At 42.9% G+C, this 288,358-nt stretch overlaps 4 protein-coding genes, 1 long non-coding RNA gene and 1 pseudogene across 11 annotated transcripts in view; 1 reads left to right on the top strand and 5 right to left on the bottom strand.

Moving 5' to 3' along the window:
* The window catches only part of NIPAL4 (NIPA like domain containing 4), a 14,754-nt gene extending 2,370 nt beyond the window's left edge, over window positions 1-12,384 (bottom strand). Inside the window, exons 1-6 of one of the 2 annotated variants that reach the window (XM_016954121.3) lie at window positions 12,006-12,384; window positions 9,034-9,273; window positions 5,259-5,315; window positions 3,542-3,632; window positions 536-696; window positions 1-21 (exon numbers count right to left, since the gene is read on the bottom strand). The exon at window positions 1-21 is cut by the window's left edge and continues 2,370 nt beyond it. In XM_016954121.3, the coding sequence (XP_016809610.1) occupies window positions 1-21; window positions 536-696; window positions 3,542-3,632; window positions 5,259-5,315; window positions 9,034-9,273; window positions 12,006-12,042 (607 nt within the window). In that variant the 5' untranslated portion in view covers window positions 12,043-12,384. The remainder of the gene's footprint in view (window positions 22-535; window positions 697-3,541; window positions 3,633-5,258; window positions 5,316-9,033; window positions 9,274-12,005) is intronic. The other variant, XM_054684755.2, reaches the window with a different exon arrangement.
* Window positions 12,385-15,496: 3,112 nt separating this feature from the next.
* Window positions 15,497-17,937, bottom strand: LOC107974912 (uncharacterized). Its single transcript, XR_001718008.4, has 2 exons — window positions 17,746-17,937; window positions 15,497-16,243 (listed from the first exon to the last, which is right to left on the bottom strand). It is a non-coding gene; the product is annotated as an uncharacterized LOC107974912 (long non-coding RNA).
* A 29,559-nt stretch (window positions 17,938-47,496) lies between these two features.
* Window positions 47,497-51,946, bottom strand: LOC107974574 (large ribosomal subunit protein uL24-like; annotated as a pseudogene).
* A 22,771-nt stretch (window positions 51,947-74,717) lies between these two features.
* CYFIP2 (cytoplasmic FMR1 interacting protein 2) lies at window positions 74,718-201,821 on the bottom strand. Of its 5 annotated transcripts, none has more exons than XM_009450053.5 (32): window positions 201,695-201,821; window positions 182,456-182,595; window positions 180,764-180,853; window positions 173,022-173,099; window positions 171,108-171,209; window positions 166,988-167,169; window positions 165,021-165,117; window positions 163,545-163,673; window positions 160,047-160,151; window positions 158,080-158,171; window positions 156,133-156,250; window positions 153,450-153,569; window positions 152,819-152,944; window positions 147,985-148,151; window positions 147,111-147,258; window positions 144,895-144,969; window positions 143,835-143,988; window positions 142,283-142,439; window positions 141,648-141,744; window positions 139,869-139,945; window positions 137,070-137,178; window positions 134,474-134,593; window positions 128,657-128,856; window positions 126,756-126,843; window positions 108,777-108,920; window positions 107,553-107,643; window positions 106,327-106,457; window positions 85,251-85,323; window positions 84,554-84,648; window positions 78,512-78,750; window positions 77,273-77,420; window positions 74,718-75,110 (listed from the first exon to the last, which is right to left on the bottom strand). In XM_009450053.5, exons 2-32 carry the CDS (start codon window positions 182,570-182,572, stop codon window positions 74,943-74,945), a joined length of 3,837 nt encoding a protein of 1,278 aa, XP_009448328.2. In that variant the 5' UTR covers window positions 182,573-182,595; window positions 201,695-201,821; the 3' UTR covers window positions 74,718-74,942. The 5 variants fall into 5 exon arrangements, with proteins under 5 accessions (XP_009448328.2, XP_016809606.1, XP_009448330.2 ...); XM_016954117.4 differs by lacking the exon at window positions 201,695-201,821 and adding an exon at window positions 198,321-198,594; XM_009450055.5 differs by lacking the exon at window positions 144,895-144,969.
* On the top strand, window positions 122,254-126,306 carry FNDC9 (fibronectin type III domain containing 9). 2 transcript variants are annotated; one of them, XM_001138114.8, is made up of 2 exons: window positions 122,254-122,390; window positions 124,388-126,306. In XM_001138114.8, the coding sequence occupies exon 2, from the start codon at window positions 124,395-124,397 to the stop codon at window positions 125,067-125,069; it is 675 nt and encodes a 224-aa protein (XP_001138114.1). In that variant the 5' UTR covers window positions 122,254-122,390; window positions 124,388-124,394; the 3' UTR covers window positions 125,070-126,306. The 2 variants fall into 2 exon arrangements, with proteins under 2 accessions (XP_001138114.1, XP_063667688.1); XM_063811618.1 differs by lacking the exon at window positions 122,254-122,390 and adding an exon at window positions 123,907-123,969.
* An 11,023-nt stretch (window positions 201,822-212,844) lies between the features above and the next one.
* Window positions 212,845-287,022, bottom strand: ITK (IL2 inducible T cell kinase). The gene is made up of 17 exons (XM_001136073.6): window positions 286,747-287,022; window positions 258,847-258,951; window positions 256,717-256,798; window positions 253,763-253,891; window positions 250,166-250,206; window positions 245,074-245,225; window positions 239,714-239,779; window positions 235,663-235,717; window positions 229,856-229,938; window positions 227,880-228,013; window positions 226,350-226,424; window positions 224,274-224,445; window positions 223,590-223,806; window positions 222,283-222,347; window positions 222,074-222,192; window positions 219,066-219,223; window positions 212,845-215,421 (listed from the first exon to the last, which is right to left on the bottom strand). Exons 1-17 carry the CDS (start codon window positions 286,882-286,884, stop codon window positions 215,350-215,352), a joined length of 1,863 nt encoding a protein of 620 aa, XP_001136073.1. The 5' UTR covers window positions 286,885-287,022; the 3' UTR covers window positions 212,845-215,349.
* Between the last annotated feature and the right edge of the window lie 1,336 nt (window positions 287,023-288,358).

Raw genomic sequence — 288,358 nt, 5'->3', positions numbered from 1 at the left:
GCACAGCAAACACGATGAACCCTTTGGGAGGAGAGAGAGAAGGATCACTCGGCTGTGGAGGGTGCAGGCAGTGTCTAGGGCCCAGACTCATGGCAGTGGGAGGTAGCATTAAGATCGTGGGCTCTAGAGTCAGACAAACCCGGGTTCCAGTCCCAGCTTCATGACTTCCTAATAACTTGGTTAGGTTGTTAAACCCACAAAAACTCAGTTTCCCCATTTGTAAAAGAGGACCAACAATAGGATCATCCTCATAAAGCTGTTCTGTGGGATTCAGTGAGATAATGTATATAAAGCATTCATAACAGTGCCTGGCACATAATAAACACTTATTAATGGTACCCATACATATCAGGCCAGGAAGCCTTTAAGCTAGCCTTGCTAACAAGTACCAGCCCATTAACGTTTCTTCTTTAGCTTGCCTTCTCCTCTAGGTGGCAGCACCTGAGGTGGTCAGAACCCAATCTGACCTTTTGTGGGGCAGTAGGGGGCGTTCAACCTCCAGTATTTTCCTGCTCTTCAGGGGCTTGGAGTCTACCTGTGTCTTTCATCTTGGAAGCCATCTCCATGATGGTAGTGACCTTCTCTTCCTCAGGGGCATGTATCACCATCACTGTGCTGCCGGCCACACAGATCACACAGCCCAGCTTCCCCAGCAGGTTCAGACTCTCCCCCAGGAAATATGAGGAGAGGATGGCACTGCACGTGGAAATGGGAGAAGGGGATTAGAGCAGCCATGCCTATCCCAGAGTCCCAAAGAAAAATGGGGCCTGAGCAAGCACTCACAGAGAACAACAGATCAGAACTCACTAGTTTCTCACGTGGAAGGTTTTCTTCCAAAAAAACTTATGTTACCATGGGCAAATCATGTGACCTCCCTAAGCCTCATTGTCCCCATCTGCAAAATGGGGATGCTAATAATATCCACGGGAGACATTGTTCTCAGGAACTAAATGAGATAATGCACAGAAAATGCACAGTACAGAGCTGGTACTGAAGAATAAACACAGCTGTCACATATGGAGGGCTTAGTATGTGCTGAACATTCTGAATGTATCCCACGTGTTAACTCATTTAATCCTCACAGCATCCCTAGCTGAGGCCAAGAGAGGTTAAGCAACTTGCCCAGGGTCACCAGGTTCTAAGAGGCCAGGCTGGAATTCTAACCCAGGCAGTCTAATTCCAGAGTCAGGGGGCTTAACTGCTATGCCACATTGCCACTCAAATAAACATTCATCAAATGTCTGATAGTTTTAAAAATAGTTGATACGAAATATCTGTGCTTCCCACTGCCCCCAGTCCTCCTGAGCTGGGGCCAAAAAATGTTTGATATAGAAACTCATTTCTGGGAGTGTTACAATATTTGCTGGAGGAATAGAAATGCAGGTGAATTTCTTCCATTTTAGAGACTGAAAGTATTCCCAAACAGAAGAGTTGGAAGAACACTTCAAAATGCTCTTGTCTAACTGCCTTCCCAATGGACACATCCTCTCTTAGCACTGCCAACAGATGGCTCTCAGCTTTGGCTTATAGATACCTCTGGTGGCAGGGAGCCCACCCCTTCACAAGCCAAATGAGGCCATTGTAGGTTTGCTCTAATCATTTACCAAAAATATGCCTTCTGGTAATTTCTATTTTTTACTCCATCTCTGCTCCTCGGGTCATTCATAACACATCTATTATTTCATTTGTATAAGCCAGTGTAAACAACCTCAGTGACAATCACAGGTAGCATGTCTTAGGCATTTATTACCTACTATATATGGTGCTAGGAACTTCCTGTCTATCACACTAGTATCTCATAACTCTTTGCAAAGTGAAATATACTATCTCCAGTTGATAAATGAGAAGACTGAATCTCAAAGAAGTTAAAATGACTTGGCAAGGTCAAATGACTAGCAAGTAGTGGAACCAGGAATTGAGCTCGAGTCCTTTCTAATTATAAAGCTCATGGGTTTTCTTCTATGCCTCGTTGAAGAGGATTCTTGTGACTTCCCTGAGTCTTCAATTTCTGGGCAAATTATCTCCAGTTCCTTGCTGCATCGTGGTGACATGATTTCCATTCCCCTCATATCCTCGAGCCGAGCCAGCAGAAGCAAGAGAGGAAGGGAAAAAAAATCACAGGCAAGCCTCGTATAATCACGGGGGCATGCTTCTGTCTCTTCATGAAGGTGGCTTAGTTTAGGGTAAAAACCTATTGGCTATCTCAGGACATTGGCTATTTTTAGCCTTAAAAATCCTGGTTCAAGTTGTCAGGAGAGAGGAGATTGATATCTAAGCTCTCTTGTCTGTCTTCCGTCTTTCCTCTGAAACTACCAAAAATATTTTGGCCGGAATGTCCCATTCAAGAGATTATTCATGCAGGCAGGGGCCACACACTGGAGGATTTTATGGCTCTCCCAACTTCCCCCGGGTAGGAATTTGCAAACTAATCAGATATGCAATTATGGTACCACAGCTACATCAGCTGTGTTAGGCCAGTTATACAGCATGAATCAGGCGAGTTGTACAGCATGAGTTCTATTTGTTTTTTGAGTGTGTAAATGTTCCAAAATTGTCATCAAGATGGTAAAACAAATGATGGGTACTGGGTGTGGTCTGCTACAATTTACCAGCATTCCAAGGTTACGCCAACAATCAGAGTCTCCTTCAAATAGGGCTCCAGGACCCCCACAGAGGAGCTGGCTCTGTGTTTGTAGCTCAGGGGGACTAGGGGCAGTGGGAAGCACAGACATTTAGTATCAATTATTTTTAAAACTATCAAACATTTGTTGAGTGTTTACTTGAGAGGCAACGTGGCATAGCAATTAAGCCCACTGACTCTGGAATTAAGACTGCCTGGGTTAGAATCCTGGCCTGGCCTCTTAGAAGCTGGTAACTTTGGCCAAGTTGCTTAACCTCTGTTGGGCTCAGCTAGGGATGCTGTGAAAATTAAATGAGTTAATATGCATGATACATTCAGAATGTTCAGCACATACTAAGCCCCCACTATGTGATAGCCGTGGTTTTTGTTTGGTCCCAGCTCTGTACTGTGCATTTTCTGTGCATTATCTCATTAAATCCTCAGAACAATGCCCCCCAGTGGGTATTATTGGCATCCCCATTTTGCAGATGGGAAAAATGAGGCTTCGAGTGACTAAGTGGCTTAAATGACTTGCCTATGGTAACGTAACTACTAAGTGGCAGAGCGAGGATTAGAACTCAGGCAGCGTTAATCCGGAGCACATGCTCTTAACTTGTATGCTGCATCTATCACGGCACCAAAATAGTGACATGCGCCGTTCACCCTGGTGACGGTGGAAGCCCTTCCAACTGCTTTGGGCTTGGCCTGCCTCTCTATTACCCAGTCAAGGGGATGCTAGGGCAAGAGGCAGCAAACATTCCCAGGATCTATAGCTCTGAACAGCACACTGCCTCTTTCTGGAGGCTGAGACCAACCCAGGTCCCTGATTGCCAAGTGGCAGTCGATCCCACTTGGCAATTCCAGGCCTCAACAAACTGAAAACGGAACAGAAAAAGAGAGAGCTAGAGAGGGGACAATAACCTTATGAGGACACTCAGCGCTCCCAGAGGCGTGACGACTGTTGCAGGTGCAAATGCGTAGGCTCCAAAGTTGGCAACTTCTCCAGCAGCCACTAGGAAATGAAGGGAGAAAAGAGGCTAGCATGGCACAGAAGCACCATCTCCATTCCAGACGAATCATTCCGTGTGCAACAAGCTGGAGAATCCCAGACCAGCATTCCTTAAAATCTTGATCTGTACGCTCTCTCCCTGGAGAGTCTGATCGAAGGTCAGTCCCAGTCTGTCCAGATCAGATCCTTCCACTTTAAAGATGGTGAAGCTAAGGCCCCAAGCCCAAGGTCAGGTGACATGCTTATGGGGTAGAAGCCCTCTTGTTCTTTAGGCCTCTTGGCTTCTAGTCTGACAGGCACAGTTAAATTTGTCTCAGGGACTGCCAGTATTTTGGACTAGATTTTTAATTTAAATTCTAGGAAGTGTTAATTATCAAAGGAAGAAACAGTTACAATTATTGGTTCTCCAGGTACCAATTGGTCCATGGACCCCACTTTTCCCTTTTCCAGGGGAATTTTCAACAGTCTGGACTAAGAGGCAGGTGGTTAGAAAAATCTGACGTTTCTGGCTGGGCGCGTTGCCTCACACCTGTAATCCCAGCACTTTGGGAGGCCGAGGCAGGTGTATCACCTGAGGTCGGGAGTTCGAGACCAGCCTGACCAACACGGAGAAACCCCGTCTCTACTAAAAATACAAAAAAAAAAAAAAAAAAAAAAAAAAATTAGCCAGGCGTGGTGGTGCATGCCTGTAATCCCAGCTACTCGGGAGGCCGAGGTAGGAGAATCACTTGAACCCGGGAAGCAGAGGTTGCTGTGAGCTGAGATCGCACCATTGCACTCCAGCCTGGGCAACAAGAGTGAAACTCCGTCTCAATAAATAAATAAATTAATTAATTAGCAGGAAAAGAAAAATCTGACATTCCCAAGGGGCCTAAGTTCTTTCTCTCTATCTGAGTTTCCAGTTTGTAAACTCCTGAGTTAATACACAGGATAACACTTAGAAAGTTTAGCAGACAGTAAACCCTCAATATGTGATAGCTGTGTGTGGTTATCAGAAAAGTGTCTTTTTCCATCTCTCTGCTGATAGAGAACCACCTGGGTCTCCCCTTTAAAAGCAGATGGTCACTGGGATAGCTCTGGCTGAGACAAGGATCAAAACTTGACATAGGGGGATTATGAATAGAAACCTGGTTAATTTTCCACCTAAAAGAGTCAGGGTTTGATAGCAGGAGAGGGTGGGTGGAAAGTGGGGGAAATGTGTGAGTATGCAAATTTGGGCAAACTTTAAGTAACGGACCAGCTATGTTCTAAGTGGGCCAACACATTAACTGCCTGTGGACTGGGGGAAGTTGGCCTAGGAGTTCCAGCTTCTACCATGTAGAAGTCAAGAGTCCACTACCAACAGGCAGTGATATCATCGAGCTATGTTTAAAGGGAAGTTGAGAAAATACACCTTCATCGTTGCCAGCTCTGTGCAAACCTCTCTGGGAGTAGATGCTTCATGGATGAAGACTGGCTTTGATGGTAAGATGTTCTCCCTGTAAAGGTTGTCAAGGTTTTCCCCTGGGAATCTGGGCCTCAGATTCACAGTTGCCATACTAGAGACAAAAATGCCCTATCCACCCCTCCATTTGTCTCCAGCCCTGCTATCAATAGGCCACTGTTATTAGTAACAAACAACCCACTTACTGGTGAGAAATCCAGCCCACCACATTGCATCTTTCAGGTAGCCGAAGCCTCCATCCACTGTGGAGGGAATGGACACAAAGTTAGGATGGAACTTGGCCACACTTTCTCAGGTACCTTTCCTAACTCTCTGCTCACTCCCCGGCCTCTAAGGGTTGCTCCTTGAGGCTTGGTTCTGGGCCTTCTCCTGGGTGGGTTCATTTGTTCCTAAAGTTTTAAATACCATCTATATCTGGTGCCTCTATATCTGTAGCCTGGACCTTCCTTCTGAGTCCAGGTGTATATCCAACTGCTTACTTCACATCTCCTCTTGGATTCCTCACAGGCATCTCAATTTCTGTCCTAAATGGAGCTCTTGGTTTTAAAAGTTCCCCGCCCACCTGCCAAATGAAACATAGTAAGTGGCACTCTCATTTATCCAGTTGCTTAAGCCAGAAACCAGGGAATTGCTCTTTGACTCTTCTCTCCCTCCTTCTGCATCCAGTCCATCCTGGTAACTCTGTCTCCAAAAAGATCTCGCATGTGTCCACTCCACTGCCACCTGCTACACGAAGGCACTGTTATCCCTGCTTCAGGTTGAGGCAACAGCCTCCTTCATAGTTACTCTGGTTCCACTCTTGGCCCTTTAATAACCTATTTTTCTTTTCATGGCAGCCAGTCGTCTTTTAAGAATGCAAATCAGATTATGTCACTCCGCAACTTATGGCTGGCAATGGCTTCTGAGTGCTCTCAGGATAAAGACCAGAATCCTTAACAAGAGCATGCATAGTTTTGGCCCTGCTCACCTGTCCAAGTGCATCTCCTGCCACTCTTCTCCTCTCTCTTAGCTCTCCAAAAACGATGAGCTCTTTTCTGCCTCGAGGCCTTTGCACATGCTTTCCCTGTGTCCAGAATACTCTATTATTTGCCTAAACTTACACTCACTCTACAGGTTGCTGTGTGAATGTTGCCTCCCCTACGATGCCATCCCTGACTCCCTGATTTCTATTATTTCCTGTTGGAGTTCCTTTTCTCCCTCCCTCCCACCATCATTTCCTTCCTTTCTTTCTCTCTCTCTTCCTTCCCTCCCTCCTCCCTCCTTTCTTCCTTACCTTTTTCCTTCCCTCCCTCCTCCACTGCAGGGTCTCCCTCGGTCACCCAGGCTGGAATGTGCAGTGGCATGATCATAGCTCAATGAAGCCTCAAACTCCTGGGCTCAAGGGATCCTCCCACCTCAGCCTCCTGAGTAGCTGAGACTACAGTCATATGCCACCATGCCTGCCTAATTGAAAAAAATTTTCTATACAGATGGGGGTCTTGCTATGTTTCCCAGGCTGGTCTCAAACTCCCAGACTCAAGTGATGCTGACACCTCAACCTCCCAATGTGCTGGGATTACAGGTGTGAGTGACTGTGCCCAGCTGGGGTTCTCTCATAACACCCAGCTCTTCTCTTTCATGGCATTGTTGTTTTTAATTTTAGTTGATCTTCTTATTTTATGACATTTCCCCCCAGTAAAATGGAAGCTCCACAAAGCCAGGAATTGTGTCTGCTTTGTTCAGGACCTGGCACGTAGTCAATACTCAGTAACATTAGCAACAACGATGATGATAATAATGGATGATGATAGATGGGTTTGAGACAGTTTCATAAAAATCCAAAAATTTATGTTGCTTTTGGGAATGCCCACTTTTCTAAGGAAGAGGTGTCCTGTTTTCATTAGGTTCCTAAAAAGGTCAGAATTTCCCATAAATGTTAAGAACTCTGAGAACATTTTACTCTAAGGGTTGAAATCACAGAAGATACTGAAATAGTAGATTGGAGGAAAAAACGGATTCCAGGGAAGTTGTCTTTCTGAATGGTCAATGATACCTTCTCTGAGCACAAGCAGAAATTTCCCTGGCACTCTGGAAGGTCTCTGGCCTTTCCAACACTTGTCTAGAAGTGAAGGGTGGAATGGCAATGACCATTGTTCCTGACTTCATCTCTGCACCTCACAGCTATTCATTTTGCAGCACACATGGGCTCTAGACCTGTACCTCTAACTGTGGGAACCTCCCACTGAGATAACAGTAATACCAATACTAGTGCTAGTCTGTGCACTAGTACCTCTAACTGTGGGAACCTTTCACTGAGATAACAGTAATACCAATACTAGTGCTACTCTGTGCTAGGTATGATTCTAACTATGTTGCATTTTCTTATAACCCTTTAGGCTGGTACTATTCTTATCTCCATTTTATAGATGAGGAGACTGAGGCATAGAAATAGATACTTTTCTTGCCCAGAATTGAATCACCAGGAATTGAGGAGCCAGAATTAGAACCCTAATAGTCTGCTTCCTAAGTGCAATATCCCACAAAAACATTAAATTGAACATGTCCAAACTTGAATGCATCATCTTCCCATAAACCTGTCCCTCCTTCTACACTCTTCATCTCAAGAAATAGCACTTTCATCACCCCAGTTGCTCAAGTCAAAAGCATGAGTCATCCTTGACTCCTTCCCCCGCCCCTCCTCCCTTGCTTGAAGCCGGTGTGTATCAAAGCTGGTAAATTCTACCTTCAAAAACTAGCTTTGGAATCCACCAGTTGTCTCCATTCCCATTTCCGTCTCCCGGGCTCAAGTTCTGTCCTTTCACTCACCTACTTGGCTTCCCAGGCTCCAGGCTTGTCCCCTAATCCGTTCTTCACCCAGCAACCAGGGATCTTTTCAAATTGCAAATTAGACTGTGTCACTCCCCTGCCTAAAACCTTTCAGTCACTTAACAATTGCACTCAGGCTCTGTGCTTCCATTTACAAGACCCTTCATGAGCTGGCCCTTCACTCACCGTGCACCCCTCCTGCTCCTGCCATCCTGAATGACTTTCGATTTCTAGTATCACTCAAGTTCTCTCACCTCTGAGCCTTTGCACGTGTTATTCCTTCTGCCTGGAACACTGTCTCCCTATCTCCCCTTTTACCTTGCTGTCTCCTCATCATCTAGGTCTCAGTTTAGAGATCATCTCTTCTAGAGAAACCTCCCCTAATCCCCCAAGTCTGGGCTTTACACACCCCTCCAAAATATTCCCCCATAGCAGGCTGTGTTTTCCCCATGATGGCACTTAACACATGATAAAACAACTGCCTATTGACTCATCTGTCTCTTCCACTTGACTGAAGGTTCCACGAGGACACTGAATCCCCATGTCTAGCATTGTCCCTGGCATACAGCAGGCATGCGATAAATGGTGATTAAATGAATGAGTCATTTTGCACAGGATTCCTTTTCTCAAGCACTGTTTCACGGAAAAACATCTTATTTTCCAAACAAGCAAATCCCTTGGGGTCAGACAGTTCGCCATTTTTTGGCAGCCCAGAAGGGAGCTCAATTGGATGCTAAGTGAGGGCACACCAGCGTCTGACGTTGTTCTGAGCAGAAGTATCTATTCCCATTTTGCAGAGAAGCTGTGACTTGCCTGTGATGACGTTGGTGGGAAGTAAGACCAAGACCAGACATGCATATCTGATTCTTGGTCCTGAGACTTGTCCCTTCCCTCCTCTAATAAACACATCATGAAGGTCTCAGGAAAGATTGGCTTCTAAAGGAAGGCATCCTGTTGGCTCTCTAAACTGAGACCTCCTATTGGAGGCCTTCCTTTATAACCCTAAACCCTAACCCTGTTGGCAGGTGGGATTCCAGACAGGGTTGACAATGAGCCTTTTGTACCTTGCTGAGGCCATCCTCTTAGACTACAGCCCCGGACCTTGTGAGAGCTCAGCTGCCCTGGGCCCTATCCTCTCCTGGCCCAGGAACCTACCAGCTCGAGTGGCTCCCGTGGCCACGAGTCGCAAGAGGCCTTTCTTCTTGAGGATGACGCTGCTGCCGATGAGGAAGCTAGACAGGAATGCCAGGCCCAGGCCGATGTAGAAGCCATAGTTCTGCCTGATTCTTTCCTGCCAGCTGTGAAAGGTGGCATTGCTGGGCACCTCAGGGCTGAGGTCATTGACAATCTGGCACAGGACTTCTTGGGAGGAGCAGTAGAGGTGGAGCAGGGAACCTGGATGGGAAGACCACAGTGAGAGAGTCACACTGGGGACATTTGCACACTTTTAGAATATTGGAATTGGCCACTGTTTCAAACCCTGTGCTTCCGCTACTGCGGGGCTATACCCATATACTGTGCCTCCACCTAAAAATAATTATGTTCAGTGAGTGCTTACGCTAGTTAGGGGCTTTCTTTGTATGACCACAACAAATTTGTACCACCATGTGCCAGATAACAAACCTGGGCACAAGGGCAGACCCTCAGTCAGAAGAAGTACATAAGTTCAATGAAACTGCAAAGAATAGCCAATAATTCTTCAGTGCTACTACTCACATGGTCCTCTGCTCTGGGGTTTTCCAGGAGGGTTTCTAATGACCACTTGGAAGCAGGCACAACAATCTTTTCTAGGCTTTTAGTTGAAGAAACCAAAGCTCTGATAAGTTTAGTAACCTGCCCAAAGCCAAAACATGGGTACTGAATAGTGAAGCCAGTGTCAGATTCTAAGCTTATCTGATGCCAAAGCCCAGGCTCTTAACCATCACACACACCTCAATAAAGCAGGTAGCATCTGGCCTCCTAAGAGGCTTTTTGTTTGTTTTTGTTTTTGTTTTTTGTGTAGAGATGGGGGTCTCGCTATGTTGCAGAGGGTGGTCTCAACTCCTAGCCTCAAGCTATCCTCCTGCCTCAGCCTCCCAAATCACTAGGATTACAGACGTGAGCCACCGTGCCTGGCCCTAAGAGGTATTTTAAAATAGAAAACATTTAAAAATTGGGAGATTTTCCATGAAAATTCAGATGGGAGGCTACGGTGAAAAATCAGATCTGCTTACCATATTGGGCCCTCTTCTAAGGCAACAACTGGCTGCAGCTGGGCAGTGTTGCCCCCTAAAATAGGACATACTCTCTGCAGTTCCCCAAGAGTCTTTTCTGGCTCCTTTCAGTAATTTCTAGCACGTGCTTGGCCTTTGTAGGCATCTGAGTTTGTGACCTCTGGAGGTAGCCTTTTTCAAGCTGTGTGTCACCAAGGCCCAGGTCCCTATGCCAAGGATGTAAGCCTCAACCAAGTATTTCTCCCACCAACCTAGAACTCCCAGCCAGTGCCTGGAAGGGCCCCAAAGTCCATGGTCAAGCAGCTCTGGCTCTGGACATCTGCAGTGCAGAGTTGCATCTTGGTGGAACAGACTAAGGGCAATGTTGACCTTTCTTCCATGACACAGACCCATGAATAACAGAGCTTGAAGAGCCCTTAGAAAGCAGTCTAAATTCTTATTTTTGCTGGGGAAACTGAGGCCCTGAGAAAGAGAAGGGCTTGCTTAAGTCACCCCAACATCTGGTGAAAGATCTGGATCCAGCACCCACTGGGGCACATCCATGTGTCTTTTGCAGTGTGATATCTCTCTTTCCAAAACTCGTGTCACAATCAAGGGAAGATGAGACAAGAGGCATCTCAGTCCCTAATCAGACTTGTTCTGCACTGCTCATTCCTGTTTCTCCAGCTCAGGCTTCCTTGCCCAGAGCTGAATCTGGGGAGTTCCCTGAGCCCAGGAAATGAGCCAGAACCTGGGAGAACATGGGCTAGGGGAGGTGACTCCTGAGAGGAAGACCAAACTCATCCCCACGCCCTTCCCCTGCTCCCTGAAGGTGCACCTCTAGCAGATGGAGCCAACGAACCCTCTGTGGATGGACTTGGCTGTCACAGTAAAGCCGGCAACACCCAAGGGCTCAGCATCCTCCATTGAGTCAAGTTCTCCCACTGCAGTGAAAAGTAAAAGACAGAGGGCTGATGGCCAAAGTAATCCAATTCTGAGCATGGGCCAGATGATTCCTGTCATCTCTTCCAGAATATGCTAGGACTGGGTAACACATTCTGGCCTAGAGAAAAGGTGAGGCTGAAAATGCCTGCCTTGTTCAGGAAACCAAAGTCAGACACCTAACAGGCTGGCTTTGAAAGCTTCACTGTAGAAGGGAAGAGGTTAGAGAAACAGGGACATCCCACAGCCTACAGTTCCAAGACAAGGTAGGAAAGTGTAGCCACACCAAGGAAGGAGTTGAGGTTTTACTGTCCACCAACCCTGGATCTATATTCCATTTCCTCACTGTATTACCTTGAGCAAATTATTAGCTGCTCAGAGCCTCAGTTTCTGGATCTTTAGAATGGGGATAGCAAGATAGTAAAATAATAATACCTACCTACCTTCTAGAGTTGTTTTAAGGATTCAGTGAGATAATGCAGGTAAAGGGCCTAGTCCACTACCTGCTTTATGTTCAGAACACAATAGGAAGTCAGGGGTCTTTCTTTACCCCTTCCTGTGGTTCTTTTTCTTTTCCAAAGACAAGACCGTCCTGTGGTGGTCCTCCCATTGACCCAGAGAGAAAGCCCAAACTGCGCAGGTACTAAAACCTGAAGCAACTACACATTAAAGACACAGAATCCTCCCCCCGCCCCCACCACCTCTCAGGGTGTCTGCTGTTGTCAAAATGCCTGCCCCCCACTAACCCCCATCTCAACCCAGGGGACATATTTTCCTTCCCTGACTCCTCTCAGCCATCCCAACTGCGAAGATGAAAGTGAAGTCTCAGCCAGAACCCTGATCTTCAAAGCTGGGTGGGAGCCACCTCGTGCTGGCCCTGCCCCTCCCCAGCTTTGGCCCCCCTGGGAGGAGAGGATGCGAGGGAGAGCGGTGGCAAGGAGGGGAGGGCGCGAAGCTCGGAGCCCGCCTGGTCCCCAGCCCTGCCGTACGCACCGTTCTCGCAGCTGGTGTTGCTGACCCGCAGCTCCATGGGGCCCGGGGCACACGAACCGACTCGCGGGCGGACGGCGCCCGGGCTCCCCAGCTCCGGAGCAGGTGGCCGCGACTTGTTCCCCGCGTGGCTCGCGCGCGAGAAGCCGCCGGGGTCCGGACCCAGGGGTGGGGAGAGTGACGCGTCCCAGAGTGGGAGAGTCCCCGGGGAGGAGTCACCCGGCGTCTTGGGCAACTCCGGGGGCAGGGGGCCCAGGGCTGGGGCCGCCCGCAGAGGGGCACATGCCTTCCCGGGGTGAGGACGCTGCCAGGTTCCCAGCTCTGGAGTCACCGCCCCGTGCTAGGGGCAAGAGGTGAGGAGGCGGGTTCCCCGGCACCGCCCCTCCGATGCCTGCACCGGCACCCAGCTCCATCCCCCATGAAAGAGTACAGGGGACCTGGATGGCTGGAGAAGGGGCAATTTTCCTGCCGAGGTGGAAGTGGCAACGTAGGGGTTGGAAGTGGGTACTGCTGCCAATTGGGAACCTGGGTTCCTTCTTTTCCTTCCTTCTCGCCCTCCTACCCTCCCCCTCTTCTTCCTCCTCTCCACCTTTCCTCCCTTCCTCCCATTTCACCCTCCTGCCCTTCCTCCCTGCCTTCTGCCCTGCGACCTCCTTTCTTTGCCTTACCCATTCATTGATTCAACCCAGGTCTGATCTGTGCTGGTAGGTAACAGGTACATAGTGAGTTAATGCTCAATATATATTTATGTCTAATGAATAGATAATAGGAGCTTGGTAAATTAAATGAAAGAAGGGAATGAAGGGATTGGAGACCAAAATGAGTCAGACTATTCCGTGTCCCCCAAGTACCTTATATTTTAATGGGGGAAACAAAATGTGATCATCTCTTAGAGACCAATGTTTTTGAAATTACCACTTTAAAATTATTTATACACACACACACACACACACACACACACACACGTCGTGATGGAAAGCATATTTGTTACTATGGGTAACAGTAAAAAGCAAGTTAGAAAACCACTGACCTGGAGCATAACAATACGTATGTAGAGTTTGCTATAGGCCAGGCAGAGTTCTAAGTGCTGAAAAATTCCAGTTCATTTAATCTTCATGACCGCCTTATAATGTACAGACTTTTATTATTTACCAAAAGGAAACTGAGGCACAAAGTGCTCAAGTAACTTGCTGGGGATCTCAGCTGAGAAGCAGAAAAGCCAGGATCAAACTCGTGCTGTCAGTGGTCACATTAAGCCGCCTGGCATTTTACACTGAAATAAACTGCTCCTGGGCAGTGAGGGTGTGGGGCTGCGAAGAAAGCAGTGATTGGTTCTGCCAGTGGTGGTCACCGGCTTCCTGGAGGAGGCAGCTTTTAAGAATTGTTATGTATGGAGTCGTCAGCATGGGCCAGACACTGTGCTAACCCCTTTCCAGGCACTGTCTCATCAAAGCCTCCTAGGACACAGATATCCTTACTCTTTCCATGCTACAGATAAGAGGAAACTGTTATTTTTAAAAATTTTATCATGAGATAATTTTAGACTTATAGAAGAGTTACGAAAGTAGTATAGAGAGTTCCCATATACCTGTCACCAGCTTCCCTTCATGTTAACATCTTGTATAGGAATAGAAAAAACTGTCCTTTAAATACTCTGAGACACTTGCTCCCAAGGTTGCACACAGCTAGTGAACGAGGGTGCCAGGTGTAAACCGAGATGCTCTGACCCCAAGCCTGTCCTCCTACCTACCACCCTCCACTGTCTACTTGCAGACCTCTAGCTGGGCCTCCAAGGATGGGTTCTCCCAGCATGGGGCTTCCTCTAACTTGCTGGATGACTTTAAACAAGTTGCTTACTCTATATAAGGATCAATTTCTTTGTCAAATGCAACAGCCCCTTCTCCAAGGGGTCGGGATCGGGTTGGGGAAGGGAGAGGTTAAAAGAGAAAGGGAAATGTGAGACACAGTGAATGTAACAAGTCACGTTTGCTCATTTTACTTGCCGCATAATTTCACAAGCCCTTGATTCTGTAATGATGTGCACCTCTCTGGAAAAATGCTTTGAAAACAAAACAGGATACAGCACAAGGCCCCCACATCTTTTGCCTGAGACACTATATTTCTTAAAAGATAAATGACCCTAGACCTTGCCTATTCCTACACATAGGATAATGTTTGACAAGGTTAGTGACTATGCCTCTATCATCTATAACCAGATATACTCTTGCACCCAGACTTTCATGTGATTCTGCTTTACTGTAACTTCTGAGCAAGTTTGATGTAATGTTTGAGCACATACTGCACTTCTGCTACCTGTATATCAGCTATGAGCTAAAACACTGTTTCAGAGCAGTGGGACAGAACCTCTCTGAAAGACTCCTCCCAGACTTTGTCTTCAGTCTCTAGTCCTCAGTAAGACTTCTGCTTTTTTTTTTTTTTTTTTGAGACAGAGTCTCACTCTGTTGCCCAGGCTGGAATGCAGTGGCTTGACCTCGGCTCACTGCAAGCTCTGCCTCCCATGTTCAAGCGATTCTCCCACCTCAGCTTCCGGAGTAGCTGGGATTACAGGTGCCCACCACCATGCCCAACTAATTTTTGTATTTTTAGTAGAGACAGTGTTTCACCATGTTAGCCAGGCTGATCTCAAACTCCTGACTTCAGGTGTTCCACCTGCCCCGGCCTCCCAAAATGCTGGGATTATAGAACCTCAGTAAGACTTCTGAATAAAACTAACTTTAATTCCTTAAAAGCTTGATTTTCTTTTAGTTGACAGAAGTCATAGCCATTGCCAACAGAATATATCCAAGTCTGCAGGTGAGTGTGCCCAGGCCCGCCTCTAACTTTGGAGGTGTGTGGTACTACCGTTCAGGTAGAGGGGAACACCTCCAAGACTGTATGAATTTGAACACAGAGCAGCAAGACACTAGATGATTGGCCCTATTCGGAAGTGAGACTTCATGCTGAAAAAATATATGCATCCATGCTACCTGCAAGGGAGAATTTGACAAGAGAATTCAACTTATCTTTCTCTTCTCTAAGCATTTCTGCTGTTCAGCTCCTCCTTGTGCTATAAAACGGAGTCAGCACTGAACCTGGAGTGGTACAGTCCTCAAACCCTCACTGCATTCAAACTTGACTGCTTTTGTTCCAAGAACATAGGGTGAGAGATTCGGAGTATTTCCCTCTGGTCTGACCTTTTTCTTCCTCGCTTTATTGAAGTATGACTGACAAATGAAAGTTATATATATTTAAAATGTACAACATAATGATTTGATATAGGTGTACGTCGTGAATGATAACGACGATTAAGCTAATTAATACATCTATCACCTCACTTAGTTATATTGTGCGTGTGTGTGCATACATGCGTGTATGTTGAGAACACTTTAAATAGTGGCTTCTCTTAGTGGCCTGACTTTTTAAATCACAAGAGAGGATGTTTCGGATTGTAGTTGCCAGAGCTGAGCCCAGATCCTGAGAGACAGATGCACATGTATGTTCTTTAATACATTTATTTTTGTATGTGTTTGTCATTTGTGGAACCTCTAAATTTTAGGGTCAGGGCAGGGGCCTCCTTTTCAGGGGTTAAGGGCAATATGGAGTTTATCCTATGCTTCAAGATGGGCCTTTTCAGAGTCAGGAGAATCTCATGTTTTAGGGCAGTGGCACGAGATGAAGGAGGCTAGGATCCACTGCAGGGACTTTCACAACCTCACTGGGCCTCAGGCTCCCCATCTGTTCTAAAAGGGGGCTGGGCCTCAAAAGGGCTGGCATCAGAGCATCTCGCCAGTGTAGACATAAAGGGCCCCATTGAACTGCAGGCTTCTCGGCTGCTGTCCTGACAAAGCCCTTTTCTCCTCTAGCCACAATGGCCCTGTCAGGCAGGTAGCAGGGCCTGCAGCTTTGTCTCCCCAGAAAAGAACAACAGGGTTCACTGTCTGTTCCAGGCTCAGTCTCCCTGAGGAGGGTGGGTGGCTTACGAAGGGTCTAACAAGCCAGGGACAGATGGGTTCTGCCCTTAGCCAGCCAGCGACTGGTGACCCAGCCGCAGCTCTTTCAGTCAGTTATTCTGGGATGAGTAGGAAAACAAATTCACCAAAACCCAATTTTTTAAAAACTTGACTTTTCCAAGTGCATGTCCAGATGTTTTAGGTTACAGAGCTGTGCCGTCCAATATGGCAGCTACCAGCTGCATGTGGCTTTTGACAACTTGATGAGCCGCTAATCTGAATCGTGATGTGCTGTAAGTAGAAAACAGGCTCAGTTAGCATTTTGGACTAGATCGTTCTGTGTTGCTGGAGGCTGTCCTGTGCTCGTAGAATGTTTAGCAGCACCCCTGGCCTCTACCCTCTGGATGCCAGCAGCGCACACACCCCTGCACCCCGACACCCACCCCGGTTTTGACAATCAAAAACACCCCCAGACAATTGCCAAAATCACGCTGGGTTGAGAACCACTCAGATTTCAAAAACTTAGTAAGGAAAAAAAAGGAAAATCTCATTAATGATTTTTAAATATTGATTACATGTTAAAATGATAATATTTTGGATGCATTGGGCTAAGTAAAAACATTATTAAATTATTTTTCCTATTCTTTTCACTCTTTATAAAGTGGCTACTAAACTGTTTAAAATTACATATGTAGCTCATGTTATGTTTCTTTTGGGCAGTGCTGTTAAAGGAAGAAACTGAGTGCCAGAGAGGGAAAGTGACCAACAGAAGGTCACAGAGCAACAGAGAGGCAGTCCGGGCCCCAGTCAGGTTTTCAGACTGGCACCTGTAGGATAAATGCACCTGGTAGCAATAACTTAAGCATACGCTTACAATGAGCCTGTACAGCAGACACACCTGAATGTCTGTTCTAAGCTCGGGAATCTGGGAGTAGCCAACCTGGAGACTCGTTTCTTGTCTATGAGGAACATCTGAGCCCCTTGCCTGTCCCATGGTATATGGGCTGTACAGAAGATCCAAGCCCTGAGGTTTGAGTTGGATGAAGGTTGCCAGGTGGAGGTCGTTAAGGGGAGGGTGTTAAGTGAAGATGGAATATAAACTGCATGTGGTTTGCAAGTGGTTGTGGTTTTCCTGCCCAGCCCTTCACCACTGGGTTATCTTGTCCAGCCCACCGCGGCCGGACTGTAGGTAAAGAGGACATCATGTCTAGCCTGTCACCAGTGGACCTTTTCTGTAGGTAAAGATGATGTGGTGTCCTTACCTGTCCTAGCCTGTCGTCAGTGGGCGGGTTTTCCTGTCCAGCTCACCACCACTGGACTTTCTTCCCTGTATGTAAGCTGCCAATTAAACCCCACCTCTCATTTGCTGGCTCTGGGTCTCTTCTTCAGCCCCTTGAATCTGGTGCCTTCCCTATTGAGGTGAATAGGAGTTTGGCACAATAGCACTCCAGAACAACTCTGCTGCTCTATACAGCTTCACAATGGAAAAGAAATCCAGAAATCAGTGCATTGCGTCTTTCCAGTGTGCTATGGTCAAAGAGCACTACAGCAGGAATAGAGAGGAGAGACATTACGTCTGTGGCTCACATTATGTTTAATCTTCATTTAATCTTTGCAACAACCCTAGTAAGAGACTTTGTTGTTAAGTCTGTTTTCCAGATGAGGAAACTGAAGTCCTGTGAGGACTCTTAGCCTGCAAGTTGAGAAACTAAGAATCAAACCCAAATACTCCTTTCAATACTACACATACTGCCGTGCAGTCCTAGGTCTAGTGAGACCTGGACAGGTCTCACCTCTTCTCCTTACATCCAACCTGGATAAGAGGACCGCGAAAGATATAGTCTGAAGTCCTTCCCAGCCCTGCCGAGCTGGTCTTCTGGGTAGGGTGGGGAAAGACAGATGGTTGTCACCTCCTTCAGGCTGACAGGGAGTCATGGAATCTGGATGGTCAGCATGCAGAGGCTGGCCCACCCCTTTTCAGGTGTGTCCCTGGGATGGCTGCTGTCCTCATAAATAGCTTTGCTGACATCAGAAATAAGGCTTGGAATGGACAAGTGTATTTTTGCTCTGGTTCTAAGAAGAGCACCATGCCCAACGATGGGATCCACTGGCATCGATAATGATTACTAACCCACCACTCTACCGAGTTCTGTGTGCTAAGCACTTAGCAGATATTACCTCCTGTGCTCTTACAATTCCTTACTCTGGTACCACTTTAAATCCCATCTTACAGATGAAGAAACTGAGGCTCAGAGACGTGAAGTGACTTTCATAAGGTCACACACAGTGACAGAGAATTTCAAACTGGGATTGTGCATTCCCACAGCAGTTCCTTTAACTAAGGCACTGGTTTGATGAGGCTACTGGTTGAAGGATTAGTCTCCTTCCTGACCCTCCTCTGTATGGGAAGACTGGGGCCAGCCAGACACAACATGGGGCAACTATATAACCTTCTCGTCGGCCCTTAGCCAGAGTCAGAGTTGAAAAGGCTCACCTAATCCAACCCCCTTGGTTTGAAGTTGTGGGGAAACTGAGATACAGAGAGGGGCAAGGTTATGTCCAACAACACTCAGCTAATTTGTGGCAGAATCAGTACTTGACTCAAAGTCACTGGAATCCCAACCCAGCACTTTTATCTCTCTCTTTGCTTTCTTTCTTTTTTTTTTTTGGAGACAGGGTCTCACTCTATCACCCAGGCTAGAGTGCAGTGGCGTGATCTCAGCTCACTGCAACCTCCAACACCCAGGCTCAAGCAATTCTCTCACCTCAGCCTCCAGAGTAGCTGGGATTGCAGGTGTGTGTCACCATGCCCAGCTAATTTTTATACTTTCAGTAGAGACAGGGTTTCACTATGTTGGCCAGGCTGGTCTCAAATTCCTGACCTCAAGTGATCCACCTGCCTCGGCCTCCCAAAGTGCTAGGATTACAGGCATGAGCCACCGCACCTGGCCTGTTTCTTTGCTTTCTTTCTAAGAAAGGACAGACTTTAGGACAAGTCACGAGTTAATAGTTTTTGGCCACTTTTAAAAGATAAGCCAATGCACTAAGGTTTTCATGGGTATTATCCCATTTAATCCTCAAAACAAGCCTAAGAATTAGGGACTGCTATTATTCCCATTTTAGAGATAAGAAAACTGAGGCTCAGGGAGGTTGAGAAACTTGTCTTCTATTAAATAGTGGAGCCATAACAAAACCCAGCAGACTAATTCTAGAGCCAGTTTCTTCTCAGGCTGATCCAACTGCATCTATGGGATTCTCCCATCGGAACATCTGCCTGCAGGTGGAAGACTGTCAAATTACTGTAGAAGGCAGGGCTCACGCCAACGCATGTATGTGGAAGTGCAGCATTGCTTGGCCTTGATGTGGGTGTGCAGAGAGCCTAATGCACTTAAAGTATGTATAAGAACTTCAGATCTTGTCGAAAACCAGCTATAGTTAAAACAATAATATTGATATGAACTATTACTTGTTGCCCAACTTCCATGTTGCAGGTTCTTTATGTGTATTGCCTCTGAGCCTTACAGCAACCCCATGTTAGGATACCTTCATGGTAACTTCATAAAGTTACCCAAATTTTACAGCCGATGGCAGTGAGACTTTGTGAGGTGAAGTGACTTGCTCAGGTTCACACAGAGAATAAGTAGCTAAGCTGGGATTCAAGCAGGTTCCCAAAGCACCTGCCACTCTGTCTTCCTTGTTTCCTAACGTTTGCCTCTCACTGGCAACCGTAAGAGCAGAAATCTCCCGGTGGAGGATTGAGGAGGACTGTAGTTACTATCATCCCCTGGGCCTGTGTGGACCTACAGCATTTGGTATACGGGAACAGGGAGGGTGGGAACACAGTGAGCTTTGAGTGTGGCCAGAGGGAAGACTGATTCTAAAGTTAACTTGAACATGAACAACAAACTTAGGCTCTGTTTTCCCTTTCAGTTAAAAACAAACAAACAAACAACCATCTCAGACTCTGCTGTTTGACAGGCTGGTATAAAAACAGACAGGAGATATCAGTTCCGGTCCCTGTTCTGTCACTAACACACTGGGACCTCTGGCAGTTCCTTTCCATTTGGGCCTGTCTTCCCAATATACCCAATGGAAATGAAGAAGTAGATCAGTGGTGCTTAAAACTTTTTTTTTTTTTTTTTTTTTGGTGATATGGGGGTAGACAGCAAGCCTTTTTTTCAAATAGAAAGTTACATGGAAGGGCAACATATGAACTTATTTCAAGAGCAACTGCTTTCATTGATTCAGGCCCAGAGCCTAGAACCTTGCCCCCTCGGCCTCCATGTTGTCTCTTTGCTGCCCCTCCCCTGTGACAGCCGCGGAGGCATCCCCCACCTATGCTAGGACTTGGAAGATCCCAGCTTGACAGTGGGGGCCATGTGGCTTCTTATGCATACAGCATGTGCACTGGCCATGGCATTTATGGAATGCTCCCTGTATAGAGAGGCTCATAAAGGGATGCTCATAGGTTCAGGACTTTCTCAGTTCTCCAGATCCATTTGTCAGGGCCTTAGGCCATGGGCATGCTGTTGCCAAGTGGGTCTGAATGCTTATGCATGGGTGGTAGGGTCTGAGTTCCAAGGGGAAATTCCCACTCACTCCCGAGTGGCATGTGATGTGAGGCATGGAGAGGAAGAGAGGTTTTATTTGCAAGTTCAAATAAAATTGGCTTAGCCTCCTTCAGGGATCCTGGAGAGAAAGAGCAGGTTTGGGGTTGTGTAGGGGTCTCAATTTAGCCACACACAATAGCTGTGTGGCGTTAGGTAAGTTACTTACCCTTTCTGGGTCTCTGCTCTATGATCTGTAAAACACGAATAATGATGAGGATAATGATAATAATGAAGTGACTTCTTTTGTTGTTGTTGTTGTTGTTGTTGTTGAGATGGAGTTTTGCTGTTGTTGCCCAGGCTGGAGTGAAATGGCATGATCTTGGCTCACCACGACCTCTGCCTCCTGGGTTCAAGCGATTCTCCTGCCTCAGCCTCCCGAGAAGCTGGGAGTACAGGCTTGTGCCACCACGCCCGGCTAATTTTGTGTTTTTAGTAGAGATGGGGTTTCTCCATGTTGGTCAGGCTGGTCTCGAACTCCCAACCTCAGGTGATCCACCCGCCTTGGCCTCCCAAAGTGCTGGGATTACAGGCGTGAGCCACAGCGCCCGGCAATGCAGTGACTTCTTACTGTATGCTTACTATGTGCAGATTCTATGTAAGTGCCTCTCATGCATTATGTCAGCAAAGCCACATGATAACCATATTAGGTAGACGTTGTGTTATCCATTTTGCCAAGGAGAAAACTGAAGCATAGAACAGTTAAGCAACTTGCCCGAGTTCACACAGCTATAGCTATCAAGTAACATAGCTAAGATGCAAACTCATGTTTATCAGACTCCAAAGCCTACATTTTCATCTGCAACATTATCCTACCTTCTTCAAATAAAACCTGCTTCAAAGGGCTGTTTTGAGAATCATGAAAAAAAATCTAAGTCTTAGTCACAGAGCTGGCATATAGTAAGTGCTCAGCAAATGAGTTCCCTTTCCTCATCTCCATATTAACCAAAAGTCCCCTGCAGGCTTGAAGGAGTTGATGATTGTTTATAAGTTCCTCTTTTTCTAGCAGGTGAAAATAGGGAGAAAGAAGAGAATTCTCTCCGATTTCAGGAAATATGACTTTTTTCCTGCAAACAACTATTTTTATTTGAATATTTAGACTGGGTCTTGCTATATTGCCCAGGCTGGAGTACAGTGGGGCAATCATAGCTCACTACAGCCTCTAACTCCTGGGCTCAAGTGACCCTTCTGCCTCAGCCTCCCAAGTAGCTGGGACTATAGGCGAGTGCCCCTACACCTGGCTATTTTTTATTTAAATTAATTCTTTGAAGAGACAGGGTCTTGCTATGTTGCCCAGGCTAGTGTTGAACTCCTGGGCACAAGTGATCCTCCTGTCTCAGCCTCCCAAAGTGCTGAGATTACAGGGATTAACCACTGTGCCTAGCCCAAATAAACTTCTAAAATGAGTGTTTACCAATCTGTGTTCCATGGAATACTATTCCACATTGTTCTGTGTTGAATAAAGTTTGAGAAATGCTATATCCTCAGCTCCTCTCTTGAAGAGGCCCATTGTACATTAGCATGTTAATGGCACTGATAAATCCTGCTGCAAAGAGTTCCACCTAATTTAGCTTAACCCTGCCCCCCGCCATAATACATATTAGCATGTTTTTCTAAAGAACACACATAGAAGAGAAGCTGATTCTTGTCCATTTATGCACATAAGGCAATTAAGGGCCAGAAAGCTTTGGGTTTAGAGCTTAGGTCGCACAGCTATCCAGTAGTAAATACTTTTGTAAATGAAGACTTATTCTCAAATCCATTGCTGAGATGCAGGGTAGAGTGGCAAGTAAAAGAAGGAAACTCAAGTCAAATAACGTGAGTTTATATCCTGCCTCCACCATTCTTGAGCCTTGTGACCTTGAGCAGTTTGCTTAACCATCCTGGGCCTCAATCTCCTCATCAGTTACATGAGGTAATATGATACATACCTCATGATGCTAATTTGGGGAACCAGTGAGTTAATACATGAAAAGTATTTAGAACAGCACCACACATGAAGTTAGTTATCAGTATGCCTGTTGGAATTTTGCATAAAAGGAAGTCCACCTGAGTATACATGGTACCGGAGGCCTGCTGTTTGAGAGCGCCTGCTGCCTGCCGGGGCTCACAGGGCCTTGCTGGAGGGAGGCCAGGCCTTGGCTTGCAGCTCTGGGGAGGTCTGTTTTCCAGCCAAAGCTCCCAGGAGGTGACAGCTCCTGTCCTCCCTCCCCTACCAGCTCCAGGGCCAGGCTTCTTGGGTGCAGCCAGATCAGACAATATCCACATTTCTGTTTCTTCTCCCTGTCTCCTAAGCCCAGAGGAATCCTTGTTGGAACTGACAATTTGTGAGGCTAGATCAGTCTGGAAGAAGGAGCTGAAATAAGCAGTACAGCATCGTACAAGGAGCACCAGCTTTTGAGCCAGATAGTCCTGGCACCAAACCCAGGCTATGTATGACACTTCCCAGTTGCATAATTTTGGCCAAGTCACTTAATTCCTTTGAGTCTCAGTTTCTTCATTTGTAACACATGCATAATAATGGTACCTACTTTCTAAGTGTGCTGTGAAGTATGAATAACAGCTAATGTTTAATAAATGCTTACTACATGCCATGCACTGTTCTAGCAGCCAGGGATAGCTAACGTCATAATAGACAAGTTACCTGCTCTCATGGAGCTCAGTTCTATTAATAGAAGGGGTAGATATGACACAAGTAAAGAAATTAAAAAATAGATCAGAGTGTAATAATGGATATAGAGAAAAAGTAGGGTAAGCGTCAGAGAATGAATAAAATGGTCTGGGAAAGCCTCACTGAGGTGGTGATATTTAAACTGAGATCTGACTGATAAGGAGTGAACTGTATGCAGCAATCTGGGGGAATAGACTTCCAGACAGAGGGGACAGCTAGGCCAAAGGCCCTGAGGTGGGAGTGAGCTTGGTTTGCTTGAGGGACAGAAAGAAGGTCCTTATGATGCAGAAGGGGAGAATAGTATAAGATAAAATTATCCAACCCTACTATACACTTAAATGAATGAAAACCTATGTCCACACAAAAACTTGTACATGAATGTTGGTTCATAGCAGCATTATTCATAAGAGCCAAAAAATGTGAGCATCCCAAATACCTATTAACTGATGAATGAAGAAACAAAATGTGGCACATCCGTGCCATGGCAGCCACAGAAAGCAATGAAGTACTGAGACGCACATGGGAGACAACATGTATGAACCTTGAAAACACTATGCTAAGTGGAAGACACCAGACACAGAAGGCCACATATATGATTTCATTTCTATGAAATCTCCAGAAGAGGAAAATCAACAAAGGCAAAAAGTAAATGAATGGCCCCAGGGGATGAGGGGAGTGGAGAATGGAGAGTGACTGCTGGGGGGGACCCTTGGTTTTGGAATGATAAAAGTGTTCTGGGCCAGATGCGGTGGCTCACACCTGTAATCCCAGCACTTTGGGAGGCCGAGGCGGGCAGATCACGAGGTAGGAGTTCAAGACCAGCCTGGCCAACACAGTGAAACCCCCTCTCTACTAAAAATACAAAAAATTAGCCAGGCGTGGTGGCGGGTGCCTGTAATCCCAGCTACTCAGGAGGCCGAGGCAGGAGAATTGCTTGAACCCAAGAGGCGGAGGTTGCAGTGAGCTGAGATTGCGCCACTGCACTCCAGCCTGGGTGACAGAGTGAGACTCTGTCTCAAAAAAAAAAAAAAAAAAAAAAAGTCTGGAATTAGTGGAAATCGTTGCACAACTTTGTGAAGATACTAAAAACTACTGAATTGTACACTTTAAAAGGATAAACTTTATGGTAAGTGGATTATATCTCAATCTTAAAAAAAAATCAGAGGGTGAGGCAGGGGCCAGCTTAGAAGTTAAACTGGAGATTGGGGGTGGCACTACTGTTATGCCATATTACGGAGGGGGATCCTAATACAGAAGATAAGCAACTTGCCGGAGTCGACACAGCTACGAATTGGCTGAGCCTGGCTTCAGAGCCCATTCTTTTATGTAAAACATTTATGTGGCACAGGGGCTGGTATCCATCCAAATAAACTCAATATATGCGGTTAGGGTTTCGCTTTCCCGATTCCCTTCCCTTGAGGCTTCCAATCTCATGTCTAGCCTCCACTTACTGAGATGCACCCTTCCCACCTGCCTCGTTCCAAGCAGAGAGGCTAAGGAAGGACCTGGCGTTCTTCTGTCCTTCCCTCTGGGGCAAGTCTACAACAGCAACAGCCACAGCTTCCTTGGCTGCTCATTAACTCTCTGCCAACACAGTCACACTGGAAATTCTGGTTTGCGGGCCTGGCCTGGATAAGGGACCCCAGAGGAATCCAGAGCGTGGGTTAAGCTTTCTTCAGGCTTGTCAAGTGAGGCAGAGGGTTAATCTGCCCCTCTGCTACCAAGGACCTCCGCCCAGCCGGTGCCAGGCGGAACGGCCTGATGGGCAAAGGCCTCTGGGCTGGGAAGAGCTCCGCCCACCAGGGCGGGGACACAGCCGCCCACCTCAGGATTGGTTGCACACAAAGGCGCTGGGCCAATAAAAAGCCACGCCTTTTTACACAGTTGCACTAAAGCTTAAGTGGTGATAATTATCTGCATTTTGCTCCCCAAAGAAAAATGTAGCTGTTTATTCTGTAGCCAGCCCATTAAATACGTTGGTGCTTACCTATCTCAAGGTCTGCATTTCCAGAAAGCCTGTTCTGACAGAGCGGTCTGACCTTTAGTCAAACCCCAACAAAACCAGAAGTAAGTGGTCTTTATTTTAGGGAAGGCCCTCACTGGTAATTTTTAACTTTTTAGGAGCTCCAAATCCCTTTAAGAATCTGACAAATAGGGTCAACACTTGCCCAGAAAGAGGCACACATCACTTTTGCACTGAATTTCAGAAGGATACAGGTCAATAACCCTTGGTTTTTGGCCAAAGCGGGGAGAACATCCTATATTTTTGAATGCGCATTTTTTATTGAACCAGAACTTCACAGAGAATAGTGCAGAAATGTTAAGTGTGAAGATCAGTGAGTTTTCATATATGCATACACCCTCGTAACTACCATTCAGATAAGATATGGAACATTTCCAGCCCTCAGAATGACCAAAAGAAATTTGGCAAGACTTTTTTTTTTTTTTTTTTTTTTTTTTTTTTGAGACACAGTTTTCCTCTGTGGCCCAGGCTGGAGTGCAGTGGCGCAATCTTGGTTCACTGCAACCTCTGCCTCCCGGGTTCAAGTGATTCTCCTGCTTCAGCCTCCCTAGGAGCTGGGTTTATAGGCGCGTGCCACCATGCCCAGATAATTTTTGCATTTTTAGTAGAGACGCGTTTTGTCATGTTGGCCAGGCTGTTGTCAAACTCCTAGCCTCAAGTAATATGCCCACCTCAGTCTCCCAAAGTGCTAGGATTACCGGCGTGAGCCACTGCACCCAGCCAAATCATAAAATTTTAAAATTGTATGTTATAATTGGTTAAAAAATAAACTGCAGTTCAGAAGGGTGTAAAATGAAGCATAAAAGTACCCTGGCTATCCTACACACAAGAGGTAGTCACCACCATTAACAGATTCTGTGATATCCATCCAGAAATTATATATGCATACCACAACACGGAGTCACATTATACAGCTTTTATTTCAGGTTGCTTTTATCCTAGCAACTGACTTAGAGAAATTTTCATATTAGTACATATGAATATACTTATTTTTAGAATACTGCATCTTTTTAGAACATGCTAATGTACAAATATTGCTAGCTTATTTAGTTACGTTTCTACTGATTATCAGTAGAACAGGTTGTTTCCAGGTTTAAATATTATAAACTCTGCTGTGTGGACATTACCTCTTTATACAGTTTAGCCTGTAGGATAAACTCTGCAAGTGGAATTGCTGGGTTAAAGGATATGACTATTCAAAGGGCTTCTGGTAGGCTGAATATTCACATTCCCCACCCATGTCTTGACCCTTAAACCTGCAAATTTGTTACCTTACGTTGTAAAAGAGATTTTGTAGACGTGATTAAGTTAAAAATCCTGAGACAGGGAGAGGGCCCTGGGTTTTCCAGGTGGACCCGATGTAATCACAAGGGTCCTTATAAGTGGAAGGCAGATGGGTCGGAGTCAGCAGGGAAGGTCATGTGAGGACGGAAGCGGGGATGGAAGTGATGCAGTCAAGAGCCAACAGCCTCTAGAAGCAAGAAACAGTGAGAAGCGAATTGTTCCCTGGTGCTCCAGAAAGAACCAGCTTTGCCGACACATTGATTCTCGTCTGGTGACTAAGTTAAGAGACTTATGTCTTTTGGTGTCCATAATTGTAAGATAATACGTTTGTGTTGCTGTTAAGTTGGTGGTAATTCGTTACATCAGCGTCAGGAAACAGGGCTGCATCCTCTCTCATTTTCACCAATAGGAGAGTACTGGGTTCCCCAAAGTTCCCAAATAGACTCTTTAAATGTTGCCAGTTTAGAGCAGAAGTTTGAGAATCTGAGGCTGTCTACTACTCACTGTTTTCTGAAGAAGTAAAGCAAAATACATATATATGTGCCTGTAATTTGCGCGTGCTCACGGATCCCCTAAGGTTAGAAATTTCCTTTTAGGGCTTTGGGTTCCCTTTCCCTTGCCATCTCCCCCAAGGCAGGCTGTGGTTCCCATCCATGGTTCCAGTGCAGAAGATCTCAAACTGCCAGGGCAGGAAGAGTCCTTAGAGATCATCTGGGGTACTATGCCCATTTTAAAGATGGAGAAAAAGTAGAAAAACTGGAACGAGATGTGAGTTTCATGACTCCCAGTGCTGTGTATTTTTATTTTTTATTTTTATTTTTGCCTATACATCCTCCTCTGCAAGGGAGGAGGAAGGACAGAAGCATCCGGGTCTGGGCTGAGGTTTGGGCGAGCTCTCATGTCACAGGTGAGTCCAGTTTTAGTAACCAGTCAACCCCAGGCAATAAAGGCCTCCCACGGGCTCATCTTCCCCTCTTCTGGGGAGGGAGATGCACACATAGAAGACCTATCCAGAGACTCCTGGCCTCAGGCTTCAGGTCCTGAGAATGAACTCTGGGTTCTTAAGAGCTAAAGAGTTTGCCAAGGAGGGGCTGAGATGGAGAAATTGATCTTCTCCCCACTGGTCTCAGGTACGACCCTTTCCCACTTCTGGGCTTCCTGGGCTCTGCCATAGTCCCCTCCAACTGGTTGTTGCTTCCTCATCTAGGCTTTTTGATTCCTGAATCTGTTGGAAATAGCTTTGGACTGAATGGGGATTAGGGGTGATGAAGATCTTCCAAGATATACTTCCACCTTCCCTGGGGAATCCTGAATGGAAACCCGAGTTGGAGAGGAGGAAACAGGAAATGGGGCACTGACACCTGGCTGCAGAGAGTAAAAACAAGTGCAATCAGCTGACTGAACCCTTTGCTCTCTATCAGCACCAGTTATTGATCACTGACAGTGTGCCGGGCACCGTGCCAAGGCAATTCATACATACTACCATTCATGCCTTGTAACAACCCAAGAAGCAGGTATTATCACTGTTACTATTATTTTGCAGATAAGGAAAAACATGCTCAAAGATTAAGAACTTGCTAGTTCCTGGCAGAGCTGGGTTTTCAACAACCCAGCTCTTAACCAGTTACTCTCTTCTGCCTGCATTCTCGGTTGAGGAGGGTTCCAAAAGAGAAAATTAACACCACCAAACCTCATGCTCAGCCCTGACTCTGTCCCTTTCTGTGTTTGTCTATGTCCCTCCTGCCTCAGCCCTACCTCCATAGTCCTGTTTTCTGCAGCCCAATATAGTATACCCATAATAATTACAGTCAGTGCCGATTAGCCCTTTACTCACTTCTTTTATGCCAGCTGCTGTTTTAAGGCAGGGTTTTTTTTTGTTGTTTGTATTTTAGGGGAAGGAGACAGAAATGGATTCATTTAGATGACATAAATGGAGCACTTACGTGTCACCTGCTGTGAATGGCACTGGCACTATTATGGTGAGTAAGACAGGCAGTCCCTATACTACTAGACTGTATTCATTAAATGATCACACAATTAACATTGAATTATAATTTTGATAAGAGGTAAGAAGGTCAAAGACAGATGCTTAGAGAATATTTCACAGATAAACTGGAACCCAGGCTTCCAGGAGGAAAAGGCATTATAAAGATGATAGAAGGCCTTGGTCTGTGAGGAGGGGGAGGTGGGGAGAGGGAAGGGGAGAGATGTTAGGAGGAGGGGAGCAGGCGGTGTGGTTGCTTAACCTCTATTGTGTTCTAATTTTGAGTCCTTGTGTATGAAATGGGGATGATATTTTCACCTCAGGGATGGGCGGAGTGACGTGACATGAGACTATGTGGCAGCTAGTAGATGGGCTGAACCCAGGCTGCCCTGCCTAGGGTCAGCCCCATCCCCATTACAGTTTAACCCAGTTTGCTTTCTCCAGCTCGTTCCTGGCTTTGGCTGTTTGCCAGAAGGCCTATTAGAAAAGTTGCAACCAGGGACTCTTTGATTTCCTCTTTTCCTGTCAGTCTGAAACTCCAGTAGGCAGAAATCCCTGGGTTTTATTCTGGCTAATGAAGGTGGAGTTTGGGGGCTGCATATTTTTCACTTGGATAGCATCTCACAGCGTATTTTCCCAGGAAAACCCTCCCCTATCCCTGTTCTGCCGGAAGCTGTGGGCTAGCCAGACAGTGATGTATCTGTGATCCCACCGGACTCAGCCCAGAATGGAGCCCAGGCGGAGAAAATCAGAGTAAATCAAACCATATGGGAAGTGAACTGGCTTGGGGGCTGCTTACTTTTCTGCTTGCGTAGAGGGGAAATATGTCTTTATCCCTTTCCCACCGTGGGCTTTATTCTCTTTAGGGGTGCTGAATGCAGGTTGAGAGCCAGCCCCCTCCCAAAGTTTCTAGGGTCTGGGGCAGAAGTACCACATACCATATGTCTCCAAATGAAAGTTCCATATCGCACCAATAAACTGTTTAAAAGATGCTCTATCTTCCTAACTTGACAAAATAGACCATTATAACACAAAATAAGATATATTTAAAGTCATGGTTTTTATATGACTGGAAGTTGGCAAAAATATCAAAGATCACTGAATTTAATTATCATTGTATATTTCTGGGTGTTCTGTTTATGTATCAGTGACGTTTGAATAAAGACACTTGTAATTTACATGATTCTATGCATTTATTTTATTTTCTAAATCAACTTTGATTTGGAGAAACTGCTCTGATAAGTTGCACCTGGAATTGCCAAGCAACATGTAGATTCATTTCTGAATCTAAAAGGCCTGTGGTAGGTAGGCTAAATATTCACATTCAAGTATTCATTTTACATACTACGTTCACCTACTGTAATGAGGCTACATGTACAGAAAGCCCTCAATTAACATTGTGGAGAGGTTCTTGGAAACTGCAGCTTTAGGTAAAATATACAGGTCCTCAAATGTCCTCATTGGTTCAACATCATTTTGTTATAATGTTGATAAGGACAAAAAAAAATTGGTTTTTGTAGTTTTGCTTAAACTTGCAGTTTCTAAGAACCTACTGATGATTAGTGAGACTTACTGAAAACATTATCACAGAAAATTATAAAATATCTTCACCTTATTATATAAATATTATATTACAATTTTCCCTGTCTCTTACTATCTAGATCATACAGTATTTCTTAAACTGTTCTTTCAAATTTTTCAATTCTCAGATATTATAAGGAAACCTCCTTAAAAGCAGTATTTTCCTCAATTTGTTCTGACCTCCTTCAGTCAAGATTATACCCTGACCTGTTATGGTCAAAAAATGGTTTATAAACAAGTTAGTTTGGGAGTACTTGTGTGTGAATCTTCTCTTACATAGTCATGTAAAACGTTTTTGTTTTATTGTTTTGGTTTCTTTATATTTCATTGGAATGCCATTTTTGTTGTATATTTCACATGCATTTTTATTTGGGAAAAGCAGTTTCTAAAACTTGTAATACTTTAATTGCTAAAGTAAATTAGACAAACGTAGATTCCTTTTTTGTAATAATAGTAAAAAATAGTTCATACTAAATAACTATAGATGGTGCTTATTCAAAATTATTTTTATTTTCTCCCAAGATCACAATTTCATTCTTTTTATGTTTTTTTAAATTTTTTTCCCACAATTTTACTCTTTGAGGATCCTGTTTTACTTATGTAATGCATCTTTTACTTTTTCCAAACTAAATCTAAATACTTTAACGGCATTTTGTCAACAGTCCTTTGAGTATGTGAAAGTGGTTTCAGTGCGAAATCTGATGTTTCCTCAAATGTTCTCTTTTAGCAGATCCATAAAATATGTTAATCTTTTTTATTCTAAAAATTGACATAATTCTAGGCACAGTTATAACTATGTCTCCTAGTAACAAATTTAAACTATGTGCTATATGTGGTAGAAAAAATACCCCTGGATTTTCAGCTAAAAGTTAATGCCATTTCCACGGGCTTGCCCTGACAGTCTTTTAAATAAATTCCTCAAGTTGAAAGTTGATTTTTTTTTCCAGTTCTCCTTTATATGATTGTCTTTGTCTTTTCTCTTACCCAAGTGCCTCCACAGCTCAAACTGCTCCACAGTTCCAGGGAGCGCTCGTACCTGATATTAGTGGTGGCACAATCCACAAACCTTTCCTGTGCTTAGATGCAGTAGTATTTTGTCTCAAGGATGCACACAAGAGATTAAAAAGATTCCACGGGGGCCTGAATGGTGTGTCGCAGGGCAGATGTTTAGGATTACAGATTGTACTAAGCCAGCATTGAGCATTAGATGCTGAGTGACAATGATGCCCACTATTCTTTGATAAACTTATTGTTACCTTTAGGGCCTGATGAAGGGTGGGGCTTGGCAGAAACGTGTTTAACCTAATCTAGACTGGTGTTGATCAGGGCCACCATGTGTTGTTGGTAGCTCACTTTTCTTGGTGCTCTCATGCTTCTCCCTCTGTGTCCATAAGTTCAAATTCTCATTTTTTAAGGTTTATTTTCGAATGAAACCTCTTCCATGAAGGCCTCCCTGATACAGGCCTCACCCTGTCAATCTTAGCCCAGCTGGAATATCTTTCTCTTTTCTTTGGTCTTCCAAAATATTTGATGTGGCCCTGTTAGGATCCCACAGGATAGAGTTACTGTACCTGTTGTTACATACTTTAGTGGTTAAGAGCTTGGACCTGGATCCAAATTCACCAGACTTTGGATCCTAGCTTCATTCTTTACCAGCTGTGAGACTTGTGCCTCAGTATCTCCATCTGTAAAATGGGAGTAAATAATAGTACTTATCTTCTACAAGTTTTTGTGACGTTTAAAGTGTTTAAAGCTCATTTTCTGATAGGTGGAATGGAGAAAGCATAATAAATGCTAGTGATTATTAGATTTCACCATATTCTCCTTCACATTCTAGTACAATGTGTGCATGTTTTATCCCTCCTATAATTCCCTAAGTTCCCTCAGGTCTGTGGTCATGATGGATTTTTTTCCGTTGTTCTTATTGTGGTAAAATACACAAAATCTACCATCTCAAATTTTGTTTTGTTTTGTTTTGTTTTTTTTTGAGATGGAGTCTCGCACTGTCACCCAGGCTAGAGCTCAGTGGCATGATCTCCACTCACTGCAAGCTCTGCCTTCCGGGTTCACACCATTCTCCTGCCTCAGCCTCCCGAGTAGCTGGGACTACAGGCGCCCGCCACCATGCCCGGCTAATTTTTTTCTATTTTTAGTAGAGAAGGGGTTTCACCATGTTAGCCAGGATAGTCTCGATCTCCTGACCTCATGATCCGCCCATCTTGGCCTCTCAAAGTGCTGGGATTACAGGCGTGAGCCACCGTGCCCGGCCTTCTCAAATTTTTAACTGTACAGTTCAGTGATACTAAATTCATGTTATTATTCAGCCCTCATCAACATCCATCTCCAGAACTCTTTTCATCTTGCAAAACTGAAACTCTGTACTCATTAAATAATAACTTACCCCCCTCTCCTTAGCCCCTGGCAACCACCATTCTTTGTCTCTGTGAAATTGACTACTCTAGATATCTCATACAAGTGAATCATATAGTATTTGTCCTTTTGTGACTCACTTATTAGACTTTATGTCCTCAAGTTTCATCCATGTTGTAGTGTGTGTCAGAATTTCTTTCCTTTTTGTGGCTCAGTAATACTCGATTGTATATACGAATATACCACATTTTGTTATCTATTCATCCATCAGTGAACTCTTGGGTTGCTTCTGCCTTTTGGCTGTTATATATAATGCCGCCATGAATGTGAGTATTCAAATATCTGTCCGAGTCCCTGCTTTTGATCCTTCTGAGCGTGTACCCAGAAGTGGAATTGCTGGGTCATGTGATAAATCTGCTTAGTTTTCTGAGGAACTGCCATGCTGTTTTCCATAGCAGTGGTACTATTTTATATTACACCAATGGTTCACAAGGGTTACGATTCTCCACATCCTCACCAACATTTATTTTCTCCTTTTTTTTTTTTTTTTTTGGTAACAGTCATCCTAGTGGATGTGAGATGATATCTTATTGTGGTTTTGCTTTGCAGTTCCCTATTAGTTGAACATGTCTTTATGTGGTTATTGGCCATTTGTATATCTTCTTTAGAGAAATATCTGTTCAAGATCTTTGCCCATTTTTGAATTGGATTGTTGAGTTTCAGTGGTTCTCTATGTATTCTGGATATCACTCACTTGTCAGACATATAATTTGCAAATATTTTCTCTTACTCCATAGGTTGCCTTTTCACTCTCTTAATGGTGTCTTTTGAGGCACAGAAACCTACTTTTTGTGAAGTCCAACTGGTCTTTTTTGTTGCCCAAGCCTTTGGTGCCACATCCAAGAAATCATTGCCAAATCTAATCTCATGAAACTTTTCCTGTTTTTTTCTAAGAGTTTTATTGTTTTAGTTCTTATATTTAAGTCTTCAATCAATTTTGTGTTAATTGTAGTATATGGTATTAGATAAGGGTCCAATTGAATTCTTTTGCATGTGGATATCCAATTTCTGAGCACCATTTGTTGAAAAGACAGTCATTTCCCTATTGAATGGTCTTGGCACCGTGTTGAAAATCATTTGACCATAAGTACAAAGATATTTTTCTAGGGTCTGTATTCATTCCATTGGTCTATATGTCTGTCTTTATACCAGAACCACACTGTTTTTAATACTGCAGCTTTATAAAAAGTTTTAATATCAGGAAGTGTGAGTCTCCCAATTTTGTTCTTTTTCAAGATTGTTTTGGTTATTGAGTCCCTTGAAATTCCACATGAATATTAGAATAGATTTTTCTATTTTCAAAAAACATCGTTGGGATTTTTACAGAGATTGCAATGAATTTGTAGACGACTTGGGTAGTATAGACACCTTAACAATATCAAGTCTTCCAATTCATTAACATGGTGTATTAGTCTATTTTCATGCTGCTGATAAAGACATACACAAGATGGGGGAATTTGCAAAAGAAAGAGGTTTAATTGGACTTACAGTTCCACATGCCTGGAGAGGCCTCACAATCATGGCGGAAAGCAAGGAGGAGCAAGTTACATCTTATGTGGATGGCAGCAGGCAGAGAGAGAGCTTGTGCAGATAAACATTTTATTAAAACCATCAAATCTCATGAGACCCATTCACTGTCACAGGAACAGCATGGGAAAGACCTGACCCCATGATTCAATCATCTCCCACCAGGTCCCTCCTACAACACATGGGAATTATGGGAGCTACAAGATGAGATTTGGGTGGGAACACAGAGCCAAACCATATCACATGGTATGCCTTTCCATTTATTTCTGTGCTATTTAATTTCTTTTAGCAGTGTTTTATAGTTTTCATTGTGCTTGTCTTTCACCTCCTTTGTTAATTCCTGAGTATTTTATTCTTTTTGATGCTACTGGAAATGTAGTTTTCTTAACTTCCTCTTCAGATTAGATTGTTCCTCGTTAGTGTGCAGGGATGCCACTTTTTGTGTATATTGACTTTGTATTCTGCTAATTGGAATTTGTTCTAGCATTTTTTTGTGTTAAATCTTTAGGGTTTTTTACATAGAAGACTGTATCATCTGTGAATAGAGATCATTTTTCTTCCTTCCCAATTTGGTTGCCTTTAATTAATTTTTTTTTCCCCTAATTGCTCTGTCTAGCATTTCTAGTATTATGTTGAATAGAAGTGAAAGCAAGCATCCTTGCCTTGTTCCTCATCCTAAACAAAAAGCTTTTGGTCTTTTACCACTAAGTATTATGTTTGCTGTGGATTTTTCATATATGGCATTTATTATTTTGAGATACTTTATATTTCTGGTCTGTTTTTACCATGAAAGGGTGTTGAATTTTGTAAGATAATTTTTCTCCACCAATAGAGATGACCATTTGTTTTCTCTCCCCTTCATTCTGTTAATGCAGTATATACATTGATCTTTCTTTTTGTATATTGAGTCTTCATTGAATTCCAGGAATAAGTCCCACTTGGTCATTGATATCGTTTGAATTTGTGTTCCCACTCAAATCTCATGTTGAATTGTAATCCCCAGTGTTGGAGGAGGGGCCTGGTGGGAGGTGATTGGATCATGGGGGTGGACTTCCCCCTTTCTGTTCTCATGATAGTGAGTTCTCATGAGATCTGGTTGTTTAAAAGTGTGTGGCAGCCGGGCACGTGGGGTCACGCCTGTAATCTCAGCACTTAGGGAGGCCAAAGCAGGCAGATCATGAGGTCAAGAGATCAAGACCATCCTGGCCAACATGGTGAAACCCCGTCTCTACTAAAAATACAAAAATTAGCTGGGCGTGGTGGTGTGCGCCTGTAGTCCCAGCAACTTGGGAGGCTGAGGCAGGAGAATCACTTGAAGCCGGGAGGTGGAGGTTGCAGTGAGCTAAGATCGTGCCATTGCACTCCAGCCTGGTGACAGAGTGAGACTCTGTCTCAAAAAAAAAAAGAAGTGTGTAACACTTCCCCCTTCCCTCTCTCTCTCTTCCTCCCACTCTGGTCATGTAAGATGAGCCTCCTTTCTCCTCTTCTTCCACCATGACTAAAAGTTTCCTGAGGCCTCCCCAGCCATGCTTCCGGTACAGCCTGTGGAATCATGAGCTGATTAAACCTCTTTTCCTCATAAATTACCCAGTCTCAGGTAGTTCTTTATAGCAATGTGAGAATGAATTAATACAGACATGGCACATACTCGTTTAAAAATGCTTCTTAATTCTGTCTGCTAATAGTATTTTGTTGAATTTTTGCATCAAAGTTATTAAGGGGGATTGGTCTGCACGTTACTTGTGGTGTCTTTCTCTGGCTTTGGCATTGTGAAGCAGGTTCACTGCACTAGTTACCAGCTTGTCTGAGTCTGATAAGACAGAACACACACATACAAGTTACATGAAGTGGCTTATTACTTACAGAAAAGCAGCAAGGGACAACAAAAGACTAACATTCATTATGAGCCAGTCTTCCAAAGTTCAAAAAAGCTGCTCAGGGTGCATGGAGTCTCATCTGTGTGTGCTCCTTTTGCACTGCAGCTGAGGCAACCTGGCATGTAGCCCACCCTGGGTTTGATTTCCTTGGGGTGACGTGACATACTGGGGTGACGTGACATGCTGAGCAAAACTGTTGAAGGACATCTTGTCTCTGGAGGTAGGGACTGGATCAGGACCTGGGCTTTTCTGGCCGGTTCCTCCCTGTCTGAGAATATTATACTCCCAGCACATTCTGTAGTTATTCTTGAACTACAATTAAGAAAGAAGAACTCTGTCAGTCCAAGGCCACCCAGAGAACTGTCCTGCTGATATCAGGCCAATACTGGCTTCATAGAATGAGTTAGGAAATGTTCCCTTCTCTTCAAATGTCTGATAAAAGTTTGAGAAGAATTGGTGTTAATTATTCTTTAAATGTTTGGAATTTACCTGTGAAACCATCAGGTCCAGAGCTTTTCTTTACTGGGAGGTTTTCAATTGGTGATTTAATCTCCTTAGAAGTTATAAGGTCTATTCAGATTTTGTGTGTGTGTGTGTGTGTGAGATTCAGTCTTGGTAAGTTTTGTGTTTCTAGAGAATTTGAATTTTGCAATTTCCCTTCTGTTTTTGAGCTCTAACTTCACCCTATTGTGATTGGAGAAGATTATTTGTATGATACTTTAAAAAATCAGTTGAGACTTTATGGCCTAAGCTATAGTCTATCCAGGAGAATGTTCCATGTGTACTTGAGAAAAATATATATTCTCTTGTTGGTAGAGTGTCCTATATGTCTATTAGGTCTAGCTGATTTATTGCGTTGTTCAAGTCCTCTATTTCCTTCTGTCTGGTTGTTCTGTCCATTATTGAGAGTGAGATATTGAAGTTTCTATCATTGTGGAAATATGTATTTCTCTGTACAGTTCAGCCACCTTTTGCTTCATATGTTTTGATTAGCCGTTATTAGGTATGTAAATGTTTATTATGTTATGTCTTCTTACTGTATTGAATCTTTTATTAATATATAATACCTTTCTTTCTTTCTTTGTCTCTTATGATTCTTTCAATTTAAAGTTTATCTGATGGTATTACCATCCCTGCTCTTCTTGGTTGCTATGTGCATGAAATATCTTTTCACTTTCAACCTATTTATGTCTTTGGATTCTAAAGTGAGTCTCTTATAGACAGCATATGGTTAGATCATTTTTAAAAATCTATTCTGCCAAACTGTCTTTTGAGTGAAATGTTTAATCCATTTAAATTTAAAGTAATTACTGATGAGGGATTTTTGTCATTTGCTGTTTGTTTTTTATATGCCTTATAACTTCTTTTGTCTTTTTCTGCATTGCCTCTTACATTTAATTTTTTAAATAGTGAGATATTTCAATTTCCTTACCTCCTTTTGTGTAAATTCCATAACTATTTTCTCTGCAGTTACTGTGAATATTACACTGAACATTCTAAAGTTTAACACTATAATTTGAATTTATATCAGCCTTAATAACTTCAATAACATACAAGTTCTGTTCATTTACAGCTCCATCCCCACTGCTTTCAGCTATTGAAGTTAAAAAAATGCATCTTTGTACATTGTGTCCAAAAATGTAAACTAATAATTGTTTTAAAAAATGCACTAGTCTCTTAAATTATGTAGAAAACAAAATGTAGCATTACAAACTTACATTGCAATAACACAGTTGACTGTTGAAAATGTGGGGGTTAGAGGTGCTGACATCTGTGGAGTCAAAAATCTCCATATAAGTTTGACTTCCCAAAAAACTTAGCTATTAGTAGCTTACTGTTGACCAGAAACATTACTGGTACCATAAACTGTTAACACATACTTTGTATATGTATTATATACTATATTCTTAAAGTGAGCTAAAAAATACAGAAGAGAAAATACATCTACTGTTTGTTAAGTGGAAATGGATCATCATAATGGTCTTCATTCTTGTCAACTTTATTTTGAGTAGGTTGAGGAGAAAGAAGAAGAGGACAGATTAGTCTTGCTGTCTCAGGGATGGCAGAGGCAGAAAGGTGGAGGAGGTGGAAGGGGAGGCAGGAGACACGTGCACACTTGGTGTAACTTTACAAAAATACATTATAATTTCTGACTTTTTTTTTTTTGCTTTTGCATTTCTCTAAAAATGTTTCTATATGGTACCAATCCTTCTTCCACCATTTGCTTTAGTTTCAGTGACTGTATCATAGAAGGGTCCCGTGTCATAAAAGAAGTCAAAAAGCAGTCTTGAATAATCAAAACCCTTCTTCCAGATGGTCTAATGTCAATTTGTTTTCTGACGCAGCTACTGTTGTGTCTTCTTCCTCATTGCCTGGCCGTGGTTCTGAAGCACTCATCTCCCAGTCATCTTCTGTTAATTGCTCTGGGGTGACATCTACTGGTGCTTAAATTTTGTGTAATATTCACAATCTCTTTCATGATTTCCTTGATTGGCTCTGTTGTAAATCCTGTGAAGTCATGCACAACATTTGGACATGGTTTTCTCCAGTAGGAATTTATTATTTGGGGCTTGATGGCTTTAACAGATTTTTCTGTAACACCAGTGGCATCATGAATGGTGTAATCCTTCGACTTTCTTGATGTTCTCTCTAGCAGGGTTCTCTCTGGTAGTTTCAACAATCTTTTCCATAGAGTACCATGTGTAATGAGCATTAAAGGTCCTTATGACCCTCTGATCTAGAGAGACTGGATTAGAGATGTTGTGTCTGGGGACAAGTAGACCAATTTTTCAGTGTTGAACTTAGGGGTTTCGGGTGCTGGGGGCATTGTCCAATATCAAAAGAGTTTGAAAGGGGCTGGGCATGGTGGCTCATGCCTGTAATCCCAGCACTTAGGGAGGCTGAGGTGGGAGGATAGCTTGAGCCGAGGAGCTCGATACCTGCCTGGGCAACATAGCAAGACCCTGTTCTCCACAAAAAGGGGAAAAAAGATTTTTAAAAAGTAGTTTAAAAGGCAGTCCTTTACTGGCAAGGTACTTCCTAAATTCAGGGACAAAGCATTGATGGAACCAGTCTAGAAAAAGTATTTGTATTGTCTAGGCCTTCTTGTTATACAACTAAAAGAATGGCAGCTGGTGTTTTTTTTTTGTTTTGTTTTTTGTTTTGTTGTTGTTGTTGTTGCTCCTGTTAAGCCTCAGGGATTAGCAGCTTTATAGAAAAGGGAATTCCTGATCATAAACCTGACTGTGTTTGCAGAAAACAGTAGAGTTGGCTTATCATTTCCTGCCTTAAATCCTGCTTCTCTTCCTTACTAATAAATGTCCTCTGTGGCTTTTTTTTTTTTTTTCTGTAATAGAGCACTTTTGTATGCTTTAAAAACCTGTTCAGACACTATCACTTCTTCCCAGGTTGGTTTTGTTCCTGCTTTTTTCTTTTCTTTTCTTTTCGATGGAGGCTCGCTCTTTTGCCCAGGCTGGAGTGAAGTAGTGTGATCTCGGCCCACTGCAACCTCTGCCCCCTGGGTTCAAGCGATTCTCCTGCCTCAGACTTCCGAGTAGCTGGCATTCCTGGTGCCCACCACCAAGCCCAGCTAATTTTTGTATTTTTAGTAGAGACAGCATTTCACCATGTTGGCCAGGCTGGTCTCAAGCTCCTGACCTCAGGTGATCCACCTGCCTTGACCTCCCAAAGTGCTGGGATTACAGGCTTAAGTCACCACACCCATCCTCCCCAGGAATTTTCTTAATGGCACCTGGGAACTTGTCTGCTGCCTCTTGGTTGGCAGAAGCTGCTGCTTCTGTTACCTTGACAGTTGAGCCAAACCTCTTCCTAAAATTATCAAACCATCCTTTGCTGGTGTTAAACACTCTAGCATTAGATCCTTTGCCTTCCTTTTGCTTTAAGTTGTCATGTAATGACTTCATTTTTTTTCTCAAATCATATTAGAGTCTATATGTATGTCTTTTTTTTTATTATACTTTAAGTTCTACTGTACATGTGTACAACGTGCAGGTTTGTTACATATGTATACATGTGCCATGTTGGTGTGCTGCACACATTCACTCATCATTTACATTAGGTATTTCTCCTAATGCTATCCCTCCCCCTGCCCCCACCACACGACAGGCCCTGGTGCATGATGTTCCCCACCCTGTGTCCAAGTGTTCTCATTGTATAATTCTCACCTATGAGTGAGAACATGCGGTATTTGGTTTTCTGTCCTTGCGATAGTTTGCTCAGAATGATAGTTTCCAGCTTCATCCATGTCCCTACAAAGGACATGAACTCATCCTTTTTCATGGCTGCATAGTATTCCATGGTGTATATGTGCCACATTTTCTTAATCCAGTCTATCATTGATGGACATTTGGGTTGGTTCCAAGTCTTTGCTATTGTGAATAGTGCCACAATAAACATACGTGTGCATGTGTCTTCATAGTGGCATGATTTATAATCCTTTGGGTATATACCCAGTAATAGGATGGCTGGGTCAGATAGTATTTCTAGTTCTAGATCCTTGAGGAATCTCCACACTGTCTTCCACAATGGTTGAACTAACAGTGTAAAAGTGTTAGTTCAACCCACCAACAGTGTAAAAGTGTTCCTATTTCTTCACATCCTCTCCAGCACCTGTTATTTCCTGACTTTTTAATGATCGCCATTCTAACTGGTGTGAGATGGTATCTCATTGTGGCTTTGATTTGCATTTCTCTGATGGCCAGTGATGATGAGCATTTTTTCGTGTGTCTTTTGGCTGCATAAATGTCTTCTTTTGAGAAGTGTCTGTTCATATCCTTTGCCCACTTTGTGCTGGGGTTCTTTGATTTTTTCTTGTAAATTTAAGTTCTTTGTAGATTCTGGGTATTAGCCCTTTGTCAGATGAGTGGATTGCAAAAATTTTCTCCCATTCTGTAGGTTATCTGTTCACTCTGGTAATTTCTTTGCTGTGCAGAAGCTCTTTAGTTTAATTAGACCCCATTTGTCAATTTTGGCTTTTGTTGCCATTGCTTTTGGTGTTTTAGTCATGAAGTGCTTGCCCATGCCTATGCCCTGAATGGTATTGCCTAGGTTTTCTTCTAGGCTTTTTATGGTTTTAGGTCTAACATTTAAGTCTTTAATCCATCTTGAATTAATTTTTGTTTAAGGTGTAAGGAAGTGATCCAGTTTCAGGTTTCTACATGTGGCTAGCCAGTTTTCCCAGCACCATTTATTAAATAGGGAATCCTTTCCTTATTTCTTGTTTTTGTCAGGTTTGTCAAAGATCAGATGGTTGTAGATGTGTGGTATTATTTCTGAGGGCTCTGTACTGTTCCATTGGTCTATATCTCTGTTTTGGTACCAGTACCATGCTGTTTTGGTTACTGTAGCCTTGTAGTATAGTTTGAAGTCAGGTAGCATGATGTCTCCAGCTTTGTTCTTTTGGCTTAGGATTGTCTTGGCAATGCAGTCTCTTCTTTGGTTCCATATGAACTTTAAAGTATCTTTTTTCAATTCTGTGAAGAAAATCATTGGTAGCTTGATGGGGAAGGCATTGAATCTATAAATTACCTTGGGCAGTATGGCCATTTTCACAATATTGATTCTTCCTAGCCATGAGCATGGAATGTTCTTCCATTTGTTTGTGTCCTCTTTTATTTTGTTGAGTGGTGGTTTGTAGTTCTCCTTGAAGAGGTCCTTCACATCCCTTGTAAGTTGGATTCCTAGGTATTTTATTCTCTTTGAAGCAATTGTGAATGGGAGTTCACTCATGATTTGGCTCTCTGTTTGTCTGTTATTGGTGTATAAGAATGCTTGTGATTTTTGCACGTTGATTTTGTATCCTGAGACTTTGCTGAAGTTGCTTATCAGCTTAAGGAGATTTTGGGCTGAGACAGTGGGGTTTTCTAAATATACAATCATGTCATCTGCAAACAGGGACAATTTGACTTCCTCTTTTCCTAATTGAATACCCTTTATTTCTTTCTCCTGCCTGATTGCCCTGGCCAGAACTTCCAACACTATGTTGAATAGGAGTGGTGAGAGAGGGCATCCCTGTCTTGTGCCAGTTTTCAAAGGGAATGCTTCCAGTTTTTGCCCATTCAGTATGATATTGGCTGTGGGTTTGTTATAAATAGCTCTTATTATTTTGAGATATGTGCCATCAATACCTAGTTTATTGAGAATTTTTAGTATGAAGGGCTGTTGAATTTTGTCAAAGGCCTTTTCTGCATCTATTGAGATAATCATATGGTTTTTGTCTTTGGTTCTGTTTGTGTGATGGATTACGTTTATTGATTTGCATATGTTGAACCAGCCTTGCATCCCAGGGATGAAGCCCACTTGATCATGGTGGATAAGTTTTTGATGTGCTGCTGGATTCAGTTTGCCAGTATTTTATTGAGGATTTTCGCATCAATGTTTATCAGGGATATTGGTCTAAAATTCTCTTTTTTTGTTGTGTCTCTGCCAGGCTTTGGTATCAGGATGATGCTGGCCTTGTAAAATGAGTTAGGGAGGCTTCTCTCTTTTTATATTGATTGGAATAGTTTCCGAAGGAATAGTACCAGCTCCTCTTTGTACCTCTGGTAGACTTCAGCTGTGAATCCATCTGGTCCTGGACTTTGTTTTGATTGGTAGGCTATTAATTATTGCCTCAATTTCAGAGCCTGTTATTGGTCTATTCAGGGGTTTAACTTCTTTCTGGTTGGAGGGTATATGTGTCCAGGAATTTATCCATTTCTTCTAGATTTTCTAGTTTATTTGTATAGAGGTGTTTGTAGTATTCTCTGATGGTAGTTTGTATTTCTGTGGGATTGGTGGTGATATCCCCTTTATCATTTTTTTATTGTGTTTATTTGATTCTTCTCTTTTCTACTTTACTAGTCTTGCTAGCGGTCTGTCAATTTTGTTGATCTTTTCAAAAAATCAGCTCCTGGATTCATTGATTTTTTTCTGAAGGGTTTTTTGCGTCTCTATATCCTTCAGTTCTGCTCTGGTCTTAGTTATTGCTTGCCTTCTGCTAGCTTTTGAATGTGTTTGCTCTTGCTTCTCTAGTTCTTTTAATTGTGATGTTAGGGTGTCAATTTTAGATCTGTCCTGCTTTCTCTTGTGGGCATTTAGTGTTATAAATTTACCTCTACACGCTGCTTTAAATGTGTCCCAGAGATTCTGGTATGTTGTGTCTTTGTTCTTATTAGTTTCAAAGAACATCTTTATTTCTGCCTTCATTTCGTTATGTACCCAGTAGTCATTCAGGAGCAGGTTGTTCATTTTCCATGTAGTTGTGCAGTTTTGAGTGAGCTTCTTAATCCTGAGTTCTAATCTGATTGCACTGTGGTCTGAGAGACAGTTTGTTATGATTTCTGTTCTTTTACATTTGCTGAGGAGTGCTTTACTTCAAACTATGTGGTCGATTTTGGAATAAGTGCAATGTGGTGCTGAGAAGAATGTATATTCTGTTGATTTTTGGTGGAGAGTTCTGTAGATGCCTATTAGAGCTGCTTGGTGCAGAGTTGAGTTCAAGTCCTGGATATCCTTGTCAACTTTGTCTTGTTGATCTAATATTGTCAGTGGGGTGTTAAAGTCTCCCATTATTATTGTGTGGGAGTCCGTCTCTTTGTAGGTCTCTAAGGACTTGCTTTATGAATCTGGGTGCTCCTGTATTTGGTACATATATATTTAGGATAGTTAGCTCTTCTTGTTGAATTGATCCCTTTACCATTATGTAATGGTCTTCTTTGTCTCTTTTGATCTATGTTGGTTTAAAGTCTGTTTTATCAGAGACTAGGATTGCAACTCCTGCTTTTTTTTGTTTTCCATTTGATTGGTAGATCTTCCTCCATCCCTTTATTTTGAGCCTACGTGTGTCTGTGCACGTGAGATGGGTCTCCTGAATACAGCACACTGATGGGTCTTGACTCTTTATCCAATTTGCCAGTCTGTGTCTTTTATTTGGGGCATTTAGCCCATTTACATTTAAGGTTAATATTGTTATGTGTGAATTTGATCCTGTCATTATTATGTTAGCTGGTTATTTTGCTCATTAGTTGATGCAGTTTCTTCCTAGCATCAATGGTCTTTACAATTTGGCATGTTTTTGCAGTGGCTGGTACCAGTTGTTCCTTTCCATGTTTAGTGCTTCCTTCAGGAGCTCTTGTAAGGCAGGCCTGGTGATGATGAAATCTCTCAGCATTTGCTTGTCTGTAAAGGATTTTATTTCTCCTTCACTTATGAAGCTTAGTTTGGCTGGATATGAAATTCTGGGTTGAAAATTCTTTTAAGAATGTTGAATATTGGCCTCCACTCTCTTCTGGCTTGTAGAGTTTCTGCCAAGAGATCTGCTGTTAATCTGATGGGCTTCCCTTTGTGGGTAACCTGACTTTTCTCTCTGGCTGCCCTTAAGATTTTTTCCTTCATTTCAACCTTGGTGAATCTGAGGATTATGTGTCTTGGGGTTGTTCTTCTTGAGGAGTATCTTTGTGCTGTTCTCTGTATTTCCTGAATTTCAATGTTGGCCTGCCCTGCTAGGTTGGGGAAGTTCTCCTGATAGTATCCTGAAGAGTGTTTTCCAACTTGGTTCCATTCTCCCCATCACTTTCAGGTACACCAGTCAAATGTGGATTTGGTCTTTTCACATAGTCCCATATTTCTTGGAGGCTTTGTTCATTTTTTTTTTTTTTACTCTTTTTTTCTCTAAACTTCTCTTCTCGCTTCATTTCATTCATTTGATCTTCAATCACTGATATCCTTTCTTCCACTTGATACTGAATCTTATGCATGCATCACGTAGTTCTCTTGCCACGGTTTTCAGCTCCATCAGGTCATTTAAGGTCTTCTCTGTGCTGAAGAGTTAGCTATTTGTCTAATCTTTTTTCAAGGTTTTAGCTTCTTTGTGATGGGTTCAAACATCCTCCTTTAGCTCGGAGAAGTTTGTTATTACTGATCTTCTGAAGCCTACTTCTGTCAACTAGTCAAAGTCATTATCCGTCCGCTTTGTTCTGTTGGTGAGGAGCTGCAATCCTTTGGATGAGAAGAGGTGCTCTGGTTGTTAGATTTTTCAGCTTTTCTGCTCTGGTTTCTCACCATCTTTGTAGTTTTATCTACCTTTGGTCTTTCATGATGGTGATGTACAGATGGGGTTTTGGTGTGGATGCCCTTTCTGTTAGTTTTCCTTCTAACAGTCAGGACCCTCAGCTGCAGGTCAGTTGGAGTTTGCTGAAGGTCCACTCCAGACCATTTTCCTGGGTATTATCAGCAGAGGCTGCAGAACAGCAAATATTGCAGAAGAGCAAACGTTGCTGCCTGATCCTTCCTCTGGAAGCTTCATCTCAGACGGACACTTGGCTGTATGAGGTGTCAGTCAGCCACTACTGGGAGATGTCTCCCAGTTAGGCTCCTGGGGGATCAGGGACCCGTTTGAGGAGGTGGTCTGTCCATTCTCAGATCTCAAACTCCATGCTGGGAGAACCACTGCTCTCTTCAAAGCTGTCAGACAGGGACATTTAAAAGTCTGTAGAAGTTTCTGCTGCCTTTTGTTTAGCTATGCCCTGCCCCCAGAGGGGTGGGGTCTACAGAGGCAGGCAGGCCTCCTTGAGCTGATGTGGTCTCCACCCAGTTCCAGCTTCCCAGCGGCTTTGTTTACCTAGTCAAGCCTCAGCAATGGCAGACGCCCCTCCCCCAGCCTTGCTGCCACCTCGCAGTTTGATCTTGGACTGCTGTGCTAGCAGTGAGCAAGGCTCTGTGGGCATGGGACCCAGTGAGCCAGGTGCAGGATATAATCTCCTGGTGTGCTGTTTACTAAGACCTTTGGAAAAGTGCAGTATTAGGGTGGGAATGTCCCGATTTTTCCAGGTACCGTCTGTCACAGCTTCCCTTGGCTAGGAAAGGGAATTCCCTAACCCTTTGCGCTTCCCAGGTGAGGCGATGCCCCGCCCTGCTTTGGCTCACACTCTGCGGGCTGCACCCACTGTCCAACCAGTCCCAATGAGATGAACCCAGTACCTCAGTTGGAAATGCAGGAATCACCCATCTTCTGCGTCACTCATGCTGGGAGCTGTAGGCTGGAGCTGTTACTATTCGGCCATCTTGGAACCATATCCATGTATGTCTTTCTTCTGGCAACTCTGTACTCACATAAAAGCTGCATTTTCAACATGAGATAAAATATTTTGTACAGAGAAGAAGGTTTTCATGACTCCTGGCATAGCTGCAGCTTTAGCTTCTTTTTTTAAACAGTAGTCCTAATGTAGGATTCATTTATCTTGAAGCGGTAGACAACCCCAGCTGCAGACCTCAATCTATGCGTATCAAGTAATTCAACTTTTTCTTGTAATGTCAAGACTTTTCTCAGCTTCTTGAACACTTCCAGCATCACTAGTGGCATTTTGTATGGGCCTCAGGTTGTTACTGAAGGTTTACAGTATTTCACTAAACATAAGGAAAAATACATGAGAACTGCTGGAGATCTTTTTACTGCTATACGCAATATACTAGTGGGACAACCTGTTCACATGGAGATGCAAAGCATCACACAACATTTTAAGCAGATACTCACCATACTTGGTCTTACCGCAACAGCAACAGAAAGTGTCTATGAAATTATTACAACAGTACAGTATGTACTCCAGTTAATTTTATGCAGTTATGATTTCATACCACATCTTTATTTATGTTTCTCTTGACTGCAAATGGCACAATGTATGGCATGTAAGTGTGTAAGTTTTCATAAATTTTACCTTTTTCTAATTTCTATATATTTTATGGTAGAAGAGATAAAATAGCACCTATTTATAGTTTATAAATTCATAACATTTACTTTTTTATATTTCTAGACTATGCAATGCATCTGTGGTTATTTTCCAATTGTTGCAAATCTCGAAAAAGTTTTCCAATAATTTTTTTTTTTAAATCCACATGTGGCTGGGCATGGTGGCTCATGCCTGTAATCCCAGCACTTGGGAAGCTAAGGAGGGTGGATCCCTTGAGTCCACGAGTTCATAAACCACCCTAGGCAACGTGGCAAAACCCTGTCTCTACAGAAAATACAAAAAAATTAGCCAGACATGATGGCACATGCCTGTGGTGCCAGCTACTTGGGAGGCTGAGGTAAGAGGATCACCTGGGCCTGGGAGGTTGAGGCTGCAGTGAGCTATGATTGTGCCACTGCAATCCTGTCTGGGTGACACAGTGAGACCCTGTCTCAAAAAAAAAAAAAAAAAAAAAAGAGTAAAAATCCACATATAAGTGGACCCATGTTGTTCAAGGGTTAACTGTACTAGCTTTTGGACTAGTAATAATTTTTAGTCTCTTAAATCATGCAGGAAACAAAGAATGTGGTTACAGATAATTCTTACAAGAATATTAGCTTTAAAAATTGCCCATGTTTTACCTTTGCTGAGATCTTTATTTCTTCATATAGCTTCATGTTATTGTCTAGTGTCCTTTCATTTCAACCTGTAGGACTCCCTCTAGTTTTTTTTTTGCAGGGCAGGTCTAGTGGTCACAAACTCCCTCAACTTCTATTTATCTGGGAATCTCTTTTTTCAGTTGTTAAATTTTAATCAAAGCTTGTGTATAAGATTACTTTATTCCTGCATCTTCTCAATTGTTTCTTCCTTGTGTTTGACCTTTTCCTTTCCCATTTGGTGAGATTTGGCTTTCCATTCAAGGATCTTTTTGTGGTCTTTGTCCATTTTTAGCCTAGTGATAACCACCTTGCTGGGGTGAATGCATATGTGGACAGTTGCGCCATTAGCCTTTTCCTGCTGCACCCACACAGTGTAGATAACATATTTCTTTTATAAATCTGGACTACTTTGTCAATTTGCTGACCTTTTATAGTGTCCTCATACAACCTGAACTTCATCATCCTTTCGGATGGGCAGGGGACCACATGTTGTACTTCTGTCTCAGCTGTTTGGAAAGAGGGGAAGACATCTTTCTGGGAATGTGGGAAGGTGCTTTGAAATGCCTTTTGCAATTCTTCCTGCGGTTTGAAGTCACAAAGGGATTGAACTTTGTTTTGGTTGCTCCCACTTTGGCGATGGCTGCAAAAGGGTTATCTGGGAATCTTTTAATATCTCCCTCACTTTTTTTCCCCCAATGAAACTTAATTTATTACCCTAAAATGTAAACTACATAACATTTTCACATATCATGAAATATTATTCCTGTTAATTTTTCAACTATTTTAAACTGTACAAATTATTCTTAGCTCATTAGCTGTAGAAAAATGAGTAGCAAGCTGAATTTGGCTCAAGGGCTGCAGTTTGTTGACTCATGAGTTTATTTTTCATTTTTTTTTTTAATTATACTTTAAGTTCTAGGGTACATGTGCACAGCGTGCAGGTTTGTTACGTATGTATACATGTGCCATGTTGGTGTGCTGCACCAATTAACTCGTCATTTACATTAGGTATATCTCCTAATGCTATCCCTTCTCCCTCCCCCCACCCCACAACAGGCCCCGGTGTGTGATGTTCCCCTTCCTGTGTCCAAGTGTTCTCATTGTTTTATCAGAGACTAGGATTGCAACCCCAGCCTTTTTTTGTTTTCCATTTGCTTGGTAGATCTTCCTCCATCCCTTTATTTTGAGCCTTTGTGTGTCTCTGCACGTGAGATGGGTCTCCTGAATATAGCACACTGATGGGTCTTGACTCTTTATCCAATTTGCCAGTCTGTGTCTTTTAATTGGAGCATTTAGCCCATTTACATTTAAGGTTAATATTGTTATGTGTGAATTTGATCCTGTCATTATGTTGTTAGCTGGTTATTTTGCTCGTTAGTTGATGCAGTTTCTTCCTAGCATCGATGGTCTTTACAATTTGGCATGTTTTTGCAGTGGCTGGTACCAGTTGTTCCTTTCCATGTTTAGTGCTTCCTTCAGGAGCTCTTGTAAGGCAGGCCTGGTGGTGACAAAATCTCTCAGCATTTGCTTGTCTGTAAAGGATTTTATTTCTCCTTCACTTATGAAGCTTAGTGTGGTTGGATATGAAATTCTGGGTTGAAAATTCTTTTCTTTGAGAATGTTGAATATTGGCCCCCACTCTCTTCTGGCTTGTAGAGTTTCTGCCAAGAGATCTGCTGTTTGTCTGATGGGCTTCCCTTTGTTGGTAACCTGACCTTTCTCTCTGGCTGCCCTTAAGATTTTTTCCTTCATTTCAACCTGGTGAATCTAACTATTATGTGTCTTGGAGTTGTTCTTCTCGAGGAGTATCTTTGTGACATTGTCTGTATTTCCTGAATTTGAATGTTGGCCTGCCTTGCTAGATTGGGGAAGTTCTCCTGGATAATATCCTGTAGAGTGTTTTCCAACTTGGTTCCATTCTCCCCATCACTTTCAGGTACACCAATCAGACGTAGATTTGGTCTTTTCACATAGTCCCATATTTCTTGGAGGCTTTGTTTCTTTTTACTCTTTTTTCTTTAAACTTTTCTTGTCACTTCATTTCATTCATTTGATCTTCAATCTCTGATACCCTTTCTTCCAGTTGATCGAATTGGCTACTGAAGCTTGTGCATTTGTCATGTAGTTCTCGTGCCATGGTTTTCAGCTCAATCAGGTCATTTAAGGAGTTTTCTACACTGGTTATTCTAGTTAGCCATTCATCTACTCTTTTTTCAAGGTTTTTAGCTTCTTTCTGATGGGTTCGAACTTCCTCCTTTTGCGCGGAGAAGTTTGATCGTCTGAAGCCTTCTTCTCTCAACTTGTCAAATTCATTATCTGTCCAGCTTTGTTCCATTGCTGGCAAAGAGCTGCATTCCTTTGGAGGGGAAGAGGTGCTCTGATTTTTAGAATTTTCAGCTTTTCTGCTCTGTTTTTTTCCCATCTTTGTGGTTTTATCTACCTTTGGTCTTTGATGATGGTGATGTACAGATGGGGTTTTGGTGTGGATGTCCATTCTGTATGTTAGATTTCCTTCTAACAGTCAGGACCCTCAGCTGCAGGTCAGTTGGAGTTTGCTGGAGGTCCACTCCAGACCCTGTTTGCCTGGGTATCAGCAGCAGAGGCTGCAGAACAGTGAATATTGCTGAACAGCAAATGTTACTGCCTGATCTTTCCTCTGGAAGCTTCATTTCAGAGGGGTACCAGGCTGTGTGAGGTGTCAGTCTGGGTGTCTCCCATTTAGGCTACTCGGGGGTCAGGGACCTACTTGAGGAGGCAGTCTGTCTGTTCTCAGATCTCAGACTCCATGCTGGGAGAACCACTACTCTCTTCAAAGCTGTCAGACAGGGACATTTAAGTCTGCAGAGGTTTCTGCTGCTTTTTGTTTGGCTATGCCTTGCCCCCAGATGTGGAGTCTACAGAGGCAGGCAGGCCGCCTTGAGCTGAGGTGGTCTCCACCCAGTTCCATCTTCCTGGCCGCTTTGTTTACCTAGTCAAGCCTCAGCAATGGTGGGCGCCCCTCCCCCAGCCTCGCTGCCACCTTGCTGTTTAATCTCAGCCTGCTCTGCTAAAAATGAGCAAGGCTCAGTGGGCATGGGACCCTCTGAGCCAGGCGTGGGCTATAATCTCCTGGTGTGCCATTTGCTAAGACCATTGGAAAAGAGCAGTATTAGGGTAGGAGTGACCTGATTTTCCAGGTGCCATCTGTCACCCCTTCCCTTGGCTAGGAAAGGGAATTCCCTGACCCCTTGGGCTTCCCAGGTGAGGCAATGCCTCACCCTGCTTTGGCTTATGCTAGGTGGGCTGCACCCACTGTCCTGCCCCCACTGTCCAAGGATCCCCAGTGAGAGGAACCCGGTACCTCAGTTGGAAATGCAGAAATCACCTGTCTTCTGCGTCACTCATGCCGGGAGCTGTAGACTAGAGCTGTTCCTATTCAGCCGTCTTGGAACTGCCCCTCGAGTTTATTTTTTAAAATTTTTTATTTCCATAGGTTATTGGGTAGTGTTTGGTTACATGAGTAAGTTCTTTGGTGGTGATCTATGAGATTTTAGTAAATGGCCACCAATCAATGAGTGGATACAGAAACTGATTTATATATATATCACGTATGTATATATATGTGTGTGTATATATCACATATGTATATATATGTGTGTATATATATCACATGTATATATATGTGTATATATATCACATATATATGTGTGTATATATATCACATATGTATATGTGTGTATATATCACATATATATGTGTGTATATATATCACATATGTATATGTGTGTATATATCACATATGTATATGTGTGTATATATATCACCTATGTATATATCAACCACATATATACATATATATATCAGTTTATATATATGAATAATATATGTTTTATATATATATATACACACACATATAGGAGATGGAATACTACTCAGCCATAAAAAGGAATGAATTAATGGCATTCACAGCAACCTGGATGAGATTGGAGACTATTATTCTAAGTGAAGATACTCAGGAATGGAAAACCAAATATTGTATGTTCTCACTCATAAGTAGGAGCTAAGCTATCAGGATGCAAAGGCATAAGAATGACACAATGGACTTTGGGGGCTTGAAGAAAGTGTGGGAAGGGCGTGAGGGATAAAATATTTCCCTCACTTCTGCAGGACAGTTTTGCTTGATATAAAATTGTTGGTTGTCATATTTCTAGAATTGATACATAATATTTGTACATATTAATGTGGTACATGTTATTTTGTTACATGCATAGAATGTGTAATAATAAAGTCCAGGTATATAAGGTATCCATCACCTTGAATATTGTTTCTTCAGGTTGGGAATGTCTCAAGGCCTCTCTTTTAGCTATTTTGACATATATAACACATTGTTAATTATAGTCACCCTACTCTGCTATCAAACATTAGAACTTATTCCTTCTATGCAACTGTATGTTTGTAACCATTAACCAACCTCTCTTCATCCCCCCTCTACCGACATACCTTTCCCAGTCTCTGGTATGTATCATTCTACTCTCAGCCTTTATGAGATCAACTTCCTTAGCCTTTATATATGAGTGAGAACATGCAATATTTGTCTTTCTGTGCCTGGATTATTTAATGTCACATAGTTACCTTCAGTTCTATCCATGTTGCTGAAAATGGCATGGTTTCATTCTTTATTTTATGGCCAAATAGTGTCCCATTTTGTATATATCAGATTTCATTCATTCATTTATTCATTCATTCATTCATACAGTGATGGCCACTTGGGTTGATTCCCTATCTTTGCTATTGTGAATGGTACCACAATAAATATGAGAGGGCAGGTATCTATTTGATATACTGATTTCTTTTCCTTTGACTAAATTCCCAGCAGTGGAATTGCTGGGTCATATGGTAGCTCTATTTTTAGTTTTCAGAGAACTCCATATTGTTTTGCATAGTGGCTATACTAATCTACATTCCCACCGACAGTGTACAAGAGTTGCCTTTTCTCTGTATCCTTGCCAGCATCTGTTTTTTTTAAAAAAATTTTATAATAGCTACTCTATCTCATTTTGGTTTCAATGTACATTTCCCTGATGAGTAGTGATGAGCTTTTTAAAAATTTCATTTACCTGTTGGCCACTTGTAGATTGTCTTTTGAGAAATGTCTATTTATCTAATTTCTCCACTTTTTCATGTGATTATTATTACTGAGTTGTTTGAGTTGCTTGTATATTCTAGATAATAGCCCCTTGAGGGATGAATAGTTGGCTAATATTTTCTCAAACATTCAACAGATTGTCTCTTCATTTCATTGATTGCTTTGTTTACTGTGCAGAAGCTTTTTAGTTTGTGATAGTCTCCTTGTCTATTTGTGTTTTTATTGTCTGTGCTTTTGAGGTCTTAGCCATAAAATCTTTGTCTAGATAAATGTCCTGAAGTGTTTTCCCTGTTTTCTTCTAGTAGTTTTATATTTTCAGATGTTACATTTAAGCCTTTCATCTAGCTTGAGTTGACATTTATGTGCAGTGAGAAATAGGGGTCCAGTTTCATTTTTCTGCATATAGACATTCAATTTTCCCAGCATTACTTATTGAAAAACATGTCCTTTGCCCAGTGTATGTTCTTGGTGTCTGTCAAAAATCAGTTGGCTGTAAGTATGTGACTTTTTCTGTGTTCTCTGTTTTGCTCCGTTGGTCTATGTGTCTGTTTTTATACCAATACTTGCTGTTTTGGTTACTATAGCCTTGAAATATATTTTGAACCAGGTAATATGATGCCTCCAGCTTTGTTCTTTTTATTCAGGAGGACTTTGACTATTCTGGCTCTTTTTTGGTTTCATTTGAATTCTAGGATTGTTTTTTCTATTTCTGTGAAAAATGACATTGGTATTTTGATAGAGATTACGTTGAATCTGTAGATTGCTTTGGGTAGTATGGTCATTTTAACTATGTTAACTCTTCTGATTCATGAGCATGGGATGTCTTTCTATTTGTGTCCTCTTTAATTTCTTTCAACAGAGTCTTGAAGTTTTCCTTGTAAAGGACTTTTGCTTCCTTGGTTAAATTTATTCCTAGGTATTATTTTTTTTGGAGCCATTGTAAATGGGATTGCTTTTTTGATTTATTTCTCAGTTTATTATTGGTGTTTAGAAATGCTGTTGATTTTTGTAAGTTGATTTTATATCCTATTTTGCTAAATTTACTTACGAATATAAGTTTTTTCATAAAGTTTTAAGATTTTTTTCTAGATAAAAGATCATGTTATCTGCAGAGGAACAATTTGACTTCCTCTTTCCACATTTTTATTTTTATTTTTTTAGACAGGGTCTTACCCTGTCACCCAGGCTGGAGTGCAGTGGTACAATCTCGGCTCACTGCAACCTCTACCTCCCAGGTTCAAGCAATTCTCCTGCCTCAGCCCCCTGGGATAGCTGGGATTACAGGCACCTGCCACCACACCTGTGAAATTTTTGTATTTTTTTAGTAGAGATGGTTTCACCATGTTGGCCAGGCTGGTCTCAAACTCCTAACCTCAGGTTATCCTCCCACTTTGGCCTCCCAAAATGCTGGGATTACAGGCATGAGCCACTGCACCTGGCCTATGTCTTTTATTTATTTTTCTTACCTGATTGCTCTGGCTAGGACTTCCAGTGCTATGTTTAATAAGAGTGGTGAAAGTGAACATTCTTGACTTGTTTCAGTTTTCAGAGAAAAGGTATTCAGGTTTTTCCCATTCAGTGTGGTGTTAGATGTGGACTTGTTGTATATGGCCTTTATTGTGTTGAGGTATGTTCCTTCTATGCCTACTATGTTGGAAGTTTTTATCATTAAGTGATGTTGAATTTTATCAAATGCTTTTTCTCCATTTACTGAGATATGATTTTTGTCTTCCTTTCTGTTGGTGTGATATATTATGTTTAACTTGTATATGTTGAACCATCCTTGCATCCTTGGGATAAATTCCACTAGATCATGGTGTATTATGTTTTTGATGTTGGATTTAGTTTGCTTAGTATTTTGAGGATTTTTGTCTCTGTTAATCAGGGATATTGGCTTGTGGTTTTCTCTTTTTTTTTAATTAGGGAAAACTTTGAATGAATTAGGGAAATTTCCCTCCTTTTCAATTTTTTGCAACAGTTTGAGGAAAATTGGTATTAAATCTTCTTTGTAAGTTTGGCAGAATTCAACAGTGAAGCTATGCAGTCCCGCACTTTTTTTTTGTTGACAGACCTTTTATTACTGGTTCAATTTCATTTCTCATTGTTGGTCTGTCCGGGTTTTCTATTTCTTCCTGACTCAGTCTGGGTAGGTTTAGTGTGTCCAGGAATTTATCAATTTTCTATTAGTTATTTATAATTTCTGATCTTTTATATTTCTGTGGTATGTCTCCTATTGTAATGTCTCCTTTTTTTGTTTCTTTTAGATTTGGGGGTATATGTGAAGGTTTGTTACATAGATGAACATGTGTCATGGGGGTTTGTCATACATATATTTCATTACCTAAGAATTAAGCGAGTACCCAATAGTTAGCTTTTCTGCTCTTATCCCTCCTCCCAACCTCCCCGCTCAAGTAGACCCCGGTGTCTATTGTTTTCTTCTTTGTGTTAGTTTTTATTATTTAGCTCCCACTTATAAGTGAGAACATGCAGCATTTGGTTTTCTGTTTCTGTGTCGGTTTGCTAAGGATAATGGCCTCCAGCTCCATCCATGTTCCCACAAAAGACATGATCTCATTGTTTTTTTATGGCTGTGTAGTATTCCATAGTGTATATGTACCTCATTTTCTTTATCCAGTCTGTCATTTATGAGCATTTAAGTTGATTCCATGTATTTGCTATTGTGAATAGTGCTGCAATGAACATTTGCATACAAGTGTCTTTATGGTAGAATGACTTAATATTCCGCTGGGTATATACCCAGTAATGGGATTGCTGGGTCTAATGGTAGTTCTGCTTTTAGCTCTTTGAGGAATCAACATACTGCTTTCCACAATGGTTGAACTAATTTACACTGCCATCAACAGTGTATAAGTGTGCACTTTTCTCCAAAACCTCACCAGTATCTGTTATTTTTTGAGTTTTTAATAATAGCTATTCTGACTGGTGTGAACTAGTATCTCATTATGGTTTTATTTGCATTTCTCTAATCAGTAATATTGAGCTTTTTTCTTTTTTTTTAAAGTTTTTTATTCTTTAAGTCTTTTTAAATATGTTTGTTGGCTGCATGTATGTCTTCCTTTGAGAAATATCTGTTCATGTCCTTTGCCCACTTTTTAATGGGGTTGTTTTTTCTTATAAATTTAAGTCCCTCATAGATGCTGGATATTAGACCTTTGTCAGATGCATAGTTTGCAAAAATTTTCTCCCATTTTAGATTGCCTGTTTACTCTGTTGATAGTTTCTTTTGCTGTGCAGTATCTCTTAAGTTTAATCAGACCCACTTGTCAAATTTTGTTTTTGTTGCGATTGCTTTTGGTGTCTTTGTCATGAAACCTGCCTGTTCCTATGTCCAGGATGGTATTGCCTAGGTTGTCTTCTGGGGTTTTTATAGTTTTGGGTTTTACATTTAAGTCTTTAATCCATCTCGAGTTAATTTTTGTGTATGGTGTGAGCAAGGGGGTCCAGCTTCAGTCTTCTGCATACAGCTAGCCAGTTATCCCAGCACCGTTTATTGACAAGGGAGTCTTTTCCCCATTGCTTATTTTTTGTCAGCTTTGTTGAAGATCAGATGGTCGTAGATGTGTGGTCCTATTTCTGGGCTGTCTATTCTGCTCCCTTGGTCTATGTGTCTGTTTTTTGTACCAGTACCATGCTGTTTTGGTTACTGTAGCCTTGTAGTATAATTTGAAGTCAGGTAACGTGATGCCTCCAGCTTTGTTCTTTTTGCTTAGGGATGCCTTAGCTGTTCAGGCTCTTTTTTTGGTTCCATATGAATTTTAAGATAGTTTTTTCCAGTTCTGTGAAATGTCATTGGTAGTGTGATAGGAATAGCATTGAATCTGTAAATTGCTTTGGGCAGTGTAGCCATTTTAATGGTATTGATTTTTCATATTCATGAACATGGGATGTTTTCCCATTTGTTTTTGTCTTCTCTGATTTCTTTGAGCAGTGTTTTGTAATTCTCATTGTAAAGCTTTTTCATCTTCCTTGTTAGCTGTATTCCTAAGTATTTTATTTTTGTGGCATTTGTGAATGAGATTACATTTTTGATTTGCCTCTCAGTTTGGCCCTTGTTGGTGTATAGAAATACTAATGATTTTTGTACATGGATTTTTGTATCCTGCAACTTTGAAGTTATTTATCAGCTTAAGGAGCTTTTGGGCTGACACTAATCATGTCATCTGCAAACAGATGTTTGACTTTCTCTCTTCCTATTTCAATGTCCTTTCTTTCTCTTGCCTAATTGCTCTGGCTAGGACTTCCAATACTATGTTAAATAGAAGTGGTGAGAGAGAGCATTCTTGTGCCAGTTTTCAAGGGGAATGCTTCCAGCTTTTGCCCACTCAGTGTAATTTTGGCTGTAAGTTGGTCATAGATGGCTCTTATTATTTTGAGGTATGTTCCTTCAATACCTAGTTTGAGAAGTTTTAACATGAAGGAGTGTTGAATTTTATCAAAAGTCTTTTCTGTGTCTATTGAGATAATCATGTGGTTTTTGTCTTTAGTCCTGTTTATGTGATAAATCACATTTTTTGATTTTGCCTATGTTGAACCAACCTTGCATCCCAGGGATGAAGCCTACTTAATCATGGTGGATTAGCTTTTTGATATGCTGCTGTATTTGGTTTGCAAGTATTTTATTGAGGATTTTTGCATCAATGTTCATCAAGGATATTGGCCTGAAGTTTTCTTTTTTTGTTGTTGTGTCTCTGCCAGGTATCAAGATGATGCTGGCCTCATAGAATGAGTTGGGGAGGAGTCATTCCTTGTCAAATTTTTTGGAATAGTTTCTGTAGGAATGGTACCATCTCTTTTTTTGTACATCTGGTAGAATTCGTCTGTGAATCCATCCAGTCACATGCTTCTTTGAAAGCCCAGGACTGGTTGGTAGGCTTTTTATTACTGGTTGGTTGATAGGCTATTTATTACTGATTCAATTTTAGAGCCTGTTATTAGTCTGATCAGGGAATCAATTTCTTCCTATCTCAGAAGTGGGAGGGTGTAGGCTGTATGTTTCCAGAAATTTATCCATCTCATCTAGGTTTTGTAGTTTGTGTGCATAGAGGTGTTTGTAGTAATTTCTGAGGGTGGTGTTTTGTTGTTGTTGTTGTTTTCCCTTTTTTGGAGATGGAGTCTCGCTCTTTTGCCCAGGCTGGCGTGCAATGGTGCAGTCTTGGCTCACTGCAACCTCTGCCTCCCAGGTTCACACAATTATCCTGTCTCAGCCTCCTGAGTAGCTGGGATTACAGACATGCACCACCATGCCTGGCTAATTTTTGTGTTTTTTAGTAGAGTCGGGGTTTCACCATGTTGGCCAGGCTGGCCTCAAACTCCTGACTTCAAATGATCCACCTGCCTCAGCCTCCCAAAGTGCTGGGATTACAGGCATGAACCACTGTGCCTGGCTTGTTTCTGATTGTTGTTTTTATTTCTGTGGGGTCAGTAGTAATATTCCCTTTGTCATTTCCTATTGTGTTTATTTGGATCTTTTCTTTTCTTCCTTATTCTTCTAGCTAGTGACCTGTTAATTTTTTCAAAAAACCAACTCCTGGATTAATTGATCTTTTGAGTGGTTTTTCATGTCTCAATTTGTAGTTCAGCTCTGATTTTTATTATCTTCCGCTAGCTTTGGAGCTGATTTGTTCTTCCTTCTCTAATTCTTTCAGTTGTGAAGTTAGGTTAATTTGAGATCTTTCTAACTTTTTGATGAGGACATTTAGAGCTAAGAATTCCCCTCTTAACACTGGCTTAGCTGGGTCCCAGATATTCTGGTATGTTTTATCTTTGTTCTTATTATTTTCAAAGAACTTCTTGATTTCTGCCTTAATTTCATTATTTATCCAAAAGTCATTCAGGAGCATGCTTTTTAATTTCCATGTAATTGCATGGTTTTGAGCGATTTTCACTGTCTTCTATTTTTATCGTGCTGTGGTTTGAGAGTGTGTTTCGTATGATTTTGACTCTTTTACGCTTGTTGAGGATTGTTTTATACCCAATTATGTGGTTGATTTTAGAGTATGTGCCATTTGATAATGAGAATAATGTATATTCTGTTGTTTTGGGGTGGAGAGTTCTGTAAAGGTCTAACAGATTCATTTGGACCAGTGTTGAGGTTAGGTCCTGAATATCTTGTTAATTTTCTGCCTCAGTGATCTGTCTAATACTGTCAATGGAGTGTTGAAGTATCCTACTATTATTGTGTAGGAGTCTGTCTCTTTGTAGATATCTAAGAACTTGCTTTATGAATCTGGATGCTCCTGTGTTGGTTGCATATATATTTAGGATTGTTAGTTCTTATTAAATTGAACCTTTTACCATTATGTAATGCCCTTCTTTGTGTTTTTTGATCTTCATTGGTTTGAAATCTGTTTTGTCTGTAGTTAGGATTGCAACCTTTACTTTTTTGTTTTCCATTTGCTTGGTAGATTTTCCTCCATTCCTTCATTTTGAGTCTATGAGTGTCATTACATGTGAGATGTCTCTTAAAGGCAGCATACCATAGGGTCTTGCTTTTTTATCCAGCTTGCCACTCTGTGCCTTTTAAGAGGGCATTTAGCCCACTTATATCCAAGGTTAGTATTGATATGTATGGATTTGATTCTGTCATTGTGCTGTTAGTTGCTTAAGATGTTGGCTTTTGTGTGTTTGCTTCTAGTTTTTGTATTAGCTGATAGCAGTCTTTCCTTTCTATATTTAGTGCTGCTTTCAAGATCTCTCATGTGGCAGGTCTGGTGGTAATGAATTCCCCCAACATTTTGTTATCTGAAAAGGATTTTATTTCTCCTTCACTTAGGAAATTTAGCTTGGCTGGATATAAAATTCTTGGTTGAAGATTTTTTTCTTTAAGAATGTTGAATATAAGCCCCCCAATCACTTCTGGCATGTAGGGCTTTAGCTGAGAGGTCTGCTGTTAGCCTAACAGGGTTCCTTTTGTAGGTGACCTGCCCTTTCTGTCTAGCTGTGTTTAATATTCTTTCTTTCATTGCGACCTTGGAAAATCTGATTATGTGTCTTGGGGATGATCATCATGTATAGAATCTTTCAGAAGTATTCTCTGAATTTGACTGTTGGCCTCTCTAGCAAGGTTGGGGATGTTTTCATAGATGATATCTCAAATGTGTTTTCCAAATTGTTTGCTTTCTCTCCCTCCCTTTCATGGATGCCAATGATTCATAGATTTGGTCTCTTTACATAATCCCATACTCCTCAGAGGTTTTTTTCATTTTATAATTTTTTTTAAAATTTTTTGTCTGAAAATTTTAGAGACTTAGTCCTCAAGTTCTGAGATTCTTTCCTCAGCTTGGTTTATTCTACTGTTAATACTTGTGATCACATTGTGAAATTCTTGTATTATGTTATTCAGCTCTGTCAGACCCATTAGGTTCTTTTTTATACTAGCTATTTCATCCTTCAACTTCTGTATTGCTTTATTGTGATTCTTATTTTCCTTGAATTGGGTTTTTCTGTCCACCTGAATCTTCATGATTTTTGTTCCTATCTATTTCTGAACTCTATTTCTGTCATTCCAACCAGTTTGGCCTGGTTAAAAACTCTTGTTGGAGAATGGATGCAGTCATTTGGAGGACATATGACACTCTGGCCATTTGAGTAACTGGGGTTCTTCTGTTGGTTCTTTCTCAGCTCTTTGTGTGGGTGTTCTTTTAACTGCAGTGTAGACTGACTGCAGTAAATAGGCTTCTTTTCTGGATGTTTTCACCAGGCCAAAGCTTTGTGCAGGGTCTTTATTTGAAACTGACTTCTTGTCTCTGGTTTCAGAGGGGGTATGTTAGTGAGGTATCTTTGGTGTTGAAGCTTTGAGGTGTAATCCAGCAGGTGGCACTTAGGCTTATTGGTCAGTTGGTAGACTCTTGCTCAGTTGTATTTCCTCACAGTTGCAGCTGTGTTCCCTCTCAATGTTCTGAAAGTGTGGGTTCCTTTCCCCCTTGAGCACTGACTGTAAAGGACAACTTGGCACTCCTGGGCTGCCCACTGCAGCTCTGGGGTGATCTCAGTGTTTGTTTCTCTTCCCCAACTTGGAGGCAGCAGAGGAAGGGATTTTAGTAGTGGTTGTGGTCAAGGGTCATTTGCTTGTCTCCTGAGGGCTCTACCCCAGAGAAATGAAGGTCAGCAATGGCTCAGTGTAATCAGCCCAGGATGGAGAGTTTGTGCTACAGGCCTAAGCCATGGGTTCCCTGTCCAGTGACAAGCAGTGAGGGGTAGAGGGGGTGGGATTGGATCAGTGGGATATGGATGGACTCCCCTCCTTGGATTGACTGCAGCTTGTTGGAGGTGTGGATGAGGCACTTAAGGTCTTTGCTCCTTCATTAGTCTGATGGTGGCAAGGGCAGTTCCACTGCAGAGGCAGTGACAGAGAGGCTTTCAATTGCCCCTGGAAGAGTCTGACCACTTTTCCATAGGGCTGCTGCAGTATGCTTGGGTCCACTCCAGTCCCTAGTCACCTTGGATTTTCTAGTACTGAGAGGTATCACCAGTAAGGCTGAAAAACAGCAAAGATGGCAGCCTGTTTCTCCCCTGGGAGCTTTGTTTCAGGGAGGTATGGGCCTGTTGCTGGCCCAAAGGCACCTGCAGGAAGTAGCTGGATACGCAGGTTGGGAAGTCCTGCCCAATGAGGGGGAATGGGGATGATCAGGAACCCACTTAAAAAAGCAGTCTGGCAACATTTTGGTAGAGCAGCTGTGCTGTGCTGGGGGTCTGCTTCAGTGCCCTCCCCGGTCACCTCAGACCCTCTGAAGTCCGAAGGCTGGAATGGCTAAGTCGCTCAAACAGCAAAGATAATCGTTCACCCCTCCCTCTGGAGCTCTATCCCAGAGAGATTAAAAATCTTTGTTCACTGGAGAAACACCAAGAGGGGTGGCTGGAGGACCCAGTTGGGAGGTCCTGCCCAATGAGGAGGAGCAGGATCAGGGATCCACTTAAAAAAGCAGTCTGGCCACGTTTTGGTAGAGCTGTGCAGTGCCGAGAGAGCCCTTCTACCCCCAGTCGGCTTGGGTTCTCTGAAGTCTGAAGGCTGGAACAGCTATGTCACTCAAACAGCAAAGATGGTGAACTGTCCCCTGCTCTGACAGCACCATCTCCAGCAAAATTCAAATCTCTGTCAGCTGGAGACCACTGGTGGCATTGGTTGGAGGGCCCAACCTAGGAGATCCTGCCCAGTGAAGAGGTCTGGCATCAGTTACCTGCTTAAAGCAGCAGTCAGGCCATGTTTTGGTAGAGCAGCTGTGCTGTGCTGGGGGATCCCTTTCATCCCTGGTCAGGTTGGACACTCCAAAGCCTGAAGGCTGGAATGGCTAAGGCAACCAAACTGCGAATTTGGCAGCCTGCCCCTCCCACCAGGAGCTACTTCTTAGGGAGGTACAATGCCACTACTGGTGGCTGGCTGGAATTCCAAGCCAGTGGGTCTTACCTTGTGAGGTGCTGTGGAAGTGGGCCTGCAGGCTATTGCTGCTCAGCCCCCTGGATTCTGCCTCTTTCCTAGGATTATGTATGGGGGTCTAACCTCCCACTTTGCTGGAGCTGCAGCTACTTTTGCCGGAAAGCCTGAGTATCTGAAGCCTCAGTTTCCACACATGCCTGAGTGGCTGCAATGCTGAGGCTCCACATAGCTCTGTCTGTCAGACTGAAGGCCTTGGTGGAGTGGGTTCACAAGGACATCTCCTGACCTGAGGGTTGCAAAGATCCTTGGGAGAAGCGTGGTTTCCCGGGGTCACTCATTCACTCACTGATTTCTTGGGTGGGGGAGGTTCCCCTAGTTCCATGTTGCTCCCTGTTGGACTGTTGTCCTGTCTTTTTTTTTTTTTTTGAGACAGAGTCTTGCTCTGTCTCCCAGGCTGCAGGGCAGTGGCACAATCTCAGCTCACTGCAAGCTCCACCTCAGCTTCCCAAGTAGCTGGGACTACAGGCACCCGCCACCACGCCTGGCTAATTTTTTTGTATTTTTAGTAGAGATGGGGTTTCACTGTGTTAGCCAGCATGGTCTCCATCTCCTGACCTCATGATCTGCCCACCTTGGCCTTCTAAAGTCCTGGGATTACAGGCATGAGCCACCGCACCTGGCCCTGTCTTGCTTGTCTTTATTCTCCATGGGTCAGGTTGTTTCCTTGATTAGTCCCAATGCAAGTACTTGGTTGTTTCAGTTGAAGGTGTTGTATTTACTTGCCCCTTCCATTCCTCTCTGTGAAAGCCACACATATTAGCTGCTTCCAGTTGGCCATCTTGGCCACTCCCCACCCTTTTTTTGTTTCTGACTTTGAGTCTTCTTCTTCTTTTTTTTTTTTTTTTTTGGTTAGTCTAGTTAATGGTTTATCAGTTTTTATCTTCTTAAAAAAAAACTATCTTTTCATTGACTCTTTGTAGCTTTAGTTTATATTTTGCTTAGTTCCACTTTGATCTTTATTATTTCTTTCCTTCTACTAATTTTGGGTTTGGTTCTTGCTTTGCTAGTTCCTCAAGGTGCATTGTTAGATTGTTTTAATTCCTTCTGCTTTTCTGATATAAGCATTTATTGCTATAAACTTCCTTCTTAGCACTGCTTTTGCTGTGTCCCATAGGTTTCGGTATGTTGTATATCAATTCATTTCTTTTAAGCAGTATTTTTATTTCCTCCTTAATTTCTTATTGGACCTAGGTGGTTATTCAGGAGCATATTGTTTACTTTCTATGTATTTGTATAGTTTTCCAAAGTTTCTCTTGTGATCAACTTCTAGTTTTATTCCACTGTGATCTGAGAAGATAATTAATAGATTTTGATTTAGAAAAATTGTTGAGACTTGTTTTGTATCCTAACAAATGGTCTATCCTGGAGAACGTTCTATGTGCTAATGAGAAGAATATGGATTCTGTAGTTCTTGGTTGCAATGTTCTTAAATGGCTCTTAGGTCCGTTTGGTCTGAAGTACAGTTTAAATCCAGTATTTCTTTAATTTTCTTTCTAAATAATCTGTCTAAAGCTGAGAGTGGGGTGTTGAAGTCCCCAACTATTATTGTGTTGGTGTCTATTTCTTCCTTAAGATCTAACAGTATATCTTGAGTACTCTCATGTTGGGTGCATATATGTTTAGAATTATTTGATCCTGGTCCTTACTTGATCCCTGTATCATTACTGTATCATTAGATAATGACCTTCTTTGTCTCTTCTTCACTGTTTTTGACCTAATATGTGTTTTATCTAAGTATAGCTACTCCTGATTGTTTTGTCTTTTTCCATCTCTTTACTTTCAGTCTGTGTCTTTTACAAGTGAGATGAGTTTCTTGTAGGCAGCATACAAGTGGGTCATTTAAATAAATAATCCATTCAGACAGTCTGTCTTTTAAGTGAAAAGTTCAATCTGTTTACATTCAAGGCTATTATGTGAGGGTTTATTCCTGTCATTTTATTAATTGATTTCTGGTTGTTCTATATATTCTTCCTTTCTTTCTCTCTTTTTATCATTGTGGTTTGATTTTTTTTTATAGTGGTAACATTTGAGTTTTTTCTTTTCCTTATTTGTATGTTTGCTCTACCAGTAGGCTTTATACTTCCATGTGTCTTCAGAATTGTAGAAGGCATTGTCCTTTCACTTCCAGGTGTAGGACTGACTTAAGCAATTCTTATAGGACTGATCTAGTGGTGATGAATTTCTTCAACTTCAGCTTGTCTGGGAAGACTTTTCTCCTTCATTTTTTAAAGACACATTTACTGGATATAGTATGCTTGACTGGCAGGTTTTTTTCTTTCAGCACTTTGAATGTATCATTTCAGTCTCTTGGCCTGTGAGGATTCTGCTGAGAAATCCACTGTTAGTCTGATGAGGGCTCCCTAATAAATAACTAGATCATTTTCTTTTGCTGTTTTTATAATTCTCTTCTTTGACTTTTGACAGTTTGACTATAATGTGCTGTGGAGAAGACTATTTTAAATTGTATCTGACTGGAGATTTCTGAGATTCCTAATATCTGGATGTCGAAATTTCTTGCTAGACTTGAAGTTTTTCAGCTATTACTTTGTAAAATAGGTTTTTCATCACTTTGGTTTTCTCTTTGGCTTCTGGTACACTGAATATTAGAATATTTGATTGCTTTATGTTGTCCCATATATCACATAGGCTTTGCTAATTTTTTCTTTATTTTTATCTGACTGGGTTATTTCAAAAGACCTGTCTTCAAGTTCTGAAATTCTTTCATCTGCTTTATCTAGTCTGTTGAAGCTTTAGAATATATTTTGTATTTCATTCAATGAATTCTTGTGTTACAGAATTTTTGTTTTGGATTTTTTTAAATGTCCATCTCTTTGGTAAACTCAAATCCTAATTTGATTTTTTCTCTGATTTCTTGGTATTGTATTTAAGTTATCTTGTATCTCACTGAGCTACTTTAATATCATTGTTTTGAATTCTTTAGTATTTCTTATGTTTCTTTTTCATTGGAATCTGTTGCTGGAAAGTTATTGTATTCCTTTGGAGGTATCTTATTTCCTTTCTTTCTCATATTTCTTGTGTCCTTATATTATCAGCACAACTGGTGTAATAGTTGCTTCTTCCACTTTTTTGGATTTACTTTCATAGGGGAGGACTTTTTCCTGAAAATGTATCTACAGTGTTGGTTGAGTAGAAAACTTTGGCTTTGATTCTGGGTGCATGCTACCATGTAATCTCCATATGATTTCTTTGGGTGTAAACAGTGTCAGTTGCATCTTTGATTTTCTCTGTGGCTTAGGGTATGGTTATTAGTAGTAGCTATGGTGAAGTTTTGCTGGGGACAGGATGTCACATGGACCAGTCCTCAGGCCCCAGTAGTGGCATCTGTAGGCCAAATGTACTTGTCCTTGGGCCCCAAGGTGGTGTACACTGGCACTAGTGTTAGTGGGTCAAGTGGGCCAACTCTTAGGTCTCCTTTTGGCCTGGCTCAGGTGTCAGCCGTGGCAGCAGAGGGCAGGGCATGTGAGTAGATTCTCAAGTCCCTTAGGCAGTGGGCATAGCATGAGCAATTGGCAGTAGCAGTGGTTGGACAATTTTCTGGCTATCAAGTGGTCCATGCTAGTGTTGGTGGTGGCTATGATACACTTGTAGGTGGTGCATGTGGGTGGGTGCTAGTTGTGGTGGTAGTGGCAGGTTGGGTGAGCCTGTTTTCAGCCCCCTGGAAGGAATACTCACATGCCAGTGGTGGTGGATGGGGCAGGGTGATTTCCAGGCCCCTGGATGGTGTGCTTGGGCACTGAGGGGGGAATGTAGCCAGGCTGGGCAGGCATGTCTTTAGGCCCCCCAGTGGTATGTGCAGGTGCTGGCAATGATAAGCAGGAGCAGGGTGATCCCTAGGCCCCCAGAAGAATGCTTGGGTGGAGGTGGCAGCTGCACTGTCGCCTTGCTCCTGGGGAGTGTGGGGTTGGTTTAAGTGGCAGCAGCCATAAATTGGTGCCTGAGGAGCTCATGCTTTGGCCTTAGGTGGTGGCTATTTACAGGGTAGCCTTTCCTCAGGATGTTCTTATTTTATTTTAGTTTTTCAGAGACAGGGCCTAGCTTTGTTGCTCAGACTATAGTGCAGTGGTGTGATCATAGCTCATTATAACTTTGAGCTCCTGGGCTCAAGTGATTCTCCTGCCTCAGCCTCCTGAGTAGTTAGGACAGCAGGTACACACCACCATGAGTAGCTAACTTTATTTTTTTAAAGACAGAATCTTGCTATGTTGCCCAGGGTAGTCTTGAACTTGTGGCCTCAAGTAATCCTCCCACCTCGGTCCCCCTGCTCAAGCACTGGGATTGCAGGTATAAGTTAGCACACCCTGATTCAGTCTGCTTTTAAATAGCTGGTGGCCCTGCTACTGGGGGTGGCAGGGTTGCTAGCCATGGCTGGCATTTTGACCCTGGCAGCAGCAGCCAATAGTGGTACCTGGCTGCCTGTAGAAGGATGTCAATGGGGCTCCAGGGATATGGAGGTATAGGAGCTATTGGGCTCCAGGCAAGAATGCAGTGCAATGAGGGCTAGGCTCTCAAAATAATGCTTTGTTATCGTGGCTTATGTCTCAAGGTGTGTGTGGGGGCCTAGTGTGAGCTCTGTCTCTGGAGCAATGGCGTTTCATGGTCTCCAGGCAGCTCCCTATGTTAGTCTCAGGGTGTGCGTGGGTTGTGAGGCTCTCCCTTGGCTAGGATTACAGGAGTCTGTAGTGGGAATGTGGACCACCCAGAGTCTCTTACTTACCCTTACTTCCCCTTTTACGACATTGGGGAACCTCTAGGCTCCTAATTGATTCCAGCCCAGCAGGCTGCTTTGCTTCCTTCTTCTGCCTTGTTTCTTATCACTTCTGTGTTGAATTTTAGCCTTCTCTCTTAGACAGTCTATTCAATTGTGATTAACTACCTGCTGGTTTGGTTCTTCTTTGTGGAAGAGGAGAGTACTAGATGCCTCTAGTCAGCAATCTTGAAGCCCTTCTTGTTTTTTTCTTTTAAAAAAAAGAATGAAAAAATCTTGCTGTTTTTTTTTCTTTTTACTACTTTGAAATATAAGCCTCCTCCCTTCTGGCCTCCATAGTTTGAGAATCTCATAATCTTACTGAGAATCCTTTGTATTTGATGAGTCACTTCTCTCTTGCTGCTTTCAAGATTCTCTTCATCTTTGTCTTTCAATGATTTGATTAGAATGTCTTTCTTTATAGGTCTCCTCAAATTCATCCTACTTGTAGTGAGCTTCTTGGGTATTTATAACCATATCTTTCATCAAAGTTGGGAATTTTTTGGCTATTACATCTTCAAAAAATATCTCTGCCCTTTGTCTCTCTTCTGAGACTCCCACAATGGGTATATTGGTTCACTTAATGATGTCCCATGGGTCCCTTAGGCTCTGTTAATGTCCCTGCAATCTTTTTTCTGTTCATCAAACTTGTTAATTTCAATTGTTCTATCTTCAAGTTCAAGAATTCTTTCTTCTGCCTGCTCAAATCTGACTTTGAAGTCTTCTAGAATATTTTTTCATTTCTGTTGTACGTTTCAACTCTAGAATTTTTGTTTTCTCTTTTTATTGATATTTTCATCTTATTCATATGTTATTTCTTGACTTTCTCCATGTCTTCCTCTAGTTCTTTCAGCATCTAAGACAGATGTTTTAAAGTCTTTGGTAGTTCTACCATCTAATGTTTCTCACGGATAGTTTCTATTTTTTTCTTCCTTTAAATCAGCTATACTTTCCTGCTTCTTTGTATGCCTTGTGATTTTGTTAAAAACTGGACATGGGAAGCTAAAAGTATGGTATTTCTGGAAATTGGGTTCTTTCTTTTCCTCCAAGCCTTGCTGTTTGTTTTTGTCTTTATTTATTTTTTAAAATCATTGTAGGCTGCCTCCATGCTAAAGATCAGCCTGAGGTGTAAGCTTAAGGTCTTCTCAGATCTTTTTTGAGCTTGTGCCTTTTCCTGTGCATACAGGGTAACTTTCTAATTTCCTCCTTTTATGTAGTTGTTTTTGAATGTCCTCATCTTTAATGTCTGGCTCCCAAAAAGGGAAAAAGAGAAAAATGAAGTGGGCGTATACAGGGAAGAAAAAGGACACTGGCCTTTTACATCCCTTGGAAGTTGCTTCAGCTGGGGTGGAGAGTGGCTTGTGACAATGGCTGCCTGCTTGATGCTTACACCTCCATGATCAGAAGCAGCAATCAGCCATCAGCCATCAGAACATAGATCCCTGATATTTGGAGGACAGGGTCCTTATTGCCCACGCTGGCTTGTGCAGGAACACATGTACAGCTTCCTGCCATGGGGCAGGGGTGGGGTATGGGAGGTAGGGTGGCAAATGGGTAGCGGCTGGTGAACCAAGAGCTGAAGTTGAGCAAAATGAACTGTTGTTTACTGTCCAAGCCTCCCCCTGGAAGTTGCAAGCCTTGAATAAAATCCAGAGTTCCAAAATAGTTACATCACATTCTGCCAGTGTGATTGTCTTATAGGTGCAGAGATGGATTCCTTGGCCTTTCTACTCCACCATATTCCTGTACTTCTCTCCTCTTTTTTTCCCTAATCTTGTAAATAGTGAGTGTGCAAGGGGTGTTCCACAAAGAATAGCATCCCAGCCTTCAAACTGTCCAAGGATCCCAGAGACACACTTTCTCCAGATTCATCCCCAGTGTTCTGGGCTAAATTGTGCCATGTCCCCAACCCATGCTCAAGTTCTAGCCCTCAATAGCTCAGAATGTGGCTGTATTTGCAAATAGTGTCTCTAAAGAAGTCATTAAGTTAAAATGAGGTCACTAGCGTGGGCTGTAATCCAACATGACTGGGCTCCTTATAAAAAAATAAGTGGCCAGGCACAGTGGCTTATGCATGTAATCCCAGCACTTTGGGAGGCCAAGGTGGGTGGATCACGAGGTCAGGAGTTCAAGACCAGCCCAGCCAAGATGGTGAAACCCTGTCTCTACTAAAAACACAAAAATTAGCTGGGTGTGGTGGTGGGCGCCTGTAATCCCAGCTACTTGGGAGGCTGAGGCAGAGAATTGCTTCTCTGCCTGGTGGAGGCAGAAGGTGGAGGTTGTAGTGAGCCAAGATCCCACCGCTGCACTCCAGCCTGGGCGACAGAGTGAGACTCTGTCTCAAAAAACACACACACAACACAAAAAAAGGTTAAGACACATGAGTTGAAGACCATGTGAAAACACAGGGAGAAAGATAAGTCACCCACAAACCAAGAAGAGAGACCCTGGGGAAAGAAACCAACTCTGCTGACACCTTGATCATCGATGTCCAGCTCCTAGAACTGTGAGAGAAAGAATTTCTGTTGCTTAAACCACTTGGTTTGTAGTATTTGTTATGACAGCCCTGGCACACTTGTACCCCCAGTTATGGTATTCTATCCCACGGTCAAAATGCTTCCTCTTCCCATTTGAAATCTTTCAATAATTTGTCAGGCCCTTGCTTCTCTAATTGTGCCCTCATATCATAATTTCCTGCATGTCAGTGGTCCTCCTCCTGTGGGAATTAAAAAAAAATCTTACCATGAATTTGCATACCCTTAGGCAAATGTTTTTCAAAGTGTGTTCCAAGAGAGGATGATTAACGTTGCAGAGAAAGGGGTTTCCAAGGTAATGGCCATTGATATGGTTTGGCTGTGTCCCCACCCAAATCTCAACTTGAATGGTATCTCCTAGAATTCCCCCATGTTGTGGGAGGGACCCAGTGGGAAGTAATTGAATTATGGGGGCCAGTCTTTCCCCTGCTGTTCTCATGATAGTGAATAAGTCTCAGAAGATCTGATGCATTTATCAGGGGTTTCTGCTTTTGCTTCTTCCTCATTTTTCCCTTGCTGCCACCATGTAAGAAGTGCCTTTTGCCTCCTGCCATGATTCTGAGGGCTCCCCAGCCAAGTGGAACTGTAAGTCCAATTAAACCTCTTTTTCTTTTCAGTCTCGGATATGTCTTTATCAGCAAGCAGTGTGAAAACTGACTAATATAGTAAATTAGTAGTGGGAGTGGGGCATTGCTGAAAAGATACCCAAAAATGTGGAAATGACTTTGGAACTGGGTAACAGGCAGACGTTGGAACAGTTTGGAGGACTCAGAAGACAGGATAATGTGGGAAAGTTTGGAACCTCCTAGATACTTGAATAGCTTGGACAAAAATGTTGATAGTGATATGAGCAATAAGGTCCAGGCTGAGGTGGTCTGAGAAGGAGATGACAAACTTCTTGGGAGCAAAGGTGACTCTTGTTATGTTTCAGCAAAGAGACTGGTGGCATTTTGCCCCTGCCCTAGAGATTTGTGGAACTTTCAACTTGGGAGAGATGATTTAGGGTATCTGGTGGAAGAAATTTCTAAGCAGCAAAGCATTCAAAAGGTACCTTGGGTGGGGTAAAAAGCATTCCATTTTAAAAGGGAAAAAGCATAAAAGTTCAGAAAATTTGCAGCCTCAAAAAGCAGTAGAAAAGAAAAACCCATTTTTTGAGGAGAAATTGAAGCCAGCTGCAGCAATTTGTATAAGTAGCAAGGAGCCTAATGTTAATCCCCAAGACCATGAGGAAAATGTCTCCAGGCCATGTCAGAGACCTTCACGGCAGCCCCTCCCATCACAGGCTCAGAGGCCCAGAAGGAAAAGGTGGTTTCATGGGCTGGAACAGGGTCCCTGTGCTGTGTGCAGCCTAGGGACTTGGTGCCCTGTGTCCCAGCCACTCCAGCCATGGCTGAAAGGGGCCAATGTAGAGCTCGGCTATGGCTTCAGAGGGTGGAAGCCCTAAGCCTTGGCAGCTTCCACATAGTGTTGAGCCTGAGGGAGCACAGAAGTCAAGAACTGAGGTTTGGTGACTTCCACCTAGATTTCAGAAGACATATGGAAACTCTTGGATGCCTAGGCAAAAGTTTGCTGCAGGAGTGGGACCCTCAAGGAGCTTCTGCTAGGGCAATGCGGAAGGGAAATGGGTTGGGGCTGCCACACCGAGTCCCTACTGGGGCACTGCCTAGTGGAGTTGTGAGAAGAGAGCTACCATCCTCCAGACCCCAGAATGATAGATCCACCAACAGCTTGTACTGTGCACATGGAAAAGCTGTAGACACTCAATATCAGCCCACGAAAGCAGCCAGGAGGGAGGCTGTACCCTGCAAAGCTACAGGGGTGGAGTTGCCCAAGACCAGGGATCCCACCTCTTGCATCAGTGTGACCTGGATGTGAGACCTGGAGTCAAAGGAGCTCAATTTGGATTTTTAAAATTTGACCACTCTGCTGGATTTTGACTTGCATGGGGCCTGTAACCCCTGTGTTTTGGCCAATTTCTCCCATTTGGAATGGCTGTATTTACCCAATACCTGTACCCCCATTGTATTTAGGAAGTAACTAGCTTGCTTTTGATTTTACAGGCTCGTAGGCAGAAGGGACTTGCCTTGTTTCAGATGTGACTTTGGACAATGGACTTTTGGGTTAATGCTGAAATTAGTTAAGACTTTGGGGGACTGTTGGGAAGGCATGATTTGTTTTGAAAGGTGAGGACATGAGATTTGGAGGGGCCAGGGGCAGAAGGATATGGCTTGTCTGTGTCCCCACCGAAATCTCAACTTATATCTCCCAGAATTCCCATGTGTTGTGGGAGGGACCCAGGGGGAGGTAATTGAATCATGGGGACTCGTCTTTCCCATGTTGTTCTCATGATAGTGAATAAGTCTCATGAGATCTGATGGGTTTATTAGGGGTTTCTGCTTTAGCCTTTTCCTCGTTTTTCTCTTGCTACTGCCATGTAAGAAGTGCCTTTCCCCTCCTGCCATGATTCTGAGGCCTCCCTGGCCATGTCCAACTGTAAGTCCAATTAAACCTCTTTCTTCCAAGTCTTGGGTATGTCTTCATCCCCGTGTGAAAACAGACTAATAAAACCATCTAGGAGATAGGGTGTTGATCTAGACTTGATAAGGTTCTGCAGCACTCCTCAGAGTCTTATGGATCTTCGAAGGGAAAGATCATGAAGTGTTCCCCAAATTTATCTTCTTTGGAACCCTTTTTTCACTGAGCATCTCAAGACTATAGCCCTCCCACTACACTAGCTCAAATATGACTCCTTGTGATGGCAATTTTATGAGGTGATGACATACGTTGAGAAAGACTTTGAGTGTGTGAAGTAGACCCCTCAAAGTGCACCAGTGGGAAATTACCTAGAATCAGGATATCTGAGCTAGAAGAGATCATCTTGTCCAACTTGACAGAAGAGGAAACAGCCCTAGGACTCATCTTAGTGGATGACCTTTAGGAAAGCTTGTGCTATGTGAAATGTGAGGCTCAATTTGTTAAAGATGTAATCCCCCACGTGGGAAAGCAAGCAAAGCCATTAGTTTATTGTGCATTAACCTATATTTTTCTTTGATTCTGTTTTAGGTTGTTTGCTTAGTAATTAGTTTTAATATGGCCTTCTACAGGTCAATGAGGATTAGAATAGAACCAGGAATCAAGACCAAGTTGCTGGTTTTACTAGTTTGGAAGCAGTTTTAATGAAGATGGAAATGTTTATCAACTCAACACAGGTACCCCCAAAATACAAATCAAAATATCATCTTCAGCTGCATAGCAAATATGATTTAAGAATTTAACATCATTATTTGATCACAAGCGTAAATATAAGTCACCATAAATAAATGTAAATTCATTGTACAAAAATTCCCAACAACTCTTAATACAAATATGGTACATTTGACAGTTTCTGAAACAGATTATTTTTAAAACTTTTTAAAACCTAAGCTTTATTTTTTTCCTGGTTATTAGACACACACAAAAAAAAATAAAAAGAGGCTGGGGCAGTAATGCCAAGGAGGAAGGAATATTAAACTCATTGGGTGTTCGGAAATCAGTGCCACTGGCAAGCCAGGGAAATGAAATCTTTCTGCTGAAAGGGAAGACCTCAGTCTACTGGGATCAAGTCTCCTGAAGGTAATGTGACTCGGCCCAGAGGGTCAAATTTAGGGATATGAATGTGGGGTGAGAGAGGTGGGTTATTGAAATAGAAATCTCATCAAATAGATTATTCAAATCTCCATGAAGTCGTGGTCAAGGATTTGGATGGAACTCTAGCCATCTATCAGCTACAGAGAGCCAGCTACCATCCTCAGACAGGACTAAAGATGTAGAAGGATCTGGAACTTTGACATTTTATATGTTTTGAAAGCATGTTCTGCCATCTGGGATAATGTGTCTCTTTTGTCTCTGGAACACATCTATGGTCATCAAGAAGGAAAAGTCAGAAACCAGAATAGAAGGTGGTACCTCCAGACAGGAGGATCTGCCAGTTACTACTTGGAACCTCCTCCCTTCTCTCTTCCCTGTATGATGTATTTTCTTTCATGGCTTAGTGGTAGCTCAAAGCTCAAGGTGACCAGAATGATTCCCTTACAGCAGTGGTTCCCAAACATTGATGTGCAACAGAACAACTTGGGTAGTTTGTAGAAAGGGCAGATTTCCTGGCCCTATTCCCAGAGATTCAGAATTAGTAGGTTTGAGGTGGGGCCCAGGAATCTGCACTCAAATGTGCTACTCTCAGGATCTGACCTAAGGGGCCTTTCATATGTGGCCCCCTTTCCTCACCGGAGGACATAAGTGCATCACACAAACCTCTTGCTGTGGGCACTTCCTTTGGGGTTAAAAATGGGACCATTTGTTTAAGGCAACCATTGCTAACCATCTTACTTCCCTGGGCTGGAGAAATATCAAATGTCACATTTTATGTTCTTAAAATCTCAGGGCCACAGATTTCCTTTGACAATGACATGCTCTGTAACATGAAATTTATATCCTAAAGCCTTTTGTCCTTCCTTCTTACCACACTCGGTGGGAGATTCTGCAGAAGACTTTTGGTTCGGTCTAGAAAATGGAAGTAAATGTTACCCCTGGGAGAGAAGCCACACCCGAAAGTCTAACTTAAGGAACGTAAAGAGAACAGCAAGTTGAGAGTAAAGGCTAAAATGTTCCAAGAATCTTTCAGCTTCTAGGACAATGAAGGTTCTGATTCCCTAAAAGAGGACTCTTCTTTGGGGGCAGGGGGTGTATCTTGGTATTAAAAGCTCATTGACAATTACTATTCCTCCTCCTCACCTCTGTGTTTCCAAGACGTTTTGGGCCTCTGTGGAAATAACCCCTTAATATTTTCTTTCTTGTGGAAATGTTCCTTGATAAGCAATTCTGTGCCAAGAAGTTGTCCCTAATTTGGTCACTGGCTAATGCTATAGGCAGTGCTATGACTGATTTGTTCAAAGCTGCTTCCCCTATGTGGCCCAATGCTAAGCCTTTCCTGAAGGAATAAGGGAACCATCTCACCATCAAGCAGCTGAGATGGCCTGAAAGCATCCTGTTTGGACTATGACATTTCTGGCTGTGTTCATACATACTGCTTCCCCACAGCAGGCCTGATCAGTCTCCTACCCCACCTCTGCATAGAGTGTGATACAGCTGTGAATGCTTTTTGGACCTCTCTCTAGGGCGTCCCTGAGAGAGGGGAGTTAGAATGGGGCTTTGGGAAGCCTATGTGGTGTAGAATCCCTGGTACCCAGAGTGGGAGAAGATGACACCCGGGGCACTGCAGGGAGGGAACCAGGAGAGATGAAGTAGTAAGCTGAGGCATGCCCTTCTGGCCAGGCTGGCGTCTCTGGGCATGGCCACATCTGTTCACAGTCTGAGACTTGAGTCCTGGGGTCACACAAGGGCACTGGGTAGGAGATGTCTATCTTGGGAGGAGGTCTTGGGAAGCAACCACAGATAGGTGGGATGATGGGATGGAGAAAGGGTGAAACTAGGAGTTCTTAATATAGTTGAGGGGGGAGAAAAGAAAAAGCACACACTGCCCTGTTTACTTTTTCTTTTTTTCATTTATGCTATGGAGAAACCAGCATGGAGATGTCATGGGAGAGCATGCACAGGCCCCGCCCTAGGGAGTGGTGATGTGTTTGGGGAGGTGCTTGTTTCCAGGTCCATCCCACACGTTGTCCAGTTGGATCCTATGGCAGGCTGGCTGTGGCTTTCTCTCTCCTGCTTCTCTTCCTCCTCCAGATAAGGGTCTGCAGGATCTTCTGCTTAGCAAGTGGTGGCCAAGGACTGGTGGATGGGCGGCTGGAAGCAGCGCACATGCTCCACAGTGGAACTGTCTGTCTCCACGGACTTCATGTACTTGTTCAGGATGGCAAAAACCTCATTGTTCAAGATCTGATACTTCCTGATCCGGTCGGCCATCTTCTTCAGGGGCTACAGAAGGAAGGGGATGTTCAAGTTAGGGCAGGACAAAGTGGGGGTGGAAGGAGGGAGTAACAGGAGAAGTCAGTGAGGTCCAGGGTCCCCTGCATCAGTGATCATGTCACTTTCTTAAAGTCCTTTTATGGAATCCCCTGGATCTGGCAATCAAGTGTTAACTGGACCATAAAAACCCTCTCCAAGTTTTAAAACGATCTACAGAGCTACAATAATCAACAACAGTGTGGCACTGGTAAAAAGGTAGATGTACAGATGAATAAAACAGAATAGAGAGCCCAGAAATACACTATTACACATATGATCAAATGATTTTCAACAAGGGTGCCAAGACTGTTCAATGGGGGAAACAGCCTTTTCAACAAAAGGTGCTGGGAAATATGGATACCCACACAAAAAATAACAATGGACGCTTACCTTATACCATATACAAAAAATTAACTCAGAATGGATCAGAGACATAACCATGAGATTAAACTGAAATTCTTAAAAGAGAATATAGGGGAAAAATTTTCATGATGTTGGATTTGGCAATAATATCTTGGGGTATGACATCAAAAGCAAAGGCAAAAAGTTGCACTACATCAAAATTGAAAACTTTCATGCATCAAAGGGACACCATGAGAATGAAAAGGCAACCAAAAAAATAGAAAATAATCACAAATTATATCAGATAAGTAATATCTAGAATATGTAAAGAACTTCAACTCAACAAAAATGACTCAATTAAAAAAATGGACAAAGGACTTGAATAGACATTTTTCCAAAGAAGATATACAAATGGCCAATAACACATGAATATAGCACTCAGCAGTGACAGTCATTAGGGAAATTCAAATCAAAATCACAACAAGATAACTTTTTCACCCCTCAGGATGACTATTATTAAAGAATAAGTGCTGATGAGGATGTGGAGAAATTGGAACTCTTGTGTACTGCTGGTGGGAATGTAAAATTGTGCAGCCACTATGGAAAACAGAATGGCAGTTTCTAAAAAAATTAAACATAGAATTACCATACGATCCAGCAATTCCACGTCCAGGTATATACTCAAAAGAATGGAAAGCAGAAATTTGTAGAGTTATTTGTACACCCATGTTTCATGGTAGCCAAAATTAACCATTTTCAAAAATACCCAAAAGGTGACAGCAACCTGAGTGGACAAACACAACGTGGTCTATATACACAATGCAATATTATACAGCCATAAAAAGGATGGAAGTTTGGACACTACAACATGGATGAACCTTGAGGACATCCTAACTAAAATAAGCCAGTCACGAAAAGACAAATACTGTGTGATTCTATTTATATGAGGTACCTAGAGTAGTCAAATGCATAAAGTAGAATGATGGTTACCAGCGGCTGGGGAGAAAATGGAGTTATTTTTTAATGGGCCCGGAGTTTCAGTTGGGGAAGATGAAAAATCTCTGGAGGTGGATGTTGGGAATGATTGTACAATACTTGTGTACTTCATGCCACTGAATCATATACTGAAAATTACCATTGAAACGATTTTATGTGTATTTTTTAAAAAATCCCTTTGTGAGGTGGCTCTTACCTCTCTCTCCTCTCACTGGGTCCCTGAGACCCACCCTTCGATCCGCCTTCCTGCCTCAGTGCCTCTGCTGTCACCGTTGCTGTCTGGAGCATCCTACCCGCCCCATACCACCTTTGCTGCTTGGTTCTTTGCTGCGGGCCATTCTGGACTCAGCCCAGACACAGCCTCCCTCTCCTGGGAAGCTTTCTCTGCCCTCAGCCTGGTTTAAGGGTCCTTCTCTCCCTTCCCACAGCAGCCTGGCTCACCCCACGCCAGTACCTATCCCATCCAGGTGCCCCGTACAACTCTGGTATTTGGTGAATATTTGTACAGGTGAGAAACTGGCATCAGCAGAGTCTGATTGGGACAGGGAAGATGTGCTCCCGGTCTGGAGCCCAGCCCTGCCCTTCGGGGTGAAGTGATTCATGGCAGTAGGTGATGAGTGGGTGACTCACGACCTCACGACTTCCTCTAAGCAGGTCCCCAGCCTATAGTATCTTTGTACTTGCCATGTGGGGAGCTGGCCTTCACAAGCAGCTCCTCCTTGTTTGCTTTTCTGGTAAAAGCCTGGTTGTCAGCCCAGTCCCACCTCCCAGGCCTTAGCCACCAGCCTGCTTACCACATTCTTAATGATTTCATCCTTCCCGTCCTGCCTCTGCACTTTTAGCAGGTGGTAACAGAAGTCGAACAGGTCGAAGCGACGCTGCTGGCCCAGCAGGACGATGATGGAGCAACCAGCCCAGTTCAAGCCATCGCCGAAACACTGCCTGGGAGCAGGGGGAGGAAGCAGCTGGAGTGAGAGGTGCGGGGAGGAGGGCAGGGAGGGAAGGAGCCTCATCTTGGGCCAGGAGTACAGCTACTAAGCAGGCCTGTCTTTGGGCCAAGTCTCTTAACCTATAAAATGGGTACAAAGGAAGCTGTGAGGGTGGGTTCATTAGTTGCAGGGATGGTAGTTATGTCATAAGTCCTTCCGGCCACAAATTACATTTGCATCACTAATGTAAAAAAAAAAAATCAACTCTAAAGAAGCTCTGAATTTGCAAGGAAAAACCCACCCAGCTGTTGAGATGTATGTGGCTGATTACTCCGTGCAGGTCAAAGGAGAATCTGTCTTGACTCTCTAAAGGAGCTAAAAGAACACCTAGCAGGTGAGGGGCCATTTCAAACCAGGAGGCCAACTGGCCAGAAGCAGGCTGAAAGGGAAGGGACAGGCCATGGTGGGCAGATGCTGCTGGGGTTGAGGCTGAGTCCTTTTGGTTCTGACAAAGCTCCAACTCTCAAGAGGCCTGGCCCCCAACTCCCAAGAGACCTAGGCAATTTGGATGGCAGTAGAGTCATCCTTTGGCTGTCTCTTTTGTCCTCAAGCAGCAGCCCCAACCCGGGCAGGTGTCCCCAGTTCCCCATCACTGTACTGGAAGCCTACAGGCTAGCGCTGCTCTGAAACAGCTTCATCAACACCACTTTCTCCAGGAAGCCTCCTCTCCCCACCACGCCTTTTTCCTAGAGCTCTTGGCTGCTGGAGGGGAGGCCTTGTCTGCCCTTCCACTCTGTCCTCGACATGTAGCTGGGTGAGGGCAGGAAGAACTAGCTCTGCTGTCTGCTCTAAGGACTCCTAAAGGCTCCTCATTTTCCAGTAGTACAGTGTAGTGGGGGTGAGGCAGGCAGTGAGGGTCTTACTATCAAACCCTTACTGGGCTCTTTCTTGCCAATGCAGTCAGCTCAACACACTCAACAAAGTAGTTGTTGGCCAACCACCCCCACCCCCTGCCCACGTTTCTGGCTGAACTCTGGCAGCCCCATGACTTGCAGGAGCACAGGCAGGTTGGGGGTAACCCTGCCTTCTCTGGGGGGTACTCACTCAGCTGTGAACTCGTTGGTTCCCACAGGGATGCAGTACACGAACTGCATGGCGCTCCACAGCCGGTGGAACTCCACACACTCATCGACGTGCATGACGCCATTGGTGGGCGGTGGGCCCCGCCAGATGGGGTCCTGCAGGTAGCTCCGAATGCGGGTCAGGATGACCTCGAACATGGACAGGCCACAGCACAGCCGCTCCTTGGTCAGGAGGTCACCCTCGCGAGCAATGGCGATTTGCTGGAAACAGAAGGGCACATACACCTTCTATCCACATCTCAGAGCCCATCTGTCACCTCCCACCACAGATTCCCGAACTCTGGAGCTGGCTGCACCTGAAATTCGTTCACCAGAACTGGTCTTGTTCAGAGCAGGGCACAAAATTGATGATCCTGAATGCAACAGCAGGGAAGTTTCATGGTAAGTCTTACTGGTGTTAAGTAAAATCCAGGCACCATCAGTAGCGGATTAATTTTTAAAATTATGATTTACCCACATAATGAATTCTGGATAGCCATTGAAAAGACTGACATGATACTACTAGTAGTACTACTGCTTCTACTATAATTACTACTAGCTTATGCTTTCTGAGTGTGGGTAATAAAGCAGGCCCTGTTCTAAACACTTGATAGGTATTGAGTCCATTCCATCCCATGAGGTAGATGCCATTACTGTCCCCATTTTACAGACGAAGAAACTAAGGTTCAGAGAGGCAGCCAGTGAGTGTTAAAGCTCACACTTGACCCAGTAGTCTAGATCTATTGGTTAAGTTGTAAATAGAACAAATTGCAGAAATGAATGTATACTACAATTCTACTTAAAAACATTGACAATGTACAATCACACAGACGAAAGTATGTGTGATGTGTGTGTGTAAAGCATATTTTAGAAGGACTAACATCAGTTGTGGGAACAGATGGGCTTGGAGAAGTGAGTGGGATTGTCACTCTTGACTTTAAATACTTCTGTACAGTTGAATGTGCTACAATGAGCATATGTTACTTTTAAAACTTGCCCATGATTTCAGATAATTATTTCCTCTAGAAGTGCTTCTTTGACAGTTACAAATGACCTCTATTAATAATGTAAACTGGCTTTTCATCTGGGTTCTGGCTACTGCATATCTAATAAGCAGCTGGATAGACAGACTAGATGTCAAAACACATTACTACACATGTTATGAGTCAAAACATGTAGGGGTAGAGGTCCTGAAAGCTATCTGCAAAGTAAGGTAAATGTTAAAATCTGAGGTTAAAGTAAGGTCTCCAAATCTGTGAACAAAGCTAAAAAAGGCAGGCTTCTCACACTGAGAGATCCACAGAAGGGGACTTATGGGATCAGCTCCCCAGTGGGAGGTTTCACCAAGGAGCCATTTTACAGGGTGGCTGGGAGGCACCTGCCTGACCTACCCCGGAAGCTCACTCCCTGGAGGCCCCCAGGAAGAGAGGGTGACCTTTAAGTGAATCCATGAAGGGAAGGAAATCAGGAGACATCAATGCAGGAGTCTCTTATAAATGTGGACCATGAGTATAGTTGTCATGACAACTACCAACTGAAAGAAATCTAGGAAAAAGATGAATTGGAGAAGTAGCTTGCCAATGTGTGTTTTAAACACGAAGGAGAGGGAACCCTGATTCCCGGTGACTCATCCTGATTTCATTGGCAGGAACAGAGAGGGAACTGCTCAGATTGCCATAGTTAGCTAAAAATATCTCTTGTGTTAAAAAAAAAAAAAAATCCTGAGCCTGTGTTTGAGTCTGTTTGTATTCTCTTTATTTGTTCTTACTCTGTTCTATTTGGCCCCAGAAAGGGCTCCCCATTTCAGAAAGAGAATGTCTGGTACAGGGGAGACACTCAGTAAATAAAAGACCCCAATTTCTTCTCAAGCCATGAATATTTTGCAAATTAATGCAAAGTTCTGGTTTACTAATTAATCTACTGTGCATTTGGTTAATTTGAATCAGTCCTCAGGGTCAGACAGTCCTGGAAGGGGGAATAGAAAAACTGGCAACTGAGGTTATCAATCTGCAGACAGACTTTGAACTCTGGTGCCCCCCACCCACTACAGCCAATGAAAAGGGCCTTGACTGACACAGGAGCTTTCTCCCTTTCCTTTGAAAAGTGTTTGTCCTTTCCTGGTGGCCTAGTGGTTAGGAAAAAAGAAAAAAAAAGTTCTAAGAAAATAAAAATATTTCATAAACCTCATTACCCAGAGATGAGCATTCTTAAAATATGTATGATTTGTTTAGGTATGTGAATGTATACATGTATATTTAACAATTTGAGTCATATTACTATGTTGCTTTTTTCTTAATATATCAGTAACTTCAACTTATTTCTTTCAATATTGTGAAGGAATGACTACATTTAATGGTCATTGATATAATTCATTTAGTCGTATATACTTGGTTATCTTAAATTGTTTACAAACTCACAATTATGAACAATTCTAAAGACACCATCCTTTTTTTTTTTTTTTTTTAAATCTTCGAGACAGAGTCTCACTCTGCTGTCCAGGCCAGAGTGCAGTGGCGCAATCTCGGCTTACTGCAACCTCTACCTTCCGGGTTCAAGCCATTCTCCTGCCTCAGCCTCCTGAGTATCTGGGATCACAGGCGTGGGCCACCATGCCTGACTAATTTTTGCATTTTTAGTAGAGATGGGGTTTCACCATGTTGGCCAGGCTGGTCTTGAACTCCTGACCTCACATGATCCACCCACCTTGGCCTCCCAAAGTGCTGGGATTCCAGGTGTGAGCCACCATGCCCAGCCCACCATCCTTATACATAACATCGTGTGAGCTACCACTGAGCATTTTGTTAGGATGAATACTTAGTAACTGAAGGGTCAATGAGTATAAATATTTTAAAAGGCATCTGCTATACAGTGGCAAACTATTCTCAAGGAAAGTTGATCCGTGTGCATCTACCTGTGTGAAGCCTGTTCCTTGTACCCTCATGAATACTCCTGTATCCCAGACTGGGCAACATAGTGACACCTCATCTCTATAAAAATAAAAAAAAAATTATCCAGGTATGGTGTTGTGCGCCTGTCATCCCAGCTTCTCGGGAGGCTGAGGCAGGAAGATTGCTTGAGCCTGGGAGGCTGAGGCTGCAGTGAGCTGTGATCACACCACTGCACTCCAGCTTGGGTGACAGGCAAAGACCCTGTCTCAATAATAATAATAAAATTATTCCATTCAGAAATAGTCTTCATCAACTTGAGATGAAAAATTTTAAAAATTTTACCTCATTCTTTGTGCATTTCACTGATTACTGGTAAGGCCAGATACTTTTCCGTGTGTGTTAACATTGTATTTTTTTATGTTGTGAGTTTTCTTTCACATCTTGTCTTTTGGTATGTCTATCATTTTCTCTTTGCTTTGAAAATGTGCTTTATAGCTCGCTTCCTGCAAATACCCTCAATTTGCAGTTTGGTGTTATGTAGGGAGGGGAGTGTTTAACACAGCTTTTATCCATTTCTTTTCTATTCCCTCAGTGGGGAGTATTTCTCTTTCTGCCCTTCTTATGTGAGTTTAACAAGGGGATAGAGAAAACATTTGTGAAGCTGTGCCGGAATCATCAATATTCCTTCTCTATAACTTTGAGAAGGAATATGTAACAATATTCCTTCTCAAAAACCTCAATGTTTTTTGAATTCTTATGCTTCTATTATTTGCTCATGATAACAAGAAAGGCAGGTAAAGCAGCTATGATCTCATTACATAGATGGTAAATAAAGATTGAGAAAAATGGCTTGCACTAGATAATTCAGGGGTGGAGAAGGGACAAGGATCCCTGTCTTTTAACCTCCCCCAGCCCCAAGTTTTTCTTCTTGGTGATAGTGTGGGGCAACAAACCAGGTCACTTCAATTTGTCTCAAACAAATGCAAAGAATGCAATACTGCTCAAGCTTCCCGGCTTTAAATATGTTGCAGACTTCCTCTGTCACCTCCTAGATATCTTATGAGTACCCTGTGCCCAAACCTTCTCAGAAGTTAATATTTTGTTAACTTTTCTTTGGTTCATGGAATGACTAAGTTTTGGACTATTTCTTGAGGAATGGGAGACTTATAAAACTAGCATTTCCTGTCTCACAGAATGTCTAGGCTTTTATTTGCTAAACACTAGGCATTTGACAGACTGAGATTTCTATCAGTCCCAAGGAAATGGTGTTCACCAGAACAGGGAAGGAATTCACGGTCCTCTAAGTGGAAACACATGCCAGACTTCGGAGTGAGAGGCAGGATGCCTGCAGGATGACAGCAGCAGTGGAGCAGACACATTCACATGTCACTCACTGGGTTTTCTCCCTAAAAGGAAATCACTGGAGAGGATCTCCTCTGTTTAGCCTCTGCAGGCCAAAAAAGAAAATGTGTGTGCTCTACAGTATCTGAGTTCTCTCTCTGGTGAGTCAAAGAACCCAACCACCATTAGCTGCTTTTTTTTTTTTTTTTTTTTTTTGAGACGGAGTCTTGCTCTGTTGCCCAGGCTGGAGTGCAGTGGCATGATCTCAGCTCACTGCAGCCTCCACCTCTTGGGTTCAAGCAATTCTCCTGCCTCAGCCTCCCAAGTAGCTGGGATTACAAGTGCCCGCCACCACGCCTGGCTAATTTTTGTGTTTTTGGTAGAGTTGGGGTTTCACCATGTTGGCCAGGCTGGTCTCGACCTCCTGACCTGAGGTGATCCGCCTGCCTCGGCCTTCCAAAGTGCTGGGATTACAGGCGTGAGCCACCGCGCCCGGCCCCATGATTAGCTTTTAATCACCGTTTTCAGAAGGAGGTTGGTGGCATGCGGGGGCCGGGCTGGGGTGGCTTCCTCAGCATGACGTCTGTGCAGATGAGGCTCTGCATCGTGCTCCAAAAATACTTACCATGTTTTGCCAGAAGAGAGGCCACCTTCTGTCCTCCGCTGAGGATTTGAGTCCTTTTGCCCTTGGTGAGAACACCAAAGAGGACCGCCGGAATGCGAGTTCAAAAGCAGATTTCAATCCTAAATCTCTTAAACAGTCAGCATTGGCTTGTCTCACTAGAATATCCTGTTTCTCTTCTAGAATTCTTCCCCTGCCTGCCCCCAAAATGTGAAGCTTGCTGAAATCAACTTGAAAGGAGATAGCACATGCCTTTTGTTTCTCCGCTCTCCCCCTATTTCTCTTCCTTCCTGCTCCCTGCATAATCTGAATTCTCTGAAGGCAGGGGTCCTGTCTTACTCATCTTGATGTTCATCGTGACTCGTACTGGTTTTTAACAATTACAGAATAACATATAAGCTCATTCACCCTTGTTAGAACACTACAGAAAAGGCTGAAGTCTTCTTCCTCTCCCACTCTATTCTATCTCATCTCTCTTCAGAGGTTGCCACCATGATAAACTAGGTAGACATCATTCCAGACATTTTCAGAAGAGTTTTATATGGTTTTGTTGTGTGCATTTAAAAAAAGCCATCATCCTGCGTGAACTGTAGTGCAACTTGCTTCATCCAATTGACTGTGCCTATGATCTATCCACACTGATGCATCAAGATCTAATTTTGCCTTTTCATTATGTATTAAGTACATACGTGATATGCAATAACCTGGCATTTTATTTAATCAATGCTTTACTATTAGATGTTTGGGTTGTTTCTAGTTTTTGCTTTAACAAACAATGTTACATAAGCATCTAGTGTTCCATTAAGTGTTTCTTTAGCAAAAATATCCAGAAGTGAACTGCTGGCTCACAGAGTATGTGGAGTTTTAATTTTCAGAGGCAAAGTAACAGATTCTTGATATCTAGCAGGGACACAGTAGATACTTGTTTAAATAAGCAGACGACTTGTTGGCAGGATACATGATACAGGCTACAGAAGAAACACTCAGGCCTGAGAGTCAGCAAATCTCATTCCAGACCTGCTGTTGCTATTAATATTAACCAGTTTTTGGGTATTGGACATTGTCTTCCCTTCTCTGAGCCTCAGTTTTCTGACCTGTACAATGAGGGGGTTTGGTCAAATGCTCTCAAGTTCCTGTCAGTGATCAGAGCCCATTTATTATATAAGATTGGTACCTGAGGGGTCCCCAGCCGCTCGATCAGAGGGACCAGGTGGAGCGGGGCATACTTGGCTTCCAGACGTTTCATCCGGACCTCCAGGCGCTCCCCCTCTGCAAAAGGAGTCGCAGAGCAGAAAATGAGACTCAGGGAACACGGGGCAACTGGGGAAGGAAAAACTCCCAAAGGACCTGATGATGTATCTGCATTCCAAAAATGGGATGGAGTGTGTGGAACTGCTCTCCTTCGTTCTGGAAAGTGTGAGTAGTTTTTACAAGGAAAAATGTTCTATGATTTGTCCAAGAATGGAATCGTCTGCCTTCTAGAATATCTCTAGTATAGTGGTTTAATATATTAATATATATATTTAAATTCCAAGTCTAGATATCACTATACTAGAGATATGTTAGAAGGAACAAGGGACAGGGCCTGGAGTGTCATTTCTATAATCTTATAAGGAATTTGTTGAAGAATTTGAATGAATGACAGAATCAAAGATAATAGGCCTCAGAGTCTGTCTGGTTGGTCATGAGGTCAGCAGGCTCAATGCAGGTGGCTAGGTCCATCTTCCAATTCGTGATTCTGTGGCTATTCAATAGGTGTCCAAAGCTTTAACCTTCCCCCTTGCTGACTAGATCTGAGTTGACTGCGATTAGGAAGTGAGAATAAGGTTCAAACGCCAGTTGGCTATTCAGCTGCTGTAGTGGTTTCTTACCTTTGATGTAGACTCTAGGCAAGATGTTTTGGAAGGGTGCGGCATGGAGCAAATCGCAGACCTCCTCCTGAGACTGCAGAGATGGGGGTAAAGAAAGAGAAAGCAATTTTCATTTTAAACCAGGAAGATTTTTCATTCCTAAAAACCTGAGCACTGGAGTTAGCTAGGCCTGGGTTCAAATCCTGGCTCTTCTACTCACTGTGACCTTGGGCAAGTTACTTAGCTTCTCTGAGTCTTTTTATCTATCTGCAAAATAAGGATGAGAACAGTACCTATTTTAATGGGTTGTGAGGATCAAACGAGAAAATGCATAACTTTGTGGAATAGTCACAGGTACGTAATGAGAGCTCAATACATTTTTACTATAATCTTATCAGGAATTTGTTGAATTAGGATGGATTACACAGAATCAAACATATGATGGGCCTCAGTCTGTGTCTTTTTGGTTGTGAGGTTTGTAGGCTCAAGGCAGGTGGCTAGGTCAGTCTTCCAGTCTACAAATCTAGGACTCTGTGTAAAGGCCTATGTCTGATTGGTTTTCTCCACACCAGACATCAACTAGCAAGAAAAGAGGGACGAGAACCCAGGCCAGATTGGTTTCAATGGTTATTTGTTATGTGTAAAGATAAACTTAAAAGCAAACATACAGTGGTTGGAGGGGAAGCTTGGTTAGGGCAAGACGGGAGATAGGGTCTCATGGGCTTACTGTCCTGGGACATGCTCACAATCCCTGGATTTCAGAACAAAGGGGAGGGAAGGAGTCTGGAGAAGCCATCCTCTGCCGGGGTTTGCTTTCTCTTCAACTATGGGCATTTGGATTCGGTAGGATCCAGGCTCCATTTCAAACTCTGACACTTTGGGATTCTAAGCATCTGAGAAAATCAAGATTGCAGGTGTCCTTGCCTTCTTCTACCCCGGGCATGGATGGAACACTGCCAATCCAGGACTCTGAAAGGCCAGCTGTTCAAGAGGGGAGCCCCAACTCCGGTTTAACTGCAGATCAGTCCTAGAAATGAGGCTACCAGAGGAAGAACACTCTGCAGTCCCCTCACAGGAGCCTGATCTGACTGTCATTCTCAGTTTCTTATCCAGAGGGGAAACTTCCCCCCCACCCTTTTTTTTTTTTTTTTTGTGAAACGGAGTCTCATTCTGTTGCCCAGGCTGGAGTGCAGTGGTATGATCTCGGCTCACTGCAGCCTCTGCCTCTTGTATTCAAGCGATTACTCCTGCCTCAGCCTCCTGAGTAGCTGAGACTACAGGCGCTCGCCATCATGCCTGGCTAATTTTTTTTTTTATCATACCTACAATATGATAGCATTTATTTACATCTAAAAACATGTACAATAATGATATGTATTGTTCAGTGATACATATGTACAAAGTAAAGTAATAAAGAAATTCGTGGGAGTGAGAACTACCAAATCCAGAGTAGTGGTTATGTCTCAGTGGAAAGGGAGGGCAAGGTAGTATGTGGTGGAAAAACACAATTTTTATTCTATTTACAATGTTTTCTTTCTTAAGCTGGTGGTCGGATATATAGGTCCGTATTATTTCACTCTGTTTATCATTTTCTATTTTTGTATTTTTAGTAGAGATGGGGTTTTGCCATGTTGGCCAGGCTGGTCTCAAACTCCTGACCTCAGGTGATCTGCCTGCCTTGGCCTACCCAAGTGCTGGGATTACAGGTGTGAGCCACTGCGCACGGCCCTTTCCTCCTTTCTTAAGTGAGGTGTTTGTTTCCTTCCTTTCTAGCAAATCCCATAACCTGGCCTTCATTGCTATGTCTAAGCTTAGATCCTTTGATTCATCATATAACCTGAAAACTTTGCTTACTGATCATTCAGGCTAATCTTTCATATTCACATGGTGAATTACATTGGATGATTTTTGAATGATGAGTCAGCCTTGCATACCTGAAATAAACCCACTTGATTATATTATCCTTTTGATGTATTGCTCGATTTTATTTGCTAACATTTTGTTGAGGATTTTTGCTCTGTATTCATGAAGGATACTGATTTGTAGTTTTATTTTCAAATGCCTTAGGTTTTGGTATTAGGGTAATGTTGACCTCAAAAGATGGGGAGAGTTCCCCTTGTTTGTATTTTTTGGAGACAAAACCACCTTTCCAAAATTATAACACGGGACATTATGACAGTGAAAGAAATCAGACCTGATGAACCTCATTTTGCTTCTAACCTGGAAGCTGTTCTTGTTCACTCCTGGGCAGAGGCCGGACTAACTTGGGGAATGAATTCAGTTCATGGTTTGTCTCTGAAACAAAATTGATCATAGCCCTTTCCTGAAAAGACCCCTTTCTTGCCTGAGGACCAGTCCGCCTTTGCAGGACTAACAAATTAGCTACAAGATTAGAAATTACAGTTTAGGGGTCACGCAGCCTCTGGCTCCAAGAGTCTGAACCTCCCCAATTGCCCCTGGTGATAACATCATTATTGTAAAACCCAAGATCAGTGCTTGAGATATTTTGCAGACCCTGCACTCCAGTGGATCAGCTGACACCATCCAGACTGGTAATCTGGCTCAAGGAGTTCTGCCATCTCACCCAGGAACAGAAAACAGCAGGAGAAACTCACTTCGACCCTCTATGATTCCATCTCCAACCTGATCAATCAGCACTCCACGCTTCCTAAGCTCCTACCTGTCAAATTATCTTTAAATAATTAAATTATTTAAATTATCTGATTCCCGAATGCTCAAGGAGACTGATTTGAGTAATAATGAAACTCCAGTCTCCTGCACGGCCAGCTTTGCATGCATTACTCTTTGTCCCTTGCAATTCCCCTGTCTGGATAAATGGGCTCTGTCTGGGCGGTGGGCAAGGCGAACCCGCTGGGCGGTTACAGAGGAGACCATGTAGAATTGGTACTATTTCCTCCTTAAATATTTGATGGAATTCACAAGTGAAACCATCTGCGTCTGGTGTGGGTTTTTTTTTTTTTTTTTTTTTTTTGAGACAGGGTCTTGCTCCCTTGCCTGGGCTGGAATGCAGTAGTGTAATCATGGCTCACTAGTCTTGACCTTCTGGGTTTAGGTGATCCTCCCATCTCAGCCTCCTGAATAGCTGGGACTACAGGTAAGTGCCACCAACCTGGCTAATTTTTTTGTAGAGACAGAGTTGGGAGTTTTTTTTTGTTGGAAGTTTTTTTTTATAAGTAGGAATGATATTTCTTTAATAGATACAGCACTATTCAGCTTATCAATTTTTAAGTGAGTTTTGGCGGTTTGTGTCTCTTAAGGAATTGGCTCCTTTCATTTAAGTTTAATTTATGGGGTAATTTCCTCAGTCTTTTGTCCTTTCATGGAAAGGAGTCAAGATACTAAATCCTGTTACCAAAAGCAGCAGTAGAGGTGTAAGTATATTATCTATAATCATATAGATATGACAAGAGAAAACAACAGAAGCAGTAATATAATCAAATTTTGAAAGGAAGAGAGGGAGAGAGATAAATGAGATAAAATCTCATCTTTCCAAGTAGGGAGTCAGTAAGTATTGTCTAAAGTTGCTAATTAAGAAATAGGTTACCCTCATGAGTGTTATGGAGGTAACTGGAAGAACTGGAAACAGGATAGGCTGCCCTGGGAATTGGGAATGCAGGTGGGCAGAGGTGCAGTAGAGCCAAGTAGGATGTTTTTCATCAAAAGCTCATCTGTAGTATTTGATTTGTTATAATGTGCAATTAAGAACTTAATGGAATTAAGTTATAATGTGCAATTAGCAACTTGAACAAAATGAAGAGGCTGGATTAAATGGTCTCCAAGTCTCTAGAACCAAGAGTCTGTAAAATACAACCACTTTTCTCTTTAGAGAAGGAGAGGCAATGAACATTACTGAGCACTAATGAATGAGCTATTTGCTTTCTGTCAGTCGCCTGCTTTATGCTTCTGGACAGCCCTGTGAGATAGGGCTCACTGTCCCCATCCTGTGGACAAAGACATCAAGGCTGGTAGTAAGGTGAACTTTCCTAACTAGGTCCGCACACAGATGCTTAAATAAGCAGTAAGGCTGACATTTCGATCCAGGAGCCACTTCACTTCGACATCCATTGTTTTTCCACGGCAGCCAATGCAGCCAAAGCCTTGGGAAGCCTGACTTTCCCCCTTCATTATATATACATGTCATTAAATTGCAAAGTTATCAAGAATAGAAACAGAAAATCACTTAAAATCTTAACACCTAAGAAACTTCAGCCTCACTCACATCTGACAGGATCATATCATTTGTTGACTTAATGGGTTTTTGGTTATAGCAACTAACATTCTTTAAACTGTGGTATATATGCAGTTTGAAGAAGAACAAGAGTCTGAGCCTACCTCCTTCTGTGCAAAGAAATAGGAAATTACTGATACCTTTATTCCCAACTTCCAGAGGTAGCCTCAATCCTGAATTGGCTTAAATAATTTCTTTGCAGATGGACTAATTTTTATAAATCTGCTGATGTGATTCCAAGTCTATAATTAGACCACTCATGTCAGTTTGTACCCACAAATTCCTTCTTCCCTGACCCTCTTACCCCCACCCAAAGTTTTCTACCCAGTCTTATCCATCCCATAAAGCCCCATTGAAGTTTTACCTTCTAGGAGTCTTCCAAGCCCCTCCAGCCCACAGTGCCTTTGCTTTTTAAAAACTTACCAGAGCTCTTATTCATTCAGGGCTTCCACTAAGCCATCTGCAGATTGGGCTGTCTTATCTAGCCCAGGGTCCTGAAATCTGAGCTGCTGATGGAGGACCAGGGCAGTGACCCACATCTCATGTAAACATTGATTGAGAATCTTCTTCAGGGACAACCCATGTGCAGGACCTGCACGTTCTCTATATTTTTCTCATTGGCATGATATGAGAGGCCAGCAAGAATATAGAGAACATGTGTATAATGGGATCTAGATACCTAACAAGGTTGTACCAAATTCTGAAGACTTTCATTCTGACTTGAATAGAGGCTGAGCCAGAGATTGTCATTCTTTCATTTATATAGCAAATAATAGGCACAAGGCTTTCTGCAAGGTGCTGGAGTAGGTGAGGGAGACCAGATGCACAACCCTTACTAAGATGATGACAAAATAAGTCAAAACTAGAATGGGCAATTCTAGTAAGTGCTACAATTGGGGTATGCCTGGGGTCTATGGGGATGCAAAGAGGAGCAACCAATTCAGACTTTTGGGGAGGATGATAGGGAAGACTTTCTGAAGAAGGATGCTAAGTTGAGCCAGGGGTGAGTGTTGGACAGCTAAGGGGAAACAGTACCTGCAAAGGCCCCAAAGCAAGAGGCCACAGTAGGGCAGGGCTGAGAGCCAAGGTAGACTGAAGCTTTCAGTGCTAGAGGAAAGTGATGTGAGACAGGAAGGAGGGGTGGGCAGGAGTGGTTTGGGAAGAATCTTCTAAGCCTCTCTTAGATTTCTAGATATTATCCTGATGGTTTTCATCAGGGAAATGGCCAAGCTGCAGTTTCACCTTCTGGTTGCAAGGGAGAAAGGATTGGGGAGAGCAAAGGGGATGTTGGAAGAGTCCAAGCAGGAGAAAGCAGGGCCAGGAGTAGCGGCAAAGGAGATAGAAGGAAGTGAGCAGAAGCCAGAGACCTGATGACTGGACCTGAGGGCGGGAGTAAAAGGACCCCTGCCCAGGGCACCTGTATGACGATGGTACCGTTTATGGAGTCAGAGAACAGCGAGGCTGCAGGCAGGAGGAAGCCAAGGTCAGATTCAGGCAAGGTAAATTTCTGATGTGTGTGGACACGGAAGAGAAGATGTCTAAAAGGCAACTAGATGTGAGGCCTAGGCCCTGCAGAGTCTGCAGAGTAGATCTGAGCTTGGAAGTCAGCATGGGATGGAGGCTGACCCCAGGGGAAAGGAACTGTGCAAGTGCAAGGTTTGCATAAGTGGGTGCTTCTCAGGGTGACCAAGACCCTTCCGGAGACTTCAGTTCCTCTGACTATATGAGACCCAAGAGAAAAACAGCACAAAGTGCTCCTTGAGTTCAAGGGAATACATAAATTCTGAACATTTCCATGTCTACTAGCATACAACCTAAACAGGGATAAAAAGACACCTTTCAAGTCAGAAATAGGGAAGATGCCACTTCTCTGCATTTGCTGCTACCTCTTTATTCCTTTCTTTAGGTCACCAAATATCTATTGAGCGCTTGCCCTGTGATCTGGCAGACAACTCAAAGGCACAGAGATGAAGATGACACGCTCCATGGAGCCAGGGAAGGGCCTGGATGCTGCGGGAAACACTACAACAGGTAGAGCTCTGTAAAAATGAGATTTCAATGAAGTTTACCATCTAGTGGAGAAGAGATCCAAGGACACCCGTGACTGAGAGATAAAACAGAATCAACTGGGTGCAATAGGAGAAGTTGCTGACAAAGGGCTTTGGAGACTGAGAAGAGAGAGAAACACCACCAAGTTCCTTGCAGAGAAAGGCATTTGATAAAATGTGTGTTGAATAAAAGGACCAGGGGTTTGTGGAGGATGAGGAAATGATGGCTGTGAGATGGGCCTGAGAGGAGGGGCAGGGTTTTGAACTGGGAGGAAAGGTGCCATCCCATTCAGGAGGAGGATGAAATCAGGGATAAAATGAGGTGGCTGATATGAAAGGAGTGGGGCATCCTTGGCTTGGGCTTGTGAGGAGTGTGGGCCACAGTGCTATGGGCAGTCAGGAGCCAGGCTTTCAGTTCTAACGGGGCTTAGAGAAAAGGCCGATTCAAGTCTCTTTGCTCATGGCAAGAGGAGGAAAGGGGGCTCTTGGTAACCGAGGACCTGCTGCTTAAGCGCTGGAGACTTTGCATTCATTACCTCACTTAACACTAAGAACTCTGTGAGGTAGCTCCTTAGTCCCAGCACTTTTCAGGCATGGAAACTAAGGCTTAGAGAAGGAGTGTACCATCTTTTGGCTTCCCTGGGCCATACTGGAAGAAGAAGTGTCGTGGGCCACAGATAAAAATAAAATACACTAACGACAGCTGATGAGCTAAAAAACAAAAATCGCAAAAAAAATCAACGTTTTAAGAAAATTTATGAATTTGGGTCGGGCTGCATTCAAAGCCGCCCTGGGCCATGGGTTGGATAAGCTAGGCTTAGAGAATATAACAGAGTCTCATAGCTACCCAGTATAGAGGCAAGACTTGAACCCAAGATTTCTGAATCCAAAGATACATGGTTTCCAGTGGAGACCATGGAAATCAACCTGAAATCAGGCTGAGAGAGCCTCATGCAACTCACCCTGCCCTTCCCCTTGGCCTCATTCTGTGTAAGAGTCTCCAGACTTAATGACACCAGTTCTTTGATAGGCATGGTGTCTTCCTTTGGAAACAGGCAGAGTATAAGTAAATAGAGCAATACTTCTTATTAAATGAAGAAATGGGTGATAAACCAGAGCTATGGCCTCTCAGGATTGTCTTGCTGCCAAAGGCCTGGTCTCATCTCTGAGTGGCCATTGGGCCTACCAGGCAATCATCTTCTTTAATATCAACCTCACTGTGTTCTACTTGATAAGTCTTATAGCCCTAGATGGGACAAAGGCATGAGGATTCCTGGGTGCCTTTAACAAGTCTCAAGTTGGGAATGCTGATTTTAAAACTCCAAGTGGCCACTTAGAAATCTACTGGGTAGTAAATGTCCCCAGCATGAGCTTCCCTTACTCGTCATTAGGCAGCAGACTCTGCCCTCTAGAATGAGTCTCCTTCAGAACCATAATGGTGCTGGGATGGAGAGGCTGGGCTTGCAACGCAGTTGATGCATCAGCAAAGACCCCAGGAACTAACTATGTTTATTACAAGTGACTGGAATGTGCAATCAGCAAATTCACAGACAGGAAATAAAGATGAATTAAGTTCGCAATTTAATTGGAATAGAGACCCACAGTCCTCCTTTCCCCATGCTGCCTTGAAAAAGGAACAGCTGACTGGTGAGCCCTATCCAGTTAGTGTCCTGGGCTTTGCTACATTGCCTTGCTGTACAGGACTGTGCATCTGACCAGGTGGAAGTGGGCATTTCGGGAGGAAAGCTGCTGCCCAGATACCAAAGCAAGACAAATGCCAGCACCTGCAATGCTGGAACAACGGGCAGTTTCCAGGGGTCTCAGATCATTGCTGCTTTTGCTGGGAGACAATGATACCATCTTGTCAGGGTTTGTGCTTATTTTGGGGGTATGGGGGAAGTTTATTACCCAAGGCTGCTGGGTATAGTTTATGTAGCAAGTGTAGTACCCAAGGGCATCACATCCTAGGGAATGCCAAGCACACTGCAGAATCAGAGATTGTTTATAATCACTTTCTAGCAGATGTTATTCTTTAAAAATTAATATATTTAAAAAGAGGTGAAATGTCCTGAGGAAGGATACCTTTTTATGATTTCCTGAAGGCAACATGTGTGCTAGTGATGGCCCTGGGGTCGCCTCATACATCAACCACTATTGAGAGGCAGCAGTGGCTTTTGGAGAGGATTCTGACACCAATTCAGGTGCAGCAGGATCGATCGACAGCCATGGTGAACTAGAAAAGGGCAGTGGCATTCAAACTACAAATTTGCTGTTCTTGATTTCCAATGACCATCATCATTAATAATCTAGTTACCGTACATGTGGTATTTGACTTGAAATTTGTCATTTTCTTCTGGGAATGCACCAAATACTTAATTCAGCACCTAGGCAAAGACTGTCCTCTGGAAAATTACTAGCTTAGATATGTTTTAATGATTGCCACTCTAGCCTCTTTTCTTTTTATTGGCTATCTTTATGTTCACTTTCAAAAAATTAGAAAATGCAGATAAATTTTTTAAAGGAGGAAAAAATGTATAACTCCACCACCCAGGAGTCATCACTGCTATAGCCTTTTCCAGAGTTTGAACTGCCCAGTTCTTCTCTGCACATACCATTTCAGCATATATTTTAAAATAAGAACAGAATATACCTACTCTTCTGTAATCTATTTTTATCATTTAGTATATACTATCAGCATCTTCCCATGTGCGGTACAAAGCTTCTATCTGGATTTTTTGGGCCTATATTTAGTTATCCTACATCCTTTTTAAAATGATCATCCTACTCCTCAAAATTATTTGATAAATGAATATTCACTAAAGTACCAGCTCTCAGAGCATGCTCTTTCTCCCAACACATCTCGGCAACCCCCATTTTAGTGGGGCCTTCTAAAGATCAGATAACATTCCAAACCCATGGAGCGAGTCTCTAATAGAATTTCAGACACTGTGATAGAAAGTGGCAGTGCTCTTTCTGGGGGGCTGAGGGGGTGTTCTTGGTGCCCTTGAATTACAAGGCCAAGGTCGTAAATGTCAACAAGCCTTAAGGTAGAAGCCAAGGACAGTGGGATTCAGTCTTGCCCTGATGCAGACCTGCAGTGAACCTCAGTTTCTTTCTCTGTAACTTGACCCCCAAAGTATGCCATGTGGTTGGGTTGTGCAGCCAGGCAGAGAGTGGTAATAATAGATAAGTTGGTGGAATAGGCATGGCTGAAATCTTCTCAGCCTTGTGGGTCAAAGTTGGGAGTTTGAATTTTAAGTATAACAAGAATCTGCCTGTTAGTTTTAAGCTGGAGAGTATACAATTTATCATGTATGAAGACCCCTTTGCTGTTAATGTTAAGGCATGACCCTCTCTCGGCTCAAGCGTGGAAAGGCGGTGACCCTCAGTGGAGCTGGGTTTGAGACATTTCTCTTAAACAGAGCATAGGGAGAAGGCATTCTTTGTGTGTGTATTTGTGTGTGTGTGTGTGTTTCTCTGTTAGTATTCCTGAAGCAGAAGGTAAGCCTTCCCACCACGGCCAATGGGAGGAGGGTGGCTGCCAGAGGTGTTCTCTTAGGGCCTCTCACTGGCCTCTAATTTGGACTGGCCAGCTTCCCTGGCTTCATTTGCCTTTCTTGGATCTTAAACTGGTATTTCCTCATGGTAAATCAAATAGGCGGTCAGCCTGTAAGTCACAGCCAAGTTCGATGCTAGCAAATGCGTCTATAAATTTTTTTAATGAGGCCAGATGTAGCTCCGGGATATATGTTACCAAGAATAAATCTTACCAACTAGCAGAGTAGCTGGAAAAGACAAAAACCCTCATGACTTTCCTCCTCCTCATATGTCACGACCTTGTCTGGTTTAACCCCTTTCCTTCTTAACTTTCTGATCCCCTGTTGAGGTTTTATGTCCCCTGCTTCAACTTCATATTAGGAAAGATTCTAGACACATAAAATATTTGAAGGAATAATGAATATCCTTATACCCTTGATGTACAGTCAAAATGAACATTTTGTCATATTTGCTTTAACTTTACTGAGTCATTTGAGAGTAAATGGAAGACATTGAGTCACTTCAGCCTTAAATACCTAAGCATGCAACTCCTAAAAACAAGGACATCCTCCTGTGCAACCTCAGAATTGTGATCCCCTAAATTTAAAATGTTCTTAATATGATACACGATGTCGTCTAGACTAAAATTTCCTTAATTGTTCTTAAAATGTTTCTTTTATAGCTTTTTTGTGGAACCAGGATGTAACCATGATGAGTTTTCCAAAGTGTGAATAATATGCAATTGCTATACAAAAACAACGAACTTCAACAATCCCTCCTTGGAGAACTCCCAGGAGCTTGTGCTTCTGCAGAAGTTTCTCTCTGGGAGGAATTAATGAGTAAAAGTTATGATTCAGTAATTTTGCATGTACCAAGTGTCATGCTAATGTTTATTATTCCCACTATATGATAACTACAAGAGAAATAATCATTAGGTGATTAAGAACCGCAGTCTGTCTACTGTAAAATTGCTGTGTTGACAGTAAAAGCAAAAAAGGTTTTTAGGGTCAGGATGCAAAAATATTTTACTGTAAGGAACTCACATCAGAATTCAAGGGATTCATGTTTTATTTTCGCATTACTTTCTGTCTTAATTTTCTTTTTGTATTATAGTTAATTTAAAACTGATGGACCATCAGTTTTAAAACTGAGGGATTCCATCAACTATCAAAAACCTTAAGTGTTCCCAACTCACTTAGTCTATGAGGCTAACTGGAGACTTGATTTCTCTTGGCTACAGGCTACCATAAAGATTCCGTGTACATATTTTAAAAAGATTCAATATGATCCTAAGAATGTCAGATTTATGCAGAATGGCATTAGACTCTACCTTTAGGGTTCTGTTCACAGCTGAGTGAAAAACTACCATTTTTAGCTGATTTCCTAAAGAGCACCATCAAATCAGTATTTTCTTAACCTTTAACTCTGATTTCTGAGGCAACAAAAAGACAAATAACACTAATGCATTATGTTTTTGTATGGAGAAAGGAGCTGGAAATGGGAGGTCCAGGCACCCCACAGGGATCGCTGCTTGGATTTTCTGGCAGGAGGGGGATGGGGAGCTGGGCCCTAACCAGAGAGCTTAGTGTTCTAAACATTCCCTTACATGGAGGCACATAATGTGTTTCCCGCATACTGATGTTAAGCCCCAAGGATACAGAGCCTGTGAAGCAGGCAAGAAATTAGGCTTCCCATTTGCACCAGGACCCTCTCCCCTTGCACAGAATGTACAAGCCACAGCTTCCAGCCCTCATTTGGGACTCCAGGTGCAGTGGAAAGCCCAACCGAGAGACGCTGCCTCTGCTCCTGTTCCGCTGGTCCCTCACTTCCAGCAGCTCTTCATAGCCCTTGCTAAATCTATCAGTAATTTAATCTTACCTGATTCTGTGTGTGATCTTTTCCTGTCAATCTATGCCTTGCTTGAATAGTGCTGTATATTACTATGTTTCACCTCCAACCCCTTCCTCAGTCCCCTGAATTGTCAAGGGGATAATAGAATTATTATTCTGGATCGGAATCATGTCTGGTCAACTGGAAAAGATCTATAGCCAGGAAACTGTGGCCTAGAAAGTGGGCTTTCTCTTCCCTCAAGTATATGCCAATGTCTTCCAAGGTTAGCATTTCCTAAAGTGGAAATTGGGCATACAAGGAAATGTGATTTAATCATAGTGAGCCACACAGTGAGCAAGTTCTTTCCTTTTTCAGTTTCCTATCAATCTTTCTGACAACCTTAATGAGAAAGTCTCCATTTGAAACCAGCACATGTTAGCACCTAATATTTACTAATCTTGTTTTTATCAAAGAGGGAGTAGGGCTTGTGTTCAGAGATCTGGGCAGGCAGCAGCTGGAATTATATGACTTTGTTGTATTTTGATTGATTGAATGTATTATTCTGGTTGCTTTCTAATGATGGCAAGAGATGATTTTTTTAAATGGAAGTGATAGTTTCCTTTTAAAATTAAGTTTCAGTAAAAAGATTATGTAAATAACAAAACCAGTGATCTGCAGATGTGGCAAGAACTGTGACAACTAAGCATCAATGTCAAGAGTCTGGCAGCTCTAGTCCAAGAAAATGCTTCTAGATCAGAGATCCTCCACTCTGGCTGCCCATCAGAGTCAAGTGTGGAGCTTTTAAAACATCTGGGTCTGGCCAGGCGTGGTAGCTCATGCCTGTAATCCCAGCACTTTGGGAGGCTGAGGCGCATGGATCACGAGGTCAGGAGTTCAAGACCAGCCTGGCCAACAGGGTGAAACCTGGTCTCTACTAAAAATACAAAAATTATCCAGGCATGGTGGCAGGTGCCTCTTATCCCAGCTACTCGGGAGGCTGAGGCAGAGAACTGCTTGAACCCAGGAAGTGGAGGTTGCAGTGAGCCGAGATCGTGCCACTGCACTCCAGCCTGGGTGACAGAGCAAGACTCCGTCTTAAAAAAAAAAAAAAAAGAAAACTAGGTCCATTCTCAAGGATTTTGTTTTCCTTGTGACAGGCCTCTGAGATCAGAATTTTTAAGCAGATTTCCAAGTGATTTAAATGAGCAGCCATAGTTGAGACCATTGCACTAACCTGCACTGCCTCCCTGGTGCTTGGCGATGTCCATTGTAGAATAATACTCAGTAGCGCAAACTGTAATATGACCCTGCCCACTGGGGGTGTCCTCAAAGAAAAGTCATTGATACAGAACTACATAACCAAGGCTCTGATTTCTTGGCAGTTACTGGTAAGGCTCACAAAATAAGCAAAAATTGAGCTGGCTTTGGATGAAGGTGATGGATTGCCTCTGTCTCAAATGGTGGTATCTTGAGGATTTTAGAGGATAAACATTACACCACGACGAAGCTGAAATGTCCCTCCCCTGATTTATGGTTAATGAGCCTTGTGTTAGGTGCTGAGGATACACTAATGACCTTTACCTGGGAAATCTTTCCTATTACCTCTATCTCCTGTTTCTATGGATCAGTTCTTGTTTTATGCCATTTTTCACTCTATTTTGTATCTAAGCTGAGGGTCTCTGACTATAAATTTTCATCAGTAAAATTCTAAACAAAACATCAACTGATAAATGTTTATCAATCAAATCTATATAGTTGCTATTGTTAAATGGTGTGTTAATAGTTAAAAGCTTTGGGAATGGCCGGGCGCGGTGGCTCATGCCTATAATCCTAGCACTTTGGGAAGCCAAGGCAGGTGGATCACTTGAGGTCAGAAGTTAGAACCAGCCTGGCCGATATGGTGAAACCCTGTCTCTACTAAAAATACAAAAACTAGCCAAGCATAGTGGCACATGCTTGTGATCCCAGCTACTTGGGAGGCTGAGGGATGAGAATCGCTTGAACCCAGGAGGTGGAGGCTGCAGTGAGCCGAGATCACACCACTGCACTCCAGTTTGGGCAACAGAGTGAGACTCTGTCTCAAAAAAAAAAAAAAAAAAAAACAAAAAACCTCTGGGATCATCTTGCCCACCACTGGAGGGCTTGGAGGGTAACCCTCTATGCTGACAACCGGCAGGTGGGTGGTGAACAGTGCCATCATGGATGGGATATGCCCTAGAGTCTCTCACTCTGGCTCATGGGGGCTCTTGGTCTTGTCTGTGGAACCAGTGACTCTTAACTCTCAGACCATTTTTTCCCAAGTCCTGATATGTTCACACTAGCAGGTTTGTTTTTCAGATAAGGCCATTTCTGAAAAGAGGTAAATATACTTAAATATCATAAAGTCACACAAAGGAAGGGTATTATTGGGAGTCAAAGTGCCTCCATTCCACAAAGCATGGATCGTTTTCAACCAAAAACATAATCTGTGTCTGGGCTAAGAGAAACACATACAGAAAGGCCAGAGGCATTACTTGTGGGTGCCTGGGCAAAGGGACAGGACACGCTTCTTGGGCAGCTGGAGGAGTTTTTTTTTCCTCAGAGCGATGGGCAAAATCATCCTGGATCAAGCACAGGTGGGTGTATGGAGTGACGGTCTGAGAGGGGTGGCTGAGATGGGGCTTTTACTTTTTTACTTTCCATGCATTTGAATTGTGTACATTTGCTATGTATGAGTCTTTCCTTTTAAGGAAAAAAGTAATAAATATTTAGTGCAATAAATCTAAACAATAATTTAAAGTCTAAAAAGTGAGAGACACTTCTCCCGTGCCCCTGTCACCCATCACATCCCATAGAGGCAGTCACTCTTCTCACCTTGGTGAGTACTGCTTTTATAACTACTAATTTTATATGAGAAAATCTGCTAGAACATAAAAACATCTGGAAGAATATCCTTTAGAATGTGAACAGAGGTTGGCTGGGCATGGTAGCTCATGCCTGTAATCCCAGCGCTTTGGGAGGCCGAGGTGGGCAGATCACTTGAGGTCAGGAGTTCAAGACCAGCCTGACCAACATGGTGAAACCTCATCTCTTCTACTAAAAATACAAAAATTAGCTGGGTGTGGTGGCGCATGCCTGTAATCCCAGCTACTTAGGAGGCTGAGGCAGGAGAATTGCTTGAACCTGGGAGGTTACAGTGAGCCAGATCATGCCACTGCACTCCAGCCTGGGCAACAGAGTGAGACTCCGTCTTAAAAAAAAAAAAAAAAAAAAAAAAAAGTGAACAGAGGTCATCTTAGTGTGACAAAGTGGTTTTTGTTTTCTTTCTGCTTCTCTGAGTTTTCAATCAATGAATTTATTTCAATTATGTAATAAAAACAATTAGAGGAAAGACATTAAAAGGTAGAAGTAGGAGACAGAAAGTCAGATGTGGAGATGGAACTATTGAAAAGAACAAAAACAATCGGCAAATCTCAGCTGGGCATCTCTCTGTACTGTAATACGCTAACCTTAAGGATCTTTGGACTCCAAGGCACATCTGGTTTTCATCCAGACTCCTGCAGTAGCTGTAATGCTGGGAAAATCAGCTCCCTCTTGGGGCCTCAGTTTTGCTATCTACAAAATTTGAGGTTGCACTAGATGAGCAGTTTCCAACAGGGGGAGGTTTTACTCTCCTAAGGAATATCAGGCAATATCTAGAGACATTATTGGTTGCCACAATGAAGGGTACTACTGGAATATAGTCCAGAAATGCTGTTCAACATCCTATAAAGTCCAGGGCAACCCCCTAAAAGATTATCTGGCTCCAAATGTCAGTGGTGCTGAGGTTGAGAAACCAACCCTGGATGGTCTCTGGGGGCCTTTCCAGATCTGACTGGCATTCGGATCTGTGAGTTTGGGTCTAGACTCTCCTCACCTCTGGTGAGGGCAGTAATGCTTTCAAATGACTGACCGGAGTGTTTCTGTGGTCCACTCTAATAAGGAGAGAAGAAGTAACAGAGATGAAGGCAAAGAACACTCCAGGCAAGAGGCCTTGCAGTAAAAGGCAGACTAAAGGGCTCTGTCCTTCCCGGAGACTCGGGCCTGCCTTCCCTCACACGTACAAATAGGTCCCTCTCCTGGTGTATGCTGGCATAACAAACAATGGCCGAAAGTCTAGAAAACCACGCAAAATTTAAACAAAAACTTAGTGATTGCTATTTCCCTAATGACCACTTTCTGATTTCCCAGGGAAGGAAATACTAGAGGAAACACTAGACATTAATAGAATTTCCTTTAAAAACCTGATACATATAAAAATACTTAACAAATGCTGATTTGTTTCAGATTAGATCCAACAAATATATTAAGAGGCTGCGATGACCAGACCATTTATGGATACAAGATAAATGACAGACATAGCACTACCACTGCAGATTGCAGGAAGAAGGTCTTTTCAAGAAGTGGTGCCAGAACAATCTGGAAATAAAAGATTTATACTTCCCATTAAACACAAACATCAATTCTAGGTGAATAATATGGACTTAAAGGTCTGTTTAGCATTGAAAGACTAACCTCTAAAACTTTCAGAGGATAGCCCATCTTCATGCGTTAGAGTAGGAAAGGTTTTCTAAACAAATCACAAGAGTATCAACCGTAAGGGAAAAAAATAACTACACTAAGCCTCAAGAACTTCTATTCACCAAAAGACAACCCAGAGTAATATATCTGCAATACATGTATCCATAGTATATAATGGCCACAAATCCATAAGAAAGATGACTTAAAAAGGCAAGAATGTTGACCAGCACTTCACAAAAGATGGTGTCCAAATGGCTAGTAGCATGTGGAAGGAGAATCAGCATCATTAGGGAAATCAAAATCATAATGAAACATGACAGCCCCCCCAGAATGGCTACGATTAAAGAAGGACAAATTGTTTATGAGGCTGCAAAGAAATTATAACTCTCATACACTGCTGAATGGAAGTATAAATTGGTACAATTTGAAAACTGCTTTGAAGCTAACTTAATAGGTATTTCCCTAATAAAAACAGGAGCATCTATACACCAAAACACATGTACAAGAATATTCATGACATCATTATTCATAATAGTACCAAACTATAAACAACCCAAATGTCCACCCACAGTAAAACGGATGATTCAGTTAGTCTGTTCATGCAATGAGAATACTAGAGTAACTGATTCGGTAATAAAAAAAGGATCATCTACAACATGGATGAATCTCAAATGTAATGTTGAATGACAGAGGTCAGAAAGGAAAGGGAAAACACACTAGATAACTCTACATGAAGTTCAAAGACAAGCAACACTATCTCTGGAAATAGAACTCGGAACTATGATTCCTTGCGGAACACTGAAGAGGGCATGAAAGAACCATCTATGGTACTATAAATGTTCTGCGTCTAGACCTGGGCTACATGGACATGTGCCTTCATCAAGCTGTACACTTAAGATTTATGCATTTGACTGTAATACATTAATTGAAACCACCAGAATACCCTATAAAAACCAAAAACCAGAAAAATGATGCACAGGTACCTGGGTTTCTGTACTAATATTGCACCCTGAATTTTGAGAAATATTTATAAGCACCTACTAACTTAATGAGGAAAATACCTTTGTCCAAGTGATCAACTGTTAAATTTATATCCCTCTACCTATCAATGATATATTAATCTGTTTTTTAAGAAAAGGCAGAAAAAGACAAAAAATGGAAAAGTAAAATGGGCAAGAGATTTCTTTTTCCTTTGCACTTTCTGGTATTTCCCAGTTTTTCTAAAACTAGCATATACTATTTTAAAATTATAGGTCAATAATAATACATGAATATGCTTTCCTTGTAAGAAGTTAAGATATTCCAGATAAGGCTAAAAAGTCCCTGTTGACCTCTAATCCTGGATTCCTCCCTCATACCTAGAGAAAATGACTGTTAATTATTGGTATGCTTTTTTTTTCTAGATCTTTTTCAACGCAGAATTATTTGTGGTTTATATCTATGGCATCATGTGTGTCTTGTCCTAAAACTTTTTAAAGCTCAATATTGTATCTTTCACTATTTTTTATCTTGGTATGTGCAAAACTACTTTATCAGCTTATTCTTTTTACCTGCTTCAGAGTTTTCCATGAGAATGGACATTCCACAGTTTATACAGCCTTTCCTCTATGATGGCCATTAGGCATCTTTCTTTTTTTTTTTTTTTTGGCAATTAGTAGTCTTCTTTCATTGAGAAGAATTGGTATGTCATTTAAAAATTTAATTCTAGCTTCCTAAGCTAAAAAAACTCCAGAAAGCTCATGCCTCATTCTAATATCAGAAAGCACTGTCTAGGCTTGGAGATCTCCCCAGCTGTCTAAGTAGAAAGGGGAATGTGGACTTTAGTGAGCCTAATCCCTGCTCTGTGTTCCCCATCCTTCCCCGACCCCTAGCCCCCAAGGACTGGGATCAATACTGGAAACCTGTGCTTTAGTTCTTCCACCTCTGCTGCTGCTATGCTGTGTGACCTCAGGTGAGTTCCTCCTCTCTCTGGTTCTCAGTTTTCTCACTTATGAATAGAAGGGGTTGAAAGATTCATGCTGTAGCGGGTCTGTCTCAGGTCTCAGCTCTGAAGGTCATGATACTGAGTGTCCTGTTGTCCTCAGTGATACATGTGAGTGACCACCCAGACGGTGCCTGAGGAAGTGGTCCTTTCCTTGCGGCCCCCATCAATAGTCTGCCTCTGGATTCTGAACAGGGGAAGCTGAATTGATGGTCTCTGAGTCACAGTTCCTCATGAAAAGAGGTGCTTAACAGGAGACACTCGGGGACTGAGGCTTCAGGGACCCGTCCCCCCCTCCCCCGCCCCACCTCCACTGTTCTGGTGCCCCTGAGGCCTTCAGAAGTTGTTCCTATTTATCCCTATGACTTCTGAGGGCTACGTTGCTATAGCAACCTGGGGCTGCTAATCTGTGTAAAAAACTTATCAATTAGCTGTCTGGAGAGTCCATTTAAGGGGTAACAGAGAAGCAATTACTCCTTATAGAGGAAGCGCAAACAGTCCCCATTTCAGAGCCTCTCAGGGAGAGTCTGAGAATGGCAGGTCCAAGTCACTCATTTTAGGGACGGGGGCACTGAGGGATGAAATGAACTGGTTCATCCCAAGTCACAAAGACAATTAGAGGCAAGGCATCCTTTCTGGCTCTGATTCAGAAGCTCCATTATCTCTCTACCTTTGTTCCAGGCTTCTCCTTTCCCCTCCCGTCTATTCTCCAAGCACCTATTGCCTCCAAGATGGGCTCTAGACTTTAAGAGCCTTGTCCTTCACTCTCCCAGTGGCCCCCAGGCCTTTGAAAACAGCCAGGCAGACCCCCTCACCTGCTGCTCACATGGCATCCTGCGGTGGCCCACGAAGCCCCAGTGACCTGCTGCCTGGCTGCCTCCCTCCACGGCTCTAACCTCTGTCCCCTTGGCACCAGCTCACTATGAGGTCCTCCCTATTCCTTAAGACCAAGCTCCATCCTCTTCAAAAACAGCACATCTCTCTCTGACACAGCCACTCTCCCTTTATCCTGTGTATTCCTTCACAGCTCCCCTCCCCATCTGCAACCACACTCTGATTGTTACGACTTTGCTCATTCCCCTCTCTGGAATAAAAATGGTAAAACTCTGTCTCTTATTCATGACCATTTATCCACAACCTAGAACTGCTCCTGGCAATGAAGAGGCTCGCCACGCCTCTTGCTGAATGAGTGGATGGATGGCTGGATGCTGAAAGAGATTCCCACTAGGTCCTGAGAATGAGGCATCCCAGAGTAACATCCTTCTGTTTCCTTCTGCTCCAGGCTGTCTCCATTACCTCGACACCTGTAGGACTGGGCCGACTGGGAGCACCATGTGGAGAACAGAGACAAACTGGAGTGCCTTGGGGAGGAAGGAGGAGAGCACAGTCTCTGAGTCAGCCGTGAGGCAGAGCAAATACAAGTGGTCATGCAGGAAGAAGAGTGCCGGTTCTGCGGGGTCCCAAGAGGGAGATGTACAGGGGGGTGTGCTTTGTTCAATATGACAACACTACCGATGGTTTAGTTCTTACTGCATGAGCTTTACATGTGGTGTATCTTTCCGGCCTTGAAACTATCCTGCAGGGTAAAACAACAGTCCCCCATCATAAGAAATGAAGGTAACAGTGCATGTTCTCCCCTCAGCCTGGGACAGCTTCACCAGGCAAATTCCTGCTCATTCTCCAGGCCATCTCCCCGGAGAAGTCCTTCCTCAACCCCAAGAACACATCGAGTTCTCTGTCTTCTGTTCCCATGGGACCCTGCATTCACTCCTCCTAGCTCTTGCTGTAACAGTAGACACATGATTTCGGTGTAAATATGGACAGGACAGGAGGCAGGGCTGGACACTGCTACATGCCCCAGAACAGTGCCTGTCCTATGATATCCAAGGAATAATTATCTAATGAGTGAGATGGAGCAGGCAACCCTCTTAGGGGCCCTGCAGCACCGCCCCCGCCAAGCATGGAAATAAAATCTTGAGTTTCTTCAAGGGAAATTCCAGGCACCTAGCTAGCCCTGAGAAGTAAATAAGCAAGCCGATAAGCAAGAAGGTAATAGTAACTTAAAACAACAGCCAAGGAAGCTAGAATCACGGGATGTTTGATTCCCTACAGAAATTAAAGATAACATCTTCACATATGAACCAGAGTTCTTTTTCAGAAACCTGGAACCACACCAAACAGATGTGCTGGCATGCATGCAGACCTCAGATAAGAGGGAACCGCAGGCCGAACTCTGACCGCAGTTCCAGTTCTTTCTTCTAAACTTATTCTTAGGAGGCCTGGAAGAAGCCATACCCACAAGACCGAGCTAACATTCTTTTCTGCTGACCCTCAATTTTAAAACAAAGCTTCTCTTCCTTACCCAACTGCAAAGCAGAAACTCTCTGAAATCTACCTATGACTATAAGCCCCCACCCACTTCAAGATGATAGCCTGCCCCTTTGGGCTAAACCAATGTGTAACCTCCATACAATGACTTATAACTTTGCCTGAAACTTCCGCTTTCCTGAAATTTACCCCTGCCTTTAAAAACCCTTGTTTGCAAGCCATTGGAGAGGTGGGGTGTTAAGAGAGAACTGCTCAGTTCTCCTTGCTTGGTACTCTGAAAATAAACACCCTCCTTTCTCCTGCAGTAAACCTCGGCGTGGATGTTTGTTCTTACTGTGCCAGGCAGGTGGACCCCAGTTTGGTTCCATAACATGAGGGAATGGCAAACTGAGACCTAGACAACTGCACTAATCGTGAATGGGGGAGCCAGGACTAGAATCCATGTCTGTCTGGAAATGAACTGAAAAGAGCATGTGAGCTTGTACTCAAAGCACAAATCGATGCTGCAGGAGCCTCAATATCTGCTTGGGGTTGGCATCCCCTCCAACCTGGAGACACCCCACTTCCTTTGGGCTCTGGACTTACCAGAGCTTGCTCTATGAGGAGGCAGAAGAGGATGGCATTGCCCACTTCCCTCAGGCTCTGGAACACGTCTGTTTTGAGCTCTGCGTACTCAATGATGTCCTTCAGCTGGTGGTGGAAGAACTCCAGGATCCCTGGGAGGTGAAGCGGGGTGGTCAGTGGGAAGTTGACACTGCTCAGTACGGTCTATGGGAAACAATGACTGAGTGGCAGCCCCAGACCTGACTCTGGGATAGCAAAAAGCCAAACCACGCATCCCTCTTACCTGCAGGCCCAGAGTGAGATTTCTTTCAGGGCTCAGTACTGGACAAAGTTCGAGTAGCTGGCTCATGTCTTTTTCAGAACACACACACGCACACACATGCACACACACAAACACAGGCACACAAATGAGGCACCATTGGACCCTTCCCAGTCCCTCCAAAGTTGCCTGAATTCCTAATCATGACAGGAATTAATATTTATTAGTAGGTGTCAGATATTGTGCTGAGCACTTTATCTGTAATATCTCATTTAATACAATATCACTAACTAGGCACTATTACCCCTGGTTTCAGATGAGGCTCAGAGAGGGTAAGGGGGCACGCCCATAGTCACACAGGTAGTAAGTAGGGCAGCTAGGACTGAACACCAGAAATTTTAGCCTTATCTTTTTCCTATTGTGAATCACACAGATCCAGCACTACACATCTTGGTTTTGGAAAGAAACATCAGATGCCAATTCACAGTCCCCATGTTTCCCTCTTCTCCAGGCCCTGTTTTCAGTTCACTATTAAGGAAGGAAATGATTATTTCTCTGCCCAGCGGTCAAACAGCAAAGATGTCCATTTCCTGACTTATCTTAGATATGTCAACTTGGCACCACTGCCTGGAGCCTCAGTCTCCCCAAATATGCAGATGGAGGAAGATCTCCTGGAGGTGCTGAGCTCATAAATACCTTTTCTAATAACCTGGCTCTGCATTATTTAAACACGCTCACATTTGCTGTCCTCTTCCAACTTCCCAGCAGTCCCATGAGGCAGGTCCCGCAAGCATCATCTCCCTCCACTGACAAGATGATAACATTGCTCAGAGGGATTAAAAGGCTATCTAGCTAGTGGCGGGGCAGGATGGATAGCCAGTACTCTGCCAGCTCACTGGCATGTTAGAGAAGCAAACGCTCTAAGGTGGATGGTCAGAGCCTCCCTCCCCACCATGGGAGGCGTCTGGATTGTTTTGCTATCACCAACCTGGGGAGCCATACTCATGTCGGGGCAAGCGGCATATCTTGGGCATCACCTCTATCAGTGTTTTCACATACTGGAGAATGGTTCCTTGGAGCTGACAAAAGAAGAGTACAGATGAGTGGGCTGAATTCTGGGCTATGCGGGGTATGGAGGTTATGCTGAGACCTCTGAGAGGATGGGGCAGGCTCTTGCCTAAAGGCGGGGAACAGTCCCTTTGACCTTTATAAGGGAAAATAAGCCTTTATAAGACTGAAAAAGGAGCTCTCTCATTGTCTTGGGCTTACAGACTTCAAGGAGGGCACATTTCTAGGTGTAGGGTCTTTCCTGGGGCTGAGGATGCTTATAGCAGATTCAGACAAACAGCTAAAATGAAATGGAGCCAGGAAATTGTGGAGATTGAAACATGCTATTTAATTTCAGCCTGGAAAATTCATGGCACGTTCATCCCTCCTGTGCCCAAGGCAGACATCTTTAATCAATTACCACATTTTCTTGTTTTACTCTGGATTTAGCTCCACAATCTGTAACAACCCATGGTTCCACAAAGCTACTGCCAAAGAATTGGAGTTAGCAGATTAATCCTATTTGCTATTCCTGACCTGGTTATATATTACTTTCTCTTTCATCATTTGAAATTTTCATAAACATCTTAAATGTTTTGGCCTTCAGCAGTGTTGCAGGAAATTAAATGAAATTCAGATGACCATATTTGGGGCAGATTCAGAATAGTGGTAAAGGGATACAGAAGTCTCTTGAAGCCAGTGCAGTATGGGAAGCAGTGTTCAGCAAGAAGTCCCAAGGGAAAGAAGCATGGTGACTGATTAGAGATGTCTGCCATGGGTAAGGGTGTGGAAAATGGCAGCACATGTGTCATGAATTTGCCCTGCTCAAATTAGATAATGGAGCACAGCTGGGGAGGATGAGCAGTCAGTGGCAAGCACTGAAGGACAAAATCAGGATTTCTGAGTTCAGTCATCAAATACAAGGAGTCTAGGGGTCAGAAAATGAGGAGCACAGCTATAGGTCAAAATGTGCACAGAAATGTAACAGAATGACAGGTAAGACCAATCCAGGGATATGGGCAAGGGAACTCCTTGAGTGGTTTCTACAGGTAGAGCTGCAGTGCCTGGGATTTGTTTTTACAGACCAGGTAAAAAGTAAAAGCAAACTTTGTTTATGTCAAACCCACATGGGCATATCTCAAGCCACACTGAGGCCTTCCCTTACCAAGCTCTTCACAATCTTTAGCAGTTCCTCCATGACCACAGCGATGCCCTGATAACCCAGGAGTCTGCAGATAGTCTTGAAATGAGGTGGCCCCACGAAATTCCTGTAGGAGCTGTAGATGTGGCTGTAGGCAATGTTGAGAGGCTGGAAAACAGAGGTAGTGGCAAATAAGTGCCTGAGTACTGAATGGACACTGGTGGAGTCCTGGCAGATGTTCTGCTGACAGAAGCATTAGGAACCCAGTGTTATGAGCGTGCTCACTGGAGCCCCATGAATATGTTTGCAAAATGGTGGTCATAGAGAGAGGTGTGGTCAGTGACTACAGGATGGCGCACAGTCACCAGATGGAGCAGCCACTCCCTAGCAGAAGAGGATAAAGGGCTTCCAAGCAAATACCCCTTTTACAGGGATTCCTGCCACCCATGACGTTCCACACCCAAACCAGGAGTTTTACAAATTGAGCCATGGGGGAAAAGATAAATAGCCGATATCCTTTCTTAAGAGACATTACTAGTACTAGACACTGGCTGGAAGAACCATGTGAAAACTCAACAGCTGGTTCAACATTGTCATCTTTCCTCTACTGTTAGTTGTTTCCATCTATGACAGGCAGGGTCCTGGGAACACACAGGCCTGGGAGTCAGGAGATCTCTGCTGAGTGCATGGGACAACCACCTACAGTTTTCCAGCCTTAGTTTCCACATCTATGAAATGAGGGGTTGGATTAAGTCAGTGGTTTCCCAACTTTAAGAGCAGCAATCCAAAGGAAAGATGCCACAGAACCTCATATGTGAAGCAGGCAAAATGGAGCTGCTCTGGCTTGATGCTGGCTGGGGACCCAGAGACCTGGCCACCACCATTATCCGCTGAACCCCATGAAACACCATAACTGAATTTGAAGGATCTCTTTAAGATCTTTGTCTGAGTATATACAACCAAGCTATAGGGCCCTAAACTGGTCTCACTTGGTTGGTGAGAATGAAAAGTTATCATTGACTCTAACGCTCTGTTCTGGAAATGCTGCCGCTTACGGAGCACCTAATGCCAGGCTTTGTGAAACCCTCCAGGTGCACTATTGTTTAATCCACCCGACAAATCTATGTGATCTATATCATTATTAGCCCCATTTCACAGATGAGGGAACTGAGGCTCAGGTGGGAAAAAGCCTGCACTCACCTGAAGTGGGTACGGCTGATTCCAAAGCCCATGTTCCACCTATCATGGTGTATTTTGGAAGTTGAATTCTTATATAAATGATACTCAGTTTTTTACATAAGGTTTCAATTCAAAACTTAGGGTTTTTTCTTTGTTTTTTTTTGCGACAGAGTCTTGCTCTGTCGCCCAGGCTAGAGTGCAGGGGTGCGATCTCGGTTCACTGCAATCTCTGCCTCTGGGGTTCAAGCAATTCTCCTGCTTCAGCCTCCCAAGTAGTTGGGATTACAGGTGCCCTCCACCATGCACAGCTAATTTTTTTCTATTTTTAGTAGAGGTGGGGTTTCACCATGTTGGCCAGGCTGGTTTCAAACTCCTGACCTCAAGTGATCTTCCCACCTCGGCCTCCCGACGTGCTAGGATTATAGGCATGAGCCACTGCACCCAGCCCAAAACTTAGTTCTGAGTGTAGTTCTCCCAACTGGAATTGCAAAAATCTTGTACATGGAACGTCAATTTATGGGATGACCACATAAGATATTCCATTCACTGAAATTCTCTATTAGCTAGCTAGTTAGAAATTATACATCAGTTAAATGGAAATTCTAATGATGCTTTTGGAGTACTGCAAGATTTTCAACTCCCTTTGGAGCCATCAAGAAAATATTTAATTGAGTTCAGTCTAAGTTTTGAATTAGGTACGTACGTATGAATTATTCTAAACTTTACAAAACAAGCATCACAAGTATGCACTAATAACAAGGATCCGTGAAGAACACAATTAGAGTGCCCACTAATAGCAAGGACTTGTGAAGAATCAGAACACCCACTCATTCACCAGGTTCAGTAATAGTTCACTTGGTGAGCTCATGCCTAGATATTGGGAGGCCTGGAACGTGAGAAGGAGCAAAATTTTGTACATGACACTGAGAAGCTGTCACAGCAAACTCTCCCTGAACCTAGGGGAGGTACTTATTGTATTTAGCTTCGAAATGTATGGGCCAGTAATAGCTTACATAGGGAGAAAATGGAACTGACTTAAGAGTATGATGTTCACTGAAGCTGATGTTCAGCAAATCCTGGGAATGTATGACTTGCTGAGTTGATTTAGCTAACCGTGGGGCCAGGCCATGTCATTTTCTAGGTGTGGAGCAAATCTATTTGAGTGCCTCTGTCACAGGCCACCCTGTCAAATGGGGCCAGGACTACTAGGTTGAGGTGACTGAGGCATGTAGGATATGCAAAATGCTAGGAGGCATGTACTCTTCTAAGCGAGTGCAGCTTAGTTTTTGCCCTGTTAGCAAAGCCCCACTCTGTATTCTCCTGTTTCCCTCTCTGGAGATGATGAATACATAGCAATCACCAAACAAGCCATGGCTTACCTCTGGTGGGAGGAGGAGACTAACTGGAAAGGGGCATGAGAGGACTTCCTAGGGTGATGGAAAAGCTCTACATGCTGATTGGGCTGTTGACTACATAGATGTGTTTGTCAAAACTCACAGAACTGTACATACAATTATGATCTGTGCCGTGTTCACTGAATGCGTCCCTTCCAAATTAGGATTTGGAATCTTAATCACAAACAAATTAGGATTTTTGTGTTGAAATCCTAACCACCAATATGATAGTATTAGGAGGTGGGCCTTTGAGAGGTGATCAGGCCATGAGGGTGGAGCCCTCATGATTGGGATCAGTGCCCTCATCAGAAAAGACAAGAGTGCTTGCTGTCTCTCTCTCCTCTATGCCATGGGAGCCTACAGTGAGGAGAGGGGCCATCTGCACACCAGGAAGTGGGCCCTCACCAAACACTGGATCTGTTGGCACCTTAATCTTGGACTTCCCAACCTCTAGAACTGTGAGAAATAAATGTTTGTTATTCAAGTCACTCAGCTTATGGTATTCTTGTTATAGCAGGCTGAACTGACAAAGACAGTGCATCTTACTGAATATGACTATACTTCAATAAAAAAGTAAATTTAAAAATCCCACTGAGCTATGTCATAGCTTAATTCACCTTCCCAACATGATTTTCAAAGGTTAAAAAGCAGAAACATGCTTTAAATTTTCTCCTGAAGAGGGCTGCAGCTTCAGCCAGCACAGGCACCAGGTGACAAAGACCTGGCTGTGCTCACAGCCATGGGAACATAGTGCTCATGGACTGCCCTGACAGCCTTCTCATTCTCCACTCACACCAGGGACTCTAGGCTTCTCCTGTAAACCCAGCAAAGCTCTCAGCACATTCTCGTTTGTCCCCTTTTCAAATATTTCAGAAAGGAATTTCTGAGTAGCAGGCAGCTTTCTAATGGATATCACTGGAGGGGACAAAAAGCAATCATCTACTTATATTTTCTGTCTGATTCTCTGACTTCTTTTCTAGCTTGTCTGAGTCCATAGGATGGGCTTTGGGGTGGGCACACCTCAGTTCAAATTCTAGGTCTGTAAATGTACTAGTTAGATGCTCTTGGGCAAATTACCTAAACCCTCTAAGCCTTAATTTCCCCTAAGTAGAGATGATAATACCAAATCCAATAGGGTTGTTTGAGGTTTAAATGTGATCACATATATAAAGCAGTCAGCATGGTGCCTGGCACACTGGAAACGCTCACTGAAATAATAGCCATTAATATTATTTTGTTTGATGACTTGGTAAATAAAGACAAAAACACAGCTTTCTGGTCGAATTTCCCCCAGCAGCTTTGGCGACAGCTACGATTCTCTGATTGTAAATAGGGGAGTGCATATGTGGGGGGTAATTTTATGCAACACAGCATGTACCCCACAAAGTGATAGGACAGAGGTGAGAGCCAGGACTAGTTGATAGAATGCACCAAAAAATGCATTTTATTCAACATTAAGAACATCATAAAAATGGGAGATGTTCAGTAACAGATTGTACTGGGTGGAGTCCCTCCTCACTGCAGGTATCTTATAACAACAGGGTTGTTATAAGGGGTCCTATCAAGGGCTGGAGGTGGGGATAGATGTGCTCCCTCTAGAGGATCAAGCTGAAACGCATTCTTCCTGGACGCTCATCCTTCTGAGTGGTGTCCTAAACCCTCACCGCCACCCAAGGAGCTTCTAGTACCAAGCTTCCCTGAACACTTCCTGGCAAGCACAAATAAATACACATTTACATATATGGAAACTGTTTAGCGGGAATTCCCAGATCTAGGCAGAGGCGGAGAATAGTATTGGAACTGTTTTACCACGTAAGGATTCTTAAAATGCCCCCTACACACCCACTCGGTTCACTTTGGAGGCCCCTGATTGACATTCCTATGTCAGTCTTGGATTCTGGTCTAGACTGGGAGTTTAGGCTTCCGTTGATGTTCCAAGATGCATTTCATGTGAGAAGGACCAGCATGAAATGAGGAGAATTCAAGTCGTCCTCCTAAGATTAAAAAAAATTCCCCCGACCCCTCATTCCCCCAAATATACCACACGCATGCAAGAAGAAATGCACACGCATGCTGAAAAGTACACGCACACTCATCCCCGGAGGGCACCCATCTGACCTGCTGGCTCAATAGGAGGCTGGGCCCTATTGAGAAAATGTGGGAATAGGGGAGCCTGGGCATTTTCTGAGGGTTGGCAAGGAAAAACAAGAATGCAACATGACATGAGCCATTGGAAACTTGCCATTGAACCAGTTCTGCTAACTGATAGGTTCCAATCAATGGGCCTCATAGGAAACTAATTATGTATCCTGCCTGGTTAGGATGGCTCACTTAAAATCAAGCTTATTTAAATCCACACTACACAAAATAGATAGCTTTATGAGATCTCAAGAAATAAACAACCCTGATTCAGGAATTAGAGCCATGTTATTACTGTGTGACGCAGACCTGCATTTTCTTAAAAAAAGCAAAAAAGTATTTTTAAGGAGAGAAAAAAAGATGGTGAGTTTTACTGGCAGATCCTGGGCACTGTAATATTATCTGTAGATGAACTTTAAAATGTTGTGGTAAAATATACAAATAAAATTCACCATTTTAGCCATGTTTAAATGTTGTATATAGACTTTTCATCTATCTGTTGAGATAGGCCTCTATCTCATCAGATGGTAAACACGGCCAGCCACTTCAAACAGTAAGGCCTATTTACTTGGTAAACTGAATTTGTAAGCAATTTGCATCTCTGCTCTCTGGAATCACAATTGCTGTTTTCAGAGATCCCAAGAGGAATTAAACTGTTCCTAATTTCCTATTTTTGTTACAATTTCTCTAATGGATATCATCAGCCCGCAAACACAAACACAGCTCTCTAATTTAGGTGGAATGGCTGCAGCTCAATTCCCTAAAATCACTGCAGGTAAATAAAGGCGACGGCAAAAATAAAACAGCAGCATCGTCCTTGTCGGGAAGATCACAGAGCAAGACAGTGCCAAGGACTGATCAATTCTCAGTTCCAGGATCAAATCCATTGTAAACGCTTGGGTAAAACTACTAATGTGTCTATGTGTCTGTCTGTCTGTTCTTGACATTTGGGGGGCCATAGGGCTGGGTCTCCAACATCTGGGTTCCTTCTTGGCCTTCTCAGCTCAGAGGCTGAAAGATCCAAAGAGCTGCTATGCAGATCTCAAGAAATGACGCTCCTTTCTCTCCTGGGCTATGAATAAGGTGCGTTGGAAAAGGCAAGCAGGGGAACAGGAGCCGAGCCTTCCGGCTCTGAGAGATCACATCAACACTGTCACACTCAGAGATGCTAAAACTTTTGAAGGGAACCAATGTCATCACTTTTCTTGATAATCAGTACTCATGTGATGACACACAAGTATATCAAGCTTCTCTGTGAATTTTTCACATACGAATTCCGTCATAGCCGCCCACATTGTTTTCTGTGGCTGCTCTAACAATTACCACAAATTTGGTGGCTTCGAACAACAGAAATGTATTCTCTCAGGCTTCTGGAAGCCAGAAATCCAAACTGGTATCACTAGGCCAAAATCAAGGTGTCAGCAGGGCCACATTCCCTCCAGAAACTGCAGGGGACGATCTGTTTCCCGCCTCTTCAGCTACTGGAGGCTGGCGGCATTCCCAGGCTTGCAGCTGCACCACTCCAATCTTCCCATCTCTCTGCTGGGTCTTCGTATGGCCTTCTCCTCTTACATGTGTAAGCTCCCTCTGCTTCTCCCTTATGACACTTATGATAGCATGTAGGACCCAGCATAACCCAAGATAATCCAGGATTATCTTCCCATCTCAAGGTCCTCCAGTTAATCACATCTCCAAAGACCTCTTTCCAAAGAAAGTTACATTGACAGGTTCCAGGATTAGGACCTGATGTCTTTGGGAACCATTCTCAGCCTTCTAAACCAGGTAAGGCAGTGCAAGTATCCCCATTTAGCAGAAGTGGAATCTGAATCCCAAGTGTAATGAAGTGACTTGTCTGGGGTGAGATACAAGATGAAATTCTGCATAGGAAATTCCATATGTATTGGTTGCCAAAATCACAAAAGCCTTCTGGACTGGTGGGTAAACTACCTTGTAGAAGTGGTACCATGCAGACAGAAGGGTGGGGTGGTGGCAGGGAAGTGGGAGGTGCTGTTGGTGGTGGTGTCACAGGGACCAAGATTCCCCTGGTCAGCCCAGGCAGGCAGTGTTGGCATCCAGGTGTGTACCCAGCTGAGCTGTGCCCAGCTTGCTGTAGCAAAGCACTGGGTTCTGGGTCCTAAGGATATGATTTAATAAGGGAGGCACTGTGACAGTATGACAGTATGATGCATTTGCCTGAGGTCAAACTGTGCCTCAGATGGGGGCTTGTGACAACCAGGCCAAACAGATCACACCAACAATTTCTAAGGGCCAAAAAATTACCAGGAAGTTATTAGAATAATTGAATGAATGCTTTATGCCACAATCTATGTCACTTGGAAGGCAGTTTTAGGATAGACTCTATATAATTTACTTTATTTAGAGAATATATTCTTAAAGTTTTGATTCATATATTAATTTTGATTATTTGACCAGTTGTTAAGGTTTTGTTTTATTGAGCATCATCTCTAAGTGACAGAGCTCTTGGACAGAAGAACTTAGACTCCAGAGTAGGGCCTGTTCAGAAGAGGAAACACTTGCTGGTCATATTTCTCCAAATGAGTTGATGTCTTCCCTGACGCTACCACATCAGGTGGTTAGATGTTCTCTGTAAGAGCTTTTAGTTCTTCACCTGCTCCAGCATTCTGGAGTCCACCATACTGTGAAGTCCTGGCCCTACCTCTCAAGGGAAGCTAATCACAAAGCAAAGGGCTACTATGGACTGAAGAATCACAGGTTACAGGATGGTACAAGCAGAGCAGCAGAGCATCAAAGAGGCCAGCCAGGATCTCCAGCTCTAGTGGCCAACAGGCCCAGGCTTACACCATTGTTTGCCAGGACCTTGCTTTGTGAGAGCAGCCAAGCCGGCCCTGCTGAGCTTCAATCTCTCCCGTTGTACAATGGTGATAAGAAGGCCGATCTCAAGGAGTTGTCATGTGGTTTGTAAAACAAGAACACACATGTTAAATGCAGAAAAAGTTCCCAAGTTTCTGAGTTGTATGAGTTTTACTGTCATCTTTGAACTTTTCAATATTATTTATGTACAATGAGCATATACATTAAAAAATAAAACAATAAAAGTGATTTAAGAGAGGAAAAGCAAGGAAGTGCTATGCAATTCAGAGTGTAAACTTTCCTCATTATAGCCTCTGGATGAAGCTATGACCAACTCAGGAAATGGCTCTGAACCACTGACCTTTTCTTCTTAATAATAACAGCTACTATTCTTAAGCCCAGGACTTTACAGACATGGGTTCATCTGTTATAAATAACACTACAAGGCAGGCATTATAATATTCTCATTTTTAAAGTGGGGGAATTTTCCCTGAGAACTGGAACAAGACAAGGGTGCCCACTTTAACCACTTCTATTCAACATAGTACTGGAAGTCCTAGCCAGAGCAGTAAGACAAGAGAAAGAAATAAAGGGCATCCAAGTGAGTAAAGTGGAAATCAAACTGTCACTGTTTGCTGATGATATGATTGTATACCTAGAAAACCCTAAAGGCTCATGCTGTACACCAACACCAACCAAGCTGAGAATCAAATCAAGAACTCAACCCCTTTCACAATAGCTGCAAAAAAATTAAAATAGTTAGGAATATATCTAACCAAGGAGGTGAAAGACCTCTACAAGGAAAACTACAAAATACTGTTGAAAGAAATCATAGATGACACAAACAAATGGAAACACATCCCATGCTCATGGATGGGTAGAATCAATATTGTGGAAATGACAACACTGCCAAAAGCAATCCACAAATTCAATGCAATTCCCACCATCAAAGTACCATCATCATTCTTCACAGAACTAGAATAGACAATGCTAAAATGAATATGAAACTGAAAAAGAGCCCACACAGCCAAAGCAAGGCTAAGCAAAAAGAGCAAATCTGGAGGCATCACATTACCCGACTTCAAACTATACTATCAGGCTATAGTCATCAAACAGCATGGTAATGTCATTAAAATGGCATATAGACCAATGGAACAGAATAGAGAACCCAGAAATAAAGCCAAATACTTACAGCCAACTGATCTTTGACAAAGCAAACAAAAATATAAAGCGGGGAAAGGACACCCTTTTCAACAAATGGTGCTGGGATAATTGGCAAGCTACATGTAGAAAAATGAAACTGGATCCTCATCTCTCACCTTATACAAAATTCAACTCAAGATGGATCAAAGACTTAAATCTAAGACCTGAAACCATAAAAATTTTATAAGATAACATCTGAAAAACCCTTCTAGACATTGGCTTAGGCAAAGACTTCATGACCAAGAGCCCAAAAGCAAATGCAACAAAAACAAAGATAAATAAATGGGACTTAAACTAAAAAACTTCTGCATAGCAAAAGAAATAATCAGCAGAGTAAACAGACAACCCACAGAGTGGGAGAAAATCTTTGCAAACTATACATCTGACAAAGGACTAATACCCAAAATCTACAAGGAATTCAAACAAATCAGTAAGAAAAACAAACAAACAAACAAACAAACAATCCCATCAAAAAGTGGGCTAAGGACATGAACAGACGATTCTCAAAAGAAGATATACAAATGGCCAACAAACATTAAAAAAAAAAGCTCAACATCGCTAATGATCAGGGAAATGCAAATCAAAACCACAATGTGGTATCACCTTACTCCTGCAAGAATGACCATAATCAAAAATCAAAAAATAATAGATGTTGGTGTGGATGTGGTGAAAAGGGAACACTTTTACGCTGCTGGTGGGAATGTAAACCAGTACAAATATAATGGAAAAGAGTGTGGAAATTCCTTTAAGAACTAAAAGTGAGAACTACCATTTGATCCAGCAATCCCACTACTGGGTATCTACCCAGAGGAAAGGAAATCATTCGAAAAGGATATTGCACACACATGTTTATAGCAGCACAATTCGCAAATGCAAAAATATGGAACCAGCCCAATGCCCACTAATCAATGAGTGGATAAAGAAAATGTGGCATGTATACATCATGGAATACTACTCAGCCATAAAAAGCAATGAAAAAACGGCATTTGCAGTAACCTGGATGGAGTTGGAGACCATTATTCTAAGTCAAGTAACTCGGGAATGGAAAACCAAACATGATTATGTTCTCACTTGAGTGGGAGCTAAGCTATGAGGACAGAAAGGCATTAAGAATGATACAATGAATTTTGGAGACTCAGAAGGGTGGGAGGAGGGAGAGGGATAAAAGACTACACATTGGGCATAGCGTATACTGCTCGTATGATGGGTGCACCAAAATCTCAGAAATCACCACTAAAGAATTAATCTACGTAACCAAAAACCACCTGTTCCCCCAAAATTTATTGAAATAAAAAAAACTGAAATAACTGAAATAAGTAAATAAATAAATAAATACATAAAGTGAGGGAATTTGGCCAGGCGCGGTGGCTAATGCCTGTAGTCCCAGTACTTTGGGAGGCCAAGGTGGGTGGATTGCTTGAGCCCAGGAGTTCGAGACCAGTCTGGGCAACACGGTGTGGGGAGGATGCTTTTTTTTTTTTTTTGAGATGAAGTCTTCCACTGTCGCCCAGGCTGGAGTGCAGTGGTGCGATCTTGGTTCACTGCAATGGGAGGGTGCTTTTATGCTCTGTGGGGACTCACCACTAGCTCTTGGGAAGAGGCATGCTGTATGCATTGCTGCAGATTTAAGACAGGCCCCTAGGAAGACTGAATGCCATGGGAAAGCCATAGAGCACCTATCTGATCTCATATCTACTAAAAATACAAAAATTAGCCAGGTGAGGCGGGGGGCAGTGGCTCATGCCTGTAATTCCAGCACTTTGGGAGGCTGAGGTGGGTGGATCACCTGAGGTCAGAAGTTCAAGACCAGCCTGGCCAACATGGTGAAACTCTGTCTCTACTAAAAATATAAAAATTAGCTGGGCATGGTGGTGCACACCTGTAGTCCCAGGTACTCGGGAGGCTGAGGCAGAAGAATCACTGGAACCCGGGAGGCAGAGGTTGCAGTGAGCCGCAATTTTGCCACTGCATTCCAGCCTGGGCAACAGAGCGAGACTCCATCTCAAAAGTAATAATAATTAGTCAGGGGTGGTAGTGCACACCTGTAGTCCTAGCTACTTGAGGGGGCTTAGGCAGGAGGATCTCCTGAGCCTTGGGAGGTCAAGGCTACAGTGAGCCATGACTGTGCCACTGCACTCCAGCCTGGGAATTCCAGGGCATGCTCTGTGAGCCACTCACTTTCCCCATGTGCCAATCCAGCTTTGGGAATGGGGCTTGCCCCATGTTATCCCTTCACTGCCACCTTCAGGAAGGGTGGAAGAACCTTGCTCCTAGCTGATTTCCTCTAGCAGTAATTTACTACTGATGTCAACTAGCTGGGGCTCACCTGGCCTGATAGCGAAGAGGCTACAACTTGCACAGACTCTGGAGGAATTGTCCCTGATGATGGAGAAAGTGTGAGCCTGGCTGAGGTGTAATGTCCTGTGGCAGGTGTCCCAGATACTTTATCTCCTTCACAAACGGCTGCACTGGCTCCTCTGGGTGCTGCTGGTGAGCGGTGACAGCTCAGAGGAGCGGGATGAACCCTGGCCTCCGAGTCTGGGGCCCCACCCCATTTCACTGGCAGCTCTGCCACTCATCAGTCAAGCGGCCTGAGGAATGCCATGTCTTCTCCCAGGACTGTGAAACAAGAGGGCTTGGAGGCCTCACATTCTCTGAGTATCTTAATTCCACAGAGGAAAATTTCTCATGGTTAAAAATGTCATCCAAGAATATTAAAAATAAATTCCAATTTTCTGTGGAAAAAGGCTTGAGTTCTACCTTGTTCCTCCTCAGACCCCTTAACTCTGGTATTTTTACTCCCCGCAAAATAACCTTTTCAAAGGGCATCCGCAAACAGCTGCGTGGCCTTTCTGTGGGGAGGATGCTTTTATGCTCTGTGGGGACTCACCATTAGCACTTGACCTGGCTGTGCTCGCATGGGAAGAGACATGCTGCATGCATTGCTGCAGATTTAAGACAGGCGCCTGGGAAGACTGAATGCCATGGGCAAGCCGCAGAGCAACTTTCTGATCAAGGAACACTGGCTTGTTCCCGAGTTCCCGAGACTCCAAGCCTCCCGGAGATCTTTGGCCAAGGGTAGGGTCACAACTCACCAAGGCGGCTCTTTTTTTTTTTTTTTTCCCAAGGGAAAAAGTCTTTCTATGTTACCCAGGCCGGTCTGGAACTCCTAAGCTCAAGTGATCCTCCCACCTCAGCCTCCCAAGTGGCTGGGACGACAGGTGCACACCACTGCCGCTGTGCCTGGCTTTCTTTCTAACCTTTTATCATTAATGTGAATCAGAAAGAGACCTTCATGAGTTAACTTGGATACTTTGGCCAAGAACCAAGAAGAGAAAAGCTGACTTTTAAAAACATATAATTTGTATAAATTTATTCAGGTCTACATCTATCTGAGCTACTTTCCACCCTCTATTCCAGACACACCCTGTGATCTCCTCAATAGAATGGTGGCAATAGGTTCTTACAAGGTTGAAAGGAACAGGAAGGGATGGAACCTCAAAGCCAGACAGCCCTTTATGAGAAAAGGGGAGGCAAGCAGTCTGGATTCTTGAAAGGAAGGGAACGCTGGGGATGATTCAATCCAGGAGTAGCAAACAGTTTCCATTTCTGGCGTCAACTCCAACTGATTGATTGGGAAGCAGTTTCTTGGGACGCTTGTGTTCAGAGGAACTCTGGGGCTGTTTCTGCACCCAGCTGCAAGCAGTGCTGCATTAGATTCCTAGGGTTGCTATCACAAATTACCATAAATGTGGCAGCTTAACATGACAGAAATTTATTCTCTCACAGTTCTGGAGACCAGAAGCCTGAAATCAAGGCTCTGGCAGAACCACGCCCTCTCCAAGGCTCTAGGGGAGAATGTTTCCTTGCCTTCCCAGCTGCTGATGGCTCCCGGTGTTCCTTGGCTGATGGCAGCATCCTTCCACTCTCTGCCTCTGTCTTCCCTTGGCTTCTTCCCCTTGAGCCTCTCTGTCTTTTCTCTTACAAAGACATTAGTCATTGGATTTAGGGCTCACCCTTAAATCCAGGAAGATTTCATCTTGAGATCCTTAACTAGTTATATCTACGAAGGCTCTATTTCTAAATCAGGTCACATCCTAAGGTTCTGGATGGATATGTATTTTGGGGGGGCATTATTCAACCCAGTGAGAGTGCCATGATGGTTTAGCAAGCTTGACAGGGGTTCAGGGCTGTGCAGGGATAGGGCTCAGGTCTTCTGCCTTCTGATCTGCCATCCTGATGTAGCCCAAGCCCACAGCTTTACAGATGATGGTGGAACTGAGACTCAGACAATAAAAATAAAAGGGTGTTGACCAGTACCATATAACTACGTAACGGCACACGAGTCAAGAATAAAGAAAGATGAAGATAAAGAGGTGGGGTAGGCAGTTGGGATGGGGAAGTGTAGGAGTGGGAGGGGATGAAGATGAATATTACTGCTTTGGGTGTGGAATAACTGAGAAGAGCATCTTTGCATTTAAAACCACTGGCCAAAGAGGATCTAGATGGGACAAGAAAATAATAACCAGCCAACTGGGGAGAAAATGTAGGAGTGTTAGAAGAATTAGTACCGCACTGGGGACCAGTTTTCAGGGCATCATCTGCCCTTTTTCAGCCAAAGGAATGAGAGCTCCTCTCACTGGGCAAAAGCCTTTCCAGGCTGGTCCCTGAAAGCATCGTGCGTACAGATGCCTGCTGGTTGCCATGGTGAATGATGCTGATCTGAAGAAATGAATAATGTGAGCATTAGGGGCGGCAGTGGGATTACTCAGTGTTGAGAGAAACAACACGGAAAGCCCAGAGCGGAGGAGGGAGAAGGCACCATTCTCTCAGCTTTAATCTACTGCACCTCGGAGGGCAGAGCTCTAACCAGACACGCTGCAAGCATCAGGTAAGACATATAGATGGCTCTTCTTGGAAATGGAAATGGCTTCTTTTCACACTCTGCTTGGAGAAGGGCCGGGCAAATGAATAGTTAAAAATAGGGGAGAATTTAGAAACGGAAACAGAGGAAGAAAAATCAATAAGGGAGATGGACCTGGTCCTAAAAGGTGAGGATGCTATTTGCGTCTTGACAGAAAGCTCTTAAAAATGTCTGCTGAGGTAATTCCATCTGTACAGACAGCTAGTGGCAGATAGGAAGCCAAGAGAACATTTATGCGTGACAAGAAACAGGATTCCTGATTACTCCTGATGGAAAGGTTTTACACAGGTGGCTGCCTATAATGAATTAACCTCTTTCCATCGTGGTCGAAAGTGTATTTATAGTGATGTGTGGTGTGGGGAGGATGAGTGTGTAGAGGACACCAAGCTAGGAAACATAAACATTCGGTCTCCTTCATGATGACCTTCCCTGGAAGGGTCTGAGCACATCTGTCTCATCCCTTTCGTTCCCCATTTACTGGGAAGAAATATTCAGCCACATAGAAAGACACTATTCACCTTCCTGAGTATCTTAGTTCACTGTTACCCTTACAGAAGAAAACCAAGGATTAAGAAATTACTCAATGCTGTGCACCTTTCTGCAGCTCCACTCCTGGAGGAAAATGGGCACAAACACAAGAGGATGGGGGAAAGCAGAGGTGAGAGAAAGGCAGGTCATAATAGCCATTGGTTTGGCTTAATATCCAATGCAGGCGAAAATCCAGTTGACAGCTGTTTACTATGTCACTGCAACCCAAAATGAAACCTACGGGGTTTCATGTGAGGGAGGAGAGGCGGAAGACAAAGCAGGGTGAGACCGTTATGTGAATATGCGTAGGCTAACTATGACTGTCTCTGTATTTCTGATCAGGGGCAATCAGTAGAGGGAACTGCATGAGAGAAACTAAAATACTTGAAGATGGCTCTCTCTTATCAAAGCGGGGCCTGGCAATCTAAAGAGGGCTCATTTGATTTGTCTGGAAAAACAGCAACTGGGTCTCAGTCCTGGCACCTCATTTTGCGATAACGTCTGTAACTAAACCCGGCAGCCTTGCATTAGGAAATGTAGTGGTTAGGCGGCACTAAGTCCTTTTTCTATGTATTAGCAGTGTGACATCAGGTTGCTCATCCGTAAAATGGGAATCTAGCTCAGAGGATGTGATGAAGAATAAAGGAAATTAATTACTGCCTGTGAATCATCTAGCATGACAAGTGACATAGCAACCACTTACTGTGAGTGGTTATTACCATGATTAACATTCATAATACCAGCAGAATTAAATAGTGGTAGTTATGCTGATATTAGGGGCTGATTATCTCTACCTATGAAACAAATTTCCTGGTACCGCTGGCTTTGAAAAAACAAACAAACAAAACAAGAGCAGAAGCTTTGGGGTGAAATCAGCTGCCAAAGAGTGACAAAGCGAATTTCCACTCACCATGGGCAACAGAACCAGGAGGCTAAACAAAGCAGTGGGCAGAACGTTCTAGATCACTGAGCTCACAGTACTTGGAGCAGAAACAGGAGGTCAAGAAGGAAAATTGAGGTGAATCAATTGCCTGAGGGGAGGTCACAGACCTGAGAATAAAGGTGGAACCTCTGAGGTTCTACTGATTTCTCCTTACCTTTTCTTCTTTTTTCTTAAGGGGATGAGAACAATCCCCTTAAGAAAATCCCCTTTGTTATCTGAAGGATCTCAGCTAGGGTGGGATGTGGCTGGGATTGCATGGGTGCATCTCTTTTTAGGCCTGAACTTTGGCATGGGACAGCCCCAGTTTTAACTTTTGTCCTGCCACTTTTTCGCTATGCCTAAATAACAGAACCTCTCGGCCTCCATTTCTTTGTCTGTAAGATGAGGGCAACATGAATGCCCATCTCAAATGTGCAATAAATGGTGGCTATGATTATGATAAATACATACTTAAATCAGGGGATGTCACTCTTCACTTTGATTCTGGTTCCAGAATCGGGATGAACATCGAGGTGGGGAACATTTCTTATACAGGAGCCATCATCTCCTGGTCGTCCTCGGAGCCCTGCCTGGAGGACTATTACCATATTATGTACAGGCCCAACTGGAACAGCATCTTCTCTGGCTATCTTCGCTACAGCTTCCACCACGAGGAGAAGGTGCCTCGAACGATCAGCTCCGTGGTGCTGGAACATCTCGCCCCTTCCACTCTCTACTTCCTGTGCATCAGCTGTAAGAAGGCTGCCTTCCCTTACAGGCACTACTGCACCATGTTCCACACCCTGGATAAGAGTCCGCTGGCTCCTGGAAGCTCCCTGGTAGACCCCCAGATCTCCCTTTGGGTGCTGATGGCCATTCTGCTGGCCTGCTTCACAGCCGTCTTGGCCTTCATCTGTCTCCAGTTCTGGTGTGTCCGTTGCCATGAGCCGCGATGGTCTTACAGGGCTGGCCACATGGAGGAGGCTAATGGGTTGGTGAGATGGCCAGAGGAGGCCCCGGATCTTGGTCAGAGGGAGGAAGACCTGCAGGGGCTCCCCCTGGTGGAAGTGCCACGCAAGAACTCCAGAGATGGAGCTGAACTGGATCCCGAAGCCAACCAGGATGCCCCTGATGCGGGTGCCTTACAGAGGGGGGGTGGTGACCAACCCGCTATACTGCCTCATTGTGGGGAATGAGAGTGGGGAGGAGAGCGCCCGCATGATGTAGCCTAAAGCTTTCCACACAGTAGGTCGTTTGTACAAATGTGTCTATAGACTACCCATTTCTCTCCCATCAAATGTCACTGCTATTGTAGTCACCTGGGTTGGATGAATGCCCCATGACAAAGCTTCTCAAGCTGGAAAATGTATCCCCCAGGGTATGCCAAGGCACAAACAAGGCATCTCTGCAGCAGCGTCCACTCGGAGGACACAGTTAAGAATTGAAAGCATTGTTTTAACATTAAAACAAACATGGATATGTTATAAAGTAGAAAGCAAAAATTTGCATGACTTAAATAAAACACAGCACTTGAAGGAAACGCTTGAGTTACAAGTAGGCTCTCAGAGGTACACTTTTGGGCAAATGTAGATGTCCAGTTTCCTCTGCCCTTGAGGGGATTATTTGGAAAAGTGTGAGAACCCTTGCTCTGGAGTGTTTTCCAACTTTTAGGCAATCACATACCACCGGTCTCTATTTTTTAAAACCATGGATTATCTTCACTATTATTAATAATACTTTCCTTTAAATTGACTCATTTTTTAAGCGTAAACTTATTTTCAAAGACAGCCTTATATTACTCCATAAGTGAAAAACCAGCACCCTCCTGCTACAAACAGAAGGGAAGAGACATAAGAATAAACATCATGAAAACAACATAATATTAAATCTGACTTAGCTTCTATTGCCTGCCAGTGATTCTGAGCTTAATGCCTGCTTGCTTGTCTTTGATAAAAAGGGAGATCCAGTGTTGGAGAGGTAATAAAGACATATTAGCACCAATATTTGTCTTTCTCCTTGATATAGCATAAGGTTTGAAAGAGAATCGAAAAGGGAAGTGCTGTTTTTACTTTGCGAGTCAGTGTTAGTTAAATGCCATGTCTGTGAACCACCTCAAATGCTGTCAGTCAGCTTCCCTTGATTTGAGAAAATTGTCTTGACCAGACTAGGCAGGCTGTTCTGGAGAAGACGCCTGTACTCTCCAAGCATCATCCTAAGACCTTCCCAGTACCCTCTTATATCTATAGAGCACAAAATCCCAGAATCACAGGACGACACTGCAGTGAATCAACTAAGAAACAGCAGGAGCTGAGAAGCCAAGACGAGAAGCCCCACATCCCTATTCCCTTGCCTACCTCATGCATTCCCTGCTCGGCACCCAGACTTTTGCCCCCATTCCTGCTACTTGTGAACAAATAAAGATTCATATACTCACAGCTGTTTCTGCCTGGATCTTATTGCTGCCTTTTTCCTTTCTCTTTAGAGATAAGAGTCTCGCCCTGTCAGCCAGGCTGGAGCGAAGTGGTACAATCATGCTCACTGCAGCATAACACTCCTGGGCTCAAAGGATCCTCCTGCCTTAGCCTTCCAAGTAGCTGCTGGTGCATGCCGCCATGTCTAGCTAATTTTTTATTTTTTATTTTTTATTTTTTTGGTAGAGACAGGGTCTCGCTATGTTGTCCAGGCTGTTCTCAAATTCCTGGCCTCAAGTATCCACTGGTCTCGGTCTCCTAAAGTGCTGGGATTAAAGGTATGAGCCACTGTGCCTGACCTCATTGCTGCCTTTATCTCTGCACCTTCTTACTCTTCTAATTAAGGGACACTTTTCTATTTGCTTTTTCTCACCAACCCTCTTCTAGGCAGGGTAGGGCAGGACTACTTACCTTGGATCCATAGAGGTAATAAGGCTGGACGTTGGCAGGTTTGTCTCGTTGTGGTTCTTGGGTGAAAGGAATGGCAGTCCGCACAAAACTAGTAGAAGCATAGGGATGGGAAAGAGTTAATATGGTCCTAATATTATTCTTCATGGGACACAGATAACAGGAGTGCTTCCTGGCCAGGTGAAGGTTTGCACTGGTACAAGTGCACTGTTTGTTAGGTGGTTGACTATAAAGGTACTAAACTCTTCTGACATCTTCCCATTCAACTGCCGTCTCCTTTCTATAGATGGGAAAAATTCAGTCTAGATTCCTGGGCTCAACCAGGGGCTTGTGGCTGCTCAGAATGACACTAGGCAAGAAACTAAGAGTGGACTTTCTCTAGGGCTCCACTCCTCTACCTCCAGTTTGGTTTCTCAAGAGCAGAGTTCAGCAAACTCTTTCTCAAAAGAGCCAGGCAGCAAATATTTTTAGCTTTGGAAGCCAGACGGTCTCTGTTGCAAGTACTCAACTCTGCTGTTGCAGCATGGAAGCACCCACAGACAATAATAAACAAATGAGCATGATCGAGTTCCAATAAAACTTTATCAATTACAAATCATTTTCACTTGTCACCAAATATTATTCTTCTTTGGATTTTTTCCCCTCAACCACCCAAAAGTGTGAATGCTATTCTCAGCTCATGGGCTTTACAAAAACAGTCAGCAACTAGATGTGGCCTGTGAGCCACAGTTTGCTGCTCCCTGCTCAAGAGTGTTAAAGCTCCTAAATCTTTATAGAACTGGAAATCTATCTCACTTAGTGTGTGGATCCAGGTGCATTTGTGGATATCTCCCATACCCTTTCATTCATTCAACACACACTCATTCAATACTGGCCCTCAGCCAAGGCTTGGAGATACCTAGAAGATCTGCAGATGAATACATTTTTTTTGCATCCTTACATACTTATTTTGTATGTGAATATATATGCCTTACTCTTCCACCAGGTTATGAAACTTTGTGGGGATAAAGAAATTAGGTCTTGTCTCTACCTCAGTGCCTGGCCCAGGGCCGTGTGCACCTTGCAGGAGGCAAGTTCCACTTTGTCATGCGTATGTGTGCTCTGCAAATGTATGCTGTTTCGCAGGCATGCTTTCAGATACGTGGATATCCTTACAAACATACAATCTGATCATGTCATCTCCTTTCCTCAAACTCTTTCAGGGTTAATAAAAATGCACGATCCTGCCCTGGCCTGTAGAGTACTGCACAATCTGTTCCTGTGTTATCTTTCACAGCACCATTTCCCACCTGACTAGTTTTACCCTCATCAACTTCTTGGAGAAACCCTTAGAAACTTGTCTGGAATATTCTTCTCCTGCCTTTTTGCCTTATTTATTCCTAGTCATCCTTTGCATCTTAACTCCAGCATTACTTCCTCAAAGAGGAAGCCTCCGTTGAGGTTTGCATGACTTTTTGGACTGGAATAGGTGGTACTGTTACCACTGTCATGGCCCTGTGGGCTTTCCTTCATCTCCTTATTCACTGTTTGTAATGGTACCTTTGTCATGTGATTGATCACCCACATCCTCCTCTAGTCTGAAGACTCAAGAGGCAGGAAGGTATCTGCTCACCATGGCATGCCCCATGTTTTACTGGAGCAGGAAAACACCCCAATGGGCAACTTCAGAGTAGCAGTAGAAAGAGCTCTTCAATGAAAGAAGACCTAATTGTTAACCACATTCAACTGTCAACCAGCTCTATGACCTTAGGCAAGTGAGAGAGCACAAAGCCTGTGCCCAGGAGGGGCTCTGAGAGACACCTGTTGCAGGAACCACTCACACATGTACTGGGCCTAGTTTGGAGGAGGCAGCTGGCCACTCCCCCAAACCCCACCCGGCCCCCTCTGCACAGGGACTCCCTTACCGGTTAGTGGACCCATTGTAGCAGTAGTTGGGGAGAAAGTCAAAGTTCAGTTCCCAGAAGACATGCAGGGTGATACGGCCATAGGGGGCGGACACATTGTGATTGGCCTCTCGGAACATGGCATCGAAGCTGTCCAGCGTCATATGCTTACAGAGCAGCCGATGCGTGAGCCGGTTAATCTCCAGCAGCCACTCCAGCTCCTGTACAGAGAGAGAGCCCACAACTGCTGAGGACTTGCTTGTAAGCATTACATGTGTGTGTTTTATCTTACTGCTTCTGTTCATGCAAGTGACAGCGGCTCAGACAACCTCCTGGCCATCTACATGGGAACTAGGACCCTTACAGTAGCAGGTGACAAGGTTCCCTTCTGAGAAGTGGAAGGATTGTCAGACTACGCTGACAGAAATGGAGGCCCAGAAGGTTAAGGGCAAGGTAGGGGAAGGGGAGGTTGCACGCCTACCCCCTGGAAGGAGACCATAGACCATGTGCAAATCCCTTTTGGGTAGAGAACAAGCTTACTTGCTTTCCAGTTTCTATGTTGGTGAGAAAAAAGCAATACTAAGAGCTACCACTAATTAAGGGTTTACTATTAGGTTGAACCCTATGACGTTACTTGTTTTTTAGGGCCAAATATTGGCAATTTTGCCTGGTTCAACCAAATTAGTATGTGCCAGTTTTATATGTGTCAACTTGTTTAATGCTTATCAAACCCTATGAGGTCAGTATTGCTGCCATTCTTATTTTATACATATGGAAACCGAGGCTTTGAGAAGTTAAGTAACTTGACTTCAAATCCAGGAAACTGGGCTCCCAAGTGCACATTCTTAACCACTATATGCTCTAACTGCTATAGAAGTTTTAAAAAGAGGTGGGAGCAGAATGCCTCATCCTTTGGAGTGTAGGCCCCTTGAGGTATCACATGGGGTTGGCAAAGGCGTGGCTACAAGCCATGGGCAAGCAGTCTGCAGTCTGCAGTCAGCTCATGATGACCGGGATCTATGTGCACTGTGGGCCCTGAACGAAGGAATCCCATCTTCAGGCAAAGTGGGACAGAGTATCTGCACACAGCAGGACATGGCATTTGTTGGGAAATGAAAGAAGAGTGTAACTCTTTCAACATGCTTTGGTCTCTCATTGTCCTGCAACTTCCCCACCACTGCTATCAAAAGGAATCAAAGTACAGTCTTATGTAGAGACAGAAAGCACCTTGGGCCACTCCTGTGCTGTTTTGGTTAAGCCATCTTTTAGGATCGGTACAATGGTCCCTCATTCAGAGAGGGGAAATTGAGGCCCTGAAGGTTAAGTAACTTGCCCAAGGTCACCATAAGAGGCCTTAGGATGTGAATCCAAGTCTCCTTATTCCAAATCATGTGTTCTTGGTCCCTGTGACACAGTTCCCTGGAACAAGGATGCAAGAGCTGTGAAAGTCCTTTGAAAGGCAAAGATGGCTTTACAGCATAAAGGCTAAAAGAACATCGGCAAGGCCAATTCATCAGAGCATGGCCGGGTCGGATGACCATAGGGTCGGCTGTAATGGCTGGAATATGTCCACAGGAGGCAGCCTCATGCCAAGGATTCAATTTCATTCTCATTAGCCACAAAGACCCCTAGATGGAGACCAGAGCATGGTCAGGTGGAGATCCCAGGCTATGCTTCCAATTTTTGGAGCTCTGCCTCTCTGAAACTCAGATTCTGTGACTCTAAGTTGAAGTGTGCAGAAATGGTTGAAGGCTTGCAAACACACATGGCTAAAGAGACCAGACAGGCCAGGTAAGTGAGATCAACTGGGGTGAAGAGAAAGTTTGGGGAGTGGGTCCATCTATGGCAAATTGGATGTCCCTGCCCAGGTAAAGGTGGAGCTGCCACTTCTGATACCCCGTCTGACCGCTGCCATGTTGGAGTGGGGGATTAGTGATGGCAAATCCTGCAATTTTTCAAAAGAAGGTCAGAATTTCAATTCTGGAACAGCATCGGAGGAATAAGTTTCCAGTCATTGTGTACCAGGAAGTAAATGAAGGGCAGAAATACAGAATCAGCTTTCTGATTCCGTCTCTTGGGGGCCTGGCTAGCTGGAATATGTCTTTATTCTGATTCACTTAGGATGGGTACTAAATAAATAAAAAATACATGGAGTAAGTGGCGCTGAGTTTATTTCTAAGATTGCTGAGTCCCCTGGCACACTGTGGTGCCTTGTTACTGGGAAGACAACTAAGAAGCTGGGGAACAATTTCTGTGTTATCGTTCTGTGACTTCAGCAGTCTCACAACATACATCCGTGTTCACAAGGGAAACTGAAGGAGAGGCAGAGGCTGCTGCAACCACAGGTCCACTTCTCCCTGCACATTATGTAACCCAGACGATATTTCTGCAACACATTTCGGATTTGTTCTTCTGGCCTTGAAACCAGAAGAGGGCACGTGCCAGCTGGATGCAGGGCTCAATGCACCAAAGCATGGAAAAGGCTTAAAAAGCCATGTGGGCAGTTTAGGGGTCTCCTAAGAGGATGACACCTTTCCACAGCAAGGCTGGTTTACTAAAGGGCAACACAGAGAAACAGAACTGGGGCAGTAAAACACCCCAATGGGCAACTTCAGAGTAGTGGGAGAAAGAGCTCGTCAACGAAAGAAGACCTGATTGTTAACCACATTCAACTGTCAACCAGCTCTGTGGCCTCAGGCAAGTGAGAGAGCAAAGGTCTCAAACTCAGTACAGTGAGGCCTCGTAGGTCACACACATAAATGAAGCCTGCCACTGGGGCTGTGGCAAGCTGAAGAAAGTGTAGCCCATCTCACAGGAACTTCTAGTCATTTATGGGCAATCGTTACCATCTGGGAATGCTGGTCTGGCATTGCCAGAGCTTCTGCAGTTTTATTTGATTTCTTCCAAATGTTAAACATTGGCTCAAAATTACCAATGTACTATGCTGCCTAAACAAAACACAGCCTGCGGGCTGCCCGTTCTCAACGTCAGCATCGGGTCTTGCTGAGACTCTGTTTGCTCAGCTGTGTAAAATGAGGGTGACTAACTCCCCAAATCTTTGCAACCTCTCCCAACTCAGAATCAAGTTGCCTCCCCATCTCAGAATGGAGTTTTTCAGGTGGAGGGAAAGGCTGAGGGGAGCTCATTCTTCACTTTGTTTCTTGGAGGAGGTAGAAGCTTCTCAGCCAGGGTGAGCAGGGGCCATTCAGACCCACCGGAGAGCGCTTCCCTGAGGTCTCTTCATGGGCTTCCCAGGAACTGGTGTTCTCTGGGGAGCCACTGCCCTCGCCTGATAAACAAGGGCTTTCACTGCTTGTTTTGATTTTGTTCCCAGCTAAAAGAACATTTAGTGCTTTTGAACAGGTGGGAAGAGGCCATGGAGACACACATATCCCAAATCTTTTTTTTCCCATAAGATATGCTCATTATTGGAAAACTAGAAGATACAGATAAACAAAAAAGAAAAAAAAATCCCGCCACTTGGAGCTAATCACTGCTAACCATTTGGCATAAAGAATAACTCTGTTTCTCAAAATAGAGGTGACCAAATGATTTCTCAGAAAAATGTGTGCTGTACTACAGTCTCCTGAAGTAAGTGACCCAGGACTTAGGTGGGTGGGTAGGTCAAGCCCTAAGAAATCACCCAAAATCACTGCATTGCAGCCCCAAATTTATTTTTCTCTCATCTTTCTTCCATAAGCTATTATTTATTAAGTGCTAACTATGTATACAAAGGACTCTTGGGAGGCCAAGGCAGGCAGATCACAAGGTTAGGAGCTTGAGACCAGCCTGGCCAACATAGTGAAACCCCATCTCTACTAAAAATACAAAAATTAGGTGGGCCTGGTGGCACATGCCTGTAGTCCCAGCTACTCAGGAGGCTGAGGCAGGAGAATTGCTTGAACCCTGGAGGCAGAGGTTGCAGTGAGCTGAGATCACGCCACTGCACTACAGCCTAGGCAACAGAGCAAGACTCCATCTCAAAAGAAAACAAAACAAAAACAAACAAACAAAAAAACAGGTAGTATCTCATTTTATCCCTATAGTAACCCTAAGAGGTGGATTCTGATATTCCCTGCATCTCTACAGATAAGGAAACAGGCTTGGAGAAGCTGAGTAACTTGCACAAGATCACACAGCTAGTAAGTAGCAGGGAGAGGACTGGGACCCTAGGTATGATGCTAGAGTCCCAGTTCACTGTCACTTTATTTTTACACTTTGTCCACTTAAAATAAAAACCAACTTTATTTAAAAATAATGTTAGACTTACAGAAAAGTTGTAAAAACAGCATACCCTGCATATCCTTTACCCAGCTTCCCCACTGTTAACATCTGGCGGAACCATAGTGCAATTATCAAATGAAGGAAATTAACTTTGGTACAACACTATTAGCTGAATGACAGGCTTTATTCAGGTTTCACCAGTTTTCCCACTAAAGTCCTTTTTCTGTTCTAAGATTCAATCTAGGATTCCATGTTGCATTTAGTTGTCAGTTTCCCTTATTCTTTCCTAATTTGTAACAGTTTTCAGTCTTTCCTGTCTCTCAAGACCTACGCACTTTTGAAAAGTATCATTCACTTTTTTTTTTAAAAATGGAACTTGATTTGGGTTCATCTGATATTTTCTCATAATTAGATTGAGATTGTGCATTTTGGCAAGAATATATGATGATAACAATAATATGTCTTACTGGTGATATTAACTTTGATACTTGGTTAAGATGGTGTCTGCTAATTTTCTCCATTGTAGAGTCATTCTTCCCTTTGTAATTAATAAACATCTTGGGGGAGACACTTTAAGACTATGCAAGTATCCTATTTCTTCTCAAAGATTTTTTGGTTAAAAAAATTTTGTATTGTGGTAAGATGTACATAAAATTGAACATTTTAACCATTTTTAGGTGTACTGCGGCATTACGTACATTCATATTGTTGTGCAACTATCAGCACCATCCTTTTCTAGAAGTGAAACTCACCTTCTCCAACTGAAACTCTGTATCCATCAAACACCATCTTCCTCTTCCCTGGCAACCACCATCCTACCCTATGTCTCCATGAATTTGCCTACTGTAGGAACCTCATATAAGAGAAATCATACAGTATTTTTCTCAAAGTTCTGCCCACTTATTTTAGCAACCATTGACAGATCTTGCCTACAATTTTTATTATGTTCTAACGGTGATTTTCCATTTCCCACTCCTTCTGTTCATTTGCTTTTGAAAGCACTGAAATCTTCCTTTGATTCACTGAAAGAACAACCAGTCAAGTTTACTCTAATTCTTGAAGAGAGAGAATTAGCAGAGAGTCGTTTTAATTGCTGTTTTCTGGGAGAAAGGAGTAGGCCTATTCCAGGCTTGTGCATCAGAACCAGTTACATAATCTGCAGGGTGCAATGTTTAATGAAAATGTGGGGCCCCCTTGTTTAAGAATTTCAAGATAGTGAAGCAGAGTGGTAAACCAGCTGCAAAGCCCTTCTGGGCCTTATACTACTGCACACCTGTGAAGCCAACCCTCTTGTGCAATTTTCCCTAGCTTCTTAGGAACCCTCACCTACTTGCTCAGCCTGCAGGATCCTAAGGACATGCAGCTGTGTCTGAGGGTTGGCCATCTCTAGAAATCTCAAGGAGACCCCCTCCATGCTATCGTTCCCAAGGCAATCAGGAACGTAAGATTACGCTTATTCTGTGTTAAGTTTTTCTTTCCCAGCTCCATTCAGATGGGAAAGAGACTCACTGCCCCTCTTTAACTGGCCCAGCACTAGACTAACTACAGTCCCCATCTAGGCTTCTAGTCTGAGAAATCACAGAGCAGAAATCCCACACGCTCCCAGACTCTTACCACAATGGAGGTCAGGTCCTCACTCTCAAAGCGGCTGATAGCTTGGTCCAGGGATTTATACATGGCGGCAGAGATGCGCTGGGTAATGAGTCTGTTCAAGTCAATTGATCTACCCAACAGCTGGATGAAGAGAGAGAGAGAAAAGTTACTTAAAATTCACACTGGCCAGGTGCAGTGGCTCATGCCTGTAATCCCAGCACTTTGGGGGACCAAGGTGGGAGTGAGACTGCCAGGTAGGAGGGGTTTCCTGGAGAAACTCCAACCAGCCTGTCCATTGAGGTGGAGCCTCGGGAAGTTTATGATGTTTGCAGCAGGGAGGAGCCTGGCCCCTCCTCTTCTTGTGTGGAACCTGGGATTCCAACGGCCTGGCGGGAAGCTCTCTAGCTGAGGGACTCTGGCCTTGTGAGAGTCCCTGTTTCCCTCCTTTTTTTCCCTTTTCACCCAATAAAACCCTGCTTTACCCACCCTTTAAACAGTCTGCAAGCCTAATTTTTCATGGTCATGGGACAGACAAGAACCCCATCTTTAGCTGAACTGAGAAAAAGTCCTGCAACAGGAGGATAGCTTGAACCCAGGAGTTTGACACCAGCATGGGCAACACAGTAAGAACCTGTCTCTACAAAAAATAAAAAAAATTAGCCAGGTGTGGTGGTGTACACCTGTAGTCCTAGCTACTTGGGAGGCTGGAGGTGGGAAGACAGCTTGAGCCCAAGAGTTTGTGGCTGCAGTGAGCTATGATTGCGCCACTGCACTCCAGCCTGAGTGACAGAAAGAGACCCTGTCTCTTAAAAAATAAATAAAGATTCGCGCTGACACCTGACAACTATGTGCATGCACCGATAGGAAACTGGATTAAAATTACAAAGGACATAGCTGGGACGAATGGGAACTGTATTTACAAAGTAGTATTGTTAAATTTCCTGAGTATCATCATTCTATTCTGTTTTTATAAGACAACGTCCTTGTTCTTAGGAGATATAGGCTGAAGCATTCAGGGGTGAAATTTCATGATTTGGCAACTTAAACTCTCAAATAGTTAAGAACAAAAGTATGTATATTCATCCCACACACACAAACATACGCACTGTATAAGTGCTAGAGAGAAAATACAAACATGAGAGAAAGAATGTGAATTAAATATGGTAAAACATTAATAATTGCAAATCTGGCTAGGGGATAAATAAGTGTTTATCGTATTATTCTTTCAACTTCCCTGTAGGCTTGAAACACGGGAAGTTTAGGAAAAATACGATTCACTCAGGCTGTGGGAAGAGGTTCAGGGTAGGCTCTGGCTTCCCATAAGTGTTTCTGCTGACATCCTCAATTTAGCCCTGGGGTTCTTTCTGCCATCTTTCTTGCGCTCAATTCAGTTACCAGGGCACAGCAGCTGCCTCAGCAAGGGCCCACTTTGTGCCTTCATGAGGGAAAATTTAAAAGCAAGAGGATGAAGGTCTGATTACAGGATGGAAAATATAGCTTAAGGTACTTTCCACTGGGGTACACGCAGGCATTACTGCAGCTGCTATGTAGATAGCAATGAACATTTGTTGAGTACCTGCTGTGTCCACAGCACTTTGCTAGGTGTCAAATGATTATTCTTAACTATTTTATTTTTCAACTTCTCTTTTGGCATAAATTTTCTACCAACTGACTAGGGCCCCTTATAGCCATCTTATGCACACATAAAGCCCTCAGTATTTAATATCCTGTGGCTAATTCTGGCTGCATTGTAACCGATAGCAGTAATCTTCTGAAAGGCTGAAAGAAAAGCTCTCATTGAGCCCCTGTTGTTGACAGAAGTACAAATTCTATTTTTCCCTCCTCTTAATGATTCTCCATTTCCCTTGGATTTCTCATAGTAATGGGAATGTCCAGGGTTTTTGAGATGAATTCTTTCCTTTTCACCTCTGGCATGATCTTAGCCTCAGCCTGGCCCTTTCACAAAGACCAGGACCACATAATAAGCACACAGACATCACAGCATAAAGGCCATTTTGCCACCCGCTTGGCCAACAGCAGGGCTGTAGGAGGAGGGCTCGACATCTGCTGGGGCATCTCTTATGCTGTCTGTCTGCCTCACATTAACATTGTTAAATGGGGATGTTTCTCAGTTCCCAGCAACATTTCCTCTATATATAGGGTCAAATGTTAATAGAAACCAACTCTGCATACAAAAAACCCAATTTCTACCGTGGATTTGCCCTGACATGCTTCCATTTCAAAGGCACCACAGTCTTCCTCACTTAGACCGGCACTTGGGCCCTGTTCAGGGACAGATTTACCCATCTCTAAGTGGCAGTCCCAGCTGAAAAAAGTGGGCTGCAGGTTATGATGAGAAGACAAAGGCTTTGGTTGCCATAACTTGTCAGAGGTTGGCTATAGATGGGTGGAGAAGCCCAGAACTTGAGCCAAAGGAAGCCCAATGCCTCTTTATTGTTTATGAGATCCTAAGGCTGTGCTACACCCAGGCTCGGAAATCCACACTGGCAACATGCCGAGCAGACAATACCCAGGCCTGATTTCTGATCTGTATGCTAACTTCGCAGCTGCTCTCTCCTGCCCCTTCCATCTCCATGGTGGCTTCCGCTCCCCATACCTGGACGTGTCTCTGCTTCAGCAGTGTTTCATAGCGATTGGACGGTGGATACGGAATGATGACGCCATAATTCTTACACTCAGCTCGAAAACGTTTATCCAACAGGACACTGGAAGGAATAAAAGTGAAACAAGGCCAGTAAACAGATAGTGAATGACTCTCAACTGCCCAGATACATCTATTTCAGATCATAGGATCTACCCACAGAGCACTATCTTATATACCTTAAGTAAAATTGTTTTCTGCTCTAAACAAGTTACATCAAATTTCTTTTCAGTCACAGAAGCTCAATATGTGAAACAGAGTTTCTAAGTTAAAGATGGGCAACACAGAAGTTGAGCCACTTTCCTCTTTTATTCATTTACTGCAAAAGCAATTGAGTGCCTGCTTGGTGTATCCCAGGAAACATTCTAGGTACTGGGAATACAAAGTTCCTGTCCTCATGGAGTTTATATTCGAGTGAGGAAAGACTGATAATATAAACACAAACAGAGGAATGGAATAATTTCAGATAATAGGTAACAGTTGCATAGTGTTTATTATTTCCCAGGCACTTTAAACACAAACACACACACACACACACACAAACACACACACACACACATCATTTTAAATCTCACCACAACCCTATGAGCTGAGAGTGTTACTATCTTTCACACTGAGGCATGGATTGCAGAGGAGAAGTGCTTTGAAAATAAGAAAATGGGATCATTTGGAGTTAGGAAGTCCAAAGTCTCTCTAAAAAAGTTTTGCTAAACAGAGACCTGAATGATAAAATTGGAAAGATCTAAGGGAACACTATCATTGACACAACAAGCTTGGTTACATTTGAGAAAAGGAAAGATGGCCAGTGTGGATAAAGTATAGTGCAGGTTGGAGAGCATGGTGCAAAATGAATTTATAACATTAGACCAGGGCCAAACCAGGTAGGGCCACACAGGCCATAGTAAAGTGGCTAGGTGTATTCTAGACATAACCAAAAGGCACCGAAATGTTTTACGCAAGAAAGAGACACCATCTATATTTACACTGTCCAAAGTAGTAGCCACCAGCCACATGTGCCTACTGAACACTTGAGATGTGGCTGGTCCAAATTGAGATGGGCTGTAAACAGGATTTTGAGGACTTAGAAGAAAAGAATGAAAAATCTCTAATAATGTCTATATTGAGTGTATGTCAAAATTATAATGTTTTGGATATGTGGGGTTAAATAAAATATATTATTAAAATTAATTTCATCTGCTTCTTTTTCCTTTTTAAAATATGTCTGCTAAAAAATTTAAAATAACATCTCTGGCTCATATTTGTGGCCACATGGCATTTTGAATGAACAGGACCGACCTAGCTCATGGTTTTCTTCCTGGGCTTTCTCTGAATCTCTCAACCTCCTCAACTTCCCACACTTTAAAAAATCACTGATCTTACAGGGAAGGGTGTAGATAAAAGCCCATATGTCTGATGAAGGAAGACCCAGGGTTCGACACACCTGAGTCTTGTTTATATAGATGATGGAACAGTGTATTTGGAATCAGAATTGTCTTACAGAAGCCAGAAACCCAACTCACTGTTAGAACCACATCCCATTCAATCCACAGATGCCTATTGACTACTTTGTGAAAGGCTGTGTTCTCTGCTTTCCTTGAAATCCTACGTGCATGCTTTCAATACTTTACAGCATTTAAGAGTCACGTTATTTAATGCACATCCTATGTAAACAGACACTTGTGTGTGCTGCACATCAACTCCTCTTTGAAATATATCAGGGCTACTTTGGCTGTTAAAAGCAAAATGAAGCAAATCCTTTTCATAGAAAAATTATTAAAGTAAGGAACTACCCTTGAAATTACTGGTTGGTATGTTTGGATTTCCAATAAGAAAGGAAATACCTATATATAAAATTTGAGGTTTTCCTCGATCAATGCTGTTACAGGTCCTTGAAACCCAAGAACTCACGAGGGTCTGAATCAACATATACTGGCAATACCAAGGAGCCTCTAAAGCTTGATACATCTCTGATCCAGACTTCTTCACTGGCCTCCTGTCTGGTTTGCACACACCCATTCCTCTCCAATTCATTCTCCATACATTTGTATTTTTAAGAGAGTAAACTTTCAAAAGTAAATAAAAATCGAATCGGGTCACCGTTGTACTTTTGAAACCATTCGGAGGCATTCCACTCCCGGGAGAAACAGCTACAAAGCTGGTGTGCTCTGGCCCTGCCCACTCCCCAGTCTTAGCATGCAGCCTGCCCCCTCTAGTGGTGGTGAAGAGACACTGACATGTATTAATCCACAGGAATCCTCCCACAGCCCTGTGAAGTTGGCATGCTGTTATCATCATACTCCCACCACAGGGTCCTTGCACAAGCAGTTCCTTTTGCCTGCAACGTCCTGCCCCATCCTTCACCTCGTTTTACTTCCTTCACTCCTACCAACTTCAGATAAGAACTCAGATGCCACTTCCGCAAGATGGCCTTTCTAGTTCCCCGCCCCCAAAGGTTTAACCGTCGTACATTCCCATGAGCTTTTCCCTCAAAGACAGCATGTAACCTCCTTGTCACTGTGCATTCATCGGCTTTTAGTCAATGTCTGTCTTTCCTGCTAGACTGCAGGCTGTGTGAGGTTAGCCCTCTATCTGCCTAGTTTCCTTTCCACTCTATCTCAGCACCCAGTCCGGGTCCGTGGAATGGCTCTGTTTTCCTACGGTGCTAAAGAAGAAGGGAGGTTTCACAACAGAAAATCATGTCTTCTAGGTGGCAGTCTTAAGAGATTGCTACTCACAGCTCTGGGGCTTTCCTACCTGCCAGCCATGGCTTTGTAGTAAGCAAAGATCTGGTCTGCCAGCTTGTAGACAAACTGATCAAAACACAGGTTCACCTGGTGGAGAGGAAGCAGGAAACATCACTGGTGCCCGTTCAGCTTTATCACAGAAACTGAGCCAACTGAAAGAGAGCAGTCAGGCAGGATTGCCCAGAGTGCATTCTGGGGAAAGACGCTTTGAAGGGGAAAAATATTCTGTGGCTAAGTTTGGGAGGTTTGGTCCCTTGCTCTCAGGGTCCTCAGTCAGTGAACAGACAAGTCAAAGTTCAAAAAGGACCCAATCTCCCCACGGCCCCTCTCCTCAGCTGTTTCGAGGCCGCCTGCCTGGAGGGATGCAACAGACAGACTGTCAGAACCCATCAGTGCTCAAATTCGTCCGCTAACTCGGCAGCCTCCCCATCCATCTCTTCGGATGGATGTTATTTTCATTGTATTTTTCTTTGATTTGCAATTTTTTTTTTTGAGACAGAGTCTTGCTCTGTCACCTAGGCTGGAGTGCAGTGGTGTGATCTCGGCTCACTGCAACCTCCGCCTCCCGGGTTCAAGTGATTCTCCTCCTTCAGCCTCCCGAGTAGCTGGGATTACAGGCACCCATCACCATGCCTGGCTAATTTTTGTATTTTTAGTAGAGACGGGGTTTCACCATGTTGGCCAGGTTGGTCTCGAACTTCTGACCTCAGGTGATCCACCCACCATGGCCTCCCAAAGTGCTAGGATTACAGGCATGAGCCACCACATGTGGCCACAAATTTGTTTATGAAGTTGATAGTCATATTTAAAAGCGCCTTCCTTCAAACTTTGCTTACATATCTTTGGTTTTTAATGAATAAAGTCTTGCCATTTCAGGGTCTCATCATCAGTGATAGACTGTGATGCTCAGGTGGGAAGATAATTCACACAGATATGAAGAATCAAACCAAATATTTCAGAAATGGCAAGAGCAGGACATGACCATGAGATGGGGCAAAGACAGTAGCTAGGTAAGAGTCAAAGGAAACAGATCCTATTTACTGTCAGATTTAATATTTTAAGTCTTTCATGTTTAATATTTATGTGATTAACCTTTGGTCCTTTTTTCACCAGACTCTTGGCTCCATAAGGTTAATGATTCAAAAAGCTTTCAGATCTTTCATCTCACACCCTACGTGGTATGCAGAACACAAAACCCCAGCGCTGTGTTTAGTGCTTTCCTCAGACCCAGGTCACCGAGGCCTCTGCCCTGCACTTTGAGCTTCAAGGGTCATCAGCGGACCTCCCTCCAGGCAAAGAATCCATAAGGTCAAGGTGGGCGTGTGCACTCAGGCCCCATTCTCCCCTTCTAGAACCAGTTCTGAGAAACCTTCTACAGGCGGCTCAAGCCTCTTCCAGGGCCACGTGCTCTCTTCCCTGGCTTCCCCTCTGAGGGTGGACTCCACTATGGGTGTGTGTGACCCTAGGGTTTAGGCCTAGCCAAGGGCCACTGTTTTTGAGCAGAGTTGGCAGGCAGAGCTTGGGTATTTATACACATGCACATGAAACCCTTCATGGTGCAGCACAGAGTTTGTGGGTGGGAAGAGAAAGGCAGCAGGCCCTGAGCTGGGTGTCTCAGTTTGTACTTCTGCCCTCAGAGGTTACACAGGCCTTCTGATGGCCATGGTTACAGAGATTCCTCTCCAGAACAAGTCACTGATATTCCTACTTCATGCTAATAGCAAAAGACTGGAAAAGTCTGGAATTTGGAACAAGATTAAAGGAGCAAAAAGAGAAGCACATCACTTGCCTCCGCTTCTATCTCATCGTACAGGAACTGCTTTTTAAACTTGGTCAGAGCATAGTAGGCGCTGTCGTTGTACAGATCCAGAGGGTAGAGGACATACCTGAAGAGGGAAAAACACAGCCAGCCGCTTGCTAATAACCCCCCTTAAGGAAGACAGCTTTATACTTGCTTGGGAAATAGAAACAAGTTCACAGTCAGGAAAAGACCATCTTTCATCCCTCTCTTATGTTCCTTGAGCCTCCACCTCCACCGCTTAGAAGCAACGTACTTTACAGTCAGTCCAAAGAAAAAGTCCAGGGTGCAAATAAAACCAAGACTTGTAAAAATTCATTTGGGACTAAAACACATCAGGTAGCAGTTAAGAATACAAGCTACCTGCTCCTGAGATGATTCTTTTCTGAGCATAGCTGTTATGAGGCTGACAAGGCATAGGAAGGGCAGTTGGGCTGGGAAACTTCAGAATTTATCTGCAAGGCTGAATTAAATGATTCTGTCTGGCTGAGCTCTCCCTGTGGTGGGACATATGGCCTCATTTCTTGTCAACTCAGTGCTTCCTTCTGGAAAGAACGGATCTCCCTGGCAAACTGCCCTCTACTTGTACCCCAGGAGCCACCTGCTGGCCCAATCCTGCCTCTTACTCCATCATGGAAGGTTCTTTGGTTTCCAGGATATGGTCCGTTAGAATCCAGGGCATGGACATCTCGATGGGGAACTGGATTCGTCGGCCCATGGTTAACTCCAGGAAGAATTCTCGGAACCAGAGCTGGGAGAGGTCACAACACTGCTGCAGGGCTTCTGAAAGCATAAGGGAACGAGCCTTTGGTTACTTTTAGCACTAAAAGACCTTAGTTCTCATTGTTTTTATTAATTTTCATTGTTATTGTCACTGTGTTAGGTATGTAGCAGGTACTAATATTGATTAGTAGATCCTGCTCTCTTTTACTTAAAGGCAAGCCTAACATCTACTGCCTCTCAAGCATTTGTTAAGCTTGAGAGGCAGTGGTTGTGGGCTGGTGGGGGAGAAGAGGAGGCAGTGATGTTTTAGAGCTTTAGATGCCCCTATAGTTCCCATCCCTCTCCTACAAAGCCATCACCCTCCTACAAAACCTGCAACCTAAGCATGAAAATTACGCTCGTGGCCGGGCGCAGAGGCTCATGCCTATAATACCAGCACTTTGGGAGGCTGAGGCAGGCAGATCACTTGAGGTCAGGAGTTTGAGCCCAGCCTGGCCAACATGGCGAAACTCCGTCTCTACTAAAAATACCAAAAAAAAAAAAAATTAAAAAAAAATAATTAGCCGGGCACAGTGGTGCATGCCTGTAATCCCAGCTACTCGGGAGGCTGAAGCAGAAGGATTCTTTGAACCTGGGTGGCAGAGGTTGCGGTAAGCTGAGATCACACGACTGCACTCCAGCCTGAACCTGGGAAGCGGAGGTTGCGGTGAGCTGAGATAGTGCCACTGCACTCCAACCTGGGCAACAGAGCAAGACTCCGTCTCAAAAAAAAAAAAAAGTGTGTTCATTATACAAACACAGTGTCAAGACAGGCCCCCGAGTGCCCACTTTCAACTGGATTGTGGCTCCTTGACTCCTTGTGTGTGATAATTGCCAGATCCCATACACTTTAGAGACCTTGAAGGCCCTTCCTGGGCTATTCTCTAATGGAGAAGTTTGTACTGTTTGTTACAATCACTCTTTTCAATGCCAGCAGACATATGAAGACTCATGTTCCTGAGATACTACTCTTCCTCTGCTCTGAACATACATCTTACTAAAAGGAGAGGAAGTGTGAAGAACACAGGACTGGGATGCAGCTCGAGAGCCTCCCCTGCTGGCAGCAGCAAGTACTAATTAGCGCTTGGTTGCGGCTGAGTAGCAAAAGTCTAGCATCCGTGTGTCTGTATGTACGTATTCTTGTTTTTGATCCCGCTCTACTAAGGACTTTATGACAAATTAGCCACAAGTATCTCCTGGACAAATTTAGCTAGGTCAGAATAGCTGAGTTGAACCTGGCCTTTCCTAGCTCCAAAAGCCCACTGGAAAGTGTATGTGCTTTTTCCTTGGTGGTGATATGTGCCCCTTAGGGTCAATGGTCACGTCCCTTTGCAATGCCTGGCTTGGTGGTCTTAGCGGCTCTGAGAGCCCTCATCCCCTCCTCCCATGCCTTAGCAGGGATGGGATGCAGCTCACCACTGATGTTGAGCAGATGTGTGAAGAAGAAGGACTGTTTGTGAAAGTCCTCTATGGCGAGGACAATGGGTCCATCCAGGCTGCTCCTCAGGGTCTTCTTGGAGCCGCTTTTGTCTGCAATGAGTGATTCAAGCATGGTCCGCACCATGTACAGCTTGAAAAAGAAAGCAAGATGAGAAGGTCAGAAGCTGGCCCTCTACCCCGGGGAAAAAGGTTGCTTCATGTTGTATTTATGTATTTATTTTTTTTCTGCAGATGTCTGCTCTTAAAAAGCACTGTCCTAAGGAAGCACCAGTTTAAGGTTTGAGAAATAAATGTGGAACTGTGAAAACCTTCATGGCCAACCCGGGCCCTGTGGCATCCCTGGGCCGGTGGACCTGGCCACACCAGGTAGCTCCCTGCTCTGCTTGGCCAAGGGCGTGTATATCAGAGGAGAACCTCATTATGTGTCACCCTGGAGTCACTCCCTGCTTTCCCAGAGGGCCACAGATGCCATGGGTGGAGCACTGGACTGGGAGTCAAAAGACCGGGGTTCAAGGCCAGGCACTGCTGCTGATTTGCTGTGTGACCTTAGGCAACAAAGCCCCCACTCTGGGCCTCAGTTGTCTCATGTTAACATGAGGGGGTTGGACCAGATGCCTTCTCACACCAGTCCCTTTCAGCACTAACATTCTGAGGAACTGAGAAATGGGATAAGATCAGAACGAACCCCCTCCCACACCTGTTCCTGACCCTCAGTGTTTTGACCCCGTGGCTGAGCGATGGCGCCCCCTTGGTGGCATCAGCTGCACTGCACAGCCTGCTGAAGTTCAGGGTGGAAGGCGGGTTAACATTGGTACTTACACAGGAGGCTACTAGACAATTAACTCCCGCTTACAGGGTGCCTTAAGTGCAAAGGATGCAAGTGCGGTGGGGTGGTTCTCTTTGCTAATCTAGATCTCTCCACATCATTTGTCTGTGAATCTTAGGGCTGGAAGGGGCCTTGAGGAGCCAGGCTAGTCCATTCCTGCTGCCTCCTCGAGAAGGGTACCCAAACCAACCCAGCCAGGCGGTGTGATACCAGGGATCGGCAGCCTCTTCGGCCCTGTGTGCCACCAGTGGGGTGAAACAAAGCCCTCGGGGACCACTGGCAGGCCTAAGACATAGATAGGAGAGAAGGAAGAGGGAATGGGAGGGCAGGAGAGACAGGGAAGAGGGAGAGAGAGAAAGAGAGAGAGAGAGAGAAAAGCAAGAGGTATTGTATACGGTGGGAAAGCCGCCGCGACTGCCGGGGGCCACCTCTGAGACACTCCAACCTCCCAGCAACCGCGTTCGTCTTCACTGCCTCTGGAGCTTCCCTGGGATCTCCCCCATCACATGCCTGGCACTGATGCGGGTAGAGCAGCCACAGAAACGTGTGACCCACCATCCCTGCCACAGGGCTTCCTTTGTGGGAAAGCAGCCACGGTGGCCGTCAGTGCCTCAGACAGTCCCCCCATCTGCAGCCCTGTTGGGGGGCCCGTCTCACCATCCCTAGGAGCCGAGAAGCACTCTTCTCGTGACGGCCTCTCAAGTCCTCAAAGGAAGAATCCAAGTCTAATCTGTTGTGGGTGCTGTCCGATTGATATCCAACTCTAATTCTCTGAAAACTGGTTTCACCCATAAGAAGGTGAACTTTTTTCCCACGTACTTTTACTTAACAGAGCATTTAATTCACCAAAACAGTCTCTATCCCAACTATGCAAGATGCCCATGTCTACTGTGTCCTGAAGACCGTACCAGAGCCCTGGGTGGGTGTCAGGAGACCTGGGTTCTTGTCCCACCTCCACCTGGGACTCACCTTGTGACTTGGACAAGTCACTTCCCCTCTCTAGACCTCAGTTTCCCCATCTGCAAGATAGGGGGAGGGCCTAGGTTTCTCTAATAGCCCTCCCAGCTCTGGTTGTCTACGAGTCTATTCAACATGTCTGTGCCACCTAGCATGACCTGGTAGAGGTTGGGGGTGAGGCGGGATTTACTGCTGGTGACCCACCCCTCTCACATTATCTACACAAATACTCCTTCCTCTCCTCTCCTTTTCTCTCTGCCTGTTAAGTCCCCTCCTCCTCCTTTCCAGTGTCTTTTGTGCCTTGTCTGTCTCTTGCTCACTCATGTCTTAAAACTTACAGAAACACCTGAAAGCCCTGCTCAGTGTCCCCCGGACCTCAACCCTTGATACTACACAGAACTGTTTGCAGACGCTTCCTTGGGGCGTTCTACAACCAGCCGGTGAGATTGGTGCAAACTAGCAGAGGGCTGTGAAGCCAAGGGTAGTTAAGATGACCCTGCCGAGAACCCACCTCTCCCCTGCCCCAGCCCCCAGCACAGACACAGACGCACACACAGGGAGAAGGGTCAGGGGGTGGGCCTCAGATGGTCCATCTTGGGTGATTGAGAACAGAGAGAGGCTTAAAGGTCATGGGAAGTGAGGCCTGTGAGACCCTTAAACTTGCAATGAGAACCATCTGCTTTTTCCAGTACATCAAAAATATTACCAGAAACTACCTATCCTTAAGTAGGTAGCAGGGATTTAACGAAGATGCCCAGATTATTGACTTCTTTTTCTGTAACGTTATAACTGCTCTGGATAAGCCACAGGCGACCTCTTGTGCAGAAGCTCTGGCTGGCAACTCTGAGTGTTTCCAAATACTAGACTTCCTCTAAGGGGACAAGGGCTTTCAATACTTGCACTTTTGGAAGGATGTGGAACTAAGGAATATTTTGTTAGTAACACAATCTCATCCAAAGTTTTCATTTTACAGAGAAGATAATCAGAGCTCAGAGAGCTCAAGGTGCTTGCCCAAGATCACACAGCAAGTCAGAGGCAGAACTTTTAGGGGAAAGGGCCAGGGCTTATTAAAGAGGGACAGCATAGATGCATGTAGATAGATTCCACTTTAACCTCCTCCTTCACTTTGGCATCTATACTTCATAGGACTAGAAGATAGCCAGGCAAGGTGGATGTGGTGGTATTATCCCCATTAGCCAGTTTAAACAACTGAGGCACAGAGAGATCTGTAAAGTGCCCGAGGTCACACAGGTATCTAGGACTAGAATCCAGGTCTCCTGAATCTTAAGCCAGTGGTCCTCCTTCCTATATCAAAACAAGATGGCAGAATAAGACCAGAGCAGCCACTCAACCCTGCCCCTCCTGACTGATGGCTCCCAGTCCCACTGCCCATGGCCAGCCATGATGATCTACCATAGCCCGGCTGGCCTCTGAGTCAACGCAGCTGGCCTGTGCCTGGAGCCGCTTACCTGTGTGCTGGATGGCCCCACAGCACGCCGGGGCACCTTGATATCAAATCCACCTTTGGGGTCCTTCTCCCCTCTCAAGCATGGGTCATTAGGGGGCTCTCGCCCTCCCTCCCAGTCACAGATGGTCTTTCGAATTGCCTGTAGGACACTGGGGAAGGAAGAACTAAGACTTAGACCAGGTTTCACCATGGGAAAAAGTCACTACAAGCTTGTGTTTCTAGGGCCCATGGTGTCCCAGGAACACCCACATTTGAATTCTTGGGGTGCTTGTAAAGCATGCTCATTTCTGCCCCAATTCCAAAACTCTGGTTTAACAGATTTAAGGTACAGTCCAGGAATCTGTGTTTAAACAAGTGTCCTACATGGTTCTGATGTCCAAGGGATATCTGAGAACTCAGCTCTGAGCCCATCGAGTAAGACAGAACTTGTGTGAGGCAAGAGGTCTGTATTTCCTTTCTGGTTATAGGGGAGTCTCACCGGTCTTATGAAATCTGTGTGTGCTTAGTTTTCATAATAGCTTAGATGTGCTGCATACTTACTCCATGCTGCATGTGCTTAGGTCTATATATGGACCATCTCATTTCATCATCCCAACAGGCAGCAGGTAGCATTATAATCCCCATTTTACAAATGAGGAAAACTGAGGTTTGGAGAAAGTCAGCAACTTGACCAAGTTCACACAGCTAGAGAGCAGTGGATATGGACTTCTAGAGATGAAGGCTTAATTCATCCCAAATGCCCAATCTCCTGAAGAGCCCTCTGGAGCTTGCTGGAAAGACCCATGTGCGTTCAGTGGCTGAGCCAGGACATCCTCTCTGATGGGTACCTGGTATGCTTATGTCTGATATGCTCCTGAAGGCATCTGAAAACCCACCTGATGAGGACATTCTTCTTCTTCCGTACCGCCTGCCGCAGGGGCTCACGCAGCGTCACCTGGGCGAAGTCCTGCAATGCCGCGTAGATGGTGTTCCTGATGGCCTGGTTGAAGACGCTCTCCATCCTGCCCATGAGCACCTGCAGGCCTTTGATCATGGCGATCACCTGGGCAGGAAGAGGCCAAGGGTCATGTTCACCATGTCCAGCACACCAGCTGTCTACTACCCATCACCGCCCTGCCAAGGGAGGCGGGGAGTGAGATGTCCAGAGGCATGAGGCCAGTGCTACTCAAAGTGCCAGTGCATGGCTAGGTAAGAGATGTGTGCCAGAATGTACGTATATCAGCACTTGGCTTCATTCATTGAGAAAGTCTTGCTACAAAACACAAATGTCAGCTCAACTCTAACAGCATTCTTCGCAATGCAACTGATTTTCATCCTCGCATGAGCTCCCAATTTTGTTGTTCACTGCTGACAAACAGCAGCTGGCCCATGGGCCACAATTTGAGCATTTTGAGAAGTGCCTTGGCTTTTGAAGGCCTCTCCATAGACCAGGCACCCACAGACAACATCAAATAGAACTTTTTTAACATAAAATTTTCCAAAGAATTTTTACAACCTTTGTTTTTGAAACCATTTGGCCAGTTGCTGCTTGAGTTTATAAAATCAAAACTTCTCCTGCAGAAGTCATGGGGGAGAATGCCTTTACTCCTCTATTTCCCTTCTCCTTACCCTAACTCACTTATCTGTTTGGAGAGATGGGGATTCAGGCACGTGTGATGAGAGGAGCCTGGCCTGACCTTGGCTCGCTCTTTTGGGACCTGCCTGCCTGCAAGTATGTGGCCTCCCTTCTAGGTTTCTGGCCGCTTCTTGCAGTAACCATCCCCTGCCCATCCCGAGGAAGGGAGGCGTGTATCTATGCAGCTGCTTTGCCTATTACCTAGTGGCAAGTTTAATGAGATGTAGGAGGCATAGGAAGACTGGTGTGGCCTTGGGTGAAAACCACATTCTCTAGTCCAGCTTTACCAGCAGTAAGTCTGAGCCTTTGACTCCATTGGCCTCTAATATTAATTTCTCAATTGATTCAGAATTCAGAGGGAAAGGCATGTGGCAGATCGTCCACCTCACAACTGCCACACAGATCACACTCATAATGGCATGTTCCACCTTCTACACCAGACTGGAAATACACAGGACAGGGCCCAGCTATGCTGTGCACGCCCAACTGCCAGTGTCTGGGTCCATGGTGGGCAGACACATTTTCTGTTGAAAAGGAACAAGTAAATGAATGAATGAGCTTAGACCCTAAGGCTGTTTTTTTCTCTAAAACTTAAAGGAAGAAAAAGAACATTTTTAGATAGAACTGGTATGAAAACAACTCAGGAGGTGATGGTTTTCATTGGCACCAACAGTACAACAATTTTGTTGGTGATGAGCTTTAGTGCAGAGAAATAATGGGAGAGAAGCATTACAGGACTGTTAGATCATAACAGAATCTGGGCCCCTGGCTACAGATATAACTAGGAGACATTAGGACAAAGGAAGGAGTAAATAATGAAGATGTCTCAGAATGACTCCAAATACAGAGGAGTGGGCAGGCCTGTTGGATGTAAAGGAAAAATCTTTGCAACTCTAGACAAGGCAAAGATTTCTTAGCTGAAACCCTCAAATCACTAACCACCAAATAACTGACAAATTGGACTTCATCAAAATTAAAAACAGCTGCTCTTCAAAAGGCACCCTTAAAAAATGAAAAGGCAAAGTCACTGATGAGAAAAAATATTTGCAACATATATTTGACTAAAGACTTGTGATCTAAAATATGGAATGAATTCTCACAATTCCATAATAGGAAGACAGAAACCCAATTTTTAAAAAATGGGCAAAAGATCTCAATACTTCACAGAGGAAGATATATGAATGGGATACAAGACAGGACAGAGGTAAAGGGAATTCCCAAGATAATAAATAATGAGGAGAATCTTGGATCAGTGGCGGGGCTGGTCTAGAGACAAACCCATGCAGATTGGAAAGAAGAGAGCTTGTGGAGGAATGGCTCCAAGAAAAAAAGAATAATACCAAAACTCATCAAATGATGACTGTGATGGACTATTTTGTAAGGAGTTTTACATTTTGTTGGTAGGTTTGGGGTTGCCTTTTTGATAGACTCATAGAAAACAAAATAAAAAATACAGTATTGCTAATTCTATGAAGAACAAAAAGTTGTGCAAGAAAATAAATGGATTCACATTAGATCGTGTGGCTCAGTGACGGACAACAGTTACTTGGTTATAATAATAATAAGGTAACCATTGATTTTTACCAAAAAGTGGAAAATTACCACGATGGGAAGATGGGGGAAGGAAACCAGGTGTGTTGCAGGGATGGGAGGTAGGAAGGAGAGAGCTATATCCTCATTTCCCAAAGTAGAAAATCAATAGAAAATGTCATAAACTGAAAAACCAAGAAATAGTCTCATAAGCCTGTTAGAACTAGGGAGATAAATACCACAAGGAATCGCTTAACAAGTTGAATGGTGTTTCCTATTTGGGGATTCAGAATGGAATAACATGGTGCAGGCAGGTTACTACTTTTGCTTTGTTTTATTATTAAAGGCCACATTGAACTACTTTTCTTTTTAATTTTTTTAAACATGTTTTATTAATGAGATAAAAATGATAAAACCTCCCAATGTATAGCAAAGTAATGACTAGATGGAAATAGAGTGACATGTTCTTGGTGGTTGTGCTTGGATGATGATATAAGGTTGTGGGAAGGTGAAGGTAGAAGTGGGTTGCGGGAGCATCTTCTGAATCACTTACAGTGCATACGCATCCCTTTTATTACGGAAATAAGTGCATAAATAGTTTTATAAAGTTGCATTTACCCTCTGACTGTCTCACTTTAAATAGGCTTGAGGATGACTTTGTCCTCTGGTGATGACTGCAAAACTTTCTTCCAGGTTGCCCATTAGTAATGGAAGTGCCAAGGGGTCTGGAGCCACTCAGGACAATGTCAAGTGTGATTATGAAATTATGCCACCGAGCCTCAGTCCTTTAAAGTGAAGCTTGGAGAGATGACGACTCTAATCTCTTACATTTGTATGACCCTTTAAGTTTTCAGAGCTCATCTACATCCATTATCTTACTTGACAATTATTGTTTGATTCTCCACAATAACCCTGGGATGGGGCAGGGGAAGGTTGATTAGCTCCATTTTACAGATAAGGAATCTGATGCTCTGAGAGCTGAAGTGACCAGAGGGCCCGGGGCTGGGATCCAGGTCTCTGATTTCTGTATTTGTCTCTTGTAGGTGTCAAATGGTCCTCAAAGAAATAGCTGTCACTCACAACCTAGTGTAAAGGAGTTTTTCTCCCAAATAGAAACAACATTTTGTAATCAAACAAAACACAGTACAAAAGGTTATAAATCAGACAGACCTGTTTCCAGAAATTACTACTGTTCATGGTTTGGGATACATCATAAATATTTATGTCCTTCAGTTTTGCACAAATATATAAAAGTATATTATATTTTGGTATAAGTGGAATCATTTTATATGCTGTTCTGTTTTTGGTCTAAATGTCTATATTTGGATTTTTATTTTTTATATGTTGATATATGTATTTAGATATATTACATATTTCTTTACATATTTAAAAATATCCACATTTATGTGTATATGCATATTTATTTCTAGATATATTTTTGCATCTTCCCTGTATGCATGAAAACTACAGATATGCTATTCTTTAATTGTTTCTTTTTTAACTTAACAATATGCTGAGCATAGCCTTCCATGTAGGTATATTTTTTTACTTTTTATTTATTTATTTTTTTTAAGACAGAGTCTCACTCTGTCGCCCAGGCTGGAGTGTAGTGGCACAATCTTGGCTCAATGCAATTTCCACCTCCCGGGTTCAAATGATTCTCCTGCCTCAGCCTCCTGAGTAGCTGGGATTACAGGTGTACACCACTATGCCTGGCTAAATTGTTTTTGTATTTTTAGTAGAGATGGGGTTTCACCATGTTGGTCATGCTGGTCTTGAACTCCTGACCTCAATTGATCCACCCCCTTCAGCCTCCCAAAATGCTGGGATTACAGGTGTGAGCCATGGTATACCTTTTTTAGAGACTGCATAGCATGCAATGATATAGCTGAATCTTAACTTATTAACCTGGTTCCATATTGAAGAACATCTAAGTTGTTTCATATATTTTGGTATTATAAACAACACTGTGATAAATATCCACGTACAAATATCTCTGCACAGTTGGCTTATTTCCTTGGGATATATCCCCAGAAGAAGAACTTGGCCAAAGGGTATGCACATTAAAAACATGAGTACATATGATCAGATTGCTCTCATAGAAAGCCTACAAAATGTAGACTGACCACTAAAGACATGAGAATGTCTATTCCCTGCACTTTAACCAGCAACAGGCATCATCCAGCTGTCAAATCTCTGCTATCCTGATGGTAAACACTGTATCCCATCTTATTCCAATCTGTAGCTCTCTGACCACTGACCAGTTTGGGCATTTTTCATACCTCTTGTAGCCATTTGTTTTTCTTTTGTTTCTTCTTTTGGTTTCTTTGTGCCCGTTTTTTTCCAGTGGAATGGATGTTTTTCTTTGGATTTTTAAGAACAGAATGAGTTTCTAATCAATTCTGAGTAGCAGAATAACTTCTGACGGATTAATTTAGATGGCAGGACAGGGAAGAGCACGAAAATTAGGGCAACCGATGCTGTTTTCTTGCTCAGAACTACTCAGGAACCACCATGAGCTGCAGCCTTGGGGAGGGAGGGAGATGCAGGGAGTCTGCACCTACCTCAACGAAGGCAAATTTTTCCTCACTGGTGTAATTGTAGCGTGTGGCTCTCTCATATTCCTCCGCGGTGCCAGGACAGTCCTTGTTGCAGAACTTGTCTGTGGGATGAACCAGCTTCCAAGAGTACTGGGGAGAGTGGGAACAAACCAAACGTCCATCAACTGATGAACGGACAAACAGAATGTGGTGGATCCATGCAATGGAATATTATTCAGCTGGAAAAAAGGAATAAAGTACTGATTCATGCTACAACATGAAAAACCTTGAAAGTATGCAAAAGAAAAGAAGCCTGATACAAAAGACCACATATCATATGATTCTATTTATGTGAAACATCCAGAATAGGGAAACCTATAGAGGTAGAAAGCAGATTGCTCAGGGCTAGGGAGATGGGAGGGGAGATAACACAGGGTTTCTTTTTGAAGTGATGAAAATGTTCTAAATTTGACTGTGGCTATACAACTCTGCGGATATACTAAAAACCAATGAACTTACACTTTAAATGGGTAAATGGTATGGCACGTGAACTGTAACTCCGTAAATCTGTTAAAAAGAGAGTGCTAGGGGGAGATGGAGGCAGATTCCAAGGAAAGAGAGGTCAGTGTGAGGCCCTCTATCCAGAGACACCTACCACCTCCATGACGTGGGCGCTCCACTTGGATAGAAGCTGCAGACCCCGCAGGGCTAAGTCGAAGAGCTCGCGATACTCCTCGTCTGACTTCTGGCTGTCCAGCCCTGAGCCCGTCACCACCTGGGAAGCATCAGGTGTCATACTCATGGTCTATGTGCCTGACACTTTTATATGTTATCTCATTGATTCCCCCAAGAACACTGCAGGGAAGTGCTATTATTACATCCCCTTGACAGATCAACTGAGGCTCAGACAAGTGCCTTGCTGAAGGCCACATGGTTTATAAATCACTGAAGGTTTATAAATCACTGAAGTGCACATGATATAGTAACTCAGGAACATATACCTACATAGAGATATTAAATTTATGTATGCACCAATATGTTTTTCTTTTTTTCTTCTTTTAGAGACAGGGTCTCACTGTGTTGTCCAGGCTGGTCTCCTGGGCTCAAGCAATCCTCCCGGCTCAACCTCCCAAAGTGCTGGGATTACAGACGTGAGCCACCACACCCAGCCTCAACAATATTTTTTACAAAGCAATCTTACTCTTAATATATGGGATTCCTTCTGATTTTCTAGTCTATATTTATATAAAAATGCTAATCACAAACACTAAGTTGATTTCACAACTCATTAGACATGACTCACTGATTGAAAGGCAGTGGATAAACATCTATATAATATTCCACAATGATACAGAATATGTGTGTATGCACAAACATAGTCTGTGTGTGTATATATGTACATACACATATATACATATACAGCCGGTCCTCATTATTGGCGGATTCTGTATTTGTGAATTCCCTTACTGGCTAAAATTTATTTGTAACCCCAAAATCAACACTTATGGTGATTTCTCGGTCATCTGCAGACATACACCCACTCCCAGCTGAAGTCGGACAAAGTGACTCTGCCTTGTTTCAGCTCTCATACAGTAAACAAGTGTCTTTTTTGAAGTCTACTTAGTGCCATGTTTTCTATATTTTTGTGCTTTTTACTCTAATTGTTCAATTTAAAATGGCCCCCGAGCTTAGGGCTAATGCGCTATATAGCGTTCCTCTGTGCAAGAAAGCTGTAACATGCCTTATGGAAAAAAAATACGTGTTCTAGATAAGCTTTGTTCAGGTGTGAGTTATAGTTCTGTTGGTCATGCGTTAATGAATCAACAACAGAGATCGCATCAAGTGTCTTTAAACAGAAGCACATATAAAACAAGGTTATATATGGATTAGTTGATGAAAATGTTGTGACCAGAGGCTCACAGGGCTGTAACTCTGATTTCTCCTTGGAGCAGTGATTCAGTATTTGCTACTTCAGTGTTCATGGCCACTTTACAGAACTACTGTGAATAATGAGAATCAACATGTATAGAGCGTATAATTTTAAAAAATATCTTTGGCCAGACTCATTCTTAGACCACACCAAAATGAGAGTAGGAATTAAGAGTTCTGGCTGGGCGCAGTGGCTGATGCCTGTAATCCCAGCACTTGGGGAGGCTGAGGCAGGAGAATTGCTTGAGTCCAGGAGTACAAGACCAGCCTGGGCAACATAATGAGATCTATTTTTAAAAAAGAAATAAAATATTTTTAAAAATTTTTAAAAGAGCTCTAGCACTCAAAATAAGTTATTCCTGTAACTTCAGTTCAACGGATTGGTACATATATTTAGAAAGCTAAAGTTCTGGGCTTGACCTTGGTCCCTGTGGGCCACAAGTCTAATGACCACAAGTCATGGTCTAATGGCCACAAGTCCTTGCATTTGTCAGACAGTCCCCATTTCAGGTATGTTGCTCTGTGATCAAAGGCATCTCCTGAGTTGGGGTTTGGAAAGTACAGTCACCATGGCTGTTAGCCACATGGTGGAAGCAGTGAGCATACGTGGGTCAGTGCACAGTCACCCACGAGTGCTATGTAATAAAGGAATCTGAGTCAGGGGATCAGTGTTCATCAAACAGCATATTCATTTATTAGGAGGGTATGTATGGGATGAGTACCAGAAGGATATATATATATATCCAAATACCAGTCTTAGTTGGTTCTGGGATGGTAGGATTTTATGTGATTTTTCTCTCCTTTCCCTTATCTGGGTTTTTTCCTGAGGTTTGTGCGCTGATCATGTCTCCATTAAAAAAAAAAGTTTTTAAAAAAGGAAAAATTAAATGAAATGTAATTATTGGGATTAGTGGAGGTTTTTATGGCCTTCATCTGCCCTTAAGTATATTACTGATTTTTTTTACAATGATCATTTATTACTGTTTAGTTTTAAAACATTTAGGTGGCGTTATGAGTACAAGTGTTCTGTTTTCTTGCCAACCAGGTTGGAGATGGTTTGCATCACTTATCATGTACAGGCAGAACTAACCATCACCAGGCCCTTATTATCTGCCATATCTTTTAATCCTCTCAATGAACCTTTCAGGATAGATACTGTTACCACCCTCATTTCACAGATGAGAAAATTGAAGCAAAGAGATGTTGAATAACTTACAAAGGGCAGCAGCACCACCAGAATTCACCCCAGTCTGCCTGGCTCCAAAACCCCTGCTGTTGGCCACTTTACCCTCCTGCCTCCCTCCCTTCTACTCTCCAGTGTTCCGTGGGTCCATGTTCTTTCCTGGTTGCTCCTTACCCCTTCTGGCCCTGGGCCCACGGGCCTGTGCCCCAGCAGCCTGCATGCTCACCTCACTGTTGCTGTAGCGAGCGAGCTCGGAGATGAAGCGGATGTGGTCATCCCGGATCTGAACCATCTGCTCGCAGATATTGTACTGGGGGCTGATGCTGCTCTGGGTGCACGTCCACCTGGGTAGAAAATTATGGGGTCGGAGAGGGTCCCAGCCTCAGGCGCCTGGGTGGGACAGGCATTAGCTGCTCCTGGTGCTCAGCCCACGTGGCCAACTCCCCTGGGTGACACCAAATGGTATCCCAGCCGCCTCAGCAAGAAAGCCTGCTAAGTCCAACACTGTGGGAGCTTCAGGCCTAATGGAACAGTCCTTCCTCCTCCTCTTTGGTGCCGGCCTCATCTAGGATCCAACTGTAGGCCTTTCCAGATACCTGGTCCATAATACTTACCAGTAATATGAGAGGGGCGGGAACACAGCCTCTCTAGGACTACAAAGGGATGGAATCTGAGCACAGAAAAGGCAAGGTGGACAACCTCCAAAACCAGCCTACCCACTCTGACAGCACAGACACTCTGCGGTTGAAGCTGGCTTTGGGGGGCCTTTGGGCTGGGATTGTGGAAATATGAATGTGATTGTGCCTCTTTTCCAACAGTGCCCTGGCAACATGGAAGCACACTGTGGTGGGAGAAGCCAGGGCCACTCTGAGACATGGGGGTGGCCCCTCCCTCCACCCACCCCCTCTACCTCTCGCCCCCTTCTCTCCTTCTCTCTCCACCCTCTTTCCTCCTTTCCTCCGCCTTTTTTCCACGCCTTGTGAAAAGATGTCATTAGGAAAACCATCCTAAGTCAGAGAGGAAATGAATGAATGAACATCTTCACTCTCCATCCCCAAGAGAAAAATGACCACTCCCTTCACCCTCTTCTACCCTCAAGTGCTGGTGACCCAGCAGACAGATGAAGCATGAGTACCAGACAAGGCAGAAAAAAGATTCTGGGGAGAATTTACTATTTCAAAAGAAGCCCTGATATGGTTCTCACAAGAATGGTAGAACAGTGACAGCCTTCCTCAGGCCTCCCTTCAATATCACTCAAAGAGTTACCTGTGGAGAGGGGAGCACACGGCCCCTCACACCCAACCCCAGTCACTTCCCTAGCCTCCGCTCCCAGCCAGCTTCAGCTGGTCGAGAAGTCAGGCAGGGAAAAGTGAGGAATGAGTTCAGCATTCTCCATTCCCTGCTTTTCCTGCAAAACCCCGTCACGCGCTAGCAGCCAGAGGGTGATGAAGCGACTACATGAGCTTTCCTTTGGACACTTGTTCACAGAGGCTCCAGGCGGATGCAGTTCAAGGACACTCCATTCATATCTTTTTAAGATGCCAATACACTTGCCCTTGACTAAAGGATGGCTGGTTCCCCTCTGTGTGGAGAGGCCATAACTTCGGGCAAGAAGCACACAGAAGGAACCTCCCTAACAGCCTCAGAGACCAAAAGAGCAGCAGAGGTTGGAGCCCCCCAACTTCAGTGAAGCACTAACACCCCAGGCCTTTGCATAGATGACCTAGAATTGTGGTTTATAAAGCGGCCGAAGGTGAGGCTGCCCACCCAATTCACGTCGACTGCACGATGGACTTAGCGCACGGTCACCTAACCTGAGAGGATCAGCGTGAGGAGGAACAACGCCACCTCTCCTCACTGGACCACTGAGGGCTGGCCACTCTTCAGAGAAGGAGGTGGACTCCTGCTGTCCTGCTGAGAGGACATGCGAGTCACTGCTGGGCTGGACAAGGGGCGTGGCTGTGCTCTGAGCCCTTTTGAAGCTGGCAGCAGAGGGCGGATACAAAAGGGCTCAGAGCACCCTCGCGGCTCCCCTCCGGCCGGCACCTGTGTTCTGATGGAATCCACCTGCCCAGGGATCTGGGGAGGGAGGAGGGGCTGAAGTGGCCCCTCGGCTCTCTGCCCGGGCTGGGCATCCTTGCGGGAGCCGAGAGACATTACGGCAGGCACTCACTTGGACTTGTTCTCTTCATAGTGAGCACTGGTCTTAATGTATCTGGCCAGCTCTATCTGCATGTCGCCGAAAAGGGGCACCACCTGCAGCTGCTGCAAAGGAAGCAAACACAGCTCGTGAGATGCTGAGGAGGGGTTGGGGTGGCTGCCTTCGCTGCCACCCCACTGTGGGAGGCAGGCCTCTGTGTCTGCCTGGGGGCCAACCCCTAGTTTCTGCTTCCGATGATGCTACCATGTGACTCTGAAGCCAAACAGAGCCCTAGCCAGCGTATAGGTCCTCCCCTGCCTCCAACCAACTCTATGTTCTAGGCAACGGAGCCCAGAGAGGCAAAGTGACTTGTCCAAGGTCACTTAGCCAACAGCATGTGTGAAGGCCAAGGACTGGATGGATGGCTGCCCAGCGCAGGGTCCTTTCCGCTCGAATCTTCCCTGGCTTAAAGCATCCTTGCTGTTATGATTTCTAGGCTAGAAGCAGGTGTCTGAGTGCTGTTGGTCTTCCTGAGAAAGTCTGTACTTTCAAAGCAATTAAAACCGTAATAATACCTAACACCAGAGGGCAAACAACTCCCGACCAAAAACCAGGGCAAATGGCGGGGAGGCTGGTATTTATTATGTGCTTCTCATGCACTAGGTACTATGCCAAGCACTTTAAAAACAGTATCTCAAGCCACACAATAGCCCTGTGAAGTCTGCACTATTATCATTCCCATTTCAGAGAAGAAGAACTGAAGCTTAAACAGCTTAAGTGATTTTTCATAAAGTCAGACCAGGTAGAAGTCAAGAAGCCAGGATTATACAACCCAGGGCTCTGAGTCATCTATGTAACCCCACTGAATCCTCCAGGGAACCCTACAGAGCCGATACCCTTGGTATTCATATTTTTCAGACTTGGAACTCAGTTTCAGTGATTTAGTGACTTTCCCAAAGTCATCCAGCTATTAAGTGGCAGAGCCAGACTTACACCCAGGCCTGCCAAGGGAGAGGTTGTATTTCTCTTCTACCCTCATCTCATTCATGCTGACTTAGGGAAGATTTTGCAAGGGTCTCCCAAAATGAGCCCTATTCTCATCTGGGGCAACTCTAGAGAAAAGTAAAAGTTCCACCCTTGAAAACAAGCAAAGCCAAGGCACAGGATTCCTCTTAGTGACTTATGTTCCTTTTCCTTAACCTTGAAGAGTCAGTGGGACTCAGGCTCGATCTAATGCCCTCTATGTCACACCACTGAGTTCTGCTGTGAATATTAATCTGGGCTTTCCCATGACTGACCTCTCAGGCTTGCTCCATGTCGGCAGTGCCCAATGCTAGAATAAACTGAGAACATGGGAAGTTAATTCCAAAGTGTAAGATTCCTTTGCAAAATTCTAAGAGGCTTAGTTTAACTGCAAATTTTTAAAGATCTGTGGCCAAAAGATCAACTCTCAGAGGCACTGAAACACAGTGAGTATATGATGAACGTTGCTGAGGCATTCTATCCAGAGGTAAGGGCAAGCTGAGGTGGCCCCTGGTGTACCAGGTGAGAGGCTGTGATTTTGCAAATGTGAACCAATTTAAAATCCAGTCTTTAATCATTCTACTTCTGCGAGCTCTGATTTATACTGGAAATTAGAGCAGGTGCTGTCTTCTGGGATGTACCTCTTTAAGTGACAAGGGACTTCAGAAAAAAAAAAAAAGCAGCATTCAAAAAAGAATCACAGGGCCTCCTCCTAGCCAAATCCCAGCTGAATCCTGCAACTTGGAACGATGTGTGACTTTCATGCAGCAGCCTTCTAGGGCATAAATGCCTCCATCAATGGCAGCTGGAGGCCCTGCCATTCTATTCTCCTCCTCTTCCTACTCTTGGGATCTTTGGAGCTACAGCTCAATTAAAAAAACCTGACAGTTTTCTGGCTCATTTCATCCCTTTCCCCCAAAGACATCTTGGCGCTGGTAACCTCAGCCCTCTGCCCAGCCCCAGCCCCAGTTGCTGACCTTAAAGAATTTATCAATTTTGCTAAGATTAATTCTCTTCTTGGCATCCAGTTTGTAAATGTTACTGACATTTCCATCCATTAGGTAGAGGCCAAAGCCCATCACCTAGAATAAGAAGAGGGCAGAGCATAGAAACTAATCACATCTGCTGGAAAAGTTTAAAAACAAAAAGGTAGGTCTGCATATGTGTCACACACACACACATACATACACACACACACACACACACACACACCCTGTAGAGACACACATTATATTATAAAAATCTATGCATCTTCAAATAAAGGCAGGAAATGTAAGTCTAATTTCAACCAGAAATTTAGTGTATTACTACAGCAGCTACTTCTTCAGCCCTTACTATGGGCCAGAGTCTGTGCTCAGAGCTTTAATAAGCATGATTTTCTCTTGAGTCAAGTTCTCTGCAATAACCTTATTCTATAGATGAGGAATCAGAGACACAGGGAGGTTAGACAGCTCGCCAAGGCCACACAGCGAAGCAGCAGAGACAGGAGCTGAACAGGATCTGTTGACAATATTTCCGCATTTAGATCTTTCTGAGAGAAAGGGCTGCTCCTAGCTCCTTGCTGTATCCCAGGGTGTGGCACAATACAGGCATCTGATGAATACTTGAACAGTTAGTGAATGTGAAAGTATCCACCTCTTTCTCCACAGAAAGGACAATGTAAAGGTTTCCAAGGAGCCGCTGGTGACTTTAATTTTTTTTAAAAAAATCTCTTCCTGAATTTGCCCTCTGAGTGGGTTGACATTCTTGATTCCAACCCTTCTAATAGTCTCCTGAATGCTGGCTTGTTTTGCTCCTTTTAACATGTATGCAGAAGGGGGCCTGAGCAGCTGTGTGACCATGAGAAAGTCACTTCTCTCCATTCCTCTATTTCTCATCTGACACGAACAGGGTGGGGCAGGGTACTGCTAAGGTTGCTTCCTCTGTGGGTGCATTTCCGGTTTTTTTTTTCTTTTTAAGATGGTCTCACTCTGTTCCCTACCCCACCCCACGCGGGCTGGAGTGCAGTGGTGTGATCACAGCTCACTGCAGCCTCAACCTCCTGGGCTCAAGCGATTCTCTCACCTCAGCCTCCCAAGAAGTTGTGACTACAGGTGCACGCCACCACCCCCGGCTAATTTTTGTATTTGTCTGTCAAGATGGTGTTCCACTGTGTTGCCCAGGCTGGTCTCAAACTCTTGGGCTCAAGTGATCCCCCTGCCTTCGCCTCCCAAAGCGCTAGGATTACAGGTGTGAGCCACTCTGTGGGTATATTTTGTTCTGCAGAATGAACTTCATCGTTTTCTGCATAAGAGCAGACAGTGCTCCACGGTGGCATCTGAGTTCACTAACACAAACTAACCATGTGGCAAAACCATGTGAAGGCCAGATTGAAGAGGGTGGGGAACAGAGAGGGAAGAAGGCAGGGAAGTCCGGGTGTGGGGGGCTGGAGAATTTGAAGGCCGCATTAAGACTACTTGGTGGGCTGGTAGGTAGTGACTTAGCTTGTGGAAAGTTACACCAATCACCCAGGCAAAGCACCAGGGGTGAGAGGGATGTGTGAACTGTGAGTGGCTTCTCTGGATTTCTGATTTCGGGATGAAGCCAGAGTGAACAAGTCTCAAAGGCACCCAGCCCTGCAAACTTAACTGAGGTGCTAAGACATGTAAAACAGGAGCACCAACACAGGGCTGGGATTCTCAGAATAGCAGGAGAGACATTGAAGGAGAAGAAAGGAAAAACCACCAGAACGTTGAGAGGTGAGGATCTGGGACAGAATCAAAAGGGGCTCTGCAGCATGCATAAAGAATGGGAGAAGGCTGTTCATGTCAGTGCTACAGCTGTGGGGCATAAGTTAGAGACAACCTAAGCTAACAATGGAATAATGGCTAAGGAAGGCTCATGGAAATCACATTATTTCACAGCAGCATAACATAGCCAAATAAATTTCGTCACATGAGATAAAATGGATACATGGTCATGCAGATTGCAAATTTTGAAAATATATAAGCATAGAAAAAAACTTAGAAGGACGTACATAAAAATGCTGAAAGTAGGCCAGGCGCAGTGCCTCGTGCATGTAATCCCAGCACTTTTGGAGGCCGAGGCGGGCAGATTGCTTGAGCCCAGGAGTTCAAGACCAGCCTGGTCAACACAGGAAGACCCTGACTCTACAAAAAATTAAAAAAAAAAATAGCTGAGTGTGGTGGCATGTGCCTGTAGTCCCAGCTACTCGGGAAGCTGAGGTGGGAGGATCGCTCGAGCCTGGGAGTTAGAAGCTGCAGTTAGAACCATGATTGTGCCACTGCACTCCAGCCTGGGAGACAGAATGAGACTCCACCTTGGAAAAGAAAATGCTAAAAGTGTTAACTCTTGGTGAAGAGATTGTGAGAGATTTAAATTTTTTATGCTTTGCTGTATATTCCAGATTTTCTAAAACAATACATATGACAATTCTGGAATGAAACGTGTGAACTGATGAAACAATTGTGATCACTTTGGCAAAATGTAGCAAAAGCTTGAAGATTTATTTTGTTTTCTAGTATGGAGGTTCTTTAAAGAACTAAAAGTAGAATTACCATTTGATCCAGCAATCCTACTACTGGGTGTCTACCCAGAGGAAGAGAAGTTATTGTATGAAAAAGACACTTGCACACGTTTATAGCAGCACAATTCACAATTGCAAAAATATGGAATCAACCTAAATGCCCGTCAACCAACAAGCAGATAAAGAAAATGTGTTATATATATACATCATGAAATACTAAGCCATAAAAAGGAACAAAATAATGGCATTCACAGCAACCTGGATGGAGTTGGAGGCCATTATTCTAAGTAACAGCAGGAATGAAAAACAAAATATTGTATGTTCTCATTTATAAGTGGGAGCTAAGCTACAAGGGTGCCCAGGCATAAGAATGATATAATAGACTTTGGAGAATTGGGGAAAAGGCAGGGAGGTGGGTGAGAGACTACACTTTGAGTACAGCATACACTGCTTGGGTAACGGGTGCACCAAAATCTCAGAAATTACCAGCAAAGAACTTTTCCATGCAACAAAAAGCCACCTGCTTCCCCAAAAACTATTGAAATAAAAAAAAAGATTTATTCTGTTTTACCCTTTGAGCCAGCAATTTCTCTTCTAGGAAGTTTGCCTTGACAAAAAGATGTGCACAAAAACTGCTACAAGGGTGTTCAATGAAGTTTAGCAAACAAATATCCAACCACAGGGGATATGTTACATGACAATGTTCCAATACAATGGAATACTTGGCAGTCATTACACATAACATTGTAGAAATAGCCTTAATGACATCTGGAAAGGTGACTACGGTATATTATATTACAGGAAAGGAACAGGTTACAAACCATTATGTGCCGTAAGATCTGTATCAATGTTTAAGAAAGAAGAAACATTGTTTTTTAAAATGGATTTTTAATAAGAAGGTGAGAGGGTAAGCCCAGGCTCCATGGGTGCGGCCTCAGGGGAGTTTTACCTTGAGGAGCATATGTTTCTCACTGGGGGTCAGGTACATCTTGTTCTCGTAGTAATCCACGCAGATGTTGACAATGTCAGCCAGCAGCTCCTCATAGCCTGGGATCACTTCAAGTTGCTGGTGGAGACACTGAACAGCAGCGCCACCCTCAGGTTAGGCAGCGCATGTATGCTGAGCCCTCACCTGCACCCCTGCAGAAGCCCTACAGCTGGCCGGTGTGGTCCCCGCTGATGGCCAGGAATCACAGCTCCAGGGAGGGGAGGCTGCATGCCAGCTGGCACCTGATGCCTGAATCCTCTCCTTGATGTCCCCACACTACTCCTGCACACCTCCCATGGCAAGGAACTCACCCCCTATTTTATTCCCAGGCAGTTCTGATGGTTAGAAAGTGCTCTCCTGGCCTGAGCTAAAAAGCAGCTCAGTTTTACAGCAATAGGCTTCTTGTCATTTCAGCTCAGCTTGGAGGATGTGGGCTTATCTAGGATGTCTTCTCAGACAACGGCAGCAAAACCCCACCCAGGGGAGGAGAGCTGGCGGTGGGGAGGGAGGCAGGTGTCTCCCTCCTGACAGGACATAGCAGTAGAAAAACATCTATTAGAGAAGGGTCTGAGGTCCCCACCCTAGGCCCTTTCTCTCCAAAGGGACCAACCAGGCCCCTGCAGGGTATGCAGAGGAGGGCACTGCTGGTACTTCCCACAGGCAAGAGAAAGAAAACCTGAGGCCTCAGTTACTGAACAGCTTTCTGCAGTTAACAAAGAGTGGCAAGGGCCCTGTCAACCCAAGGGCCTCCGTGATATGGATTTGAATGTGAACACCCTTGGAAGATGGAGGATCCCCTCAGTTTTGGCCTGAGTCCTGCAGATATTCTTGCTAGAGACTGTTTAGGCCGAAGTGACAGTTATGCTTGTCTTGCTTATGTTGGGCAAAATGGGAAAATGGCAGCTGAGGGGTGTACCCTGGCAAAGCAGTGGCAGCAATAACAGCTATGTCTTCCTAGGCCCTGAACATCTGTCAGGATCTGCATGCTAAGGACTTTTCATATACTGGTATCATTTATTTCTCACAACAGTCCTATGAGATGGGTTCTCATAATATTCTCAAAATAACAGACCCATTTTACGGATGAGGAAACTGAGGCTTAGATTGGCCCCAAGTCTTACAGAGTGGGTCAGTGGTGGTCTAGGATTAGAAAAAAAGGCTGCCTAACTCCAGACCCCACGTTCTCAACCCTGATGCAGGGTCAGAGCACTGACTGAGAGGGCTTCACGAGCATGACAACTGGAGAGGGTGAATCGGCCACCTGGGGTTGGGAGGACAGACTTAAGTCCTCAGCTACATTTCACTCTCAAGTAGGGCAATGGAGATGGAAGCTGCAGACTGAGCTTGTCTGCTTGGGCTCGTGGTCCACCCAACCTCTACACGCCTGCCTATAACCCGGAGACATCAGGCCAGGCCTAACAAGGAGTCTGCCCTCACCTGGGTGATCCTGTTGTGGTTGGCCAGGAACATGGAAAGGTTCTGTGACTCCTGGATAGACTGGGGATCTGCCATCTTCCGCAGGAACTGTGCTGCCCTGAAACGCAGAGAGTGGGTGCTGCAGAGAGGACTGTCCAAGCGCAACGGCCTAAACCATGCCTCACGGGCTCCCGCGCCCACCAAACACAGAGTGACACCATCCTGGAAGTTAATGAGCTCTGAATATCCCAGGCAACGCTAATGTCAAAACAGAGTGTGTTCTGAAGTCATTTGCTTTGGGGCTGTCTACACCCTTGTAATAAGGGCCCCTTAAATTAAAAGGCAGGAATGTACTAAGAATCTCTGAAATCTCAGAAAGTTTAAGGGGAACTAGCATCCCATCAACCAGCTGGGAGTGGTAAAACAGGAGTGAAATGATCATCCTTGTACCCTCCTGTGACCTCCAGTGAGGCTGCATAGTAAGTTATGGAGAAGCAGTGCAGGTAGGATGCTAGAATGCACCTGTTGTGTATTGTTATTTACAGGAAAACTTCAACGTTTCCAAAGCAAAGCATTGTATGGAAAACAGAAGGCTATGGAACCTCACAGAATCGCAGGTGATGGGATGACGGGCACAGGGAACACAAGCAGGACTTGATGGGAGAAAGCTGTGGCTGCCTGACTTCCCAGCCTAACATGGGGATGTGAAAACAGACAAGACACCCCACCTTGCTCATGACCTAGCTGGGCGGCAGAGGATCTCATTTGTGGCCATGACAGAAGCAGGCTGGCTACAGGTGGGGAAAATTTGATAGAAGATATTATGCAATAAGCTACCCATAACAACTTTGTAAAATTGTCACTTCTAAGTCAGCCTTGAGATGGGGCCCAGCCTGCTGGACACCACCAGATTTCACAGTTGACTTAGGAGGGTAAACTTGTGAGAATCAGTCTGTTTTCTCTAGTTACCTTGCAGCCCAGGAAGATGTCATTCAAGGAGGGTCTCTCTTTATCAGAGACACAGCAAATCCTTCTCAAGAGACTTCTGGGTGGCTGTATACTTGTTTCTGGAATGACTCCTCCCCCACTTTCAGTCCTCTTTTTTGTTTTAATTTAAAAAAAGAGACGGGGTCTCATTATGGTTTCCAGGCTGGTCTTGAACTCCTGGGCTTAAGTGATCTGCCTGCTGTGGCCTCCCAAAGTGCTAGGATTATAGGTGTGAGACACCTCTCCTGGCTAACCTTCTTGTTCTTAAGAGCTGGCAGGGACCCTGGACTCCAAAGGCAAGCAACCATCCCATCAGGGTGTCTCCACCTCTACACCTCCAGTGACTGATAGAAGGTTTAGCATATGACTCAAGCTGATCAAAGGCAATCCTCCCTGGGACTTCCATGAAAGTATTTGGAAGGAGAAGCATCATGTCTTTCCTTAGAAGCTGGGATTGCTGCACTGGCCTGAGGAAAGCTGCTGGAAGCCACCACAGACCTGAGAATGAAGCCAATGTAGAGGAGGAGGTTGACCTGAGAGCTGGAGGCACTCAGGCTAACATTGTCATCTGAATGCCTGTGTGCAGGTGTACCTGGACTTTCTGTGAGCCAATTCATTTCCTTCTTTTACATACGCTGTTTGAATTGGCTTTATATTCTTGCAGAAAATGACTAATGTAACCATTTTGTGATGATCTTACTGGTCCCATATTACATGGGGCAACATAAAATGCTGCTGCTCCAGAGATGGGGGAACTGAGGGTTTGATTCCATCTTGAGATATAAAACTCTACAAAGATCAAGTTCTTCCAAGGCCCAGCTCTATGCCCTGTTCCTCAAACCACACTGAATCAGGCCAAGCCTCACTATATTTGGGGGATGGCTAGTTTGGTATCAAAGAAAAAGCAGGTGAGAGGGGCTCCATTCTCTTTCTCCACTTGACAGGCAGCCCTGGAGGAGGGGCCTGGATGGGGAAAGGGGAGAGGGGGAGGTTGCCCTGACCTCTTGTAGGCAGAGTGGTCATTCTTGACGCTGCACTTCATGTTCTTTAGCTCATCCAGGACAGCAAACATGTTGATGAACTTGCCCAGGGTCAGGAGGTAGGCCTCAGAGACAAAGTCCTTCCTGCGCTCGGCATGGCACAGCCGCTTCACCTCGCTGCAGAACCGCTCGATGGCCTTGCGCTGGGGGCAGAGGGGCAGCGAGTAAGGTCCACTGTGCTCCCTTATGGGGGCAGGGTCCAGGCTCCTCTAGGGCCCTCCTCAGAGCCAGCCCTCTGGAGAAAGGCAAATCTGCCAGGCAATTTTTCTCAGAGGAGTCCTTAAATCCGAAGCTAATTTCTTTTTTTTTTTCTTTTTTGAGATGGAGTCTTGCTTCATCACCAGGCTGGAGTGCAGCGGTGCGATCTCGGCTCACTGCAACCTCCGCTTCCCAGGTTCAAGCAATTCTCCTGCCTCAGCCTCCCGAGTAGCTGGGATTATAGGCGCATGCCACCATGCCCAGCTAATTTTTCTATTTTTAGTAGAGACAGGGTTTCACCATGTTGGTCAGGCTGGTCTCAATCTCGTGACCTCGTGACCCACCTGCCTCGGCCTCCCAAAGTGCTGGGACTGATTACAGGCATGAGCCACCGTGCCTGGCCCGAAGCTGATTTCTTGAGGGGAGCCTGGAACCTGCCTCCATGTGACTCAAACCAATGCATTCATTCAACATACACTGGCTGAGCATTATGTCTTATTCATTTTGGCATTCCCAGCACCTAGGACAGTGTCAGGTACCAGTCGATAAGAAGGTAGAGACCAAGAGTGAGAGACATGCAGAGAGGAAAAGAGGTTCATTCATCCAGTAGCTATTTAATAGCCATCTACTATGTGCCAGGCACCATTCTAGGTCCCGGGGTAGAGCAGTAAACAAAAGAGAAAAACAGATAAGCAAGCAAATTCTGCCTTCAGGAATTTACATTCTAGTTTTTTGTTTTGTTTTGAGATGGAGTTTCACTGTTACCCAGGCTGGAGTGCAGTGGCACAATGTCAGCTCACTGCAACCTCCGCCTCTCGGGTTCCAGTGATTCTCCTGCCTAAGCCTCCTGGGTAGCTGAGATTACAGGCACGCACCACCATGCCCAGCTAGTTTTTTGTATTTTTAGTAGAGACTGGGTTTCACCATGTTGGCCAGGCTGGTCTCGAACTCCTGACCTCAAGTGATCTGCCTGCCTTGGCCTCCCAAAGTGCTGGGATTACAGGCATGAACCACCACGCCTGGCCTAGGAGTTTACATTCTAGTGAGAGAAGACAGAAAACAATACATAGATCTATTAGAATGTGGTATGTGCTATGGAGAAAAATAAAGAAGGAAGGCTTGAGGAGAAGGGCTCAGAGGGGTTGTCCTTCTAAGGAGGAAGATCAGAGATGGAATCCTCAAGAAGTGACTTGCAGGAAAAGAAGCTGAAAGAGGAGGGAAAAGAGGCTTATGGGGTAACTCAATGGTCAGTGTGAAGGCCCTGAGGTGTGTTCCAGGGATGAGAAGGAAGCTAGGGTGGCTGAAGCGGAGCGAGTACAGGAAGGAGGCAGAGAGATGGGGTCAGGGCACTGTCTCTTGCAGGCCTTTGTGAGGGCTCAGACTTGGACAATGCTTGAGCTGGGAGACATGGGAGGTTCTGAGGCCAGATAACATGGCCTGAATTATATTTTAAAAGAGTCACATTGGCTACTGTGGGGACAACAGACTCTAGGGTGCAAAGATAGACGTGAGAGAATAGTTAAGGGGGTATTTAAAAGCTTAAAGGTGGGGTTACCATCTGACCCAACAATTCCACTCCTAGGTCTCTACTTGAGAGACATGAAAACATACGTCCACACAAAAACTTGTACGTGAACGATCAATGTTTGTTCATAATAGCCCCAAAGTGGAAATAAACCAATGTCCATCAACTGATGAATGGATAAATAAAATACGGTATATCCATAAAATGGAATAGTATTCAGTCCTAAAAAGGAATGAAATTCTGATACATGCTGTAACATGGATGAGCTTTAAAAACATAATGCTAACTGAAGAGAGCCAGATGGACACAAAAGACCACATGTTATATGATTCAGTTTATATGAAATGTCCAGAACAGGCAAATCTATGGCAGCATAAAGTAGCTTAGTGGTTGCCTCGGGCTGAGATTGGGGAGATGAGGGTATTATGGGGTGATGGCCAAAGGGTGTGGGGTTTCTTATTGGGGTAATGAAGATGTTCTAAAATTGATTGTGGGCCGGGTGTGGTGGCTCATGTCTGTAATCCCAGAACTTTGGGAGACCAAGGCAGGTGGATCACTTGAGGCCAGGAGTTCGAGACCAGCCTGGCCAACATGAAGAAACCCCATATCTACTAAAAAAAAAAAAATACAAAATTAGCTGGTCGTGGTGGCACACACCTGTGGTCCTGGCTACTTGGGAGGGAGGCTGAGGCAGGAGAATCACTTGAACCCAGGAGGCTGAAGTTGCAGTGAGCCGAGATAGTGTCACTGCACTCCAGCCTGAGCGACAGAGAGAGACTCTGTCTCAAAAATAAATAAATAAATAAAACTGATTGTTGTGATGAATGTACAACTCTGTGAATATATTAACAACTGCTAAATTATCCACTTTAAATGGGCAAATTATATGGTATATGTTAAGTATATCTCTATAAAACTGGTACCAAAAATTTTAAAAGGCAGTGGAACAGCAACAACAAAAAGAGGCTACTGAAGTAACCCAGAAAGAGCAAGAAAGAAAGAGAAGGAAGAAAAGGAAAGCAGGGAAGGAAGGGGGAGGAGAAATGATGGCCCCGATTGAGCTCCACTCTGCTTCCACGGGCCTGAGAGGCCCAACCAGCCAGTCAGTCCTTTCCTTCAAAGACCAGACTAAGTCATACTTTCTCCTTCCAGAGTCTAAGTCCAACTAAACTCTGTGAGATGAAAATGGTCCATATCTGCACTGTCCAATATGACAGCCACCATCACACGTGGCCACTCAGCACTTGCAGTGTGCCTAGGATTACTGAGGAACTGAATTTTTCATGTTGTCTCGTTTTATTTTTTTTCAACCTACCTCATGCTTTGATTTTAAAATTTTATTTTTACTTATTTTTATTTTTAATCTTTATGTTTTTCATGTTGTCACTTTTTAATTAATGTAAGTACCCACATGTGGCTAATGGCTATGGCACTGGACAGCACAGTTCTAAATTATTCCAGATCCTCCCTTCTGTAAATACCTCTTGTCAGGAGACTCTCAGTTTCACAGTTAATCAGTTTCTGGATAGTTCTTCTCTCTTAGCCCTGCCTTCCCCAAAAGATTTTGGGCTCCCGAAGGCAGGTCCATGATGCTAACAGCAGCTGCAATTTGTGAAATCTACTCTGACCAGGGTCCTACTTGGCTCTTTACAAACAGACCTCATTTATTCTCACCATAAACCTGTGAAGCCGGTCATTTTCAAGGTGAAAAATCCCAAGGTGTCAGAGACATTAAATAACTCACAAACACACAGTTAGAGAGTGAAAGGGCCAGGGATGTGACTTGGGCTTCTCTGCCTCCAAAGGCCATGCTCCCCACCTAGGCTGCATATCCACACCCCACCTTCCCATTTCCCTCACACCCAGGCACTTCATTTTATTTCTTCAACACAGCAAGCTCCTTCCAGCCCTCAGCCTCAAGGCTTTTGCCTCTGTGGTACCTTCTGCCTGAAACCCTTTCCTCCTGGTCATCACATGTCAGACTCTCTCTCTGAGTCTCAGCTCAAATGCCACCTCCTGAGAAGCTGTCCCTAAAGCAGCACTCACATCACAGGCACTCTATAACCCAGAATTTTTCAAAATGTTATTTTACTCACAGCACTTATTATTCCCTGAATATTAATGTGTATTGCTTATTGTCTCTCCTCCTACACAAAACACACTCACATACTCACTAGGATGAAAATTCCACGAGGGTGGGGAGACTCATCCGTCTTGCTCACCCAGGGGTGTGTAGGGCACAGTCAAAAAATATTTGCTTAGTGAATAAATAACATGGCACAAAACTGCAGACCCCAGTGGTTAGAAAACTAGGGGCCTTTTCAGTTCTCCAGATACAGACCTGCCCTCCCCACTCACCTGAAAATACATGAACTTCATGAGCTTGGTGACCTCCGGCTCCAGCACCTCCACTGTCTTCTCATAGATCTCTACTCGGTTGGGCTGCTCATTGCATTTCACCTGTGGGGGATAGTGGGGACACACACATCCTGGTTTACACCTGTTGTCTTATTACTGTTTTTTGTTTTGTTTTGTTTTTGAGACAGGGTCTTGCTCTGTTGTCCAGGCTAGAGTGCAGTGGCATGATCATGGCTCACTGAAACCTCAACCTCCTAGGCTCAAGTGATCCTCCCAACTCAGCCTGCCAAGTAGGTGGGACTTCAGGCATGCAACACCATATCCAGCTAATTTTTGTAGTTGGTGTAGGGATGGCGTCTCACTATGTTGCCCAGGCTGGTCTTGAACTCCTGGGCTCAAGCAATCCTCCCACCTCAGCCTCCCAAATTGCTGGGATTACAGGCGTGAGCCACCATGCACGGCCCTGCTGTCTTATTAATAGGGCCCTTTTTCACTCTCAAATATACCTGATTTTGGATGATAACTGATATGCTCATCCTAGTGAGGAGACTTGGGTAGCCCCTGCTTCACCAATCTGGCAGGGGGCAGAAGTGCTCCCCAGACATTGGCTGCAGGAAAGGAACCAGTTGGTCCCAAGAACAGAACCCTCCTTCCTTTTTCTCAGTTCTGTGCCCTGTCCATGAGTTACTGACATGTTCACATTTATCTGCAAGCTCTCCCTCCTTCAGTCTTTCCCCTGTCCGCACTCTAGCGGGGTCCAGCTGGATTCTAAGCAGAGAGAAATATTCTTTCCATTGTTCTGGATACACCTGGGACAAAGCTCCCCTAGACCTACCCAGGCCCATTTCCCTTGCTCTGCAGTTTTCACCAGTGTGCACATCAGAATCCGATGGCAGACATCCTCACAACGCACACGCCAAGGCTGCTAATGGATACACGGGATCTGAAGAGCGAGCCCAGGTAAGCACAGGGACATTCTTCACACTATTGCTTAGAAAGTCTTAAAGTGGCAGCATCATGCTAAATATCCACCAGTCAACGATTAAGTGGATAAAATATGCTACAATCACATAGTATCACTGTGAGCTGTTAGAAGGAATGAGACAGTTTTATGTAACCAGGAAACAAAGTCACCACAAACAGGTGAAAAAAGTGACAGAATAATCAGGTCCCATTTTTATTAAGTGAAACAAAACAGCATGTGTGCTCATATATAAGACAGGCATAGAAAATCTGAAAGGATGCAAACCAAATTGTTAATAGTAGTTATTGCTGGGGCCTAGAATTAGAAGGAAGGGGGAGGAATAGTTTCTGTTTACACACCTGTGGCTTGCTGATTTTGTTGCCATAGGACCCGTTAATTACGTGATGATGGCACTGATGGTAATAAAAATATCTGTATGTGTGTCAACATGACAAAAGTCAGTAATTAAGAATTAAGTGAGGAAAAAAGCAAGTGGCAGAACAATATAAACACAAAATAATACATTTTTGTAAATAATAATTTACAAAATAATATTCATGCCAGGAAAAAGATCCAGACAAATATGTCACAAAGTGTACATGGCCATCCCATGGCAGGATGTGGGTTTGGGTGGTTGGGGTGAGGGAGTGGGAACATCTTGCTTTTTACTTCATACCCCCTGCAGTGGTTTTGGTGTCATGTAGTTACCATATACTGCTTTGGAAATAAAATATATTGAACAAATGTGTTTTAAGTCCCTCGACATGCGTCCCTGTCATCACTTTTATGGGAAGCTCTCTGAATGTCTTCCAGGTTCTTCCTTGGATAAGAGGACCTGCTTTACTCCCTACCACGTGGAAAAAAAAGCTCAGCTCTCTGGTTTGGGGATGAAGTAGGGGTTAGTAATGCCCTCTGGAGGGGAAAGAGACACACAACAAGGACAGTCTCACCTGGGGAATGGCCCGGGAACAGCTGCGCCAGGTGTACAGCATGACCGCATACTCATGTCCTTCCTCCAGCATCTCATTCTGAAATGGTAAAACAGCCTCAGCAGGGAGGAACAAGACGGGTGCCACCAGGCTGCAAAAGCCCCCAGATCCTCACTACTTATGGTATGGTCCATGGACCCGCAGCATGGACATCACTTGGGGAACTTACTGGAAATGGAGAATCTCAGGTCCCTCCCTGGGCCTATGCAATAAGAATGTGCATTTCAACAAAATTCCCAGATGACTCACATACACAATGAGTTTGAGAAGAACTCATCCTCAGGCCACATTTTCCCAAACAGATGGATGGCTACCTTAGAAAGAATGGGGCAGAGCTATGTGCCCCCCAGATATAATGTTAGCAAGAAAATAAGCAAGTAGCAAAACAGTATGTACAGCAGATAGGTTAAAAAACAAAACAGAAATAGTTATGAAAGTATATTATCAAAACTGCCTTTGCAAAGATTACGACAGAGAAATCTGACATAGTTGACTCCATCTTGCTTCTAACCTCCAAGCTGTCCTTGGTCATTCCTGGATGTAGGCTAACTTTGGGAGGAATTTCGTCGACAGTTTAACCTTAAAGCAAGGATGATAATAGCCCTTTCCAAAACTAAACTGCCTTTGTAAAACTAATGACAGGCCACAAGGTTAGGATTATGAGAGGTGTGTGAATTCTGCTGAAGATGTAGGCATACTTTCCATAATCCCTTACTATTCAGGAGTCTTGTGACCAGAGGTCACAAGATTGGTGCCTTCCCCAATTGCTCTTACAAATACCAACACTATTGTAGAATGTAAGATTGGTCTTTTGAGAAGTTCTTCAGACTGACTCCACCTGGACTTTTGGGACTCGACTGGTCCAATGGCCCCCACCCAGATGCAGCCTCAGCACATGAGGCCTGTTTTCCACACTCCATGACTGGATCCCCAATCAATCAGCACCCATTCCCTAGCCCCATGCCCACCAAACTATCCTGGAAAAAGTCTAACCTCCAAGCCTTTGGGGAGACTGATTTGCATAATAACTGTCTCCTTTGTGGCCAGCCTCATATTGATTAAATTCTTTCTTTACTGCAATACCACTGTCTCAGTGAATTGGTTTTGTCTGTGCAGTGGACAGGAAAAACCCATCAGGTAATTACATTATTACGTATTGAAAAAAAAACTTCAGTGCAACATGTACCAAGCTATGGATAGCAAGCTCTCTGTTAGGCTGGATTGCTTTGCATCACTTTTGAAAAAGTCATATAGCACTATAATTTTCACACTTTTATAACAGCCCATGTACTATCTCATAAGCAGGAAAATGATTAATATCAATTTTTAATAATAAGCAGAGCAGATGGGAAAACCAACAACAGCATGAAAAACGAGTGTGAAAAAATACAGTGATGACTCATTTCACTGAGGAATTACTGCTGTGGAAAGAGACCTAAACTCAAGGTCCGAATACCTGGGCTCAAGGCTGGGCGCGGTGGTTCACACCTGTAATCCTAGCACTTTGAAAGGCTGAAGCGGGTGGATCATCTGAGGTCAGGAGTTCAAGATGAGCCTGGCCAAAATGGCAAAACCCCGTCTCTACTAAAAATACAAAAATTAGCCAGGTGTGGTGGCGGGTGCCTGCAATCTCAGCTACTCTGGAGGCTGAGGCAGGAGAATTGCATGAACTCGGGAGGCAGAGGCTGCAATGAGCTTAGATTGCGCCATTGCATTCCAGCCTGGGCGACAGAGCAAGACTCCATCTCAAACACACATACATACATACATACATACATACATACATACATAAATATCTGGGCTCAAATCCCAGCTTCACCACTTATTAGCCCTTTAGTCTATTGTAAATCACTTATCCTAAAATTCTCCACTTAGTCATCTGTTAAATCATGATAATAATAATAATAATCTCATAGAATTTTATGAGAATTAAATGGAACACATACACATACTCTTGGTAATCTGTGAAGTGAGTCAGAAAAATAATCTGGCAGTGTCACAACACGTTAACCACAGAGTTACCATTCGACCCAGTAATTCTTGGGTATGTGTATACCCAAGAGAACTGAAAACATATGTCCACACAGAAAAATGTGTAGATTCAAGATTTGCATGTAACACAAATGTTCATAGCAGCATTATTCAAAATAGCCCAATAACCCGAATGTCCATCAATGGATGGATGGATAAATAAAATGTGGCATATCCATACGATTAATTATTTGGCAATACAAAGTAATGAACTACCAATACAAGCTACCACATGGATGAACTTTGAAAACATTATGCTGGCCAGGCGCGGTGGCTCACGTCTGTAATCCCAGCACTTTGGGAGGCCGAGGCAGGTGGATCACCTGAGGTTGGGAGTTCGAGGACAGCCTGATGAACATGGAGAAACCCTGTTTCTACTAAAAAGACAAAGTTAGCCGGGCATGGTGGCGCATGCCTATAATCCCAGCTACTCGGGAGGCTGAGGCAGAAGAATCACTTGAACCCGGGAGGTGGAAGTTGCGGTGAGCCAAGATTGTGCCATTGCACTCCAGCCTGGGCAATAAGAGCAAAACTCCGTCTCAAAAAAAAAATAAATAAAAATAAAAATAAAAAAAGAAAAAAGAAAAAGAAAGAAAGAAAACATTCTGTTAAGTAAAAGAAGCCAGACACAAAAGGTCCATATTGGATTATTTATTTAGATGAAAATAGGCAAATCCATAGAAACAGAAAGTATATTAGTGACTTCCAGGAGGTGGTGGGGTGAGAGGAATTGGGATTGACTACTAACAGGTCCAGGGCATCTTTTAGGGGTGATGAAAATTAGGTAGTAGCCATGGCTGTATAACATTGTGAATATGCTAAAAACTACTGAATTGTACACTTTAAATAGAAATACACTTTGAAAAAAAATCAACAAAGAAAGAATTTTACTAGGCCATCTCTTTTTATAAATGTTTATATCTATATTAAAAAATGAACTTTATTTTTAAATCCACATATCACCATTTCATAATATCTTATTAGTACAACAGCAGATCAATTTACTTATGACAGTTCTGTTTTCAACAGCAAATGTCATTGACAAGTCACACTTTCAATGATTAATTTAGAGAACTTTAAAAATCAGTATCATGTTGTTCTTGAGAACAGAGAGAACCAATCAAGCCCGTGGGTCCCGCAGTCATCTGCCTCAGAACACATGTCAAAAAGGGGAAGTGACGGTCATGTAAGGAACACGTGTCTACTTTTAGCACCAACCTGCCTGCCGACGGGTGTTAATCCCAACTCATGCATTCAGTGAATGTTTAACTGGGCACTCATGGGTCCCAGGCTCTGTGCTTTGTGCTGCAAACAGCGCAGTGAACAAGAAGAATGTGAACTCTGCCCTACGGACAGTTTGGCCATCAGCCAGATCTGTCACGCAATTATGCTAGAATGTAGAGGTTAGGATGGTGCAGTGGAAAGAGCCCTGGGTGGGGTCTTGGGAAACTTGAGTTCTGGTCCTCACTCTTCTTGGGCCCACCTTTTAACTTGTAATGTCTTAGTTTCCTTACTTGGAGGTAAAGAGTTGGCCTGAATCATTCGTGTTCAACCCTTGTTGTATATTAGAGTCACCTGGGGAATTTGATGCCTAAGCCATGCCCCAGATTAACTAAATATTTATCCCTGGGGATGGGGTGGGGCACTGGTGTTTTTAAACAATCCCCAGGTTGATTCTCTTGTGCAGCCCACATTGACAGCTTCAGGACTAAGGATCTCTAAGGTCCTTTACATTTCTAATATTCTGAAAGTCCATGACTTAAACCCAATGTGAGTGTAGCTCAAATTTTATGTAGTGACAGATCCAGTGATCACTCAGCCCCCATCTCACCCCAGCAAAGAACCCTCAACTCTTCCATATAGTTGGTCAGTTATGTGGTTTACGTACTTCCCCTCCTCCTCTTTTCTCTGGCTATCCTGTCCTTTGAGAGATTCACCTTGCCCAAGTGGGGACAGGAGACATACAAGAAGATGAGCATCTCATACACCCACAATGCTGCTGATAAGCAACCCTAGAAAGACTGGGGAAGGCACGAGGAAGACACTGTTGACTGAAGGGAGATTTTGGTGTTATCCAGGAATGTCAGCATTGCATGCCACTCATGACTCATGCCTAAGCCACATCAACACTCTCCCTGTGTAGGCAGAATAATGGTCCCCCAAAGATGTCTGTATCCTAATCCCTGGTGCCTGTGAATATGTTCCTTCACATGGAAAGAGGCAATTTGCAGATGTGACCAATTAAGAGCCTTGCAATGGGGGTAGGCGGGTGGTGGTGGTTGTTCTGGATTATCCTGGGGAGCCCAGTGTAAACACAAGGTACTCATAAGCAAAAGAGGGAGGCAGAAGAGTCAGAGAAGGAGATTTGAAGATGCAGGCAGAGATCAGAGTGATGTCACTGCTGGCTGGGGGCCACGAGTCAAGGAATGTAGACACCTCTAGAAGCTGGAAAAGGCAAGGGAACAGACTTTCTCCTGGAGCCTGCAGAAGGAATGCGGCCCTGCTGGCACCCTGATTTTAACTCAGTAAGACCCACGTCAGACTTCTGACCTACAAAACTATAAGCAAATAAATCAGTGTTCTTCTAAGCCACTAAGTTGGTGACACTCTGTTAGGGCAGCAACAGAAAATGAACACTATCACTCTCCAACCTAACCCCTCCTTCCGACTGCTCTGTTGGTGTCTTGACCTGGTCTTCCTGGGAACTCAGTCAGTGCAGTCTCAGCTGACTGCTAAGCCAGTGTCCCTCACATCCATATCCTCTTAGCTGTACCCCAGTGCCATCACCCTCATTCGGCCTTGAATGCCTGCAGTGTAGATAACTTTAATTATCTTGACTAATTTATTTGCCTCATTCCTACTTGCAACTCATTCTACATATGACTAACACATGGAATCTGTCCCCCAAGCAGCATTCTGTTCATATCTCTTTTAAGGATAAAGATTTTTCCATTGCTTTTAATTTTTTATTAAATAAACTAAAGCCTTCTGTTATGGGCTGAATTGTGTGCCCCCCAAATTTATAGGTTGAAGCCCTAACCCCACAGGACCTCAGAATGCGACTGTATTTGGAGACGGGGCCTTTAAAGAGGTAATTAAGTTAAAATGAGGCCATTAGAGAGGGCCCTGATCTAATCTGACTGGTGTCCTTATAAAAAGAGGAAATCTGGACACACAGAAAGAAGGTGCCAGAGATGTGTGCACACAGAGAAGAGACCATGTGAGGATGCAGAGAGAAACAGTCATCTGGGAGCCAAGAAAAAAGTCTGAGGAAAAACCGAACCTACAGACACCTTGATCTTGGACTTCTAATCTCCGGAACGGGGAGGAAATACATTTTTGCTATTTAAGCCATTTAGTCTGTGGCACTTTGTTATGGTATCCAAGCCAACGAATACACCCTCTATGCCCTGACCCTTTATTTGTAGGGAATCTGTAAACAATATCCCTATATGCACTTTACAGTCCAAACCAGTCACTCCTTGAAAATCCTTGCCCTGTGCCTTTGCTCACACCGGCTCTTCCACGTGGTGTGCTCTCCCCGTCTCATCTCTGACTGGTAAAATTCTAACTGTGTGAGACAGCACGGAACAGGAGAAAGAGATCAGGACTGGCAATCAGTCCTGGATTTCAGGTCCAGTCTTGTGATTTACTGGTTGTGGGATCATGAGCAACCTGCTTATTAACTTTTCTAGGCCTCAGTTTTCTCATCCCTAAAATGGATATAATGATCCCTTTGCAAGTCACAGGGCTGTTATAAAGCTCCAATAATATAATATATGAAAATGCCTTACATATATTTTAAAGTATACTGTATCTACAAGGTATCATTATCCTCCTACAAGGCCTCACACAAAAGCCACTTCCTACATCAAGCTTTCTCTGACTCTCTCAAGGTTCCTTCAAAAACACAGAACTTTGAACTTTTACCATGACATTTACCCTTAACTTCGTGTATTTTTGTTTGTCTGCAAGGCATAGTCTGGAGCAAAGGTTTTGTAGTCAGGCAGACCTTGATCTAGAGCTGTCACTTGTCAGCTGCAGGACCCTGAGTAAGTTATGCAATTTTTCTGGGCTCCAGTTTTCCCCATCGGCAAAATGGATATGATAATAGAACCTACCTCACAGGGTTGATGTGAGGAGCAAATGAGACAATGCATCTAAAATATCTGTATAGAGAAAGCATTCGATAAATGGTAAGCTTATCTATTTCCCACTTGACTCACTGAGGATCAGGACTGGCCCCTATCTGCCCTTGCATACCTCTCCAGCATTTACACAGTCCTCTGTGGGCACCAGCCACACAATACTTATTGAATGAATGAGCAGGGTTTGTCAACACAAGGTTACGGGAGATAACCAATACAGTGCTGTGGTTGGAGTGTGTTCCCCAAAGTTCATGTGTTAGAAACTTAAATCTCCAGTGCAACAGTGTTGAGAGGTGGGACCTTTAACAGGTGATCAGGTCACGAGAGCTCTACCCCCATGAAAGAATTAATGCTGTTATTATGGGGGTGGGTTCCTCATAAAGGATGAGTTTGGACCCCTTCCCTCTCTCTGCCACCCATGTCATGGCTTCTGCCATGATATGATACAGTAAGAAGGCTCTCACCAGATACTGCCCCCTCAATCTTGGACTTTCCAGCCTCCATAATCATGAGCCAATAAGCCACTACTCTTATTTTTTTGAGATAGGGTCTTGCTCTGTTGCCCAGGCTGGAGTGCAGTGGTACGATCATGGCTCACTGCAGCCTCAACCTCCTGGGCTCAAGCAATCCTCCCACCTGAGCCTCCCACGTAGCTGCGACTATAGGTGCGTGCCACCTCACCCGGCTAATTTTTAAATTTTTTGTAGAGACAGGGTCTTGCCATGTTGCCCAGGCTGGTCTTGAACTCCTGGGCTCAAGGGATCTTCCTACCTCAGCCTCCCAAAGTGCTGGGGTTATGGGCATGAGCTACCATACTCAGCCTAAATTTCTATTTATTATAAATTATCCAGTCTGCAGTTTCCTTGTTATAGCATCACAAAACGAGCTAAGACATATACTGTCAAAGGTCTATGGAGCCACAGGCAGGGTTTATGGAACCACAGGCAGGGTCTATGAACACGGAATTTGGAATTCTTTAAATTGCAGTGCTGCATGAGAATAAAATCAGTGGAAGCCCAACAGAGAAGGGGAGGAGCCCTCCACAGATGAATCAGACTCTAAGAGAGAAAATAATAACTGGCCCTATTTGCAAATGATTTAGGCCATTAGCTTTTTTGAGTAACTGTTATTCCAAAACCAAAGCCAATGTCCCTTTTTCAAGGAACCTTTTGCTCTGCTCAAGAGACAAAATTCCACACATTCATTAACCTATAAACAAGGCAAGATCCAATCGCATGTTAACCCAAGAAGCTATAGGAGCTCAGGAAAGTGAGTAGTGGAGACTAAGTTGGGCCCTAACAGTTGAGTAGGATTCGCAAAGCTGGACGATAAAGGGGAACTGTATGTTTCTAGGCACCGAGAGGGGACGGGGCAGAATGTAAGAGTGGGCTTAAGCAGATGATTCTGACTGAGGCAGGGGGTTCTTAGAGTAGCTAAGCACATGCCTCTGGTGTGAGAAGCTGCCCACGGGCCCTGCCAGCCCAGCAGGGAGCATGTCTGCACACGTGGGTCACAGAGACTTACCATGCTGGAGTGGACTGTAGCCTGCTCAATGTACCTTGCAATGCCCGTGACAAATGCATTCCTGTCCTCAAAGTTTGTGTCAAAGTTAGCCTGTGGAATTAGATGACAGGAACATTTTGGTTGTTAGAAAACAGTTCCAAGTTGGCTGGGTGTCCAGAGGGCAAACTGCTGCCAACAAACAACGCAAGCTCTCTGTGGAAACCTCCTGCTGCGTCACCTTTCATCTTGCCCCTTCCCCACAAAGTCCCACTCTCAATCACACTGGGCAGGAGCTGGCGATGACAGGGCCCGCCGTCTGCTTCCCATCAGTAATCAGGTTCACTCATCTGAGCTTCAGAAGCAGATGCTTAAACTCCACAAGCCCAAATAGCTGCTAAAAGTTAAGATGTGCATTGCTTTGATTCAGCAGTTCCAGAAATACTCACCCAAGGGTGTGGATATATAGGTACAAGAATAATTACTGTGGCAGTTTTTTGTGATTAAAACAAACTGTAAACAACCCAAATATCCATCAACAGTGAAAGGCTAAATATATATATATATATATATATACATAAAATAGCATATCCATAAACGGACTTTTAAGTACCATGAGGTGGCTAAGCCTAATGTGGTAGTATTGTGGTATTGTCATGGAAAAATATCCATAATAAATTTTAAGTTAAAAAGCCAACTCACAAAGCAATAAATATAGTATGGTTCTCTATTGGTAAAAAAAAATATATGTATATATATGCATATATATACACGCACATATATATGTATATATATGCATATATATACACACACATATATATGAATATATATGCATATATATACACACACATATATATGTATATTTGGTAAAAAAGGTATATATCTGCATAGTTATAGAAAAAATTTATATGTTTTTGTATACTTTTTTGTATACTTTTCTGTATTGCTTATAATAAAAAAGGTATTTGTATAATTAAAATTTTAATCTGGGTTAGAAGATGTGAATCAATGAAGTTTATGGGCCGAACCTTCAAGCATGTACTTCATACATCCACTGAATGAAATTTAAGAATTTATTATGTATTTATATTTAGTCTCCTGTAGCAATCTGAGAACTATCAAAAGGTCAAACACAGCTAAGACTTTCAAATTAGCATATCCTTTCTTAACATGGCATCTGGCCTGGCACACCCAGACAAGGGGCTATACCGACTCCCGGCCCTGATAGGTCATAGTTTGGAACAATCTGATGGTGGTTTATCACAAGCTCTGCTCTCTTAGGCAAAAGCAAACAACTGTGACCAGCTTCCCTGAGCCATGAGCTGCTATGGGGTGTTGTAGTGCCCTCCTCACATGCATGAAGGAAAAGTAATTACCCAGGCAGGCTCTGGAGTTTCTAAATTGCAATATTTAATTCATGAGGCCAGAGCTGCCAAAACCTTGGTTGGTACAGCAGCAAGAATAGCCCGGAAGGTATTTGGGGTCAAAGCAGATCAACAAGACTTCCCTGGGGGAGGGAGGGAAACAGTCCTGCGGCACATTTAGTAGCTAATCTGTTCCTTATACTCGGCTCTACCAGCGCACAAGGGACTCCATCAGCTCACAACCTTTCACCTTCTAGATGCAGACCTCCCCTTCCCTCTGCCTTAGGGCAAACTCTCTTAGGGGATCCCCAGAATTCCTGGGCCCCCTGGTGCTATCTACCATTTCCATTACCTGGTACATGATGGAGGAAGGTGGAGGCTCGATGCATGGCTGCTGGTCGGGGAGGGGAAGCTCTTCAAGCAGGTCCACGTTGGACAGGGCATCTTCCAGGGTGACGTGCGTGGTCATGGCTGCAGTTTCTGTATTCTGCACTGAAGGGAAGGAAGAGAAGGTCAGTGGAGAATTTCAGGGGCCTCTAAAATTCCTCTTAACCGCACCATGTCCAGCATCCTTTGGGAGAATAAAGAGAGTTAAAATGCATTGAGGCCACTTCCACTCACCACTTCTTCCCAAGGTGCTCTCAATGTGTATCTTTTATATCTCAGGATCTCTTTATGGCTAACAAGGTATTTTGTGTGCACTTGGTTGAGCCTCACCACCACCCTCTGTGATCAACATGGAAGGTGCTACCCTATCCATATAACTGATGAAAAATCAAGGCTCAGAGAAATTATGTGATGCCCACACAGTCACGTGACCACAAGCGAGGGACCTCAAGTGGGATGTGAGAACATAGGTCATGGTTAGTTTCTCCACCTTTTGTTCTTCATAAGGATATTTATGAGTTCCACTCTTAAATTACCATGCAATACAATTATCCAGGATCGTGACAGCCAAGATAATCAACTGAAAACCAGAGCCCAGGTTTTTAGGCTAATTAAACTGGGATTAAAATAACTCAATTCCTGCAAATCAACCTTCTTTGCAAAGATGGAGGAGCCACTGTCTTCCTTGACCTGGGTATGTTTTGTGAGCCACATCAAACAAATCAGCCCTAAATGGATATTTCTGTGTCTTAGACCCTGGCACAGCGCAGCTGCTTTGATAGTATGTTTGGCAGGATTAGAAGCTGAAGAGAATCTGAACAGCACAGTTACCCAACTAGAGCTAATTCCTATTTTAAGAACTCAGCACCCAGCAAACAGAATACTCATTTTTCCCCCCAAACATATGTGAAACACTGCTTAAAAACTAATCATGATTTAGGCTATAAATCAGGTTCCCCCAAGTTTCTTCAAAAATGATGGCCTACAAGTCACATTCACTTATTATTAAATATAATTCAAGGAAATTAGAAATCAATAATGCAAATTGTAGCAATAAAATCCCATACCTTTGAAAATTGATCAAACATACTTCAAGGTCATTCATAACTAAAGAGGAATTCAAATAGAAATGATAAGATCTTTAGAAATGAAAGATGGAAAGCACTAATACATGTCTTCAACACATTTAGCTGAAAGAAAAGTGGAACTAAATGAAGTTAATGTTACACTCAAAAACCTTAAGAGAACAAAAATCAGCCCAGAGAAATGAGAACAGAGGGACTGAGAGTTACAAAGGCAGACATAAAGCAAAAAGCAAAGCAAAATAAAACGTAACAGTAGAGGTGAACAAAAACACTAAAAGCTGAGTTTCAGAAAAATATTATTAATAATAATAAAGCCAACCCTAAACACACATGATTAAGAGGGACACAAAGAGAAGGGCCACTGTGCTTGTCTGAGAATCCCTTCCTGACCACCTTCGATCCCAGGGAGTTGTGAGATCCTGGGGCTGGGATTTCTGCTGTGAATGTCAGTGAGTTTGCTTTGCTTGTTAGGAAATACAGTGTCTAACATTAGGGGGGAAAAGGACCATCAACACAAGAATTTGATCCAGGGGCTGCAAAGGACTAAAACAACTGCAGAATATACCTAAGGTCCTGCTGCCCCGAGACTAATACCTGCCTTAGGCCCAAGGTTGGGAGGGCAGATTGGGGCTGAGCCTTCACTGGCTGCTGTGCAGTTAACTAGATTCACATTTCACTGAGTTCTCAAACACACCTTCCCATCACGTACCATGACAACAGCAAATGCTGCATCCAGTGAGGGCTCACTGAGCCCAGAGGTAACTTCCCCATCTGCCCTCTGCAGAAGGCTGGTCTCCTACGGTGGTTTCAGGTCCTCTCCACACCTAAGCTTCTTCCTCTTCTCTCCCCCACAATTCTAAGTGTGGCATTCAGTTCTACAGCAAAACCACTTCACTGATCCATTGAAAGAAAAGAAAAAAAAAAGACTGTCTTCCTTCTTACACTATTACTAAGTCCATTTTACAGGAGGGAGTAATGATTTTACTGGGCATAATGATCTTCAACCTCCAAAGCCCTAGTAATTCTCTTCATTAATTCCAATTATAATAATAGTGAAACATTTCTTTAGCCCTTACTCTGTGTCAGACACTATGCGAAGTACTTGACTATTTCAATCTTGCATCCACCCTATAAAGATAGGTACTATGATTATTCCCAGTCTATAGATGAACAAACAGAACCTCGGCATTTAATTTCATAGGATCAAGTGCTGGCAAGTGGTGGAGGGAGGGCTGACCCAGGTTTGTCCAGCTCCATAGTCTGAAGTCAGCTTCATTACTACATACTTCCTTCCAAGGGCTCACGCTCACATTTTGAGATTACACTTGATAAGTGGAGGTTTATTTCATACCAACCTCTACGCTAGGTGTTTTCAAACACTCTGTGTTAATGGTTCTTGGCCCTGCTTGTGCCAAAAAATCATGTGCACAGCTTCTTAATAACACAATGCCTGGGTTCCAACCAGGGGACCAGGAAGACTGCATTTGAAAGGTGTCCTATCTCATTTTCAATAAGGAAAATCCAGATGAAACTTACAAGGAGATACACCATTTCTCACTGATTAGATCGACTCAAATCCAAAAGTTTGACTACACATGCTGTTGGCAAGACTATGGAGAAACAGGATCTCCCAAACACTGTTAGTAGGGATGGCAAAATGACACAACTCCCGTGGGAGGAAATCTGGCAATATCTAACAAACTTCCATAAGCATTTTACCCTTTGACCAGCAATCCCACTTCTAGGAATCTGTCCCAAAGATGCATTGACAAAAATACGCAAAGATATATGCACAAGGCCATCCACAGCAGGACTACTTGTGATAGCAAAAACTGAAAACAGCAAACATCCATTGATATAGTTAGGATACTTGCCCTCACTCAAATCTCATGTTGAATTCTAATCCCCAGTGTTGGAGGTGGGGCCTGGTGGGAGGTGTTTGGATCATTGGGGCAGGTCCCTCATGAACGGCTTGGGCCATCCCCTTGGTGATGAGTGAGTTCTGAGTTCACAGGAGATCTGGTCATTTTAAAAGTGTGTGGCACCTCCCTCCCCCACACTGCCCACTCTCTTGCTCCTGCTTTCACCATATGGTATAACTGTTACCCCTCTGCCTTCTGCCATGATTGAAAGCTTTCTGCGGCCTCCCCAGAAGCTGAGCAGATGCTGGCATCATGCTTCCTGTACAGCCTGTGGAACTGTGAGGTCAATTAAACCTCTTTTCTTTATAAATTACCCAGTCTCAGATATTTCTTTATAGCAGTGCAAGAACGGCCTAATACATCCATTAACAGAGGACTGTCTGGATAAACTACGGTGCCACTGTACAGGGAAATATGAAGCAGCAGGAAAATGGAATGAGGACCCTCTCTATACGCAACTACGGGTGATCTCCAGGACATGGTATGGAGAGCACGTGCTCATTTACCCGGGAGAGGGGGCTGCAGATGTCTACACACACATCTTCTACTTAAAAAACAAACAATGGAAAGGCAAGCCATATGCTTTTAAAAATCAGTTACCTATGGAAAACAGGAAAAGAAGGGAAAACAGTTAAGAGATAGGGGCTAGAATCCTTTGAATATGCCTTATTTTGTAGATTTGACTTTGAAAACATCAAAACATTTTACATACTTAAAAATAAAATCTAAATTTATAAAAAGTGGCCCCTAAATCGAAAAGTAAAATGAAACAAATGAATGTATATATATATGTTGTACTATTAGAGTAACTCCACAGAAAGGGACTATTATTCCAAGTGATTTTAAAATTGAGTGATGTGCTGGAAGAGCCCTGATGGATCACAAAGACATCTAATAAAAGCTTGGTTTTTATTACCTTGTTACTCGTAGATGAGCCTGTGAACCAACCTTTCTGTTGAGAATTGGTAAATAAAAGCAAACATTTAACCTGTCTTTCTTAAACTATACCACTAGATAACCGAACTATAGAAGAGATGGATGTTTCTTTCCATAAAAGTATTTTTTTCCTTTTTAACAGAAAAATGATAATATCCTTGTTTTCCAACCTCTACAAACAAATGGATCTAGGCACGGATCATCATCAGCTGTTAACATCCCTAAATGAAAGACAATCAGATATTATGTGCTTAATGATGGAAAAACACACCAAGAATGCTGGATCCAAAACAAAACACCTGAATCTAATTAGCCTTTGATGCCAACTCACAGGAAATATAAGAGGGCAGAAAAACATGCTATACCCCAGTGATGTAATCAGCAAAATGCAATCTATGACAAATTCTGCTGGACAAATGACTCAGGACCTCTAACAAATAAATTGCAAAGATAGAAAAGAGAGATGGGAGGAAAGTCTATAGATTTTGAAGAGACTGAACACACTATCACGTGTGGACCTTATTTGGATCCTATTTCAAACAAACCACCATACAAATAAAATTATAACTTTATGAGAAAATTAGAAAATTAGTACTGACTGGATATTTGATAATATGAAGGAAATATTGTATTTAGGTTTGATAATATCAAGGTTATGTTTTAAAAGAACCTATATCTTCCAGAAAGATCTACTAAAATATAGATAAAAGGACACAGGGTTTTGCTTCTAAATAATACTAGATGGGGGAAGAGTGAATAGAAATGAAACAAATTCAGCAGTGAGTTAGTAACTATAGATTGTGTGTGACACATACATAGAAATTACTGTATTTTTCCATCCAATTTTATATATGTTTCAAATTTTTCATAAAATCCCCCTAGATCAGTTTATAAGCTCCCAGCTCTTATCCAACTTCCCTTTTTTTCTCCTGTAACTAGGTTTCTTCTGGGCTACACAAACTTAAAAAATACTCATTTACAGACGGGTGTGGTGGCTCACGCCTGTAATCCCAGCACTTTGGGAGGCTGAGACGGGTGGATCACCTGAGGTCAGGAGTTCGAGACCAGCCTGACCAGCCTGGTCAATTTTTCTTTAGTAGAAATCCCATTTCTACTAAAAATACAAAAAAAAAAAAAAAATTAGCCAGGCGTGGTGGTGGGTGCCTGTAATCCCAGCTACTGAGGCAGGAAAATCACTTGAACCCAGGAGGCAGAGGTTGCAGTGAGCCAAGATCATGCCATTGCACTCCAGCCTGGGCAACAAGGGCAAAACTTCATCACACACACACACACACACAAAAATACTCATTTACCAGAATAACCATTAAGTTTTCCTCTGTAGCATAATAGTACCCCTGAACATCCCTTGAAGAGAATCAATAAGTAAGTGAACAACCTACAAAGCAAATAAATTAGGAGTCTGTTTATGTTAATGCTATCTTTCTTCTCCCCTGGCAAATACAACTTCTATAGTGGATTTCTATGAGCATTGGTAGATCATTCAGTGCCTAAGGGAGAAGGAAATCCGACATTTTTAGCTCAAGTGCTGGTAGGCACTGCCAAATCCACATAAATCAGAAAGGAAAAATATTCTGGAAATTTGAACAGAGGTATAAATGAAAATAAGAACGTACTTCTTTCCTGCCCAAGTGTCCTGCCTGTTACGCAATCTTCCAAGTGAGAATGATTCTTTATATTCGGTCTACGAACATGTGACCATTTCATCATTTTGAAAAAGAAATTAATAAAATATTTAAAAGTTAACAGTGTTCTGGGAGCATCATTTACCAAACACAGCTGCAACTTCTCAGTGGGGGGCATTCATGACGGGTTTAAATGCAGTGTCTTCATAACAAACTCAGTCGGTGGCCTGGTTTCACCAAAAGTAATAATAACATTGGGCACACAAGCAATTTGCTTCTGAGAAGGGGGGCTTTAGGTGCCCCCCCAGGCAGACATGACTGACAGACCCCAAGCAAGAGGGGGGTGGGTCCCATAAATGCAGGGTGACTGCCAGGAGAACATGGCTTTGGAAATGCAGGTTCTGACATTCACAGCTTAAACCCTGCTTCTCTGTAAGCAAAATACATGCATTGTCATTATCTGTTTGATTTTTCTGGAAAGAAATGAAATATTAAGACTTTTTACTGAAGTGAAATATTAGGCTAGTGTAGTGGGTAAGCTTGAGTTCTGGGTTTCAATCTGTCATCTGCCACTTATGAGCTATATAAACAATAGCATGTTCCTTAACCTCTCCAAGCCTCAGTTTCCTTACCTTGTAAGGGTGACATTTTACAATAGTGCCTGTCCTCAATGTTTATTTTGATTATATAACTACAGCATGTAGAATACTTAACACAGTAGCCAGCAAAGATATGTCAAAAGACAAAATTACAATAAATTTATATAATTAATTGTCCTTAATTTGTGATTTATGAATTGAAGCACCTCCTTTCTATACAATAGAATGAAAGCTCCCATTGGGCAATAGCAAAACCGTGGGTTTTGTAAGGTGGGAAAAAGGAAACACAACAATAGAAAAATAAATGATTAGTTAACATCAAGTTACTTCAGGTTACTTTTTTGTAAGGATTAAGGCAGAGAGGATTTGCTTATTATGCTGACTCAGGTAGAGAGTGGCATTTAGCATGAGTGACTCCATTTTGATTTGGTCTGGTTTTTAGGGGCCTAGTACAGGAGCTTAGTCTTAAACAATGGCCTCCCATACTTTCGTTTAACATTCGCTAGTCTGTGGCCTGTTTTCAATAGAGAGGATGAATTAAATACTGCAACAATTCTCCTACCAAAAAAAGGAAGGTTTATTATTATTACCCTAATATCTCAGTTCTATAGATCTTTCACATTGATTTTCTCAATCACAACTATCCTGCAAATTCAATTCAGCAGGTATAATTTTTGCTGTGTTTCTGAGGACACTGTGTTATGGAGAAGTAAACACTTTTATTCAAGGTCACATGGTCAGCTAGTGGCAGAGGTAGGGTAGAAACAGGATACCTTGACTCCCAATTCTATGCCTTTTCTTCTAGACCACACCTGGTTTTGTACCTTTTTGAAAGGTGCCAAACATATTTTTTTCCCAATTTGGCTGCTTTTTCCTTCCTCAAGAAGAACACAACTCTGCCAAGCTAGAAAGATTAGGTAATTGTCACCTTTGTGTTTCATGAACATCAAGAGGCCAGGAAATATTTTCCATGTCCGTATGGCGCTCCAGCCAGAGGCTATATAAGTATACGTACACACACACAAACATACTGCACACACATATACATATATATACACATATGTATACATATATTAGTACAAAGAAAATATTATATAGATATATAAGTATAAAAATAAATAAAAGGGAGATTTAGGTTGTTCCTATTAAAAAATTTACAGTCATTTGCCTCATAATGATGTTTCAGTCAACAGTGGATCATATATACGATGGTGTTCCCATAAGATTATAATATCATATTTTTACTGTACCTTTTCTATGTTTAGATACACAAATACTTCCCACTGTGTTGCAATTGCCTACAGTATTCAGTACAAGAACACGCCGTACAGGTTTGTAGCCCAGGAGCAATAGGCTATATACCATATAGCCTAGGTGTGTAGTAGGCTATGCCATCCAGGTTTGTGTAAATGCACTCTATGATGTTTTCTTGACCCCAGAATAAAACCCAAATACTGCTACTTCTTCCTACCATGCCAGGGCAGACATTGCTAATTGGTAATGACTCTATTTTCCACTAAGTCCACAGACAGCTTCAGAATCCTCATGAAATACTGAGCTCCAGGAAGCCACCAGCAATCAATCTGAGTTTGCCCATGAAATAAAACATAACATGCCCTCTCTGGAGTATAACCATGCATGTGAAAGCTCCTCAAGGTCAGGGACCATTTTCTTACCTATCACTGAAAATGCAGAGACCTTAGCAGAGTGCTGCAAACAGATTAGGCACTGGGGAAGTACTGAATGAAAGAATTCATGAACACACCTCAATCTCCTGACAACATAGGAGAGAGGAGACGACCTGAAGTTGGCCATGTCCTTACTTCTAGTTTTTCCATTCCTTCTCCTTCACTATTAATAACACAGAAAAGGCCGGACTTGGTGGCTACACAGATAAGGCCAGACTCGGTGGCTCACGCCTGTAACCCCAACACTTTGGGAGGCCAGGATGGGCGGATCTCCTGAGGTCAGGAGTTCGAGACCAGCCTGGCCAACATGGTGAAACCTCATCCCTAATAAAAATACAAAAATTAGCTGGGCATAGTGGTGCACACCTGTAGTCCCAGCTACTCGGGAGGGTGAGGCAGAATTGCTTGAACCTGGGAGGTGGAGGTTACAGTGAGCTGAGATCGAGCCACTGTACTCCAGCCTGGGTGATGAAGCGAGACTCTGTCACAAAAAAAAAAGAAAAAAAAAAAGAAAAAAAACCCACACAGATAATTTAAATCAGTATAGAATACATAGTCATATCCATAAACTGCCAGGATAATTCTTACTTAATATTTTTTTCTAGGGATTCTCTTTTTTGCCACTTTTCATTTTAGAAGGAAGTTTTATATCACAATCACAGAGAGAAAACTAATATTATATGCCATAAACAGAGGAGCCATAAAAAACATAGTAATGAACATAAACACAGGTCTGGGTATTATCTGAAAATCATCCCATGTCCACCACTGATATCCATATGAGAGGCATTTTAGTGTGGAGGTGAACTGGATAGCTTGAGTTAGAATCTTACCTCTGCCAATACCTAGTTGTGTGACCTTGAGTAGGTGACATAACCTTTCTGAGCCTCACTTTCCTCATTTTGGTATAAGGGATAATGATAGTTCCTATCTCTTAGGCTTTGAAAACTAAATGAGTTAGTCCATGTAAATGGCTTGGCTGGTAGAAAGCGCTCGATAAAAGTTAGTGCCTCAGCAAAACTGAATCCAGAAACATATAAAAAAGATTATGCATCATGAACAAGTGAGATTTATCCCAGGAATGTTAAGACTGGATTAACATTAACATCAGAATATCAATTAATGTAATAAGCTATACCAATAAAGGTCAGAAACCATATCATCTCAGTACACACAGAAAAAGCATTTGACAAAATCTCAACGCCTTCATGATAAAAACACTCAAAAAACTAGGATTAGAGAATATCCTCAACTTGACAATAAGTGGCCACAAAAAACTCTTAGCTAATATCAGACTTAATGCTTTCTCACCAAGATCAAGAACAAGACAAATAAGTCTGCTCTTAGCATTTCTATTCAACATTGTACTGGCAGTTCTAGCCAAGGTAATTATGCAAGAAAATTAAATAAAAGACATCTAGATTAGAAAGGAAAAAGTAAAACTATTCCTATTTGCAGATAACATAGTCTTGTATATAGAAAATCCGAGAAAAATCCACTAAAAACTATTGAAAGTCATAAACAAGTTCAGCAAGTTTGTAGGATACAATATCAGCATACAAAAATCAGTAGTATCTCTATATACCAGCAATGCACAATATGAAAATAAAATGGAGAAAACAATTCTATTTATAGTAGCATCAAAAATAATACAATACTTACAAATAAACTTAACAAAATAAGTGCAAAACATACACTCTGAAAGCAATAAAACCTTGTTGAAAAAATTAAAGAAGACCTAAATAAATAAAAAGATATCCCATGTCCATAGGCTGGAAGGCTTAATATTGTTAACACGGCAATACTGCCCAAACTAACCTACAGATTCAACATAATCTCTATGAAAATCTCATCTGGCTTCTTTGCAGAAATTGACAAGCTGATCCTAAAATTCATATGGAAATTCAAGGGACTCACTCAGGATAATCAAGACAATCTTGGGGGTGGGAGGAACTGAACAAAAATGGAAGACTCACACTTCCTGATTTCAAAACATACTCAAAGTTACAGTAATCAAAATTGTGTGGTGTTACCATGAAGACAATGAACAATGATAAATTAATGGAATTGAACTGAGAATCCAGAAATAAATCCTCACATTTATGGTCAATTGACAAGAGATGTAGAAAGAATATTCTTTTCAACAAATGATTCTGGGACAACTGGATACTCACATGCAAAATTTGTTTTATGGTGTGAGGTATAAATAATGTAATATATAATAAATTAACTCAAAATGGATCAAAGATCTATGTAAGAGCTAAAACTATAAAACTCATAAGAGTACATCTTTGTGACCTTGAATTACATAATAACAACAAAAACACAAGCAACAAAATAAAAAATAAACTAAACATCAAAATAAAAAAATTTGTGCTTCAAAGGACACCATCAAGAAAGTAAGTCCACAGAATAGAAGAAAATATTTGCAAATCATGTATATGCTAAGTATATAAAATATGTAAATAATTCTTGGCTGGGCACAGTGGCTTATGCCTGTAATCCTAGTACTTTGGGAGGTTGATGGGAGAATCGCTTAAGCCAGGAGTTCAAGACCAGCCTGGGCAACAGAGTGATACCCTGTTTCTACAAAAAAATTTTTTTAAATAAAAATAAATTTAAAAAATGAATTCTTAAAACTCATTAATAAAGAGAACCTGATTTTAAAAATAGGCAAGGAACAGATTTTTCTCCAAAGATATACACATAGCCAATAAGCACACAGAAAGATTAATATCCTTAGTTATTAGGGAAATGCAAATCGATACCACTTCACACCCACTAGGATGGCTATAATGAAAAGGACAGACAATAACAAGTGTTGACAAGGATGTGGAGAAACTGGGAATACCGTTGCTAATGGGAATGTAAGATGGTGCCGTAACTTTGGAAAATCGATTGGTATTTCCTCAAATTTTTAAACACACAGTTACCATTTGACCCAGCAATTCTACTCCTAGGCATAAACCCAAGAGACATGAAAATACAGGTCCACACAAAGACTTGTACATGGATGTTCATGGCACCATTATTTGTAATAGCTAAAAAGCAGAACTAACATATGCATCAACTGATAAATAAAAAATTGTATAGCCACATGGAGTATTTTTCAGCCATAAAAAGTAATTAAGTACTGATATTGATACAACATGAATAAACTTTGACAATATTATGCTAAGTGAAAGAAGCGAATCATTAAAGACCCCGTATTGTATTGTTCCATTTATTAAACATGCCCAGAATAGGCAAATCTATGGTTGCCAAGGAGTGGGGTTGGGGGAAATAGGTGGTGCTGCTAAAGGCCATGAGGTTTCTTTCTGGGGTGCTAAAATGCTCTAAAACTGACTATGATTATGGGTTGTACAACTCTGTGAATATATTAAAAACCACTGAACGGTTTTTTTTTTTTTTTTTTTTACACAGAGTTTCACTCTTGTTCCCCAGGCTGGAGTGCAATGGCATGATCTCACTCACTGCAACCTCTGCCGGGTTCAAACGATTCTCCTGCCTCAGCCTCCCGAGTAGCTGGAATTACAGGCACCTGCCACCATGCCTGGCTAATTTTTGTATTTTCAGTAGAGACAGGGTTTTGCCATGTTGGCCAGGCTGGTCTCAAACTCCTGACCTCAGGTGATCCACCCACCTTGACCTCCCAAAGTGCTGGGGTTACAGACATGAGCCACCGTGCCTGCCCTGAACGGTATTTTTTAAATGAGTGAATTGTACAGTATGCAAACTATATTTCAATAAAGCTGCTACCAAAAGTTAGTATTTTTATAACTACTTTTTGGGAAACTTTGAGTGTAACATAAGCAGAAGGGGTACAAAGAGAGCTGGGGGTGGAGTAGGAGCTTGGGGAGTTTGGGGACTGTAAATGATGCCCCTATAAGCAGAGGCTGCGGAGAGCAAAAACCAAAGGGGATAGCAGGGGAGGAAAAGAGTAATAGATACAACCATACCACCCCACAGAGCAGCCCCCTAAACTGCAGGGGTGAACTAGACCATACAGGGCAGGCCCAGCTAGTTTGTTTGTTCCCTCCCCCTGCCCCTGCCTGTTTTGGTTTCTCTGCCATCTGTCAGGTCCTGGGGCTGCCCCACCCTGGAGTAAAGACTCCTCAGATAATATTAACTGAGGAGTAATAATATTACTGCCTGTGAGGTGGGTGGGGTGATAGGTTCTGAGGTTTAGAATGAGAACAAGAAGAGAGCCTAGCTCTCTTTCTACTGATGAGGAAACCAAGCCTCAGAAAAGAGAAGGGACTTGTGCAAGGTCACTGGGCTAGTTAGGGGTGGAGCTAGGGTTAACACTGCACTTCCTGAGAAGACAAGGGACTGCAATAGAATAACTCATATGACACAGAGCTTTAAAAGAAAAGGACAGGGCCAGGCACAGTGGCTCGTGCCTGTAATCCCAGCACTTTGGGAGGCCGAGGCAGGTGGATCACCTGAGATCAGGAGTTCGAGACCAGCCTGACCAACATGGTGAAACCCCATTTCCACTAAAATTAAAAAATTACCCAGGTGTCATGGCACACGCCTGTAATCCCAGCTACTCCAGAGGCTGAGGCAGGAGAATTGCTTGAACCTGGGAGGCAGAGGTTGCAGTGAGCTGAGATCGCGCCACTGCACTCCACCTTGGGGAACAAGAGTGAAACTCCATCTCAAAATAGATAAATAGATAAATAAAAAGACAAGTATTGCAACAAAAATTCTGCAGCGAAATGAAAAGCCCTCTAAGAAAGGAAATATAATCAAACGACTTTACTTGGCTGTCTGTGATCATCATTTATATATATTAATAATGTAGACACTTTAAACCTGATTTAGGTTAAAATAGAGCTCTTCCTATCTTGAGAGACGGGGGCAGGGGAGGGAGGGAGATGGTGTAAGAAAGTGAAATCTCCATCCATCACAGCAGGAAGTAAATAGACAACATGCAGAATAGATAAATCAAGAAACAGCAGTGTAAGCATATCATTTAGAGATCTGGAGGCAGCTACTAGAAGAAACAGTGAGTTAAAAGTGGCAGCCTCTAGGGGAGGGTGGGTGCTGGATGGTTGTTTTTCATGATAAGGCTTTCAATACTATTTGATATTTTAAAACATTTGTATATATCGTCTTGATCAAAATTTAATAATTTGCTTTAGAAGACAACCGCCCAAAGTCTCCTTGTTAGCAGTTCAGACACCTGGCCGGTACCCAGCACTGACTGGCAAGGTGGTCTTTGTTGTTTCAGTCCCTTGCTCCTGTCTTCCGGGACCAGAGGCCCTATCACCTACAGCTTCTCTCCACACAGGGGACCTGCAGTCAGAGCCGAGAAATCAAGTCAGCCTCGACTTGGGCCACTGGAGAAGGCCTATCCTCCTCGTTGTTTATGAGTAGACAGAGAAAAAGATCTTGGTGGGGGCTAAAGGACTTGCCCCTTCGTTTGCCATTTTGCCCAGCTGCTTCCTGTGTTGTTAGGGTTGAGGCGGCCTTTGTGGTGACACCAAACCAGGCAGCTACCAGCAGCTCAGGGGAACGGCCTCATGCTCTCAGGAGGGGAAGTCATGCCACCAAGGTGGCTTGCTGATTTGCTCCTCCTGGGGCCCTGGGGCTGTCATATGAGGAACACCAACATGACGCGTATGTGGGGAGAGGAGCTGCCTCTCAGATGCACCTGCTAAAACTCACAAGGGAAGCCATGCATCTGCTACGGAAACAAAGAGGAGGGCTTCAGGTCTGGCCACCAGATCGGAGCACGTGGAACTCAGCTCCATCGATGTGAAACCACAACTCGAACATGGCTCAGTATGAAGACAAAGGCCCCCAAATCACATTTTCACTCACTCTAAAAGGGCAAATTTCTCTGTCTGTAAAATGTGGAGGTTAGCCTTGGTTCTCTCTCAACCATGATGTCCAAACCTGCCTTGTGAAGGTTATTGCAGGTAACTTGTGCTAATAATAGCTTAAGCACTGAGGTTTGCAAACAAGGTACATTTTATTGTATGTGAGGCGAGGGTTCAAGATCTCTGTGTGATATTATTGCTTGCATGTTCATCTCTTCCCTTGAGTGGCAGGAATGGAGCAGAGTTGGGGGGTTGGCTGTGGGGGCTGATGTGTTCAGCATGTCAACATTGTCCATTTTGTGTACTAAAAAAACCACAACAGCAACCAGTTAAGAATCACTGGAATTGGGCCTCTCTCAGGACCCTCCCAACTCTAAAGCAAATGACCATGACTACAGTTGAGACATTCCATCCAAAGGGCTTCCTTAAAGACATGTGTTAAGGATCATGCAGACCATTCTCTGTGGCCAAGGTATACAGGGCATAATAAACCTGTCCAAGGATAGTCTTCCTTTGTGCCTTTGCTCAAACTGTCTCCACTCCCTTATGGACTGTCTTCTTCCCTTCTCAAATCCTACCGATCTATCATGGCCCACATCAAGACATGCCTTTTCCACAAAGGTCTGACCAGCCAAGCCCCATAATGACCTTTATTTCTCTCACTCCCTTAGCACTCACAGTCTAGAGTCCACAGTTTTTAACTGCACGACAAACTGCTTTATATTTCACTAATTCTTTGGATTGCTAAGAACGCCAAGGATAGTCATCTTATCTGAGTTTGACCCATAGCAACCAGCACAGAGATAGGCACACACCAGGAATTACTTGCTTAATTAATACTTCATGAATGATTTGTTGAATGCATGAGCCAATGACCAAAATTCTTAACTTCTGGTTTAAAAAAATTAACAAGAAAGTTAAAATATCATGCTTCTCTAAGGTCCCATATCCAAGGCTGCCTTGTCAATATAAGAATCTGAGGAGAGTTCTTTAGAAAATCCTTCTGTCGTATAGTTTCCACTTCAAACCCTAAGAAGCAGGTCCTCGTTTCTCTTTCCCATATGGAAGTATAACAGACTTGGAGATAGGGGGCTGACCTCTAGTTCTGAATTCTTATCTTGCCATTCATATCTTGCCAAAACAAATCTTAAAGCATCATATTTTAAAAGCACAAATCAAAAATAGTTCTCGGATATTCCTTAAGAGTTACTGCATGTCTTCTCTGAGGGTCAGCCCTGCAAATTCTCTTTGATCTCAGCCAGGCCTTCAGTGAAGTTAGACAATTCTCTCATTCTTCCCCAGTTGATTTCTTATTCCACCCACAGAGGCAACTGTTCCAAACCCTGAAGTCTCCTGAAGTTTCCTAACCAGTCCATCACCTTTATTTCCTGCAGAGGACCTCACCTCCTGCCTTACTTAGAAAACAGAGAACATGGACAGACTAAACACACCTCTGTTTTACCTAGAGATTAAAGCCTAAGAAGCATTGCTCTACAATGACCAAATAATGACGCAAACAGAATCAAAAGGTCTACTGATGAAGTCATCACTGGGTCTTTCTCAGGCATCTCGCCAGAAGGTCCTATTTACTTCCCTCTCTCACTGCCTGTATCTGAGTTGCCCAAAGTCTATCAAAATGCCACGCAACCAGAATGATCCCTGCAAGAAATTCTGCCTGAACTCAAGCTCTGCCTTCTCAAAACAATTTCTTTCAAGAATTTGCACCCTCTGTTGCCAGGGCCCAAGTATGGCTTAAATGGCTATTTTTTGAGGTACATCACACACAGCCCTTAGCATAATGCCCATGGCTAGAAAGCCAATATCTAAGCTCTTTGCATCCTGGGAGGCGTCCCATACCCACTGACTGAATTCTGAAGTGTCTTTGTACAGACAAGGCCATCCAGGGGCCTTGACAGAATCTGTGAATCACAAAGTGCCTTTAAGCTTCCCATTGGCTCAACAGTACAGAGAGGCCACAGATCCATCTTCTTAAAGTGACACACAATATATAATTAATAAATTGTTTCTTAAGGAATGGAGGGCATTTACCCAAAAGAGTCACACATTCAGGAGGCTCCTTCTCTATTTCCACGGTTTTTTTTTCTCAGACTGGGATTTACAGACATTACCTCATCCGCAGGCTTTCATGATGACAGGCAGGTAACAGTTGGGCAGGCTGCCTTCCATTGCTCAATTTTGAACGTCAGAGAGGTCGTGGCTGGTTTAAGGGCACACAGCAAGTCAGGGATCCTGTGTCCCATGCTCACTGTGCTGCTCTGTCTGCCCTGGAAGCAAAGCATGCCCTCAACATTTTTGGATGGTTGCAAAATGCTGAATTCTCACAGAGGAAGAGGCCCTTCCTTAACTCTACGTGTTGAAATGTGAGAATGGCCCTGGGCTTCTGCTTGGCTTGTTCCCTCCCACTTCTCCCTGCCTACTCAGGTTCCACCCACCTCTCTTGTGCTACTTAAGAGCACTTCCCACCTGAAGCCTTTCACTCTTAACTTTCCCTTCCTTCCGCCGGTAAACTTGGGGCTGGGTTTACTGGTCACAGAGACCAACTTCCCTCAAAAAAGCAAAATTCAGGAAAGCTCTGGAGGGAGAGGGGCTGGTAATAGCCAAGGGTTGATTACATACATGAGCCAAATTCCTAATGATTATGTAATTAATACATTATAACAATAAATACATAAATATGCTAGTACTTACTATGTGCTAAGCATTCTGCTTGGCACTTTCATGCACCCCTCAGGTAGTAAGAGCATCCAAAGATATTCTAGTTCCTCCCCTGCCTCCATTCACTGCCAAGAAGGCAGCAGCCTGCCCCCCTTCTCCCACCATCTCACTACTGATGCAGGGGCCATCCCCTGGACCCTAGGCATGGCTTTGCTCCTCAGAATGACAGGACCAAAAGCCTTTCATAAAGACTCCAGTGAGGTGACTGATGTCTGGCTTTGTCAATTACAAGTGAATAATTAATACTTGCCAGTAAAGAAATAGACTCATTGTTACGGTGGCCACATGGAGGCTACAAAAGGCCATTTTGTGACGCTCTTGGTGGACCCCTGGGGCCAACAGTGGTCCAAAGAAGCTGCGTTGAGAGTGTAGTCCAATCCTTAAACGTAGGGACTGGGACCCGTACTGTTTTCCAGGAGCGCTTTTCCCATTAATTAGCTTGTAGCCTGTTCATCATCTCATTCAGCTTTCTGGTTGATGACAGCAGCAGAGGCCACTGAACATCAGAGAGGGCATGATTTATCAGAGGGGTCATGTAGTGTTCTCCCAGGGCCTTTTACCGGTTTTTGAATTCATGTCTACGTCCTTCTCTGGGCCAGCATCTGATTTGAGTAAAACTCTCCAACCCCACTGGGTTGTACATCCGACTCTTGGCCTAATGCCTAAAGCAAGTTTTTCCTTTTTCATTTTCCAGCAGGGACTGAACAAGGCAGCCTTGGGTGCCTACAGAACCGGTCAGAACTGGCCAGGAAATATAATAAAGAAGCTTAGTGAGCAGAGAGCTAATGCCCCCAGCCAGAGGCTCAGTGCGCACAACTAGCTAGAGGCACTGACTTTGTAAGCAACAACACTATCTTCTTGAGGTCTAATAACTGCCTTGGCAAAGGGCAGCCAATGCCAACGAGGAACCCTGTGTACACAAGTTTCTCATCCCGAAAGTGGACACTGGGTGCTCAAAAAATGCCTTCTGGTGACAGTAACACCTGACCAGTCAAACAAACATGCACGCATGCACATGCATGCATACACACTCTTAACAGCATTCCTGCCTGCAGGGCCAAAGCTGCCCTTGCCAAATACAGAGCTGACAGCTGCTAGATATTGTCATTTCAGGGACCCATTCCCAAAAGAACTACCCAGCTCCCCACCTCCACTTCCAGCTCACTGTTTGAAATTCTACCATTAGTGATAGCAAATATTTCTACAGTGTTTCCCATTAAAGCTTTGTTTCCCATTAAAATGCCTCCATCCTCTGTTTCTTTTCCGGTCAAATGACTTGTAAAGCACCTGCTCTGCATCAAATGGGAACTTCTTTTGTATTTAGCTCTTCAAGATAAACACAATCATTGGCTCCTTTCTTGAAAACCATTTCTGACACTGGAGACTGGGGGAAGGGCAGGGCACTGTATGGAAGTGGAGGTGGGAGGCCACCAGGAGGGCCACAGAGAGAGGGTCTAATGGTGGAGAAAGCAACCATCAAGGCCTTCACAGGCCTGCCCAAAGATATGGACCTGATTTTTGCCCTCTAAGATCTCAGGGACCCAGGTTGCTGGCACAGCCTGTATCCAAGAGTAAGGTGAGACCCACTGCCCTAACTGGGACACAGACAGGAGGCAGGAAATGGGAACAAAGGAACCGACACTCTCCTGATTTGCCCCTCCTGCCAGCAGGCCTGCCTCCGTCTCCCTGCCCATGCTGAGGGCACAGGCACCCAGGAACTAGCAGAAAAAGATCCTTGTCCCATTCTTGGCCTAGCTGGAAGGACAGCTGATGGCTCATCAGCCCTGGTGAGTGTTTCCACTGTGCTGGGGAAAGTAGGCAAGCAAAGGTCAAAATCAGATTCCATGCACTGGGGAGGCACCGGGGCTGTCAGTGTCCTTTCCAGCTGGGTTCTGGATATAGAGGGCCATACTTCTGTGGAACATGCTACCTGCCCCCATCCCCAAGCAGAGAGCACCTCCTCCTCTTCTTTTGCACATAGGTGGGCTGTTCTTTGGGGTGAGGGGTAGGGCTGTCCTGAAAAGTAGACGCCACAACAGACAGGCAAGCATCTTCCTGGTTCTTCAGAGCTCAAGAAAAAAACAACCTTTTCCCCCAGGAGTCAGCCCACTCATCCCCTTCCCCCACTTCCACCGTGCCCGCAGCCAGCTTGGTGAGCGATGCTAGTGTAGGCCAGAAAGCTTCCAAGCGGGTCAGACCTGCTCCTCTCTTATCAAAGCCCTCCGCCCCCAAACATCGACGCTGCGCCCCTCGCCCCACCCATCACACGTTCTGTGTGCCCGAGGCGGCTGCCAGGCGGGCCCAGGCGGCTCTCGCTGGCCCTGGGGGAGGTGACGGTGGTCACGGCGGCAGAGGCAGGGGCCAGCGCTCTGCAGTCCCTGGACCCGAGGATGTCGCCGCTGCCGGGCTCGCGGCCGCTGCAGGTGTCTCCGGTCCCTGAGATTAGCACCGCCTCCTCCCGGGCTGGCGGCTCCGGCCCAGGCCGCGCACCTGCTGCTGCGGCTCCCCCGCCGCCGCGCCGGAGCTCCGCGATGTGCCCGCGCCTCCCGGGCAGACGGTCCGTGCCGCGGGACGCACGGTGGGTCCGAGGGGGAAAGGGGCCGCGTGGGGCCTGAGGCCGGGCCTCGCGCTAGCCCGGGCACAGCGCCGAGCGCCCCCCGCGGGCCGGGAGAGGGGGCGGCCCTTCGCGCATCCTCACGGCCTCATCCCCGTCCCCGGCAGCATCCTAGTCCCCGTGCCCGGCCCGAGGCCTGCGAGGGCCGCTTACCTGGCTCTGCGGCGGGTCCAGGGGAGGGGCCCGAGGCTACCGCAGGGCCCCGCGCCGGGGCGCAGGATGCTCTGCCCCGCTCCGCTGCGCCGCGCTCGGCCCCGCCCCGGCCCCGCTGCTCCGCCCGCCGCGGCTCCGCCCCCACCCAGCGCCCGCCCCTTCGCCGCAGCGGCTGTCACACAAAGGGCAGGAAATGGCTGCGGCGAGGGGCTCTCCACGCTCCCCGCTGTACCGCCGGCGCACCCAGGACCTGCCTCTCGGTTTCGGAGGACCGCTCAGCACCCAGGCTTCCTGCCCTGGGGGCGGGAAAGGGAGGGAAGGCTTCTTCCACGGCCTCCATCACCGGGAACCACACCTGCAGCAACCCGAGGACGAGAGCTTCGGCCGCGTTCGGATCTTATTGGCCCCACATGATTTCCAAGTGCTCTTTTATCAACCCAGTCTTTATTGATTACCTATCCTGTTCCAAGTACCGTGCCAGGACTTGGGTGTGCACTGGTGTACAAAAGACAGGGTCCCTGCCCCCTTGGAGTTTTATCACCTGCCAGGAGAAACAGGTGTAAATTAACCTAGCAAACGTCCAGTTACAGCCCAAAGTGCTCTGAGGAGAAGGAGCAGGGTGAAGTGACAGAAGATTCAACTGGGGCTAGGGGAAGGGGCCTTCCACCAATTGAGCTTGGTCGCTGATAGGGCTCCTTCGCTTAAGAATAACTTTTTCCGCTCCCTTCCAGTTCCCTGGAGAAGAGTCCCTGAAGCTGCCACCTCTTTTACAGGGGCCTGCCTCAACTTCATTCTGGAAGAATTGCCTAACGGACAAATAGGTGACAGGAAGCACTGAGAGGACAGGTACCTTTCTCTTCAAGGCTTATCTGCCGTGTCGGGCTCTTTAAAGAAGCAATTATCTGCCCAGCGGTGGCTCACACCTGTAATACCAAAACTTTGGGAGGCCGAGGAGAGAGGATTGCTTGAGCTCAGGAATTGGAGACCATCCTGGGCAACTCAACGAAACTTCATCTCTACTAAAAATTAAAAAAAAAAAAATAGATGGGTGTGGTGGCATCCACCTTTGGTCCCAGCTACTCAGGAGGCTGAGGTGGGAGGATTGCTTGAGCCTGGGAGATTGAGGCTACAGTGAGCTATGATCCTGCCGCCTCACTCCAGACTGGGTGACAGAGTGAGACTCTGTCTCAAAAAAAAAAAAAAGAATGAAAGAGAGAGACGGGGGGAGAGAGAGAGAGAGAAAGGAAGAAAGAAAAAGAGAGAAAGAAGAGAAGGAAAGAAAGAAGAGAAAGAAAGAGAGAAAAGAAAAAGAGAAAGAAACAATTCTCATTGAAATCCAGCCTGGTAGGCCTTCAGACCAGGCTGAAGTCAGGCTGCACCAAATTCTAACCCTGAGACACCTGAGCAGGTCACTTCACCACTCTGCTCCACAGAGGTCACCGTATCTGCAACACAGGGAATAACAGTTGCCCTTTATACCTTACAGGGTAAATAATTTGAAAACATTTGAGACATTGTGGAGTGTATGTAGATATAAGGAATGGTTTCCTAAGGCCCACAAATTTATACTTAATCACTCAGCTGTTCCTAATAAGGGCAATTTGTGGAGGAGCCCCATTATTCAAGCTCCAGCAAAGGACTTGTGGAAGCCTTTGCTTGCCTTTACTGATCTCACCTTATTTCCCACGTGCTCAGAATCCATAATTCCTTGTGGTTTGATCTTAAATCGCTAATTCCAATTCAAATTGCTATTTCGGAAAAAAATGACTTTTATATATATATATACACATACATTTCTTCCCTGGTTCAGTGTGAAAAGCTGTGGGGGTGTTTGTGGAGGATGGGTTTAAAAACAGAACCGAGGTTTCCTTTTTAAAAAATGTTTCATTTTCCACCGTGATCCTTGGGATTTCAAGTTCAGCGATTACAAATACTTAACAATGAGAATCCCAATAAATCAGATTTTCATTCTAAGGGGCATATTATTGCAGATGGTATAGTTTTTTGGAAGACGTATTTCTCCCTGTTGTTCCTTCCCTGTCTTTTCACCTTCAGGAACAAGTTGCCTAAAAACAGAAAAGACTATTACATATATATTTGGTTAGATCTTAGGCAAAAATAACTCCGACCTCTGAGTTCTATTTGTGTATAAAGGAGAGCAGTATGGTCTTTTGAAGCCACTGTGTTGGAAATCCAGAGGCTTGCCTTTTGGTTCTAGTTTTGCAACTAACAGAAGAATGATCTTAGGCAAGGAGCCTCACCCCTGTTTCCTCACCTGTTAAGTGAAGTAAGTTGGATGCTCTCCAACTTCCCTCTGAATGTGGAAAATTACATGAGTTAAAGGGCACGTCCCTCCCAGGCTTAAGGCACTTCCCTAGCTCCCCACTGCCCCCCGATGAAGCCCAAACTCTCTCCAGTGGCCGGAGAGGGTCTTTAAGAGCTGGCAGCTATCTCTCCATGTGAACAAGCTTGCTGTGCTTCAGCTAAAAGGAACAGCTTTTAGTTCCTCAAACTTGCTGTGTTCTCTGTTGTGCTTGACATTCGTACAGGCAAGGCTTCTTCAATGTCAGTTTCTGTCCCCCCATTCCCTCCCTCCACATTCCACACTTTTTCCCAGTTTACCTGATGAGGTTCTGTTCATCTTCCTGGTATTCCTCTAGATGTCGCTTCCTCCAAGATTCCTACATGTCTGGGTTAGCTTGAGATTAGTTGTCTATGTGTCCTTAGCTGCCTGGGCTCCCTCTATCACCCCATGTATTAGTCTGCATTATAATTGTCAACACACTTGCCTGTATTCCACCATGAGACCATAAAATCTAAGGGAGCAGGGATATGTCTGTCTTGCTTTCCCATTGCATCCTTGGAGCCTGGTACTTAACAGGAGTTCAGTAAAAATGGATGGAATGAACACCCATAGGTGACATTTTTAAACTTTGCCACTGAAATGTATAGCTGTCTGTCTACTGCCTTCAGATTTCCTTCACATCCAACCCCAAGCTGTGCATCAGCAATGAAATGGTAGAGGATATCAATAAGAATTGCTTTGGTACTTGCAAAGCTGTGGCCCACGTGTTGTCCATGTGGCAATATTACCTTGTGTTTTAGAAAAGCTTCAAGTTATAATCCCAGCACTTTGGGAGGCCGAGGCAGGTGGATTGCCTGAGGTCAGGAGTTGGAGACCAGCCTGGCCAACATAGTGAAACCCAGTTTCTACTAAAAATACAAAAAATTAGCTGGGCATGGTGGCGAGCGCCTGTAATCCCAGCTACTCGGGAGGGTGAGGCAGAATTGCTTGAACCCGGGAGGTGGAAGTTGTAGTGAGCCGAGATCACACCATTGCACTCTAGCCTGGGCAACAAGAGCGAAACTCCATCTCAAAAAAAAATTATATATATATGTATATATATATGTGTATATGTATATATATATACGTATATATATATACACGTATATATATATATATACGTATATATATACACGTATATATATACACATATATATATATATATATATTAAAACTATCAGGAGACCCTGATTTATAGACACCAGTAACGAAGTATCTGGAATGGGCATGAAGGGAAAACATAAATAATGATAATAATAATAATGGCTAACATTTACCAAGTACATAACCTCATTTAATTTTTCGTAATTTTTCTATAAGGAAAATACAATCATTTTTCCCATTTTTATAATTGAGGCAATTAAGGTTTAATAATTTGCCCAAGGTAGTGAAGTCAAACCCATGCTTTTTACCACAATCTCATACAGCCTCACTTTCCCTCTTCCAAGCTAAGTCCATGTATTTACTAATATGCTACCTTATTCTAAAAACATATTAAATGTAAGTTACAGGAATACATTATGTTAAAAAATTAAAAATCAGCAAGAAATTTTTTAAAAAGAAGGAAAAGAGTAGAAAGATGAGATGGAGAATCAAATGTACATAAGACCAAAATGTAAACAAAACAACAAAAATCAATCACAGCTCTACCTGCTATGAGCTTGCTAACACATTTGGTTCTAAGTATTTATGTGGGTGGCAGGAAAAGATAAACTTGATGGTCAGTTACAGAATTTACATTGGCCATTCTGTAGATAGAACCTGACCACTTGCTCAAAATTGCCTCATTTTATAGGCAAGAGAATTGCTTGAGCCCAGGAGGTGGAGGTTGCAGTGAGCAAAGATGGTGCGGCTGCATTCCAGCCTGGGCAACAGAGCAAAACGCTGTATCAAAACAAAGCAAAACAAAACAAAACAAAAAAGTATATCCCTTAGATTCTTGTGAAGGTTATATGAAATGATAATGTAACACACTAAGCAGAGTCTGGTACATAATAAATCCTCAAAAATGGGATTATTATTATGATTTTCTTTTTGAGACAGAGTCTCACTCTGTCACCCAGGCTGGAGTGCAGTGGCATGATCTTGGCTCACTGCAACCTCCGCCTCCCAGGTTCAAGTGATTCTCCTGCCTCAGCCTCCCGAGTAGCTGGGATTATGGGCATGTGCCCCCACACCTGGCTAATTTTTGTATTTTTAGTAAAGATGTAGTTTCACCACGTTAGCCAGGCTGGTCTCGAACTCCTGATCTCAGGTGATCCTCCCGTCTCGGCCTCCCAAAGTGCTAGGATTACAGGTGTGTGCCACCACGCCTGGCCTGTGGCCATCTCTTGTTGCTATTGTGGTGAGCTCAAGTGTTGCCAGTATCCACTTCAAGTGCTGTGTGATGCTAATCATCTCTGAGTGAGCAATTCATCTCTCTGGTTATTGGATATCAGAGTAAAATGTGATATCTCCTGGTTCTCATGATGAAACATTTTTCATCATGTTTAGTGTAATACAGCAAACCTTGAATAACACCATGGAACCCACATGAAGTGACACTAGTGATGCTGAAAGTGTTCCCAAAAAGCAGAGAAAAGTCATGACATTACAAGAAAAAAGCTGAATTGCTTGATATGTACCATAGATTGAGGTCTGCCGCTGCAGTTGTCCATCATTTTAAGATGAATGAATTTAGCATAAGGACCACTGTAAAAAGAAAGAAAGAAAGAGAAAGAGAGAAAGAAGGAAAGAAAATTCATGAAGCTGTAGCTGCAGCTCCCAGCAGGTATGAAAACCTTGCACTTTTTGTTAAATACCATTTTAGCTCATATTGAAAATGCAGGTTTTAGGTGGGTGCGTTGCTGTAAAGATTGCTATAAGAAAGACGTACCCATAGACTCTAATATAAGTCAGGAAAAAGTGAAGTCATTATATGACAATTTAAAGCAAAAGAAAGGTGAAGGATCTAAAGCTGAAGAATTTAATGCCAGCAAAGATGGTCTGATAATTTTAGAAAGAGGTTTGGCTTAAAAAATGTCAAGATAACAGGAGAAGCAGCTTCTGCTGACCAAGAGATAGCAGACAAGTTATCAGATGCCATTAACAAAATCATGGAGGAGAAAGGATAACTAATTGCCTGAACAGGTTTTTAATTTGGATGAAAGTACCCTATTCTGGGGGAAAATAAAAAGCCACAAAGAACATTGCTTAGTAAGGAAAAGAAGCGAGCACCAGGATCTAAGACAGGAAAGGATAGGCTAACTCTGCTGTTTTGTGCAATGCAGTTAGGATTATCATCAGGACTGCCCTTACCCATAAAGTTGAAAACCCCCAAGCCTTGAAGGAAAATGTTAAACACCAGCTGCCAGTCTTTTGGTTGTACAACAAGAAGGCCTGGACAACGAGAACTCTTTCTGGATTAGTTCCATTGATGTTTTGTCCCTGAAGTCGGGAAGTACCTTGCCACTAAGGGTCTGCCTTTCAAGGTTCTTTTGATATTGAAGGATGCCCCTCGGTTATCTAGAACCCCATGAGTTCAACACTGAAGGCATCAAAGTGGTCTACTTGCCCCCAGACACATCTCTAATCCAGCCTCTAGATAAGGGGTTCATAAGGACCTTTAATGCCCATTATATATGGTACTCTTTGGAAAAGATTGTCAATGCTATGAAAGAGAACCCTGATAGAACATCAAGAAAGTCTGGAAGGATTACACTGTTGAAGATGCCACATTGTTACAGGAAAAGCTATTAAAGTCATCAATCTCAAAACAACAAGTTTCTGCTGGAGAAAACTGTGTTCAGATGTTGTGCATAACTTCACAGGATTTACAGCAGAGCCAATCAAGAAAATCATGAAAGAGATTGAGCATATGGCAAAAAGGTGGGTGAGGGGTGTGTGTGAAGCGTCTCAACATATGGATCTTGGAGGAATCAAGAGCTAATAGATGCCACTCCAGAGGGATTAACAGAAGATGACAACTTGATGGAGATGAGTGCTACTGAACCAGCGCCAGACAATGAGGAAGAAGATGTAGAAGAAGCAATATCAGAACACAAATTGATGTTAGACAATCTGGCAAAGGGTTTTGGTTACTCAAGATGACTTTTGACTTCTTTTATGACATGACCCTTCTATGATGTGGGCACTGAAACTGAGGCAAATAGTGAAAGAAGGATTTGTATTATACAGAAATATTTTTAGAGAAATGAGAAGGCAAAAATTCAGACAGAAATTACGATGTATTTCTGTAAAGTTACATTGAGTGTACCTGCCTCTCCTGCCTCCGCTTCCACCTCCTCTACCTCTTCTGCTTCTATTAGCCTTGAGATAGCAAGACCAACTCTCCTTTTCCTCCTTCTCCTCAACCTTTTCAATGTGAAGATGATGAGGATGAAGACCTTTATGATGATCCACCTCCATTTAATGAATACTAAATATATTTTCTCTTCTATTTGATATTCTAAATAACATTTTCTTTTCTGTAGCTATTTTGTTTGTTATAAGAATACAGTATATAATAAATATAAGACATGCAAAATTGTGTTAATCAACAGTTTGCATTATCAGTAAGGCGTACAGTCAACAGTAGGCTATTAGCAGTTAAGTTTTTGGAGCATTAAAAAATTATATGTGGATTTTCGACAGTGCAAGGGGTTGAGATCACTAACTTCCATGTTGTTCAAGGTCAACTGTGCTTGACTCCTTCAGTTGTCTCTCATGTGATTGTGGCCAGCACTTGGTTTGGGCCTCAAGGGTCCTAGACGTAACATGAAAATAATGCAGGGGAAGAAGTTGGAATAAGATGCATTTTTATGCCTGCTAATTTCTCCACCTGAAATGTCCTTCTAGACCCTCTCCTTTTTGGGAACTCTTATTTACCCTTCAATGCACATCTCAAACTTCACTTCCCCTGTGAGGCCCTTCCTGATCCCTTAGATGTGTTTACTTAATTCTCTGTGCTCTTGCTGTACTGTGACTATAGCTACATCGCATAACCTACAACAGCTCTTTGCAATTATAGTTGGTTCTTATTATTCAGTAATTATGTTCTATAAAGTTGCTGTGAACACTAAGTTAACAAATACTGAACCATTGCTTCTAGGGGAAATAAAGGGTTAGGTTCCTACAAGCCCCTGCTCACCACACTTTTGTCAACTGATCAATACATAACCTTGTTTTATGCATGTTTCTGTTAAAAAAAACCCTTATTTAATATATATTATTGATTTATTAACATTGAACTCACAGTCAACAGTACTATAACTCATCCCTCATTAAACTTATTGAACTAACAGCTTTCTTGCAGTTAGGAACACTAGACAGCATGTCAGCACTACATTTGGGGGCCGTTTTATTTATTTATTTATTTATTTATTTATATGAAGTCTTGCCCCGTCACCCAGGCTGGAGCACAGTGGTGGGATCTTGTCTCACTGCAACCTCCGCTTCCCAGGGTCAAGCAATTCTCCTGCCTCAGCTTCCCAAATAGCTGCGACTACAGGCATGCACCACTACACCCAACTAATTTTTGTATTTTTTAAGTAGAGACAGGGTTTCACTATATGTTGGCCAGGCTGGTCTCAAATTCCTGACCTCAGGTGATCCACCCGCCTTAGCCCCTCAAAGTGCTGGGATTATAGGTGTGAGCCACTGTGCCTGGCTGGGGGCCATTTTAAACAGCAAAATCACCAGAAAAAAAGTACAGAAATGCAGAAAATGTGTCACTAAATAGACTGAGAAAAGCCACTTGTTTGCAGCATGAGAGCTGAACGCCACTCTGTTTGACCTCAGTTGGGAATGTGTATATGGAGCAACGCAAAATTTTTACCGCTCCACACTTTGGCATGTCATGAATGACTGCAGGAAAAGCCTCCAGGATTGATTTTAGGGTTATAAACAAATTTTATCCAGTAGACAAACTTACCAATACAGAGTCTACAAGCAATGAGAATCGATTGCATTGGTTTATGTGTTGAGCTTTTTCACTAGGCTGAGCCCTCTTATAGGAAGGATTGGTGTCTGTACTAGGTATCTTCTCTTTGTCTCCCCAGATCCACTCCACTCTCTCACCCTGCACTCTGATCCTGGAGACTGACCTCTATGGACTACCCTACTAGGGCTCCCTTGTCCTCTGTTTTCAGTGGGATTTGACCAATAGAAGACCCAGTTGATGGGAGAAAGGAAGGAGAGTGAGGCAGGGTATTGATGCCCCTGGCTTCTTCCCTGTGATGTTGCCTTGGGTTTCCTCTGTCCCTTACTAAAGGTCTTCTCCTTTAAGGCAGCCCTCTCCAATATTCTCCTTCCATATTTAAATGACCACTCTCCCTTGTTATCCCTTCAGGCCTAGGGGGTGATAACTACTTGTTTCAAGCTACTCAAGCTGCTATAACAAAATACCTTAGACTGGGTAATTTATAAACCACAGAAATTTATTTCTCACAGTTCTGGGGACTGGGAAGCTCAAGACCATGGCACCAGCAGATTCAGTATCTGGTCAGGGTTTGCTCTCTGCTCCACAGATGACACCTTGTTGCTGTGTTCTCATATGGCAGAAGGGTAAAGGGCAGAAAGGGACTACCTCCTCAAACCTTTTCATAAGGGCAGTAATCTCATTCATAAGGGCAGAGCCCTCACGTCCTGATCATCTCCTAAAGGCCCCACCAGTTAATACTATTGCACTGGAGATCGTTTCAATAGGAATTTTGGAGGAACACAAACATTCAAACCATAGCATGAGTGCTCCGCTGTGGTTTTCCTCTGTACCACTTTCTAAGGTTCTCCTAAACTGACCCACACAGTTTTAAATAGTCCTTTTGTGAAAAAGCTCTCCTTGAATTATACTAATTTGATTGTGACGTGCTTGGTCCCTAACTGGTAAGATATCTTAGTCATCTTTTTAGATCATGTACCTAACAAAGAGCCATAGTAGATGAATGGTAACCATTTATGAAATAAGTAAATGAACTCTAAAACTCCTTCTACCACTCATTGTCTGTATGACTCTGTTATCCTACAAGCCAACTATACATTGTACCTTGGGGAGAATCTCAAAGTCATTGCAGACACACTCTTACACAACCATACACACACCCCTAGTGCTGGTACCAAGGGGTGGCTCTGGGAAGTGAGCCTCAGTGCACCAAAATTTCAGCACCTTCCCCATTAAAGCCCACGCAAATTAATATCTATTCTAAAGTAAAACCATGTGCTTACTGTTCAAATGCAGCTTCCACCCCTAGCCCTCTGTTCCTGACCAGGCCACCTTCCCAAGCCCTCTAATTGGGAATCTGCAGCTCTTTCTGCACCTGATGATGCACATACTCCCTTTCTTGCTGAATGAGGTATTTCTGTCTTTTCCTCAAAAGGGTGGCCTTAGGTGTTAGGAGATTCTGCGAAGAGCAGGGTCTGCAGGAAAAATCCTCTGAGAAGCAGATCTGTTCCTCCAATCTGCTTTTGACTTTCTCATGTGGATGATTTGGCAGTGGGATTCAAGCACAGAGGTGAGTTCTAGGAAGGACTGCATGGAAGCCTTGGGCTTTCTCTTCCATGCTCAGTGGTTGACTGGCTCATGACCTGGCTCCTGCAATGGAGCTGGGCATTTGGTGGACTGAAAGGCACAGAGTGCTCAGCACACCAAAACTATAACCACCCAGCCTTTATATTACTGGGGTTTTAAGAAGGAAAGCTATTTTATTGCTATCTAAAGTGAATGACGTACTCCAAATTACAATTTCCATATGTCACCCACACAACAGATGACAGTGAATGATTAGGAAAAATAATATGGTACTGTGAACAAGGCAAAGATCATCTCCAAATTAGTTTCTTTTCCACTGGCTTTGCCTTTCTCAAATCCATTCACTATGCTGCTGCCAGAATATATTCTTAAACACATCGCAAATTTGACCTTCTCTTCCTGTGCAATGACATCTTTTCTACCTATAGGGTGAAATTCCAACTTCTTGGTCTTTTAAAGTATAGTTCTTTCCTAGATTTATAGATTCAGTTTCAATTTACCCACCTCTTCTATCATCCTTACCCTTGCTGAGAAAATACACACACACACACACACACACACACACACACACACACACACACACACACACACACACGGCGCGCACGCGCATGCGCACATGCTCCAGCAATAGTGAACTGACAATAGCTTCCCAATACTTCCTGTTCTCTCTACCTGGAAAGTATTTCTCTTACTTCTGCCCACTTACTTACCTTATAACTCATAAATTTATCTTCAAAACTGGCTTAGACAGTATATCCTCGCGACAGTGCTTCTTAAACTTTAATGTGTATACAATTACCTGCAGATCTTGTTAAAATGACAATTCTTGCTCGGTAGGTGAGGAAGAAGCCTGAGAATATGCATTTCTCACAACATGGTGATGCTATTGCTGCTGGTCCAGGGACCACACTTTGAGTAGCAGGGCTCTAAGAAGTTTCCCTTGATGTCATCCTTTCCCTGATAGATTCCATCACTTATTCTGGGCTCTTTTCTTCTTTGACCACAGATTTTTGTTGTTGCCCTAATTGTTCTATTATAATTTTATTTCTTTATATGTTTTCCTTTTCAATCAGACTAGGAATTTAGAAGTAAAGACTATGACTTTTCCATCTTTGTTTTCATGAGGATGCATACACTGAACTGTGTGCATGAATCATAGGAACGTTTGATACTTACTTGTTGAATGAATGTTGTTCAATGATATGTAGTCTTTACTTGTCTGTGGAAAATGAAACAATGTAACCATTTTTACTTAAGGAAAAGTTCTGAGAGTTTGCGATTTAAATAAATATGGAACCGAGGCCCTATGCACCATATTTATTAAAATGCAGCTTTAGTATTGCTATATTCAACTTTTAACTCTGTGTGCTCTACAAAGGATAACAGGTCTTTGTAACATTTTTATTTCGAACACTAGCAGTGACTGTACATTAATAAATATGCATCTGATCCAAATATAAATACATAGTCTCAAAAGGTACAAAATGCAAAATCTACGAAATAAAACTAGAACCAAAACTCTGTATAAGGGAGTTCTCTACAAACACAGGGGACCATTTACAAAATGTGAGAAGAGAAAAACCAGGCAGGAAGCCCATTTTGCGGGATAGGGCACCAGGAGGTGAAGAATGTACACATGTACAGTTAAGGATTAGATGAATCTGAGCTTGAAAAAGATAATACCATGCACAGGGGAATTTTCTAAACCAAACCACAGAGATCAGTCAATTCCAATGTTTTCTTTCTAGACTGAATGTTCCAGAAATCATCTCTAATTAAGGATCCCAAAAGATAATGTACAAAATTCTAAAAAGTAAACAGAGATAATTTTGGATAAGCTGAGTAAAATCATCTTCTGAATGACAGAGTTTTATCTTGAGGCTCTCCACTTCACAATAATTATAATTAAAAATTATGCATCTGAATCTCAAGCCAGTCAAAACGTCACATGATTTAGAAAGAGCCAATTGCAACACCATCCTCTCTTATATCAGGGAATGTCCCTCCTCATGAAGTGTTCAAGAAGACTACAGCTGAAAGTTGGAATGATAATTAAAGGAAGAACTCATACTTCTACAGAAGAATCTTTTAAAGTTGCTTAGAAGCTCGTCTATAAATGGCTTCAAGCAACATGACTGGTTGGTTGTGAGAATTAAAGGGTCATTAACTGAATAACTCCAAAGTCATTAACATGACCAAGGTAAGGATACAGAATAGGAAAAGGAAAATCCTATTCCAAGTTGGAGGGCCATGCCATCAACCACAGTGGTCTGTGCCAGAGCAACACTATTCGCTAGTGGTTCTATACTGACTTCTTTACTGGCTTTCCATCTTTGTATTTATTCCCTCTGCAATCCCTTTCATTTTCAGTAGAAGGCAGTGTCGAATAGGAATAAAGAATCTGTGTATTGCGGTCAGACAGATTTGGGCTAGAATACCAGCTCTAGACTTTCTAGTTCCATCACTTTGGCAGATGTCTTGGCTTTTTAAAGCCTCAGTTACATTATTTGTAAAATGGGAATAATAATATTACCTCATGGGGATGTGAACCCAGGGTGAACAGAGATTTTGCAGGGAAGTCTCCTAGCTCAGTACATATTCACCTTGCATATAAAAGTGCTCAAGCCAGAGTAGGCATTCTCATGCCTCTTGGAAGCACCCCAGTCAGTGCCTGACTGTTTCCATCCTGATGGTTTGAGCAAAAACAGACTCTTTATTTCTCTCCTAGAATTTTAGGAGACTTGGAGTCTCAACCTTAAAATTGCTCAACCCTAGGGCCTAAACAAGTTTCAATTGCTCACCAAGGGAACGCTGACCAACACAATGCTGCCCTCTGTTGATGAGGATCGGATAGTGCAGAGAGGGGGGCTGATTCCCAGAGGCTGGAAAAAAGGATGTTTTTCAGAAGTAATCATTTCTTCTCAGGATGCTGGTGGAAGCATTCTGTGCAGAAGAGGAGGCATAGTCACCTGCACAGCTTGGTATAAAAGATGAGCTTGGTATAAAAGAAGAGACCTAAGATCTCTTCTTGCACCACATGGTTCTCCACCGTCAGAGGTTCTCTTGTTCTGGTGCAGACATCAGATACCCAATGCTCCAAGCATGGGACCTGAATTGTTCACCCCAATCCATCCAATGGGTCTCACCATGCTCCCTTCAAGGAGAGAGGTAGCAGCATACTCTGTAAAACCTCATAAAGCTGCTTCTCAGAATATCCGGCCTCCTGTGTGAGCAGCTGCTCTATCATTCTCTACGGCAGGAAGCTGTGGCTGACAGCATCACAGCAACAGAGCACACGCGCTCTAATCTTACTTAACTCACCAGTTTTCTTGGAAAAAGAGTCATGCTCTTTGTTCCCCTTGCCTCCATATCCTGGGATACAGTGTTGTTGGGTCAAATAAAAAGTCCCTGGAACCATAAACTTTAGATTCATGTTAAAAATAACAATAAAAATAGCAATCTGGGTCTTACTCATGTCTCTCTCTGTTACTAAGAAGTGCAAGAATGCTGTCTGAAAGCTGTCAGGTTGAGGTTTGTGCACCACATGTGACAAGAGGCTAGAGGAAGGGCAGAGACATCACTCCTGTTCTGGCTCAGCTCCCAGCTTGGTGGCTGACCCTCCAGCTGTGGCTTGACTGCCAGCTGTGGTCAGGATGCTGCTTCCATGGTGACTCAGGGACTGATGCCACAGGCCAGGCTGCCTCTGGAGGGTCCTGGGCTGGTGGCAGCTTCTAATGCTCTATGGAATGAGGACATATCCTTCCTCCATTCAGGATCTGCAGCCCGTGGCCTGGTACTCAGTCTCTACTAAAGTCCTGATTCTGCAATTTCAGCCAGTTGACGCAGCAGTCTGGAGAAGGCTGGCCGATCTTCTGGTCTCTGGAGAGGGAAAAAAGAACTCTGTAAGTTCCTTGTACTTGTGCGTCATAGGTAAATCCAAAACAAACCAGAATTTAATAGCAGCATCCCCTGTGGATTTTTGTATGTGCTTCCATGTTGACTGTATTCCAGATACATTGTCCTAGTTGTTAACAGCAGGTATTCTGGAATCCAAGGGACTGAGTGTTTAATCTCAGTTTTACCAGTAATTAGCTGTGTGACATTAAAACTGAGTGTTTAATCTCAGTTTTACCAGTAATTAGCTGTGTGACATTGAGCAGGTTATTTAACCTCTTTGAACCTCAGTTTTGTCATTTGTAAAATGGAGATAATAATAGTAACTACCTCATGAAATTGTTTTGAGAATTCAATAAATCACACATAAAAATACATCAAGAAATTAATGCTAAAGAACACCAAAAAACGAAATATCTGGGTATAAATCTCAGAAAATATCTACATGATCTAAATGAGAAAAAATTAAAAATTCTAATAAAAGAAAGCAAAAAAGATCTAAATAAATGGACAGATATTCCATGTTCATGGACAGGAAGACACTATAGTGTTAAAATATTAGTTCTTCCCAACTTGACTTATAGATTCAATACGATCCTAATAAAAATTCAGCAAGTTATTTTTTAGATATTGACAAACTGACTGTAACATTTATATGGAGAGGCAAAAGACCCAGAGAGCCAATACAATAATGAAGAAGAACAACAAAGCTAGAAGACTGACCCTACCTGACTTCAGGACTTACTCTAAAGCTACAGTAATGGGAGAGGATGGTGCTAGTGAAAGAATAAACAAACAGATTAATGGATCAGCCCAGATATAGATCCATATAAATATAGTAAACTAACATTTAACAAAGGAACAGAGGAGAAAGGGTATAGTCTTTTCAACAAACAGGGCTGTAATAATTGGACATCCATATGTAAAACAATGACTCTAGTCACAGACTTGACACCTTTCAGGAAAATTAACTCAAAGTGGATCATAGACCTAAATGTAAAATGCAAAATTATAAAACTTCCATAAAATAACATAGGAGAAAATTTGGGTGACATTGGGCTTGGCAATGAGTTTTTAGATGTAAACCAAAAGCACAATTCATGAATAAATAAGTTGATGTTGAGCTTTGTTAAAATATTTGAAAGGTCTTCTCCGTGAAAGACACTGTCAAGAGAATGAGAAGACATGCCACAGACTAGGAGAAAATTTTGCAAAACACATATCTGATAAAGGACTTGTATCCAAAATATACAAAGAACTCTTAAAACTCAACAATAAGTAAACAAACAACCTGATTGAGAAATGGGCAAAAGATCTGAATAGATATTACCAAGAAGATATACAGGTGGCGAATAAGCATATGAAAATGTTCTTAACATCATATGTCATTAGGAAAATGCAAGTTAAAACAACAATGTAATATGACTACACATCTATTAGAACCACTGAAATCCAAAACAATGAATGCAAATAAGGAACTCTCATTGCTGGTGGGAATGTAAAATAATACAGCTACTTTGGAAGACATTCTAGCAGTTTCTTAAAAAGTTAAACATAGTCTTACCATATGATTCAGCAAGCATACTCTTAGGCATTTACCCAATTGAGTTGAAAATTTATATACAAAAATCTGCACATAAACATTTATAGCAGCTTTATTCATAATTGTTTAAAACTGAAAGCAAGCAAGATTTCCTTTGGCAGGTAAATAGATAAACAAACTGTGGCATATCCATACAATGGAATATTACTTAGCAATAAAAAGAAATGAGCTATCAAGCCAAAAAGACATGGAGGGACCTTAAAGGCATATTACTAAGTGAAGGAAACCAGTCTGCCTGAGCGCTCACACTTATAATTCCAGCACTACGGGAGGCCTGAGGTGGATTGATTGCCTGCTCACCTGGGCAGCATGGCAAAACCCTGTTTCTACCAAAAATACAAAAAATTAGCTGGGCGTAGTGGCACATGTGTGTGGTCCCAGCTACTTGGGAGGCTGAGGTGGGAGGATCGCTTGAGACTGGGAGGCAGAGGTTGCAGTAAGCTGAGATTGCGCCACTGCACTCCAGCCTGGGTAACAGAGTAAGACCCCATCTCAAAAAAACAAAACAAAACCCCAAAAACCCAAACAAACAAACACAAAAACTGAAAGCAACCAAGATTTCCTTTGGTAGGTAAATAAATAAACCATGATATATCCATACAATGGAATATTATTTGGCAACAAAAAGAAATGAGCTATTAAGCCACGAAAAGACATGGAGGGACCTTAAAGCATATTACTAAGTGAAAGAAACCAGTCCAAAAAGCCTAAATGCTGTATGATGCCAATATATGGCATTCTGAGAAAGGCAAAACTATGAAGACAGTGAAAAGATCAGTAGTTGCCAGTGGTTTGGGGATGAGGAGAGGGATAAATGGGTGAAGCACAGGATATTTTTAGGGCAGTAAAACTATTCTGTCTGATACTATAATGACGAATACATGGCCTTATGAATTTGTGAAAACCTACAGAACTCTACAGCACAAAGACTGAACCTTAATGTAAACTATGAACTTTAGTTAATATAATGTATGAATAGAGGTTCACTAATTGTAACAAATGTATCACACTCATGCCAGATGTTAGTGAACAGGGAAACTGTTCAGGTGAGGTGGGCATATGAGAACTCTGTACTCTTTGTTAAAAAATAAAGACTATTAATTTTAAAAAATCAATAAATGATGGTTAAAAGAGGGAAAAAGTGCCAACTGAATGTCAGCCATCATTATTATTATTGTAGCTAATCCTTATGAAGTGGATAAGATTTGTTTTATGCCCTCCTTTATGTCTCTATTGTTTCTTTGTTTCTGATTATAAAAGCTCTATGAACTCATAGACCAAGCATTATTTAATTCTCTTAACAGTAAGAAAAAGGAAGTTCAGAGAATTGTCAAAGATAAATGGCAAATAAATGGTAAAGCTGAGACAAAATCCTAGGGTTCTAAATTTTTTGTATTCCACCTTGTTGTCGTACAATGATCAGAATTTTTATTAATTGTCTGTTTCAGCAACTTTCCACTTTGGCTGAAATGTATGATTTTCTAACTCAGCAAAGACTAAGACTCATAGTGATGGGGCTCAAGCCATGGCCTGCAATCCAAGGTTGGGGTAAATGAGCCACCTGGGTGGGTACGGAGGAATTGGCTCCCCATTTTAAATGCAGAATGAATAAAATGAACTCAAATTAAGCCATTTTAATATTTTCATAGTGCAAGTGAACTTTGTTCCCCAAGTTATAGAACTAACTTCCTGTGCTTTTAATGGTTTTATGATGTTACAGACTTTTTTTCTCTTCTCAGAAAATCGAGAAGGAAGCTGGCATAGGCCACACCCCATCCTCCTCTCTGAAGCTATGCTTATAGCTTGTGACATTATGTAGCAAACCAAATAATATTTAAGGTCGCCTTCAGCTCCTTTAGGGATGGGGGATCTATCCCGTTAACAGATCCTCAAAGTCATGTTGTTGCTAATCTCTATTAGTTATCCCTCCTGCCTCATCCTTCCGAGAGGGTTCCTTTCTCTAGGGAAGGAGGGAGGGCCTCAAATTGTATACGACAATGCATGGGGAAGCACTTCCTCCACTGACCTCTTTCCAGCAGTGATTCATAATCTGGTAGACATGTGTGGAGGCCAGCCGGGGCTTGTACAACCGAAATCCGGTACTGATGTCTTCCACCACCTCTGAGTTGCTTCGGTTTTCATACGGGATTTTGCCTTCACTGAAAACTTCCCACATCAGCACACCTACAAGAAATGGTGAGCACAGCACAGTGAATGACAAAGCCCACAGATAGCAAACAAACCAACCTGCCTCTAGAAATTACAGACTCCTTGCATTAGGATTCATGTGCTACCTCCAGAAGTGCATCAAGTCTACCTGAGGCTTATTAGGCCCGTCCTATTTTTAAAGAACTGAAATTTCCCAACCTTTGTAGTGGAGAAGGATTTTCAAGATGGACCCTTTGTTGTACCAAACTGAAATGCTACAACTAAGAGTTGTAGACTCAAATGCCAAGATGCAGGATGTAAATGAATGGAGTGCAGGAGGTGTGACACTATTGGGATTGGGGAGGATTGTGGAAAATGAGATAAACAGTTCTGTCTTAAGGAGACAGCTATGATTTGACTCCAACCAAAGTATGGCACATGAAAATGAGGGATCAGAATTGGCACATTTTCTGATTTTTTTAAAAAAGACGTCAAAAATTAAGAGTTGAAATTCTTGAATTTAAAAAATACCATGTAGAGCAAGCAAAACACATCTTTTGCTTGTCGATTTTTGACCTCTGATTTAATCCCTTTCTTTTCCTCTTCTGCCCTTGGTAGAAATGTGACACCTAGCTTTGTCTTTATCATGTGCTGATATATTCACAGGTTGTCAGAGCAAGAAGGCTGCTTGCAAATCAGCTAATTCAGAGCTTTTCAAAGTTTATTCCAGAGAATCTTAGAGTAGACATTCCCAAAGCATGATCCCCAAAACACCTGAATAAAAGTCATCTCAGAGTCTTGTTCAAATGGCAGATTCCTGGGCCCTAGCCCAAACCCAGTGGATCAGAATCTCTAGGTGTTACTCAGAGGTGCCTCAGGAGTTGGAAATTCAGAACCTGACCCTAAATAAGAATGCTTATCACCCCAAGACACCATAATTTTTAGTGAAAAATTTTTTGAAAATGTGCTGATGCTAAAACATGGTTTCAGAATGATTGCTTTAATACATAGATGAGAAATGTATAGATAAAAAAATTGAGTGAAGTACAAAGAGGTTGCCTTGTTCTGAATAGCACACCGCTAATTAGGGCAAAGAAACTTAAAATGTAGGACAAAGTCCAGTGGGCTGATGCAGGCATGGAGTTTTCAGCTCATCCAGGTTTCTGTTGCTTAGGCTGGTACCCCCAGTTTTTTCACACTTTTTTTCATTGATCTCTCAATTCTGCATCTATCCATCAACTCATTTCTGGACTCTCTTCAAATAATATATCCTAGGCAGGGACTAATTTCAGCCCAACCCTGTAATTGTAAGATGCCACAGGAAATTCCCAGGCTGACACCCTTTGGCTGAATAAACCCCATTCAGAGTCAGAAGGTGAATGTGCTAAAGTGGCCATTGCTCCAAATTTCTCATTGTGGGGCCCTTGCTTGCTTGGTGCAGTGTGATCAGTTTCATCACCCATAGTGAGATGACTGCACATCAGCCCCAACCTTCCTAGTTATACACACTGGGGAGAGGAGAGTCATCCAAGAATGCTGTTAGTACAATTTCTTTCAAGTCCATTCTGTAACTTAAACCTGGTTAACAAAGTGGCTGCAAGGGTTAGTTAATAGGGTACTGTTTTAAGAAACAGAGTAGGACTCATAATGAACAAACCACTTGGCTCCAAGGGATGGATAGTCTAAAATGCTGCAGAAGATTTTTAACACTCATTCTTCTCCTAAAAGATTTACCTAGCCAAACTCCCCCCTGGTTTCTACTACTAGTAAGCCCTTGTCAAACCCTTCCTTCATACCGAATGGCAAAAATCAATCTTCAAGTAGTTTCTGTCCACAGTATAATTCTTGTAATCCAAATCAAAGAGGTTGTCTGGTATATTTTTTTGCACACTTTAGTATGCACAAACTATGACTTCAGGTGACATGGCAAATCCAGCAAGAACATTTGGCACATCCTGCAATACCAACATCATTCATCCCTTCATGGCCATTTGCACTTTTTAGAAATTCTAATTCCTTATGATGGCCTACCAGCTTCATTGCCTGTTGTTCTCCCAATAAGTCAGTACCCCTTGTTCTTTGGATGCACCAAGTTTTTGCACTTGCTGGTCCCTCTGTCAGGGACACTGTTCCCTGGCTCTTCAAATGGTGACAGCTCCCTCCTATCATTCAAGTCTCTGCTGAAGAATTACCTTCTGAGAAAGGCCTTCCCACACCATACTATTCAAAGCAGACCCTCTCTCTAGCCTAGTCACTCTGCCCCATTACTGTTTTATTTTATTCATAGCACCTACTTATGATTGCCTGGCTTTATCTTCTATCCCTTAGCTTGTTTATTATTATTATTGTTTATGACTGTTATTATGATCTTTTGTGATTTTCTGTCTCCCCTCCCATCTCAAATTTAGTTCCAAAAGAACAGAAGTCTTTTCTGTTCTATGAACCACTGCATCCTCAGCACCTAGATTAGCCCTTGGCATAGAATAGATGATCAGTTAATTGTTGTTGAATGAATGAATAAATATTAATACTTATTGAGAGATAAGTATGGAAATGTAGTGTTGGACAAAACATGGTCCCTGCCTTCAAGGGGCTCATATTTGAATCTCCTGACTTCTCCAGCTTTTGACTTCACAGCAGCTGGCACCAGAACTCTTGTTTCCACTTTTAGTTAACTCCCACCACCATGTCCAGTATCTCTAAAAACAAACAAAATAATGAAGGCCCTTTCATAGTTTTCAGGGCCTTTCTTACACAACCCTCCAGTGGGACACCCTCATGATATGATACAGGGTTCGGTGTGGGTAGGGTTGTCTGCATTTGATAAAGGAAACAGCTGGCCTGCAGCCCAGATCATGGGGCAGTGGGGCCCAGCATGACACTCACCAAATGACCACACATCGGACTTGCTGCTATAGCGACTGAAAGAGAAAACCTCTGGGGATGCCCACTTCACTGGGAATTTGGTGCCTGTGGAACTGGTGTACTGATCATCCAGAACGAACCTGGGAAGAGAGTGGAGGGAGAAGGTCAGAATGTTCCGGGGGCCTCAGTCCCATTCCTGAGACTTCTCCGGCACCACATCCCTCTTTTACCTTGTCATCCCAAAGTCAGACACCTTGATGACTTGGTTTTCTCCCACCAAACAATTTCGGGCAGCCTGGAGAGGAGACAGGCAAACAAAGGCGGAGAGGAAAACTGTTGATGAGTCATCAGTAGTTAAGGAGTCTCCTATAATCACAGTCCTTTGCTTTACTGCAGTGCTGTCATACAAGGGCATCATGGAGCTTTACAAATGTTAATTAAGCCTCACAAATGCCGCTGGAAGTTAACTGGAAAGTTGAATGTGTAAGATCCACTATCAAGATGAGTAAGTTTATCTTCATTCTTGAGTTCTAATTAGAAATCCTTGGTGTTGTCTAACCAAAGATAGGCTCTAATGCAACCTGATGTGATAGGAAATGTTAACATCAGGGATAAGAGGAAGAAAGCGTCTCCCAGTTGACTAAATTAAGAATGTTTTGATGTTGTTAATCCTCTTAAAACTGTTCTTCAATAGGGAGAGTACCTGACCCCTAATTAGTATTATAGACTGTTGCATTGAAAGAGCCATTGGAGATAACACTCCAGTGTGTCTCAATTTTTTTTTTTTTTTTTAGATGGAGTCTTACTGTGTCACCCAGGCTGGAGTGTAGTGGCTTGATCTCAGCTCACTGCAACCTCTGCCTCCTGGGTTCAAGTGATTCTCCTGCCTCAGCCTCCCAAGTAGCTAGGGTTACAGGTGCCCGCCACTAAGCTCAGCTAATTTTTTGAATTTTCAGTAGAGATGGGGTTTCACCATGTTGGCCAGGCTGGTCTCGAACTCCTGACCTTGTGATTCACCCACCTCGGCCTCCCAAAGTGCTGGGAGTACAGGCATGAGCCACCGCACCCGGCCGCGTGTCTCAAATTTTAATGTGCATACAAATCATATGGGGAATGTGTTAAAATGAATATTCCTGAGTCCCAGCCACCAGAGATTCTGAAAGTAGCTTAAGGGCTTCCCCAGTGTGATTCTGGTAGACCCTTGAATAACACCTTCAGACAAACTCAGTTTCCTCAATTTACCAGGAGGAAATTGAGTCACAGAGAGGTTAAGAAGGAGTGGCAGTTATCTCCATTTTGGAAGAATGTAAACTGAAATGCAGGAGGTGAAAGAGTTTGGGCTGGGATCAGAGCCCAGAAGTAAGTCCTCATGAAGCCCTTTCCACTAGGACCACCCAAAGTAGGTGAAGGAAGGGAGAAGTTGAGAAAGGAAAGGAGATTGTCTGTAATGTATTATTTATTAATGCATTACCAGTCATTTCAGTGAGAACTGTCCCTTTACCCTGGACCTGTGGGTGTTCCCCCTGCATGCTCATACCAAGTCTCTGTGGATGACACATGCCTCTTCCAGGTAGGCCATGCCCTCACACACATCCAGACACATGCCCAGCAGGGTCTCTGCAGCAAAAAGTCCCCGCTGGGTGCGTAGATAATCTGACAGGCAGCCGTGCTCCATGAACTCAAACACCAGGCAGATGGGGGCCTGCTCCAGGCACACCCCATACAGCTGCACCAGTTTGGGATGAGAGAGTTTCCTGGAGGAAAAAGACAAGGGGTGAGATGGCCTAAACTCAGTCTCCCAAAAATGCCGAAAATATTATGGTACCAAAATAGCCAATGGTCATTTTGTCTAATTTATGGTTTGGATGAAAATAATATTCATTCCCTCCCCAAAACAAAAACATGTCATTGGAGCTGAGACCTGAAAAATGGCAAGGAGTCAGCTGTGTGTGTGAAGATGAGCAGAGGCCAGTGTGGCTGGCATATCATGGACCGGAGGAGAGATGGGTAGGAGCTGAGAAGGGGGAGGTGGGCATGATCAGATTATGGCGGGCCTTGGAGACCACTGTGAAGAGTTTGATTTTATTCTCTGTGCAATAGGAAGCCACTGCTGGGAGTTTGCACAGGGAGATAGTACCCCCTGGCGTTTGAATGGCATTTCAAGAACACGGAACCGATGTTCCCCCCAGAGTTTCTGCATATCCTTGTTCTGAGCACTCACATCATGACTTCAGCCTCCTCTATGAAGTCCTCTTCTGACATAGCCCCTTCCCGAATGGTTTTGATAGCCACCTTGTCCTTGTTGAGCCAGTAGCCCAGATGCACCAACCCAAATTGCCCACTGCCAATCTCTTGCACAAAAGTGAGCTCCGAGGGATCGATCACCCATTTCCCTGGAAGAGAGAGAGATAGTTCTCTGGGGTCAGCAAGCAGTAGATATAAGGTATTGGGATACCAGGGGACTATAAAGCCCTAACTAGAATTTTAGCCTATTGTTAATATAATTCAAAGATGGCAAATAAATTATCCTTTCTCCACATAATAACATAGGATATGCTAGAAAACTATGAAAATATGTGTGGGAAGGTAACATGGAAAGAAGGAGAGTGGCATTAATCAAGATATTAAAGAAACCATATTAACCAAATATTAAAGAAAGGGTTCTTGCAATGTCCCATTTTCTATGTCATTTTTCACACTAAGTAAATTTCATTTGAGCTGATCATTCTTTCATTCATTCATCTATTAAGAGCACCTGCTATATACACAGAACCCTATTAGGCCTTACTGGGGCAGAGGGGCAGTTAAAGAGAAAGATTTAAAGAGAATTTGTGCAGAGGCACAAGCTAGCACAGTGTCTGGCACATGGGAGGCTCTCAAGAAATGTTTAACAAACAAATATGAGATTCCGAGGCTCAATTTCCTCACCAACAAAATGAGTGGGCTGACCAGATAATATCTGAAATCCCATCCAGCATGGACACATTAAGATTCTACATTTATTAGAATACACTTATTTTCATAAGGAGGCTAAAGAGGCACTATCTTTCCCCAGTGCTTGGTCTGGTACCTAAACAGCCAGATTTCCACTGCTTTGAGGCAGAGACTCAACAGCAGGCAGTATTGAGCACCTACTGTGTGCCGGACATGGTGCTGGTTAGGGATAAAGAAGCCCATGCATGGCAGTGGTTCTCAAAGTATTGCCCTCTGACCACTTGTATCAAAATCACCTAGCATGCTTGTTTAAAATGTAGACTCAGCCAGGCACAGTGGCTCATGCCTGTAATCCCAACACTTTGAGAGGCTGAGGCAGGAGGATTGCCTGAACCCAGGAGTTTAAGACCAGCCAGGGCAACATAGTGAGACCCTGTCTCTACAAAAAAAATTTTAAAAATTAGCCAGGCATGGTAGCTACTTGGGAGGCTGAGGTGGGAGGATCGCTTGAGCCCAGGAGGTCAAGGCAGCAGTGAGCCGTGATTACGCCACTGCATCTCCAGCCTGGGTGACAGAGGGAGATCATGCCAGAAAAAAAAGTAGACTCCAGGACCCTATCAAGGATTGTGTTTTGGTGAGTGTTTGGATAGGAGCCAGGGGTCAACATTTTTAATAAGCATTCTAGAAGACTTTGATGCACACTGAAATTTGAGAACGACCAAGCTAGGAGATAAGAAATGAAAATTAGACCAGCCTTCTCCACAGGCAGCACACAGTTGGGACCAAGGGATGCAAAGCCAAATGCCTTCAGAGTCCAGGCAGGTAATCCCAAGTGAGTGAAGCAATTCCGTAGGGCAAGAAAACGTAGTAGGGGCTGTAGCACTGGAGATCATGCTATGCCTAAAGGCATTCCAAAGAATTTTAACACTCTCTTATGCAGAGAAACACTTCTAGATGCTCTCAACTTGCAGTTATGGCAATAGTCTGCTACTCAACCAACTAGATGATATAAAAGTTCTAGAAGATAGGTGGAAACACAGTGCTAAGGCATGGTTTTCTAATATTTTTCTAATAGCATTTAGTAGGGTGCTCTGTACAAAGTAGGTGCTTAATAAACACTTCATTAATGAACTCTTCACTAAAACCAATGGCCACTGGTTTGACCTAGAGAAATGTGCTTGTATATGTACTTCTCTTACACACAATGTAAATATTCATTAGTGCCATCATCTCTAGATATATAATATACTTGTTTTAATGGTGATTTGTAGTCTGAGGAACAGGTAGGCTCATGGCCAGTTTATTCAGAATTTGCCCCAGACCTTTAGGGACATGAGTTTACATTCCTGATTGTACTGCTCACCGTATCTCAGCCCTGCTGTAACTGGGGCTTTCTGCCTCCCAAAACAAACTGGATACCGGAGTCGAGTCACCAGGCCTGGGTTGATTGAAAAGCCAAGAAGCAGTGGTTAGGGCTTTGCTCTAGCAACCATCTAACTTAAATCACTAAAAAAAATAATAATAATCAGACGCAAAAGCTAATTTTATTCTGGAAAACAAATCCCAAAGCCTAATTATTGATATCATATCCTCCTTGAAAACATCATAAGCACAGATGGGCAGGCGGTAAAATTCCATTATTTCCACAAGATAGCTTGCTAATAGAAGATATATAATATAATTAAATATTTGTCATATTTTTCTATTTGTATATTTATTTATTATTTATAGTCAAAAAGAAGCCAGGGCGAGCTTTTGCCAGTTTTCATTAAGTCTCCTGTGTGGGTGCTGATATAGTTTGGATGTTTGTCCCCTCCAAATCTCATGTTGAAATGTAATCCCTGGCTGGGCACTGTGGCTTACACCTGTAATCCCAGCAGTATGGGAGGCTGAGGCGGGCAGATTACCTGAGGTCAGGAGTTCAAGACCAGCCTGGCCAATGCGGTGAAACCCTGTCTCTACAAAAAAATACCAAAATTAGCTGGGTGTGGTGGCACATGCCTGTAATCCCAGCTAATCAGGAGGCTGAGGCAGGAGAATTGCTTGAACCTGGGAGGTGGAGGTTGCAGTGAGCCAAGATTGAGCCACTGCACTCCAGCCTGGGCAACAGAGTGAAACTCTGTCTCAAAAAAAAAAAAAAAAAAAAAAAAAAAAAGAAAGAAGAGAAAAGAAAGGAAAAGAAAGAAAAGAAAAGCCCTATGTTGGAGGTGGGGCCTGGTGGGATGGGAGGTGTTTGGGTCATTAGGTGGGATCCATCACAAATGCCTTGGTGCTGTCACTGTCCTTGTGATAATAAATGAGTTATCACTCTGAGTTCATGCAAGACCTGGTTGTTTAAATGTCTGTGGCATCTTCTCCCTCCTCGCTCCTGCTCCTGCCATGTGATACTCCTGCTCCCCTTTTGCCTTCTGCCATGACTGAAAGCTTCCTGAGGGCTCCCTAAAAGCCAAGAAGATGCCGGCACCATGCTTCCTATACAGCCATGGACCAATTAAACCTCTTTTCTTTATAAATTACCCAGCCTCAGGTATTCCTTGATAGCAATTCAAAAAAGCCTAACCCAGGCGCCCTCTGGCTTTGTCCTCTAGAGCAGCAGTCCCCAACCTTTTTGGCACCAGGGATCGGCTTTGTGGAAGACAGTTTATCCATGGATGGGTGTGGCAGGGGGTTGCTTTCAGGATGAAACTGTTCCAACTCAGATCATCAGGCATTTGATTCTTATAAGGAGCACACAACCTAGATCCCACAAGTGCTGTTCACAATAGGGATTGCACTCTTATGAGAATCTAATGATGCTGATCTGACAGAAGGCAGAGTTCAGGCAGTAATGCTTGCTCACCTGCTGCTCACCTCCTGCTGGGCGGCCCGGGTCCACCCCTGCTCTAGAGCTTACCTCCTCCATTATGTTGGTGATAGTTGATGAGAAGAGGGATGGAATCGAACACATACTTTTCAGCCACATAGTATCGCTTAGGATTGTCATTTGTTTCCTTGATGTGATAATGCTTTATACAGGGATTGTTCTCACTTAAACAAATGAAACACAAATGTAATGATTATTAAGAAGCAACGTTGAGACACAAAAAAGTCTACTAGTATTAAGTTCTTATTATCTTTGTCTTATAACCTCTCACAAGGTGGCAGATATTGTTCAACTTATAAGTCTGTCTTGACAGATTGGGCCTGGGTGCTGCAGTACTGTGTTAAAAAGGACTCTGAGGTTGTGTCTGGACCCAGTGGACAGCAATGCTGTGATGGATTGGTGATGGTTCTTCCACTGCCACAAAATGAGGGAATGGAAATATTTGCTATGTGTTTGCCTTGCCTATTCTATGAATTTAACTGATTGTTAGCATACATTGAGAAAGCCTAAGTCAAATAAGCTGCAGAGGATGAACATAACAGGCCTGACTACCCTCCTTAGAAAGACCTGCTTGCATGGTTAACCCTCGGCTGGTGTTTGGGAACTTGGATTTTGGGAGGGCTCTTTCCCTAACTGATAAGGGTGGCGAGCTGTGCCTAAACCGTCTGCTAGAAACAATGTGTTTTATGGTGAACGCTTGTTTTCCTTTTGGGTATCTGGAACTTTGGCATGTGCTAGGCAGGGGCTGTCTGTGGAAACAGCCTCTAATAAAAGCCTTGGGTACTGAGTCTCTAATGAGCTCCCCTGGTAGACTGCTAACGTGTGGTTACAACTTGTTGCTGGCGGAATTAAGCACGTCCTGTTTGGCTCCAGTGGGAGAGGACTCTCGGAAGCTTGTGTTTTGTTTCCTCTAGATTTTGTCCCATGTGTCTTTTCCCTTTGCTGATTTTGCTTTGTATCACTTTGCTGTATTAAATCTCAATAAGTCTTTGTCCTGGAAGGCCTCCTAGTGAATCCCTGAAGCTGGGGGTAGTTGTGGGGAGCCTCGACACAGACTTTATGTTTCATCCCTTCTCCGTCATACCTGTGGGGTTGCAGGTCACCTCCTTACTGTCTCCCAGCCATGGTAGAGGCACGGCCCCTCTGTGATGTACACTGTGTTCCCTCCCATCCCTGGATCGGGCCCTTCCTCTTTGCCACCTGCCCTTGCTCCACGTCCTGCTCACATCCTCAGTCTTCCAAAAAAATTTTCCGAAGACACCTTAAAAATTATTTGTCTCTTTGCTTAATTCTGACTGCACTTTGGTCATTGTCAAACAGCTTAGTTCTAACTAATGTTCTAATTAGAAGGGAATTTGAGACCTAGATAGGTTCTTAGACATTGTTTTACAGAGAAGAAACAGGTACAGAGGGGCAGAAAAGCAGGAAGGATCTTGCAGTCCAGTTGGCTGGAGCCTGGATGTGGCTTGGCCCCTTCAGACCCATGGCCATAGGGAGGCACCATCAGCTCCTGAACCTCGGTTTCTTCTGTGTGAAATGAGCATAGTAATACCTGCCTTCAGGGCTTCTTAGGATTGGAAATGGTCTGCATATTTTCTGGCACATAATAAAGACTCAGTTAATGGTAGGTAGTTTTATGAGCAGAGCCAGAACTGGAGTTCATATATTTTTGCTTCCAGATAGAAATATCTCTTCTGTTATTCTATGTATTAAATTATACACTCATCCAATACAGTGCCAAGTATTTTATGTCTTTAGAACTCTAAAATTGGAGATGCTAATTGAAAGAGGACCTGGCATCCACTCCCAGCTCTGTCACTTTCTAAGTCTCTTAAGTTCTATCCTTGATCTCCATGGATTTGGTTTTCTTGGAGTAAAGAGGGAAAACAGACCATTTCTAGTGAGCCTCTACCTCTTGCACTGTCTAACTTTGTTGTCTGTACCCCAGTGCTCACACACTTCAGAAGTGTTTCTCTCCACTTTCCTGAGCAGAGTTAACTCCATACCTTACAACAGCCTTGGTGAAAACAGACACGGTGTATGTTCCTGCAGTCCTGGAATCCCTTACCATGAAGGCTCCTTCTTTGCCCTAGAATGGTTAGAAAGAATGGAAAATTAGTGATCTCAGGAAACCAGGCTTATGCCTCCAGCTCCACTTTCTTGCCCACAGAAGGAGGAAATACTGTAGGCCCACTTGGCATTGAGCAGATTTCAGTAAGAATGGCTACCGTTTCATTTACTCCTGTCCTTCCGTAGATATTTCTTGGTCTCCTACATGGATCCCAGACTGTTCTCGTGTGACATGAACCATGAATGGAGACAGAGACATAAGCTCTGCCCTTTTAGAGTTCCCCATGTATCAGACTCTTTACAGATATTTCCCAACTCTTACCACAATATTGCCATCTGGATATTGGTATCCTTAACCGCCAATGACACTGAGTGCCAGAGAGCTTAAGTGGCATTCCCACGACCCACAACTAGAAAGTGACAGAATTGGGATTTGAACTCTGGTATGTGAGCAAAGCCCAGCCTTGGTCTACTACTCCAGGATGCCTCCTTTCAAAGAATGTTAGAAGCTGCTTCTCCATTTCCCTACAAAGGCACAAAACTGTCCTGAAAACTTCATCAGTGTCTTAATGGGAATATATAACTTTAAAAAATTTTTTAGATTCAGGGGGTATGTGTGCAGGTTTGTTACATGGACATATTGCATGTTGCTGAGATTTGGGTTTCTATTGAACCCATTTGCTAGATAGTGAACATATTACCCAATAGGTAGTTTTTCTATCCTTGCCACTCTCCCTTCCTTCCAACTTTTGGAGTCCCCACTGTCTATTGTTCCTATCTTGATGTCTGTTTAGCTCTCACTTATAAGTGAGAACATGTGGTGTTTGGTTTTCCATTTTTGTGTTAATTCACTTAGGATAATTCCTCCAGGTGCATCTATGTTGCTGCAAAATGCACAATTTTGTTCTTTTTCAGGGCTGCATATTACCCCACGGTGTACATGTGCCAAATTTTCTTTATTCAATCCACTGTTGATAGGCACCTAGGTTGATTCCATGTCTTTGCTATTATGAATAGTGCAGGTGTCTTTTAGGTAGAATAATTTATTATCCTTTGGGTATATACCCTGTAATAGGATTGCTGGGTTGAATAATAATTTTATTTTTAGTTCTTTGAGAAATCACCAAACTGCTTTCCACAGGGGCTGAACTAATGAACATTCCTACCAACAGTGTATAAGGATTCTCTTAATGATAATATATTTCTTAGGCCCTTTCCAGAATGAGAATTTGGCTGCAGGGCGGAAGGAAAAAGAACATTAAGCTCCTGGTTTCATGAGAGAGGTGGGAAGAAGGGAGTGCCCTGAGAATGTAACTTTCGTCACCCTGACAGTTTTGCCAGCACTGATGAAATAAGCACTAATAAATGGACATACCATTTTATTCATTCTTGGTGGAAATTAAAAAATCTGAAGTCTATTTTAAGTACTTCATATCTAACACTCTGTTCCTACCCTGCTGTAAATTTGCGCTGGTAACATTTGTGAAACCAAATATTATGATTCACTTAACTTAGTCACAATGAGGGCCCTAAGTGAAGGTCAGAGTTAGACAAGATCCTTGTGCGGAGGGCATACACTTGGAGTATAAGGAACAAAGTATATAGAAACTACAACAACACAAATCCTTCTATCCCACAACTAAAATGATGGTTTGCCTGTGGGCACATATCTGTGTACACACACAGACAGTGGCCCATGCTATTTGTTTGAATTCCAGAATCTCTGGGTTTAAAAGGATTTTTTTTTTTTTTTTTTTTTTTTAGAGATGGAGTCTCATTCTGTCACCCAGGCTGGAGTGCAGTTGCGCAATCTCAGCTCACTACAACCTCCACTTCCTGGGTTCAAGTGACTGTCTTGCTTCGGCTGGGATTACAGGTGCCCGCCACCATGCCTGGCTAATTTTTTGTATTTTTAGTAGAGATGAGGTTTCACTATGATGGCCAGGCTGGTCTTGAACTCCTGACCTCCAGTGATCCGCCTGCCTCGGCCTCCCAAAGTGCTGGGATTACAAGCATGAGCCACTGCGCCTGGCCTTAAAAGGAACTTATAAAGATGAGTAACTGTATGAGCTTCAGTTTCCTCATCTGTAAAATGACCTTTGGAAGGTTGTTGGGAGAACTAAGGTAATGTGCCTAGAATTTCTCCTGGAATACAATACTAGGACAAGAACTATTAGAGTTATTATTGGCCATTATTATCACATGCTATGTTTGCTACTTATTGGAAGTAATTATTCCATTGTCAGTCTCCATGTGAGACATGTTGGTTGTGTTAGGAGTATTTTTCTTTCTTTCTGTTCATATAATTTGAAGGTGACCTTTCAGAAGATAATCTCAACACACAGGGTAAGTTATTGTGAAAAGATGGACTGATAATTCATAGTCTTGTTACGCTGCATTATACTTTAAGAGTATCTCTGACATACCACCATCTTTCATTCTGGAGGTGGTGCTTTTCTTCTCTTGAAACAAACCAATTATTAAGTCAACATTGAGTCTTCAATGACACTTTAGAATGTCTGAACTTCAGGTCACCCTATGTGTGAGATGTTGTAAGGTGTTCTAAGTGAGTTACCCGCTTGCAAGGAATTTACCTTCTACCTAGATGGGTAAAGACAGAAGAGAAACTGCTGAGATTGGAGGCAGAGTGAGAACAGAGCCACTGGAGAAGTAATAATACTGATAATAACATTTGACCCAAAAAGGTTCAAAGGCAAGAAAAACCACGTTCCATAGCTAGGGCGAGGGAAGGCATGAGAGACTTCTGGGAGGAGGCAACATTGGAAGAACTGATATGGCACATTAGGAGATGCTTTTTAGTGGCTCCCAAATGTGGGTAAGTCCCAGAATAACTTGGGTGCCACCTCTTGAGGTTCTGACTGGATAGGCCTGGAGTCCAGGAATTTGTATTTTTAAAAAGCTTCTGCAGTGATGCTTATGATCACCCAGGTCCCCCTTAAGTGGAGTTGTTAGTTTAAAAACATTTATTAAGCCTTCAATGTATTCATTCATTCATTCAACAAATATTTATTGAACAACTACAAGGGGCTAGATACACTTTTGGGTGCCTAAGTACAGCAGGAACAAGATAAATTGTTTATAGTCTAGTGGCGAAATATGTATGGGGCAGTACACCAGGAGTTTTAGTTCATAAAAAGGTGTAATGAATCAATTCATCTCTTTTTTTATTATTATTATACTTGAAGTTCTGGGGTACATGTGCAGAACATGAAGGTTTGTTACATGGGTATACATGTGCCATGGTGGTTTGCTGCACCCATAAACCTGTCATCTACATTAGGTATTTCTCCTAATCCTATCTCTCCCCTAGCCCCCCACCCACTGACCGACCCTGGTGTGTGATGTATCCATGTTCCTGGTGTGTGATGTGTCCATGTGTTCTCGTTGTTCATCTCCCACTTATGAGTGAGAACATGCAGTGTTTGGTTTTCTATTCCTGTGTTAGTTTGCTGAGAATGATGTTTTCCAGCTTTATCCATGTCCCTGCAAAGGACATGAACTCATCCTTTTACCAACCCAAATGCCCATCAATGATAGACTGGACAAAGAAAATGTGGCACATATACACCATGGAATACTATGCAGCAATTCATCTCTTAAAGGTCCTATACTTATTAGATAAAAAGACTCTAAATACACCTAGAAATAATACAGCTATTGTTTCAAAAACAGCATACAAAAAAAGTGAAAAATAGCAAGAAAATGTCATTCAATTCTATCCAGAATCTGGGCTGAGTCTGACAGGGACCCATTGAAGTTTGCCCTCATATTTACCTAAGGAGGAGAAGAGAATTTGGTAAAGTAGCTCAAAATATTAGTAAGGAGGCTGGGCATGGTGGCTCATGCCTGTAATCCCAGCACTTTGGGAGGCCAAGGCAGACGGATCACCTGAGGTCAGGAGTTTCGAGACCAGTCTGGCCAACAGGGCGACACCCCATCTCTAGTAAAAATACAAAAATTAGTTAGGTGTGATGGCACATGCCTGTAATCCCAGCTACTTAGGAGGCTGAGGCAGGAGAATCACTTGAACCCAGGCAGTGGAAGCTGCAGTGAGCCGAGATCATGCCACTACATGCTAGCCTAGGTGACAGAGGGAGACTCTGTCTCAAAAAAAAAAAAAAAAAAAAAAAAAAAAAAAAAAATATATATATATATATATATATATATATATATATATATATATATATATATCAGTAAGGAGGAATGTTTCAACTGCCAGAGCAAGCAAAATGTACTTAGCACTTAGCACCTCACAAGAAGTGCTGTAATACAGGAATCATCTTTTAGAAGTCATTAATGTGGGCTGTTTGAAGTGCTCCATAGACGTCATTAACTGATGTGTGATTAATATAACAAAACTACACTTGTTTAAACACAGTGTAATTCAGAGTTTTAGCTAATTTTGCACTCCACTCAATTAGTTCATATTAATCAAGTTCTACTTTTTTATCCAATAACACAGCCTGGCGGCGCCAGGTTTGAGTTGGCTACATTTGCATTGTAAATTTAACTTGAGAAAGTACAGATTCCCGGGAACTAACACTGGAGACTCTGATTCTGTGGATCTGGGGTGGGACCTGGGAATCTGTATTTTTGAACATTTCCTAGCAATTCTAATGTGTGTTTTTTTGGGGAACCCACAGGAAATAATTAAGTGCTGAGTTGATGTAGAGCCAAGGAGAGACCAGAGTTCAGCAAGGACTCAGCTCAACTTCTTTTCCTTCATGGAATCTTTCCCAACTCCTCTGGAGTTTACCTTAGTTTATTTTAGATTATTCGCTTGCTCTTTTTTCTGCATTTGTCTTGTTTCCCAGTAAAGTCCCAATGCCGTGGACTGTGATCAGCTGTGTTGGTCACAGGACAAAGAGCAGAAAGTGGCAGGATGAGGGCTGGGTAACTGTGATCCCTGACTTAATCCAATTCTCTCCTTCTACTCACCGAGAAACCGAGGCCCAGAAGGAAGAAGAGAGGTCCCCAAAGTCACACACTGAGTTGGTGACATAACAGGAACTAGAGCCCAGTACCCGCCCCACCATACTGTGTTTTCTACTTTTCTCTTTCCTTTTGCCCTTAATCTTGACATGCCTGAGTAAAATCGGTCCTGCTATGCACACTGCATGGCTTTAGAGGATAACTGTTGATGAAATGTAAGTTAAAACAAGTGCTATGTTTCCTCTGGACTCACAGCCCAGTCAGGCCGAATCAGAGTCACAGGCACCTCTGACCCACACCGAGAAGAAGGCATGACTGACCAGCCCTGATGGCACCCCATGGCCAGCCATCACCACTCACAAAGACTGCTGCAGCAGTGGTGATGTCTGCATGTCAATGCCAAGCCCAGGTTTCTTATCCTGTGGTTTGCTAGTCCTGTAAATTCCCAGAATATTTTCACCAGACATGAAAACTATCGTTAATCCAACATGTCGACCCACTGCACTGGCATAAAACAGCAAAGCTGAAAAAACAGTACAATTCTTTCTTTCTTTCCTTTTTACCTTTCTTCCCTCCCTCCCTCCCTCCCTTCCTCCCTTTCTTCTTTTGACAGGGTCTTGATCTTGCCCAGGCTGAAGTGCAGTGGTACAATCATAGCTCACTGTACCTTGAACTCCTGGGCTCAAGTGATCCTCCCACCTTGGCCTGTCAAATCGCTGGGATTCCAGGCATGAGACACTGCACTTAATTCATTTTATTTTATGTCAAAAGACAGGTTAAGGAGACTTACTGTGTCCAAAAGAAGTTTTTCAGCTTTGTCTCGGCTGATACTCTTATTGTACCACCTGAAAGCAAGGAAAAGTCATATGTCAATGACATATTATAAAGTTTCATTATTTACTTATAAAAGACAATGCTAGAAAATCATATGGTCATTTTCTATTTCTACCAGTGCTTTAAAAAATTTTAAGTGTATTTTATTTATTTAACAAGCCTGCACACATATGTGCATTTAAACTCAAAAGCAAATGCATGATTCATTTCCAGGTATTAAAATGTTTAATTGGAAAGAAACATATGAAACAGAATTGGCAAAATATTGATCATTGCTGATGCTGGATTTTGGGAACATGGATATTCATTATATTATTATCTTTACTTTTGTATATGTTGGAAATTTTCTAAAATACAGTTTTAGAAAACATTAATTTTCCTCTTCGTTTCATAAGTCAGTAGGCGGTTCGTTATAAGGAGGAGGGTGCTAGTGCAGCTATAAAATTGTAATACCAGTTTGAAAGTTTAGCAAATATCCTTTTAAAACAACTGTAGTATTTTCCTCTTTAAGACTGCTCTTCCAGACATTCTGCCAAGTAATTGCATTATTTTTATAATTTTGTTGTCTGGTGAAAAACAAGTATAAAATGATAAAGAAGAATATAAATGATTTTTAGGGATGAAGTTTTTTTTTAATGTTGTTAACAATATTTGAGCCACATCCTTACCTCTCTGGCTGCTTTTTAGGTAAGAGGAGGCAGACTGATCATCAGTTAATAATCAGTTTTGAAAATTAATAAATGCAGGAGGAGAGAAGTTCTGGGTAGGGAAGGAATACCACTTAACAAACTTGTTTGGCTACTTGAGAGTAGCCATGACTAAAGGAATTCATGGATTCGTTAGAGGTTTTGAACATTATAAGACAGAACAGTACATGACACCAACATGGGCTCTTAGAGATTATCTAATGGAGGATTGGGAAAATATAGGCTTCATCTCACACACAAGCCATCAGCGATAGTAGTGGCTGCCTAGAGCTGTGCATTGAAAATGTTGTCACCAGCATGGTGGGTAAATAGCTTCACTATCAAAGGGTGATGTCTGCCTGAGTTCAGTGCATGGGAAGGGAATGCCAGCAAGAGAGTCATGATTTGCCTTCCTTCATCTTGTCTGAGCCTTCATTTTATGGAGAAGGGATCAGAACTCAAATAGGGTGAGGTAACTTGCCCAAGGTCATGGCTGCAAACCAAGGCAGGAGACCTGAATCCATTCAATTTACCAACCCATGACTATGTTACCAGGTGGTACATTTTTAAGTACTTAGGCAGATCTCACCTGAAACTAGACAACACTAAGTTCACGAATAAAAAGTTATCATACTGGAATCTTTCATATATCCAGTTATATACTAAATATCTGAATGTTTGCTTGTAAGTCATGTTATTTTCCAGCTGAGATTCATAATCTGGAGAATGCAAACTGAAAGTGCACAGTATAACTAGATTGTTTTGTTTGCATGGTATAGTGTTTTATTTTTAAAATGGCTTAAAATACCTTTAGGTGGGTGAATGACTTTTTTTATTTGCTCCAGACCTCACCATTTCCTATTGCTTATCCTGTTGGAATTTTGAGTTTGCTCCTTTGATCATAAACAAAGAGATTCTGATTAAAAGCAAAGTTGAACAAACAAAACTACATAGCCTAGTGGTCATTTGAAATAAATGCTTATTGTTTTTTCTTCAAAGGTATTACCTATAAATATTTTTTATTTTATTTAAGCATATACCCTATATGTTTTATTTCAGCTCAAAAATTCTTAGAACTGATGACTCTTCTGTTCACTGAGGGAAGGGCTACTCACACATACTTGATCAAAACAAACCAGGTTGAGAGACTCCAGAAAATGACGGTTCTTCACTAAAGAATCTACTAGAATTTCAGCAACAAATAACTCGACCACATTTGAATTAAGAACCCTAATGCATTAATAGGTGTCCTCATTAGCTTTATTGTTTAGGCCTGGTATCTTATATTTAGTGAGTAATTAATTTTTTAAAATTTTTAAATAATTTCAAACTTACAGAAAAGCTGTAAAATAGTGTAAAAGAACCATCATATACACATAACCTAGATGAGCCAATTGCTGATATTTTATACATTTGCTTTACTATTCCCTTTAGATAGACATAGATTGACTTTTCTTCTGAACTATTTGAGAATTGACTTTTATTCCTAAGTACTTCTGTGTCTATTTCCTAAGACACAGAGTATACACTTATCTAACCACAGTACAATTACCGAAGTCATGAGATTTAAGATCTACATAACACTATTACTTAACTGCAGATCTTATTCAAATTGTATCGGTTGTCCCAATAATGTATATTATAACAAAAAATATTTTTTTTGTATGGGTCAAGATCCAGCCCAGGATCACCACTGTATTTAGTTACCATGTCTCTTTAATCTATTACTATTTTTTTTTTGAGATGGAGTTTTGCTCTTGTTGCCCAGGCTGGAGTGCAATGGTGCACTCTTGGCTCACAGCAACCTCTGCCTCCTGGGTTCAAGCAATTCTCCTGCCTCAGCCTCCCAAGTATCTGGGACTACAGGCGTGTGCCATCACGCCTGGTTAATTCTGTGTTTTCAGTAGAGACGGTGGTTTCACCATGTTGGTCAGGCTGGTCTCAAACTCCTGATCTCAGGTGGTCCACCTGCCTCGGCCTCCAAGTGTTGAGACTATAGGCGTGGGCCACTGTGCCCGACCTCTTTCGTCTTTTTTAATGTGGACCAATTTCTCAGCCTGTTGTGTCTTTCATGATATTAACATTTTTTTTGAAGAGCACAGGACATTAATTTTAGAGAATATTCCCTAATTTGGATTTGTCTAATATATCCTTATGAATATATCCTCATAAATAAATTCATGTTGTGCATTTTTTGAGCAGGAATATCACGGAAGTGATGTGTGCCCTTCTCAGTGCATCACATAAGGGGACTGCCTTCTCAGTGCATCACATAAGGGGACACAAGATATCTTTTTGCTCCATTATTTATGTGCATTTGGATTGATTGTTAAAGATGGGCCTACTAGTTACCTCCACTTTGTAATTACAAGTGATTTCTGAGGAGATACTTTGAGACTATGTAAATATGCCATAGCTCATCAAACTTTAACCTGCTAGTGGTGAGATTCATTGAGGATTCTTGCCTGAATCAGTTGATACTCTGGGTTACAAAATGATGATTTTTAAACTTTATCATTCATTAGTTGGCATTCTACTATAAGAAAAAACCCTTTCCTTTTTATTTATTTACTTCTTTATTTATCTATCAGTCTATCTATTTATTACAGATTCTTATATTATTCAATGGTTTGTAGTCTATTACTTATTTTAATAGTCATTATTTATTTTGATACTCAAATTGTCCCAGATTTCATCAAATGGAGCCTGTTAGAGCCAACTTCTGTGCTCATTTGACACGCCCACATCTTTTTGGCTGGGCACAGCGGTTCATACCTGTGATCCCAGCAGTTTGGGAGGCCATAATGGGAGGATCACTAGAGCCCGGAAATTAAAGACCAGCCTGGGCAACCTAGTGAGATCCTGTCTCTACAAAAAATTTACAAATTAGCTGGACATGGTGGCATGTGCCTGTAGTTCCAGCTACTTGGGAGGCTGAGGATTGCTTGAGCCCAGTAGGTTGAGGTTGCGATGAGCCGAGATCACACTATTGCACTCCAGCCTGGGTGACAGTGAGACCCTGTCTCAAAAAAAAAAAAAATTAAAAAAGAAAAATTTCTTTTTAAGTACTTCTTTACTTTCTGGCACAAAAAGATGTTCCAAGTTCCTTTTTGTTCTATCCCTACCCCAAGCCTTTTCTCCAGAAAGTCCTGGTTTTTTAGTGGAAAGCCTTATTTAGGTATCAAGAGCTGGATGGTATGTGTGAACATTGCTGTTGCAGTAGGGATCATCTGGTATTTTTACAGTCAACCAATAATTTATTCCTAACTTAAGGAGGATTCCTTAGGACTGTATTTTCCAAAAACAAATAAAATATCTTACTCATAGGTTTCCAGATTATTTGGAGATTTTTCCACCAGATAACTGCTTGGTACATATCCTTCATGCCTGTTAAAAGGAAAATTAATGTTTAGACTTACATAGAACTAAGTTTTATATCATTTTATAGGTTTAATCCATTAAAAGTCATTTAAAGATTGGGGAATATCACATTATTTGGCATTTGCGATAAGACATTTTAAAGTTTAGAATACAAGAATTGGTAGGCCGGGGGCAGTGGCTCATGCCTGTAATCCCAGCACTTTTGGAGGCCGAGGCAGGTGGATCACGAGGTCAAGAGTTCAAGACCAGCCTGGCCAATATGCTGAAACCCTGTCTCTACTAAAACTACAAAAAAAAAAAAAAAAATTAGCTAGGTGTGGTGGTACATGCCTGTAGTCCCAGCTACTCGGGAGGCTGAGGCACAAGAATCGCTTGAACCCAGGAGGTGGAGGGTGCAGTGAGCCGAGATTGTGCCACTGCTCTACAGCCTGGGCAACAGAGCGAGACTCTGTCTCAAAAAAAAAAAAAAAAAAAAAAAAAGAATTGGTAAAAAATAATAGCAACTTGTCTGTTAAAGGCAGGTTGATTTCACTACTAAAATATGAAACATAATAAAAAAAGAAGTGGCGATTTTACTTAAAAAGCTCTGTTTGCTGTTCTCCTCATTGTGAAATTTCCTCTACTGGAAAAAAAGATTAATATTCAGTGTCTATTTTCTATAAGGAAACATTTTTGTGTGATAATCAACATTTTTTCCACTTTAGTACTATCATTTTATAGTCAGGAAACCAAAATAATTAAAATATAAAAGATGACTTTCCAACCACAGATTCTAAAAGACACTACCAGTTGGCATTGTAAGCTTTTTAATTTAAGGCCTCCCTAATTGAGCTTCTTCAGATATGAACGGTATAAACACGAGAAAAAAGGATAAAGCCAGGCTAGATTTGGGGATCAGGAGTCACTTTTGAGCAAGAATTAATAATTGTGCATAAACAAAAAACATAATAAACAAAATAAGAATATCAAACTTCTTTACATTTGTGTACAACTTTGTAGTTTTCAAAGCACTTTCACATTCATTATCTCATTTAATACCACAGGGTGAAAGCGGCATCCCTTCTACTCTCTGGACCTCTGACTTTATACCCGTCAAATGAAGGGCTTAAACTAGATTATACTTAAAATCTAGTTTAAGTAGATACTCCATACTCTGTCAATCTGTAAAAAGATGCCTGATAGGCTGGGTGTGGTGGCTCACACCTGTAATCCTAGTATTTTGGGAGGCTGAGGTGGGTGGATCACTTGAGCTCAGGAGTTTTAGACAAACCTGGGCAACATGGTGAAACCCTGTCTCTAGAAAATATATAAAAATTATCCAGGTGTGGTGGCATGCACCTGTAGTCTCAGCTACTTGGGAGGCTGAGGCATGAGACTCGCTTAACCTGGGTGGTGGCGGGTGGGGGCGGTGGTGTGGAGGTTGCCATGAGCTGAGATCGTGCCACTGCACTCCGGCCTGGGTGACAGAGCAAGACTCTGTCTCAAAAAAACAAAAAAACAAAACAAAACAAAAAAAGATGCCTGATAGTTTATTGCTCTTTATTCCATAACATGTTTTAATTTTCTTATAATAAGGCCAATTTTCAATCTAGTGATTATGTTTATGGGAAATGTGTAAACAGTGCAGAGTTGTGAAGAGTGAAGAAATCAAGACTGTAGATGCCAAATACAGGATGATCATCTTATATTTTACTGCTCTGGCAGACATTGCTAATCAATCATGGCATACTTTCTTTGGAGAATTGGACATCTGCCCTCAGAATCATCCTTCATACAGTGCTCAAGGCAGCCATTCCAACGGAAGAAAGTCAGCTTATTCTGAAATTTGCCATTCCTTCTGTATCACTCTTGGAATCCCCTTAATTATGTCTACTTTTGCCATACTATACTTTTACAATTATATTAATGGATCAAATAATATTTTGCTTTTGAATAGAATATGCCACCCAAAGCTGGGTCATCTACACAAATGGTAACTCTCACAGTTGTATGTGGATATGTAGAATTTCCAAAGCTCTTTCACTTCCATTATCTCATTGATTTTCTCAACACTGTGACGTAGACAAAGCTGACATTATCATCTGCATTTTACAGTTCAGGAAATGGATTCGCAGAGGAAAAGTGACTTGGTCATCTGTGAATGACATGGTCACACATATGACATGGTCATCTGTGAATCCTCAGCTACATATGACAAGAGTAGCTGATAAAGTCCAAGTCCTCTTTCTCCCCATCTTGTGTGCTTTCCACTATACCACACTATCACAAAGCAAACTGGGGAAATTCCCATAATGCTGACTGGCTGCTGGGGTGTCCTCTTTGATGCCCTTTGAAGTGCATAGTTAAGCCTTTCCACAGGTCACCAAATGAAGGGTTTAACTGTCATTTGGGGAAGTAAGACCTAGGAGAAGAAATTTCCTGGTACATTAGGTGTGCTAAGTAAAGTCAGTTAATTGAACTAATGAAGTTCTAGGTCCCTTAGGTGTTTGTAGACCCTGTAGACAGTCTTGAACCTATTTCGGATATGGGCCTGTCTATAATGGACAGAGAGAAGGTGATGTGACCAGCTCAATTGTCTTCATGAATCAACTAGAAAGGGAGGTTCCAGATGAGGGGAGTTGGGGTCTGTTCTTAGCTAGCAAACTACACTGCCTCTCAAACCATGGTTCTGAATCTCATCACGTTTTACCCTGTCTCACTTCTGTTTTTCCTCCCCCTGTAATGGGGTTGATAAGCCTACTTAAAGAGAAGGCACCTTGAACATGTAAATTCTGATGTATGTAAAAGGTAAAGTCTTATCCTTAAAGATATTTGTGCCCCTCTTTTTTTTTTTAACCCATCAGATTGGCTTTTTTTTTTAAAGTTCAATGATACCCAGTCTTGGCACTTCCACAACTCTGTTAGCCGGAAGGTAAATTTGGCAAGCTTTGTGAGGAAATTATGTGGCAAAACTAAGACATCACATACTCTGACTTAACTGTTGCACAGTTAGAAATGTGACATATAGGCTAGGTATGGTGGCTCATGCCTATAATCCCAACTACTTTGGGAGGCCAAAGTGGGAGAATTTCTTGAGTACAGTAGTTTGAGACAAGCCCGGGCAGCATAATGAGACCCCATTTCTACAAAAAATTTAAAAATTATCTGGGCATGGTGGTGCATGCCTATAGTCTCAGCTCTGTAGGGGTCTGAGATGGGAGGATCACTTGAGCCTGAGAGGTCAAGGCTGCAGTGAACTGTGAGAGTGCCACTGTGCTCCAACCTGGGTGACAGAGCAAGACCCTGTCTCAAAAAAAAAGAAAAGGAAAACTAATGTGATAAATATATATATTATATATATGTTTGTATTCCAAAGATGGCCAAGACACATGAATACAAGATCTTCATTAAAGCCTTGTTTGAAACAGCAGAGGAAACAAATAAACTGGCAACTAAATGTCCCACCATAAAGGATTATTTAAATACTTATAATACAATCATACATTCTAAGATTGTGCAATTATTATTATTATTATTATTTTTGAGATGGATTCTTGTTCTGTCTCCCAGGCTGGAGTGCAGTGGTGTGAGCTTGGCCCACTGCAACCTCCACCTCCCAGGTTCAAGCGATTCTCCTGCCCCAGCCTCCCGAGTAGCTGGAATCACAGGCACCTGCCACCATACCCAGCTAATTTTTTGTATTTTTAGTAGAGATGTGGTTTCACCATGTTGGCCAGGTTGGTCTTGAACTCCTGACCTCAGGTGATCAGCCCGCCTTGGCCTCCCAATCAAAGTGCTGGGATTACAGGCGTGAGCCACTGCGGCCGGCCCATGGAACTATTTTAAAAATGAGGTAGATTTGCATGTGCTGGTATGAAAAGATCTTCAATGTGTATTAATATCATTAAAAATTAAAAGCAAGATGCAGAACAGAATGGATCCACTTGGTACAAGTGAAAAAAGGATGCATTTGCATAGATATAACTTTTATTTATGATACACAAGAAGGTATTAATAGTGATCACTTTTTTTTTTTTTTTTTTTTTTTGAGACAGAGTCTTGCTCCGTCGCTCAGGCTGGAGTGAAGTGGCACCATCTTGGCTCACTGCAACCTCTCCCTCCTGGGTTCAAGTGATTTTCATGCTTCAGCCAGTGGAGTAGCTGGGATTACAGGCTTGAGCCACCACACCATGCTAATTTTTGTATTTTTAGTAGAGATAGGGTTTCACCATGTTGGCCAGGCTGGTCTCAAACTCCTGGCCTCAAGTGATACACTCGCCTTGGCCTCCTAAACTGCTGGGATTACAGGCGTGAGCCAGTGCACCCGGCCGAATAGTGATTACTTTTGGACTTGACGTGGGGGCAAATGGAGGGTGGCTTATTTTTTGTGTATATTTCTCTCTACCGTTAGTTAAGTAAAATGTTGACATAAATGATCTATATGTTGTAAGGACAGTTTTATTTTTTATATTTTAAAATTAATAATAACCTCATACCTTGAAAACATTTAAACCCTTAATATTAATATACAAAGATGTTCGTTGCAGTGTTGTTAATATTTGCAAAATATTGGAGATAACCTAAGTGTTCAACACGGGAATTTGCAATTTAGAGTACATTTATGGCTGGATTGATGCAACTATTGAACTCAGATTCTGGAAAATATTCCAGAGCATGGGTTAATACATCGGATATATTAAGAGGAAAAAAAATAAAACCTTAAAAGGCAGTGTGAATCTCATGCTCGGTATTTTTTTCATTCAAAAGTTGCATAGTTGGAAAGTAGTATTTGTACAACCTTATTTTCTCCCTGAGTCATGTGGATGGCTAGTTTGATGACTGCGATTGTAACTAAATCTTTAGTATCTTCTTTCTGATGTGTCCTAACATAACTATCAATCTGTACCATCTCTATACACACCTTTTCTTTTCACCAAAAATAAGCACTTCCTAATGGGATGTACCTTCAGCCTCACTTAACACTCAGGAACAATAGCACTTTGCAGAACAAATTGCCAAGCTCCCAAATTGTAGATGTCAGTGGAAAAATCCAGGGGGTTTTTTAGATGGGTTTGGGTCTGGAGTGCCTGATATGGGGTGCAGGGAGCAAGCATAGCAAGTGACTGCCTCAGAGCCACTTCTGAGAAGAGGAAAAATGAGCCTCAACTACTTCCTCTTCCTCCCTCTTCCTTCTGCCTCTGCTCTCTTCTCCCACCTCAGTGCTGTGGTCACACTGTGGGAGATAGGACAAATCATCCTGGTATTTTATTTGTTCGCACCACACCTCAAACACGGGGACACCAGCCACAAAGATGACTTACCCATTCCTGTCCTGGACTCTCCACCAGTGAATCTCAGAACTGTCCAGCAGGCAGTACTCTTCGTTGCGCCGCAGTGCGAGTTCCTGAGGATCATTGGTTTGGTAGTCATACAAGGCAATGACCACAGTTTCTTCAGGTTCCCAAAGTGGTCGCTGGGGAAGAGAGACAACAAAACCAAGCAAAGACATAAAAAAGGAGGTAAAATGCTTCCTTTCATCGGGGTGTCTGGGGAGACAGTCTGCCTTCCTCTGGTTGACTTTCTTTATGAGTTAGAGTTACAGCGCTGAACATGACACAAAGACATCAGTGCTTGGAATTCATCACATTGCTCATTCTATGAGGTAAATTCTGACCACAGTGAATTCCAAGCAGCCACGTGATTTTCACAAAAGTCTGCTGGTTTCTCTATCTGCGCTATGTTATATGCAGCAGCCTCTCTGCTGGATGCATCATGCCCTTGGCAAAGGAGATGCAGTCAACATGAAATCTTTCAGTTTGTGCTTTACTAATATGATTTGTGGGTTTAACTAGATCTACGGAATCATAGGTTATTGGAGCTGGAATTCCTCTAACAGATCATTTAATACACTTTTTCATTTAGGATGAGGAAACTGAGGCCCAGATGGAGAAATGGACCTGGCCAATCTACCACTTGAATTAGCCCTAAGACTCTCTCTACTCTAGCACCTGTCTCCCTTCCTTCTCCTACAGGCTCTATTGCTGATGTCTCTGTTCCTCAGTCCCTTTCTTCATGTCCATATTGAGGACATGAAGAAAAGACCACAAAGCACACAGTCGCCAGAGTTCAGGATGGGCATGCCTGCTATGGGTTAGCAGACTTTGTGAGAGTAAATGTAGGGAAATATTAAGTTCCTCACTAGAATGTGGTTTAGTGTTAGGAAGTCACAAGTTCTCTGAGTACATTGAAGCATTTGGTGGCATAAAAATACTGGAGCTGAAAAAAGAGTCTCATCATTTTGATGTAGTATGTCATCTCAGCTGAGCCCAGATCGGATTTTTTTTTTTTTTAATAGAGACAGGGTCTCACTATGTTGCCCAGACTTGTCTCAAACTCCTGGGCTCAAGTGACCCTCCTGCCTCGGCCTCCTAAAGTGCTGGGAGTACAGGAATGAGCCACTGTGCCCGGCTGCGGATTGGAATTTGAAATCTAGATATTTGTGGAGCTTGTGAGGATGTGTAAATGGGGTGCTATGGACAAGAGTGGATGGCCTGAGGCTTTTGCTCTAAGAGCTTATGGAGGGAGGAATAGTGTTCAAGGATGTTTGAAGAAGAAACAGAGCTATGGCATTCATCCCACTGCAGGTCAACTCATTGGTTAATACCTGTGAAGAGAAAGGTCAGGGCAGGGCCCTCAAATTATGATAGTACCTTTCTGTAGGGGCACACTGGACATGTATTTTTTTTTTCTAATAATCATGCAAGCTTGGAATATGGGGGTTATTTTGAACATCACAGTTTGAGGTATGCTATAGGCCTTTAATGCAAAATGCTCTGTAGAGTCCCACATTCCCCACAACTTTCGAATATCCTGGTAAACATTCATGTGGTGAGAAACCAGCTTATACAGTAATTATATAAGAACATCCTGAGCCTAGATCCTAGCTGTACCCTATCCGAAGTACTGGATTTCCCAAGAATGCAACTACCTTCTACTTTGAGGGAAGACTATGCTTTGGTTCAGAAGTTTACTAAGAATTGTTCATCATTTTGGAAAATTATATCACTGGTGGTAATGCTGTAGTTGAGTCCCAATACCACATTTTGTATCAGTTGCATTTGAGATGCCAAATCCAATGGGATCCTACCTACCGGTGCAAGAAATCGACTATTTCATTCTGTCTTCCAGTGCAGTCATGTCCCAATATTTATATAGAAACACATATTTTGTTATATATATTATTTTTCTTTCCTTTTTAAATATTACAGTTAGAACATTTGTTGATTCTTTTTAAAAAGTATGTTTAATACAAAAGTTAGCCAGGTGTGGTGGCAAGTGCCTGTAGTCCCAGAAACTGCGGAGGCTGAGGAAGGAGGATGGCTTGAGCCCAAGAGACAGATGGTGCAGTGAGCTATGATTGCACCACTGCACTCCAGCCTGGGCAACAGAGTGACACCCTGTCTCAAAGCAACAAGAAATTTTAATTAAGTACTTTAATTTTAAAAAATTGTGTATTTATATGTTATATTAGTTATAAATTTCTTTTCCGGATAACAAAAGGAGCCTTACAAAATATCTGTCATTAAAAGGCAGCATTGAGTTTGATAAGGTTGGGAACCATTAGATTTGAGTGAGAAAATCAAGGGATGGCATTTGGAGAAACTGAGTCTGTGGGCTCAGGAAGGGTTGTTTGGGAGCCTCCATGATGTGGTGAGGCATGAAAGGAATGAGGATCCTGCCTCCTGGCCACTCTGCTGCAGGCCTCAGCACAACCTGACCCCCCAGGACCTCTGCTGGCCCCAGGTGGGAAGAGCTCCACGGGGCTGAGGGGCCCTCACAGAGAGCCCAGGTAGCAGTGGCAGGGATAGGGTGTCTTAGTAGGCAGCCAGCAAGAAAGGACACATGCAGACACATTCTAGTGGCCCCTCAGCAAGCCCTGGGTTGACTGGGAGGGACTGTAAGAGGAAGAGTTGAGTTCCCATGGATGCAGGGGGCCAAGAGGAATTGGAATTTGTACTTCAGTGTGACATACGACCTTGTTTGTATCCATAGGCAAAAGAGGCCTAGGATTGTCCTTCACTCTGACCATGGATATTCTCCATCTTGAACCAAAATAGCCATCCCCCGACCCCGGAGGACTGGCCCCGCTCACAGTGTTTCTCACATAGAGCATGAGACCTATTGGCTCAGACTGGATTAAAAACAGTTTCTCTGTATGACAACCCGAGATGTCATTACCACTCAGGCAGCAGAACAAGAAGGTGAGGAGAGAAATGACTTCAAGTGGCTCAGACAAGAGAACCGTTGCACTGGATTTAGACATGCGGTTGAAACTAGAACAATGATTCCAAAACCTTTGTGGTCAGAACACTCAAAACAGTATCCACGATGCTCCTCCAAGAAGGCTGAAAAGCCAAATGGCAGAGTGTAGGGAGAGAAGGACCAGCAGTGTTTTCTGGCTTTCACCTTCATTGATACCAAAAATAAAGACACAAGAGCAGCCTCACTTAAGATGGGAGGTGTGGGTTTAGGCGGGACTGTTGAGGGAACCGTGTGCAAGGGAGGGCAGTAGGGTTCCGAACCAGGCCTTCAAAGGGGGTGGTGAAATAGTCTGCAGAAGGTCAGTGAAAGAAAAGGAGAGAGAGCTCATTCTCTGCTACAGTTTCAGTACATTTCTTTCCTGTTGTGAGGGAGTAGGCTGATGACAGATCTAAACACCAGGCTGGGGCTTTGAGGATTTAGAACTTCCTTCATGGGGACGCTGCCAGTTTTGAAATGTCACCATTTTGCCTGAAGGGAAAAAAGGCAGAGCTCATTCTTCAGGAAGAAGCATGAGGAAATGGACTCTGAAAGCTCTTGTTAAAGAACTTGCTCTGGAATGAAGAGCGAGTACTCAAATGTGGATATTGGTCGGGCACAGTGGCTCACGCCTGTAATTCCAGCACTTTGGGAGGTTGAAGTGGGTTGATCGCCTGAGGACAGGAGTTCAAGACCTGCCTGGCCAACATGGTAAAAGTCTGTCTCTATTAAAAATACAAAAATTAGCCGGGCATGATGGTGAGCGCCTGTAATCCCAGCTACTCAGGAGGCTGAGGCAGGAGAATCGCTTGAACCTGGGAGGCGGAGGTTGCAGTGAGCCGAGATCATGCCATTGCACTCCAGCCTGGGTGACAAGAGCAAGACTCTATCTCAAAAAAAAAAAAAAAGAAAAGAAAAGTGGATATTGGTGTTAATATTATCATAAGGTCAGGGTCATATCCCCTACCTAAAGGTCATGATCCTTTCCCCCATCTTTTTTTTTTCATCTCCTTAACAAAATAAGCTGCCCTAGAGTAGGTACTATGCCATCTAAGACTTGTAAGTCAGTATATTATAGATCAGTGAGGAGGCTTATTAAAATGCAGATTCCTGGGCCCCTCCCCCAGCGTTTTGGACACAGCAGGTCTGGGGGTGGGGCCTAAGAATTTGTATTTCTAACATGCTCCCAGGTGATGCAGATGCTTCTGGTCCGTGGACTATACTTTGAGAACCACCACTCGAGTTAAAGACCACCACACCAGAAACCTTGCATCCTACTAAGTTGCTGAATGGCCTTGGAAAAGCCTCAAGACCTGTCTTGGGATTTGATTTCCCAAGCTTTACAATGAGAATAAAACTAAAACCCTCTGAAGTGGATAGAACGGATAGTAAGTTTTAAAATAGATAATAAAGGAGTGGAAGTGCTTTGAAATATATAAAATATCAACAAATGTATGTCTCCAAAATGCTTGCAAAGAGTAGATGTGCACCTTGTTTGTTTGTTTTTTTTTCTGGAGACGGGGTCTTGCTCTGTCACCCGGGTTGAAGTGCAGTGGCACACAGTCATGGCTCACTGCAGTCTCGACCTCCTGGGAGCAAGTGATCCTCCCACCTCAGCTTGCTAAGTAGCTGCGACTACAGGTGTGCACCACCACACCAGCTAATTTTTAAATATTTTTTCTAGAGATGGGGATCTCACTTTGTTGTCCAGGCTGGTCTCGAACTCCTGGGCTCAAGCGATCCTCCCACTTTGGCCTCCCAAAGTGCTGGGATTACAGATGTGAGCCACCATGCCAGACACACTTTTATGTAGAGTGAGCTGCTACTATACTCCAAAGTGGTCAGGTGAATGGCCACCCAATTTGATATCAGTATTTGTTGAATAAATAAAGTGAGATGGAGATTTAGCAGCTGAATGGTCCTTTAAGTGGACAGACCCCCCAAGAGAGTTCAAACCCAAAAATACCCAATGTGCTGAGTTCTGCTGAATCATGACAGCCTGCTGCATGCAGCCAGGGTTTGAAAAATATGGGGAGAGGGGGACATGCAAATAGGAACATGCCAATCAGGTAGCCTGTGGGCCCACCTGCACCCGGAGCTAGCGCTCTCACTCACCCTGTTGTCTTCAGGAGTAGGAGGAAGAGGCTTCTTTGAAGCTGAAAAGAGAAAAACAGGAAAAGAAAAAATGAGCATGAAAACTAATGGACCCAACCGGAAGTGAGCAGCCAGGGGGTTTTTCTGAGAAAAAGGGCCCAGGGAAAACAACAGAAGAAAGGGGGCCAGAAGGAGCAATAAGACACAGTGAAACCTGACTTGGCCTTGTCAGAAGCTGTCTTTTATCTCCCTGGGCCTGCTGGTTTCTGATTCCCTTTTCTAATACACACCAGAAGCTTCCAGAAGTCCATATTCAGGGGCCCTCTCTCTCTGTATTCCCAGGAAAAGCCTGCCAGTGGGGTTAGACTTGCACCCTTCCCTGTAGGCATAGAGACTTCCGGGAATGTCTCTGCCACCTGCTAAGCTCAGGAGTGGGAATTGGTGACTCAGGGGGACAGTGACTCACTAGCTTCCTGACATGGTTGTGGGCTTGAGGAGGGGGTGGCTGAGGTGGGAGGTCATTGTGCTGCTTTTTGAGTGGGCTGGAATCCACTTTTAGTTGCCTTAAGGCATCTGAATATGTGTTCTTTCTGCCTCTTTCAAACTATACCAACCCCAGCATCTCTCTGTCTTTGTCTTTCTGCTTATCTCTGTTTCCATGTCTCCCTCTGTTTAGCTCTCCTCTCTCTTCCCTCTTTCCTCCTTTCTCTTCTCTTCTCCTCTCTCTTTCTCTTTCTCTCTCTCCTTCCTCTCATCTCTTCATATGCATCTCTCACTATTTCTCCTTTGTAGCTCTGCAAAGGCCATTCCTGGACTCAATGAATCAAAGGTGTGTGGCTGTGTCTGGGGCTCTCTGTGGTATGGGAGGCACTGCACAGACTTCAGGCTAATACAAAGACGTCCTTAATAACGAGAGATGGGAAGAGAATGGGCTGCATAGGTAGGCGATGAGTTCCTCATTTCTGTATGAGGTTGACTTGAAGTTGGACAGCTCACATCAGGGATGTGGTAGAGGAGAGTCACACATTAACACTGGAGCCCAGTCCCGTGCAGACTTGGCAAGAAAGAGTAGGCTGGGGTAGTGACCTGGGTATACAATGACCACAGAAGAAGGAAAACCCCTGTAATAGGAAGTATGGTTCCTATTTAGAACTCAACTTGGAGCTGGGAGACTGGTGTTCTAACTCTGGCTTCACCAATACTAGCTGTGAGCCTTGGCCACTTCCAGCCCTGGACATTCTATGACTGGTCTCTCTTTCTTCGTCCTCTGGCCTTGCTTTTCCCTTCCTTCCTTTCCCTCCCCACAGTGGGGAGATCAGGGCCAGTTCTGGTTGCAGAAATGGGTGTTACTATGGGTTGGGTGTGGCTGGGTCTGTTTTTACTCATCCACTTCTGCTGCTTCCCAGACACACACAAGTTCTGAGGCTATATCTCAGCCTCAGATTCTTTCATCCACCAATAAGGAAGACAAGTAGACACAATTACCATTTATCAAGAACTCTGTAAATGTTGGCAGCTGTACTGCTTTCCACAACACCATTGAATCTCCCAGCCTTACACATAGCTACCTATTATCATTATCCCCATATTGCAGGTGAGGAAATGCTCTTAGAGGCTCAGAGGGATTATCCAAAGCCCAGTGCTCATAGACCCGCACTGCCAATGTGCTCGGTACCAGGAATCCTGTGAGCCTTCATCCGGGGAGATGACCATAAGCTGCGTTCACAGTGCAGTGTGCTTCTTGAAAACTCTGCTCTCAACTGTGCAAAACTCAGATCCATGAAGTTATTTAACCAAATCAGAAGAGGGTAGAGTGAGGAGATGCTCAGAGGAGGATATGGCAATGGGTTGCAATGCAAAAGCAAAACCATTAGCACAGTGACTGCATGACAACCACAGCAGGACCCCAAGAGTGCTCAGGCCCTGGTTTCACATGGGGAACAGCTCGGCATGACCAGTCCTCCCGCATTGGCATTCTGGTGAGTCATTCAGATGTTCCTAGCACCTCAGTCACATGTGTATCACTTGGAGGAGGGAAATACTTGCGCCCCGAAGAGGAATAGCTGCAGCATGCATGGTGAAAACTACAAAATGGAAATACCAAGTCAAAGAATTTCAGAATTGGAAAAGGGCTTAGATATTATTTCATCCTAAGCCCCTCAGAACTCCCTGCCATTTTTGAGATGAGGACATTGGGGCCCTTGATTGCCACGTGACTCATCTGAGGGCCCACAGCAAGGCATTGGCAGAAATTTGGAGACCAGATCATTGACTTTGGAAAGGGCTTTCACTCACAGAGGTAAGCCCATGCCGTTCTGTTATTATGGTGGATCCTATCCATAGAAAATTTTCCATTTCATTTTTATTAAATATTGGCCCGCATGAATATGGTAAACAGGACTAATGTGTAGGATCACTTGAATAGTTACCAATTTCTAAAACTTGTTAATTATTGTTCTTCTGGGCCCAGGGATCGATTATGTCTAAGGGCTTTTTCCCCCAAGGTGCAGGGTGAAAAATGGTGGTTTTTAAAGTGGCAATGAGAGGGCCTATGAATCAGGAAGCCACAGAAAACCTAGCCATGTGTTACATCCGCCTTGGGTTGCCAATTTTCAGTATTAAGTTTTAGTGCACAAAAGAATAAATGAGAAAGGGAAACTATGGCAAAAGAGGTTGAGAAGAGAGGAAAATGGAAGGAAAACAATCCACATGGGCCATTATTCCTATTCGACAATGGATTTGCAGAGCACTTCCAGTGGTGTGACCCGGAGCATACTGAATTGCTCAAGGCAGCCCATTCCCTTAACATCACACCATGTACCCCAGATGGTTGAGAGGAACAAGAGCATAATAAATGTGAAATGCATTCGAGTGGAGTTGTATTGACTGGAGTTGTATTCGAACTTAAGGTTCCAAAGTCATCAATAAAATCCAGTTGCAGCCCAATCCCCTGGACCTGAGCCTTTAATGTCAACGCAAAAAAACAGCTTTTTTTGGTTTTCACTTTGCATTTAGACTGTGGCCTTCTCCTCTCTGAGACTGTGGAGGTCAAGGGCAAGTTTGAAGAGGAGGCAAGGAGAAATCACAGGTAAAATGTAAAAGAAAAAAAAATTCCTCTCACCTTTAAGGGTATAGAGTTGAATTTGTGTAATTAAATTTATGTGTGACATGATGTCACTGTAAGACATAAATATTTTATATCTCTTAAGGCTGCCTCTTTAATTAAGATTTAAATAGACCATGCCATTCAAATGCAGGTTATAGCAGGGCTCCTCAAACTGTGCTGTGCACATAAGTCTCCTGGGATCTTGTTAAAATGAAAATTCTGATCTAGTAGGTCATGAGTGGGGCCAGATCATTTGCATTTCTAACTAGCTCCTAGGAGATGTTGATGCTGCTGGTCCAAAGAGCACACTTCAAGTGGTTAGGAGCTGTAGACATCAGCTTTGAGATGGAAGCACCAACAGGCTGGTAGGAAAGACAGATGATTCCTCTTGGAAAATTCGAAAATGTAGAATTTTGCATTCTGTTCCTGACACCCTCAATGATTAAAGGCCAAAAGCTTTTACTTTTTTATGGTCATTTCACAAAAACTAGAGGGAATTCCCAGTCTCTTACCATTCTTGGTTGGATCATATTGGGCACAGCCTGCTGCAAGCTTCTCCAGCTGAGAACAGCACCTCCACTTCCCATCCATCCAGAAATTAGGATGATATTTAGACACCAAACTGTTATTATTCCTCGTTTCTGAAACAGGTTGGCACCAACAGAAGAGTTATTTCCAGGTCAGCCTATCAAGGGCTACCAATTTTATAACACCTCGAGATTAGACCTGGCTGAGTGAGCCTGAATGAGTATTGCCCAGACCACTCAGAAGCATGGGTTGATCTGAGCGCATAAATGCACTGTGCTATTTACTGGGGTAGTTCATGTTACATTTAGGCATCAGCACATCTAGGCTTGCGTCTGGCTCTGCCTTGCATTAGTTTTGTGTTCTTAAATTGGGCAAACCCTTATCTGAGCCTAAGTTTCCCCCGCTATGCAATGAGATTGTTAAACACTGGGCTCTACAAAGGTGCCTTAAGGGTAATGAGAAGGTTGAGAAGGTGGAATTACCACCCCCCACCTCTCCTACCTTTAACCACAGCCACTTTGGTTTTCTCCCTTCTAGGTTTGTGGCTTTGAAGTAAGATTTTGGTTGGAAAAAAAAGGGGGGTCTGCTACTGAAACAAACACATATATAAGGCACAGAACAGAGTTGGGTGTACTGGCTCATGCTTGTAATCCCAGTACTTTCGTAGGCCGAGGCAAGAGGATCACTTGAGTCCAGGAGTTCTAGATTAGCCTAGGCAACATAGTGAGACCCCTTTTCTACCAAAAAAAAAAGAAAAAAGTTAGCTGGGCATGGTGTCATGCACCTGTAGTCCCAGCTACTCAGGAGGCTGAAGTGGGAGGATCACTTGAGCCCAATAGGTTGAGGCTGCAGTGAGCCATGCTTGTGCCACTGCACTCCAGCCTGGGTAACAGAGTGAGACCCTGTCTGATATAGTTTGGCTCTGTGTCCCCACCCAAATCTCATCTTGAATTGTAATCTCCATGATTCCTGCGTGTTGAGGGAGAGACCAGGTAGTGGTAATCGGATCACGGGGTATTTCCCCCATGCTGTTCTTGTGATAATACGTGAGTTCTCATGAGACCTGATGGTTTTATAAGTATTTGGCAAGTTCCTCCTTCTGTCATTCTCTCTCCTGCCACCTTGTGAATAAGGTGATTGCCTCCCCTTCACCTTCCACCATGATTGTAAGTTTCCTGAGGCCCCCCAGCCATATGGAAATGTGAGTCCCTTAAACCTCTTTTCATTATACATTACCCACTCTCGGGCATATCTTTATAGCAGTGTGAAAATGGACTAATACACTGTCTCAATGAATAAATAAATAAATAAATGAACCAACCACAGAACTAGATATCTAATCTCTAATATTCCTTCCAGTTTTAACACCCTGTGTATAAAATCCCTTCACAGAGGGCAAATGGCCAATGACCATAGCTGGGGCCCTTTTGATTCCTTTTTTTTCTTCTTTTTTTTTTGGTGGGGTAAGAACAGGGTCTAGCTCTGTTACCCAGGCTCAGCTCACTTGGCTCACTGCAGCCTTGACCTCCCAGGCTCAGGTGATTCTCCCACCTCAGCCTCCCAGGTAGCTGGGAGCACAGGCATGTGCCACCATGCCTGGCTAATGTTTTTACTTTTAGTAGAGATGAGATCTCACTATGTTGCCCAGGCTGAAGTGCAGTGGCATGAGCATGGCTCACTGTAGCCTTGAACTCCTGAGCTCAAGTGATCCTCCCACCTTGGCTGCCCAAAGTGCTGGGATTACAAGTGTCAGACACTGCACCCAGCCCATTTTGATTACTTCTTACTTTTGTGTTTGCTCTATGTCCCAAGACTGTAAGAACAGAGAGCACTTCCCCATTCACCCAGCACTTGTCTGCTCATAACCCATTTAAGGCTCACAACAACCTCGGGATAAGATACAACTTGTATTTCTATTCTCATTTTTTTCAGATAGAGGAATTGCAGCTCCAGAGATAACAAATAGTTTGCTTATCCTTGGTCCTCATAGCTTCGTAGAGGCAGATTAGTATTTGAACCTAGATCTTCTGACACATCCAGTGCTTCAGGCTAAAGAACAATAATGGTAACATTGATCCAGGGCTTTCTTTGAGATGGGTATTTTTCTAAGTCCTCAATCATTCAATTCTCACAACAGCTCCATGACTGTTTTTAGTCAAAATTTATAGAGACACACGAAGGTCAAGGAACTTACCCAGGGTCACATGCTAATCATTGGCAGAGCTGGGATTTTCACCTTCATGCCTGGCTCCACATCCCATGTGCTTAAACACTGCTGCCTCTAACTGTGCCATCAGGCAGGTAAGGCTTAAGAAATACCCTTACCAATGGTCTGAAAAGCTTGAAAGCTAGCTGATATTTATTGCGTGCTGTCTATGGGCCAACCTAGTTGCTAGGACTTTGCTCACATCAGCTCCAAAGGCAGGTGCTGTTATCCCTTCCCTTCCTTCCTTTTAAACAGATGGGAAACGGAAGCACAGGCAATTAAGGAACTCGCCCAAGTGTACATAGCAAGTGAAAGACTGGGATTTAAACTCAGGTCATCTCACATGAGGGCCTATGCTCTGCTTCTTCATTCTATATGAGGAGTTGGCAAACTTGTTCTTAAAAGGCCAGAGAGTAAATATTTTAGGTTTTACTGACCATGAGACAAAATCAAGCATCTTATGTAGGTACTTATTAAACTATTTGAAATGAGTTATATACAAATATTGCTCAGAGCCTGACAAGAACAGACAGCAGGCTGGATTTGGTCAATCCCTGAATGATACCAGTTATTGCCTCCTGGGCCCAGGATGAAAACTTGGGAACTTCCACCAACCCCAAAAGAGAAATCAGCCATCAGCTGCTCTCCCACCACACTCTATTCTATTGTGGAACCCAACCCTACTATAGGATCAAGAGTGTTAGTGATTCAATGGCAAAGGAGTTTAATTACCTTCTTTAAGGGCCAGCACCCAGCGCTGCCGGCTCTCACGATCTGGAGCAAACACATATAGGAGGTAGTTATCATGCACCACCTGGAGACACACACACAGAGTTCAAGGTGAGCAGCGTGCATGGAGATAGTTGACAGCAGACCTACTGAGCCGAGAGTGGGGTCTCGGGTGTTTATCGTCATATAGGCAAACATTTGGGTAATTAGGGGGCCAGTATCCTTTTTATCCAGGTGTTTGGGTGCTACAAAAACACAGGGTAAGCAGTTTCAGCTGCTCGTCTCAGATTCCATGCCCCAAGAGAGCAATCGCTAAAGTAAGACAGCAGGAGAAAGTTCTCCTCTTGACTAGAAAGCACATTTATTTCTCATCTTAAGTTTTTAGTGATTAAAAAAATATTTCTGGCACATGGAAGAGAAAGATATTATATGACAAATGTGTGATGAGAGTTTTGAAAACTTCTTATTTTGAAATAGTTTAAGACTCACAAGAAGTTCCAGAAATAGTACAGAGTTCCTGTGTACTTTTCACCTACTTTTCTCCACTGATGACATCTTACATAACCACAACACATCTTTCAAAACCAAGAGATTGTCATTGGTACAATACTGTTATCTAAACTGCAGTCTTCTTTATATTTCACCTCTCTTTTAGGCACTCATTATCATTGGGATTTTGAACAACTGAAAAATACGTGCTATTCCTTTTATTTTCAGTCCTCAAAATTCCAACTCATGAGGGTCACTTTTCTAGTAGAAAAAGAGTTCTTTTCTATGCCATGTTAAAAATATGTTCATCCCTCAGGTTGGCAAGCAAGAATGGTACCCTGGGATGTGCAAGGAGATATCCATGCCTTTGAAGCCAGAAGTGCCAAGATTCATATATAAGATAAGGACTTTAAAGATACCCTCCACCAGCTCTGTTCAGTAGAACTTTGGGAGGCCAAGGCGGGTCGATCACGAGGTCAGGAGTTTGAGACTAGTCTGACCAATATGGTGAAACCCCGTCTCTACTAAAAATACAAAAATTAGCCGGGAGTGGTGGCACACGCCCGTAGTCCCAGCTATTCAGTAGGCTGAGGCAGGAGAATCACTTGAACCAGGGAGGTGGAGGTTGCAGTGAGCCAGGATTGCGCCACTGCACTCCAGCCTGGGTGACAGAGTGAGACTCTGTCTCAAAAAAAAAAAAAAAAAAAAAAAAATTTCTGTAGTGATAGGAACATTCTATAACCAGTGCTGTTTCAGTACAGTAGCTGCCAGCCATGTCCTGCTATTGAACATGTGAAATGTGCCCAGTGTGACTAAGAAGCTGAATTTTTAATATCATTTAATACATTTAAATGTGAACATCCATGTGTGGCTAGTGGCTACTGTACTAGACAGTGCGATTCCAGATAGTCCTCAGATTATAAAATCTGAATCTTTTTGCCTCAGAATCTCCAAGCAATTCATACCCAGCAATTGCAATATGTTGCCTCAAATCATGGGTAAACTGCACTTAAAGCAATTAGGTTTTGGGCCCCTGATAGCAGCTTTATTTCTTCCTTCACTAATTAGGACTTTCCTTGAGGAAGAGAAGACATGAGGGAAAGGGGTATAAGGAATAACCACCTTTTCAAGATTTTGTGCTTAATTTTTGTTCAATAAGTGAAAGAATTAACAAATAAATGTCACTGATGGAAGGAACACATACGTTTCCTAATGGGATTTGTCTAAGTCCTAACCTTGGAGCAGAGAGGCAGAGAGTCATCCGTGTCCACCCTCTCTCACTGTGACTGAGTATTTTTTTTTTTTTTTTGACGGAGTCTCACTCTGTTGCCCAGGCTGGAGTGAATGGCATGATCTTGGCTCACTGAAACCTCTGCCTCCTGGGTTCAAACAATTCTCCTGTCTCAGCCTCCTGAGTAGCTGGGATAACAGGCGCCCGCCAGTACGCCCAGCTAATTTTTTGTATTTTTAGTACAGATGGGGTTTCATGTTGGCCAGGCTGGTCTTGAACTCCTGACCTCGTGATCTGCCTGCCTCAACCTCCCAAAGTGCTAGGATTACAGGCTTGAACCACTGCACCCGGCTGTGACTGAAGATTTTAACCACGGTCCAGGGAATGGGGAACTACCCACCTGATGGACTTACCTGAAACGGGTATTTATAGTGGCATGGGATGCTGATGTCACTTTTCACAATCTCAACACATTTGATTCGGGAGAGCTCAATGGACCCCTTCAGCGTGCGCTTCTTCTGTGGGGAGAGAAGAACATCCCATTCATGTAAGAAAGAAGACAATATTTTTGTCCAGATTGCTCCAGAAATCTACTGCTAGATAAGATCCATTGGCTTTTTAAACCAATTCCAACCCTCCAAACCAAATATCCAAAACTGCCTCCTGGCCCTAAGTGTGGGATAAACACTCTGAGCAGACTCCTGGGGACACATGCCTTTAGAGTCTTCTTCCTGGTGACAGGTTTCCACTCAGTGAGACATGGGGTCATGTACCCCACTGCCCTTGTGACAAATGGCAGCATTGGCAGAACTTGTAGCTGAGATGCGTAGAGAAATCCATGGACACACATATGACAATTTTCTCTTCTCTGTGTCTATCCATGACCATATTAGCATAGTAATTGAGCTCGGACCTGACCTGGATTGTGGTGCATACCCTTAGTGGCACCTTTTTTTTTCTGCCTCTGGCTTCTCCATGTCCTTTAATTATCCGCAGTCCCACAATGACACTCCCAAAGGACATTCCTGACTCTGCTCTACAACTATCCCTTCTCCATGTCCTCCCCAACCTCCCCATCAAATACTACTGGGCCTGTGTCTCATTTCCTTGGAAACTTGCTAGCTGTATTTCCCTGATAACTAATTCACATGATGGTATTTGTGATTTATAATGATGTTACATGTTACCTCTTTCTAAGGATCCTTGTGCTTGGAGAATGGATCTCAGGGGATTTGATGCTTTAGCCAATGGAACAACTTCCATTGGTGGTCTATCAGGCTCCAAGGAAAGACAGTTAGGAAAGTGCTTCTGGATGGAAGAAGCCTCTCATATGTACCTAGATTTGAGCTGCCGTTGAGGATTCAGCTATGGAATTCAGCTATGGAACCAGTTGCAAAATATGTCATTATACCCACTACCAATCAATCCCAAAAGACACGATTCTGAATGTCATAGTCCTGAATGCTGAAATCCTGAATGATAAAAATCCCTAAAGTCTAAGTCCTTAACATCTAAAATCTCAAAAATCACGATTAGTGAATTTTCTGTTGTACACAGGATAGCCTCATTATGTTAGTTGCATCTTGTTAGGCAGAACTACTACTTTGTTATTGTCTTCATTTGGAAATTACGTGTGGTTTAAGATATGTATGGGTGCCAAATCGACAAGGGGTGGACTTGTAGACTTAATTTTAGGTGTCAAATTGACTGGATTAAGGAGTATCTAAGGCTGGACATGGTGGCTCACGCCTGTAATCCTAGCACTTTGGGAGGCCGACACGGGAAGATCACCTGAGATCAGGAGTTGGAGACAGCCTGGCCAACATGGTGAAACCCCACCTCTACTAAAAATACAAAAATTAGCCAGGTGTGGTGGCGGGCGCCTATAATCCCAGCTACTCTGGAGACTGAGGCAGGAGAATGGCGTGAATCCGGGAGGCGGAGCTTGCAGTGAGTGGAGATCACGCCATTGCACTCCAGCCTGGGCAACAGAGCAAGACTCAAAAAAAAAAAAAAAAAAAAAAAGACGTATCTAGATACGTGATAAAACATTATTTTGGGGTGTGTCTGTGAGGGTGTTTCTAGAGTAGACTAGTATGTGTATCAGAATGGGCGAGGTGGGGGAGATCTGCCCTCAGTGTTGGTGGACACCATTGAATCAGCCAGGGACCCTAAGAGAACAAATACTGAAGGCAAATTAGTCTGTCTCTGAGAGTGGGACAGAATTTTCTTCTGCTGTTTTTGATTAATCTCATTAAAAGACTTAGGTTGTCTATCATAGTATTTCAGATGACCATGGTTATATAAGCTGTTTCTTTTTTAAAAAAATTTGAAGGTGAAATATATTGCATATTAGTTTTTTTGTTTTAAAAATCAGCTTTATTAAAGTATAATTTACATATAATAAAATTTACCAATGTACATTTCAGTGAGTTTTGACAAATGTATACATTTGTGTCATAACCTCTGTAATTAAGATACAGGAAAAGAAATAACCAAAATCGGAGCTGAACCAAAGGAGATTGAGACACAAAAAATCATTCAAAAGATCAATGAATCCAAGGGTTGGTTTTTTGAAAAAATTAATAGGATAGATAGGCCACTAGCTATACTCATAAAGAAGAAAAGAAGGAAGATCCAATTAAACACAACTAGAAATGACAAAGAGGATGTTACCACTAACCCCACAGAAATACAAATAATCAGAGACTACTATGAACACCTCTATGCACACATATTAGAAAACCTAGAAAAATGAATCCATTCCTGGACAACATACACCCTCCCCTCCCAAGACTGAACCAGGAGGAAATTAATTCCCTGAACAAATCCATAACAAGCTCCCAAATTGAATCAGTAATAAATAGCCTACCACCCAAAAAAAGCCTGGGACCAGATGGATTCACAGCCGAATTCTACCAGATGTACAAAGAAGAGCCAATGTAATTCCTACTGAAACCATTCCAAGAAATTGAGGAGGAGCGTCTCCCCCACAACTTATTCTATGAGGCCAGCATCATCCTGATACCAAAACCTGGCAGAGATACAACAAAAAGGAAAACTTCAGGCCAATATTGATGAACATCGAAGCAAAAATTCTCAACAAAATACTTGCAAACCAAATCCAGCAGCACATCGAAAAGCTAATCCAGCCAGGCGTGGTGGCTCATGCCTGTAATCCTAGCACTTTGGGAGGCTGAGGAGGGTGGATCACTTGAGCCCAGGAATTCGAGACCAGCCTGGGAAACGTGGTGAAACTCTGTTTCTACAAAAAATTACAAAAATTAACTGGATATGGTGGTGCACACCTGTAGCCCCAGCTTCTCGGGAGTCTGAGGTGGACAGAAGTTGCAGTGAGCCAAGATCATGACACTGCACTCCAGCATAGGTGACAGAGCAAGACTGACTCAAAAAAAAAAAAAAAAAAAAGGCTAATCCTTTTTTACATGATCAAGTAGGCTTTAGGGATGCAAGGTTGGTTCAACATATGCAAATCAATAAATGTAATTCATCACATAAATAGAACTAAAGGCAGAAATCACAATTATCTCAATAGATGCAGAAAAGGCTTTCAATAAAATTCAACATTGCTTCATGTTAAAAACTATCAATAAACTAGATATTAAAGGAACATACATCAAAATAATAAGAGCCATCTATGACAAACTACAGCCAACATCATACTGAATGGGCGAAAGCTGAAGGTGTTCCCCTTGAATACCAGCTGTTTCTTTAGGAATACAGTTTGTCTGCTCATAACTGTTATACCCATGTGACTGTCCTTAGTATACTTGGGTGTTTATGTTTGCAAAAAAATGTATATTATTATTGCCTATTTTATTGCACAAGGTGGCCTATGAAGCGTTTCGTCATGTCTTTATATGTTTTTCAAATAAATCCACTTTAAAATGTAAACAAATGTCTTTTAAAAAAGTTTTTAAAATTATTTTTTCCAGAATTATATTTTTGGGTATTTTTATGTTTTGTATTTCAATATTTGGGATTATGGTGTTCAGGATTGTGGCCTAAACCCCATTCTACCTTATTCTTTTAAGGAGGTAGCAAATGATGGTGAAATGAGCACACGTTTGGGAAAGCTATGTTCAAAGTAGGTCTCTGCCTCTTACTATAAGAGCTCTGTGACTTTGGGCAATTCATTAAACTTCCCAGAACCCTGGTTTTTACATCTGATAAGTGGGGATAATACCTACCTTTTGAGAGTTGATTGGGGAATAAAATGGGATGATGTAAACAAATTAACTGGCTTATAATAGGTGCCCTCAATAAAGGGTACCTTCCCAATTAAAGAAGTTAAGGAAACCTTAACTATCGCAAGAGATTTGTGATATATGAGCGTGCTTGGTTTGTATCCAGGGACCCATTGCATCATCAAATTCTCCCAAAGTGATTTCAGTCTTTACTTCCTGTTTTTGGGTCCTCAGCCCGGAAGCTGATCTTTGATTTAGTAGCTGAGGAACAGAACTGAGATAAAAAAAATTCAAGATGCGAGAAGCAGACCCTATCAAATACAGGAAAGCTTTGTGGTGTTTGGCTTTTAGTTTTTTAAGTAAAAACAACTTTATCCATTTTTGAAAGTACAAAATCTATTTATGTTTATTGTGACAAATAAAAACACTGTAGAGGCTCAGTATGGTGGCTGATGCCTGTAATCCCAGATCTTTTTTTTTTTTCTCTTTTTTGTTTTTTTGAGATGGAGTCTTGCTCTGTCGCCCAGGCTGGAGTGCAGTGGTGCGATCTCGGCTCACCGCAACCTCCACCTCCTGGGTTCAAGCGATTCTCCTGCCTCAGCCTCCTGAGTAGCTGGGACTACAGGCATGTGCCACCATGCCCAGCTAATTTTTTGTATTTTTAGTAAAGAGAGGGTTTCACCGTGATAGCCAGGATGGTCTCCATCTCCTTACCCTGTGGTCCACCCACCTCAACCTCCCAAAGTGCTGGGATTATAGGCGTGAGTCACTGCGCTGGTCCCCAATTTTTTTTGTATTTTAGTAGAGATGGGGTTTCACCATGTTGCCCAGGGTGGCTTGGAACTCCTGAGCTCAGGCAATCTGCCCGCCTCAGCCTCCCAAAGTGCTGGGATTACAGGCATGAGCCAACATGCCCAGCCAATCCCAGATCTTTGAGAGGCTGAGGTAGGAGGTCATTTGAGCCCAAGAATTCGAGAGCAGCCTGGGCAACATAGTGAGACAATGCAAAAAGTTACATAAATTAGCCAAGCCTCATGGTGTGCACCTGTAGTCCCAGCTACTTGGGAGGGTGAAGTGGGAGAATCACTTGGGCCCATATGTTCCAGGCTGCAGTGAGCTGTGATAGTGATGGTGCTGTCGACCCCAGCCTGGGTGACTCAGCAGGACACGGTTTCAAACAAGCAAACAAACAAAACAAAATACTACAGAGGCATGTGAAGAAAATATTTATAGTGTGTTATTATCCCACCCTTCCCCATAACCCTGAGGTAGCCAAGGTTAATCATTTGGAGTATATTTGTCTTTTCCCTGCACATTTATAGGGTATATATAAAGGAAAATGAGTGTCTGCTCTACATATCAGTCTAGAACTTGCTTTTGTAGTCTAATGCTAAATTAGGAGGTTTGTCTTCCCGCAAAAGCCTCTGCAAACGTGCCCTTTGGGCTCAAACTATCTTCTCATTTACTGTTAGAAATGCATGCTCTGGTCCTGACCATAATCACAGTTCTTTGGAATGGTTAACCTGTTTTTCACAAATAGTAGAGCACAGCGGAGCTGCCTTTTCAAGAACTGTCTGCAGCTACTGGTAAACAGGGTGCATGAGCTTGAGGTTGCTGTGTTTTGACCTCTGTTGGGTTCTTTCTTTAGGGCATGCATAGTGAAATAAAAACAACAGGCTCATGGCATGTGATATGACAACTCCATTTGCTGACATTTTTGTCTTTGGAACCTACTAGGTCCTGAGCTCCCTAAGGTCAGAGACCAGGGCATCTTCCCATATACCCAGTGCCCAGCAGTGGCTGGCCCTCAGTGGAGCTTAATTAGCTCAAAACAAAGGGTGTCAGGTTGGAACACAGTTTAAACAATCTTAAACAGATTTAAGGCTAGTACATTTAGCCATTCAGGAAATATTTATGGAGGGCCAGCTATGAGTGAGGTGCTATTCTGAGTTCAGGAAATGAACAGATGAACATGATAGACTCTCACAGAGCTCGTAGTATACTTGGGAAGGCAGACAAAACAAAGAAGTGCTGGAAAGAGAATAGAACAGTCGATGTGACCAAACTGTGGCCAAGGCAGACCTCTCCGGAGAAAGAAAGGGCATCTAAGAAGAGACCAAAAAGTCAAACAGGAGCCATCCGGGAGAAGGTCTGGGGGAGTGAGCATCCCAGGTAGAGCAAGTAGCCAGGGCAAAATCCTGGGGTAGAAAAATACTGGGTAAGTCTGGCTTGTTAACAGCCTAGCAGCATTGTGATGAGGGCAGATAGTGGAGGCAAATATTAACTGGAACTGTGAACAGGGATAAAAATTCTATGTGAAGTTCTAAAGTGATACTGTCCAATAGAAATGTAACATGAGCCATATATGTAACTTAAAATTTTTTCCAGTAGGCACATTCAAAAATGCAAAACATAACAAGTAATAATTTTAACAATAAATTTTGTTTAACCCAATATCTAAAATATTATCATTTCAAATTGTTAGGTGATTTCTGACAGAACTTAAAACAGAATTACCATTTGACCCAGCAATCCCATTCTTGGGTATATACCCAGAGGAATATACATTATTCTACCATAAAGATGCATATACACATATGTTCATCACAGCACTAATCACAATAGCAAAGATATAGAATTAACCTAAATGCCCATTAACAAAAGAATGAATAAAGAAAATGTGAGGCCAGGCATGGTGGCTCACATCTGTAATCCCAGCATTTTGGGAGGCCAAGGCAGCAGATCACTTGAGGCCAGGAGTTCGAGACTAGCCTGGGCAACATGGTGAAACCCCATCTCTACTAAAAATATAAAAATTAGCTGGGCATGATGGTGCACACCTGTAATCTCAGGCACTTGGGTGGCTGAGGCACAAGAATTGCTTGAACTCGGGAGGCAGAGGTTGCAGCGAGCTGAGATCGTGCCACTGCATTCCAGCCTGGGTGACAGAGTAAGACTCTGTCTCAAAAAAGAAAAGAAAAGAAAAGAAAATGTGGTAAACATGCACCATGGAGAATTATGCAGCCATAGAAAAGTATGAGATTGTGTCCTTTGCAGCGACATGGGTAGAGTTGGAGGCCATTAGCCCAAGTGAACTAACACAGGAACTAAAAACCAAATGCTGCATGTTCTCGTAAGTGGGGGCTAAAAAGTGAGCACATATGGGTATAAAGAAGGGCACCACAGACACCTGCACCTACTCGAGGGTGGAGGGTGGGAATTGAAAATCTACTGACTGGGTACTATGCTTATTACCTGGGTGATGAAATAATCTGTACACCAAACCCCTGCAACATGCAATTTACCTATATGAAAACCTGCACATGTACCTCTGAACCTAAAATAAAAGTTAAAAAAATTAATTTATATGTTGATCTTGTATCTTTTGACATGGATGAATTTGTTTAATAGTCCTAGTGGGTTTTTAGGAAGTTCCTTACAATTTTTTTTTTGTGTGTGTGGAAAATTATGTGGTGTGCAATGAAAAAGAGTTCTACTTTTTTTTCTCAATCTGGAGAATTTCATTTCACTTTATAGTATAATTTATCTGGCTAGTACTTGCAGAACAGTGTCGAATAGAGTGTTAAAAGTGGAAACTGGCCAGGCATAGTGGCTCATGCCTGTAATCCCAGCACTTTGGGAGGTTGAGGCAGGTGGATTACTTGAGGTCAGGAGTTTGAGACCAGCCTAGCCAACATGGTAAAATTTTGTCTCTAAGAAAATACAAAAATTAGCCAGGCATGGTGGTACGCATCTGTAATCCCAGCTGCTCAGGAGGCTGAGGTAGGAGAATCCCTTGAACCCAGGAGGTGGAGGTTGCAGTGAGCCAAGATCGTGCCACTGTACTCCAGCCTGGGTGACAGAGCAAGATTCCATAAAAATAAAAAAAAAAAAAAGTGGAAATTTATGTCTTGTTCCCAAACTTACAGATAAAGCACTCAGTCTTTCACCATTAAGTATAATGTTAGTTGTAGGTTTTCATAGATGACTTTGTGCAAGACTCAAAATTTTTTTTCTATTAGTGTACTGGGGGTTTTATCACAAAGAGTGTTGGATTTGTCAAATATTTTTCTTTGTTTATTGAAATGTTCTTTTTTGACATTTATTCAAGTAATATTGTATATTATCTTAATTGACTTTAGGATAGTGAGCCAACATTGCATTTGTGAAAATAAAATCTTACTTGGTTGTAGTATATTAAAAAAATTGTTATCCACACAAAAATTAATGAGTTTTTTTGTACTTAAGTCTTTGAAATTGTATATTTTGTGCATATCTCAATTTGCACTTGCCATACTTCAGGTGCTCAGTAGACCCATATGCCAGTAGACTTCAGGTGCTAGTGGTTTACCTTAGTGGACAGCGAGACTCCAAGATTTCCAAGGAGGAGTTCTCCTCCCAACTCACATGGCCTCCTTTGTGCCTGTGCCTTAACAGGCTGTCAGATGAGCTTGCTCTCAGGCTTGCTCTTCTGTTGGGATGGATTTCATGTTCCACCATCAATGTCACTCTCATTCCCAAATGAGTGCTTGGGATCCACCACCACAATCCATCCTGACTGGTTGGTCAGTCTTTCCAAAGACCCTGAGGTTGGTTCTTCTGGCATCTCACACAATCCAATACTTGGTAAACAGCAGGACCAGCTATGTCCTCCCTAGTTGGTCCCTGGGGAGTGGCTGGTCAATGAGCCCGACACAGTTCAGTCTCTGGGAAAGGGTGATTGCCTATAATCATCCCAAACAACTGTGCTATTTCTGAAAAATGCCAGGGTAAAACTTTCCAAGGAAACCACACAAAAGCCACCAGAGAAAGGGAGAGGCCAAGTACAACCTGCTCTCATTCTTACTTGTTATTCTGTCTGCATTACTTGGGGCGAAAGTCACGGGACCTTGCTTACCCTCGTCTCTTTTCTTGGCCACGTTCAAAGATATGCCATCCTCATAGTCTGATGTTTCATCCCAAGCATCTGACACGTGTCAGACACAATTCAAGATGCTGATGCTTACAAATCTTCACAAGGGTAAGCTTGTGCAATCAGCTTTTATATCTTTTTTCTTTTTATGTTACTATTTCTCTCTCTCTTTTCCCCTTTCCTTTCCTTTCTTCTTTCCTTTCTTTCTTTCCTTTCTTCTTTCCTTTCTTTCTTTCCTTCTTTTTCTTTTTCTCTTTGTTAACAAACCCTTGTATTAAGGGCTGACTTTCAATAGATCTCACAGAGAAGGAGCTGCTCTGCTATGTACAAAACCCCAACCCAGAAACAGGTTGTTTACAAATGGGTCAGCATCAGGTTTCCCATAAATGTGCATTGCTTGATAGATAGATGAGGGGGCAGGGCGGCTTTTTATGTTAATATTTTGTATGAAATAGACCTTGGATTATAAGTTTCAAAGAGAGAAGCAGGAGAAAACATGAAAATGATACTATTTTTGAACATTTTCTATATTCCAGGCACTCAACATTCCATCCTGTTTCATCACGATCCTACAACATATTATCTCCCCATTTTATAGATGAGAAAATTGAAGTTCACAGAGGCCAGCCCTCTTAATACGTAGAAGAGCAGCGTACAAGCTCCACTCTATGACTCCAGAGCCTGATAACCTAACTACTACGCTTCCTGGCTTAGCACTTGCTGGGACTTTCCACAGAAGACTATCATTCCCTGAACTCAGCGCTGGAAAATCAATTGTGTGAACCATTTCACCAAGCCATGGCCTCGCAGAGCTTTGTTTCTGTCCCATTTGACTGAGCAATGCTTATGCTGGATTGCAAAGGTGGAACACACTCCCTGGTTCCTCAGAATAGCCACTCCTCTTTGCTCCAACAACATTGGCTCTTTTGCTGCTGGACTAGCCCAGCAGATGTGTCGATGAGAAGTTATGTGTCTGCTACCCATGGGAAAAGGACATCTCCACATTTCTAAAAAAAATAGCAGTTTTCAGTTTTCTCCTCTGGTAAGGCAGAGTAGGGGAGAACTGGAGCTTTCAAGTAGGGCAGACTCAGGTTTGCATCCTAACCTCATTCCTTACCAGCTGTGCAACCTGAGGCAAGTGTCTCAACCTCTCAGTTGCCTCATTTTTCAAAAGCGACATAAGAATAGTCTCTGAATCATTAAGTTAATTAAGAGAATTTTTAAAAAGCACATAAAACTACTAGCAAATGCTAGTAGCAATGGCTCATGCCTATAATCCCAACACTTTGGGAGGCCAAAGAAGGAGGGTCACCTGAGGCCAGGAGTTCAAGAACAGTCTGGGTAACATAGTGAGGCCCTGTCTCTACAAAAAAATTTTAAAAGTTAGCCAGGTGTGGTGGCACATGCCCGTAGTACCAGCCTCTCAGGAGGCTGAGGCAGGAGGATCAGTTGAGCCTGGGGGGTTGAGGTTGCAGTGAGTCATTATCATGTCCCTGCACTCTGGGTGATAGACTGAGACACTGTCTCAAACAAAACAAGATAAAACAAAACAAAAAAGATATGCTCATTACTGTCTCTATGGAAAAATTAGCATCTTGTAAAACACCAGAGCAATTTGCAATGAGCTGTTCCTAGTTCCTCCCTCCCCAGCCCATCTTCAGCTAGACCTAACCTCCCTCTATTCTAAAGCTCTGGGAAAGTCTGGAGCTAAGACCATTAATTTCAAGGCTCCCTGGACCACCTTAAAGCCAGGAAACGGATCCATCCCACACCTGCCTTCGTTTCTCTCTTCTTTTCCATAAGACCTCTTACTCATCACTGGCCCACCGTTGGCTGGCTTTCTCCACCTCAGCATTTCGCACTGTGGGTTACCATGTGGCTGGATGTGCTATGAGGAAAACAATTTCACTTCCTTTAAAACCTGCCATTTTAAAATAGTAACACCCTGGCCACCCAAATGAAAAAATTGAGAATTTTCAAAAGGAAAGAAGGAAAGGAACAAAGAAGGAAATAAAAGAAAAGAAAAAGAATTATTCTTACATACAGTTTTCAGAGGGCAATTTAGGATCGTCTATTAAAATGTGTTTTCTCATAAGAAACTATTAAGAGCAGATACCTGTGTGGGTGGTCCTGGGGGTTGGGAGTAGGGAGTGTGAAGAGAGCTTTCTTTCTTTCCTTTTTTTTTTTTTTTCTTAAGAGATAGGGTCTTGCTCTGTTGTCCAGATTGGCCTTGAACTCCTGGTCTCAAGCAATCCACCCGCCTTGGCCTCCCAAGGAGCTTTTCTTTTTACCTTGTATCCTTCTGTACTCTTTGAATATTTTGCCATGAATGTGTATTTCTTTTATAATATTAAAAAGTTAACTAAAATGAATAAATACATTTCCCTAATCTGATTTATTCTATGGAAACATTTGTTCAAAATATATAAAGATGTAATAAAAAGGATTTTCACAGAAGCATTATTTATTACACTAAAATAAACTGGAAAAACTTAAATATCCATCAATAGACAAATGGTTAAATTAGTTATGGTTAAACATCCATCTATGTATGGTTAAATTCATCATCATACATAATGACTACTCTGTAACCATTAACAGATAATAAAGTTCATCTATACAGAGGGACAAAAGTATATACCAAGTGTTAAATAGCAGATTTAAAGCAACAGATGGAGCATCATCCCATTTTTGGAAGAAGAGATTATGTATTCGTATATGCAATATCCAAAGAAATAATACAAGAAGCAAAACATTCCAAGCTGCTAACACTGGTTCTTTGTTGTAGGTTCCACTGTGGCAGAATTTCACAAAGTTATATATTCTTATGATATTTGAAGTTTTTACAGAGAGTGTGAAGTAGGAGGAAAAGCAGAGAAATGAAAATAATATTTTAATACAGTTAGAAGTTTCAAAAACATCACAGTGTCAACTTAGATGATTATGGGAGAGGAATAAGGGGTATGCATCAAATGCTGGGTGTGCAAAGTGATGCACGCCCTTGTAACCGCATAACCCCATTAGCAGTGAGCAGCAGCTAGAGAGCACCTGCCACCTGCTCATCTGTATCCATGGGGGTTCAAGTACATGACAGTCTGTCTCATGTTCTTCTTGAGGGATAGCCTTTTTCTTCATAGAGTCTAATAAAGTAATTCAGTGTGCTTTTATATGGGTATATTTATCTTATAAGTGAAATGATAACTCAGGAATAATGTCCAAGCCCCATTCTTACTAGATCAAGGTAATATGATCCTAGCATGTTGAAAACATGTGTGTTTAGATTTTCTTACAAAAGGGAGCAGAGAGAAAAGGACTTATGTGGAAATTAAGAGCAAGAACTAAGTGATATTTTCCAAGCATAAAGTAGATTCTCAAGGCATCCTCTGTATTATTTCTCTCAGTATCTCTGAGCTGTGAATGTTCCTTCAAAGACCTTCCTCCCAGAATAAGAAATATGAAATGTTAAATGAGTTTGAAAGAACGTGTTTTTTGTGTCTTCTTTTTAAGCACTGAAGGACCAGTAGCCAGAATACATAAGTGCATAAAAACTTCATTGCATTTCAGGAAATAACTGCTTGCACTGAGGCGATGTTCAATTAATATCTGTTAATTGATTGAAGGAACAGCAAGTAAAACCAAGTATGCAGCAGAAAGTGATTATTGTGAACCCTGTGACAAAACTTTTAATGGAAATGATTTGGAATAAGATTTCCAGAAAAATTGGCAGGTGGATAAAAATCTCTTGACAATGAAAATGTAGGTTAAAACTAGTCTGCCCAAAGTGTTTAGCTGGTAGTTAAAGAGCTCCTACAAATTAAATAAAATACTAATAAACTTATAGGAAAATGAACAAAAGGAATATATTTAAGCATATGGAAAGATGCTTAATGTCACTATAACAACAGAAATGCAAATAAATTATACTTAAGTACTATTTTTTAAACCCCTATTAGATTAGCAAAGATCAAAACATAAGATAATGGTGTTTGTGAGGTTTTGAGAAAACATGCTTCTCACATGTGGCCCTGGGGAATGTTCACTGGTACAACTTCTGTAGAGAGTAATTTGCTCATAGTCAACAAAATAACAGATGCAAATATCCTTTGACTCAGCAATTCCACTTCTAGAAATGTTTTCTACAGACTGGAGCTTCTCAGCCTCAGCATTATTGACATTTTGGGCTGAATAATTTTTTGTTGTGAGTCTGTCCTGTGAATTGTAGGATATTTAGCAGCACCGTCAGCTTCTACCCACTAGATGTTGGTGGCACCCTCCTCCCCACTTATAACAACCAAAAATTTCCCCAGGTTTTGTCAAATGTCCCCTGGTGGGCAAAATCACCTTTGGCTGAGAACTACTGTTATAAAAGTATTTATGGAAAATGACACATCTACAAGGCTGTTCATTTCTCATTGTGCATAATAACAAAAACTGGAAACAGACCAACCTTCATTAAAAGAAATTTTTCATGCATACAATGAAGTATTATGCAACTATAAACAGAATGAAGAATATCTTTGTGTATCAGTGTGGATCAATCTCCAGGATACATTGTTAACCAACTAAAAGTTAAGAAGTGCGTGCAGAGTATGTTACTTCTATTTAAAAAGGAAGAAAAGAAGAATGTTTATTAGTATTACAAGTATATGTATAAAGTATTATTGGAAGAATTTATAAGAAATTAACTATCGTGGTTGCTGTGATGTAGGACAGCAATGTGACTTGGGACAAAGATGGGAGATTTGTTACTGCATAACATTTTGCAACTGTTTTTTTAAATTATTGAAATGTGCCACACGGTGAAAGGCCGTATCTGAAAAAATAAAAATAAAATTATGTGAATGTATTATCTCTTTAAGGATTAAAAATTAGTGTGCATTTTTCACAAGATCGCCAAACAAAAGTGACTATTAATACACAGATATGAAGTCCAGCAGGCATGGAGGCAAGGGGACAAGGATTCATTCCAACAGCAGTTAATTATGTGTTAGGAACCAGTTATATCAATCTGAAACACAGTTGGAAAGCAATGTGAACAATACTAACTTCATGTTATTGAGGTTTACAATGAGCTTGTTTGGAATTAGAACAGCTTTTTCTTGGATTGAGAGAAATGTGGGTTCAGTTTGTGGCAGGAGGCTCATTTGCTCGCTGTGCTCTGGCAGAACGTGGGGGCCTGGGATCTCTTTTGACCATCTTCCCTGCTCCTCTGTGCTTATATCTATTAATGGCAAAAACCACAATTACTTTTGCAGCAACCCAATATCTTCAAGTGCCCTGGACTCTGTGGATCACCTCTGCGTCTCCAAATGTCCAGTGGAGGTTATTACATTTCACTCTTGGAACTACTTAAAAGCAAATTATAATGAATTATGATTCATGTTGTTATCCCAAGGATTCAGTGCTCCCAGGCTTCAGTTTCCAACTTAGCTTGGCAATTTCTACCATACCCTAGTTCCCTCAAATAGTATTGTCTGCTCAATAGTATTCTTTCAATTGACTTATTTTTTCCACATAAACAAATTTATTCTAGGAGGAAACTTTAAATCACCACCATAAATTTTAAAACACTTATTTCTAACATAAATTATAGTAGATACAAAACTATTAAAGACATGTTAAAACCAGATTTGTCCATGTGCCATCTTGTGTGCTCCTGATAGTACCCCACTTTGGGAAACACCAACTTGGATCATTGTCACGGAAATGGCCTCAGCATGGATTGTGGAAAAGGGTGAGGTTTGGTATTAGCTCCCTCAAACTCCCTTTCTGGGTCACTTCGCTAGGCTAATGCTTCCTCCTGGTACTCCTTGTATTACCACTTTGGATATAGCTTTCCCAGAATGTTATTCCCAGAAAAGGCTCAATAAGTGGTTAATGCTGCTATTAGTTGTTAATCTGGAAAACTAAATAGTGCTGAGGCAGATACAGCATCTTTCCTTGTCAGAGGCCACCCCAGGAACAGATCCTCAGGTTTACAAGCCCAGGAACTCATGTTTGTCAGCCCATAGAGTTCAGGTGAATGGAAACACACTCTGCAAAGTCACCAAAGACTGGCGAATTCACAAACTCGCAGCGAGAAACTGGCTGAGATGCTCGCAATCGTGAAGGTAAGTAGAATTACCTTCTTGCAAAATGTAATTCTACTTGGGTAACCACAGAGATATCAGGACAGGTCACACTAATGTATGTAGGAGCAAAGTATAGGGAATCCTTATGTCCTAAGGCATGCTGTTGCCTTTACACTTTTCACTTTGCTTCCTTGGGCAAATTACTTACCGTCCTCGTAGCTCCATTGCTTCCTCACCAAAACAAAATTTTACTTTTATCTTGTTCAAAGAATTGTAAGGAGGAAATGAGAAAATACTTAACAAAGTGTTCAGTCCTCTTCTTGTAGTGATGCTAACTATTGTGGTTTTTTTAAAAAAAATTGTTGCTGTTGATGATGTTTCTGCTGTCTTTCGGGTAAGTCTGCTGGGCAATCTGGAGCAAGCCTGCTGGTCCCGACTCAACACCTCTATTGGATTACGTTAGAAACTCACCAAGAAATCCTTGCCCCAACTCTGCCTTTTCAGCTTCTATTAAAAAACTTATCAGACCCAAACAAGCTTAGATCTGAAAATGTCCATCGAAGAACATTTAATCCAACTTTTAATATTTGTCCTATATGTGTAACCTAGATAGAGATACTTAGTTTCTTTAAACCTCAGCCTTCTCATAAATTACATGGGGATAACAATAGGATAACATAATGAATGTGGTTATTGTGAATATTTATGATATAAGACATATAAAACACTTAACCTTGATGCTATGAAACACAGCGAGAACTCATTAAATATTGGCTGTTATTATTTCAGATTTTATATTGGTTACACATGAAATGTCTGACTTCATTTTTAGGGTGCGTTCTTGGGGTCATGCTTGTATTTTGACAACATGCTTTCTTATGAGACACACAGTTATTAATCACCCTAAAGGTATTACTTCCTGGAAAGATTTCCATGTTTGGCTAATCTCCATCACTTTTTGTGAATTCCTGATATAATTGGCAGAGATACACAATTTCCACTTAAAAACAAAGAGAGATAGGGTCTCGCTCTGTAGCCCAGGCTGGAGTGCAGTGGTGCAATCATAGCTCACTGCAACCTTGAACTCCTGGGCTTAAGCAATCCTCGTCCCTCAGCTTCCCAAATAGCTGGACTATAGGTGTGCACAACCATGCCCAGCTAATTTTTTTATTTTTTGTTTTTGTGGAGATGGGATCTCACTATGTTACCCAGGCTGGTCTCAAACTCGTGCCCTCAAGAAATCCTGTAACGCCAACCTCTCAAAGTGTTGGTATTACAAATGTGAGCCAAGTTTCCATGTTTTTGAACTGCAAGAGTCTTTAGAAATCATTCAGTCCAACTTTATAACGTGAGAGATGAGGACAATGAGGTTTCAAGGTGACTTTCTAAACTGGCTTTGTCTTTTCATTTCTACTATTCAATTTACACCCCGGGGGGACGGGTCACAGAGTTGGAAGATAACTTGTTCATCCCTGAAAGTAAGGGACAGGCCAAGGGGCATAGGGTTCTGGGCAGTTTCCCTGCCCTGCTTCAAGCAGAGAACTTCCACTTCTCTCTGTTTTATATGTGGGGATGGTGATGACTTGTATAATTTTATATTAAAATGTTTTTTAAATTTTGAAAAAGCATTGATCAGCTGAATCCTTTGATTTTATGGACAAGAAAGCTAAATCCCAGAGAGAGTAAAGAATTAGCCCGGTGACCCGGGTCCAAATCTCTTTTCTATTAGGCTGCCCTGTTGTTCCTTGCCCACCTCATCTGCTTTTCTGGAATTACAGCCTGAGAATTTCAGTGTCATAGGCCCTGTCTAAAACTAAAACTAACTTCTATGGAACAGTCAAAAGTGGCTCCTGTGACACCTTCTTGTATTTCATTTGCTCCTTGATAAGGTGTTTCATGACCTAACCCAAAGAGCTCATTCATGGGAACCTTTCAGACCACCCTTACTCTGTGACAGTCAGTTCGGGGATTCAGGTTTTGCAGAGTAGGAGACCTTTTGGCACCCCTTAAATCCAACTATGCAGGTGGTGGGTTCATCTACATACATGTGACACTGACTTTAAATCAAACCATCTCACCTATGTATAAAAGATCACATATTTTCCCCTCTCTCTCACTAAAACATTCAAAATGGAGTACTTGAAAAACACATCAGTGAGATTCTTTTGTTTCTATTAGTTCCTTTTTAGAAACATAATCTTCTCTAATGGTTCTGAAAACAAACATGGTGCCGCTTTTGGTGGCCCACGCACTGCTTCTTCAATCTCTTTGGAAGATGATGTAGCAACAAATGATCAAGACCAGAAAATGTTCTTACCCTGTGACACAATTATCCTATTTGGGGCACTCTATCCTAAGAAGCTGATTTTAAAAATGAGACAGCCCTATATTATGTGTACTGCTTTTTTTTGGTGTTTTCATTATACCTGGAAACAACCTGAATGTTGAACCATAGCTAACAGATAAGTTCACCTATTCCTCCACGTATATAAAATAGATAAGCATGTTCTTGCCATGAACTGACTCAACCATTAAAAAATCATATATATAAAAAATGATTACTTTGGAGGCATTGTAGATATATGGAAATACATTTATATGAAAGAATAGATAGAAAAGTAGAATATAAAATTGTCATGCATTATGATTATAACTCTGCAAAAGATACGTCTGCATGAGGGAAAAGACCAGTGCTGACACAGATAGTAAATTGATGTCTTCAGACCGAATTATAGAAAACATTCTGAATGTACTTGGTTCATTAATTTTTTTTGACAATATGAGGATCAGAATATTCCTTGCTCTGTCTTGAGATTAATCAAAGCTGATTTAACTCAATTCTAATTTGGTTTCAGTCTTTGCTGCTACTGTCTATCTGAGCTCAGTGTTGATCCTGACGCAGGTTATACACCAGGCACTTTCCCATCAAAACATGGAGTGAGATGATTCTGGACAAAGTACCCCCAGGAAGAAGGATGCCACAAAAAAGTTAAAACATAAGACCACTGCGGAGGTTGCAGTGAGCCGAGACTGTGCCACTGCACTCCAGCCTGGGTGACAGAGTGAGACTCCGTCTCAAAAATAAAAAAATAAAATAAAGAAATAAATAAAAAAAATAAGACAACTGAAGAACAACTCGTAGGATGGGACACTACACAATGGCCCAGGAGACCACTGCAGGAGACTGTACCCGGCTTCCTGGCTTCTATTCTTGGCCATTGTATAATCTGCTGACCCCATAGCTGTCAGTTCACTTCTAGATGGAGGGACTCACACCCACTGCTTCAACCTTGGAAACTTTTCATGGGAGTTGGAATCAAATCCAAACTCCTTGCCATGATCCACAAGGGCCTGCAGAGTTTGGCTTCTGCCCCTCGTCTTGTGCCCCTCTCTTGAACTCTGCATGTTCAAATCTCTGTTCCTCACACAAGCCAAGCTTTTTCCTTCCTCAGGGTCTTTGTACTTGCCGTACCCTGCCCAGAATGCTCTTTCCCATTTCTTCATTTAACTAGTTATTTCCTCAAACTTCAGTTTAGCTATAAATTCCTTCTCTGACCACCCCACCTCCCAGTTCAGCCAGAGTGGCTGCCTGGTCTTGCCATAGAACCTACCACATTCTCTATCTGCCCTATGCAGTTATACACTTGCTTGCTGTCTGTCCCATCCCCTAGAATGCAAGCTATTAGGGTGGTGCACAAGTAATTGACCTCAATTAAAAACCTCAATTACTTGTGCACCAACCTAAGACACCTGCCTCCATTACTTACCACTGCGTTCCTCACATCTAGGGTGGTGCCTGGCACAGAGCAGCTATTTACAAAATGTTTGCTGAACAAATGAATAAATTGAAATGTACCAACACAGAAACGTTTCCTTGATACAGAGTCAATAAAAACAAACAAACCAATAATAATCATAATAAAGATATGGCACAATATATGAAGTTTGGGGGGAAGAATCCCTATAGTTGAATTTTTATAACAAACAGTTATAATTTCTGTGACTTTTTAAATATCAGAAGAGGAAAAATATAATGAGAAGCCTACTTACAAATAACTTTAGGTTAATAGGAATTATATGGCAACATAAGACATAAGAACCTGTATCTAGCTCTTATTTTATTAAAATACAGAAAACTTTTGCTGAATTTCAAGGAACTGAGAAGACTGTTGATCCAAAAGGGGACTTTTATATGCATGGGAAGGCATTACAGACCTGTTTTCTCCTTAGGATCACTCTTAGTGAGGCCTCTGAGTGTCATGAAGCCAAACCCAAACTGACCTCTGGATGAAAATTATGTCCTGGAAGGTCTACTTTTTCCAGTAGGCCTCATAATTCACTGATGAATGGGAGGAATGTATTATTAGTTGGTTAAGAAAATGAGGGTGGAATGAGGATTTACTATTTGGTCCATGAACATTTGCGAAGAGCTTTAAAAGAGTTTTTTGTAGACACGATTTCCACGTTTGATATTTACATGTCTTGTTTTACATGGAGCTTGTAGTTCAAGAAACTGAGCTCTTCTTCTTGTCCTTTATTCTTTTTTGAGACAGCACCTTGCTGTGTCGCCCAGGCTGGAGTGCAGTGGTGCGATCTCAGCCTACTGCAACCTCTGCCTCCTGGGTTCAAGCAATTCTCCTGCTTCAGCCTTTCAAGTAGCTGAGATTACAGGCATATGCCACCACGCCTGGCTAATTTTTTGTATTTTTAGTAGAGATAGGGTTTCGCCATGTTGGCTAGGCTTGTCTCGAAGTCCTGAGTTCAGGTAATCCGCCCGCCTTGGCCTCCCAAAGTGCGAGGATTACAGGCATAAGCCACTGTGCCCAGCCTGAAACTGAGCTCTTCTGCTTTCTTTCAGACTGAGTCAGAATCTAAACTCTCGTGTTTATAGTATTTCTCTGTGGGCTATTTCTACTGCAGAAACTGATGAATGGGTGTACCAGTCCCTGAACAGTAGGAATCAAATCTAATTTTATTGTGAGAAAAGAAAATATCAATACAACGGTTATCTCCATAAAACATTAACCTCACATTACACAGGCAAAGATCAATTCATGATGACACTCCATTAAAACAGATGCAAACTGTGCATGTCTCAATTGCAAAGTACTTTGCTTGGGCCCTTCCTTGTCTCTGTGTGGCTAGACAAGGCCCACATTTTTAGCTTTCAGATGCTTTTCTGAATGCAACATGAGTTATGTGACCTTCATTCATTCCCCGGATATTTACTGACCACCTACTACAACTAACCAGTGCCCAGAACTGTTTTAGATGATGGTGATACTATGATGAAGAAGACAGTCAAGATCTCTGCTCTCATGGAACTGCCCTTCCATTAGATGGACAGACAGAAATTAAACAGGGAAGCAGATCCATAAACCTAACAAATAAATGCAGATACTAAGGTATCTATGTGCTTTGAAGAGGTGGGAAATAAATCAACAGCAGAATTAGCCAGGCACGGTGATGCACTTCTGTAGTCCCAGCTAGTCGGGAGGATCGCTTGAGTCTGAAAGGCAGAGGTTGCAGTGACCCAAGATTCCGCCACTGCATTCTAGCCTGGGTAACAGAGCAAGACCATGTTTCAGACAAACAAGCAAACAAACAAACCCTCCTGCAAAAATCTGGGGTGTTTGAGACAGTGGAAACAGCTAATGCAAAGATCCTGCATCCTGAGAATGAGTGCCATTTTATGTGTGTGTCTCACTTGTCTCACCCTAGTCCTGGCCCTGTACAAAGGCCCTGCTGAGACCTTGAGCTTGGAGTGCTTATGGTTCAGGAAGAAGGCAGATGTGACAGAAGCACATAAAGGGAGTGTGGCGTGAAGTGAAATAAAGAAGGCAGGCTGGGACCACAGGATGAAGGGTCTTGAAGGGCATAGTTGAGAATTTATTTAAATACCCTAAATAGCCATGGAGGGTTTTAAGGTAGAAAGTAGTATCTGATTTAAAATTTTAAGGTTCATTCTAGGTGTTGTGTGGATAACAGACTGTAAAGAACTCCAAATGCCAGCAGAAGCCCAGCTGGAAGGCAACTGAATGACATGGGAATGAAGAGAAGAGAGCCCATGACTGCTCAATGTCACAAGTAAAAATGCCTGGGTAGTTTTAAGAATATTATCTGCATGGCGAGGCATGGTGGCTCATGCCTGTAATCCCAGTACTTTTGGAGGCTGAGGCGGGAGGATTGCTTGAGCCCAGGAATTTGAGAACAGCCTGGGCAATATAGTGAGACCCTGTCTCTATAAATTTTTTTTTTTAAATAGCCAAGCATGATGGTGCATGCCTCTAGTCCCAGAAACTCAGGAGGTTGAGGCAGAAGGATCACTTGAGCCTGGGAAGCTGAGGCTACAGTGAGCTGTGATCACACCACTGTACCCCAGCCTGGGCAACAGAGCAAGGCTCTGGGTCAAGAAAAAAAAAAAGAATATTATCTACAGAGGCTTTAGCTGTAAAAGGCAAGGAAGGAGGGGTAAGACAGGCAGAGGAAAAAGGAGAAAAGAATTGCTTAATTCTCCTAAAAAGAGTTGAGGGCTGGGACCCGGCCCTCCTGCTAGTTCCTACATGTGCCTTTCTGACCCAGCACTTAAAATTCCAACCACCTGAATATCTGAATCTTCCTCTTCCTTGTTCAAGGATAGGCCACACACTACTGCCTCCAGGGAGTCTGTTACTTGTTTCTACACCCAGTAATCTCCCTTTTGAAGTCCTATGTCACTTACCTTGGTCTCTATTATTTGGGTATTGAACCTTCTCGATTTGAGCTTCGTTTGTGTCTCTAACCTCTCCAGCTGAATCTATACCTTATGTCCTTACTCCCTCCTTTCTTTTCTCCCTTTCTCCTTTTATTCCTTCCACAAATGATGCATGAGTGAATAGTGTGTGCCAGACACTCTTGTAGACACTGGCAAGGCCATCTTTATCAACTTGGGTGCCTGCTCTCATAAAGCTGATAGTTCAATGGAGGGTGAGGTGGGGAAATGACATTAATACATCATCACATTAACCAATGAGTAGTTACAACTTCAGCATGTGCTGTGAAGAAAGGACACCTGGTGCTGTGGTAGAACAGGACAGGAGGACATGACTTAGTCTAGGGACATCAAGGAAGGCTTTCCCAAGTAAGTGACACTTAAAACGGAGGCTTTAACATTGAAGAAAACCTGGTGTGGTTGGATTCCAGAGATGAGGGAAAGTGAGACATGAGCTGAGACAGACGAGACCATGTGGTAGATTCTGCTGGTGTCCATCCTTAGGGCAATGGGGAGAGCCGCTGGAGGGACACATCAGCGTCTGATGAAGGTCATCAGGACTTGACTACAGTCACATGTGAAAAGCTGGTGCTGGTTGCCATGTGGAGGATGAAGTGGCAGGCAGGGGTGAAGCGGGTGCAGGGAGACCATGAGAGGTGGTAGCAGTCCCAGGTGAGAGATATCCTGACTGTCCCAGGTGAGAGATATCCTGTGGGAATCTGGGGAGATTCTAGGGGAACTTTAGGAGGCAAAGCTTGCCAAGGCTCTCTCTCTCTCTCTCTCTCTCTTTTTTTGAGACGGAGTTTCACTCTTGTTGCCCAGGCTGGAGTGCAATCGCACAATCTTGGCTCTCTGCAACCTCTGCCTCCTGGGTTCAAGCAATTCTCCTGCTTCAGCCTCCTGAGTAGCTGGGATTACAGGCACCTGCCACCATGCCCGGCTAACTTTTTGTGTTTTTAGTAGAAATGGGGTTTTACCATATTAGCTAGGCTGCTTGTGAACTCCTGCCCTCAGGTGATCCACCCGCCCCAGCCTCCCAAAGTGCTGGAATTACAGGCATGGGCCATCGTGCCCGGCCTCTCTCTCTCTCTCTTTTTTTTTTTTTAAGACACATAGCGGGGCTTCTTGAAGTGAATAAAGACAAAGATTTGTCCTGGGGCATTTGTGGAAAACGTAGAGGTCCTAAAATATTTCATTGCAGAAGACCCATTTGGCAGGGGGTACCAATTTTCAGGACTGTCCTTTACATTGGGGACTTCAGAGCAAGAATGTATTGCATACTGTGTAATAACCCAGTGGAATCCCTGATTACCTATGAGTAACAAGTATGGTAATAAGTACTATTTATCAGAGAGTAATGTAGACTCTAGAGACGTGGGACATCAGGCAAATTGTTTAAACCCTCTTTGTCTCAATTTCTTGACCTACAAATTGGGGTAATAACAGTTCCTAACTTACAGAGTGGTTATAATGGTTAGGTGAAATAATTCACATTTTTCCACAGTGTTGGACATGTAGTAAGTGCTCAGTAAATGTTAGTTACTATCTTATTAGAATAAAGGTGACCTCCATCTTATTAAAAGGAAATAAGATCATGAAAGAATGTTTAATTATTTTATTTTATTTTTGAGACCAGGTCTCAGCCTGTTGCCCAGGCTGGATTACAGTGGCGTGATCACAGCTCACTGCAGCCTCAACCTCCTGGGCTCAAGGGATCCTCCCACCTCACCCTCCTGCGTAACTGGGACTACAGGCATGCAGCACCACATCTGGCTTTTTTTTTTTTTGTAGAGACGGAGTCTCACCATGCTGCCCAGGCTGGTCTCAAATTCCTGGGCTCAAGTGATCTGCCCACCTCGGCCTCCCAAAGTGTTGGGATTACAGGCGTGAGTCTCTGTGTCTGGCCTTGCTTAATTATTTTAAAAACATAGGCCAGGCGCGATGGCTCACATCTGTAATCCCAGCACTTTGGGAGGCCGAGGTGGGCAGACCATGAGATCAGAAGTTCGAGACCAGCCTGGCCAATATGGTGAAACCCCGTCTCTACTAAAAAAAATACAAAAATTAGCCAAGAATGATGGCACGCACCCGTAGTCCCAGCTAGTCAAGAGGCTGAGGCAGAAGAATCACTTGAACCTGGGAGGCAGAGGTTGCAGTGAACCAAGGTGGCACCACTGTGCTCCAGCCTGGGTGACACAGCAAGACTCTGTCTAAAAAACAAAAAAAAAAGGTAGTTTTTTAGAGAATTGCACAGCATTATATAATTTACACAAAATCACACAGATCAAATGTGAGCTAGTCTTTGACCCAGATCTGTCTGATTCCAGAAGCAGTGTTTGTGATCACTAGCGGTAATGCTTTCAAAAGCAAGGAAAGGGGACCATCTCCCCACCTACCATCTTTAATTTAGAAAGGATGCTTGCTGCAAGCAGGAGATGGTTCTGTTGCTAGATAAGACTGTAGGCTAAAGGGAAAAGGCCGTGAGGAGTGGAGACCCTCACCCAGATGCTTACTGGAATGGCGATCTTGACTGTTTCTCTTGTTCCATGTAAATGATAATGCCTCCCACATCATAAGGAGCACAGCACACTTGATCCCTAAGGGGCAAAGAGTCATCAAAATAGGAGAACCTTTCCAGTTCTCCAGAGGGGCTTTCAGAAGATCAAGGTGGTGCTTGGGCAAAATTGTGAGTAATAATCACCTTACCATGTAGCAATGGGTAAAAAGCTTATAACACACTTTTCTCATGAAATACTCAACATCACTTGAAGTAGGTAGTGTTGGGGTCCTTACTTTACAAATAGGACACAGGCAGAAAGAAGTCAAGTGTCTGGTCTGAGATCCCACATCTAGAAAGTGGCCACATGAGCCACACCAATCTATGATGATTCCCATCTAGGCTGCCTCTTCCATCCTGTGCTTACTCAAAGTGCCTGAGGCTCTCCACTTTCCCTTTACCACTGAAAAGGATCCGATATCAGTCACGTGCAACTAAGTATGCTGTTTAGTTGGTGGCTACCTCTCCAAGGATCATTTGTACTTAGGCTTGCCAACGGTGTGCTGGACTCGGCTTGTACTGGCCCGAGGTAGCTAATTGTTAAGTTTTCAGGAATCTGTGAGCCAGCAGACATCACATTGATAGTTTAAAATGGGCCATGATGGGAATATTTACACCAAAGGAATTGGCAAACACTATGAATCAGGGCTCTCCAACAAGCCCCGTACTCGGATTCCTAAGCATTTACCAGCACATCCATGTGCCCTTATCTCTCATTGTCCTCTGTCATAGAATTTCAGGCATCAGGGACAACTTGGAAAAAAATTGACAGGCACAGGAGAGCCTCTGAAATCATGTCTGTCTGCAAGCTACCACCTGCCAAATCTATGCTTCTCTCTGGCCCACTGCTCCAGCAAGATGAAGGCGCTTCTTGGCCCCTCTGAAAACACTTGCACATCTCAACAGGAAAAACAGGCATCGAACACCAGAACTAAGTCCATGTTAAAGTAAAACCTCAATCAATTAGTATTATAATGACAATAGGCATGATTTTTTAGGTTAGAATAAACATACTTGATTTCTAGAATTACAGAATGTGTTCTTGAGTATGTAGAAGGGTTATTTTTCATATGGTGTTATAAATTCATAGAATATGAGAACTGCAAGAATCATAATTTTACACATGAGAAAAGAGAAAAAGAAGCTCTGACACCCGACACCCTAAGAGGGGCAATAACTGGCCAAACAGCTCATAATGCGTGTATATCTACCCCACAAAACTTATATTTAGCCACAGAATAGAAGGAATCCAGGACCCTGATCTTAGCTTGACTTTGAAGAATCCTTGAATATCTCCCATAATTTGAAAATGAATTGTTATGACAGCCTGCTAGCTTCTGTAGAGACATGAAAGGGATACAAATAATGGTTAATTTTTACTAGATGCTTACCAGATGACAGGGCCTATGCTAAGTACCTAATATATTAAGTTGAATTGTTTGAAACTTCTAATATCTGATATTCGATCTGCCAAATAATTTCAAAAAGTTCAGCCTAAAGACATTATACCTCTGAGTCTTTGCCATCTTCCTATGAAATGGGTACTATTATCACACCCATTTTACAGATTGAAAATGAAGCCTTTAATTTAAAAATGAAAATGTTCTTCCCATAAGTGTAATGTTATTTACTTATGAGTAATATTAATGCAGCCTTGTGTGCAAATTGGTGGCCTGAAACCATGTAGTATACCTAAGACATGAACAATAATAACTCACATATATTACCTTTCTCAGGGAACTTGGATAAATTTCTAATTAATAAACTTCTATAATAATTAAATAATTAAAGAAATACTTTAAAAATGTTATTTATAAGAGTAAAAAAGGCATTAGAAAACAAGAAATTTGATGTTTGGACATGTATTCTCTATATCTCACATGGAAGAATTAGAAACTGTAGCCTAGGGCTCCCCAGAATGAAGTAATTGTCTTGAAATTTTCCATAATGCTCAGATAAAGAAGTAGGGTGATTTTACAACCTTGTCTACATGCAAATTATGACCAATAATATTCTGAATTAAGGCCATCTGGTTTTGTGATTATTTGCAAATAATATTGAGCTGAATTCACAATCAGTTCACAAATAGCAGTTGGGCTAAGGAATTATTAATACTAACTAAATGAGATGATACTATGTTGAATCAGAAAAACGAACTGGTGAAAACTGCAAAATGGACTTTGAAAAAAATATTTAAAGGTACATGACTGTTCTTTCAATATGAAACAAAAACTTTAAATGTTCCATTCACAAAAAAGCATTGAGTAATGCCATGCAATTTATTAGCTCTACATGATAAATCCCCCAAGTTCACAAACTGGGCTCCTGGCCACCTAGCAAAGAGGACTTGCATGTAATTCCATGTGTTTTCTGATTGACTGGCAAATTGTTATCGGTAAGAGTCTGATAATAAGACAAGCAATTCTTTTCACTTCTAAAGAGGCAGAGCTATTTCGCCTGCAACTTTTTTGTTTTCTGTATTTTTTTAATTCACAAAAGACATGCAACACCTGCAACTTTAAAAAGTGAGGCATCCATAGGCTCTATACCCAGCCTGACCTCCTCTGGAGCTCCATCTCATGAAGTGCTTTAAACCCTGGCACGCCAAAGAATCCCAAACTCATGCCACCACCTACTAAGTCAGACTCCAACAAAGAATTGGAGCACTTTTGTTTCTAAGTGACCATCAGGCACCTAATATTATTTTCCCTTCAGTAAAATATAAGTGATAATCCTTGTCCTACCCCACTAATGATGTAAAAATAATATAACCATACAGTAAGAAATCAAACATGCTTTGAAAAATTGCAGCATAGGGCTAAACAAGAGCCACTGCATAAAGCAAAGAAGTTTTGAAGAAGAAAGGGATCTTGAAGGTTGTTATTTCCAGTTTTTTCATTTTATGAAGAAAGAACCTGAAATAGGAGGTAGATATTTGCCCAGACTGGATCACCTACTGAGAAGTAGAGTTTGGTCTCCTGACCCTTTGTCCAATGCTTTTTCTACCAAACTACATTATTAGGATTATTCCTGTTGCTTTTGTTATTAGTGATGTTAAGAAGCACGAGACTATTTTTAGATAAAGAGATAGACTGACCTAGCAAAGCAGCCATACTCCTTCTGGGTAAGAACCGCTGGTCTGCACTGCAGAAACTTTGTTCTTAATAACCCTGGTGTCCTAAGAAGTCTATCAAGAGATGAAGAGGTTTGCCATTGTGCCTTACAACTTTTAGATAATTAAATGCCTGGGAAATCTTATTTCAAGATCAGGCAAGCGACGAGTATTGAGACAAACAGAGTCATTCATGAAAACGTTAACACCGAATCCAAAACTTAACAATTCTAAACACCAGTTTCTTCCACTAAAAAATAAGAAAGCTGGGGTAGATCATCCCATTGAATGCTAGTGTTGTATTAATCTATGTTTCATTAAATTTAGTATGTTTCATTAAATTTAGTATGTTTCATTAAATTTAGTATGTTTCATAGAAAGTTCAAGTTTTATCGAATCATAATACTTGCTACCTAAAATGTTATTCATAATTTAAAAACCAAACATAACCTTGCAGGGGGAAAAAGCTGATGAATGTTAAATTTACAGTTTTTAGAACTGAAATCACCTAGCACCACCATTTCACCTCTTGACTGCTCTCTGCATTCTCCTCTGATTACTTTTACTGTACTTTTTATGTTGTTACAATAAGCATGTTTGTGTTTCCTGTGTTCTATTTTATGCTATGTATATACTTTTGCATTAGCCCAGTCCAAACATAAAATGCTATGCGAAAAAAGACAAATGAAACTGCTCACATACCCCATGACGATCTTCAAAGTATGCCAGGCTGGCTTTGGTTAACACAAAGAAGCGGACTTTAAAGTTCGAGGGAGAAGTTCTTCTCTTTTGTTGGGATTTCTTGATGAGCTGTTCTTCCAGGAGGATAAAGTTGTTCATGATCCAGTTCTTGAAAGGTGGTGCACCTTGGGCATCACCTCTTAGCACAACCAAAGGAAAGAGTTTTGGGGCAAAGAATGCAATGTGGAGGCAGTTGATCTTCAGAGAGCTGCTCAAGGGCAACTTGCCTTCAACGTTATCTTTCTATCAACGTTCAGCCAACATAGCTGAGCTTCTCCTCTGATGTCAAAGGCCGAAACCACATCCTTTCAAAATTCACAAAACGAGGAGGCATATGTAAAAAATACATACAGCCTTTGCTAATGGCTTGAAATGATATTTGAAAAACTGTAAACTCAAAATTGTGGTAAGGATTACAGTTTAATCTTTATAGTTCCTGGTTTAATCCATCCAGCAGTTAAAACATGTAGCACAAGGAGTAAGGACAATGTGTGGTTTTGCTTACCATGATATACTCAGCAACCATCACAGTGCCTGACACATAAAACAGATGTTCAAGAAAAATTTATTGAATGGATCATCACCAAATTGGGTTGGACAATTAAAAGAGGTAATGAGCACAAAACCCTCACACATTAAAGTGAAGAAATATGTTGCTGAAGTTTATTAGTTTTTAAGATTTAAATTAAAGCCCATAGAAATTTCTCAATGCTACATATAGATGACTGCCTTTCTGTCCTGACGTTTTGTGGAAGAGTGAAAAATAAGTGAATCCTTCAGAATGGCATAATAAACAAAGTATATGTGGGCTTTGAAAACAGACAAACTTGTGTTGGATTCCCAGCTCTGTCACTTACTAAGCTGTTTCTCTTTGAGCAAGCCATGACTTCTCTGATCCTTAGCTTCCTTGTGAGGGTCCTTTGGAGGACTGAATCCCATACATCTTATGAATGGTAGGTGCTAGTCATACATGTTACCTTAGAGTTAGTACATAGTTGAAGTATAATGTGTGACAGTTACCTCTACTATGTTAATAATCAAGAGATTTTAGTGTAAGCAGATATTGCATGTAGTGGGTAGGGATAAATAATAAATGAAACAATAATTATTGCTGTATAGGAGTGAAATTCTCCAATATTTATTTTTAAATGTAAATTACCAGACAACAGCCTAATTTTATTTCATATACTGGATGCCCCAGCATAATCAAGACACCCAGGAGGGTACGGTACTGATATATTTTAAATTACCTCCCCCATTCTGAGATTCTTAAGACATATGTGTGGAAATACACTGCCCAAACAAGATAGTATTTTTTTTTTCTGAGTATGGGCTTGAGGTAGGGATTGCTACTATTCCCAAATAGCTACTCTCTCCTTCTTACTAGAGTAACTGAATCCCTGACAGTTATCTGGGCATCTGGCCAGCAAGAATAAAGACTACAAATTTTAGCCTCCCTTGTAGCTAGGTGTAGCTGTATGACTGTCTTCTGGTCAACTGAATGTAGCAGAAGTCGTGTGCACAACTTCTAGGAAATTTCCTTAGTGGGATCTGTCATCCCCTTTTCTTTCCC

The sequence above is a fragment of the Pan troglodytes genome, chromosome 4 (assembly GCF_028858775.2).
Source record: "Pan troglodytes isolate AG18354 chromosome 4, NHGRI_mPanTro3-v2.0_pri, whole genome shotgun sequence".
Lineage (NCBI taxonomy): Eukaryota > Metazoa > Chordata > Mammalia > Primates > Hominidae > Pan > Pan troglodytes.
The sequence above is the reverse complement of the archived record's forward strand: the minus strand, read 5'-3'. Positions and strand labels throughout refer to the sequence as shown.

Bases quoted from the DNA above. Each gene is read 5' to 3' on its own strand.
- FNDC9 (XM_001138114.8), top strand. From the start codon at position 124,395: ATGAACATCGAGGTGGGGAACATTTCTTATACAGGAGCCATCATCTCC.
- CYFIP2 (XM_009450053.5), bottom strand. From the start codon at position 182,572: ATGACCACGCACGTCACCCTGGAAGATGCCCTGTCCAACGTGGACCTG. The intron at 160,152-163,544 runs GTAAAACTCCCC...TTCTTATTCTAG, and splicing joins AGAAACATATGCTCCTCAAG to GTGATGGGCTTTGGCCTCTA. The intron at 142,440-143,834 runs GTGAGCTGCATC...TTATGCTTTCAG, and splicing joins ACATCTGCTCAACATCAGTG to AAGCCCTGCAGCAGTGTTGT.
- ITK (XM_001136073.6), bottom strand. From the start codon at position 286,884: ATGAACAACTTTATCCTCCTGGAAGAACAGCTCATCAAGAAATCCCAA. The intron at 250,207-253,762 runs GTAAGAGACTGG...TTCTCTTTTCAG, and splicing joins ATATGATCCAACCAAGAATG to CTTCAAAGAAGCCTCTTCCT. The intron at 222,193-222,282 runs GTAAAAGAGGGA...CTCTCTTCCCAG, and splicing joins TCTGACTTTGGGATGACAAG to GTTCGTTCTGGATGATCAGT.